This window comes from Oncorhynchus keta, chromosome 14 (genome assembly GCF_023373465.1).
Source record: "Oncorhynchus keta strain PuntledgeMale-10-30-2019 chromosome 14, Oket_V2, whole genome shotgun sequence".
In the NCBI taxonomy this organism is placed as follows: Eukaryota; Metazoa; Chordata; class Actinopteri; order Salmoniformes; family Salmonidae; genus Oncorhynchus; species Oncorhynchus keta.
In genome coordinates this window covers 66,884,723-67,173,080 of record NC_068434.1, presented here as the reverse complement: position 1 = coordinate 67,173,080, position 288,358 = coordinate 66,884,723, and the positions used below count along the sequence as shown (strand labels likewise).

Sequence of the window (288,358 nt, the reverse complement as noted above, 5' to 3'; positions counted from 1 at the left end):
CATTTTGTGTCCTCTTGTCCTTTAAAAAGAACAGGCTCACCAGTAGGAGCGAGTACTCTGGTGGGCCATATGGAGAACTGTTCTGTTTCCCTTGCTCACACCCCTTTTCATGCCAGTCTAAATCTCTCCGGGTCCTCATTGACTCTGGGGCCGATGAGAGCTTTTTGGACGCTACCCTGGCTTCCAAGCTGAACATCCACACTCAGCACCTCTCCATTAGAGTGCTGGATGGGCTCTCTAAAGACTGGGTCACTCATAATACCACTCCCATCAACCTACAGGTGTCAGGAATCACAGTGAGACTATTCAATTTCTGCTCATCAAGTCTCCTCAGATTCCCATGGTTTTGGGATTCTCCTCGCTCCAGCGAACACAATCCCCTCATCAACTGGTCTACAGGTGCCATCATGGGCTGGAGTCCGTTCTGCAACGCCATTGTCTGAAGTCAGCGCAACCTGCCCCGGGACGTCTTCCTGGGTGCTCAGAAGGTGCCCCGGATCTCTTCGCCATCCCCGCAGAGTACCAGGACCTCTGAGAGGTGTTTAGCAAGGCCCAGGCCATGTCGCTTCCGCCGCACCAACCCTATGACTGCGGGATTGCCCGTCTCCCGAACACGACACCACCCCGGGGACCTCTGTACTCTCTGTCGGGACCGGACACCAAGGCTATGGAGACCTACATTGGGGACTCCCTAGCTGCAGGATTTATCCATCCCTCATCCTCTCCCACCTGCGCAGGGTTCTTCTTCGGGGAGATAAAGGACAAGACCCTGTGCCAGTGCATTGACTACCTGGGACTCAATGACATTACTGTTAAGAACCGTTACCCGCTACCACTAATTTCTTCTTCCTTCAAGTCGCTCCAGGGGGCCATTGCATTTTCCAAGCTGGATCTACGGAACGCCTACCACCTGGTGCGGATACGAGAGGGGGACGTGTGGAAAACTGCCTTGAACATGGCCAGTGGCCACTACAAGTATCTGGTCATGTCTTTTGGCCTCACCAATGCCCCTGCTGTCTTCCAGGCTCTGGTAAATGATGTTCTCCATGACATGTTGAACCGGTTCATCTTCGTCTACATTGATGACATCCTTGTCTTCTCCCGTTCCCCCCAAGAACACATGCTCCATGTCCAGCAGGTTCTTCAACGCCTTCTGGAGAATCAGCTGTTTGCGAAGGCGGAGAAGTGAGAGTTCCGTCACTCCACTATCCCATTTCTGGGTTGCATCATCTCTGCTGGGAGTGTCCAGATGGATCCCAGGAAAGTGAGAGCAGTGGTGGATTGGCCTCAGCCTACGTCCAGGGTGCTCCAGGGTGCAGCTGCAACATTTCCTGGGTTTTCCAACTTTTATCGCTGCTTTATCCGGGGTTACAGCTCCCTGGCTTCCCCCTGTCTGCACTCACCTCTACCATGGTTCCGTTCACATGGTCCTCTGCCACTGATCAGGCATTCCGGTACCTCAAACACCGCTTCACCATTTCTCATAGCTTGGTTCATCCTGACCCTTGCCGTCAGTTCGTCGTGGAGGCCGATGCCTTTGATGTCTGAGTGGGGGCTATCCTGTCCAACTTTCTACCATGGACCTTAAGCTGCATCCCTGCACCTTCTTCTCCCACCGCCTCAACACCATGGAGAGGAATTACGATGTGGGAAATCAAGAGCTTCTCACGGTGAAGATGGCGTTGGAGGAATGGAGGCACTGGCTGGAAGGGGCGGAACATTTGTGCATTGTGTGGACCGACCACATAAACCTGGAGTATCTCCGCACCGCCCAGCATCGCAACTCCAGGCAAGCGAGATGGGCCCTGCTGTTTACCCGGTTCAACTTTTCCCTCTTTTACCGGCCGGGGTCCAAGAACGTCAAGCCGGATGCCCTATCTCACCGCTATTGCCCCATGGTTACCACGCCAGAGCCCAAGACCATCCTTCCCACATCATGCCTGGTGACGGCACCAAGCTGGGGTATAGGGAAACAGGTCCAGGAGGGGCAGTGGTCCCAGCCGAACCCTGGAGGGTCTAGGTAAACGGATGTTTGTGCCTGACGCTGTCCGCTCTGCGGTCTTGGAGTGGCTTGCCTGCAGCTTGCCTGTCACCCGAGCTCCCGGCAGACCCTGGCCTTCGTGCAACAATGCGTTTGGTGGCCTATTATGGTTCCGGATGTCACTGCGTTTGTCGCAGCCTGCAGGTCTGTGCTCAGATCAAGACTCCTCTGCAAGCTCTGGCTGGTCTTCTGCAACTACTGCCTGTCCTTCACCATCCCTGGTCCCACATATACCTGGTTTCGTCACGGGTCAACACTGCCATCCTGACAGTGTTCGACCGGTTTTCCAAAACCGCCCACTTCATTCCTCTCCACAAACAACCCTCGGCCAAGGAGACGGCCCAGCTAGTGGTATAGCACGTCTTCAGGACTGCCCGTGGACATGGTCTCCGACCGGGGTCTTCAGTTCTCATCCCGGTTCTGGAAGGCGTTCTGCACCTTCATTGGGTCACTGGCCAGCCTGTCCTCTGGGTTCCACCCCCAGTCCAATGGCCATTTGGAGCGAGCCAACCAGGACCCCGAGACTACTCTGCGCTGCCTGGTCTCCGCCAACTCCACCACCTGGAGCCAGCAACTTGTGTGTGTGGAATACGACCGCAGAACCCTTCCCTGCTCTGCCATGGGCCTATCGCCATTTGATTGTCTCCACCCCCCTCCAGGTGTCACCCATCTTCCCCATTGTCCCCTGTGTATTTATACCTGTGTTCTCTGTTTGTCTGTTGCCTGTTTGTTTTGTTTCGTCAAGCCTACCAGCATTTTTTCCTCTGTTCTTGTCTCTCAATTGTTCCTGTTTTCCTGTTTTTACCTTTTCTTCCTGCCCTGACACTGAGCCTAAATACCGTCCTGTACCTTTACCCCACCTATCTGGATTAGTGACCTGCTTGCCCTTGACCTGTCTTCTGCCTGCCCCTGTTGGATTAATAAATTGTTGTTAATTCGATGTTGTCTGCATCTGGGTCTTACCTGAAACATGATACCTGCTCCATTTCACTGTGGTCTTCATCTCTACGGTATGTTTCCAATGCTGACCTCTATCGATTTTGCCCATTGCTCATCCTGGTAGACACATTTTCAACACATTGACGAAACAGTGAAGTCTGTAATTGGTGGTTGTACGTATACAAATGTTTTTCTCTTTATGTGGAGCCCAGCTTGCTAATAAAAGGACAACCTCCAAATTACATTTCTATGTATACTGAACAAAAATATTAATGCAACATGCAACAATGTCAAAGATTTTACAGAGTTACAGTTCATATAAGGAAATCAGTAAATTGAAATATATTCATTAAGCCCTAATCTATGGATTTCTCATAACTGGGAATACAGATATGCATCTGTTGTACCTTTAAAAAAAGGTAGGGGTTTGGATCGGAAAGCCAGTCAGTATCTGGTGTAGCCACCATGCCTTATGCAGAACAACACATCTACTTCACATAGAGTTGACCAGGCTGTTGATTGAGGCCTGTGGAATGATGTCCCACTCCTCTTCAATGGCTGTGCGAAGCTGCAGGATATTGTCGGGAACTGGACCATGCTGTCATACACGTCAATCCAGAGCACCCGAAGCAGGCTTAATGGGTCTGACATGTCTGATGAGTATGCAGGCCATGGACGAACTGGGACATTTTCAGCTTCCAGGAATTGTGTACAGATTGTGACATGGGGCTGTGCATTATCATGCTGAAACATGAGGTGATGGAGGCGGATGAATGGCACGACAATGGTCCTCAGGATGTCGTTATGGTATAAAATGCTATTGTGTACTTTGTCCAGAGAGAGTGTTTAAAAAAAAATAGATCGATTTAGAGTTAGACAAACAAAATATATACAGGATGCTACCCTAAACAACATAACCTTCACTCCAAATCAAAACTCCACACCTACAACTTGATATCAGTCGGAATTACCTGGAATGCTTCTACACCCATGGATTATTATTCCGAAACTATACAGAAAATGCTCTGGCAAACAAGCAGAGACCCGAAAACACCATCCAACCTGGAGCTGAGTGAGTAATGCTTAGTCTAAAGCTATTTTTTTAATTCCAAGAAGAAAAATACATTACAATGATATATTTGACTTCATAAGGACTGAATGCTAAGGCTACCAAGCTTGCTAGGACAAAGAGATACAACTTCAATTAGCACTGACGTGTGAAGCGAGGGGTGTCGAAGCCTTTGAGCCTAACAAATGGTAGGTTACCTCACTCAAATCCAGAGGCCTTGAAGCCCCCTCCTGCTGTTCAGTCCATCCACTGGCATTTTCTACAAGAAGTCTGTCTCCAGAAATAAAAGCTTCTCCCAAGAGGGTGTGACACCCGTTGCCTGCTGAACTGCTGCTTTGATTCCACCTGGCGATCTGTTCACCATCTGCTCTGGTTGTCTCCCCCAGCCTACCCCCCCAAGCTTTTGCTTGCCTCCAGCACACAGGCACTGTTGGGGCGAGTGATTCTGTACTTAAAATGGCTAGCCCCAAGCTGTTATATATTTCCAGAGGTGGGACCAAGTCATTGTTTTACAAGTCACAAGTAAGTCTAATGTCTTAGCACTGAAGTCCCAAGTCAAGTCCCAAGTCAAGACCGTCAAGTCCTAAACTTTGAGTTTCGAGTCCTAAACAAGTCATAATGTGCTCTTCACCAAATTACATTCACCAAATGTAATACCATTTCATATTTTCAATAGTTAGTATATGACATTTAAGCAAATCATGAATGCTTTTAAAAATATCTATATATTTATTACTTTCCAAATAAACATTATATTTCCATGGAAATACATGGGTAGCCTCGAATCCCGGATGGAACGAACGAACGAACCGTGTACCACGGGGACCCCTCGATGTCCAAAGGGGGTGAAGGGACCAGCCACCACCGGCCTGAGGAGAGACACACGGAACGAGTGGTTAATACGATAATAAGAGGGAAGTTGTAATCTGTAACATACCTCATTCACCCTCCTCAGAACTTTAAATGGCCCCACAAACTGTGGACCCAGCTTCCGGCAGGGCATGCGGAGGGGCAGGTTACGGGTTGAGAGCCAGAACCAGTCCCCCGGTGCGAACACAGGGGTCTCACTACGGTGACGGTCCCGCTGGTTTTCTGACGACCCGCGGCTCGCTGGAGATGGACACGAGCGGTCTCCCATGTTTCCTCCGCACGCCTAAACCAGTCGTCCACCGCAGGAGTATCAGTCTGACCCTGATGCCATGGTGCCAGAACCGGCTGGTGCCCCAATACACACTGAAAGGGGGAGAGGTTAGTGGAGGAGTGGCGAAGTGAGTTCTGTGCCATCTTGGCCCAGGGCATGAAATGCTGCCCACTCCCCCGGCCGGTCCTGGCAATAGGACCGCAGAAACCTGCCCACATCCTGGTTGACTCTCTCTACCTGCCCGTTACTCTCGGGGTGAAAACCTGAGGTAAGGCTGATCGATACCCCCAGATGTTCCATGAACGCCCTCCAGACCCTCGACGTGAACTGGGGACCCTGATCCGGCACTATATCCTCAGGCACGCCGTAATGCCGAAAGACAGGTGTAAACAGGGCCTCCGCAGTCTGTAGGGCCGTAGGGAGACGAGGCAGAGGGAGGAGATGACAGGAATTAGAAAAACGATCCACAACGACCAGGATCGTGGTATTTCCCTGTGAGAGAGGAAGATCTGTTAAGAAATCCACTGACAGATGTGACCAAGGTCGTCATGGAATGGGTAAGGGATGTAATTTACCTCTGGGCAGGTGTCTCTGAGCCTTACACTGGGCACACACAGAGCGGGAGGAAACAAACCCTCATGTCCTTTGCCAAAGTGGGCCACCAGTACTTCCCAGTCAGACAGTGCACCGTCCGACCGATCCCCGGATGACCAGAGGAGGGAGACGTGTGGGCCCAAGTGATCAACTGGTCATGGGCAGCAGACGGAACGTACTTACGCCCAACGGAGGGGAGCAGGCTCCGTACGCAGCGCCTGCTCAATGTCCGCATCCAGATCCCACACGACTACCAGGCAGGAGGCCGGGAGTATGGAAGTCTGATCCATGGGCTGCTCCTCTGTGTCATACAGTCTGGACAGTACATCTGCCTTCTTATCCTGGGAACCTGGTCTGTAGGATAAGGTAAATCCAAAATGAGTTTAAAAAAAACATGGCCCACCTTGCCTGATGAGAATTCAGTCTCCTCGCTGCCCGGATGTACTCCAGGTTGCTGTGATCAGTCCAGATGAGGAAAGGGTGTTTAGCCCCCTCAAGCCAATGTCTCCATGTGTTCAATGCTTTAACCACAGCCAACAGCTCCCGGTCCCTCACATCATAGTTACGCTCAGCTGGATAAATCTCTGGTAGGCTGCACCTCCTTTACCGTGGTGGGAGTCGGCCATCTCCACCCCTGATGTGGAAATGCGATACCCTAGGAAGGAGACTGCATGCTGAAAGAACAGGCATTTCTCAGCCTTGACATACAGGTTATGCTCCAACAGTCGTCCAAGTACCTTGCGCACCAAGGACACATGCTCGGCGCGTGTAGCGGAGTAAATCAGAATCAGAATCTATATACACAACTACACCCTGCCCGTGCAGGTCCCTGAAAATCTTGTCTACAAAGGATTGAAAAACTGATGGAGCATTCTTCAACCAGTACGGCATGACAAGGAACTCATAATGCCCTGTGGTCATACCATCCTTCTTCACAAAAAAATAAACCCGAGGAGGCAGGTGAAGTAGAGGGCGGAATGTACCCCTGATGCAGGGATTCAGAGACATATGTATCCATAGCCACCATCTCTGCTTGCGACAGGGGATACACGTGAAACCTGGGAAGCGCAGCATCTGCCAGGAGATTTATCGCACAACCCCCCCCCCCTCCCGTCGATGGGGGGGATGTGCACAGTGGAGAACTGAACTGGACTTTCCACCCTAGCAGCACCAATGGAAACCCCTACACACCTCCCTGAGCACTCTCACGACCACACCGTGAGAGCCTTCTGTTGCCAGGAAATGCCACAGGAAATGCAGGTGAGTCAATGAGAAAGAGACTGATTATCTCTTCATGATTCCCCTGCATAACCATGGCCAAGGAGATAGTGGCCTCCCTGATTAGCCCGGACCCTAATGATCGACTATCTAGAGCGTATACCAGGAAGGGTCTAACTATAGGAAAAATGGGGACCCCTAACCTAATGGCTCTGTCGATAAAATTCTCAGCTGCGCCTGAATCGAGGAGCGCCTTATGTGGGGGAACCGGGGTACCTGATCCTGCTGACTCTATTCAATCGGTGTGAAATTCTGTCAAGATGTGTATGAAGTCGAAGTCAGGTGCAGGACAGCAGAGTATGATTAAATAAAGCGCACTTTATTGTAGTCCCAAACCGGGAGCACAACAAATGCGCTCAAAAAAACAGAACAATAAAGTAAAGTGCTTAAGGAACACCACTTGACATGAAAACAATTACACACAAAACATGATGGGAAACAGAGGGTTAAATACAATTAGATTGATTGGGGAAATGAAAACCAGGTGTGTATGAAAACAAGACAAGACAAATGGATATATGAAAAATGGAGCGGCGATGGCTAGAAAGCCGGTGACATCGATCGCCGAATGCCGCCTGAACAAGGAGAGGAGCCGACTTCGGCGGAAGTCGTGACACCATGCTAGATTACGGAGAAATAATTTATAGATCGGCAGGTAAGGGTGATCTCGAGCAGCTAGATATTCTTTACCATTCGGCCATCAGATTTGCCACAAATGCTCCCTATAGGACACATCACTGCACTCTATACTCAAACTGGATAGTTTTATCTCAATCTCTGCATTCAAAGACTCAATCGTGGACAGTCTTAATGACAGTTGTGCCATGTTTGTGCTGTTACCATGTGTTTTTGTCATGTTGTGTTGCTACCATGCTTTGTTGTCATGTGTTGCTGCCTTGCTATGTTTTTGTCTTAGGTCTATTTTTATGTAGTGTTGTGTGTTTTGTCCTATATTTATATATATATATTATTTTTTAATCCCAGCACCCATCCCCGCAGGAGGCTTTTTACCTTTTGGTAGGCTGTCATTGTAAATAAGAATGTGTTCTTAACTGACTTACCTAGTTAAATAAAGGTTCAATAAAATAAATATATTATGGCTGTCCATACCATAACCCCACTGCCACCATGGGGCACTCTGTTCACAACATTGACATCAGCAAACCGCTTTCCCACACAACGCAATACACGTGGTCTGTGGTCATGTGGCCTGTTGGATGTATTGCCAAATTCTCTAAAACGACAAACAGCTTATAGTAGAAAAATGTACATTCCTGTAGTCAGCATGCCAATTGCACTCTCCCTCAAAACATGGGATATCTGTGGCATTGTGTTGTGTGACAAAACTGCACATTTTAGAGTGGCCTTTTATTGTCCCCAGCACAAGGTGCATCTGTGTAATGATCATGATGTTTAATCAGCTTCTTAATATGACACACCAGTCACTGATGGATTATCTTGGCAAAGGATAAATGCTCACTAACAGGGATGTAACCAAATGTGTGCACAACATTTGAGAGAAAAAATGTTTTCTGGGATCTTTTATTTCACCTCATGAAACATGGGATCAACACTTTACATGTTGCATTTATATTTTTGTTCAGTGTACTAAAAAGCCATGCTCATAGAAACCAAGGCTACCATAAAGCCTGCTCGCATCTCCTCATCAAGGAATATTAAATGCAGAAAAGATGGAGATTTTGGCTCTGTGGCACACAGATCAGAGATATTTCAGTATATGAGATTCAGGATGCAGGGCAAGGCACCCTGCCCCCGTCAAAACGAGGTCAGTATTGGCTAAACTAATCTATATTCTGAAATATAAACATGATCAAAGACATGCAGATTGCAGCCTTGCCTTCCTGGAATATTGACATAGATCCTCCCCCACTGCTGAATACAGTGCAGGTCCGTCATAACAACATACTGAAACCAAGGACCTGAGGATGCTTGCAGGCATGCAAGCAAACATACTCACACACATGCAGTATGAGTAATGAAGAGCACCTTTGGCAGCAAATAGCACGCCAGCACCAAGATAAACAGCACATCTAGGCACATCGCAGTATGAACACTTTCAGGATACTGCCAGGCCTCATCCTGTCTCAATTCTCACATATATGTGTGAGGCACAGAAGTTGTTTACTGTTGGTAAAAACAACTCTGGAGAGAGTGTTTGAGGATGTGATAAATGCTCTGTTCTGGAGGTGTTGCTAACAGCAGAACAAATAGCTCACTCATGGAGATCTCGCGGAAAAGGCCGCTGATATGGAAAGTGGATGAAGATTAGTCAAAAAAATCAATGGATATTATATATATGACTGTCAATACTTAGATGTATCATATTTGGCAAGTCTAAAATGTTTACATATTGTCCCTGAGGAATCCAATCACAAACAACCATGAAATCATCACATCAAGGATGCACTGTATTTGATGAATCTCCTGAAAGCCCACTTTAAATTCAGCCTTTGCTGGGTGTTGAAAATCTCTGAGCTGACAGCCTTGACACTTCATTCATAACGAGCAACATGGGAACTGAGTGTAACTTTCTACGGACTTTTCCAAAATGACGGAGACACCCAGAATCATCTTTGAGCTGTTCTTCACTTGAACTGAAAATTGGTGCCATCATACACAAGCATTTCATTTAAATTCTCTACTGTGTGTGCCTGCATTCTTCATGCCTCAGACAATGCCTCACCAAGCCTCGACGGTGCTCTTTAAATCTTTAAACCACCTATTGAAAACCCCAGCATAACTCTCTCCAGTGAGGATGCCTCAGACTTCGTTGTGGATTTTAAATTCAGATAAACACATTTACTTGGTCTGTGCACAAACATTTGTAAATGTTTTCACATCGCATGTTAAACACAAAGCACATGAGATAGTGAGTGTAGCGAGAAAGCATTTATTGAAATAGTGTACTATGAACAGCGGCATTGCTCTCAACAAGAAGAGCATATGCTTTTCTATTCCGAAACACCAAAAAATGGTCGGTAAAAACCCTGAGAACATCACTGCTGCATGACTTCAGTATTCATTTGAATATGAATAATCTGAATATGACTAAAAAATCACACATCACATACAATCAAAATAAAGTACAGTACAGTATGTTCAGTCAGTGAGTGAGACTGCTTCCAGTCTCAGTATTCCACACACGGCTGCAAGCCCTCTCTCGATCAATACCTAGAGTTTAGGGTCTGTCATAAGATTCAGTCCACAGCTAATATCCATCAAACACCACTTGATGGCCAAGTATTGAGTTTTGGTGGACAGAGATGGTGGACACATTTCTCTTCATGTCAGCATCTCTATAAGTTCCAAAGACAAGGAAGTCCATCTAAACATTGAAAGGGAATCAAGAAACCAGTTCTGTAAATCTACCAATGTAGCCTATAACACATTACTGTATTACAACCCCATTCTATATTTAAATTTGAAATACTCCTTACCCTGTGTCTTTTCTCTTCTTTGGCCAGCTGGCCCAGGTGGCTTGGCCTGTTTAGATAGGCCAGTCCTTTAATCAGGCTTTAATTTGTAGTGTGTATCAGAGTGGGAGATAGAGCACCCACATCGCTCAGTCCTGACAGGACACCTCTCTGCATGCCAAAGTCATTTGGCACCACCAATCTGAAGGCCATTTTTCTCACTAAGCCTGAGGGATTTGGTTGGGAATATTATACAGTGACATAACAGTGGCTCATTTGAGCAGGGTCAAGGTTTTTGTCTGTCTGTATAACTTTCTTGCTACTCCTGGGTATCAGGACTACAGCTAAACTAACAGTACCTTGCTCTTTACCCATGAAATGATTACATGGGCACTTTCATTATGATTTGATTGAAATTAATCAATATTATGCAACATTTGGAGCTCCGTTTTTCATTCCAACACAGCTTGGAATGAACAATTCACATCAGCTGGCTTTACAGTGTATCTAATTCTCGGATACAGTCAACTATACTTAAACAGAAAAAGTTGTTTGCTTATTATTCACAGATCATGGATCATTTCAGAATTTGCAGCGATTCCCTCTGAAATATGATGACAACCTCAAGGGCTATTGAACCTAAATATTGGGAGAAGTGAGTTTTTCACAGATGAATAACTTTAGGGGGATGTAAGTGTAGTGAGACTGGGGTAAGATGGGTCACTCTTTCAGGTGGTTGACAGGCCATTACTGTTGAGGCTGGACCTCCATCTCTCAGAGTGCAGCTTGTCAGAGAGCCTGCCTATCAGTCATCAACCAGTGTGCCTCAGTCTTCAAAAGCGCTCCCACACTGCAACACTCAAACACTCCATCCCCAATTAACCACACTGGGGTATCATTTGTTCACTTTACACAGGGATTTAATCAGACCGTTTGTTTAGTCACTTGGCTAAACAACCAGTAAAAAACGGACAATTCTATAAATAGGTGATCTACTTAGTCACTCAAAGAGTTAGGCTGGATTCCTGGCACATCCTGCCTGCAGCTTGTTATGAACACTCCGTGTGCATGTGAGGTAGAGAAGAGAAACGAGCAGAGGCTCCAAATTATAAAGAGCTCGTCACTACCATCTACTGGTCATTTGTAATAGAGCAAGTAAATAATATGAGTCCACAGAAATATTGAGTACTGATAGCCTATCAGAAATATTGGGTACTGATAGCCAATAAGAAATATTGGGTACTGATAGCCTAACATTCTAACAGACATAGAAGCTCAGATAAATATTACTACGGGTACCTATCATTTATGATTCATAAATATTTCTAAATTTCTAGAGTCACCTTTGCTATGCTTATGCTGTATTCTTCATTGAAGATATGCATTCAAAAGACTTCCATTTGTCTTTCTTTTTTCTCTATCCCATTTATATTTGGCAAATGTTGCTAGGACATTTGCATTTGTGAGATTCCTATCATATTGCTAGTCAGGATTCATGTATGAAGGTCTAAGGCACTGCATCTCAGTGCTTGAGGTGTCACTACAGACACCCTGGTTCGAATCTAGGCTGTATCACAACTGCCTGTGATTGGGAGTCCCATGAGGAGGTGCGTAAATTGGCTCAGCTTCGTCCAGTTTTGTAAATAACAATTTGTTCTTAACTGACTTGCCTAGTTAAATAAAGGTTCAATTAAATATCATGAATAACTTGTTTAAATTGGGGGTATTGCAATGATAGTCTATAATGTGAAAACATAAATACACTGTATGACCATATAAATCTCCCTTTAGGATCCAAAACCATCAAGGCAGCAATGTGTGAGTGATATTATTAGAGCTACTAAGTGCTGAGCCCTGGCCTTCCTGCATGGGGAGTATTGCAATGATAGTCTATAATTTGAAAACATAAATACACTGTAGGATCATATAAGTCTCCCATTAGGATCGAAAACCGTCAAGGCAGCAATGTGTGAGTGAAATTATTAGAGCTACTAAGTGCTGAGCCCTTTTTTATTCAACCTTTATTTCACTAGGCAAGTCCGTATAATGTGGGAGGTTGCATATGAAACTGAAATGACAACGCACCAGGAAAAGTCACAGAGAGTAATATATTTGATGATACGTAAGCACTGTTAAAATGACAAATGCATATAAAAGAGGGCAGCAAGGCAGTTCTCGTACTGTAAATAGCTACTGTATATTGAAGACCCCAAACTAAAACCTGCTGCTACTCACACACATTAGCACAGGCGCACACAAACACTACATACATAGGGCCTACTGTAAACTTGCTTACAACAAGCTCATACAAATGGCCTTCTGATGGCATCACTTTGGGCCTTATTAGCAGCAGTGGGCGCTGAAACCCAGACAGCTGGTCTATTTCTCTTAATGATTTAAGAAAGCCTTACAGTCACACAGCTGCCTGTAGAAATGTGAGGGAAAGTCTATACAACCTCCACAATGAGAGATAAAGAAAAGGATTTGAGTGTGTAATAAGAACTGACCATGAACCAGCCAGCTTCCACATTGACAAAGGAATCTTGGGCCTATTGACCATAGAATTTGGTAAGGTACTCTAAGTGTTCACGTGGTGTTCATTGGTCATTGTCTTGAATTAAAAAAAAATAAAGTACAAGAATTCCTTCAAAATAGCATTAGCTCACAATGCTCTCATGTAATCTGATTACAAAAAACTGTAACTGTAATCAGTTACGTTACCACCAAAGATATTGTAATCAGATTACAGATACTTTTGAAAAACGAAATTATTACTTATTGGATTACTTTTAAATTCAGAAAGGATGTTTTCAACAAAGTAAAAACATTATGACGCCTTTCTGTTTTCTTAATGGAATTCAATTCAGCATTGAAAACAGATGCAAGTTTGGTTGTTCCACCTGAGCAAGTCTGACCACAAGTCAGATATGATCCTTTTTGTCTTCTTCCAATGCCTCTTAAGGGGAAAGTAAATCCAAAATATTATATTGCTGATTTTAGGTAATCCAAAAGTTACCTCATTAATTACAATTTTGGACAGCTAACGAGTAACTATAACGGATTACATTTAGAAAGTAACCTACCCAACCCTGATGGCACCATTGTGCTTCCATTGAGGAATCCATCAAGACTGGAGATAATGGGCTTTTCATCAGAGAGGGAAATAGAAAAACTTGGCAGATGTCAAGCAAGTCTGTCAGCGTGGATATAATTCATAGACAATCTCTGATTAAACTGATTTAATTTCCCCAGAGCCTCCAGGTACTGTGTCAAGGTCTTCTGGTCCACCATACATTAAAAATACAAGTTTTTTAAATTGTACCTTTATTTAACTAGGTGCGATCATTTAAGAACCGATTTGTATTTACAATTTAAAGGCAATGCTACCAAATACGATTTGGGTGCATGTAAACTTCTGACCCACTGGGAATGTGATGAAAAAAATAAAATCTGAAATAAATTATTCTCTCTATTATTATTCTGACATTTCACATTCTTAAAATAAAGTAGTGATCCTAACTGACCTAAGACAGGGCATTTTTACGAGGATTAAATGTCAGGAATTGTGAAAAACTGAGTTTAAATGTATTTGGCTAAAGTGTATGTCAACTTCCGACTTCAACTGTATGTAGTAAAAACAGCTTCCTGTTCAATGTTAATGGTTGCCAGTAAGCATAAGAAAACTTAAATGTATCTATCATTGTCTTTGTATTCCATCCTGGCATTTCCTAATGTCTACTGTGGCAGACAATGGGCTGGGCTGATGACACACTTCAAGAGAGACAGACAGGTACAGACTGGCAGAATGGAATGTGTCTAGCCTTGAGCCATGCCGGCCTCAAGAACCTCATCTTCCAAACAGAAATATACTTGGGAGAAACACAATGTTCACTTCCTTGATAATTCAACCATTATTTAGGGCTATGCTCCATCTCACTGGGCACACACTGGTTGAATCAACATTGTTTCAATGTCATTTCAATGAAATTACATGGAACCAAGGTGAAATGGCCGTTGAATTGACGTCTCTGCCCAGTTGTTTAGAAAACAGTGCTTACATATAGTGCTTAAAATTCTAACCGACCATGATGTAATCTAATGAACCTTGACAAACACAAACAGTACATAAAACCAATAGACACATAGACAAGAGAAAGATTGATTAAAGTTTCAGCCGCTGGTGGAGGGCCTTGAGGTACAACCAGTGAATAAGTCAGGAACTGTATTGTATGTATGGTGTGGGTGGTAGAAAAAGATACCTGAGCACTGGTAGCCATTTACCAGAGGCATGGGGATCTGAATTTAACATGACCTTATGAGCATTTTGATCAATAGTGTCAACAAGCAATAGTGTCACAACAAGCAAGTTCCAGGAACTTCTTTCAGCAACATAGTCTGGTGTAACGGATGTGAAACGGCTAGCTTAGTTAGCGGTGTGCGCTAAGTAGCGTTTCAATCGGTTACGTCACTTGCTCTGAGACCTTGAAGTAGTAGTTCCCCTTGCTCTGCAAGAGCCGCGGCTTTTGTGGAGCGATGGGTAACGATGCTTCGAGGGTGACTGTTGTCGTTGTGCGCAGAAGGTCCCTGGTTCGCGCCCGGGTATGGGCGAGGGGACGGTTTAAAATTATACTGTTACACTGGCCCTCATCTCAGTTCATCATGACCATGTGAAATCTCAGAGCAGAACGTTTTGTACACTACACTTAACTGTAAATCAAATAGTGTTCATGTTTTGAAATCACTGAATGAGAATACTGAAAGTCATGACAATTGTAAAATAGCCCACTGAATCAAGTTTAATCCCTAAGAACTCACAACAATAGGCTACATGAAACCAATATTCTCTTTCACTTATATCAGAGATGTGTCAGTGAGCCTCCTATACCTAAACATACTGCCTGGAGGCACCGAACCCCCGTCAATCAATGTACTGCACTGGCAAATTACCACATTGTCTGAGTCCACATCCTGTGCACTTTGGCTCTCTGATAATCGTGCCAATGAGACACATACTACCCATGGCTTTACAGAAACTGAATGAAGAGGGGTTTTACCATTGGAGAACACCAGATATGTTTTGTTTTAAAATATAGATATGCAACTAATAATGATATAAAAACACAAACTCACATTTACAATAGCTCAGACACAAATAAATAGAATGGAAAAAACAGACAGTAACCTCTGATATAATGGATTAAAATAATTAGATAAAAGGCTTTATAACAATTGAGAGAGAATTATGAGAGATGTATGCATTCCGTCCAGGAATACAACACATACACGTTGCGTTTATTTCCCCCAGTAAACTGACGTTACATTTTTTTATATGTAGGGGCGCTTGGAGAGGGGGTTATTTGATTCTGTTTTGTGTGATACAAAGGCTGGCAGTCCCATCAACGCATGACGTAGATTTACAGTCAGCGTTCTTTTCACCGGTGCTCGGTCTCGTCCTGGAACGCACTGCTTTTTATTTCAGTATTTCCAGTTAATTAATCACGACCAAACAGGGTCCTTCCTTCTTTATTTTTATTTCTCACATTTGGAACCACACAACCTACAAAACTGACGTTCCTTCGGTGAAGGTATGGTCGTTACATCTAGTCTCTGTTTAACTTTAGGTTTGGCTAGTTGGCCGTTTAACTGTTCTAAAATGGCTTCCGATTGTTAGCCTAGCTAGTTACTTGGCTAGCTTTCCAATGTGGCGTTTCCTGCGTGTGCTAACTGGATAGCAGTCTATAACCTAACTAGCAGTTGAACTACAATTTATCACGACACATTAGCAGAAGATTGAGTCTTGCCATTGGTAAAATGCTACTAATATTAAGCGCTTGCCACACAACCGGTATATAGTTTTTTTTCATTTAACTGTTAATTATGACAGCTACCTGGTTAACTAATAAGCTTTGTAAATATTGATATCGTATCACAAGACCGTTGACAACAATGATGTTGAAAGTGACTGCTTACTAACTAATTAGCCAGCTAACGTAGCTGACTAGTCCACCTCAACCAACAGGCAGAGAGGAAATGATGAGCTTGTTACCGGTAGCATTAATTATCTAGCTTGTTAGCTAACGTTATCATTAGTAAATTGAGACCACTTTTGGTCAAAACAGACATGGATGGCTACGCATGCCATGGATTCGGAATCTCAGCATTACAACGTCCTTGCCATGTTGTTTAGTTGGTTAAATGGGTCAAACATGGCTAACTACTGTAGTAGCCTAACGTTAGCTACTAGGCATTTACAACAAAGGATGTGTAACGTTAGCTGCGAGTGAAACTAGCTAACGTTAGCTAGCTCTGTGCTTTAGCAGGAAGTGTATGCCATGCGTCAAATGTATTCATTTACTTTGTACTCTAAAAAAGGCTTTTCTTTCTAAAGGTCGCTTTTGCCTACCCCCACCCTTTGAATATTAATATTTTCGGGAATTCATCGTTGTCAAGCCGCCAAAGTGGAGAGTGTGATTGCAGAAGGGGGTGCTTCTCGTTTCAGGTAAGATTGTAACTTGTTTCAGTCTAAATGCAATTTAGTCCTCATAGGTCGTTGTTTCACTTCCTTCTGATATCCCTCACAGTGTAGAATAGATTATAGCTTTAATAGTCCTAGCTATGTTCTTTTGTTCACGTTATTCTGCAAGTAAATCATATTTATTCCACAGTGCTTCTTCGGGTGGGGGAGGAGGTAGGGGTGCCTCTCAGTACCATCCCAAGACTGTCGGCAACAGGTACTATTCAAGCCATTTTACTAAAACTAAATGTTACTCCAAACAATCTTACTTAAGATGCCACTAATGCTGTTAATTGCAGCGAGTTCCTGGGGAAAGCCCCAGGATCTAGCGTTCAGAGATGGGTTCCTTCACGAAGCACTAGACGAGATGCCAATGCCTCCAATGAAAAAGAACGACATGATGCAATCTTCAGGAAAGTGAGAGGGTATGTATCCCCTAATAAATTGTGGCTACACAAATTAGATTCAAATAAAAAGGTAATCTTGTATGCTGTTTGACAACTTGAATCTGGTTGCATCCCATTGCTTAAAAAAAAATCCATCAGAAATGACTGGCACATTTGCAAGTCAGCAGATTTCAGTGAATGTGTGTTAGTGGTGCTATTTCCTAAATCCAGATAATGCCTTGTCTTCAGAATGCAGTATTTTTCATGTTTCCTATTCTTTCTATCCTCAGCATACTTAATAAACTGACCCCCGAGAAGTTTGACAAGCTATGCCTTGAGCTCCTGAATGTGGGCGTAGATTCAAAACTCGTCCTAAAAGGAGTGATCTTGCTGGTAATTTAAATTCTATTAGCGCTGTGTGCATTAATGTTTATTGATTGAGTGGAAAACGGCTATATTGTTAAGTGTACGGTCACCCCATTTCAAACAGATTGTTGACAAAGCCCTCGAAGAGCCCAAGTATAGCTCGCTTTATGCTCAGCTATGTCTGCGCTTGGCAGAGGACGCACCGAACTTTGACGGCCCATCGCCAGAGATCCAAACGCCACAAAAACAAAGCACCGTAAGCATCGTCATCCTCATCACAGTTTGATTACTACCATAATAGACAATGTTATCATGGGGGTTTAAACAAAATTGTGATGAATCTCGTTTTGTTGTTTTTCCCCTTCTAATCTTTTCATTTGGCAACAATGTGTGTTGCAGACATTCAGGAGACTTTTGATTTCTAAGCTCCAAGATGAATTTGAGAACCGCGCCAAAAATGTTGAAAGTAAGTGAACGTTTGAAAAATTTGCATATTTTCTGTGCCCTGTGTGGTTGGTTGTGTTAACCTTTGCTCTTTTCTATTCCCTCAGTCTATGACAAACATGACAACCCTCTTACCTCTGAGGAAGAGGAGCAGCACGCCATTGCCAAGTTTAAGATGCTGGGCAATATCAAATTCATCGGGGAACTTGGCAAACTTGATCTTATCCATGAATCTATCCTTCATAAGTGCATCAAAACAGTAAGTTGAATATATTAGAGCTGTTTTTGTGTTGTTAAACCATATGAAATGCATGTTAACTAATCCTTCGTCTTTATTTCAGCTTTTGGAAAAGAAGAAGAGAGTCCAACTTAAGGATATGGGGGAAGATTTGGAGTGCCTCTGTCAGATAATGAGAACAGTGGGGCCTAGACTCGATCATGAAAAGGCTAGGGTAAGCATATACTCGAGTCATTTTTATTTAGTGTCTTAATATTTTCCATTTGGGCGTGGCTAATTTGTTTCTCTTGCAGTCTTTAATGGATCAGTACTTTGGCCGTATGAAATCCTTAATGAACAACAAGGACTTGCCGGCAAGGATTCGTTTCCTGGTGCAGGATTCAGTGGAGTTGCGAGAGAACAATTGGGTGGCTCGCAAAGCTTTTATCGATAATGGACCAAAGACGATTAACCAGATTCGTCAGGAAGCAGTAAAAGTTAGTTAACCATTTTTTATTAAGTGCAGCCAAATCTTATGAAAACGGTTTGCCACGGCTTGTCTTTTAATACATGTATGCTTTGTCTTGCAGGATTTGGGTGTTTTTATTCCACCAATGGCCCAGGGAATGAGGACTGACTTCTTTTTGGAGGGGCCCTTCATGCCTAGGATGAAACTTGACAGGGAAACTCTTGGAGGGTTGGCGGATATGTTTGGACAGATGCCAGGTACATCCATGACTGACTCTTGAGTAGTTTGAGTTTATTGCTGTCCATCTCGAGTCCTGTTGTTTAACGTGTGTCCTGGCTATTAGGGAGTGGGATCGGCACAGGCCCTGGAGTGATTCAGGACCGGTATTCACCCACCATGGGCCGTCACCGCACCAACCCACTCTTCAATGGCCACAGTGGGCACACAGCCCCTGCTACCCAGTCTCAGTTCGAGATGGGAGGCAAGCCCTTAATCAAATCTAACCAGGTGAAAGTTGCACCCTTTACTAAAAGCAGCAGCTTTTTAGTATTCTTTAACTGCTCAAATCTTGATGGATATGACATTGCATCCAAAGTAATTTCAAACATTTTCTAAGGGGCAGAATCAAATTTTCCAGAACCAGAATCACTCGCAACAACAGCAGGCTCAGTCTAAGGACATGGCACCGCGTTTCATCAAGAAAGGATCGCTCAACGCTGATGAGGTACAACACCTGGTAGATACCCACTCTTTTAAACCACCGTTTGCACAGGCAATACGCCAAAACACTTTAGTGCAAGAGATGAGAACGATGCATAATACCCTATATTCCCCTTCTTAGATCAGTCTAAGGCCGTCACAGTCATTCCTTCTCAACACAAACCAAGTCCCAAAGTTGCAGCCACAGATACCAACAATGATTCCGCCAAGTGCTCAACCTCCACACACTCAAACACCACCACTGGGACAGGTAAAGACAAACACGCATACTGCTTTTTTTTATAGCATTAAGCTGGAGATTATGCTTATCTACAGTCTGTGCCCACTCTAAACGGTCTTATCATTTCTCAGCCTCCTCTGCTTGGTCTGAAAACCAACCCTCCTCCAATTCAGGAAAAACCTCCAAAGACCACCAAGAAACCGCCTCCTGCAAAGGAAGAGTTGCTTAAGATGACCGTAAGTAAAGTGGAACAATCTCAGGCACTCGCTCAAGTTGTACTTTTTGCCCCATAGAAGAAATGGTGAAAGCTAACAGTATTCTTCCATATATCTTATCAGGAGACCATAGTGACAGATTACCTGAACAGCAAAAACATTGATGAAGCTGTGAACTGTGTAAGAGAGATGAAGGCTCCCAAACACTTCCTGCCTGAGATGTTGAGCAAGATCGTGATCTGTTCTCTTGACTGCCCAGATGAAGACAAGGAGCATGCCAGCACCTTGATCCACACACTCCGCACAGAGGGCCTTGTTACTGGGGAGAGCTTCATGCGGGTCAGTCTTCCAGTCATGGCAAAGAGCTTTTGTTGTAAGATATCAAAGGTTCTACTGTTCAGTGAATTTACTCACCACATGCCTGTGTATTTATTTTTTATTTTTTTACAGGCTTTTCTCAGTGTTCTGGACCAGTGTCCCATGATCGAAGTGGACGTTCCTCTGGTGAAGTCCTACCTGGCCCAGTTTGCGGCTCGAGCCATCATCGCAGACCTGGTGAGCATGGATGAGCTGGCCCACCCTCTGGAGAATGGCACCCATTTTCCCCTCTTCCTGCTTTGTCTGCAACAGACTGCCAAGCTGAAGGATCGAGAGTGGCTCACTGATCTATTCCAGCAAAGCAAGGTCAACATGCAGAAGATGCTGCCTGGTATGTTAACATCTCCTAAACCCTTATCCTAGAAAGTTTTCACATTTAAACATGATTGTTGTGATTTTGACATTTGCCAAAACTTACATCTGCAGAAATCGACCAAAACAAAGATCGCATGCTAGAGATCTTGGGGGGCAAAGGCCTGAGCTTCTTATTCCCACTCATGAAGCTGGAAAAGGAACTGCTGAAGCAGATCAAAACAGACCCCTCTCCCCAGTCCATCTACAAGTGGATCAAGGACAACATCTCCCCTAAGCTCCACACTGACAAGGGCTTCGTCAACATCCTCATGACCAGGTATGGGAAAAGGGCTAATGCCCACATAGCAGAGTTCTGTGGTTATGCATCTAGAAATGACTTATGTTAAAGACTGTCTGAATTCTGCTCTCCCCCACCCCAGTTTCTTGCAGTACATTGCCCAAGAGATAAATGCCAATGAGGAAGAAGACCAGTTATCAGCCCCCACTAAAGAACAGCTGGACCAGGAGAAGCAGCTGCTGCTGGCCTTCAAGCCAGTGATGCAGAAGTTCCTGCATGATCACCAGGACCTGCAAGTCAGTGCCCTCTATGCACTGCAGGTCCACTGCAATGCTAAAGCTTTCCCTAAAGGTACGTATAGGTCACGGGGTGAAATTATTACTATGCAAACCCATTTGCCTCATGGTTTTTGTTTAAAGTTTTTTTTAAATACAGATTTTTCTTCTCTAGGCATGTTACTGCGCTATTTTGTCCACTTCTACGATATGGAAATCATTGAAGAAGAAGCCTTCCTTGCATGGAAAGAAGACATAACTCAAGAGTTTCCTGGAAAGGGAAAAGCATTATTCCAGGTAATTAGATTTGTACTCCCAAACAATTTGTATTGCAACTCACACCATTGCAGGTGCATACTAAACTGGCTTTTTTTATTAGACCAGAAATGTATTACCCATGTCTGTGGTGTATCTCTGTTTTGGGCTCATGGTATGTTCCCTGTGAAGGTGAACCAGTGGCTGACCTGGCTGGAGACTGCTGAGGAAGAGGAGTCTGAGGAGGAAGCTGACTGAAGATCTAGCCAAAAGCCTTATGGTGCAAAGAATGCTATTGATACTTTTTTTTTTTCCCCTGTCCCAATATGATATGCATACCTAACCACTGCAACACTTCATTCATCTTCCCTGTCCCAATATGATATGCATACCTAACCACTGCAACACTTCATTCATCTTCCCTGTCCCAATATGATATGCATACCTAACCACTGCAACACTTCATTCCGCTATCAAGTTTTTGGCCATGTTAAGCCAATGCATTTATTTATTTTTTTGGCTCTTTTTCTAGCGCTTAAGCGTAATAATGGTTTGCCATCTGTTTTTAAGAGCCCCTTTTTAAGATCAGTGGTATTAGCTGCTTTGAATAGACCTTTGTTATTCTTCAAGAAAATTGCAAGGGCCTTGTTCCTGCTGCTGAATTCTATGCTTTTTTGTTTGTTAACCAATTAACAACACTGTAGAGATGCACTTTGCTCAACGTCATACATGAGTCGTTGCAATATTCACTCATCCGTTGATTGTTACAAAGAATCCTCAACTGTAATCATTGGTTACCATAACATTTAATGGTTTTATTTGCTTGTGTTTCTACCTCCTCCTTATGGGCTTCATGTGCTGGGTTTGAATTACATAATGTCTCCATTTCAAATGTAAACACTTCTGGACTAATGCACAAGTCTCTAATAAAAAAAAAAAAAGGTTTTACTTGCACAATAATATCCTGATTGTAAGAATTCAAATTCAGACCTTTTTTAAAGTGGTTTTGTGGATGTATGTATGGCACATCACCTGGGAGAGATGAAATTATGCGGCCTTGTTAATTTATCAACCCTCGTTGCTGTGTTTCCCCCCTTCGGTATCTGTCAAACATTGTGATACTTGAATTCTGATTTTCTTTACAGGGAACAACCAAACAATGGGTGAGTTGGTTTTGCATGGCTCGGTGCCCACTGGAATGGTCTAAAAATGTGCAAGTTACCCATCTGGGGCATTTGGCCATGCAAAACCAACTCACTTGGTCTGTTCTCATGCAACAATTTTCAAACTACACAGAAGTGCAACATGTTTTATTGGTGAATAATGTTAACATGAGAAATGATTTAGATTTTGTTACACTTTCTCTGTCCCCCCCATGTGAATTTGAAGCCTTTTTGCCATAATGTCTGATCCAGATATTTATTGATCGTTTTTATCATGATTTTAAAAATAATCATCTCAACTTGTGATCTGATGAAATTATGCGGTATACATCTGTACTGTACAACTTTCTATAAAAGTGTTACTGTAATGTTCTGTAAGTGCTAAGAATGTTCTTGTGTACCACTATTGCTTAACTTTCAAATAAAGTTAAACACTGTGTTCACTTAGACTTGTCCTGGGTAATATTTATTGAGTTTCAGGCATGTAAATGTGAGGCCAAGAGCAGCAACATGGCCACTTAATATGGTTTATAACATCCTTCAACTACTGTATTAGTGCATGGTTGCTATGTATAACTCCCCAGTGACCAAGGCAAGCTCTCAAACACATCCTGTGTTTCTTAGTAGGCCTCTGAGGAATGCCCAACAATTACAGAAATTCCTGTTAACTTCCATGGTAACTTTGTTTAGATTTTTAAGGAATTCTTGCCTTAATATAGCACATAGTCACACCATTATTTGTCAATTCCCATACTGAAAGGTTTTATTGCAATGGACTGATCCTTTTGGAAAACACGTCAAAGATCAGTGCCCACACGTGGTATGCATTTTGTAAGAAATTATGGTTAGAGAGAAACTTACTTTCTTATTGAAGTAGGTTGCAAAGGACAGATGTGACGCAGCATTAAGTGGGTGGTTCGAGCCCTGAATGCTGATTGGCCGACAGATTATCAGATCGTATACCACGGGTATGACAAAATATTTATTTTTACTGCTCTAATTACATTGGTAACCAGTTTATGGTATATGGTCAATATACCACAGCTAAGGGCTGTATCCAGGCACTCCGCGTTGCATCAGTGCTTAGCCGTGGTATATTGGCTATATACCACACCCACTCGGCCCTTATTGCTTAAATATAGTACTGTAGCAATTTTGCACGTCAGTAAGTGGTTGCAAGGGGAAGATGAGGCCCATTAGTAGCAGTTGTACAGCATGTCCACAGCTAAATAAGGCAATGGATCAGTGTATTTAGTGGGGTGGGAGTATTCACCAGAATTGTGTTGAGCATTTGCAATGCACTTTAGGCTATTGCCAAGGCCTCGTTCCCTTTACTTCTATAGTCCCATTTCCTTATGAGCTTTTATTCTTAGATTAAGCATCCCATCTGCACTTCGAACAGAACTACACTGGTACACATATTTAGAACCATGTTTAGGCTACCAACAGTGACAACTCTGAGAAAACTTCTACAAACAGGTGTCAAACTCATTCCATGGACGGCCTAGTTTGTTTTTTCCTTTCAATTAAGACCTAGACAACTAGGTGAGGGGAGTTCCTTACTAATCAAGTACAAGAGAGGAGTGAAAACCTGCAAATACTCTGCCCTCCGTGGAACGAGTTTGACACATGCTTTACAACATACGTTATTCAGCCCCGTCAGACATACCCTGATCTGGTGTTGTCAGTTCCAGAGGCTAGCCAGACAGGACCCACAGAGGTACCTCTGGAATGGGGCCATGTATTCAGAGTCTCGATGTGTCAACTCTAGAATTACATTTACAACTGCATCACCTAGGTCTGCTGCCAGATTACTGCTGCCAGATTACTGCCAGACAAGCACTTCTTGTCTCCATATAGAGGACGTTATTATTATTATTTTTTTTAAATGGCACATATATTCTGAACTTGTAATCTGGCATTTTATTCACCTCGACACGACTAACAATGTTTCTGAATGGCAGAGGGCATGTTGATACACAAACAAGGCCAATGCAGCCAAAACAATTACGACACATTACCCCATAATCAGAAGTGTCAAGTTGTTTTCCAATGTCATACAAGCAGCTTCATCATCAGAAATAGAAAAAAAACCTAAATATTTATTTTGTGTTTGTTTATTATCTACATAGAATTTGTTCCAAATCTGGGCCAATTTACTAATTTTCCATGACATCACCTCTTCCAATCATTTTAAGATATAAAATATATGGGTTACAGCTGTCAGAATACTTACAAGTCACATTTTCCATCAATCATCAACAAAACAAAAGGACACGAGGTACAGCATCAATGCAAAAGTCTTAACAGTCTGGTGACAAAAAACGATTAAAGACAACCCACATGATGGGCCACAAAGCTACACTGCATGTGCTCATTTCAATTTCATGGTACAAACCAAGACGGAACAAAAAAGCCTCTACAAAAATCAATGTCAAAATAACTTTTTTTGTTGTTGAAAAAAGTCCGTTCTGAGTTTGAAGCCTCAGTCGCTGTCAGAGCCAGAGCCGTGGTTGGAGGCCTCGTTGGCAGAGCCCCCTGGTTCTGATCCATTGTCGGAGCGGCGTGGGGAGCCTGCCGGGGAGCCCGCCGGAGAGCCCGCTTCAGAGCCAGAGGCTGCGGCCGGTGAGCCTGGCCGGGACTCGTTCTCCGACCCAGAGCGGCTCCTCTTGCTCTCGTTATCAGACTGCTCTGAGTCAGACTGCTGCTGCACTCTCTTCCTCTTCACTGGACGTTCGCTGCCTGAGTCGCTACCAGAGTTTTCGGAGCGTTGGGGGCTTCCAGCGTCGCTGCCAGAGCGGTTCCGGCCCCTGTCGGACTCACTGTCGGAGGCGATGCACTTCTTGTGGCTGCCCTCATTATCAGAGCCTGAACCACTGTCTCTGGGGTTTCTGGGTGGTCAACAGATATGACATATTAGTGGCACAAAACTCTTCGGAGTTGTATTTTCATGTAGCATTTTATGTACGAATGAGTTTATGCCCTTACCGGTCTTCAGCAATTTTCAGTCCATCCTCGTCTGATGAAGAGTCAGAGGATGAGATGATGGCCTTTGACTTGATCTTGCCTTTGAGAGACGGTGGCACAGGCTCGGCCTAGACAAAAACAGAACTGTTACAACTCTGGGCCTAAGGCCGGGCATTTGGGAGAAAAAAAAACCATTAGAAAGACAAAAAGACAGTAACAAACTAGATTTAACTGACCCTTTGGAACTTCTTGCCGCCCGCTCTGGGTTTGCGTTGCTTTTTGGGCCGTGAGCCTCCTTCCTCGTCATCGCTGCCATCGTCACCCCCTTTGTTGGGTCTGAAATACATGGTCACAGTGCCACTCACACCAGGCCATTTTCCTACCGGTCACTACAAATAAAACACTTTCCACAGCGGTCTCACCTCCTCCTCTTCTTGCGGCCCTCCTCCTCACTTCCGCTGCCACCCTTCCTCTTCTTCCTCCTTCTCACTGGCAAGTCCTCATCAGAGCCATCGTTGACAAACTCATCAAAGTCACCCCCTTTCTTGCGCTGGGGAGAACAAAAACAACAATATGGTCATACTGCACCCTAGAGCCTTTGTTTGAGATTCATATCAATCTGATGTGCCATGAGCTAATCATTGATCAACCCAAACCTCTGCGTTGCACTAGCCGTTCGACACATTTACACTCACTCGGCCGCCACCTTTCCTCTTCTCTTTCCTTTCCTCCTTCATTCCATCGGCGAAGGAGAGCAGACCCTTGGTCTTCTCCACATACATGGCTCTCTGCTCCAGCAGCTTCTTCTGATCCTCTTCCTGCTTGGTTCTCTTCTCCTCCTGGTGGGGCAGGAGGAAGACAAGGTCAGTGGGTTAGTCAAACTGTTATAAAGGAATACATTTACAGTGGACCAAAGAAACGTGTTACTCAAGACATCACAGGCTCAAGTAAGGTCTGTTTACTTAAATGTCTTATCCATTATGGTTTACAAGTACAACATAGAAGGGATGAGGGACTTGTGGAGATGTGACATTCCATAGACAGACCTGTTCTTTATGCATCTGTTGGCGCAGGAAGTCCCTCTCCTGATCCTGTTTGGCCCGGATCTCCTTCTCCTCCTCATCCTGCTTCCTGGCCCGAGCCACGTGGTACTGGGCCTGACTCAGCAGGTCAGAGCATTGCCTGCAACGGCCCCCACACAAACACAGCTCACAAACCAGGCTTAGCCTGACATCTGATGGCTGGGCTCAGCTGTCATTCCTCTAATTTCCTCTGAGATATGATCTGAATTTTGGCTAAGAGTGGTTTATTGATTTACTGAAGGCTATGAAGTAAGTACTGGCCTGAATTTGGATTTTAGAGGGGAGATATTTGTTCAAACTGACCTGGCCTCAGTGGAAGCAAGCACTAGGTCGAACCTCATCTTGTCACCAGCCTTGGCAAGGTAGCTGAAATACCTGAAACAAAAAGAGAAGACAGAATTAGGCTGAGAAAAGTGAAGGATAATTTTAGGAGGTGTTAAAGTGAGTTTAGGGTGTACCGGTGGGCCAGCTCCAGCTCTTTGACAGCACTGAGTACAGCCTTTAGATTACTCTTCTCGTCCTTCAGCACCAGAGTGGCCAGCCTCTGCAGCACCAGGGCCACGTTGAACATCAGCACCGTGTCACTGGGGGCCACGTGACGCGCCTGGGGACACAGCCAGCCACTTTTGTTTTCTTCCATTTAACCTTTATTTAACTAGGCAAGTCAGTTTCGAACAAATTCTTATTTACAATGACGGCCTACCCCGGCCAAACCCTAACGATGCTGGGCCAATTGTGCGCCACCATATGAGACTCCCAGTCACGGCCGGTTGTGATACAGCTTGGAATCGAACCAGGGTCAGTAGTGATGCCTCTAGCACTGAGATGGAGTGCGTTAGACCGCTGCGCAACTCGGGAGCCATCAGTGAGTAAAAGGCAGGGTTGCAAAATTCCATGAACTTTCAATAAATTCACTGGTTTCCCAGAAATCCTGGTTGGAGGATATTGAATTTCCTGTTTATTCCCATCTGATTCCGGGAATCCTCCAACCAGGATTTCAGGAAAACCCTGGAATTTATAGAAAGTTCTCAGAATTTTGCAACCCTAGTAACAGAACACTCACACAAGGGTCACCCTGCTCTCACATAAACAAGCTCAGGAAAATGAAGCCCAGCCATAGGGTTAATAAAAGGAATGAGAGACGCTTCGTTTCACACAAATCTCACCTTCAGCAGAGTCTGTTTGCACTCCTGGAGTTTCCCGCATTTGAAGAGTGCCCGAGCCAGGTACAGCACCACCTCAGTGTTCTGATGCTTGTAGAATTTCTTCAGACAGTTCTCGTACTAAACGGCACAATGAGTGGATAAGATATTTTAATAGAACTCAAGTTAAAAAAAATTAAAAGGAATATAAAAAACCCTGCAGTGTGTACTATGAGCCAGTACAGAGCCTTACCATCTGCACAGCGCTGATGTACTGTTTCTGCTCCACGTAGATGTGGGCCAGGTTGAGCCAGACGTCGCTGATATCAGCTGTGGCTTCTCTCACCTGGGCAAACACGTCACGGGCCTCTCGGTAGTAGCCCTTATGGGCCAGGACGGCACCTGGGCAGAAAAGATGGCAAACTCTGAGGTATTTACATGCTAATAGTTAATACTCAGACTTGACTGTGCTTAAGCATCTATGTTAATACAATGAGTGAGTGAAGGCCAACAAACCTATGCCGTTGGCAGCGTAAAGGTTCTTGGAGTCGTTTCGTAGGACCTGTTTGTAAATGGCCAGGGCTCGATCCTGATGTCTCTTTTCCTGGAGGGACACAACCACAGACACAGACAAATGATGAAGGCAATGTTTCTGACAGTGATGATTTATGGCTCCACATCAAAACAACTGATATTCTGCCGTACCTTCTCCCGGTCCCTAGTGGGCTGGTGCAGGGTCTGGAGCCACACGTTGCCTAGGGCCAGCATGGAGTAGGTGTCGTTCTGAGTGGACGGCTGCTTGAGGATACGCTCAAACTTCTTCTGACCTGGACCCCACTCCTGCTTGGCCAAGTGGAGATTCCCGATCAGGGACCAGGCGTCTGGGTGATCCTGATTAATCTGCAGAGCCTCTTTGAACCAGTCGGAAGCTTCATAGAAGTTTCCTTTGTCACGAGCCATTGCGCCAAGACGCAGGTAACCTGCAAGCAACAACAAAGGACCAATTGATACGCACACACCCTAAGGAGACAGCCATTAACCAAAACATACAGTGTGTCTTCAGTGCTTACAGTCAACGTAGTTGGGATGTTCCCTCAGGATGTTCTTGTAGAGTTTCTCCGCCTCGTGGAATTCGCACATGGCCTCGTAGAGCCTGGCTAGGTTGTAAGAGGTGGTGACAGAGATGGCGTTGTAGTAATGCTCGTCATGCTCTCCCTCAGCTTTGGCCCGCTCCAAAGAAGCCAGGAAGTATTTCTAAACATGGACAGACAGAACAAACCCCTGAAAACTATTTATAGCTCTGTTGTGTCTACTAGGGTTGGGCGATGCTTGGAATGACACATCATCCTTTCCAAACATCATTGATATACGGTTGTATAGTAAAAAATATAAAAAAATATTTTAAAAAATCTGGGGGGGGTGCAAGTTGCACAGGAAGGGTCAGTCGATTGGCGGAAAGAACACACTATAAAGGACACATTTCTAGGCCTGAACAGTGTAAAGCCTAGTTATTTATCTAGTTGAGGCTGTAAAATAATATACAAAATTGGTAGAGCGGTTTCTCTTGTTTATTAAAAAATGCTCCGATATCAGTTAAAAACTAATATTATAGCCGTATCAAGTGTAGTCTACTGTCATTTCATTAGGCTACTTTCCAACAGTTTCAGACAAAAACAAAAAACTATGGCTCCTTGGAGGAAAAAAAAAAAAAGTTTGTCTTTGCCTGTTTGGCGGTTCTTTGGTTTCAGGCTGAATGATAAAGGTGAGCCAGCAGACCTGAATAAAAGGTGAGCCAGCAGACCTGAATAAAAGGTGAGCCAGCAGACCTGAATAAAAGGTGAGCCAGCAGACCTGAATAAAAGGTGAGCCAGCAGACCTGAATAAAGGTGAGCCAGCAGACCTGAATAAAGGGTGAGCCAGCAGACCTGAATAAAGGGTGAGCCAGCAGACCTGAATAAAGGTGAGCCAGCAGACCTGAATAAAGGTGAGCCAGCAGACCTGAATAAAGGTGAGCCAGCAGACCTGAATAAAGGTGAGCCAGCAGACCTGAATAAAAGGTGAGCCAGCAGACCTGAATAAAAGGTGAGCCAGCAGACCTGAATAAAGGTGAGCCAGCAGACCTGAATAAAGGTGAGCCAGCAGACCTGAATAAAGGTGAGCCAGCAGACCTGAATAAAGGTGAGCCAGCAGACCTGAATAAAAGGTGAGCCAGCAGACCTGAATAAAAGGTGAGCCAGCAGACCTGAATAAAAGGTGAGCCAGCAGACCTGAATAAAAGGTGAGCCAGCAGACCTGAATAAAAGGTGAGCCAGCAGACCTGAATAAAGGTGAGCCAGCAGACCTGAATAAAGGTGAGCCAGCAGACCTGAATAAAGGTGAGCCAGCAGACCTGAATAAAAGGTGAGCCAGCAGACCTGAATAAAAGGTGAGCCAGCAGACCTGAATAAAGGTGAGCCAGCAGACCTGAATAAAGGTGAGCCAGCAGACCTGAATAAAGGTGAGCCAGCAGACCTGAATAAAGGTGAGCCAGCAGACCTGAATAAAGGTGAGCCAGCAGACCTGAATAAAGGTGAGCCAGCAGACCTGAATAAAAGGTGAGCCAGCAGACCTGAATAAAAAGGTGAGCCAGCAGACCTGAATAAAAAGGTGAGCCAGCAGACCTGAATAAAGGTGAGCCAGACCTGAACCTGAATAAAGGTGAGCCAGCAGACCTGAATAAAGGTGAGCCAGCAGACCTGAATAAAAGGTGAGCCAGCAGACCTGAATAAAGGTGAGCCAGCAGACCTGAATAAAGGTGAGCCAGCAGACCTGAATAAAGGTGAGCCAGCAGACCTGAATAAAGGTGAGCCAGCAGACCTGAATAAAGGTGAGCCAGCAGACCTGAATGAAAAGGTGAGCCAGCAGACCTGAATAAAGGTGAGCCAGCAGACCTGAATAAAGGTGAGCCAGCAGACCTGAATAAAGGTGAGCCAGCAGACCTGAATAAAAGGTGAGCCAGCAGACCTGAATAAAGGTGAGCCAGCAGACCTGAATGAGCCAGCAGACCTGAATAAGGTGAGCCAGCAGACCTGAATAAAGGTGAGCCAGCAGACCTGAATAAAGGTGAGCCAGCAGACCTGAATAAAGGTGAGCCAGCAGACCTGAATAAAGGTGAGCCAGCAGACCTGAATAAAGGTGAGCCAGCAGACCTGAATAAAGGTGAGCCAGCAGACCTGAATAAAAGGTGAGCCAGCAGACCTGAATAAAGGTGAGCCAGCAGACCTGAATAAAAGGTGAGCCAGCAGACCTGAATAAAGGTGAGCCAGCAGACCTGAATAAAGGTGAGCCAGCAGACCTGAATAAAAGGTGAGCCAGCAGACCTGAATAAAAGGTGAGCCAGCAGACCTGAATAAAAGGTGAGCCAGCAGACCTGAATAAAAGGTGAGCCAGCAGACCTGAATAAAAGGTGAGCCAGCAGACCTGAATAAAAGGTGAGCCAGCAGACCTGAATAAAAGGTGAGCCAGCAGACCTGAATAAAGGTGAGCCAGCAGACCTGAATAAAGGTGAGCCAGCAGACCTGAATAAAGGTGAGCCAGCAGACCTGAATAAAGGTGAGCCAGCAGACCTGAATAAAAGGTGAGCCAGCAGACCTGAATAAAGGTGAGCCAGCAGACCTGAATAAAAGGTGAGCCAGCAGACCTGAACCAGGAAAAGGTGAGCCAGCAGACCTGAATAAAGGTGAGCCAGCAGACCTGAATAAAGGTGAGCCAGCAGACCTGAATAAAGGTGAGCCAGCAGACCTGAATAAAGGTGAGCCAGCAGCCTGAATGAAAAGAGCCAGCAGACCTGAATAAAGGTGAGCCAGCAGACCTGAATAAAGGTGAGCCAGCAGACCTGAATAAAAGGTGAGCCAGCAGACCTGAATAGGAGACAAAAGGACCTTACCAGGACATGAATAAAGGTGAGCCAGCAGACCTGAATAAAGGTGAGCCAGCAGACCTGAATAAAGGTGAGCCAGCAGACCTGAATAAAGGTGAGCCAGCAGACCTGAATAAAGGTGAGCCAGCAGACCTGAATAAAGGTGAGCCAGCAGACCTGACCTAAGTCACTTTCAGAAGTCACTTTCAGAACGTGTAAAAAGACATTCAGGGCAAAGGATCGACAGACTACAAACCTCCGTCAACATTTACAAGTCCATCATCCTGCTGAGTTCGCTACTCTGGGACAGAAACGTTGAACATGCTGGTGTTCCTTGCCAGAAACCATTAGGTAGGCCTAAGACATGGTTTAAATTAAAAATGTTAAAAATAGACCTAAAAGGTTCAGGGCCATTCCCCTCAGAAATGTCCGGGAACTTGCAGGTGCCTTGGTGCAAGAGTGTGGTAACATCTCACAGCAAGAACTGGAAAATCTGGTGCAGTCCATGAGGAGGAGGTGCACTACAGTACTTAATGCAGTTGGTGGCCACACCAGATACTGGCTGTTACTTTTGACCCCCCCTTTGTTCAGGAACACATTATTCCATTTCTGTTAGTCACATGTCTGTGGAACTTGTTCAGTTTATGTTTCAGTTGTTGAATCTTGTTATGTTCATACAAATATTTGTATGTTAAGTTTGCTGAAAATAAACAGTTGACAGTGAGAGAACGTTTCTTTTTTGAGTTTACATTGTTCTCTTGCATAATGTTAACAGTCTAACAACCTCGTATGTATTGAACATTTAGGCTACGGCAAATAGGGAATAGGCCATTTGGCATGTTGCCCTGCTGTGTGCTCTGCGCAGCACTGTTGTTCGCTGCCAGACTCCAGAGGTGCAATAAAATTCAAATACGCTAAACTATCGTGTGACATTACGATGTCGTCACTATCAACAATGGCTGTCAAACATCGTCGATAGACGACACAATCGAAAATCACCCAACCCTAGTGTCTACCATCACCACAAAGGCAAGTTACGAAACTACAAATAACCATTCAAGTAGTTAATTAATTAATTGCTACAATATGTAATGACTAATTCTAGTCAGGCAGCTCTGCCATCCTCCTAAACTGTACCTTGGCCTCTCCCAGGTTCCCCAGTCTGAAGTGGAGAGCCCCCAGGTTGTTGAGGATCTCAGGGGGGACGTCAGCCTGGACCTTCTCCTGCAGAATGCGGGTGGCCGTGCCGTAGGCAGAGAGGGCGCCCTGGATGTCGGTCTGCTCCAGGATCTGGGCCAGCTCGATCCAGGCCTCCACGTCATCAGGGTACTGCTCGGTCACCTTCTTCAGATGACCCTGCAGAACACAAAGACATTACATCTTATTGATTTTTGCAATAGTGCTGATTAACATCTACAGAGTTACAAGTTAAGAGAATGCCACAAAGATCAGACAAACACATACTTCATGTGAGGTTCACCTTCACATCGCGGTTTTACTTACTTTGGCAATGTCTCTCTTTTCCTGATCATCTGAAGTAGCATAAAGAGAGCCCAGGATCTTCATGGTTTCATAGTTGTTGGGGTAGGCCTTTAGGACCTTCTCAAAGCACTGGGCTGCATTCTCCTTGTCTCTACGGTACACGTACATCTGCCCCAGGCCAAAGAAAGGCAGCACAAAGGTAGACGAGGCAAACTGGGTGGCCTGGTAGTAGTACTGGAAGGCCTGGTCATAGTCCTCCTGAAACACACAAGCAAGGAGAGATGTAATGCCAATTCAATTAGAAAAGCAAAAGTCTTCCCGAAAAATAAACTGAGGCGTTAGCGCTTACCTGTACATGAAAGGAGCGGGCCAACTGGTAGCAGCTCTCAGCCTGCATAGCTTCCACCTCTGTGTTGTGAAAGGCATGGAGAGCCAGGTGCTGCACTTTACTGTAGTCCTGAAAATAAGTACATAAATGTGAATGATAAACGATGCTCAGGTCAAGACATGCTACTATATACCAGGAATAAGAGGACAACCCTCTCACCTTTTTGAAGAAGAAGTGGTTAGCCAGGTGGTTGAGCACCATGGGGTTGCTGGGGTCGATGGTGTAGGCTCTGGATAAGAGCTGCACTCCATTCTTGATGGAGTCGGGCTCCTTGCTGTTGAGCTCCAGCACAGCCAAGCCCACAAGGGCTCCCACACACTTGGAGTTGAGCTCCAGGGCCCGGCCAAAGGCCAGACGGGCCTTCTCCAGCTTACTGAGCTTGACAAAGCAGTGGCCCATCCCCAGCCTCACTTCGGCTGGAAAGATAAATAGTGACAGTATATTAGGAGACACCAGGGATATTATTTATAATATGACAGGTGCAAGTGAAATGCTTACCAGGACATCCAGGGTTTGTGCGTAGAGCCTTCTTGTAGTAGGCCAGTGCTCCCCTGTAATCCTTCTTATTGAAGGAGATGCAAGCTTTACCTGTTGAAATAAAATGTATAATGGTTAGGCCCCATTTCGAAGTGAACCTTTGTGGTTGTAATGGTAGATCTTTCCCTTTGTGATTTACTTACCAAGTAGAGCAGGGATGTTATTGGTGGACTGATTCAAGACAAAGTGGAACTGAGCGTCAGCCTGGTCCATTTTGTCCCCCTCCAGCAGACAGAAACAGGCTCTTCCCAACAAGTGGTTCTGTTACAAACAAATAGATTACATGTATGTTTTTTTATGATGGGGAAATTAACTTTCACATTATCCAATAATTGTTAAGCAGATTTTCTTACCTGGTCGTACATAATGATCTTGTCTGCCATGGTGTAGAGCAGGGTGGCCTGAGTGATGAGCTCCTTCTTGGCATCTTTGTTCTTCTCTTTACGTGCCTGCTGGACATAGTAGGCTGCCAAGGTGTCCAGACAGGTCATCTGGTCCTTCTCATGGTCTCTGTAGTCCAGGTTCCCATCGATACGGGCCGCCTCCAGCAGCTTGACAAAGTCCTCTGTCTTCGTCTGTTTGTAATACTCCAGCTAAAAGAAAAATGATTTTTTGTTTATTTTGGTGACAAACAATCCCTGAACAAACCCTCAGTCAGTGGGAATGCAACTACATAACTCACCAGGGAGGATAGCCCATTTCCTGGACCAGAGTTGTGTGTGACACCTTGGGAGATATTTGCCGACCCGTACCTGTTTGGTAACACTTTTCCCATGTCTGAGAATATATCAGCGGTTGGTGGACAGTTCTGATAAGGAAATTGTTGTTTACGTCACCGGGCTGTGCCCAGGAAATTATTACATTAAATTGTTAGATGCTACCAACCCCCCTATCCTCTAACAAATGGATTAAATGATTTCCTTCAGCGATGCAGATGACAATTTCCTTAACAGAACTGTCCACGGATATACTCTCCAACATGGGAAAAGTGTCTCCAAACAGGCACAGGTCAGCAAATATCTCACACGTCTCTCCAATGCTATGCCCTAAGTAAAATAACTGTACATGGCGGCAAGCCTGTAGGGCTACAGGGAGGAGTTACAGGTAACAGTACAAATTACAATCTAACTGTATTTGATGCAACACTCACACAGAGTAAAATGTACAACTATCAATTCAACCATTACATTTTTTAAGGCTTAAATTAATTATCATACCAGTCTGTGTATTCATACTTACAGCAAGAGCAATCCATATGTGCAACTGTGTATGCTCCTGTTTCAGGATACTGATGACCTCATCTCCTTCTGGCAACTGGTCGAAATCAAGCTCAATAACCTGCAGAACAAATCATTATAATATATTTGATTCATTGATTCACTAACAAGACACAGGTCTACGTGAACACCAGTTTGTACACATACAACCTGACCTTTAACCTATGGCTAAAAAGCTTGATCAGAGGCCAAGTTATTTTATTAAATGTTTTGACTGGGGACAAGAAGTGGCTGCATTTGATTGGTTCCTGAGACTTGTATCTCACGCTAATTAACTAGCTAACTAGTTCGCTTACTGAATGATCTGAACGACAATATCAACTGTAGACAACTTACAAGTCTAACCTGGGTTATGACCCATAATTTTCATGACTGATAGTAAAACATTTTTTTTTACAAAATCTCAGAAGTTGTTAGCGATCTGGCTGACGTTAGTCAACAAACACAGGGCAATGCTACGTTAATAGCTGACGTTAGTAGGCTAGCTGTAGCAATCCACGGTCAAACAAAGCAGCGTAGCTAGTCCTTACCTCGTCGGTGTCCCTTAAGGGGATTTCAATTGAACCCCGAGACATATTGGCTGATGGAAATCCACGTCCCTACTCCAATATATTCCCAAAATGTGTTCAGCTGTCCCCGTGGTCTCAAAGATCTGGCTCCACTTCCGCTCTAGAACAAATACATAGGTGTTCACAAAACAATGTCCGGGTAGTACAGCGAGCGACTAGTGAAATAATATGACCCACTGGTGTAATACCGGTAGCACATGTTTTATCTCTCTTCTTGGCAGCCTAAACTTCTTTCGACTGAAAGAGAAACATTCTGTATTTTCACAGTAGTATTTGTTGTATTTTCAAAAGTTGTAGGTATACTAGTTGTTTAGAAATCTGTAAATGTTTGTTAATAATAAATTGTGTTGTTTTCACTATTTTACCATGCGCAAAGTAGGGAACTTGAATTAGTTCATTATGCAGTGTGCCTTTCCATCCGAGCTCCATAGTGGTCGTGTTCGAGAGCATCAAAACCGTGATGTATCATGGGTACATTATGACTGACTGATCTACAAATAATAAAAGACAAGAAAGGGAAATAAATATTTGATTGGTGATTGCTTAAGGGAGGGAAAAATAAGACAATAATAAAAGCTGTTATAATTGTGATAATCCTCTGTGATGTGTTTCTGTGACCTGTGCCCAGTTCAGGTCTTCATTGACCCTGTCCTATCCAAAAGATTCTGATCACTACTGTATGAACAAAAACAACCTGGTGATGTCCTATTGGTTTATGCGTGAGATGTTATGCAGATGATCTAGAATAATTTGATATGTTAAACTGACTAATGTTAATTCAAAAAGTCAATTAACTGTGTTATTGTTTGCTGGCTTGAGCCAGCAATCGGTGGAGCTGAGGGGAGGGGGTGGGGGTGTCAGCTGGTTTTGATGTGTGGCAGTGAATGATCAAAACAGGCAAAGGCTACACTCACTGAAGAGCATCTTGAGGGTTTCCCACTGCAAACTGGCAGCAATAGAGCTGTCTAAAATTAGGGTGCGTGAGGGTGCATGTGATGAGATGTAGCTAGTTATTATATGTTTTCGAATGAACATTTTCTGCAGCTTTCAAAGGAATATTCCTCAGCTGGGAGGTAAAGACCTTATTTGTATGTATTCTCACCCTTTTCTAATATATCTAACATGGTTAGGGTAAGTATATATGTCTTGTATAACTTCATAATGCAATCTTGATTAATTAATAACTGTACACATCTAATGCAGACTACTTGACATCTAGTAAGCTTAGACAACCTCTCTCTGTTTTATTTTGTAATGTTTCCACAGTCTTTCTTTGCTTTGTGTGCTGTTGACTGACCTGCAGTTTCAGTTACATGACTGTCACAAATCTAGTCTCTGGTTAGGTTAAAGTTCTGAGGGGTCATTCCTTTCTCTTGCCCAGGGACCCAAAAGGAAAAAACACCTGAGTTCAGGAAACACAAGTTAACAAAAGAACATTCCCATTCTAACTGGATCTTAATACATTACCGTGCATGTAAGTATGGTATTATATGCAGATAATGCACTTCTCCAGCGATGGCTTGTTAAGGACTATTCTAACTCAGACTTTCCCCCCACAATCAAATAGACATATTTGATATTTTACTTACAAAAACAACACTACGATTCTAACAATTTCTTCAAACTCAAACTTCCGACTTTTTCAGACTCATTTGTAAACCAGTATGACAAGTATTTTATATGCAATGTCATATTTTTCTTTATACAGAGAGATGTTATGGCCTCGGAGAACTTAATGAATGGAGGTCAGAGTTTTCATTATGAAAAATCTGAGTTTAATCTTCTGAGCAGCCACGGTGAGAACCATGAAAGCAGCCAGTCTTCAACTAAGACCAGGCCGATGAGAGATGACAGAAGGGGATACATTGCACGAGCACTCTCAAGGGACTCTGGAGTTAGCTCCATAGAGCATTACCTGGTACCGGACAGCAATGAAAGTAAGCATTGATGTTAATATTTACATATTGTCAATGGCACTAAACATTATTATAAGACAGAACATCTTGATAACCAGGCATTTATTTTCTCAGATCAGGAAACAGAATGCTTAAGTTTAGACATTTAAGTTTAAAACTACTTTCACCACTGCATTTTGACTTCTGCATTCGCTAATTTTGAAATTGTACATGACATAGCCAAATGGATGTTTTAGTGTGGAGCAGCTATGGACCAGAGGATTCTACTGAAGAATCCATGGACACAAGTACATTTTCTGAGGAAGAGCTTCTTGATATAACATTTGAGGCATGCAATACCACTGGCACAGGTACAGATCATCTCTTGTAATAACAGCGGTACATTAGTGTTCTCTTTGTGTACTCGCATGCTTCCTAAGTCTTTGTTCTCAAATAGGAGAGGTTCTGGCCTCCACGATCATGCAGTACCTGCAGACTATGACTAGCCAGAGCCCAGAACAGGACAGGCTGAATGCTTTGAATTGTATGCTGGACCCTGAGTGCCGGGACCCCGCTATTAGCAGGGCCAAATTCCAATCCACCATGATGGAGTGGATTGCCCAGTGCCACCAGGATGGGTAAAGAAAAAACCTTCAGACAGCTAACTGCTATAGAATGTTCATCTGCAGCAGCCTTATAATCAACAACATGCCTCAGAAATTCTGCCACTAAAAATGACTGACATTTTTAGTTGATTACATCTGTTTGTGTGATTTATTTTGATATAACATTGGTTAACCTGCTAATCCGCTTTGTATCTATAATTGGAGAAAAATGATTGTTTGTATCTTTCAGCATGCATGAGGACGACAAACATATTTCAGGGGAAAACCCTTGTAAAGTGTCTATAAATGGTAAGGTTTTGCTTTTGTAGGCAGCCTGGGAATCTGTCTCAGATATCAGTGTAATTCACTCATTGTGTTGTTCTTTCACAGATGGATTTCTCAGGTCCTGAAACTGCCTTCTCAGAGAGAGAACAGTGTTATTGGTAAGTTATTCAGCTTTCTCAGTCACTCATGATTTGACTCTTTCTATGCAGTACTTTTTCTGTATTCTACTGTATTCAACTGGTTTCCAGTTGAAGCTCGCATTGGCATCTCCCGCTCAGTCCAGTCCAAGCTATTCTCCGTCCTGGCACCCCAGGGGTGGAACCAGCTTCCCCCTGAAGCTAGTACAGCAGAGTCCCTGCCCATTTTTCAAAATCATCTGAAACCCTACCTCTTCAAACAGTATCTTAAATAATCGTCCTCCTCACCTCCCCTTTTTAAATACACTTACCCCCCCCACACACACCCACACACCCTTCTAGCTCTGACTCTACTGACAGCTACGTTGTTGAGGAAAATGTTACTTTCTATGCCTGTGAGATGTGGTTGTCTCACTTAGCTATCTCAAGATGAATGCACTAACTGCAAGTCACTCTGGATAAGAGCATCTGCTAAATTACTAAAATGTCAAATGTAAATGTATTAATGCTGTAAATCTGACTACTCATTTGGCTCTAGTGACTCCAGGGAGCTGTTGGCCACTGTGTCTGAGCTGGAGCATGCGTACAGTAGAATGAGTAAGCAGAACAACAGCCTGTTGAGGACTGTATCTCAGGGTGAGGACACCAACCTGCAGCTCACAGTGGAGATCACTGAACTAAGTGCCAAGCTGGCCAGGTACTGTCTGTGAGGATGGAGCAATATGTTGTTTTGATATGGTGGAACATTATATGGATTCATTATTGCAAGGCGTGGTAGTTCTGATGATTTACTGTTGTAAAACTGTTTATGTGACATCCCCAGTGCCCAGCGGTCAGCAAGGAGAACCAGGTCCCTTGTGGAGGAGCTTGAGGATGCCAGGAGATCCCTGATGGAGGCACAGGAGAGAGCCAGCCAAGCCCAGGCTAGCAGCTGCAAACTGGTACTGCACTCAGCTCTTAGCAGGAAATTACATATAAGGAAATGGTATACAAATGTCTTAGACCAGAGGGTGGATGATTTTTATTGGAATGCATACATTTCCATATAAAAAAAAAATCTTCCATTTTAGAGCAAAGAATGTGACTGTCTGAAAGCACACGTTAAAGTGCTTGAAGACAAGGTACATTTGATCTTTATTATTATTTCATAATAAATGTACAAAGTGTGTGATGTCACATACTGTATATTATATGTGCGTGACACAATCACTTTTATATCTGCAGAATGAACAACTCACACTCGAGGGGACTTGTTTTGAAGATTGTCTCAACAAATTGAGAAAGGTTAATGCTGAGATGAGGGTAAGAACTGTTGGCCAGAACATCTCTGTCTGTCACTGAGATAAGAGTGCAGTAATGGAGATCCTCTCATTTGTTTTGCAGGAGGAACTTGAAGAGACCCTTGTCATGCTGACTGTAAGAGACAGGGAACTCATTACGGTTAGTATACCATACCTTCACACATAGAGGGTTCATTCTCTGTTTTACAATGACTGCATTGGTAGATTTGTATTTTTTTTATTGTTTCTTTCCAGAAAGACATACTGATGGATAAGCTGAAGAACTCTCATCTGGAGAACCACAGAATCATTGAGGTATCTTCATAATAACATTCATCATTTCAAGTTCCTGTAGTTATGCATGTGCACTAGCAGAAAGTAGCTCTAATTGTTTTTTCCTTGTCGTTGAAGGGGCTACAGTCAGAGTTTATGCATTTATCAGAGCATTCCCAGCAAGCTTTTTTGAGGTAAGTGCTGTCAATCATTTCTATGTCCATATGCTACTCGTCATTATTTTTGTTGCCAACATCTCACCCAACAGCTGTTCAGGTGCCATATTTGTTGGGGCTCATTCGTTACTGAGAATGTGCTGTATGTGAGTGACATAATCACAAAGGGACATGCTAGGGGTCAGTGGAGTCAGTGTGTTTAACCTGGTGCTGTGTTGCTGTAATTCCTAGGTTTGACAGGCACTGTGGTAGTCCAACAGGTTTCCAGGGAAGGAGTGGAGGGGTTCCTAACCACCGCTCTCTGCATGCTGAGATCCAGGACATTCAGCAGGTGACAAAGGCTTTAGTTCTGCAGTTGGTTATCAAAAGCCCTATCGTGTTACTATAGGTTTATTATAATGATGTATTTCTGGAGGAGATGACTGGTCCAATATGTGGGGTTTGATCCTCTCACACTCAGAGGGAAGATATCCAAAACACAATTCACAGGATCAAGTCTGCCGAACCGGCCCTACTTCTCCACGCACAATACCCAGAGAGGGTGAGAACACACACACACACACACACACACACACACACACACACACACACACACACACACACACACACACACACACACACACACACACACACACACACACACACACACACACACACACACACACACACACACACACACACACACACACACACACACACACAGACACAGACACACACACACACACACACACACACACACTTGTGTCTGATGAATGATAAAAGTGTAGAAAGCTGTTTTTAGGGTCTGATGTCTGTTCAATCACTCTGGATTCTGTTGGTGGTTGTGCTGTTGAGACCCTGGAGAGGCCATATCCCCACAGTCAACAGCCTAGCATCAAGCAGCAGCTGGTTAATGTGTATGTGAGTTTTTATCCCCTTCTCTCTTCTGTTGTGATTACTGACATAATAAAAGTACGACAATGGTTGCTATTTATTGAAACGCATTCGGAAAATAAAAAGAAAGTCTGGTGTTGCTACTTGCCAGAGCAATTATAAGGACTACCATTATATCATCAGCAGTAATTACTGGCTTTCTGTCTAATATAAGTGCAGATAAGTGCAGTTTTAGAATCCTTGGTTGCTTCAAGATGTAACAATGTGTGAGTGAGTTGTTTATAAAGTCCAGGCTGTTCTTCCAGACTGAAGGAACTGGAGCAGCAGACGACTCTGTGGGAGGAGAGAGAGGAGAAGGTGGCGGAACAACGGAGGCTACGGGAGCAGCAGGAGCAGAGGCAGAAGCCCCTGGCCAAGAGGGCAGCTGTGGTGCACTGGTGGAGAACCCTTAAGGTGGAGGGGGGTAGGACCAACGTCAAGCCAGAAGACACCCTGACCCAGCCCAGCAAGGCCCTCACTGACACAGATTCCAAGCTCCAACAGGCAAAGCACACCATCACAAAGATTAGGGAGCAGTTATGCCACCTTGAGTCAGCTCTGAGAACTGCCCAGGAGGATGTAGCTGAGCACAAAAATATTCAGGACAGGGTGGGTGTTTTTCACAAAGACAAGGAGACCAACACGGTGAGAGAGGGACCTGGCCAGACTGGGGAGGAGGCATCAAAGGAGTGTAAGGACGTGGCTGTGGCTACAGACCATGTGGAGGACCCAGGTAGATCAGAGAAGGTAGCAGCCCAGCTTGTGACCTCAGAGGGTCTGCTGGTGACCCTCAGGAGGATGGAGGCCATGGTCAGCAGTGCCCTGGAGGCAGCTGAGCTGGTCAGGGAGAGTCAGCGAAGGGTCAGCCAGGTCAAGGAGAGGATGGAAAGTATCACTCAGAAGATGGAGGAAGCTCTGACCAGAGCAGCGCACACAGAAGGTCAGCTCAGTGCCCTGGAGGCCAGGGTCACAGCCAAACCTCAGGTCAGTTTGCATAGTCTATTCTGTGTATTACAAGAATAGTGAGCTCAAATAAGCCCTGACAGTAAAAGTTTAGAGTTATTTTTCTTCTAGTATCTGCATGTTTAATAAGCAGCCCCACATCTATGTTCACATATCTGCTTTTAATGACCTTTTATACTAGGTTGTTTTCCTCCGGTAAAATTCTTACACTTTATTTACAGCCGTTTCATTTACATTTCCTCTCTTCTGTTCCGAAGTTGCCAGGTCCTGTAGGGCAGACAGCCCAGCCTGATGTTGAAGCTATAGGCAGAGACAGATCCAGGAACCACTCTCCTCCAGGTCCTGTAGGGCAGACAGCCCAGCCTGATGTTGAAGCTACAGGCAGAGACAGATCCAGGAACCCCTCTCCTCCAGGTCCTGTAGGGCAGACAGCCCAGCCTGATGTTGAAGCTATAGGCAGAGACAGATCCAGGAAACCCTCTCCTCCAGGTCCTGTAGGGCAGACAGCCCAGCCTGATGTTGAAGCTATAGGCAGAGACAGATCCAGGAACCCCTCTCCTCCAGGTCCTGTAGGGCAGACAGCCCAGCCTGATGTTGAAGCTATAGGCAGAGACAGATCCAGGAAACCCTCTCCTCCAGGTCCTGTAGGGCAGACAGCCCAGCCTGGTGTTGAAGCTACAGGCAGAGACAGATCCAGGAACCCCTCTCCTCCAGGTCCTGTAGGGCAGACAGCCCAGCCTGGTGTTGAAGCTATAGGCAGAGATAGACCCAGGAATCCCTCTCCACCAGAGCCTATGACCGAAAGCTACAGCAAGTCTAGATGGCCCCTTATAAGCGGTATGATGAGACTACGACTACTGAAATACAGGGCAAACACAGCATTTGTATGTCACTAAATGTAGCAGTATTAATGAGCCTATTCTATTGTAAGAGGAGAAACACAGAAAAAAACAAATGAGTTAGCCACTTTCTTTTTGATTAGTAATCCCTTTGGACGCTACTGAAATAGGCCCAGCAGACTGTAACGTACACAAAGCAGTTGGCGCAGATTGTCTGAAGGCCCCTTGGTGAGTGTCACTGATCAGGAAGGTTTTACTGTGGCCATCATGGGCCTTTCCCTTGTTTTCTGTGTCTCGGGAGCCCAAGCCTTATTATCTGGGGAGGAATAGACGAAGCCCCTCAGTAGAAACACCGGGATGTAAACAGTGAACATTTGGTGTGGTTTGCTCTCACAGCTAGAGGGAAGACCAGCTTTTTTTGGTTCATACGAAAGGGAGTCATGCTCATGTGACTTCCGTAACAAGAGTCTATCTAATCAAGGTCACAGCCTTATTGTTTATTTGTTCCCTAGCCTTCTTCACGGTCAAGTTGATGAGTTTGGAAAATCTTGAGAATGCTGTAGATCAGTGGAAGTTGTTTGTTATGGACAGGCCTACTGGTCAGTGTTTGTAGTGTGTTGGTGATCAGATCACTACATTAGTTCTACAGTACAGTGTAGTTTATCACCTGACCCTTGCCCCTGTTCTGCCAGGGTTTTGTGGTGATGAGTAGTCTTCTATTTGCTTAACAAATGAAGCATCTGCCATGAGAACAGCAATATTCCAGAAGCATCCTCTGATGCTCAAATAACATCATGACACTTACCTTACGCATTCTCACCTGGCAGGCATTCTCACACAACCATAGAATATGGCACATACTGCATGTAGGTACTGCAGGCACTGCAGGTGGGATATGTGATATGTGGACTACTAAAAGCCAGCACCAGGCTAATGTAGTATCTCTAGATGTGGGCTGTGTAATCTAGCCCAATTGATGCGACTCCTGGCTGCTTTCACTTTAGAAGGAACTCCCCATAAAAGGAGCTCTGGATGCCAGCATCGACTCTAGCTTGATATTCAAAATCAAATGCATTCCATCTAGTAAGACAGAATGAACCCCCTGCCTTCCCCGCATGGAAATGAATATATTTGGAATATACCTTGCAAATGTAGGCCTGTTAAGGTGTTAGTAAAAGGCCAGTATTCCAACACACTGACTGTAACATCTCCTGAAATAAGCTTGTTGGATACTAGCCTTCGTCACATACAAAACAAAAGACGGAAGCCAGAGGGTTAAATAAGGAACATGATTATGGAATGGAAACCAGGTGTGTACAATGAAGGCAAAACGAAAATGAAACATGGATCGGGGGTGACTAGAAAGCCGGTGACGCCGAACGCTGCCCGAACAAGGAGAGGGACCAACTTCGGCGGAAGTCGTGACAGTCTGTTTACCTTGTTATCTACATTCTACTAAGTCCCTCTACTCCGATTTACCCGTAAAACCTTAAAAACAATTTTATATCCCCTGCACATCGGTTTCATACCAACCAGGACAAGTTTAATATGGGCTTGTGTTTATGAGAACATATTAACTAGAATTCAAGTATGTTTTGTTCATACTGAACTTTTTGTGCCAAAACATTTGTATTTAGTAGTACGGTAAACTGAAGCAATATTGAACATTCAGTACTGTAGGCCTTATCATTATGTACAGTATCACTTGTACAGGTGCGTATGGTTTTTTTTTTCACGTGAGAAATACCTATAGGACTCCAGCAAAGACTTGTGGAGCAGGTGTATGTCACTATCAAGAGAATGGCTCAATTTACATCCACACGTAACAAATCAGCAGTTGCAGGGGCAAATGTGACATTTCTACTAGAGTCAGAAAGCAAAAGGGCTCTTATGACCGTTTATGCTTTTCTGAGGCCGAGAGCTCTTGGTGGCGACGTTGTAAAATAAATACTACACAAGAATGAAGTGCTTCGGAGATGTTTTGCCAACGTGAGGTGTGAACGGATGTATTCCTGTCTGTCCACTGTTGGAGTTGAGTAGCTGAGATGTGGTTTCTTTTCTCAACCTGCCACTGACCCCAGCATGAATGAATTATAGATCCTTGTGATCATTGTATTTCCCTCTGTAAATAGATCTCAAAGCCACGAGGACTTGTTCAGTGATAAGGATGCTTCAAGTAGCATGTAGCATTGGTGTCATTTAGATTTCTGTTTGTTCGCAATGACGGAACGACACTGTCTTTCAGGAGAGGTTCAAAAGGATATGACACAATAGGCCTGCCATGGGCCAAGTGCTTTCAACCAGAGGATCAAGCTTCCCATGAAACTGGTTGCCAGGTTATTGTTGCCCCTAGAAATGGAGGTAGGGGATGAGGTAGAGGACTTCCTGAAATAGTGTCCGGTCCACCAATTAGACAGACAGCTCACTCTGTGCGTCATCCTCAGAGGAATACTGCCCAATTTAGTGCATTTTAATGGCATTCATTTACATGACATACAGTACAGTACCAGTAACATGCAAATTGAGCCCTCCTCACTTTCTCTGGTTCAAACAGGTGCCATTTATTCACAAACTGGAGGAGGCAACAACAGTGGCAGAAAGGTAAGAAAGATATATATATATATTATTTTGTTGGTACTTTTGGTGTTGTATAGGATAAAATAACAAATGAGAAAAAAATATTTTACTGTGGCTTGCAAAAGTATTCACCCCCTTGGCATTTTTCCTATTTTGTTGCCTCACAACCTGGAATTAAAATGGATTTCTAGGGGGTCATCATTTGATTTACACAACATGCCTACCAGTTTGAAGAACTTTAAACATCCTCAACTGGGGGAACACATTAGGTGTATGCTATTAAGCTGTAAAAATAATTTTTCAATTTGTTGACTTTTTTATAGAAGAAAATGTGTTCATAAGAAGGGCCTGAGACAAAGTCAATATTCAGACCATTAACATTTACATTACATTTAAGGGTCAATGTTTTTTGTTAGGATTTCCAGTAAGCCTCCCTTTGTAGTAGTAGGATCTCAATGTTACCTCCTCTCCTTGGTAGAACAACATGATCAATGCCTGTGTATTTGAGGGAGGAGATGTGATGGTTAGCTTCAACAAAGTGAGCTGCTACTGGATAGTCAATGTTCTTACACCTGATTTTGCTGCGGTGTTCAGCTATGCGTTGTTTTAATTGTCTTTTCATATGTCCTACGTTGACTTTTCCACATGAACAGGTGATGAGATAGAATACTCCCTTGGTCTTGCATGAGATGATACCCCTAACAGGGATCTTTCGACCTGTATGTGGGTGTCTTGAAGAAATATGTTTATTATTTTTACAGCTTATTAGCGTACACTTAATACAGTATGTTCCCCCAGTTGATGATGATCCTTATATATTAAGGTTGAACCAAAAGATTGCATGTAACAAAAATTAAATAAGAAATTATTATGTGAAATTGAATGAAACAATAATGTATGTTGATGCACAATATTTCATTATGTTTCTGTATGATAACAATAGCGTAATATATTTAATATGCCATATACTATTGTTTAACAGTTTCACTAATTCATTTGAATTAACTTAATAATTCTGACACACCCCTCACTACTGTCATTGGTTACACTAATTGCACTGTGTGTCTACATAACCTGGTTCAAGTATTCATGACATTACCCCGAGGAAGGCACAGTGATGCCGAAACGTTGTTAAATACCCATTAAATTGCTGGGAGATTATATATAGAGTGTGCGACTTTCTTTATTTTGATAGTTTATCATTTATTCGCCGTTAGTCAGCACCTTCACACAAACTATTAGTCGGGGTGTGCGCTAGCTCATGTTTTTTTTTAAATCAACCTTTATTTACATTTACATTTAAGTCATTTAGCAGACGCTCTTATCCAGAGCGACTTACAAATTGGTGCATTCACCTTATGACATCCAGTGGAACAGCCACTTTACAATAGTGCATCTAAATCTTTTAAGGGGGGGGGTGAGAAGGATTACTTTATCCTATCCTAGGTATTCCTTAAAGAGGTGGGGTTTCAGGTGTCTCCGGAAGGTGGTGATTGACTCCGCTGTCCTGGCGTCGTGAGGGAGTTTGTTCCACCATTGGGGGGGCCAGAGCAGCGAACAGTTTTGACTGGGCTGAGCGGGAACTGTACTTCCTCAGTGGAAGGGAGGCGAGCAGGCCAGAGGTGGATGAACGCAGTGCCCTTGTTTGGGTGTAGGGCCTGATCAGAGCCTGGAGGTACTGAGGTGCCGTTCCCCTCACAGCTCCGTAGGCAAGCACCATGGTCTTGTAGCGGATGCGAGCTTCAACTGGAAGCCAGTGGAGAGAGCGGAGGAGCGGGGTGACGTGAGAGAACTTGGGAAGGTTGAACACCAGACGGGCTGCGGCGTTCTGGATGAGTTGTAGGGGTTTAATGGCACAGGCAGGGAGCCCAGCCAACAGCGAGTTGCAGTAATCCAGACGGGAGATGACAAGTGCCTGGATTAGGACCTGCGCCGCTTCCTGTGTGAGGCAGGGTCGTACTCTGCGGATGTTGTAGAGCATGAACCTACAGGAACGGGCCACCGCCTTGATGTTAGTTGAGAACGACAGGGTGTTGTCCAGGATCACGCCAAGGTTCTTAGCGCTCTGGGAGGAGGACACAATGGAGTTGTCAACCGTGATGGCGAGATCATGGAACGGGCAGTCCTTCCCCGGGAGGAAGAGCAGCTCCGTCTTGCCGAGGTTCAGCTTGAGGTGGTGATCCGTCATCCACACTGATATGTCTGCCAGACATGCAGAGATGCGATTCGCCACCTGGTCATCAGAATGGGGAAAGTTATACAGTATTTAACTAGGCAAGTCAGTTAAGAACAAATTCTTATTTTCAATAACGGCCTAGGAACAGTGGGTTAACTGCCCTTTTCAGGCTAAGGGATTTGATCTTGCAACCTTTCAGTTACTTGTCCAATGCTCTAACCACTAGGCTACCTGCCACCCTTTAATCGAGTTAAATACGAGAGGAATATCTAGAATGTTTTCTACAGCCCTTTCTCCTTTCCTCTCTAATCCTTTCTGGGCTTCAAACACCCAAACATGAGATAAACAATTATCCTCACACTGTAGCAGAGGCCTGTCAGCCCATATTAGAGCAAACTGTACCGCTGCTCCCAGAACAGTGAGATACAGGCTAGCTGTGTCATTATTGGATCATTGAATAATCACACACTAACAGAAGGCCTTTTCTCTTTGTTGAGATCTGATTCCAAATGTAAATAGGTTCCACAATGTGTCTGCTGTTACTGGTTCCACCTTCCACTTACTTTATGTGATATGTAGTGTCCCTTGTTTCTCATACTGTCTCTTATGGTCTTATGGTCTATTAATTATCTGCAAAAAAAAAGCTTAGAACCTCAGATAATCCATAATATTCGAGAAGTTTATCAGAAGAGCTTTTTTAGTCTGTTTGCCTCTGTATGTACAGAACAGAGGATGCACATGTGTGCATGAGTATGAATGTTTGTTTGTCTGTGTGTTTATTTTAGGGGCTCAGTAGGAGCTACCCACCCACTCTTCATTTCTTGAGGTTATGTGACTGCCTGGAAGACTGTTTCCACCCTAAACCATGTCCTAGACTCCGATCTGGTGGGGGATGGAGGAATGATAGTTTGAGTTATACAGTGTTTTGATCAAACTCTATCATTCCCTGGTCAGACCTCTGCCCCCACAAGAATGATCACAGAGAGAAAAAAATAGTGACTTGGCGCTCCCAGGCAGAGTACGAGCTCAGAGTTGGAGCTCAGAGTTGGAGTGTAATTCAGGAGATGTGATCAGTCAGGGCTGAGTGGAGTGGAGCGGCAGCCTCAGAGAAAAGCTGTACACATACACAGCAGCAGCCCAGAGAGGCACACAGAGCCTTCTCCTTAAATGGTCAAAGCTCCCAGGAGTGAAAGAGAGGCTGGTGCTGGGAAAAAAAAGACAGGGAAAAGAAAGGAAAAGAGACAGCTAGGGATAGTTAGGTTTTCTGTGAAAAAAATCTGGGAATTACAGTTTGACTGAGGGAAAGTTCTGTCGGGTGTTTTATGTGGAGTTTATGTGGAGCTAAGCAGTGGAGGTTGTATCTCTTACAGGAGGTTACAGGTACAGCTATTGATCTATTCTCTGCTCTGTGGACAGGTAGAGATGATGTATTGCATGCACATTTTATTTGTTTAGAGATAAGAGTCTGCAGCTGCATGACATGCACTTTATCATTAGTATCTTTGGCTATGTGCATCGAGTTGACAGCCATGTTAAACAGTTGCGCAGTTCATCATCATTTTGGGATTATGTTGGAATATGTATATCTCTTGTGAGGGTTTACAGGCTGTCACTTATTGGGAAGATAGTAATGGTTTGCTAAGGGAGAACAATAATTACAAGACTTGGTTGAAAGTTGCAGATACTAGGATTCTATGCATGGACCAGCAGATGCTAATGATTTATTTGTTTTATTGCGATACTGTATATAGCCATGATCATCTAAATGGCATTGGTGTTTTAAACAAGCTCACTTGCATCCCCCTCTATCGTTCACCATCCATCTCTCATCTTTCTCACATTCCCACCATATCCTGTTATCTGGGATGGTGGCTATGTAACCACCACTTCCTCTGCTGGTTCTGTACTCCCTGTGCTTCACACAACCACATTTTAAACTAATCTGGCAACAGGCAGAGAGCTTACGTAACAGGTGAGAAGGGGGTCGGAAAATGCTCTGCTCAGCTCATTTTATCATGAGAGAGCAGCGAGGCCAGCCCTCTGCCTTGCCGTGAGTTAACTCTGTGGCCCTCAGCTCAGCTCAGCTTGGCCCCCTTGATTCTGTTTGCTTTGAAATTGACTCTCACTGTGGACTCCCAGAAACTATCTCAGTCCAGGACATTGCTTCTAGATTCCAGTGTTGCACTGTAAAAAAGAAAAAAAACGGCACCCACAAATCTAGTTGTTTCAACTAATTGTAACTGGGTCCACAACATTTTTTGTTTCCTCAACTTGTTTACTCAAGTGTTACCTGAACAAATAAAACGGGTTGATCCAAACTTAGTTTCAACTTGAGAAAACTATGGCAACAATTCTAACAACTTAAAATGATGTGTGCTAAACTTTCTCATGTGTTCATTCAACAACAAAAATATTATTTGGGCATCTTACCTAAAAAAAGGCTGTGGAATTAGTTACACACACAGTGCTGTTAACATACAAGGTTTTCAACTATTTGACACACATTGACATACATGATTACATTGTGCATGTATACAGTCCTTATTATTCAACATGTCCTCACCTGGGATTTGAACTCACAACCTCTTGGTTCAAGGCCTTCTGGTCTTCCTGCTACGCCACCCAAATAATAATTTATAGTTGAATGAACATATGAGACAATTTAAGCAAACATTGTTTAAAGTTGACTGAAATTTTGCCTACTTTTTCAAATGTTAGAGCTAAGTTTGGGTCAACACATTTTTTTAAGTTCAGGTAAAACTGAACGAAAAGTTGAGTAAACAAAACAAAAAGCTGTGGAACCAATTAATAATAATAATATTAATTTGAAAGAAATAAAAAATGCTTTACAGTGTCTCAAAACCCTTGCAATGTTGCAGTCACAGTACAGCAGTCTTTCTGGACTGCCTTTGTATGTCACTGTGTGACTGTTCTTTAGTTTGTGTTTATCAGTATCTGAAAGTGTTCTCTCTATGTCATCTCCTTCATCATGTACAGATATAGAAGTGTGTAGGAGTAAATACGCAGGCTTGATAAGGAGGAGACCTTCGGTACTGAACCTGACCTCACTATACCCTCACACTAATGAAAATAGCATTCTCTGATGTTTGATAATGCACTAGAGATTTATAACAGCTGGTTATAAACGTTCATGACAAATCAATTATATGTTTATTGTAGTATGTTAGACAGGAGATCCGGGTGCATTTTGTGTTGTCTATGAGTGGTTCAACACAGCTCCAGTTGTAGGAAGTTGGCCTATCTGGACATTGTGTTTTGTGAAGGCCATAACAGGATAGTGATTTAAGGCCAGCATCCCAGAGTCGCCTCTTCACTGTTGACGTTGAGACTGGGGTTTTGCGGGTACTATTTAATGAACCTGCCAGTTGAGGACTTGAGAGGTATCTATTTCTCAAACTAGACACTCTAATGTACTTGTCCTCTTGCTCAGTTGTGCACCGGGGCCTCGTCATTGTAAATAAGAAGTTGTTCTTAACTGACTTGCCTAGTTAAATGAAGGTAAAAATACATGTAAAAAATCTTCCTGAGGCTTTGTCTAAATATCCCTCTTGTTCCTAGGAGACCACTAAACAGTCTACTTCCTCCCTTGTGAGGGATAGGTCTATTAGCCTCACGTTCCCAGCATCCTCTAGCCACGTTAGCCATATTTGTCATGACATTTACCAGCATACACTGTTACTGTACTGTGTCTGGACTCAGGAAGCCATTCCTCATTGAAATGTGCACTCTGGATTACTTATGAGCAAAGATAAGAGGGTGAATGTGTTCTGTTCTACAGCTTATTGTTTTTCCCTTCTGTTTAGTGTATACTGAACACATGACACGGAATTCCTCATTGCCGGCATGTCAGAAAAATCCATTGATGCATTCTCTCTTTTTTTATTACGTCAAAATCGGCTAGATCTGATACAGCTAACAGCCCCATAAAATATTATTAAACATAGGTAGGGGCTAGGAGATGTTGAGTGTGGATGACACATCATAGTTCATGAATGGATTAATGGAAGATGTTGTTTTCGCTCTGTCAGAGCTGTGACGATTCAGAGGCACCCTGCACTGATGACAACAAAACAAGCCAAGCCCAATGTCCTGACCAAAAGCACAACAGTACCAGCAGCAATGGTCCTGCACCTGCATTTTTAGGTAATAGATCCACTGTCGTCTTCAAATCAAAATCCAATGTATTCGTCACATACACAGTTTACAGCAGGTAAAATAGGTACAGTGAAATGCTCATGTGCACCTCACATATCTTCCACTTCCTTTTGGCAGGTTATACAGTGCCACCATTCATCTGCCTGTCATTTCTGCTCCTATCTCCTGTCCATCTGCTTGTTTAATGCGTTTTGTTTTCAAATGTCTGCTACTGCCTATACTGCCATGTTGTTAGTGTGAATGGGACCTCCCTGTCTGACCGTGTTGGTTCCTCCCTCTCATAGGTTCCATCCCAGTGTCAGAGACACAAACACCCCCAGTGTCCCCATCACAAGTCTTCCTCCAGTACGAGTGTGCCCCTTCACTTACCGTCCCAACGGATACACCCCCCCCAGTCTGCCTGTGTCAGTCACGCTGCCGCTCGCACTGAGGAGAATGTAGCAGGGTTAGTGTTTATATTCTCTCTCTTTTACAGGAAGAGGATATTGCATGTGTTTAGATTAACATCCCCCACACTGAAGAGCTAGGCTAAGGTGAGACTGTGCAGGGATGCCACACCAGCTCCCGATAAGTTACAGGGGCACTCAGTATATTCCTAGGAGGAAGCGGGAACTGTCAGAGGATTGCATAAAGTGTGTTAGGAAAGGCCCACCTCTCCGGGTTTAGAATGAGGAGGTAGTGGTATTTCACATAGCAGGAAGCTGTGGAAGTTATTACACATATTCAAGCTGATATACTGGTTATAATTGTGTTTGATATGATTTTGGAGAGATTTAACTGTTGATTATAGATGAAGAACAGTGTGTTGATGTGTTTGATCAGTCTCAGATCGGAGGATCCTAGTTGCCGTGACTACTGTCAGCCAGAGGCCTGCGACTGTGGGAGTGGCCAAGCATTGCCACCTGGAGACTGTGGGAGGAGTCAGCCATCAAACCAGAAGACAGTGCTGGTAGTAAAGCCTCTGAACCAGAAGATAGTGGGAGGAGCAATGCATTACAACCAACAGATATTGGGTGTGATCTAGAGCATTGTGGGAGTTTCCATTCTCGAGATCTACCGACTGTTTTAATAACAGGCTCAGATAAGGTAAGTTAGGACTGAACACTTTTTAATGATTACTTTAATGAGGATAGTCTCTTTTATTATTAAATACTCGAGTGATTCCCAAATCATTGTAGTTCAAAAATAAACACACACACAATATTCTAAATGGGCAGAGACAGAAACATAAGCAAGTTATTTTACCCATTTAAGGTGTCCACATCAAATCAAATCAAATCAAATTTTATTTGTCACATACACATGGTTAGCAGATGTTAATGCGAGTGTAGCAAAATGCTTGTGCTTCTAGTTCTGACAATGCAGTGATAACCAACAAGTAATCTAACTAACAATTCCAAAACTACTGTCTTATACACAGTGTAAGGGGATAAAGAATATGTACATAAGGATATATGAATGAGTGATGGTACAGAGCAGCATACAGTAGATGGTATCGAGTACAATATATACATATGAGATGAGTATGTAGACAAAGTAAACAAGGTGGCATAGTTAAAGTGGCTAGTGATACATGTATTACATAAGGATGCAGTCGATGATGTAGAGTACAGTATATACGTATGCATATGAGATGAATAATGTAGGGTAAGTAACATTATATAAGGTAGCATTGTTTAAAGTGGCTAGTGATATATTTACATCATTTCCCATCAATCCCATGTTTAAAGTGGCTGGAGTTGGGTCAGTGTCAATGACAGTGTGTTGGCAGCAGCCACTCAATGTTAGTGGTGGCTGTTTAACAGTCTGATGGCCTTGAGATAGAAGCTGTTTTTCAGTCTCTCGGTCCCAGCTTTGATGCACCTGTACTGACCTCGCCTTCTGGATGATAGCAGGGTGAACAGGCAGTGGTTCGGGTGGTTGATGTCCTTGATGATCTTTATGGCCTTCCTGTAACATCGGGTGGTGTAGGTGTCCTGGAGGGCAGGTAGTTTGCCCCCGGTGATGCGTTGTGCAGACCTCACTACCCTCTGGAGAGCCTTACGGTTGAGGGCGGAGCAGTTGCCGTACCAGGCGGTGATACAGCCCGCCAGGATGCTCTCGATTGTGCATCTGTAGAAGTTTGTGAGTGCTTTTGGTGACAAGCCAAATTTCTTCAGCCTCCTGAGGTTGAAGAGGCGCTGCTGCGCCTTCTTCACGACGCTGTCAGTGTGAGTGCACCAATTCAGTTTGTCTGTGATGTGTATGCCGAGGAACTTAAAACTTGCTACCCTCTCCACTACTGTTCCATCGATGTGGATAGGGGGGTGTTCCCTCTGCTGTTTCCTGAAGTCCACAATCATCTCCTTAGTTTTGTTGATGTTGAGTGTGAGGTTATTTTCCTGACACCACACTCCGAGGGCCCTCACCTCCTCCCTGTAGGCCGTCTCGTCGTTGTTGGTAATCAAGCCTACCACTGTTGTGTCGTCCGCAAACTTGATGATTGAGTTGGAGGCGTGCGTGGCCACGCAGTCGTGGGTGAACAGGGAGTACAGGAGAGGGCTCAGACCGCACCCTTGTGGGGCCCCCGTGTTGAGGATCAGCGGGGAGGAGATGTTGTTGCCTACCCTCACCACCTGGGGGCGGCCCGTCAGGAAGTCCAGTACCCAGTTGCACAGGGCGGGGTCGAGACCCAGGGTCTCGAGCTTGATGACGAGCTTGGAGGGTACTATGGTGTTGAATGCCGAGCTGTAGTCGATGAACAGCATTCTCACATAGGTATTCCTCTTGTCCAGGTGGGTTAGGGCAGTGTGCAGTGTGGTTGAGATTGCGTCGTCTGTGGACCTTTTTGGGCGGTAAGCAAATTGGAGTGGGTCTAGGGTGTCAGGTAGGGTGGAGGTGATATGGTCCTTGACTAGTCTCTCAAAGCACTTCATGATGACGGAAGTGAGTGCTACGGGGCGGTAGTCGTTTAGCTCAGTTACCATAGCTTTTTTGGGAACAGGAACAATGGTGGCCCTCTTGAAGAATGTGGGAACAGCAGACTGGTATAGGGATTGATTGAATATGTCCGTAAACACACCGGCCAGCTGGTCTGCGCATGCTCTGAGGGCGCGGCTGGGGATGCCGTCTGGGCCTGCAGCCTTGCGAGGGTTAACACGTTTAAATGTCTTACTCACCTCGGCTGCAGTGAAGGAGAGACCGCATGTTTTCGTTGCAGGCCGTGTCAGTGGCACTGTATTGTCCTCAAAGCGGGCAAAAAGTTATTTAGTCTGCCTTGGAGCAAGACATCCTGGTCCGTGACTGGGCTGGGTTTCTTCTTGTAGTCCGTGATTGACTGTAGACCCTGCCACATGCCTCTTGTGTCTGAGCCATTGAATTGAGATTCCACTTTGTCTCTGTACTGACGCTTAGCTTGTTTAATAGCCTTGCGGAGGGAATAGCTGCATTGTTTATATTCGGACATGTTACCAGACACCTTGCCCTGATTAAAAGCAGTGGTTCGCGCTTTCAGTTTCACGCGAATGCTGCCATCAATCCACGGTTTCTGGTTAGGGAATGTTTTTATCGTTGCTATGGGAACGACATCTTCGACGCACGTTCTAATGAACTCGCACACCGAATCAGCGTATTCGGCAATATTCCTATCTATAATATAATAATATATGCCATTTAGCAGACGCTTTTATCCAAAGCGACTTACAGTCATGTGTGCATACATTCTACGTATGGGTGGTCCCGGGAATCGAACCCACTACCCTGGCGTTACAAGCGCCATGCTCTACCAACTGAGCTACAGAAGGACCACTATCTGACGCAATACGAAACATGTCCCAGTCCACGTGATGGAAGCAGTCTTGGAGTGTGGAGTCAGCTTGGTCGGACCAGCGTTGGACAGACCTCAGCGTGGGAGCCTCTTGTTTTAGTTTCTGCCTGTAGGCAGGGATCAGCAAAATGGAGTCGTGGTCAGCTTTTCCGAAAGGGGCAGGGCCTTATATGCGTCGCGGAAGTTAGAGTAACAATGATCCAAGGTTTTACCACCCCTGGTTGCGCAATCGATATGCTGATACAATTTAGGGAGTCTTGTTTTCAGATTAGCTTTGTTAAAATCCCCAGCTACAATGAATGCAGCCTCCGGATAAATGGTTTCCAGTTTGCAACGAGTTAAATAAAGTTCGTTCAGAGCCATCGATGTGTCTGCTTGGGGGGGGGTATATACGGCTGTGATTATAATCGAAGAGAATTCTCTTGGAAGATAATGCGGTCTACATTTGATTGTGAGGAATTCTAAATCAGGTGAACAGAAGGATTTGAGTTCCTGTATGTTTCCTTCATCACACCATGTCTCGTTAGTCATGAGGCATACGCCCCCGCCACTCTTCTTACCAGAAAGATGTTTGTTTCTGTCGCCGCGATGCGTGGAGAAACCTGTTGGCTGCACCGCATCGGATAGCGTCTTCCCAGTAAGCCATGTTTCCGTGAAGCAGAGAACGTTGCAGTCTCTGATGTCCCTCTGGAATGCTACCCTTGCTCGGATTTCGTCAACCTTGTTGTCAAGAGACTGGACATTGGCAAGAAGAATGCTGGGGAGTGGTGCGCGATGTGCCCTTTTTCGGAGTCTGACCAGAATACCGCCTCGTTTCCCTCTTTTCGGAGTCGTTTCCTTGGGTCGCTGCATGCGATCCATTCCGTTGTCCTGTTTGTAAGGCAGAACACAGGATCCGCGTCGCGGAAAACATATTCTTGGTCGTACTGATGGTGAGTTGACGCTGATCTTATATTCAGTAGTTCTTCTCGACTGTATGTAATGAAACCTAAGATGACCTGGGGTACTAATGTAAGAAATAACACGTAAAAAAACAAAAAACTGCATAGTTTCCTAGGAACGTGAAGCGAGGCGGCCATCTCTGTCGGCGCCGGAAGTCATCCTTCCAAAGCCATGGTTTCCTACACAAAAACCCCCTCCCATACCGAGAAGCGGAGTGAGTGGTGCTTGAGTGCTGGCTGTGGGGGGCACGGGTTGGCTGATGGATAGAGAGGCAGGGCAGGATGAGGGAGGACGGCCTGGGCTGGGCGGGGTTGGAATGGAGGCAGGGAGTCCTGGAGAGACCATTAGGCTCAGAGAGGGAGACTCCGGTAAGAATGTGACCTCCGTCAACCCCGACAGAGCTCTGACTGATGGCATGTCTGATTTAGATGATTCTGGCTCTGCTGAATGACATTTTCCGAGTGTATTATTTCCATGGGCATGTTGAAATGGACAGGATAAGCATAACTGCAATTGTGATTGCGATATAACTGCGACTGTGATTGCAATTGTGTGGTTAGATATGCTCGTTTTAGTGTAAATATGGTAGTTCAAACTAACCTTGCTCTAACCTTGATTTAATTGCGACACTGCTAACCTTTCATCCTCCATTGTGCTACCTCGCTGCCCTCCCAGTTTGATTTGCCTGTCATAGATGTTCAGATTCGTTGCAAGGCAACGGTATCTTGTTTTTCTTTGTTCATTCTCAGAATTACACAAGTATAACTTTAATAGCTGGAAGAATGCGTTCCTCTGGGATTCCCGTTCTCCCAGATTAATTTGGCTCATCCGCCCCCGCCTCTGGGGAGACAAAGGTCACATTTGTTTATGAACAGTGCTGGAAGCTGCAGGACTTGCTAGTCAGGTTTAACACTAGAGAGAAGCAGCTGACATGTCTGTGTGATGGTTTGTCTGAGACGTTATTACAGTAATATGCCGCTAGAGATTTGTGCTGGATCTGGAATATTGCAATGATAATTCATTGCATCATAACCAAGTTATTTGAGAGAAGGGCAAATCCATTGTAACAGAGTGACGCTGAGACTCTTTCACTTTACAATGTTTGCAAAGTTTAAAGGCCCAATCCAGCCATTCCTATCTTAATATCCAATCATTTCTGGATAGCAATTAAGTATCTTATTAACCACGTTTTCATGCAACCATTTCATGCGGATTAATTAACGCGTGAAAAAAGTCACGACCGGGCTGATGGAAACATAAAATGCCGGTACAATTGTATAAATGCCAACAAACAATTTGTTTGTTCGTCATGGTGGGATCTTTTTGTGTCGGTTAAATTAATAATCTGAGAAATAGCGCTGGAAACGCCTTCATGGGCAAATATTTATATACTAACTATCATATCTTATGTTGTGTGGTCCTCCAACTACAACTCAGGAAAGCATGCAGTTTATTAACCTTTCTAGCGGAACCCCTCGACAATATTCCACTGAAAAGGCAGCGCCCGAAATTCAAAAATATTTTTTAGAAATATGTAACTTTCACACATTAACAAGTCCAATACAGCAAATAAAAGATAAACTTCTTGTTAATCTACCCATCATGTCCGATTTAAAAAAGGCTTTACAGCGAAAGCACAACATATGATTATGTTAGGTCAGAGCCAAGTCAAAAAAGACAGGAGTCACAAAAAGCAGAAATATAGATAAAATGAATCACTAACCTTTGATGATCTTCATCAGATGACACTCATAGGACATCATGTTACACAATACATGTATGTTTTGTTCGATAATGTGCATATGTATATCCAAAAATCTTAGTTTACATTGGCGCGTTACGTGCAGTAATGTTTTGATTCCAAAACATCCGGTGATTTTGCAGATAGCCACATCAAATCCCAGAAATACATATAAATAAACATTGATAAAAGATACAAGTGTTATTCACAGAATTAAAGATAGACTTCTCTTTAATGCAACCGCTGTGGCAGATTTTAAAAAAACTTTACGGAAAAAGCATAATCTGAGTACGGCGCTCAGAGCCCAATCCAGCCAAATAAATATCCGCCATGTTGGAGTCAACAGAAGTTCGAAATAACATTATAAATATTCACTTACCTTAGATGATCTTCATCAGAATGCACTCCCAGGAATCCCAGTTCGACAATCAACAACAATAATTACTGATTTGTTCCATAAAGTCCATCATTTATGACCAAATAGCCACTTGTTGTTAGAGTGTTCAGCCCAGTAATCCATCTTCATGAGGCGCGAGCACTACGTCCAGACAAACTTGAAAAGTTCCGTTACAAGTCGTAGAAACATGTCAAACGATGTATGGAATCAATCTTTAGGATGTTCTTAACATAAAACTTCAATAATGTTCCAACCGGAGAATTCCATTGTCTGTAGAAAAGCACTGTAACGAAAGCTAACTCTGTCAGGACCGCGCGTCACGAGCCAGAGACACCCTGCCAGACACCTGACTTATTCAGCTCCCATTCCCCCCTCCTTTATAGCAGAAGCCTGAAACACGTTTCTAAAGACGGTTGACATCTAGTGGAAGCCTTAGGAAGTGCAACTTGACCCCATAGACACTGCGTATTCGCCAGTTCACCAGCCCTATACAACTTCTGTGACTTTTTTCAATCAAAATGGTAAAAAAAAAAAAATAAATAAAAGCTTCTCAGCAAGAGCAATTTCTCAAGCCAAAATTTTGCTCGGACTGTCTGGAAGTGGTCTGAGTGGGGATGGGAAATCTGAATACTAGCTGTTATTGGCAGAGAGGTTTGGAACTCTCTTTCTTATTGGTCTATTATTAACAAATTTACAGCCTAGTGATGTCACCAGGCAGACCAAAACTCCATCCCACCAAAACAGGCTGAAAGTACAGTTCAAACAGCTCTTACACTGAAAGAGCATTATTATAATTTCTACAATTTCACAGTATTAGTCCAACCTCATAGTGTGGAGATATATATCAAAACACAGACAATCTTGTTTTTGACTGCACTGAGCCTTTACCAAACCGCACCCCTATACACAGAAGTCTACATTTAACAACTGCCACTGAAAATGTTACTAAAACACATTTATTAGAGGTGGAGATGCAAAGTTTGTTAACAAAATGACAGTAAAATATCTCTGCAGAAAGAATTGGGTGTTAGCTCTGATATGGCATCTTGAGTTTGAAAAAAATCTACACGGAACAAAAATAGAAATGCAAAATGCAACAATTTTAAAGATTTTACTAATCCAATGTTTCCCAACCCTGCTCCTCGAGTACCCCCAACAATACACATGTTTATTGTAACCCTGGACAAGCACACCTGATTCAACTTGTCAACTAATCATCAAGCCCTCAATGAGTTGAACAAGGTGTGGTTGTCAAGGGCTACAACGAAACTGTGTGCTGTTGAGGGTACTGAAGGACCAGGGTTGGGAAACACTGCTCTAATCTATGGATTTCACATGGCTGGGAATACAGATATGCATCTGTCGTCATAGATAACTTAAAAAATGGTAGGGGGTGTAGATCAGAAAACCAGTCGGTATCTGTTGTGACCACCATTTGCCTCATGCAGCGCGACACATCTCCTTCGCATAGAGTTAATCCGGCTATTTATTGTGGCCTGTGGAATGTTGGTCCCACTCCTTTTCAATGGTTATGTGAGGTTGCTAGATATTGGCGGGAACGCTGTCATACACGTCGATCCAGAGCATGCCAAAGCTGCTCAATGAGTGACATGTCTGGTGAGTATGTAGGCCATGGAAGAACTGGGACATTTTCAGCTTCCAGGAATTGTGTACAGATCCTTGCGACATGAAGCCATGCATTATCATGCTGAAACATGAGGTGATGGAGGCGGATGAATGGCACGACAATGGGCCTCAGGATCTCGTCACGTTATCTCTGTGCATTAAAATTGCAGTCTGTAAAATGCAATTGTGTTTGTTGTCCTGGGCTGGCATGGTTGCATGTGGTCTGAGGTTATGAGGCCGGTTGGACGTACTGACAAATTCTCTAACATTACGTTAGGGGCGGCTTATGGTAGAGAAATTAACATAAGATTATTTAGCAACAGCTCTGGTGGACATTCCTGCAGTCAGCATGCCAATTGTATGCTCCCTCAAACCTTGAGACATCTGTGGCATTGCGTTGTGTGACAAAACTGAACATTTATTGTCCTCAGCACAAGGTGCACCTGTGTAATTATCATGCTGTTTAATCAGCTTTTTGATATGCCACAACTGTCAGGTGGATGGATTATCTTGGCAAAGGAGAAATGCTCACTAACAGGGATGTAAACACATTTGTGCACACAATTTGAGAGAAATACGATTTTGGTTCATATGGATAATTTCTGGGATCTTTTATTTCAGCTCATGAAACATGGGACCTACACTTTACCTGTTCCGTTTATATGTTTGCTCAGTGTATTTTGGTTAGTACGTGAAGTGGATCAACACCCGATAGTATAATGATGGTAACAGAAATCACATCATGGGTCCTTGATCTGGACTATACAGAAATACAATTGTGAATGTCATTTATATTCATGGTGATACAACCTGAATAGGTACACAAAGGTAGAGAAATGTAATATCCTCCTTTGCATGTTTGGGTATTATTCTACACAGACCGGACCAAATCTGAACCAATCATAGACGTCTATGTTTCACAAGTTTGGACATCGTACAGCACAGTAGATAACAGTAGAGCACAGTACAGTACAGTAAAGTGCAGTAGAGTCCAATCAATTATAGTGTACTCTACTTTACTGTGCTCTACTGTCCTGTACTCTGTTGTACTGCAACTGTGGTTTGTGACTCCTATGATTTTCCATTTTGGCCAATTCAATTGCAGTCATTATGTTGCAGATTTTTCAATCACTCTGTTACCAATAGAAACATTATAACTAATTGGTAGGTCTACCATTACTTGTTATTTCTGTGAAATGTCATTATCCTCCCTCCTCATGAGGGAGAGAAATTAGAAAACGTCTTAAAGATGTGTGGGTTTTTGATAACAAAATTACAAGACACGAGGCAATATTACTTAAACTTACAGAAGGCAAATCATTTCTGCAAAACTAAATAGAAGTGTTGATATTAGTTGGCAGGGGTCTTTTCTTCAACATGATTGTTTTTAATGTATTTCTGATACCTTTTTAAGACTTCTTCTGGAAGATGTTTACTAAGACCCCTTTTCCATCTGTTATCCACAAATCAAAGTGTTGACATATGCCACATTTTTTAAAATGGAAAATGATTGAAAAATCTATGCCTTCTAATAATACAGACTTGTGATATGTAACCTATAAGTGTCACATGTTGGTGCTCATTGCTCCTTTTACACGGAGAGGACCAGAACAGTGCAACTGCAATACTATTTACAGACTTTGAATGTATGTATGCCACCACCAGTTGGCACACCCGTTCATAAGCAAATGTATCTATACACTTATCCTATTTGAGGAAGCATCATGCTTCTTTGTGGTTTCCCTGATAGTTAGAAGCTATCAGAGGCTGCGTATTCTCACCTGTACCTGTGTGACTTCCTGCTTGCATGCATATCATTCTTGTTCCAGGAAGGAGGGGGCCACGAGTTGTACTGCTTTCCCTGGGTTCAGACTGAACAGCAGTTAGAGGAATCCCCTACCCAACCCACTCCAGCTGAGAGCCCCTTTTTCTTCCCCCTGACACAAACCCGAGCCCCACAGCCCCCCGTAATGCCCGTCCTCCCGGAAGAAGAGGAGGATTCCCCTGAGGAGCTCGACAGTTCCTCCAGCTCACCCAGCACAGTGAGTACCTATCCATTACATTAAACCTTCACTCTAAAGCTGTGGTATGTTGCACTCAGAGCTATACATGACACTATCTCATTAATACAGAACCTAGAACCTCAGTATTGACAAGCTATACTGATTTGCAATGAATGTGTGAGCAACAATAGCATATCAGCAATATGAGCATTAGTCTTAGCTCATATCTATGCTCATAGTGTTGCTCACATATTCATTGCTAATACATGTTAGTGTGTTTTGGATGTGTGTATCTTTAGTAACAATTAATCCTTTCACTGTCTTTCACCAGACTTTATTTCATTCATGATTTGAGTTTGGGATTCCTGTGCTTTATGGGTGCGTTTCATCCACTTCTATTTTTGGCTCAGGAACAAAGCTTCACTCAGCAGTGAAAATATGTAATTAATCCCAGAAAAAACATGAGCAGGATGTTCTTTCCTCTTCTGTCCAGATTACAACCTTTTTTCCCCAGAGCCTCTTATTACCTGTTTTTTGTGTTGATGAGATCATTTGCACTGCGCTGGTGGTCAAGACAGGTTAGCACAGTGTGTCCAGCACAGTGTGTTTATTGAGTTGAGTAGACTTGTACAGAGCAGTGGACAGATTGGATGTTTTATGAGTCTCTGAATGTGGCTTTGCCTAGTCCAGTATGTCTCCCAGAAAACATGCTCTTGAAACTCTGTTTTTGAGACAAAAAGTAGAGGCTTCCTGAAAGCTGTCTGTGTACAATCAGGACCTATATACAGATTTGTGTTGAGCGGATGACTGCCTCACCAGAACCACTGAGTTACACCTCCTAGAAGTATACTGTCACTCGTTTCACTCAGTCATAAACACGGCCTAGATAAGACTTCACTGAGGAATGCAATGAGCCTCTGTAATCTAACCTGGGGGTATGGCAGCCGTATGAAATGATCCTCCTTTATTAAACAAATGCCCTGGCCTTTCAGTTTTAGACTGTTACAGGGATAACATTTATTCACATTCTCTTCCAGTACAAAGGTCACAGTGAAGCTCTCGGTGAAGGTTAATTTAATGCCTCCCTGTTTATTTGCATAATTTTCTCTGAGGATAGAACCGGGACTCTAGGATATAAATAAAACATGTACAGGGTATATAAGCCTAACCTTTAATGTTGGAAATATACTTCATATGGTTGACTTGGTTCAAGTGAGAGTTCATTCTGTGCTTCCACTCTCCTGGGATGCTGAGGTCCAGTGAGTTCAGGATGTGTTTAGTCCAGGGGGACGTTGTCTAGAGTTTCTGATGTTCAGGGGTTCAGGCTGTTGACATTGTGCTTCTGAGCTAAAAATGCTGCTGCTGCTGGAAACCATGGACCACCTGCTAGTCAACAGAGCTAAGTGCCTCACTGAAATACCCACCGATCACAGAGGACCACAAGTGTATTTATTTTTCCCCTTAAAAGTGCTTTGAAATGGGTATGCCTTGAAGTCTTTTTCCTCCTGCGGATTCCACCACGTTCCCCATACAGTCCCAGCCATGGTCAACATCAGGGAGTGTCTAGAGAGACATTAAGGTGTATATTTGGCTCTGTCTTCACATTAATATCGACATTAAAAGCTTATGAAAACACCAAGTCTTCAGTTTGGGGAACCAAGTCACCAAACATCTCTGTGACGGTGTGTACACAATATTTTATAGATGTGTACATAAGCAGGAAGGTTAAAGGGTAGAGAATGAGAAAGTGCCTTTGCGGTGACACAAGCCAATTGGTGACATGTTTACTCAAATGTCTCTGTAATCCTTGTGTTGCATGCTTTTATGTTTTGAATGATTTAAATGAAAATGTCCCCCAGTTTACGTCATTGCAATCACAATATCCATATCTATGAATTTGCCTTTTATTTGAGAGACAATATCAGATTTTTCTATGGCAGGATCCCATGTCTGCGATCCAGGTCCCTCAAAAGTCCACTCAAAACCTTTTTCATGCAGTCTAGTTCTGGTCTTGCTGCATAACCTTTTGTTTCTCACATATTTTTCTATCTAGTATACACCAGTTGAAAGTAGAGCAGTTACCGTGGCGATGCCTGCTCCCACCATTGTCTTCCCAAAGCAAGCGACCGTGACCGTGGTGCAAGCAGACGGTCGCCCTCTGGAACAGACCAGGTACATGTGTTATTTCATCCTGAGAACAGGACTGCTCATGTCAAAAAGGATTGAGAGCAAACCACCTCTGGAAAAATTTGCCACTTTAACCAAGTCAGGATCGAGATATTTCTAGAAAAGAAAATCCGTCCTTCTTCAAGTGTTTAGAGTAGCTAAATGTAAATAAAGACTGTGTCGTAAGAACACGGCGTCTGTTCATTTTAAACGTTTCTCTTTCCCAGACCACACAGTCCCAGATCTCGCTTGTCCCGAAACTCCCTGGGAGGACCCATCACTACCGTCGGTGGGTACAATCAAATACTTAAAGGCTAAATATAGCCTCGTGTTAACAAAACAACAAGTCCATTGTTCAAAATGTGAGTTCCATTGGGATTTTTTTCTTCATAACATTGTATGGCTAATTTAATTCCATCTATTGAAATGTCTAAGTTTGGTCATCAGTTTCTGACTGGTGCCCTTTGTCCTTAGAAAAGCATAGCCCAAGCTCTCAGCGCCGGGATGCTTCTGCTTTGATTACTATTGATGTTGGCTTGTTGCTCTGTGCTGAGCTCAGAGAGAATACTATTGGTTGTTGCCATTTGTCTCTTATTGTCTCCGTTTGTGTTTTAATTACGTGTGTGTGTGTGTGTGTGTGTGTGTGTGTGTGTGTGTGTGTGTGTGTGTGTGTGTGTGTGTGTGTGTGTGTGTGTGTGTGTGTGTGTGTGTGTGTGTGTGTGTGTGTGTGTGTGTGTGTGTGTGTGTGTGTGCGCGTGCGTATGTACATGTGTATCCTTCTCAGACAGTACAGGCAATGTGATAGACCTGGTGAAAGACCATCTGCCTGAGCTGCAGCTCTCAGAGGAGGACCGTCAGAAGAACCTGGTGCTGCTGCAGGAGGCCAAGAAAGTCAGCGACCGCTTCCTGAGCCGCAGGGGTCGAAAGTCCACCTGCAGCCTCTCTGAATCCCCCACAGGTGAGAGACACTCACTGGTTTACAGATTGGTGTACAAGTGAAACAGGGAAATATACAAGTACTTTACGATAAGTCTTACTGTATAGTATACAGTATGTAAGACAGAGGCAGAAAGATGATACAAGAAATGTCACGTAAGCTCTTCAGTTTAAGACCACTATTTGCACAGTAGAGATTTAGTCAGCTGTTGAAGTGTAGATTTGGTTTAACAATATTTTGACTCTCAACATTGGTTATGAAATACAAGTGAAACAGGGTCCCTCAGGTCTGCTAGCTGAGTTGCGTAAGTGAGTCATTGTAATTGCTGCATTTTTCTATCTTGACTTCCGGAGTTATCTGAACATCACGTACGTGCCCTCATGCCTTCGTCTTGCAGCATTCTGAATGCACGCCAGATAAGTCCAGTCTTGCCTCACGTAACAGACTACAGTGACAGATATCAAATTAAGTCCCAATAACTATATTTTTATTGTTGCGTTGTTATCTGGAAAGCGATGCTGATGCAGTATACTGGACTTTCATTGCCCAAACATAAAACACGTGTGTGTTTTATCCACAGGTCTTTCTCCTAACCACACACCATCCTCCTCACCTGTACCGTCCAGAAGCAGCTCTCTTATCACAGCCCCTCAAATAGGTACGTCCATCTTTCTGTCTGTTAGAGAATACTCACTCTCTTCAATGGAGCGCATGAAAAGCCTTGCTTAAAAATATTAAAAAATGCATTTAATTAAACAGCTTTTGTTCTAAACCTTTTTCTTTCAGCTGTAGCCACAGAGGTGAACTATGCCCCCTCATCGCCTGTCAGCCTGGTAAGACCAGTATGGATTTTTCTGATGTACTCAGTAGTGGTGTTTTAACACTATGTTGATGTGTGTTGATTTGTGCTCCTCTCTGGCAGCGATTGGAGGTTCTGTCTACGAGGGAGCAGGCTGACACCAGTACACCAGAGCATGAGGTAGCACAGCACTCTCACCACCACTCTCATTCTCAAGTGGCACCCTGCAACAGTTAGTCAAACATGAAAATGAAATACGTAGTTAGTAAAACCCTCATGAGTTTACACTCCAGAATAGCTATGCTCATAGCTATGTTGGATACAATAATTCATTTACGGTAGAACATTGTAAATGTTGACATTCTTGCGCCCCCTTTCCAAGAAAATCTTATTTGTTTCTCCTGAATTGACAGTGTTTAAGGAATTATGATATTGCTGTTTTTAGAGCACCAGGAGGTTGGTGGACTGGAAGCCCAATGAGAAGCGTAAGGTGTCCTCAGGCAACCTGGCTCCCCGCTACTCTGGCCCCCCACCCCCCAGGGAGCCCAATGGGGGCCAGAAGGAGAACTGTGACCCCCGGGTAACAGCTAAGAATTGCCCAGAACCAGTACTAGTCAATAAGCCAGAGGAGGGTCTGGTTCGAGCCCCCAACCAGGCCCCTGCCACTGGGGTGGCCAAGCCTGTCCCTCGGCCCCCCACTCAACAGGCCCCCTGCACGGCAGAGATCAAGACAATCGGGGCCTTTCCTCCCCTCATGAGAGCTGTGTCCTGGGACACTGTTGGAACTCTCAACGCCAGGAATGGGGCACCAAGTCTCCCCCCTACAAACGAGGAAACCTTCTCCTTTCAAGATAAGACTCGGGATGCCATGCTCAAGTCCTCTGGGTACAAGGACTTCCCTGTACAGCCTGTCAACGTGCAGAAGCTGTCCAAAATAAGAGAGGTACGATGGGAGCCTTTTAACGACCGGGGCTCATCCCTTGAGTTTCACCTGACAGCATTAATATGACATTTATTGCATGTTTTGGGGATTTAAAAGCCTTTTAGTAAATGCTAAAATCACGAGAGAGAATGTTTTGTTCTTGTAATGTTTTGGTCTTGTAAACATCTTTGTGCGACACAGTTATTACAACATGAAAGCTCTTAAAAATCTAAATGTGCACTGTTCTTCTGTATACAGGAGCACAAGCTGATGCGGAACCAAAGCATTGTGGGGTCAAAGTTGGCAGACTTGAGTGAAACAGCTGAACAGGAAAGAGGTACTGTGTTACCCCGTGTCTGACCTGGAGAGGAGACAGTGCTGTGTAACAGACCATTGGTTGTGGACAGTAGACTTTTATCTAGTGAGGGGGAAAGGAGTCAAGGCTCCCAGCTACGTCACAGTCCTTACTGACCCCGAGAGATTTTCCTTAGAACTGAGGGCATGTTCTGTTCTAAGTTTGCACAGAGCTGCAATTTATTGGCAACCTGAAATGTTATTTTTAGTTTGCACCAGCAGATGGTGTGAGTGTTAACTAAAACATGAGAGAACCCAGTAAGCTAGCCCAAACTTTGAAAAGACATCAGTGAAGTAGTTTGTGATCCAAGAAAATTGCAGTACAATGTTGTACAGAAGTAGGTCGATTATCAAAATAATAATCTGATCATTTAAATAAATTAGGTTTTCCCATAGGGACCAGATTGCCACGTTGTAACTATCTAATGGTTGTGTGTGTGTGTGTGTGTGTGGGGGGGGGGCCTGGTCCCTCTCTTCTGCCCCCTGCAGGGTCTCCTACTGATGAGGAGGCTAAAGAGAAGTCAGACGCCATGCCCAACATCTCAGACATCATGCTGAGGAAACTCAAACTGCACAGAGGGCTACCAGGCTGGTGGGTATCACAGTATTTAGACTGACAGGGAATGACCTTTGACCATATATTTAGGTTTTTTCTACCTACATACTGAACCTATATTTCCTCTCTGATTATTTTGCAGTGCACCGCCACTCACGGAAAAAGAAGTTGAGGTTAGTATCTACTCTGGAGAGTGTATTATACAACAGTAACAGTTTCATAGTGCATGTTCTCCCTCTGTCTGTGGCCTCATGAATGTAATGTACAGGAAGCCCCTAGTCCCTACCCATGATTGAGACTAATGAGAGCCTTAATGATTTCCTGTCTCTAAGAAGAAAATGCAAACATGGCTGTGTTGTTTGAGTGCAGAGCACTTGGCCTAGGCTATAGCCCCGCCTGCCCAGACACCGGTTCCTCCCAGGGGGATACATGTTGTGCACTAGGACAGTCGAAGTCCCCGATTTCCTCTCAATGCTTGTCTCGGTACTCTGCGACGATGTTTGGGATTCTGCAGCAAAGACCGTTTGATCATGACAGCATGGCACCAGGAGTTCATCTGTCAGCATCGCTGCACGTTATAGGCTCATCTCAGGCCTGGTAGCAAGCAGCACTGTCAACACACTGGCTAGTTGGTGCTCTATATGGCAGCTGGGTAGCCAGCTGATGTAGTTGTGCTTTACATTACCGCATACTGTACATTGCTAGCATAACAGTTATGTTACAGTTTTGTGGAGGTCTAATGAGTTGGTGTGTCACAGTCCTTAATAATGGTATCTAATGTGTCCCTGGTGACGGTTTTAATGAACATTAAACACAGTCATATCCTCCCCACAGAACGCGTTTGTTCAACTGTCGCTGGCGTTCCGGAACGACAACTACACTCTGGAGACACGGCTCAAACAGGCGGAGCGGGAGCGGACCCTGACCGAGGAGAACACGGAGAAGGAACTGGAAGAATTCAAAGGCTCTCTGAAGGTCAGCCTTTAGTCGGCCATGATGACACAGGAAAATAAATGAGTTGTGATTCACTTTCACTTATAAAAGACCTGTGTTTTGTTGCTGTTGCCTCCTCAGTGCACGGCACCACAGTGGAGTAACATGGAGCAGCGGGAGTCTTACCAGTGCCTCATAGAGACAGTAGCTGTACTGCACCGTCTGGCCACCAGGCTCTCCAGCAGAGCTGAGATGGTTGGAGCAGTCAGACAGGTACTGGAACGCAGGCATAGGATAGGATAGGATAGGATAGGCCATCCACGGGGTACACTAATGATTCGAGGAAACCCATGAATGAGAGAAGAAAACATTGAGTGAAAACTTTTCCATGATCCTGTCATGAGAAAAACACTTTGGGATGTTCAGGGCCATGGGTATGTTTGTTTTTGGACAGATAAGTTATGTTTATGAACGATTTAGTCTGATGTTATGCTTTCCCTCAGGTTATCGTTCACGCCAAAGCCAACTCCAATAAATGACTAGGGAAGGACTCAGGGGTATGTCCGTTGTTAGACGTCACACAAGTCCCTTGTGATTTATAGACTAACAACATATTGCTGCAGACCCCAAACCTGATCCCAGACCTGACATGATGATGGCTTACTACAGTGTTGGTCTCTCTCTCTCTCTCTCTCTCTCTCTCTCTCTCTCTCTCTCTCTCTCTCTCTCTCTCTCTCGTGACTGTATGGTTAACTCTCCTGCCCATAGAGAGTAATGACTCTGTCGTTGCTGCTATCTAGAACATAAAACGGTTATTTGTCTGTCCCCATAGGAGAACCCTTTTCGGTTCCAGGTAGAACCCTTTTGGGTTCCAAGTAAAACGCTTTCCACAGACGGTTCTACATGGAACCCAAAAAGGGTTATCCTATGGGGACAGCCAAAGAACCCTTTTGGAACCCTTTGTGTGACAGGAGAAACGTATGAACAAGGCCACAGAGGTGATGATGCAGTACGTGGAGAATCTGAAGAGGACCTATGAGAAGGACCACGCTGAGCTGATGGAGTTCAAGAAGCTGGCCAACCAGAACTCCAGTCGCTGCTATGGAGGATCCATAGACACTGGAGGTACATCTGCACAAACCCTTTATCTCCAGATAGGCAAGTTGTTGCAAAATGTTCATTGACTTAAACTGCATTCTCCTGTGTCCTTTGGTTAGATGATGGAGTCCCACGGCCATCCAGATCAATGTCGCTGACCCTGGGAAAGGTTGGTGTTGTAGTGTTTTTACCCCTTTTTCTCCCCAATTTTGTGGTGTCCAATTGTTGTAGTAGCTACTATCTTGTCTCATCGCTACAACTCCTGTACGGGCTCGGGAGAGATGAAGGTTGAAAGTCATGTGATACACCCAACCTAGCCGCATTGCTTCTTAACACAGCGCGCATCCAACCCGGAGGAGGAAACACCGTGCACCTGGCAACCTTGGTTAGCGCGCATTGCGACCGGCCCGCCACAGGAGTCAATGGTGCGTAATGAGACAAGGACATCCCTACCGACCAAGCCCTCCCTAACCCGGACGACGCTAGGCCAATTGTGCGTCGCCCCATGGACCTCCCGGTCACGGCCGGTTACGACAGAGCCTGGGCGTGAACTCAGAGTCTCTGATGGCACAGCTGGTGCTGCAGTACAGCACCCTTAACCACTGTGCCACCCGGGGGGCCCCAGTGCTGTAGTGTTGAACAGAGTGTTTCCACTGGGTTTGTTGTTGAGAGTATGCACTGGATTTGACTGGTTATATCAGGTTGACACTTCTCAATATATTTTTAAGGATAATCCCCCCAACTGAACACTCCCTGTATTTTCTTCTTCCCTCTATCTCTCACCCTCTCTCTCCCTCCTTTCCAATTGTTCCTTATCAGGCTTTGCCCAGACGGAGGGTCAGTGTTGCGGTAGTCCCCAAATTTAACCTCCTGAACATCCCTGGTCAGACCCCGGTCATGGCAGGACCCGGCCCCAGCGTTGCCATGGGACCCAGCCCCCAACCCACCATGGGCCAAGCACTTCCTGTCCTGGTATGTTTTCTACCCAATCACAACCTCCTCAGCCTGTCAACCTGACCACGTGATTAAGTGGTAATATCCTGTCTATTTAAGTTTATTAGTCTGCTTCGTCTACATGCATGTTGTTCATTCTTGTTAATTACAGTGTGAAGCCAACAGTGTGAAAAGCAACTTTCCCACTGAGCCAACACATCCAGCTATAGATGAGAGGTATGTTCCTCCATCCTCTGTCATAAGGTTGACCTAATGCATACCCACAAATATACTGTACATACTGTACTCAGCACAATGTATATCCTTGCCTGTATTGCCTGGTTCCCAAGGTCAGTTCACAGCGCTGTGAAACAATGGGCGATGCGGGGCCTTAATATATGTACAACCTTATCAGAAGACATCTTGTGCTGTATCAGAATATTTTCATGTACTTGACCTTCAGGAAGTGTTCCCGGGGGAGTAACTTGATTAATCATTGCCATCCGGATACCAGGGGCCATACACAGCAGATAACTGCACTACCCTTATGCAACTCCCAGATTGTCTATGCACCCAAAATAACTGTGCAACATTCCATAAAAACCCAACTGCAACTGGCTGATGGGCTATTCTGAGATGTAATCTAAACATTTGGGCTGGGGAGCTTGACAAAAGCCAGGAGAGAGGGAGAGGGAGAGGGAGAGGTGCTCTCTTAGTTCGCCCCATGCCAAAATCTCAGGATCTCTCAAAGCAAGAGAGACAATAACAATGTATCAAGTGTCTGCTCAGTAAAAGCCAGGGACGTTTTAAGAGTCCCCATGTACACATTTTGCCTTCGTACTTTTGTATTTTACGCAAGCTTACCTGGCAGTGATGGTGCCATCCCCGCACGCTGCCTTTCAACTGCGTTCCAGCCTGTCCATTAACACAAGGCCACAGTGTTATGATGGAAAGCCTAATGACCATGATGCACTCCTCACTCTCATCATGATGTCTGTTGGTAAAATGTTCTATGTGTTTTTTCCGCTATGAAACAATGCAGTGGAAAGAGTGTAGCAGAGCAGGAAGCTGAGCCATCTGCCCCAGCCAAGCCCTCCGTCAACCTAGAGGAGATCAGATCAGAGATCAGATCAGAGATCAAGGCAAAGATCGAGGAGGAGGCCTACAATAAAGGGTGAGGCCCTTTTCTATGTACCCACTCACACTGACCACCCACACACATACCTACAGTCACACACCCTGTGCACGCTGACAGGGGAGTGGCTCAACACTGGCTGTACTCTACTGACATAATAGCCCCAGTACATAATAGAATATGAATACTCAACGAAATATACTGTACATTCAGTACAGTCAGCATTGCAATAAAGTAAAGTAGTTTATACACTACCATTCAACATTTTGGGGTCACTTAGAAAGGACAAGTACATCGTTTTTGAAAGAAAAGCTATTTTCTTTGTCCATTGAAATTACATCAAATTGATCAGAAATACAGTGTAGATATTGTTAATGTTGTAAGTGACTATTGTAGCTGGGAATGGCAGATTTTTTAATGGAATATCTACATAGGTGTACAGAGTCCCATTATCAGCAACCATCATTCCTGTGTTCCAATGGAACATTGTGTTAGCTTATCCAAGTTTATAATTTTAAAAGGCTAATTGATCATTAGAAAACCCTTTTGCAATAATGTTAGCACAGCTGAAAACTGTTGTGCTAATTAAAGAAGCAATAAAACTGTCCTTCTTTAGGCTTGTTGAGTATCTGGAGCATCAGCATTTGTGGGTTCAATTACAGACTCAAAATGACCAGAAACAAATAACTTCCTTCTGAAACTCGTCAGTCTATTCTTGTTCTGAGAAATGAAAGCTATTCCATGCGAGAAATTGCCAAGAAACTGAAAATCTCGTACAACGCTGTGTACTACTCCCTTCACAGAACAGCACAAACTGGCTCTAACCAGAATGAAAGAGGAGTGGGAGGCCCCGGTGCACAACTGAGCCAGAGGACAAGTACATTAGAGTGTCTAGTTTGAGAAACAGAGGACTCACAAGTCCTCAACTGGAAGCTTCATTAAAGAGTACCTGCAAAACACCAGTCTCAAAGTCAACAGTGAAGAGGCGACTCTGGGATGCTGGCCTTCTAAGCAGAGTTACAACAAAAAAAGCCATATCTCAGACTGGCCAATAAAAATAAAATATTAAGATGGGCAAAAGAACACAAACAATGGACAGATGAACTCTGCCTAGAAGGCCAGCATCCCGGAGTCACCTCTTCACTGTTGACGTTTAGACTGGTGTTTTTTGCGGGTACTATTTAATGAAGCAAAACAAAAATGTTTATTTTCTTTCAAAAACAAGGACATTTCTAAGTGACCCCAAACTTTTGAATGGTAGTAATGTGCCACTGCTGATACTTCCTCTACTATATCAGCTCATGTGCCTTTTTTAAAGAGAAAACAACTGTAATGTTCCAAATACAGCTACCAAGAGGGACTGAAGAGAAGCAAAGAAATCAAAGAGATGGAGGAAGAGGAGGAGGAGAAGGTAGAGGAAAAGACAGAAAAGAAGGATGAAGGAAAAGAAGTCATCAGAAAAGAAAAGTTCAGCAGGTGATTTTCACTTCATGTAGATCAACTGTAAATGAATGATGATGTAGTTATACTAGACACTGTATGGTGACTGGCTGTATACCTTGAATTGTTCTGAATCCCCTCTCAATTTGGCCTTTACAGTAAGGTTGAAGAGGTCCTAGTTGTCCTTGACCGGCTTTGCCCAAAGATTTTCCGCCGTAACCGACTTCTCTGGATTGTTTTGACGTTGTTCCTGGTCACGTTTCTGGTCATCAATGTTTTCACATACTTTAGTGATCGCTATAACAACCATGGGGACATGTCGGCAGAAAAAGCCATGGTCCAGGACAAGAAGAAGATCTTTGAACTGAATGTAGGAGTACAGCCAAAGAATCCCACTCCAGAATAACAAAGAGCCTGTCTCATACTTCTCTCAGTCCACAGACAATTCTTTCCATGATACATCACCATACAAGAGCTGAACTTGAATATGGGGTTTTGAAGGGTTTGGCGATGTATCTTTGGGAGCATTTGTTGATTTTTTTTTTGTTGGTTTCAGAGGACAAGCCTTTTAATGATCATAAACTTTATCAAGGCATATTTATGTCGTGTTAGGAAAGCTGCCCAAGTGTTTGTGATGTTGATATATGATTGTTGCTTTGGGGGCCAAGTATAATAGTGTGATGAAATATTTTCTTATGTACAGTGAGATCCAGGACTTTGGATTTGAAATGATACAATGACTATGAGGTTAAAATGCAGACTGTCAGCTTTAATATGTGGGCATTTTCATTCATACCAGGTGAACTGTTTAGAAATTACAACACTTTTTGTACACAGTCCCCCCATTTCAGGGAGCCAGAAGGTTTTGGACAAATTCACTTATATGCATATTATAGAAGTCCAAAGTGTAGTATTTGGAGTATGACTCTACTAATCTGTTGGATACAGTTTCACAGTTTGTTTCGGTTGTGTTTCAGATTATTTTGTGCTCAATAGAAATTAATGGTAAATAATGTATTGTGTCATTTTGATGTTATAAATAAGAATATAATATTATAATATTAATATAATAACTCTTCTACTTTAATGTGGATGTTACCATGATTGTGGATAATTCTGAATGACACAATGAACAGAATGAACAGGGAGGATTAGCATTTTGGGGGGTATGATATTTACATTGTATCATTTCAAATCCAAAGTGCTGGAGTACAGAGCCTCCCAGAAATATATATATTTTTCATTGTCCAAATACTTTTGGACCTCACTGTATGTATTCACAATGTATTGTTGTTATTCCTTGTCCTACTCTGAATGTCATCCTGGAGGACTGAATGTGGCCCCATGGGCGAAAATGAAAGATTCCTGATGAGTTCCCTAAGACAAATGTCACAGTAGACATTAAACTAATGTACATTCATCTACCACTCTGTTATTTTATGTTCGTTCTCTCAGGTCTAGTAAGAGGACATCCGCTGAAGAGATTTACAGAGATATTTAAAGACATAGATATGTTTTTTTTTTTAAATTGAAATCTTTAGTAAAATATCTATATTTGTGGTATTTAAGCAGATACGTTTTGGAAAATCTATAATATAAACACATTCCAAAGTAGTTCCTCAAGTGCAATATTTAGCAGCTGATGGTTCCTGTTTGTTGGTGTTGTTACTGTGTTGGTTTGCGTCCTCCGAGCCTTGAAAGATTTCTTTAATGTACGAGAGCACTTTTAGACAGCATGAGAAATCTTCCCGCATGCGTGCCAGGGTTTTCTGTTGTGTCATTTTCGCCTTGAAATAAAGGTGCCTTAAAACTCGCAGCATTCATTTCCATAGTGAATAATATATGTCAGACAGACAGGTGCAGTTTCCATGAAGCAAACAGGTGTGTTGGCAGAGTTCTCATGCTAACCTCCCAAATCAGTCGTTTCCTTGGAGGAATGAGTGACACAGTAATTGTATTTTTCAGCACAGCGCTTGTTCTCTTCCTCCCTGCACTTATGAAAATGAAAGATCTTTTGAACCTTTCATATCTCTCAGGAAACCACTTATGTAATCTACTTGGCTCCATTAAGCTGTAGCTGCAGTGTGTCAAGGCTGCTTGAGTGATTCTCTCTATTTTAATATTAAATTAATGTCACAAAATAAAATATAAATGTTCTCTTTAGATGTCAATTTTTTGGGGATGTTTAAATGTCATTGACTCTTCTCATACAGCAAACAACTACTTTTGCTTATTTTTCAGTTCTTCCTGCGTCATTTCCTACTGTACTAGGTTGAGGTGAGGTGTTTGCTGGAAGTGGGATTTCGCTGTGGGTCAGAGTCACATCAGAGGATGCCAGGGATCATGAGCTTGTTAATGACTGAGCAATGGGCAGAGGGAGGAAATCATTGTCTGAGGTGCCAAAGCCAATAAAAATAAACAATTTTCCCAACATCTATCTGTGCCAAACACTCATCCTGTACTCTCTTGAAAGAATACAACTTAAGGACTAGCTTGTTTGATTTTTGCTTATTCTGTATTCATACATTTTTTGGGGCAGTCTCCCAATTTGACGTGCCTATCTATGAAAACAAATTTCCCGCATGTTCAATGTTTTGATGTTAGTAGTTTACATGATCATCTCAGAAATGTTTTCCTGAAATTGGTGAAGGAGTTCTGAAGATCAGTTTGGATGGAATCCTCCTTATGTCTTTTCAAGCATAATGCGTTATTACAGACTATTATGAGTAAGAGATGTTCATCGTATTCTCAGTTGATTAACTACTTCAGCAGTTTATGCCACACTTCCGAAGCTTCTGCCCCATGTTATGTTAACGTCTTGCTACATTTATCTTATCTTGTTCCGTGGCCTTGTCACCACCTTGTCTGACTGGTCATTTATGCAACAGCCTTGTTTACTTCATGAACCCACCCTTCTGATCTGAAGAGAATCACCTCTCACTAACCTCTTCATTTTGGCTCACAGACACACAGTGGAACACTTGTCACCCCTGTAGCTCCCAGTCCGGTGTCTCTGACTATTGGTAACCATGATGCAGGTTTGGATACTCTCACTACTGCTGCCTCTCACACTGTCATTCTCTGGGCTACATGTTGATCCTAGCAACATTCATGGTAAGAATATTTTTTTTGTTTGGATTATTTTGATTATACTGCATGTGCCTCAAAGCTCAGAAATGTGCCTCAAAGCTCAAAGATGTTGCCTTCTTTCACTAATCAAAATCAGTTCTCAAATATGCACTTTTGGGCTTTTGGAGAATTATTTTGAACATCATTTTGAAGTGATTGTATTATCTTCGTTAATGATTACTGATGAACATTGATATAAAAATACATTAAATAATACAAGGCATGGAAATGCATTAAGAGATCATTTTTCACTAAATGATCTAAACGAAAAAGGACTTTAAAATATTTCGGACTTATTATTGGATTTTCAAATTGATAAACTTGACTAATTAGAAACAAGAACAGTGAAATATTGCTAGTGTTTTAAAACCAGCAAATATGCACAGAAACTTATCTTCAATTCCCTTATCACCAGCTTTCCCAGAGAGACACATAGCCGGGGTGTTTCTGGTCAGCTACACAAATGACCTCAACCAGTTTGCCTATGCCTTTAATGCCTCTGAGGCCAGGGAGGTGTGCTGGTCTCTGGGTGTAACCATGGCATCCAATTCCCAGGTTGAGGAGGCTCAGAGACTGGGCTTGGAAACATGCAGGTAAAATGGCTTTTGGATTTGATTCTTCTTTGTATGCTAGTGATCCTTTTCATAATAGATAACCTCTGAGAATGAACGAATCCAATTTAAATTGGCTGTGTCTCTAGGTTTGGGTGGATTGATGAACATTTTGCAGTGATCCCTCGTATTGAGGCCAGTAAAACCTGTGGTCAAAACCAGACCGGTGTCATCAAATGGAGAGCCTCTGTCACCAAACTTTTTGATGTGTTCTGCTTCAATGCTTCAGGTACAGTAAAGGATTTTTTAAAATCTTAATTTCCATGCAGTCAATGGATCAAAGATAGAGTAGAGAAATGTTATGGTATGTTGATTCATGGATACATAATCTAATTGCTCTGTGCCTTTTTGTTGACCCTAAACTCTGAGGTAATTGGAATTTTTCCAGAAAGTCAAATCATGTACTTTCATTTCCTTTCTGAAACTAACAATTGTATGAACGTGAGAGGAAAAGGGAACATTTGAGCGTGAAAAACATCCTACATTAACTTCCTGAACTGTCCCTGGGGTGGTTTGACCAAGTTTTAGGAATTGAGTGAAATGAAAATATTTGGCAAACAGCCACTGTGATGTCAATTCTGGATATCAATTTATTCATTTAATTGAATGTGAATAAAATGTGCTAACCAAATCCTTCTCCTTCAGGAGCGGCCTCACCCCCCTCTACCTCCCTCTCTCCAGCCATCATCCATCTTGTCCCTTCCACACAGTCCGCACGGCCCACCCCTCATTCTCGCTCCTCCCTTCTCTCTCTCAGTAGTTTTTCTGATAACCCAGAGGAGGTAGAGGTAGAACTACCCCAGTCCATGAGCAGTGCAAAGTCTTCAATTGGAGGTTTGGGACATTAACTACCAACATTGCTGTTGTCCATCAAACCACTCCTATGTTCTGTCATCATCACCATTGGGAGTGAAAGTGACAAGGTTCATTTTGTATGAGTAATCTCTTCCCTCTCCTGTGCTCTGTTGTTTTAGCGGTGCCAAAAGCATTACTTATCACCTCGGCTGTTGTTCTTCTTCTGACTGCAATGGCCGTTCTCTTGTACTTTAGAACGTAAGTGGTTTTACAACTTTTTTTGTAAAAGGGGGAAAAAATAGATATGTAAGATCCCTTGAATTGAATGCCAATATTTAGATCAAGGTAATTCATTAAGCACAATTACTATAACATATACCCGTTGACATGGTCATGCATACGTTTGATTTATATCAGAGTGACTTTAGGGATGTAAGTTGATGCTGTGTTAACTGTGTTTAAAAAAAGTCACATTTTATTTTTCCTCTTTAAAAAGGATCAATGGCCTCAAGACTATTCTCCTCTGCTGGGATGGGGAGCAGCAGAACGAGTACATCGAGACAGAGGAGTGTGCAGCACACACCTGTATGAAGGACACAAAGGAAGCCCAGACTAAGGGAGAAGCTAAGGCTGAGCCTGAGGAGGATGTGTGCAAAGAGACCGCCAGTGACATCAGTGTGAACATCAGTGATGAGACCAACACTGATTCAGCATCAGAGACAAAACCTTGATGCTCTAGATTATGTAAAACCAAAGATAAGGTCAGGCTGCTTTTTTAAAGTTATGTTCCTGTTTATGGAAGTTTTGTTTAGTAGTTTTGTACAAAGTGTGCATTGATGTTATTGAAATGCATTTATTTATAGCATGGGATGCCTTTACAATTTTGCTTTAAAAAGTGACTTTGTGTCGTTCATATTCAAAATATTCAAAATAGATTGTTCTAGAGATCATCCTATATTTTAACCACTAGATGGCGATGTCATCAAGGCAGTTATCGCTGCAGCTTGGATGAGTTGAGGAGCTGAATTGAAAATGGGTTCATATTTTCTGCTACACAGATTCATTTGATGACTTCAGATGAAGTTAGTCAGTATGCCATGGCCATTGCATGTGTAAATCATGTGTTTTAACTAATGCCAATCTTGAACTGATGCAATAAATTCAAACTTTTTGTTTCCCTGCCCTGCAGTTACTTCTTAGCCTTTTTGGAAATGTGTCAGGCTACTGCCATGATAAGTCGTAGTGTTCGTGTTCTAATAAACAATGTATTCCATCATCTCACAGTTTTAAATTGCTGCATGACAAAAAAAGGGAATAATCCATGTTTAAATATCTTTATTGATAACAAAAGTAACATAATTAAGAACAGGCTATTTCACAGCATTCTGTCAGCCATTAACGAGCAAGAGGTGAGAGAGCAGTATAACATCTTTGTCCATCTTTGGACACTTGTATCTCAGTGCAACTAGAGAAGATATGCCTTCAAATTTGTCTCTCTTGTCCAAACTCTCAACATTCAATTGGCTCATAGTTGCTTTCCAAAGTTATACATACAGTACATTCAAATTAAATATTGCATACTCTGACCAATAGAAACGCCCGTTTTCATTCAAATTGAAATAAAACATTCACACAAATATTTCAAGCAAATATCGTACAGTGCATACAAGTACGATGTTTTGTGCCTACAGTGTCCACAACTGACTTCAGTGTCCTCCTTGCAACCTACTGCATGACATCCTGTAAAAAACGAGCTCACATGGAAAGGGACAGTGGAAATGTACCATTCATCACAGCTAAAGCAGTGTTCCAGCTCCAGAGATAAACACTGTCAGGTTCCGCCAACAGCTGGGACCGCCCATCACTAAGGCATGATACAGTGAGTGTCGGACATCAAAATAGAAGTGTTTTTTCTCTCCCAAATACTTTGTACCATTACTGAACTGTGAGTAAGTGCTCTGCAGAGGGAGCCAGCCTTAGTGCAGATGATGTTGCTGCACTGTAGAAGGAAACCCTTGTACTGTGAACATACATAATTTAGACACTAAGATGTAGTTGGCTCCTACTGCTACCTCTACAAACTATTTTTATACTGTTAAAGACATGCTTCCGGAACTTTGGCGACTAATAAGTATTTATTAAGCCTCCTGCTTTGGATGTGTCAATGTGTAGTTCATACATGCATGATCTATTAGCATAATTACTGTCTTACCTCAATTATCCATGAAATGCCTAGTTTGAAAGCAACTGCTTTTCTGGAAACTGTGCTTGGCCTACATATTCCTCCATGTGGGCCAGCCACTTAGGCATATATCTGCACATAGTACACAATTTTCAGGGACCACTTTGCCACTTGAGCACTACTAGCACACATGCAGCCAGAGAAACAAGAGACACACATTCAAACCATTGGGTTTTTTCTCCCGTGAATGCAAGAGATATCGTTGTGAGGGTTGAGAGCTTACATGCACAGATTGAGCTAAATCCCATGTTATTGTGGTCACTCGGGTTGTGTGCTAATGGCCGCTTCAGTTTTCACTGCATCCACTAGGAAGCTGAGCTCATTGCACAGGGTCTCGTGGCGGTAGGCCATGCGGATCTGAGCCACATTGGTCCGCCGAATGTCGTTCCCCTCAGGTCCATCCTTCAAGTAATTGGCCCCAATAAAGTGCTTCTTCTCCTGCACAAAATGAGTCATACAGTATTACCAGAGATTGTATATCATGTAAGCTCCTTAGGTATAATCACTCCATTAGATGGGGGACAGGGGAAGGTTATTTTAATGTTATTTTGCATTCATGCTATGATACACTCTTATAAAAAATCTGTTATCTAGAACGTAAAAGTTAATTGGCTGTCCCCATAGGAGAACCCTTTGAAGTACCCTTTTTGGTTCCTGGTAGAGAACTTTTGGGTTTCATGTAGAATCCTTTCCACAGAGGGTTTCTACCTAGAACCAAAAAGGGTTCTACCTGGAACAAAGAGGGTTCTCCTGTTGGGACAGCAAAGAACCCTTTTGGAAACCTTTTTTTCTAAGAGGGTAGATATCAATGCCCAGGGCTCTACCTGGTGAGACAGGCCACTCTGCAGCACACTGTTCCTGGCAATCTCACAGACATCACAGGTGCTGAGCTTCCACAGCTGGGCCGCAATGGCATACTCCTCCATCAGTGCCTCCTACAGACAGGACACACTGTCATCAAGTACTGTCCGACAGAACAGCTATGGAACACTCAGCTGGAGCTGATTTGAGCTACTATTTCTCCAACAGTTTACCTTGGTATAGTGGAACTGCATAGGATCATCTGTTGATAGAGACACGCACAGCCCCTTGTGTAGGAACTCCCTGAGAGGGTTTTTGGAATATTCCAGGAACAAGCTGTTATTGCTCAGAGGAGACATGGCAATGGGCACCTGGGCCAGGTAGTACAGGTACTGTAGGACGGGGCTCTGTGACAGAGAGAGACAGACACTCAGTACATACACACAGACTCACACATACCTCGCTATCACCTGCTCAGCAGACACGGTGGATGCTAAAATGTTGGAAGTTGATAACTAGCTCCTGTCCCTGGCTCGGTTATATTCAGTGGCTGTATTTGCATGGAGCAGGCCTGGTAGACAGGGCCTTTGTCTGTGTGCTGGTTAGGCCCACAGATAGACAGGAAAATGAAGCAAACAGTGAGGCCTAAAGGGCTGAACACTGTTACTGCATTACAATGACTAGCATTTATACAGCATGCTTTCATGTGAGAATATTAGATAGCTTTGCATTTCTTTAGGGTCATCTCATGACATCCACTATTCATGTGAGTAGCACCTACTGTATCACATGGGAGATCAGCATGAGAGTGCTCCACTCAAACATGCTGGGGAGTTGAGCAATCACAGTATATTTAAGTGCGTGTAGGCTAGAGTGTGTTGAGGACAGATGATGCAGGAATCAGTATGGTAGTAGAGGACCTTCTTGAGGTTGAGGCCATGGGAGATGTTGTCAGCGGTGAGGAAAGCAGAGACCAGGTGGGTAATGGATCCAGCCTCCCCACAGTGTGGACGGAACTGGAAGGTGCTTAAGCCTCGCTCTCTGGAAGAGACCCAGGGGAATATTCAGTGGTTGTATTCACACACACACACACACACACACACACACACACACACACACACACACACACACACACACACACACACACACACACACACACACACACACACACACACACACACACACACACACACACACACACACACACACACACACACACACACACACGTGTATTATGTGGGCCTACAGTAGCATCTTCAGTGACTTTGGAGGAGCTCCTTGACCATATGTGTATCAAGTGTCAGAGTGCAGAAGTTAGGACAGAGTCAGGCGCAGGACACAGAACTGAGTAAAAACATACTTTCCTTGAAAATAAAACAATAATTTCCACTCTGGGAAAAACCACACCAGCTCACAGATATCTTGACCACTTAAAGAACAAACCAGCACAAAACCATGTGGGAGCCAGAGGGTTAAATAGGTAATAACGCAATGGAAACCAGGTGTGTACAATCAAGACAAAACAAATGGAAAAGGAAACGTAGATCGGAGGAGGCAAGAAAGCCGGTGACGTCGATCGCCGCCCAAACAAGGAGAGGCACCACCTTCAGCGGAAGTCGTGACAATGTGCCAGTAATTCAAGTCTGTCAGAGACTGTAATTCTATTCCTTTGTATTATCATAGGGAATGTATTTATAGATGCGTTGGTGCATTACACTGTGCAGTAATGTAGCATGCCTGCAATCAGACACCTGTTCTGCTCCCCTTGGTTGCCCTCAGGACATTCTGAAGTGCCTTACTGGAAATTCAATGAATAATAGCAACTGAACAATGTAACACCTACATATTCCCCTCAGCAGCATCAGTAGAAGGACAGTTTGAACTCTTGATTTCTCTTTAAAGAGATATAATGGTTTGGGTCCGAAACCAGAGGCCTGAGAGGGGCAGACAGCAACAGGTACTTACTTCCTCAGATTGTTGAGCACCATGATGTTGGCGTACATGTGGAAGAGGTAGTAGCTGTAGGGAGGGTTTTCATCTGCTGTCCACTGCTCAGGCTTGGGGCTCTTGTAGGAGAACATGTGGTCACTGTGCTTGGACTCATCATCCACACTGTCAAAGCCTGTCACCTGTACAGGAAGAATATGGGGTTGAATGGTGAATGGTTGACACTATCAGGATAGTTTTTGCAGGAAAATCTAAATGAATTATACTCACATATTTGAGAAATACATGTAGCTCTTTATGCTTCTGTGGATTGACTGTAGCCTCAAACAGAGGAAGGAATATGTTCTCCAACATCTTGGCAAAGTTCGTGATCAACTTCTTTGACTTGAAAATATCACTGAAAGAAGTGAAACATTTTTAAGCATGACAAACATCTCTTCCATAGTAGCCATGTTACATTCTTCCGCCAGTTGAAAGTGAAATGTAACTCTTTGCCTTCAGCCGTCACTCAGGCAGCAGCACTTACTAGATCCTGGGGACTTGGATGATCCACTGCATGTTGGTAGAGTGCACTTTGTGCTGGATGAACCACTTGGAGAGGCTGTCCCATTCGTCTGCAGAGCGTCCGTAGATGGACAAGCGAGGCTCAGCATGCTGGTACTTACTCTCCTCTAGGTCATGGGACACTTCCTGTCAAGGGCAAGACGGGGTAGAAAGATCAAATAAATGAGAAGTTCTCTCATCTCCAAACACCATTATTCTGGGTCTCTGTCACCTCCCAGCCATCAGAGTAACACATGTGCAAATGTGTTGCTGCACATGTTGTTGTTGCATAATAATGATAGCTTATGCAACATAACATGTGTAATCAATTTGAGAGAATCAGAATGTTTTCTGTATGAATTAACTATACCTTGATAATGCGTGCAAAGTACTCTCCATCTATGAGGTTGTCTGTTTTCAGGTAGATTTCTCGGAGTTCACTGGCCCCCACTGGGTTGTACTTGGAGTTGAACTTATCGAATCTGTGAAAGGTTTGTCTGCCCTGTGGGGTGAGACACACAGCGATCTAATATTAGCTTATGGATGGTGCTAACAGATCTCCAAAATGAGCACGTGTCTCTAGCTATAGTGTCACGACTTCCCTTCCGCCGAAGTCGGTCCCTCTCCTTGTTCGGGAGGCATTCGGCGGTCGATGTCACCGGCTTTCTAGCCACCGCCGATCCACTTTTCATTTTCCATTTGTTCTGTCTTTGTTTTATCACACCTGGCTTCACCAGCAAAAACCAAGCCATGAGGTCGAAGGAATTGTCCATAGAGCTGAGAGACAGGATTGTGTCGAAGCACAGATCTATAGAGGGGTACCAAAACATTTCTACAGCATTGAAGGTCCCAAAGAACACAGTGGCCTCTATCATTCTTTAATGGAAGAAGTTTGGAACCACTAAGAGTCTTCCTAGAGCTGGCCGCCCAGCCAAACTGAGCAACAGGGGGGGACATAAGAACCCGATAAGAACCCGATGGTCACTCTGACAGAGGTCTAGAGTTCCTCTATGGAGATGGGAGAAACTTCCAGAAGGACAACCATCTCTGCAGCACTCCACCAATCAGACATTTATGGTAGAGTGGCCAGATGAAAACCACTCCTCAGTAAAAAGCACGACAGCCCACTTAGAGTTTGCCAAAAGGCACTTTAGACTCTCAGACCATGAGAAACAAAAATGCCAAGCATCACGTCTGGAAGAAACCAGGCACTGCTCATCACCTGGCCAATACCTTCCCCATGGTGATGCATGGTGGTGGCAGCATCAAGCTGTGGGGATGGTTTTCAGCGGCAGGGACTAGGAGACTAGTCAGGGGGAAAGGTGAACGGAGCAAAGTAATGAGGGATCCATGATGAAAACCTGCTTCAGAGCGCTCAGGAACTCCGACTGACACGAAAGTTTACCTTCCAACAGGAAAGTGACCCTAAGCACATAGCCAAGACAACGCAGGAGTGGCTCCGGGACAAGTCTCTGAATGTCCTTGAGTGGCCCAACCAGAGCCGAGACTTGAACCCGATCGAACATCACTGGAGAGACTTGTCCCTAAGCAACACCTGCGTTGTCTTGGCTGTGTGCTTAGGGTCGCTGAATGGTAGAAACTCCCCAAATACAGGTGTGCCAAGCTTGTAGTGTCTTATCCAGAAAGACTCAAGGCTGTAATCGCTGCCAAAGGTGCTTCGAGTACTAAGTAAAGGGTCTGAATACTGTGATATTTCACATTTACATAAGTCAATGTTTTTGCTTTGTCATTATGGGGTAGATTGTAGATTGGTGAGGGGGGAAAAACTATTTAATATATTTTAGAATAAAGCTGTAATGTAACAAAATGTGAAAAAGGTCAAGGGGTCTGAATACTTTCTGAAGGCACTGTATGTGAATACTTCATGATAAAAATGACAAATAATTAAAATGTGCAGTTTCACATGTAAGAAACCTTCACATGTGGAGTTGCAAGTTCACATGTGGGGTTGAAATAATGTTATTCTGTTAACATGTTGCAGTAGCAATGTTTCCACCCCTAGAATTAGGGTGACTGCATCTAAAAATCCTAAATGCGTTACAAATTATGCGGGACATTCGCAGAACAGTGGACAACATTATTTCTCTTTTCGGGCATGTTAATGGATTACGTTCAAATGGCGACATACACTGACTTTACAAAACATTAAAAACACCTTCCTAATATTGAGTTGCAACCCCCTTTTGCCCTCAGAACAGCCTCAATTAATCAGGGCATGAACTCTACAAGGTGTCGTAAGTGTTCCACAGGGATGCTGGCCCGTGTTGACTCCAATGCTTCCCACAGTTGGCTGGATGTCCTTTGGGTGGTTGACCAGTCTTGATACACACGGGAAACTGGAAACCCCAGCAGCAATGCAGTTCTTGACACAAACCAGTGAGCCTGGCACCTACGACCATACCCCGTTCAAAGTCACTTAAATCTTTTGTCTTGCTCTTTCACTTCCTGAATGGCACACATACACAATCAATGTCTCAATTGTCTCAATGATTAAAAACTCTTCTTTAACCTGTCTCCTCCCATTCATCTACACTGATTGAAGTGGATTTAACAAGTGACATCAATAAGGGATAATGGCTTTCACCTGGATTCATCTGGTCAGTCTGTCATGGAAAGGTGTTTTTAATGTTTTGTACACTCCGTGTGGTTGTGCTGTATGAAAGTCACTGCCTGTTATTAAAGGGGCAATCCTTAGCGACTACATCCATTTTTGGATTTATGAATTAATCATATTTACCAATTGATTCTTGAAGAATATAAAATATGTTGCCTCAGTGCTGAGTGCTGAAGTGCGTAGCGTTAAAAATGGTCTGTCCTCGGTTGCAACACTCTGGAGTTGGTCTGTCCTTGGTTGCAACTACCGAGTTCCAAACTGCCTCTGGAAAAAACGTCAGCACAATAACTGTTCGTTGGGAGCTTCATAAAATCACCATGTGCAATGTCAAGCGTCGGCTGGAGTGGTGTAAAGCTCGCTGTCATTGGACTCTGGAGCAGTTGAAACGAGTTCTCTGGAGTGATGAATCACGCTTCACTATCTGGCAGTCCGACAGACAAATCTGGGTTTGGCGGATGCCAGGAGAACGCTCCCTGCCCCAATGCATAGTGCCAACTGTAAAGTTTGGTGGAGGAGGAATAATGGTCTGGGGCTGTTTTTCATGGTTCGGACTAGGCCACTTAGTTCCAGTGAAGGGAAAGCTTAATGGTACAGCATACAATGACATTGTAGAAAATTCAGTGTTCCAACATCTAGTGGAAAGCCTTCCCAGAAGAGTGGAGGCTGTTATAGCTGCAAAGGGAGGACCAACTCCATATTAATGCACATGATTTTGGAATGAGATGTTCGACGAGCAAGTGTTCACATATATTTGGCCATGTAGTGTATCATGGATGTACAGTCCTTGCATCCGTAGCGTAGGGTAAGGATTTGAGAGTGGTTGCATTTCTCCAGCCCCAAACCTTGGCTTTTTACTGAAACTGTGGTGCGGAGACCCCTTTGTTCATGTTTCAATTAAGGATTGCCGCTTTAAACACCTAATAGAGTACTAGAGTTATATATTTTCACGCGAGGGACAAATACATGGAAAATTAACATGTGAAACTTCACACGTGTCTGAAAAACACTTTTTTTCAAAATGTTCATTTGTTTTTCTTTGTAAGGGTATGCATGATGGCAGGAGAAATAGATAGAGAGAGGGAGGGTCTTACAGCGTGTACATCCAGGGAGTCCACAGTGAGGTCATAGGGGTCCATGTTGAGGTGTTCAAACACCTCTCTGAGGGTCAGCTTCCGCTCACCCTTCTCCAGCACCACACGGTCTGCCTCCGTCTTGTAGGTGGTCTGGATGAAGTTTAGAAGGTGCTTCTGGGACATGCAGGCGGCTGCATGGATGTGTGTGTCCACCTGGGAAAAGAGACATCACAGTCGGAAAGTGGACAAATCAGATTGAGTCTAAATGGTGGACTTTCACTTTTTACAAGACAAATTTAGCTTTCACCTTCAAGTGTTGGAAACTTGCCTTTCTGACATTGTAGAAGTCTCTGTGTGGAACACCCTTCAGTTCCTTTAGCTCAGCCATCTCATTGAGCATTTCATGCAGGTAGAACTTTGAGCCCAGGAAGTTCAGGCGTCTGTGACAATAGGTCTTCCTGTAAAGCACATTAGTTATACAGAGACACAAATAAAGCTCCATTATACAGTGGTGAGTTCAGGAAGTGGTGGTCACTCACGTGGGTCCATCAATGATCATGGCCAGCACATGGCTGAGGTCTATGGCAAAGGTCTCCAGGTCAGGGTAGGGCAGGCTGCGGGGCCTATTCTGACTTAGAGCCTCTGCGTTCTCATACACATACACTATGCCATCTTTCGTCTGCAGCTCATAGCTCAGGTTGTCTGGGATATTCTCAATGCTGTACGGGTCCTCCCCCTCCCTGGGGCAAGGGCAGACATCTGTGGGGAGACCAGTATGACTGACATAGACTAATACAATGGACTCCACTTGTACAGGACGTTAAGAACACATTATGTACATATAGTTAATTTATGGGCACTGTTTGAGTATACACTGAGTGTACAAAACATTATGAAAACCATGACCTAGACTGACCAGGGAAATTCAGGGTGAAAGCTATGTTCAGTTATTGATGTCACTTGTTAAATTCGCTTGAGACAATTGAGACATGGACTGTGTATGTGTGCCATTCAGAGGGTGAATGGGCAAGACAAAAGATTTAACTGTCTTTGAACGGGGTATGGCCGTAGGTGCCAGGTGCACCAGTTTGTGTCAAGAACTGCAACGCTGCTTGGTTTTTCACGCTCAACAGTTTCCCGTGTGTATCAAGAATGGTCCTCCACCTAAAGGACATCCAGACAAATTGTCACAACTGTGGGAAGCACTGGAGTCAACATTGGCCAGCATCCCTGTGGAACGCTTTCAACACCTTATAGAGTCCATGCCCCAACGAATTGAGGCTGTTCTGAGAGCAAAAGGGGGGTGCAACTCAATAGTAGGAAGGTGTTCTGAATGTTTTGTACACTCAGTGTATACCTGGTAGAACCTCGTCCTCTTCCTTCCACGTCTGGTTCTCAGCGCTGCGGAGGAACTGAGCGACGGTCCGGGGAAAGCGATGGTAGGCCAGTCTGGAGTACTTCTCCCTAATGAACAGGGCTTTCATCAGGGTTTTTGCTGCCTGTTCATAGTCCTCTACTGTGATCTGGGGAGAGGAGAGAGCTGTCATTACTAGTCTTCCCACATGGCTTTTCATTTCATCCTGTGGATTCTCTGCCACACAAATGTATTCCTAACCACCTGGGGATTTAAAGTCGTACCAAAGTACCACTTTTATTACTTCAATTGTTTATCAAACTTCTATTTTGACTGGGAGTGATTCTGAGTACACTTCTGCGAACAGGCCTTTCTAATTGATCTGGCCGGGGTATCCTGGAATGACATTGACCTCATCCCATCAGTGGAGGATGCCTGGTTATTCATCCTCCATTCAAAAAAAATTGAACTAGGAATAGATAAAGCCTTTGGTTCACTCCAGACCTGTCTGCCCTTGACCAGCACAAAAACATCCTGTGGCGTTCTGCATTAGCATCGAATAGCCCCTGTGATATGCAACTTTTTAGGGAAGTTAGGAACCAATATACACCGGCAGTTAGGAAAGCTAAGGATAGCTTTTTGGTCCTTCTGTAGCTCAGTTGGTAGAGCATGGCACTTGTAACGCCATGGTAGTGTGTTCGATTCCCGGGACCACCCATACGTAGAATGTATGCACACATGACTGTAAGTCGCTTTGGATAAAAGCGTCTGCTAAATGGCATATATTATTATTATATTATTTTTCAAACAGAAATTTGCATCCTGTAGCACAAACTCTAAAAAGTTCTGGGACACTGTAAAGTCCATGGAGAATAAGAGCACCTCTTCCCAGCTGCCCACTGCACTGAGGCTAGGAAACACTGTCACTACCGATAAATCCACAATAATTGAGAATTTCAAGAAACATTTTTCTACGGCTGGCCATGCTTTCCACCTGGCTACCCCTACCCCGGTCAACAGCCCTGTGCTCCCCACAGCAACTCGCCCAAACCTCCGTCAATTCTCCTTCACCCAAATCCAGGCAGCTGATGTTCTGACAGAGCTGCAACATCTGGACCCCTACAAATCAGCCGGGCTAGACAATCTGGACCCTCTCTTTCTAAAATTATCTGCCGAAATTATTGCAAACCCTATTACTAACCTGTTCAACCTCTCTTTCGTATCGTCTGAGATTCCCATAGATTTGAAAGCTGCCGCGGTCATCCCCCTCTTCAAAGGGGGTGACACTCTAGACTCAAACTGCTACAGACCTATATCTATTCTACCCTGCCTTTCTAAAGTCTTTGAAAGCCAAGTTAACAAACAGATTACCGACCATTTCGAATCTCACCGTACCTTCTCCGCTATGTAATCTGGTTTTAGAGCTGGTCATGGGTGCACCTCAGCCACGCTCAAGGTCCTAAACGACATCATAACGCCATCGATAAGAGACATTACTGTGCAGCCGTATTCATCGACCTGGCTAAGGCTTTCGACTCTGTCAATCACAACATTTTTATTGGCAGACTTAACAGCCTTGGTTTCTCTTCTCCGATAGAGTTCAGTGTGTCAAATCGGAGGGCCTGTTGTCCGGACCTCTGGCAGTCTCTATGGGGGTGCCACAGGGTTCAATTCTCGGGCCGACTTTCTTCTCTGTATACATCAATGATGTTGCTGTCGCTGCTGGTGATTATTTGATCCACCTCTACGACCCACCCCCAGACACCATTCTGTATACCTCTGGCCCTTAGTTGGACACTGTGTTATCTAACCTCCAGATGAGCTTCAATGCCATACAACTCTCCTTCCATGGCCTCCAACTGCTCTTAAATGCAAGTAAAACTAAATGCATGCTCTTCAACCGATCACTGCCTGCACCTGCCCGCCCGTCCAGCATCACGGTTCTGACTTAGAATATGTGGACAACTACAAATACCTAGGTGTCTGGTTAGACTATAAACTCTCCTTCCAGACTGACATTAAACATCTCCAATCCAAAATTAAATCTAGAATCGGCTTCCAATTTCACAAAAAAGCATCCTTCACTCATGCTCCCAAACATACCCTCGTGTAACTGACCATCCTACCGATCCTCGACTTCGGCGATGTCATTTACAAAATAGCCTCCAATACAAATTGGATGCAGTCTATCACAGTGCCATCTGTTTTGTCACCAAAGCCCCATATACTACCCAACACTGCGACCTGTATGATCTCGTTGGCTGGCCCTGGCTTCATACTCGGCACCAAACCCACTGGCTCCAGGTCATCTACAAGTCTCTGCTAGGTAAAGCCCCACCTTATCTCAGCTCACTGGTCATCATAGCAGCACCCACCCATAGCACGCGCTCCAGCAGACATATCTCACTGGTCACCCCCAAAGCCAATTCTTCCTTTGGCCACCTCACCTTCCAGTTCAAAAATCTCTGAAGCTGGAGACTCTTACCTCCCTCACTAGCTTTAAGCACCAGCTGTCAGAGCAGCTCACAGATCACTGCACCTGTACATAGCTCATCTGTAAATAGCCCATCCAATCTACCTCATCCCCATACTGTATTTATTTATTTATCTTGCTCCTTTGCACCCCAGTATCTCAACTTGCATATTCATCTTCTGCACATCCTACCATTCCAGTGTTTAATTGCTATATTGTAATTACTTTTCCACCATGGCTTATTTATTGCCTTACCTCTCTTATCCTACCTCATTTGCACATGCTGTATAAAGATTTTTCTACTGTATTATTGATTGTATGTTTGTTTATTCCATGTGTAACTGTGTTGTTATATGTGTCGAACTGCTTTGCTTTATCTTGGCCAGGTCGCAGTTGCAAATGAGAACTTGTTTTCAACTAGTCTACCTGGTGAAATAAAAAATTAAATAAAGAGTCCAAGTTCTCTTTTACAGATGTACCAAAAACATCAATATACACTATACACATCAATATTCACATCAATACACAAAAAGCTAAACACAATCAATACTGTCCCATTTCATTGCAACTCTTCCAGTATGCAGTGAAATACTGTATGAGTTGTGTCTGAACTGTATGCCACCTGCTTGGAACACTTACACCAGCGCAGTAGTCTCCACTGATGGTGACCCTCTGGTACTCGGGGCAGTTCTCTGGAAGTGAGGAGCAGGTGGAGGAGGGTGAGAGGAATGGGGTCACCACAGAACGGGCCCACTCTGCAGTCACAGGGATCTGCAGGCCCTGCAAGGACGCAGACTGCGAACGGATCATCTTGAAACTCTTCTTCCTGGAAAACAAACATTCTTAGAAATACTTAACACTCCAGTACTGAATTGATCAGCTAGTTTAGATTCAATGAGGTCCTGTGTTGTTGAGAGCCAGACTCACCTCTTGGCACTCTCTTCTGAATGCTGCTCTGCCAGCTCTTTGAGCAGCTCCCTCTCCTTGGCCTGGTGCAGGCCGATGGGACAGTCCTCAGGGACGGTGAACATGGACAGGGCATCCTTAGTGTCCTCCTCCTTCAGCGCTGACGCGTACACCTTCTCAGCCAGCAGACGTGTCTCCTCATCTACCTCGCTCAGCGTGATCTTAGGGAATTGTCTCGGCATGTCTGTAAAAACACCAGGTGTAGCAGCTTAGTATAAACACTGAGTTTTGGAGGGGTTAGATTGGAGTTTTGGAGGGGTTAGATGGATTTTTGTTATTGTAGGAGGTGGAGCTGCCACCTAATGTCTCCCCGGAAATAGCGGCCATTTCCGGCGTTTCTATCCACTCAGAACTCAAATCTGCATTGTCATCACGACCCCTCACTGTCATGACATCCCTCTGCTATAAGCATTGCTTTGCATATTCACCTAGTATTAAAGGAGAACTATTAGCACAATGTGTTAGCTAATATTAGATCTATTAGCATATATTCATTTATTTGCTTAGCAGAGTTACCTCGAGGCAAGGCAAAACAACCGCCATGACAGATTGACAAATTATGGCGTACTGCAATCTCCTTTTGAAATGACTCTGGTAAGCGGATCCTTGAGCACTTGTGACCGACATAAATACTGACAACTGATCACGTTACATCCAACATGCTAACTGTACTTGCCTCCGAGACAATATGCTATTTTCAATTATGACCTTTAGGGTCAATGCCAGGCCCCATACTATCCTCTCTGAGGACAACATAGAGACAGGGTAGAGAATGACATCAGGTTAGTGTTTATCTTATTCATAGACTGTCTGCTGAGTGAATTGTACTGTCAGAGGTCATCTTATTACCCCTGGGATTTAATGAAGTTTTAATTCCCAGCTGTTCCATCATTCTTTTCATTTTTCTGAAGACCAGAGTATCTGCAGTGGTACACTCAGGCTGCCACGATGTTGTTTATACTGTTTCATGAACATGTTTGTTGGTCATGTATCAAGATGAGGCTAGGGACACAAATCTTGAGCTGGCAGATGACATTGAAAAAAATCTGCTGTCATAAGTGGCTCAACGTGATTTTCAAAATTGAAAACTCGACTTATATAGTATGACTGCCATTTTGATTTGTCTCCAGACACATACCAGCTCTATTCCTTTCAGATTTATGGTCCTAATCATAATAACCTGTGTAACCGTGACAGTAGCTGTTGTACTGTAGACTTTATAGCCCAGTGTCTGATTGTCGGTCACTGGTCCAATTACCACACTGTTGTCCCATTCAGGGACGTGTCTGCACCGACAGATCAAGTGATCAAACCGCGAGGGGTTTTTGATACCCCAAATGACATAAAATCCTATCCACCCAGGCAGCACTGTGGCCATACAGACTTGGTGCCCCTGAGAGAAAAGCTCTGGTGTTATCAGTGACAAAGTAATGTCAAAGCTCCATTCTGCCAAGCCTTTCCAAGAGGGCTGCCATTCCTGCCAAAATTCTGTGCCACAAACACCCCACTGCTCACCCTAAGCCAGTTCCAAGAACAGCTTTGTGGATCAAACTAGCGCCTGTCCACTGCCCACTGCACTGCAGACAGACAGAGAGAGAGAGAGAGCAGCACATTACAGCAAAGACTACAGGTGAACTCTGAAAGCTGAGAGCTTCTGTGAAGCAGCAGCATTGATTAATAGATGGGTTCTCATAAATAATTTAGCACCGCTTCTTCCTCTCAATGAATTGGAATGCTGCCTCACTCTCACACACACGCACACACGCACACACGCACACACACACACACACACACACACACACACACACACACACACACACACACACACACACACACACACACACACACACACACACACACACACACACACACACACACACACACACACACACACACACACACACACACACACACACACACACACACACACACACACACACACACACACACACACACACACACACACACACACACACACACACTGTCTCTCTGTCTCTCTGCTTATACTGCTGCCTCAGCATCAGTTATACTTCATTTTCTCAGTCAGAGACACCCACAAGCCATCAGTATTCCTCCCAGAGTAATAGCCATCTCATTTCTATCACACATTATGAACTTTAACACACTCTCTCAAACAGCAACACAATAGTTTCCAAGGCTCTAGCTGCTAGAACAGTGTGTAGTGTACCTTAACTCGTTATCATCTGCGTGCCTTACCTTCCGGTCTGTTCATAGCCATCTCTCTGTGCTGTACAGTCACCACTGGGAGTCCTGATGATGGAGATCTCAGCTAGGATCACAGTGACTCTGTACAGGCTCTCTGCGGTAGAGACTGGCTAACAGGCTGGTCGCTTGACTCTGACGGGCTGGCTGCGATGTGGGTCGGTCCCACTCTGAGCCTGCCGTGGTTCACGACTGCGGTTCTGTTTTCTTTGAGTGTCCTTCTCTATCTATTTTAAGAAGCCAATGGCATCTTGTCGACAGAGCCACTAATCCTTGGGATATGTCACAACTGGCTGTCAACAAAGAGAGAGCCCAGAGGCGAGCCACCGGCGCTCCCCTCAGCTGGCTGGGCTCACACACACTCACACACTCCTCTCCACCTTTGGGACAGTGATAAATCACAAGCGGGTAGCCGCAGCCTTCCTCCTTAAGGAGCCAGATAGCAAGCTATGCAGCCGTTGCAAGTATTGTAAACATTAACCAGGCAGCCCTGATTGAGAGGACTGCCGCTGCGCAGTCATGCATCACTGCTTTGCCTCAGAGCCTCGACAGACCCACGCACACATGATCTCAGCTCTGACTGACCTTGGTTTAGGTGCATAGTGTTAGAATGAATAATTCTGCTGTTGTTCTCTGGCATCATGTCAGTCAGCTGATGGGTAATCATCCTCAGTAAAGGATCAGACTGCCTCACACTCTAACATCGCCCAATTAGGATAGGTGATGACAAAACCGTGACCCACAAACCCATGTTTACCCATGAACACACTGTCCTTTATGTTCGTGCTCAAAGCTGCCAATTTGAAACCATATAGGACCCTGTACCCTGATCTGTGTGATTTCCGTCTAGGCTGATCCTATCTGACACTGGCTTCGGCAGAGACACTCACATAGCTTGTAGTGTATGCTGTAAATACATGACATAGGACTCCATTCCCTACCTGGTATTGGTGTTGTTCAGCGTTCCCAGTAGAGGTCCAGAAAGAGAGATGTAGGGCAGATTAAACTCAGTGTTGTCGATAAGGTCCTGTTGTTTCCCCCAATGGACAACTGCTGCAGCTCTGATTACCCCCACATGACTACAATTCACATCCCAGCTGCCTGTCCAACCCCCTCGGCTCACACACACACACACACACACACACACACACACACACACACACACACACACACACACACACACACACACACACACACACACACACACACACACACACACACACACACACACACACACACACACACACACACACACACACACACACACACACACACACACACACTCCAACATGCAGGTTACAATGTTAACAATCCGTGTTTATTTTTACCTGGCCTGTTGAAGTTGAAGGTCTAATGCTTCACAGCAGAATGATTTATCTTTGGACAGCAACAATGTCATTCAGCTTGCTCTATATTTCATTCAGAGCTTCATTACATGGAGAAATAATGTTGTTCTGCATTGGAGCTGACTTCCTATTATTGATCTGCACATCTGGTTTTGGGAGCATTAGATCATGTGACTGAGGGGATTTCTGCTGCAGCTCCATAGAGAGCATTAGAGGAGATGAATGTAGGCACAGACACAGTCTGATCTCAATGGTTCCCCTCTGCACTGATGTACTTATGATAGTGGGATGTGGGGACTGAGAGACAGAGAGAATGAGAGAGAACTGAGCCATGATCATGTTGAGCTGTTGTTCCAAGCCTCTGTACGTTCCAGGAAGCCCCTTTGAGTTTGCAAGTGGCATTTTGATACCATGATGTCAGCACATTGGAGCAAAAAGGAATTTGAGCATCTCCTGAATGGGTTGTTTCCTAATGGTCTGGTCATTGTATCCCTGCTATCTTCCTGTCTGTGTTGGATCATTTACCGTAGTGCTCCCTGTCTCTGGGCAGCCATTAGTCGTTCTCTTGCCTCAAACACAGCTGTCACACACTGTTTTTATCATGTCCTCTCTGGGCTCTCTCAGACACCCGCCTGTTGTCACTGGTGGGGGTCCAGTCCTGAATTACTGTACCTTCTGTCAAAGACACCTCTATAAGAGAAGGTCAACTACATCTCTGTCAGTCTGTGTATGAGAAAGACACGCATCACCCTGGCTAAAGATATTTTAAGAGAGTACAGTACAGTAGATCAACCTTTATGAGCACTGGTTGGAGTGGTGTTGTTTTATTTATAGGGCTGATGTCTACATGTCTGAGGGTCTACATGTATGAGTGAGAGAGCATGTGAGAGATTGAGTGAATGAATAAGCCTGAGAGAGGGAGAGAAAAGGAGAGAGGGGGAGGAGGGTGAGAGCAAGCTTACCGTTTCCCAAGCAGGGGCTTGACTGCTGCTTTAGCAGAGGGGTGTCTCCTCTCCTCATCTTCCTCACAGTGTTTGGGGCTGGGAGAGAAAAACAAAACAGTGCAGTCATGCACGAGCGCAACGCAGCTTTACCCAGAGTGTTCCTCAGACACAATAGGATGGGCCCTTAATGCATTTACATTAGTCTCATAGTGTTAACAGATTGATGCTCATAAACATACAAGTCATTTATCACTTTGATATGATCTTAGACAGAGAAACTGGAGAAGACAGCAAGTTGCTGAATCAGTAAGAATATGTAAGAAACACAATGCACATTCAATATATACCAACATATGTCAATGATCCATCATTTGAGTCTTTGTGAGATACAATAACATCTTTAGACCATAGCTGTTCACTCACCTCCTCTGTCTCCGTGCCTCCGTACCTTCTGCAGTCAGGCAGACTATTTGAACTCTGGGAGTTCCCTGAGAGAAAACCCTCAGTCATTATCTGCTCCTGTGGTGGTAAGGAGATAACTCACTCATCACCCTCCAGTGCACAAGACACCATCCTTAACTCTTTCACTGCTGCTGCATAGAAAATGACATAAAGTAAAGTGTTCATTCTTACTACTTACCCAGAATGCAAATGAGTATCAGTTGGTCATAACTCACATAGGTTACACTACCATTGTTGTCCTCTCACCGTCCCTCTCTGCATATTCTACTGCTGCCCCTCATTTTGGCAACTCCCTCTTCGGTCTGAGATAAAAAATGAAAAAGAGGTGCTGACGTTTTGCAAAGAGCATATTGTTAAACATCAGTACTTTGTGAAGAGTCCTCTGTCAACTGTAGACACAGAGGGCCCTCATGTGGAGGATTTGTTATTGCAGGATATTGATTACATTAATTTGGATGATTCAATTATGCATTGATATCTCGGGATATTTAGTAGTTGACATACAGTATCTCCAATGACATTGTGAAAGAATGGCCCTCTTGTGACTTTGTGATAACCGTCTAAGAGGAAGACAAGAATCACACCTCTTACAAATCCATGGGATCTTATCAAGCATCTAGGAGGGCCTGGGAGAGTTATTATTTTGACTGATTTGGAGACCTGCACTAGTCAGTTTGTAGACGCTATCACACCATTGGATGATCCCTTGTGTCCCTATGGCAAGGCACATCTATCCATTTAATTGTCTTCTCAGATTTTTAACAGAACAATGACAGGACCCGTGTTGAGTTTTCCTATGTGAGCAGTCGTTCAACTGACTGTAGAGCAGCGTATGGCAAGTGTCAGATACTGTACCCACCACCAGGGGGCAGAGTTGCCAAGAAAGAAGAGCGTAGTACCCTACCGTCATATACATATGTCTATTGATAGAGCGGAACCTAAGGCCTGATACTGTTGAAATAAATCCAAAGTGTGAGCTAATATGAACATGTGTGGGAAAGCGTATTGTCATGTATATTCTATATTCTACAGTACAGTATGAGACGTGTGATATTCCTTTCTAATGTGCATTACAGTTATATGATGAATTACAGCCCTAAGGCATTAGTACCGTGCCGTCTTACTGTGTGATGGGTAACTTCTTGGCTTTTTGGACAACTGTCTGGGCTTGATGGTTTTACACACGCTGAACTTCTACCTGACTAGCCACTTAGTTTCTACTTTTAAAAAAAATAATCCTGGAAATTTGACATAGCTTGCAGATTTTGGGGTTGGGGTAATATTTAGGAAGTTTGTTGTCTCACTTGGCCAAAAGTCTTGTGTTTGTTCTGTCTGCATAGTTCCAGGAAAAGCCTTGAACTTTTGGCTAGCAGGGCCTTCTTGGTGACCCATGGTGGAATGGGTCACCAAGAAGTTAGAGGCCTGCTGCACTGTCTGTCCTATGACATCTGTAGTCAGATCACCCTGTTCAAAAGCAACAAGATTATCACCTCTTCAACTCTAATTATTACTGTCAGAGGCTTTGAAGATGGAGAGGTCCATTGCATGTTTTAGCCTCTTGGCATATTTCCACTGTTTTTCGGTTCTCACATTTAAGAATTACATTCCTTACATGAAGGAAAGTAATGAACTTGAGATGCATGGCCCCCAGGCTTATAGGATTGCCACGCCTCTAACTGTCCAGGTGTCCCCTGGAGGAAGGGGGATTGATGATGAGGTGTCCAAACACTGGTTAGGGAGACATTTACCTGAGTATACTCATCATTTAGCTCATATGTCACCTTATAGACTGCTACTGTCCTCAGTGTTGCCTGTCTGGATTTCAACACTGCTGTGGTCCAACTGTAACAGGCCCAGGATGTTTCACTACTCTTTAGGGATTTCATAAACCATTTATGGAGAATGAATAGGTGACATATGTATTTTCCATTAGTACCATTTAAAAATTGTGCTTTTGTGTAGGTGGCGAAAGCAATCACCTTGTCAAGCTGGTGCCATTTTAAGTCACTAGATGGCATTAGAACCAAAACAATGTAATTAAACATGTCTCTGGCAAGCTGTCTTGTAGTGCATGCCTTCTTATACAATCAGATTATAATTGCATTGCAATTCCATTGGCACCTATCCCTGACTTTTACAATGACCCAAGACAATCCATAACCTCTTTCTGGCCCCGTGGAGTTACTAATGACCATGTTTTGAAAAAGACAGGAAGGAAGTACAATGGCCTCTTCTTGAACCATACATTCATCCAAATTGTATCTGGCATACCAATCAAATAGAGTTCTGGTGTACACTTCACTTGTGCGGCAACATATTCGATAGATTTGGTCAGCAAGCAAACCAACCTAGGTAGGGATTACCACAGACAGATGTTGGAAACCCTTAAATGTTATTTAAAGTTTCATTTAGAATTTGCCTGTGGAAGAGTACAGTTTAATGAAATCAAATTGAATGTTGTTATTGGCATTAATAACTGTTCCTGACCTAATGGGCATATTTAAATAACAGACATAATCTTTTACAGGCTTTGATATTTCAAACATCCATGGAGTGACTGCAACCTTCCTGTGGCTGATTAATAGCAATGACTGTCTGTCTGTCTGCACAGCTCATGAACGCGCTTCGCGATGGCTGTTTTTTCGATGCTCTCTGCGTGCCTCGCAGGAATGTTACACAGACCCCCCTCCATCCCCCTCATAGCGCTGCATCCTGAAGTCCAGACCGTCTACCATTGTGTGCAGATGGAGCTGTGTCTCTCATCCTCCCGTAATGGCTGAAGGGCCACGCTGCAGTGTGGAGCGAGCCAGCAAATATGCACTGTACTATGCAGGAATGCGCCTGGCACTCCTGTCTGCCCTCCAGGGGGGCCACAGGGAGAGTGGAAGGGGAATTGATTTAATGAGACCCTAAAATCACTTAACCCAGACCAGGTGCTACATGTCTCACTGGAACTGGGCAGACAATAGAATGCCACTTTCAATTTACAACAGTAATTTCCTGTGGAAAAGAGAAAGTCTGGACAGAGTCAACTTGTATATGCAAAATGTTTATTGTATGACAATGTTAATTGCTTTGACACAAATAAAATAGACCACATTTACAAATATATTATACCATAGCTATAAAAACCATTTATCCTATTAGCACAGTTCGAAACATATAACATCCATGATGCAAACAATAGTGGAAACAACAAATAGTTACAATGCCCTTATATTTTCTTCCTGTACAAAAATAGTTCTATCTCCATAAGTAGTTGAATCTAACCTATATAATATTTAAATAATGATATCTGAAATATCTTATATACAAACTGGCAAACAAAAATATACATACATAGATTGCACATGTGTTTTATACAAAACATATTCAAGTATAGTTCCATCCATTGTGGACTGGCACAGATATTTCATACAATCTCTAATGCATTTCCCTCATACAGTGACCAAAAACTTCAGCTTCATAGCTCTTTATTATATGTCCATCTCCTTATGTCTTATCTCCCTGTTTGGCATGGACCAGATGTCTTTGGATGTATTTTAGGTCCACGTAGATGTCTGACTGAGAAGGCTGGGACTGAAAAGTGCAGATGAGTATAGAGGGTTTGGTGAAATTGGCTCCTGTAAATCCACAGGGTAAAAGTCAAAGTTCAGGATCTGCAGAACAGGTTTATAGTGTCCCAGTATTTACGCAGTGGACTCTTCTCTGAGTCTGTACCGCTGTATTGACCTTGCTCCTCTCCCACAGCTGGGCAGAGATAGCACCATCCTCAGCGTCTCTCCTTCTCTCTCTTCACGGTGCCATCCAGTGCCTGTAGACCAGCTGTCATTTTGGCGCTCTGCATCGCCAATGCCTCTGCTAAGTCCAGCTTCCAGAGGCGCTGCAGCTATCGCTCAGTACTCACGTCTGGAAAAAATGCACTGGAGAACATTTGGAAAAAGTCTGAGGCATTTGGAGAATTTTAGAACAGGGCAGAGACACTAAGCCTCGGCTGCTGCTCTCCTCCCCTGTTCCTTCCCCGTACAAGTCCAGCTCATGTCCGTCTGAGCAGCTCCTCCAGCTTGTGAACGTGTGAGTCTGCGTTGCCCCACACAGGCCTCAGCCTGCCCCCCTCCAGCCTCAGTGTGGCCCTGCGCTCAGGGAGGGAACGACGTCTCCGGCCGTAGCCGTGTGGGCTGATCTTGTCGATGGGTGCACTACCAATCTTTAGCTTGTTGTTGAGCTGGTGGATGCGGTGGGCCAGGTCATGCACAGTGCAGGTGCCCAGAGAGCAGCCTGGTCTCCAGGCCTGGTTCACTGAATTTTTGGACCTCTTGGTTCGGACACTGATGTCAGTGCTGGAAGAGAGAGGAGGGAGAGGACCATTAATTAATGCCTTGCATTCCTGAGCGGACACAACTTGGCTCAGAGATCCCCTCCGCAGCTTGCTTACTTTAATGACCGTTGTTTGACAATGGTGATTAGTCTCTTAATTCGATTTGAAATCTTGATTTCACAAGGATAACGAAATAGCACCATGCACATTGAGTTATTTAAAGGTTTGTATGGTATAGGCTTTTACCTGGAATGAGGAATCAGGGTGTCCCTGACGTCTTCTGGGCTGACAAACTGTACAGACTCTGCTATCCTCTCTGCAGAAAAACTGTTTAGATCTCGTCTCGATCTGCTCTGCATCCATATGCTCAACCTGGGAAAGAAGAAATCCAACTCATTAAAAACTGTTCAAAGAAGTCCACAAAGTACACAACAGTAAGTGTTGATATCATGGTCACTATGCATTGTAGCAGACTTATCTTGACAAATAGCTCATCAATTAGCTCACCTCTTTTTGAGCTCTGGGCTAATTTCAAGTTGGAATCCAGCCACACTCTGGGCAATAGTGGCCAGCAGACAGCCGTAGAGGAAAGACTGCAGGATCAGTTTCATTTTGACTGGTACCTGTGGGGAAAGTGGGAAAAAAACGTGTTAGTTATTTACTTATTAACGATAACTTACTTAGTAAGCTCCTATCATTACATGTGACCCCCACAAACCTCTTGCTGTTGCTTACAGAAGAGTCCAAAAGCCAAGTTATTTGCACTTATCATTCATTTATTTTAAATGTCACACTAAGGTCACATTTTGTTCTCTCAAGTAAACTTTACAACCAAGTTGCAGGCCCTGGCCAGTGAAAAGCAGGACACAGTCTATAGATGACAGAGTTTCCTCAACTAGAATAAGCTTTAACCTCCCCTGAGCAAAGTCAATCCCATTCAGTCAATTATATCCATAACCCAAAAATAACAGGTAAACCTAAGGTTGGATAGAGAGAGATAAGCCTTATTTGGTATTTTTGCCTGACGTCCACCACCCCCCACAGTCATGCACAAGAAGACCGGCACTCCTTATATAATAAGATTGATAACCTGTCCTTGTCTAACGCACTTGAGATCCTGATAAAGCCATCTGTAGCAAACAGAGCAACAGTCAATATCTGGTTCAATTGAAAGTACATACCTGAAATCCTTCAATAATTCACTTGGGTGATAAAGAAGTTATAGTAGAGTCAATGTGGAGAGAGTATTCCAAAGGCTTCTTGAAGTTGCTGTTGGTGCTGAAAGGCAGCTGTGACACTGTGCTAATAGTCTCTACACACCAGACGATGAGCCTTTATAGTGGAGGTGGGAGGGGCTCACTGACTGACACACACAGACTCATCCCAGTCCCACTATTCCACCCCACACAGACCAGGACTGCTGGAAGCCTGCTTTATCAGTGGGATAATTCAACAACATAGCAAACCCAGGAGAATAATAAAGTTTGAATAAGCCAGAAGTAATTCAATAAATATTTGGGTCATATGAGTGTGATTTACTGTAATACTTGTTAAGGAATGTTGTTGTTTCCTGCTTTTCATTGACAGAATCTTTCATTGTGATTTGAAATTCACATATTTACAACTTTCTTTTTATCAAATGCATTTATAAAGATTACATTTAAAAAAAAGTATGTCTTCTCAAACACATGAGGAAATAATGATTCTCACTCCCAACAGAGAAAATGGTGAGTGCTCATTCCTTTGGTATTTGGGGAGGAGGCAGAGAACATTCTAAACCAAATTATTATGTCCACTGACATAATTAAACATTTTAGACATAACTGAGCTTTGAGGTCAAGGGGTTAGTAACTTTGGTCCACCTGCATTCCGGCACATTTTTGTCATATATAATTTCTTCAATGTTGACACAATGCCCTCTCAAGGGGAAAAAAATGATCTGATTACAAGTTCAGTCATCTTGAGGAAAAGTTGATTAGTGGGCTTGACACGAGATAACACAAGAACACTTAGTAGTTATTCATTAATAGTAAGTGTGTCAAATTATAACCACAACATTCTCCGTGTCTGCATTTGTTTAGACATTAGGGCAAATATTTGGCTGTACTAATGTAAATGTTTAGAGGAATTTAGCAATTATCTCAAATAAATCAAGAGGGTTATTTATCATAAGATTTTATCTGTTGGCTTTACATAATCTCTAACTAACATGGTATTTCAAAAACAATTAGGATGACTTCTTCGTGCTCAACACATCACAACTGAGATCCATTAAATCAAGGGGATAATAGGTTAAGTCACAAGAGACAGCAAGTCTGATCCCTGTGTTACTGATATCTGCTCCTCACAATCACTGATTATATGACTTCATCTCAAACCAAAGTACAATGATTGCACTGAACCCCTTTAGCTCTTTGACCATAATAAAAGTACATTTACTTTTCATATGTGCTTAGCTAAATTAAACCATTCCGAATGAATGGTGAGACATATTGCAAAGTACGGACAGTGAAATAAAGTGAGATATGCAGCGGGGTCAAAACAATTTCAGCGAGGGTCATAAGGCAGATGTTGATTACAGGCCCCTGGGGACAGATATCTGCACAAGATGCCATCAGGATTAGCACAGAGTGTAAAGATTTTAGTTTTTTCATTCCAGTCAACCACACAGCTGACCCAAAGCTGGTGTCTGGTGAGGGTATGTCTGGGGATGGGAACAGGGAACAGTGCATTGAAATGAGCTTGTGTAGTCCCCAAGACTTGGTCTTAAATCTCAAGAACACTGAAAAACATGTAAGCCTAGATGTGATCAGATAATCACAATTTGTGGCTTTCAATGTGTAATGTCTTTAATAGAAAATACGTAAGTATTTTGGGAACAACATGTGAAATGCTTTCTCAGTGCTCAGAATGTATCTCAAACAACTGATAAAGAACCTTGTACGTGCTGAATAGAACATATCTGTGTGTATCGCATTTTACTATGTCACGTGCAGTAATTCAGACAGAAAGTCACCTAAATCTCCCTTCAGCCTTGAATAGAAATCCTACTACACACAATTCTATACAAAATTCTTACAGCTTCCTTGCTTACCTGGTGTCCCTTGTGTTACTGTAAATACAGAAATGTGAAACACGTGTTGTAAACCAGCAAACATTTTGTAACCATTTGTAATGATAATTGCCTCTGCCAGACAAGTAATCCCCAAGTACCCAAGTCATTTAATCTCCTAATATGGAGAGAAGAATATTGCGCAACCATGACAGCATCATTGTTCAGTGGCTCTTTATATGGAGCAATCATTTGTTATCTTCTTGTAAGACAGGTGTCAGGTACATGAACGCAATTTGTTCAGTCACAGCTGTGGTATGTTAATGTAACATGTAAGGTGGGAAGGAATGTAAACTAGGAAGCTATGTCTTGGAAGGTTTATAGAGGAATAAATGAACACATACCTAGATATTGATATGTTATGGAAATGTTCCTCAATGTTGTCATGGTGATTTGATAGACCTGGAAGCTTTGTGGGGTTTGCACCTGTATAGTCATTCATTCTTTCATTCTGCTCCCTTGAACCCCATTGACCTGGAACAATTTCATTTTTTTTTATTCAACAACTCAAATACCAAATTCTGTAGAGTAGATGACGAAAGTCCTGATGTATTATTTCAACTGCAGACGGAGCGGCAGACATACTGTATTATTGTAAAATACTTTCTATTCAGAAATATTATGCTATTGTGCAAAATATAACTAAGCTACATGTCTGGTGTTGAAGTGAAGACCCTATCATGACAGATATGATAACACCTTACAGGAGAGAAGCATCTGATAGCATAAGCATAATGGTTGGCGGAACGGAATCATCTAAATGAACTTAACAATAGGCTACTTGTTAATGAAGATATTCTCTCTCAAATTGCCCTAGTACGCTAGGGACCATGATGTTGTGGAACATGTTCAGTCCAAGTCGTTGAGATGTTGGCAAAAACAGCACAAGAGAAGGATTCCACAGAATTCCAGAAGTGAGTGGAGTTGTGCGCTCTTATTTCACATTTTGCCTGACCTTATCCCCAAGTCTTGTGTGTGAGTGACCCTAATGCCCCCCGGTGTGTGTGTTTGTGTGTGTGCGCCATAGACATTTAAAGGTAATGCGCGTGTTTTTGTCTGAGAGAGAGAGAGAGAGAGAGAGAGAGAGAGAGAGAGAGAGAGAGAGAGAGAGAGAAAGAAGGGAGGGAGGGGATGTTTAAGTTTGACGCAGTGTGATTATGGAAAATAGTAATCATGCTATTGACACAGATTTTCCCTAAGTGCTTCTAGCAAACTAAATATCCTATACAATTAATGCAATACATGTTTAAGAAATACTGGATGCCACAACCTACAATACTTTTAATTTATCTTAATGTATTATAACCCACATTCTTGGAAAGAAAATTAGGCTACTATTTTTTCTCATCTAGCCTAGTCTCATCTACTCTCGAATGGACTTGAAAATATTTGGGTAACTTATTTTTTTTCCATGTAGTTTTTTTAATTTTTTTACCCCTTTTCTCCCCAATTGGTAGGTAACTTTTTTTTAATGAGCATGCTAACGGGATTCGAGTGGTCATCAGATGGTTTTCCGTGCTGGCCAACAAGCGGTGTGGCAGGGTGTGACCCTGTTTGCTGCCACACAGTTTCTATTTGTAAACCAAGCGCCCACGCCCATGGATGTCGCTACTTCTATACGCAGGCGCAATATCACTCCTGTCAAACATGGCTGTGCTTTTGAAGAAAGAAAAATGCTGAATTGTGTTGGTAGATTTCGGAATAAGAAGCAAACATGGCGAGATTGGCTGATTATTTGATTGTCGTGAGATTAGATCAGGACAAAACTGGTAAGTTTTGGAATGTAACACTTGGAACACGAATGCTACATTGAACTTCAAATGCTTGGGTTTATCCAGGCCGTCAGTGTTGATAATGCTTGCTGGTTAGCTTAGACTAGCTAGGTGGTTAGCTATTGATATCTGAGATTTGAAGCAGTCTAGCGTGTCATTGTTGAACTATTGGTATATTTAGAATGCACATACGACGGGGTTTAAATATATGCTACGGGGGGTTGGGAGGGGGGGGACTGAGTGTTGTAGATATTTAAACCACAAACTGGAGTTTCATTGAGACGAACTGTAACATCCTGTTGATCCAGCCCTTTGGAATTGTAGTTCGTGACGCGCGTGGCTTGCACCGGGAGCAGCTTTGGTATCATGATTTTGGAGAATGCATTCAGCTGTAAGGTTTGCATGAGTCTCATATCATTTACAATCTCACATCATTTGCAACTTGTCGGATATCATATTTTGTTTGACACCGGCAGAATGAGAATAGAAATCCAAACTTCCTGTCTTATACGACATTGTTTTTATCCAACGTTCCTACAAGATGGGCTGGGCATAGGGGAAGTCAATTACTTGTTATTTCTCGATTTTTGGTGGGGCCCAGAACTGAGGTTCCCAAACCAGACCCACACTCTGGTCTGCTAAACCATTGTTATACTGTACTTTTGTAAAAAAATTACTTTGCCTACAGTTGGAACATTCCTTTTGAATTGGCTTGGTTGAAAGAGGAACCTACTGAAGAAGAGCAAACAAGAAAGAGGATGTTTATACTGAGCCCAAAGTATGGCTTGCATTCGAAGAATGATGAAGGAACGTAGACTACCCGTAAGGGAGTAAAGACACATCCCAAGTGCAGTGGCATCTTTCCAGGCCCATGTGTGAGAGGGAGACAACCAACCAATCCAGCTGAATCAACTCACTCACTAGAGGCAGCCACATGAATAGGTAAATAGTGGCCCCAATGTCACTCAACTGACAAACAACTTCTGTGCCGTAGGAACAAAATGTTCATCCATCTAGGCATCGCTTGAGCCTAGATGGATTCTGCCTGTTCATAAAAACCCCAGTTCTGACTGAGATGGATAATGATGAATAGACTGAGAGAGTGGTGGATCCCCCTGATAAGAGGATGCTTGTTACAGCCAGAGGTGATTGAATACGCCTCTAGTAGGGATGGGGATTTCCAGATAAAAAAAGTATCTCTGTCCATCCTCTGTTTATTTTCCCATCCTCTTCTCATGTGTTACTGAGGTGTGGGATTATGTACATCCAGGGATGTCTGGACCTGGGGGGAATCAGGAGTTGTACTGCATAGATGTCCCTTTGTGTGAACTGCAGTTGCATTCTCTACTCTACTCTAACTGGAAATGCTTTTTAGAGTTAATACAGACTCTCACAAAAAGAAAACAAACAACAAGAACAGGTCTTCCTGAGAATGCATTTCACTTAATTGCTTGTTGCCATTCTTTTGTAAAGCTGGACTGCAGACAGTGAGCTGAGTAGACAGACAACAGCTGCTTTTTCTCCACCTTGATTGTTAAGTCCAGCCAGGGATCCACACAGAAGTCATGATCACTTCCCAGCTTTATTGTGGCTCCTGCTCCACACTTGACCCAATTCTGTTCCAAATGACTGACTCGTAAAAAATCATGTTGATGCTTGTTGTCATTTGTTGAAGGATAAGTCTGCTGTACAGAGAGCGGCCCAGCCAGTCCATGGCATAAGCTAGCTTAGGCTATTTCTACTCCAGTGATATTTTACTAATGGGAGCCTCCCTCCGTGTAGGAAGATTGGGAATAAGTACATTGGTCAGGTAAGACATTAAACCAACAGGACGAGCCACATATTGTCCAAGGCATAATTTAATGGATTTTCAGCCTAGTAAAGCACACAAACTCTTCAGATCTGTAGCTTACATTCCTTAGAGACTTTAATAAAGGCACGTATCTAGCCAACATCAACCCACTACATTCAGTTTGTCATACCACTAAATTTGACTTCAGCATGGGTGAGAGGTAGGCCCTACCTGGAAAGGAACCTTTTATGATGATGATGGCAGCTTTTGATGGAAATTATTTTTTGTCTTTTGTGTCTGCATCACTGTGGTCACATAGATAACAATGAATAGAAGTTGGGTTGGACGATATTACGATAATATCGACAGTGATTGACAGCCATTGTTGATGGTGACGACATCGTGATGTGACAGACAACGGTTTAGCCTATTTGAATTTGACTGGCACCCCACAGTATAGAACAGTGTCTGGTAGAGCACAGCAGGGCAGCACAAGTGACATTGAGTAATTTGCCTATTCCTATTTATATTTCAATATGTTACACAACGCAAGAGAGTAATGCAGGCCAGACAGAGCAGAGAATTCTTGTCAGAATATATGGTTTCTCTTCTCCCCTACCCCCTGGTCGGATGCTTGGTTTTTAGGCTATAGCCTATACTTAATAATAGCAAACACTTCTTAACTGTCTTGCGTTTGATCTGTTTTAAAGAAATGTAGCCTATTTCCTTCGATTGGCTATATGACTGAAGGCTACGCTTCATCATTTTATGCATTGTTTGCGCAATCGGCTTTACTAGTTGAGTGACAACCAATGTCATTTGCTAGGTTATTTTTTTAAATGAAAGACACTGTTCAAAAGGTTGTTTTACTAGAATAAAAGTAGGCTATTGGTAGGCTACATGCATTTTTTTTTGTACACTTTTTTTCCTTCCCACTTCGTGAGATCAATTGGTAATTACACTCTTGTCCCAACTCCCTTACCGACTCGGGAGAGGCGACGGTCGAGAGCCATGGATCCTCTGAAACACGACCCTGCCAAGCTGCAGTGCTTCTTTACACACTGCTTGCTTAACCCAGAAGCCAGGCGCACCAATGTGTTGGAGGAAACACCGTACAGCTGGTGACCGTGTCAGCATGCATGCGCCCGGCCCACCACAGGAGTCTCTAGAGCGCGATGGGCCAAAGACATCCCGAGAAGATCACTCCGTGTCTGTCAACTCCCAAACGGTCTAAAACATTAGGTTATGAGACTGGGGAGAGGTGAAATCCAAAGTTGTGCTATATAGGGTTGCACATTTTGGGGAATATTCAGAGGTGGACATTTTCTGTGGGAATTAATGGAAATGTATGCAAATTTAATATTAATACCATTCAAATGTAGATGTTTTTTTTTGCATTGGATATATTCATCATATGGAGACAAACATAAACCATTTACTTTATCATAAGTAGACATAATTGCAAATTATTAAATCCCACCAATAGTTTTTTATTTCTATTTAATTACGAATTGAACTTCAATTAAATGAGTTGACTTATGGGATAATTTCACTGAACAACAAAAGGGAATATTGAATGATCCCCAATGATCCATCGCATCTCCCCAACACATTTTCAACATGCATCTGTAAAATGATAGTCTACAAACTAAAGCTTAATTTGTCTTACTCTCAGGCTTCCATATCTTCTCCCTGGACCTTCTCAATGTCCACCTCTTGAACATCAGACTCTGAGGCCTCATTCTTCACTGTCACTTTCCAACCTGGTTGAGGATGGCTCGATGTCAGGCTCAAAAAGCCTGAAATCTGGCTAGATGGCCACCAATTTTTCAACCCTTGTATTGGTCAGCCTGTTGCGTGCTTTAGTGTGTGTGTTCCCAAACAAGGACCAGTTGCGCTCTGAGGCTGCGGATGTTGGTGGGATTTGGAGGATGATGGAGGCAACAGGGGAAAGAGCCTCAGATCCACAAAGTCCCTTCCATCAGGTGGCTGATGAGATATGTTGGCACGACTGCCATATTGCATCTCCATCCCAAAGCCCTTGCTTGGAAGTGTACTTTGCCAGACTGCCAAGAACCTTGCCCTCGTCCAGGCCAAGGTGGCGAGACATGGTAATGATGACACCATAGGCCTTGTTGATCTCTGCACCAGACAGAATGCTTTTGCCAGCATGCTTGGGGTCAAACAGGTACGCTGTGGCGAGTATGGGCTTCAGGCAGAAGTCTTTGCTTTTTGATGTATTTCAGAACTGGAGTTTCCTCTGGTTAGAGCAACAGTGAAGTGGGCAAGGCAGTACAGATGTATTCTCTTACACCTGCAAGCAGTGTCTGAACATCAGACAGGATGATATTGTCTCCCTTAATCCGTGCAATGGCTACTGCTATGGGTTTCAGGCTGCTTACCACTCTCTCCCAAAATACATAATCCAGGAGTATCCTCTTGATTGGGCTGTCTATATCGGCAGACTGTGGTATGGTCATTTCTTGGCGAGACTCCTTCCCCTCCAGGAGACTGTCAAACATGATGACAACACCACCCCAATGGGTGTTGCTGGGCAACTTCAATGTGGCACTCTTATTCTTCTCACTTTGCTTGGTGAGGTAGATTACTGCTATAACTTGATGATCCTTCACATACCTAACAATTTCCTTGTCTCTCTTGTAGAGTGTATCCATTGTTTTCAGTGCCAAGACTTCCTTGAGGAGCATAGTCATTGCATGAGCAGCACTGCCAATGGGTGTGATGTGAGGGTACGACTCCTTCACTTTAGACCAAGCAGCCTTCATTTTGGCAGCATTGTCTGTCACCAGTGCAAATACCTTCTGTGGTCCAAGGTCATTGATGACTACCTTCAGCTCATCTGCAATGTAGAGATTGGTGTGTCTGTTGTCCCTTGTTTGTGCTCTTGTAGAATACTGGTTCAAGGGTGGAGATGATGTAGTTAATTATTCCTTGCCCACAAACATTCGACCACCCTTCAGAGATGATTGCAATACAGTCTGCTTTCTCTATGATTTTCTTGACCTTCACTTGAACTTTGTTGAACTCTGCATCCAGCAAATGAGTTGATAAGCATGTCTGGTTGGAGGGGTGTATGCTGGGCGACTAACATTCAGAAATGTCTTCCAATACATATTGCCTGTAAGCATCAGAGTTGAACCAGTTGCATACACAGCTCGAGCAAAACATTCATCAGCATTTCTCTGACTACGTTCCTCCATTGAGTCAAAAAAACTTCTGATTCCTGGAGGACCATGAGCTGTTGCTATCGGTAAAGTGTCTGATTCACCATTTTCACCTCGAATAGAAGTAGAGGGACTTTAGAGGTTGCTTGTTGTGAGCGCTGGGGGAACTTTATGCACTTGGCCAGAGGATTCTGCATCTTTGTTGCATTCTTCACATATGATTTGTGACAGTATTTGCAAATGTACATAGCTTTTCTTTCTACATTAGCTACAGTGAAATGTCTCCACACATCAGATAGTGCCTGTGGCATTTTCCTGCAAAGATTAGAAAAAATGAGTAAAATAACAAAACAAATTCCATGTACAGATATATTGTTAAGCAGTTAGATTAAACAACTCCTTTGTAAGATAAATGTTTTAAAATGAAACGTGTATGGAAACAGGTGAATTAACACAGGCTCAAGCAAGCTAAAACCCACATGGTAGCAAAAACTAACTAGCAGAAATTAAATTAGAAATTATTTAAACACTTTGCTGTAGACTACAATTTACTAGTTTTCAAAAAATCATGCATGTCATGTACAATATATTCACCCCACCCAGTATTGTAATCAAAACATACCATTTACATTACATTTAAGTCATTTAGCAGACGCTCTTATCCAGAGCGACTTACAAATTGGTGCATTCACCTTATGACATCCAGTGGAACAGCCACTTTACAATAGTGCATCTAAATCTTTTAAGGGGGGTGAGAAGGATTACTTTATCCTATCCTAGGTATTCCTTAAAGAGGTGGGGTTTCAGGTGTCTCCGGAAGGTGGTGATTGACTCCGCTGTCCTGGCGTCGTGAGGGAGTTTGTTCCACCATTGGGGGCCAGAGCAGCGAACAGTTTTGACTGGGCTGAGCGGGAACTGTACTTCCTCAGTGGTAGGGAGGCGAGCAGGCCAGAGGTGGATGAACGCAGTGCCCTTGTTTGGGTGTAGGGCCTGATCAGAGCCTGGAGGTACTGAGGTGCCGTTCCCCTCACAGCTCCGTAGGCAAGCACCATGGTCTTGTAGCGGATGCGAGCTTCAACTGGAAGCCAGTGGAGAGAGCGGAGGAGCGGGGTGACGTGAGAGAACTTGGGAAGGTTGAACACCAGACAGGCTGCGGCGTTCTGGATGAGTTGTAGGGGTTTAATGGCACAGGCAGGGAGCCCAGCCAACAGCGAGTTGCAGTAATCCAGACGGGAGATGACAAGTGCCTGGATTAGGACCTGCGCCGCTTCCTGTGTGAGGCAGGGTCGTACTCTGCGGATGTTGTAGAGCATGAACCTACAGGAACGGGCCACCGCCTTGATGTTAGTTGAGAACGACAGGGTGTTGTCCAGGATCACGCCAAGGTTCTTAGCGCTCTGGGAGGAGGACACAATGGAGTTGTCAACCGTGATGGCGAGATCATGGAACGGGCAGTCCTTCCCCGGGAGGAAGAGCAGCTCCGTCTTGCCGAGGTTCAGCTTGAGGTGGTGATCCGTCATCCATACTGATATGTCTGCCAGACATGCAGAGATGCGATTCACCACCTGGTCATCAGAAGGAGGAAAGGAGAAGATTAATTGTGTGTCGTCTGCATAGCAATGATAGGAGAGACCATGTGAGGTTATGACAGAGCCAAGTGACTTGGTGTATAGCGAGAATAGGAGAGGGCCTAGAACAGAGCCCTGGGGGACACCAGTGGTGAGAGCGCGTGGTGAGGAGACAGATTCTCGCCACGCCACCTGGTAGGAGCGACCTGTCAGGTAGGACGCAATCCAAGCGTGGGCCGCGCCGGAGATGCCCAACTCGGAGAGGGTGGAGAGGAGGATCTGATGGTTCACAGTATCGAAGGCAGCCGATAGGTCTAGAAGGATGAGAGGAGAGAGAGTTAGCTTTAGCGGTGCGGAGCGCCTCCGTGATACAGAGAAGAGCAGTCTCAGTTGAATGACTAGTCTTGAAACCTGACTGATTTGGATCAAGAAGGTCATTCTGAGAGAGATAGCGGGAGAGCTGGCCAAGGACGGCACGTTCAAGAGTTTTGGAGAGAAAAGAAAGAAGGGATACTGGTCTGTAGTTGTTGACATCGGAGGGATCGAGTGTAGGTTTTTTCAGAAGGGGTGCAACTCTCGCTCTCTTGAAGACGGAAGGGACGTAGCCAGCGGTCAGGGATGAGTTGATGAGCGAGGTGAGGTAAGGGAGAAGGTCTCCGGAAATGGTCTGGAGAAGAGAGGAGGGGATAGGGTCGAGCGGGCAGGTTGTTGGGCAGCCGGCCGTCACAAGACGCAAGATTTCATCTGGAGAGAGAGGGGAGAAAGAGGTCAGAGCACAGGGTAGGGCAGTGTGAGCAGAACCAGCGGTGTCGTTTGACTTAGCAAACGAGGATCGGATGTCGTCGACCTTCTTTTCAAAATGGTTGACGAAGTCATCTGCAGAGAGGGAGGAGGGGGGGAGGAGGATTCAGGAGGGAGGAGAAGGTGGCAAAGAGCTTCCTAGGGTTAGAGGCAGATGCTTGGAATTTAGAGTGGTAGAAAGTGGCTTTAGCAGCAGAGACAGAGGAGGAAAATGTAGAGAGGAGGGAGTGAAAGGATGCCAGGTCCGCAGGGAGGCGAGTTTTCCTCCATTTCCGCTCGGCTGCCCGGAGCCCTGTTCTGTGAGCTCGCAATGAGTCGTCGAGCCACGGAGCGGGAGGGGAGGACCGAGCCGGCCTGGAGGATAGGGGACATAGAGAGTCAAAGGATGCAGAAAGGGAGGAGAGGAGGGTTGAGGAGGCAGAATCAGGAGATAGGTTTGAGCAGAGGGAAGAGATGATAGGATGGAAGAGGAGAGCGTAGCGGGGGAGAGAGAGCGAAGGTTGGGACGGCGCGATACCATCCGAGTAGGGGCAGTGTGGGAAGTGTTGGATGAGAGCGAGAGGGAAAAGGATACAAGGTAGTGGTCGGAGACTTGGAGGGGAGTTGCAATGAGGTTAGTGGAAGAACAGCATCTAGTAAAGATGAGGTCGAGCGTATTGCCTGCCTTGTGAGTAGGGGGGGAAGGTGAGAGGGTGAGGTCAAAAGAGGAGAGGAGTGGAAAGGAGGCAGAGAGGAATGAGTCAAAGGTAGACGTGGGGAGGTTAAAGTCGCCCAGAACTGTGAGAGGTGAGCCGTCCTCAGGAAAGGAGCTTATCAAGGCATCAAGCTCATTGATGAACTCTCCGAGGGGACCTGGAGGGCGATAAATGATAAGGATGTTAAGCTTGAAAGGGCTGGTAACTGTGACAGCATGAAATTCAAAGGAGGCGATAGACAGATGGGTAAGGGGAGAAAGAGAGAATGACCACTTGGGAGAGATGAGGATCCCGGTGCCACCACCCCGCTGACCAGAAGCTCTCGGGGTGTGCGAGAACACGTGGGCAGACGAAGACCGAGCAGTAGGAGTAGCAGTGTTATCTGTGGTGATCCATGTGTTCGTCAGTGCCAAGAAGTCGAGGGACTGGAGGGAGGCATAGGCTGAGATGAACTCTGCCTTGTTGGCCGCAGATCGGCAGTTCCAGAGGCTACCGGAGACCTGGAACTCCACGTGGGTCGTGCGCGCTGGGACCACCAGATTAGGGTGGCCGCGGTCACGCGGTGTGGAGCGTTTGTATGGTCTGTGCAGAGAGGAGAGAACAGGGATAGACAGACACATAGTTGACAGGCTACAGAAGAGGCTACGCTAATGCAAGGAGATTGAATGACAAGTGGACTACACGTCTCGAATGTTCAGAAAGTTAAGCTTACGTAGCAAGAATCTTATTGACAAAAATGATTAAAATGATACAGTACTGCTGAAGTAGGCTAGCTGGCAGTTGTTGACTTTGTAGGCTAGCTGGCAGTGGCTGCGTTGTTGACACTACACTAATCAAGTCGTTCCGTTGAGTGTAATAGTTTCTACAGTGCTGCTATTCGGGGGCTAGCTGGCTAGCTAGCAGTGTTGATTACGTTACGTTGCGTTAAAAGAACGACAATAGCTGGCTAGCTAACCTAGAAAATCTCTCTAGACTACACAATTATCTTTGATACACAGATGGCTATGTAGCTAGCTATGTAGCTAGCTACGATCAAACAAATCAAACCGTTGTGCTGTAATGAAATGAAATGAAAATGTGATACTACCTGTGGAGCGAAGCGGAATGCGACCGGGTTGTTGAGTGCGGAAGTTCTATTCAGTAGACGTTGGCTAGCTGTTGGCTAGCTAGCAGTGTCTCCTACGTTAAGGACGACAAATAGCTGGCTAGCTAACCTCGGTAGATTAAGATAATCACTCTAAGACTACACGCTCTAAACTACACAATTATCTTGGATACGAAGACAGCAAAGACAACTATGTAGCTAGCTAACACTACACTAATCAAGTCGTTCAGTTGAGTGTAATAGTTTCTACAGTGCTGCTATTCGGTAGAAGGTGGACGTTTGCTAGCTGGCTAGCTGCTGGGCAGATAGCAGTGTAGACTACGTTAGGACGACAAAATACGAAGTTGCAATAGAAGTGCTGACTGTTTCACTTTGTTGTCCTCTTTCTTTTCCTTTTTCTTCTGTCCTTTTGTCCTTATTTTGTCTTCCTTTCTTCTGTTTCTTCTGTTAACTAGATATTTTTTGTTATTCTTTGTAAGCTAGCTAGCTTCTTCCAGGAGAGTCCCTAGCAACTGCTTAGCAACAAGTAAACAATTCTGCTAGCAATTCAGCTAGCTAAGATAACTGTACAATTTTATGAAAAAATAGTTACTTTTCAAAAGCCTGTCTTTTTTGGTTTGTTCCTTGTTTTGTCTTCTATTGAGTCTTGCAGTTTTATCTTGATTTTTTCGATGTACTTCACTCTAAAAAAACATTTAAATCTCAATATATTCAGGAGCTCATTTTTCAGCAGCTGCTCAATTTAGAACTCCGGAACACAAACCAGAAAGCATGTTTTTCCTGGCTCTGACAGTGTAGTTTTGTGGGCTCAATAATATCTCATTAGTGTGGAGGATCTTGAGAATCAGCTGCACGTGATGGAAGAATGCACTGTGCATGCAGAGGGTGACAATTCCATTGAATTGGGGATAGTTTAACCAAAATATGCCACAAGACCTAGAATTGTGTATCCCACAAAAAAAGGTTCACCGTTATAAGGCAACTAAACTTCCCATGGAAAATTTCTGGAAATTTACCGTAAAGTTTCCGACCCTTTGCAACCCTAGTGCCATATATTCATTGGCTATGACCAATGTTCCCCCCTTGCAGCACAGCTCCCCGGGACTGCCAGCGCAGAGTGCAGAAGAGAAGTCAACCCAAGGAGAGAAGCACGAGATTGATCTTCACTCAACATTGTAGAGTTTTCCCTGTTAACACTGTCAATGTTTCCTTTTACTGTGGCAATTGTGATCGAATCAATGCAATATTAACCACTTTCAATGCAACATGCCATAAACAAAAATAACTATGCAAGAAATGTTGTTGTAGGCAGAAGTAATCTGAGTAGATTATATTGTACACGACTCAGCCCGGACCAGTGCGGCATAACCAATCAGAGCTGCAGTAGGTCTATATGCAAATAGGCTATTGCCATATCTGTGCCATTTACTTTGAACTGGACTGTTTACATTTTATTTTATATATAACTAGGCAAATCAGTTCAGAACAAATTCTTATTTACAATGGCACCCAACACCAGCCAAACATGGACGATGCTGGGCCAATTGTGCCCTGCCCTATGGGTCTCCCAATCACGGCCTGTTGTGACGCCGCAATTACTGAGGTGCAGTGCCTTAGACCGATGCACCACTCGGGAGCCCACAGCTGTGGTCGTGAGTAGTTGAGCTTGTTTTGAGATCACATCAAGAGCTGCATGTAGCCACGTGTGAACATTTTCTTCATATCCTTTGCTAGTTAGTGAGTTATTAACCCAGTTATAGATAATGTAATCAGCGATAGGTGAGGGAATGCTTCCTACAAGAGCACAACCGTGTACATTTCTAGACATCTTTGAAAAGCAAGTCGGGTAAAAGCTTTTTTTTTCGTCTCAAAGGGGCAGTGTTGTATTTTGAGACTGGCTTGAATAAGATAAGTAGCTAATTTGTCTGATACTCTAATAATGAATCTGCGAGAATGACCAATAAATTAGTTTGTGACGGTGATTTCAGATTAAAAAGCGAATGTTTCTCCCCCAAACTGATAGTGTGTGGGTAGATGCCCAGTGTCTCTTATGGCTCAGCTAAAGTGCCTACAGACACCATAGACATATACAGTGCATTCGGAAATGAATTAGACCCCTTGACCTTTTCCAGATTTTGTTATGGTACAGCCTTATGTATTAAATCGCGCCCCCCCCCCCCTCATAAATCTACACAATACCCAATAGTGACAAAGCAAAAACAAGTTTTAGAAATGTTTGCATATATGTATAGATGTGTGTTATGTATGTACATTTAAGATTACTGTATATAAGTATTCAGACCCTTTGCTCAGTACTTTTGTTGAAGCACCTATGGCAGTGTTTCAACCTTGAGTCTTCTTGGGTATGACGCTGCAAGCTCGGCCCACCTGTATTCTTTGTAGATCCTCTCAAGCTCTGTCAGGTTTGATGGGGTGCGTTGCTCCACAGCTACTTTCAGGTCTTTCCAGAGATGTTTGATCGGTTCAAGTCTGGTCTGTGGCTGGGCCACTCAAGGACATTGAGACTTGTTCTGAATCATTCCTGCATTGTCTTTTCTGTGTGCTTAGGGTTGTTGTCCTGTTCGAAGGTGAACCTTAGCGTCAGTCTGAGGTCCTGAGCCATCTGGAGCAGGTTTTCATCAAGGATCTTTCTGTACTTTTGCTCCGTTCATCTTATCCTGACTAGTCTCCCAGTCCCTGCCACTGAAAAACATCCCTATCGCATGATTCTGCCACCGCCATGCTTCACTGTAGGGATGGTGCCAGGTTCCCTCCAGAATTGACGCTTGGCATACAGGCCAAAGAGTTCAATCTTTGTTTCATCAGACCAGGGAATCTTGATTCTCATGGTCTGAGAGTCTTTAGGTGCCTTTTGGCAAACTTCAAGCGGGCTGTTGTGCCTTTTACCGAAGTGACCTCAGAGTGACCTTTTGAGTTCTTGGTCACCTCCCTGACCAAGGTGCTTTTCCCCCAATTGCTCAGTTTGGCTGGGTGCCCAGCTCCACGAAGAGCCTTTGTGCTTCCAAACCACTTCCATGTAGGAAAGGTACCCATCCCCAGATCTGTACCTCGACAAAATCCGGTCTCGGAGCTCTACGGACAATTCCTTCGACCGCAGGGCTTGGTTTTTGCTCTGACATTCACTGTCAACTCTATGTGCCTTTCCAAATTATATCCAATCACTTTGATTTACCAATGGTGGATTCCGATCAAGTTGTAGAGACATTTTAAGCATGAGCAATGGAAACAGGATGCACCGGAGCTCAATTTTGAGTCTCATAGCAAAAGGTCTGAATACTTACTCAAAAGTTTGGACACACCTCATTCCAGGGTTTTTATGTGCACTATTTGTTTTACATTGTAGAATAATAGTGAAGACATCAACTGTGAAATAACACACATGGAATTATTAAGCAACCAAATAAATAACGCTCAAATAATATTTTATATTTAAGATTCTTTAAAGTAGCCAACCTTTGCCTTGACAGCTTTGCACACTCTGGGCATTGTTTCAAACGGCTTCACCTGGAATGCTTTTCCAATAGTCTTGAATGAGTTCCCACATATGCTGAGCACTTTGACTGCTTTTCCTTTCACTCTGCAGCCCAACTCATCCCAAACAATCTCATTTGGGTTGAGCATCTGATGCAGCACTCCATCACTCTCCTCCTTGGTTATAGCCCTTACACAGCCTGGTGTTGTGTCGTCGTCCTGTTGACAAACAAATGATAGTCCCACTAAGCGCAAACCAGATGGGATGGCATATTGCTGCAGAATACTGTGGTAGCCATGCTGGTTAAATGTGCCTTGAATTCTAAATAAATCACAGCCTGTGTCACCAGCAAAGCACCATCACACCACCTCCATGCTTCATGGTGGGAACCACACAGGCGGAGATAATTCGTTCACCTACTCCGCATCTCACAAAGACACAGCGGTTGGATCCAAAATAACATTTAGATTCATCAGACAAAAGGACAGATTTCCACCGGTCTAATGTCCATTGCTCGTGTTCCTTGGCCAAAGCAAGTCTCTTATTGTTGTGGTTTCTTTGAAGCAATTTGACCACGAAGGCCTGATTTAACGCAGTCTCTTCTGAACAGTTGGTGTTTGAGATCTCTGTTACTTGAACTCTGAAGCATTTATTTGGGCTGCAATTTCTGAGGCTGGTAATTATAATATACTTATCCTCTGCAGCAGAGGTAACTCTGGGTCTTCCTTTCCTGTGGCGGTCCTCATGAGAGCCAGTTTCATCTTAGCACTTGATGATTTTTGCGACTGCAGTTGAAGAAATGTACAAAATTATTGGAAATTTTCACATTTACCTTCATGTCTTAATGGAATGATGAACTGTTTTTCTCTTTGCTTATTTAAGCTGTTCTTGCCATAACATAGACTTGGTCTTTTACCAAATAGGGCTATCATCTGTATACCACTCTGACCCTGTCACAACACAACTGATTGGCTCAAACGCATGAAGAAAAGTTCATTCGTGGAATTTCTTTCAACAAGGCACACCTGTTAATTGAAATGCATTCCAGTGATTACCTCATGAAGCTGTTTTGAGAATGCCAAGAGTGTGGAAAGTTGTCAAGGCAAAGGTTGGCTACTTTAAAGAATCTCAAATATAGCATTTTTTCCCTTTATTTTTGGTTGCTTCATGATTCCATATGTGTTATTTCATAGTTTTGAATTATAATTGAATACATTTTATAGTAAGGCTGTAATGTAACAAAATGTGGAAAAAGTCAAGGGGTCTGAATACTTTCTGAATGCATTTGTACATCCTTTAGACAGACAGCTAGCTCAAAAGCCAGGCTCTTGAGTTCCATCAGCAACAGATTTGAATTTACAATAAAATTAATGTCAAACCGAATAGCACCGACTCGTTTCAAACTATAATCGTTCCTGTATCAGAGCCCACGTATCTAGATGCGTATCAAATAATCTTGAAAGGGAAAGATGCGCATCCCAAGTACATAAACATGATAGGACGAAGTTTTACATCATCTTAACCTAAACTGTACCTCCAGAGGTTGTACTAGGGCTTTGTTTCCCTGGGGACTAATGTCTGATTTGATCCATGAACTTTGGATTTATTTTGCTGCATTGAGCTGGAATGTTAAAAAATATATATATGTGCCTGGATGAAGACTTGAATAAGTAGTGTGTCTTTCTCCTTACTGAAGGATACTCTTTCTGGGTATTTGGCGTTGGAGCTATAGTAAATATTCTCTGGCTTACTGTGTGCCATAAATCGTAATTTGCAAAGTGAAATGGAGGAGTTTGCCCTGCTGCCTGCCTCATACTGTATGTGACAGAAATGATAACCTCTCCGATTAGCGCTACATAATGTGTTTGATGCATTTACTGGCCATTCCTGGCTTTATGACAGACCTTGCTCCCTTTTATTAAGGTTATGGACACAGGAAATGGCTTGCATAATGTGACTCAAACCTGCAAGAAAAAATACCCTCTCATTCATTGCGAGCGAGAACAAACTGCTTCCATATGCCTGATGGTTCTATCATTTTAGCTGTGCACTTTTTAGGGATGCAAGAATGCTTGAGGTCAATGTGGGGTGGAATGTCTTCATCAGCATATACTGTAGCATGACTCGAATGGTTTCTCCACACTTGGCTTTGGCTGTTGTACTGTTCAGCTCGAGATTGCTGCCTCTTGATGAGTAATGTTTTGTTGATTTTGTTGCTTAAGTGTAGCTCTGAATAATTGCAGGTTTAAAAAAATTGGCAAATTGCCATATACAAAGATTTATCACAAAGCTGATTTGTATTTTCTTGACTGGGCTTTACAATGTGATTTATCTGACACTTGCGTCACTTGTGCTTGCCTATTTGCACAAGCAAAATACAGCTAACAGCCATTTGTCGAAAGACGCTACTGCAGCCAGCATTCTTGGCTTTAGTTGACTAAGGTTTTTATTGTCAACAGTACATTTTGTACTGTACTGTGTGAGTGCTGAATGACATGTCAATAGGTCATTTAGAAGAGGGGTTATCCATTTCCAGGGCTCCAGACTAACATTTTCCCTGGGAGAAATGTTGATATATTAAGAAGTGGAATAAACTACTGAGATGGTATTCAATAAATGCATTGTTAGATTTAACATGTCCAAGCAGGAATGCATGATTCAAAATCTTTTCATATGTGACCTAATCCAGTGATTGTCATGAATTGTGTATTGACAATTAGGCTATTTTTGTTATTTTACTATCAAAATCGGACTCCAGGCTTTTCAGATGTTTTTGTTCATTAATTTGCCTTTATCTTTGTGTACTAATATATGCATAATTCGATTGGTGCTAATTAACCACCAGAGGAAGTGTGAACTCAAAACACATTAGCTAGATCGCTAACTCTAAATATAACATGTACTGCTAGTAGACATGTATTAATCTAACAATTAAATGTTAAAAAGGCCAGCATCCTGGAGTCGCCTCTTCACTGTTGAGACTGGTGTTTTGCGGGTACTATTTGAAGCTGCCACTTAAGGACTTTTCTCTGTTTCTCAAACTAGACACTAATGTATTTGTCCTCTTGCTTAGTGGTGCACCGGGGCCTCCCACTCCTTTTTCTATTATGGTTAGATCCAGTGTGCGTTGTCCTGTGAAGGGAGTAGTACACAGCGTTGTACCAGATGTTCAGTTTCTTGGCAATTTCTTGCATGAATAGCCTTCATTTCTCAGAACAAGACTAGACTGACGAGTTTCAGAAGAAAGTTATTTGTTTCTGGCCATTTTGAGCCTGTAATCAAACCCACAAATGCTGATGCTCCACATACTCAATTAGTCTAAAGGCGGACAGTTTTATTGCTTTTAATCGGCACAACAGTTTTCAGCTGTGCTAACATAATTGCAAAAGGGTTTTCTAATGATCAGTTAGCCTTTTTAAAATTATATACTTGGATTAGCTAACACAACATGCCTTTGGAACACAGGAGTGATGGTTGCTGATAATGGGCCTCTGTACGCCTATGTAAATATTCCATAAAAAATCAGCCGTTTCCAGCTACAATAGTCATTTACAACATTAACAATGTCTACACTGTATTTCGGATCAATTTGATGTTATTTTAATGGACAAAAAATGTGGACATTTCTAAGTGACCCCAAACCTCTGAACGGTAGTGTAGGTACATGCTGTAACAACGCCATGTAAAATGTTGCACTACACATGCAACACAGCATTCATAACCTAGCCCACAATGTCTGCTGTGTGGATCGAGCAGTCAACAAGTCGAGTAGTTTGAAAGAGTAAGAACAGTTCAGCGAGAACTCAAAATTCGAAATCCATGATAATGGAATTCATTGACTGTCGTGGGTGATGTTGGGTTTCGTCGACTGGTCGAGCACCGGTACACACTACCAAGTGCGCTATTTTTCAGATGTTGCCCTACCGGAGTTGCACAGTAATGGTGTCACTGCTATTAGCTTCAAGACATACATACTAGAGGTCGATTTTATGATTTTTCAACGCTGATACCGATTTTATTGGAGGACCAAAAAAAGCAGAATTGTTTAAAAAAATGTTTTTAAAAATATATATATTATTTATTTGAAATAATGACATTTACAACAATACTGAATGAACACTTATTTGAACTTTTAATATAATACATCAATCTATTTAGTCTCAAATAATAAAACATGTTTAAATAATGCAAAAACAAAGTGTTGGAGAAGAAAGTAAAAGTTCAATATGTGCATGTAAAAAAGCTAACGTTTAAGTTCCTTGCTGAGAACATATGAAAGCTGGTGGTTCCTTTTAACATGAGTCTTCAATATTCCCAGGCAAGAAGTTTTTCGGTTGTAGTTATTATAGGACTGTTTCTCTCTATACCATTTGCATTTCATATACCTTTGACTATTGGATGTTCTAATAGGTACTGTAGTATTGCCAGCTTAATCTCGGGAGTTGATAAGCTTGAAGTCATAAACAGTGAAATGCTTGAAGCACAGCAAAGAGCTGCTGGCTACTTTGAAGAATCTAAAATATATTTTGATTTGTTTAATACTTTTTTGGTTACTACAATGTAGAAAATAGTCAAATGAAAGAAACCTTGGAATGAGTAGGTGTCCAAACTTTTGACTGGTACTGTCTGTGTGTGTGTGTGTGTGTGTGTGTGCATACAAAAGTATGTGGACACACCTTCAAATTAGTGGATTCGGCCATGTCAGCCACACCTGTTGCTGACCGGTGTGTATACATTTATTTTTATTTTTATGAAGCACACAACCATGCATGCTGATTTAATTAGGACCGATTTCAAGTTTTCATAACAATCGGAAATCGGTATTTTTGGATGCCAATTTGGCTTTTTTTTTTTTTACACCTTTATTTAACTAGGCAAATCAGTTAAGAACACATTCTTATTTTCAATGACGGCCTAGGAACAGTGGGTTAACTGCCTTGTTAACCCACCGTGGAGGCTGTTACAACAGAAAAGGCGGGGACCAACTCCCTATTAATGCCCATGATTTTGGAATGAGATGTATGACGAGCAGGTGTCCATAATTTGTCATGTAGTGTGTATTTTCAATAACCAAATATATTGTATTTTCAGCTGTTTTGAAGCTGGTGTACAAATCCGAAAGAAATACGCAAAAATGAAAGGGAACGGCAAACAGGTCTGTTCTATCGCTTCTTAGACATGCTTTCAATGAGTGACAGATCTATAACTAATATTTCTAATTTAATTTTTGAACTTAAGTCTAAGAAATCAAAGATGTGTCAAATTATATCAAGCTCAGGGCTCCAGCTATGCATTTGGTTTGCTAACTTGCGGCTAGAAGTAAAGATCAAGCTTCTTGGTTACAGCAGAGACATTCACTCTTCTGGATCGAGATCCCAGTTGACTAAATTGTTTTGTACGTAAAAATAACACTTTTTTTATTAATAATAATAATACATTTTATTATTATTTTTGTAGAATACCGCCCAACCCTAGTGTGTAAGTGATTGTGCATCACCTGGTAGATATGGCTGTTCAACAGTGATGGCCTAGTAAAATAAGCTGTTTTTTAGGCTCTCAATCTTTCACTGCTGCAGTTAGCCATAGTAACGGAGAAAAGCAGTATGTTTACCTCTGCCATGTACAATTGCATTATTCTGATTGAGAGTCGATACCAAATTCCTTATTTTAACTTATTTATATATTTTGTATTTACCCTGTGCGGATATCTGACAAAAATGTAATAACATTAACGTATTCGAATAGTAGAATAATTAAAATGCTCCTCCCTACCATCATGGTAACTTAATGAAAGTATAAGACAATAATTTGTGGAGATTTCAATGACAAAAGCATTACACTACAGCAAAAAGGTTCATGTGACAGGATCCTTCATTTACAGTCAAACCTCTGCGATTTCAGAAAAGTATTATCGTTACCAATGCCACAGTGTCGTAATAAAAAGTGTGGACAGTTTTTTTTTAAGGAACAATGTTTTTTTAACATAGCCTATTGCAGTGTGTAGGCCCACAAGTCCTTGGCCAAGTGGATAATCCTGGTCTGAGTCACTAGTCATAAAAGCAAAGTGTTTGATGTGACATGCCAACTCTTTTCCTATGTTCTTTGAAAACAGCTGGTAAACATTTCCTCTACACCTTTGGATGTCCCTGGTAAAACAGTCAATAACACCCTCCAATAACACCTGTCAACACCTGAGATGCATGTTTTGTATTAACACAACTTTTGACCACCAGGTAACATGGAATGCCAGTCTCTCAAACCATTTGTAAAAAATAACCTGTATGTTTGGAAAGCTGCCGCAGTCATCCCCCTCTTCAAAGGGGGAGACACCCTGGACCCAAACTGCTATAGACCTATATCCATCCTGCCCTGCCTATCTAAGGTCTTCGAAAGCCAAGTCAACAAACAGGTCACTGACCATCTCGAATCCCACCGTACCTTCTCCGCTGTGCAATCTGGTTTCCGAGCCGGTCACGGGTGCACCTCAGCCACACTCAAGGTACTAAACGATATCATAACCGCCATCGATAAAAGACAGTACTGTGCAGCCATCTTCATCGACCTCGCCAAGGCTTTCGACTCTGTCAATCACCATATTCTTATCGGCAGACTCAACAGCCTCGGTTTTTCGGATGACTGCCTTGCCTGGTTCACCAATTACTTTGCAGACAGAGTTCAGTGTGTCAAATCGGAGGGCATGCTGTCCGGTCCTCTGGCAGTCTCTATGGGGGTGCCACAGGGTTCAATTCTCGGGCCGACTCTTTTCTCTGTATATATCAATGATGTTGCTCTTGCTGCGGGCGATTCCCTGATCCACCTCTACGCAGACGACACCATTCTATATACTTTCGGCCCGTCATTGGACACTGTGCTATCAAACCTCCAAACGAGCTTCAATGCCATACAGCACTCCTTCCGTGGCCTCCAACTGCTCTTAAACGCGAGTAAAACCAAATGCATGCTTTTCAACCGATCGCTGCCTGCACCCGCATGCCCGACTAGCATCACCACCCTGGATGGTTCCGACCTTGAATATGTGGACATCTATAAGTACCTAGGTGTCTGGCTAGACTGCAAACTCTCCTTCCAGATTCACATCAAACATCTCCAATCAAAAATCAAATCAAGAGTCGGCTTTCTATTCCGCAACAAAGCCTCCTTCACTCACGCTGCCAAGCTTACCCTAGTAAAACTGACTATCCTACCGATCCTCGACTTCGGCGATGTCATCTACAAAATGGCTTCCAACACTCTACTCAGCAAACTGGATGCAGTCTATCACAGTGCCATCCGTTTTGTCACTAAAGCACCTTACACCACCCACCACTGCGACCTGTATGCTCTAGTCGGCTTGCCCTCGCTACATATTCGTCGCCAGACCCACTGGCTCCAGGTCATCTACAAGTCCATGCTAGGTAAAGCTCCGCCTTATCTCAGTTCACTGGTCACGATGGCAACACCCATCCGTAGCACGCGCTCCAGCAGGTGTATCTCACTGATCATCCCTAAAGCCAACACCTCATTTGGCCGCCTTTCGTTCCAGTACTCTGCTGCCTGTGACTGGAACGAATTGCAAAAATCGCTGAAGTTGGAGACTTTTATCTCCCTCACCAACTTCAAACATCAGCTATCTGAGCAGCTAACCGATCGCTGCAGCTGTACATAGTCTATAGGTAAATAGCTCACCCATTTTCACCTACCTCATTCCCATACTGTTTTTATACTGTTTTTATTTATTTACTTTTCTGCTCTTTTGCACACCAATATCTCTACCTGTACATGACCATCTGATCATTTATCACTCCAGTGTTAATCTGCAAAATTGTATTATTCGCCTACCTCCTCATGCCTTTTGCACACATTGTATATAGACTGCCCATTTTTTCTACTGTGTTATTGACTTGCTAATTGTTTACTCCATGTGTAACTCTGTGTTGTCTGTTCACACTGCTATGCTTTATCTTGGCCAGGTCGCAGTTGCAAATGAGAACTTGTTCTCAACTAGCCTACCTGGTTAAATAAAGGTGAAATAAAAAAATAAAAATAAATAAAATGTACGTCTGCAGAGTGGAGCTTGATCTGATAACATACTACTACTGTACGTAGCATAATGTTGATTTAATGTAGGCTACTAGGCTATAATGTCACCCCTGAGTAACTAGAGGACACATCAAAAAGCTAGTTCTTATCTCCCATCCTGCAAACAACTTTCACCTTAAATAAAAAAGTAAAGGGTGAGGCGGCTCTCTCGGGACAATTTGTTTAAGCCGATGCTTGTTGCCTACACAAACTGTTTAACTGAGGTGTGTGTGGGGGGGGGGGGGGTAGTGGTCAGTATAATAAATCCTTTGTCTGGGGTGGGGTATTCCCCTCCATTTGTCCATACTTTCCCCCCTGTGATTTTGATCAGGGCCAATTTCATTCTCCACAACTGGGTCTGAGATAACAGTGCATGCATTCCAACACCCTCAATCACACAGGCTGGGCGGGCATTCATCCGTCTACCTGAGAGGCAGGTAACTTGCAGAAGGAAGGATACCTTAAGCAAATTGTAAACACTCAGAATAGACTTACAATACAATGCTCCCTTGTCATATAATTGCTACATTTACTATCAACATTAAAATATATATTTAAAAAAATCAGGATTGTATTTCTGATTATTTTTTGCGATGTGAATATTGAGACAACCTGGATCAATTTGGGTACTGAGGCAAAACTTGTTGAGAAGCACTGATGTAGACCATAGGCTAGGCCCATGATGTTGTGCAACATGGAAGGATAAATGTGATCCTACCACACCAGCTTTGGAGACCTGCCAAGGGGTGGGGGTGCTGAGTATGAGAGAGTGGATGTATGAATATTTGTTTGTCTTTTATTATACTGGCCAGTGTCATAATCCATATTTCATCAATTAGGGCCCTCCCCGACAACAACAAAAATCTTGGTCGACCAAAAGTCTTTCAAAAAGTTATTTCAATTGGTCTAAAATTTATATAAAAGTTTTAATAAAATGAACGATATGCATTGAGCTTGTCTGACACTTAAAGCTTACAGTTTAATGAAAAAAAGACAAATGCCTCAAGAGTGCGTCAGAGATCGAGATAACCAGAAGACATTAAAACAATGTAACCTGACCCAACTATTAGTCTCCCGCTCCTGCAGATTCTGCCATTACTCTCCTGAAGTTGCCGGTAATAAGCTACACGAGGAGTCGTCAACCATTCTCATGTGGAATGCCAATGTATTTGACCATTTCTACTGATCTGCGTGCCAGTTAGTTTTCATAAGCATATTTTCATGAAACAGTTTAATTGAATTTATAGTAACGTCTTCATATCTCAACTATTGTCATGCGGTTAATCAAAATGCTATCCAAATCTAAAAGAAAATCTAAACCTAAAAAAAGTAACTTTGATTGCCATGGCCAACTACGTAAAATAAAACAGCCTACCTAAAGCCAACAAATAAAAACATTGCAGCCTGCAGGTAGAAAATATCCTGCTAAAAATAAATATCCTTATGAATCACATTGGCTACATATGGCCTGTCTGCAACAAACTTGAAACATTGTTTCAACTATTAGCTTGAGCTAGCAAACTTGCAACATTGGATAAAATATTCTGGGCTCTCAGTTTCCAGCGCCAGTGAGCTCTGGACAGACACGGCTGTAGGCTATTTGCGAAAGAGATAAGAAGCAGTGCTCGACTTGGGCAGGAGCTCACCTGAGCGGAGTACCGGCACCTCAAATGTTCTACTGCTTGAGCTCCTGTTCCTCTTACAGAATATTATCTCAAAAGTATTGTGGAGCTCCTGCACATAAATATCAACAGTATCAGCATACAAAATGAGTACCGGAACCTCTCTGTCCAAGTCAAGCACTGATAAGAAGTAGTAATCGGGTACACTTATTTTATGACCTTTCCACTGGATCAGAGCATGACATTTTTCCCTTTCACATTGAGTGGTTATCGAAAGGGATAGAGCTGGAAAGATTTTTTAAAATACATTGAGGAACTATTGTTATTCTCAATGGATGTAAAAACAGACTGTTTGCTTGCTGTTTGAGGTGAAGAAAACATTACTTTGAAAAGCTCCACGGGTCATTTAGTGGTGGTGCGTTAAGCCAATCAGATCCCCAAATGGGTACATTTATATGCCTACATTTGTGTGCAGCCTATAGGCCTAAATCTGTGTGCATCCTTACTCAACATTGACGGGAGCACTCCAAACAATTACTAAATTGACAAAACTAAATGGAATGAAATAAACCAAAACTTCTCTCACAAGTGTAGCATTGATTGCGCACTCTGCTATCAACGTGTCCAAATCAACAATGATAACGGGAAGACTGGAATAACATTGACTGCATGAAGAGAAAGTAACAAACATTGTAAATGAGAAATTAACTAGTGATGCACCAACATTACACTTTTGGCCCATACTGATATTTTCCTTGTTTGAAGCCTTTTAATGTGTTTGAGCTAATTCGTTGTGTTGTGACAGGGTCGGGGTGGTATACAGATTTTTTGCTAAAAGACCCAAGTCCATATTATGGCAAGAACAGCTTAAATAAGCAAAGAGAAACAACAGTTCGTTACATTAACACATTCTAAGAATTTTGTAAGTTTCTTCAAGTGCAGTCGCAAAATCATCAAGCGCCACAGGAAAGGAAGACCCAGAGTTACCAGCCTCCAGAAATTGCAGCCCAAATAAATGCTTCAGAGATCAAGTAACAGACACATCTCAACATCAACTGTTCAGAGGAGACTGTGAATCAGGCCTTCATGGTCGAATTGCTGTAAAAAAACACTACTAAAGGACACCAATAAGATGTAGACACTTGCTTGGAAGCCAAGAAACACAAGCATGGACATTAGACCGGTGGAAATCTGTCTTTTTGGTCTGATGAATCCAAATTGTAGATGTTTGTTTCTAACCGCTGTATCTTTGTGAGATGCAGAGTAGGGAAACGGATGACCTCCGCATGTGTGGTTCCCACTGTGAAGCATGGAGGAGGTGTGTTTGTGTGGGGGGGCTTTGCTGGTAATACTATCTGACTTATTTAGAATTCAAGGCACACTTAACCAGCATGGCTAGCACGGAATTCTGCAGCAATACACCATCCCATCTGGTTTTCGCTTAGTCCCACTATCATCTGTTTTTCAACAGGACAATGACCCACACACCTCCAGGCTGTGTAAGGGTTATTTGACCAAGAAGGATAGTGATGGAGTGCTGCATCAAATGTCCTGGCCTCCACAATCACTCGACCTCAACCCAATTGAGATGGTTTGGGACTGCAGAGTGAAGGAAGGAAAAGCAGCCAACAAGTGCTCAGCATAAGTCCCTCAAGACTGTTGGAAAAGCATTCCAGGTGAAGATGGTTGAGTGAATGCCAAGAGTGTGTGACGCTGTCATCAAGGCAAAGGGTGGCTACTTTGAAGAATCTAAAATATATTTTGATTTAAAGATAAACTTTTTGTAACTCCAACCACCGTGTCTGATTTCAAAAAGGCTTTCAATGGAAAAACAGCCTTTCAAAATAATAGTACTGCCTGGTTGGATTTTCCTCAGGTTTTCGCCTGCCATATCAGTTCTGTTATACTCACAGACATTATTTTAACAGTTTTGCAAACTTTAGTGTTTTCTATCCAAATCTTCTGATTATATGCATATCCTGTCTTCTGGGACTGAGTAGCAGGCAGTTTAATTTGGGCATGCTTTTCATCCAAATTTCCTAATGCTGCCCCCTACCCCAGTGAAGTTAAACCTTTTACAACTGGGACATGTTAGAGCGATTTTGGGTATATTGCATCATTAACTTATATTGTGGTTATAAGTAGTGATGTAGCACTGCCCCAAGCCCCCCGGTATTAAATCATACCGTCGGTATTTTGAAATAAACCGTTTATACCGGGGTATCGCCTCGTTTCAGGAAACTAGGCTTATGTTGTGTGTCACTACTTCAGGAGCGTCTTTTGAACAGTATACCGTTTTTACTTTACCTTTAACGGTATTTGAATGTTAGATTTGTTAAATGTGCTACATCCATTTTTAAAGTTTACTGAGCTACTTGAGTCATCTCTCTCCGCTCTCTCGATGCCGCTTTCCACACAGACCTAGCCCCGCGCTGTTTGTTGTTCCTGGACCTACGAGACACTTGTGTTCAGTCTGCATGGTCAATGCAGTACATGCAACAATGTTGATGACAACCATGCTATTTTCACTTTGCTTCTTAATATAATTCCACTAGCGTTCTGTAATTACACTATTAGTTTGTTTCTTACATTTGCAAACATCTTTATCATTTAGCAGGTTGGGCCTGAATCTTGTTAGGCACTAACTAGCTAATACATGTACTGAGTCAGAGCAAACATAATTAGCTATACAGCCTGATAATACCTGTGATTGTGTAGACCTAAATCGGCATGTTGTTTGTGCAACAGTATCTTCTAAATCAAAGAGGAGTATGCAAAGCATGAATATGTTAGCTACGTGATGTAGCTAAGAGAACATTCAATGTAGCCAAAGATTATAGGGTCCCCTAGGAAACACAACACTTTGTTTCCTACCCTGTCACAATAACTCCTCCCTGGCATGTTCATTCATTGTAATGTCAAACAACACTGTATTCAAAGTGCCCAGTATTATATTCTAACTATAGAATTAGAGTAATCATTATATATTCCATGATTCCAACAGTTCACCCAAGTGTTTTGCACTAAATTGCAAGTCAAATGGCAATTTTTAACATTTGGTTAAAAATAGAGCCAAGATTGTTTGCCCATATTGTGCAGCCCTGTGTGGAAATGATCTCAAATGAGTGTAGGAAATGCAAAAATTGATATGCTGACAATTATTTTAGGTTGAAGTTGACTTGAACAGTATAAAACAATATGAATGGAGAAAGACGCATGCATCCGGTCTAAGTGATTTCAATGGGTTGCCACCCATAAAGCAAATTATATTTTATTATTATTGTATTATTCAAAAACATAAAATAACATCCAATAATGTTTTTTTTTTAAAGTTCTTTGGCCATATCGCACAGCCTTAACTCACTCAAGTAATCGAATACTTACTTCTGTTCAGATATCTGATTAACCTTGTAGCCCATTCCTACATGATGGTAGCCAGAAGCTGTTAATTTGGAGGCGATTAGGCCTAACTTATTTGAGCTATGACACAGTTCTGCATGTAGGACGGTGAACTTACTGTTTGTGGTAAGATGGGAACCTTTGCTGTTGCATTTGTGTGTGCAGGAAAAGGACTAAAATAGATTAGACTATCACGTTCTCAATAGGGCTGTGATGGTCATGGAATTTTTGAAGGTTATTGGTCAACTAAATGACCGGTCACCGTTACAACAATTCTCTTTTAAGGCACTCTGCTTCTGACTGTATGTGCTGCCATAGAAATAGAATTAATAGAACGGGCGTCCTCATTCAAGTCAATGATGGCATGAGTTTCTGTGGTTGCCATGGCGCCATCAGGTAGCCTAGGCAGAGAGGTTCTGTACATTTTGTAAATTATTCTTATTTTATGTATTTTTTGTTGTTTTAAGAATGAATATAGCTAATTAATATGATCAGAATCCACCACAGTTTGAAGACTGAAGCTGGTGACTCATTCGTTTGGCTAGCTAGCTAATGTTAGCTGTCAATTGTTTTGATTTGAATGCCAAGCAAGACGGCATAGCCGAGGTGTGGAGTGATGAGGATAGTAGGGAGGACTAAGTTACGTGGCTACTTTTGAATTATTATTGACATGTGGTATGCTTTCGGGTGCCACGTGACTCCTGTAGCTTCATCCAAGTGGGTGCTTCATTTTGGTAGTTGTGAAGGAGTCGCTAGCTAGCTACACCTAATCTGGAGTCCATGAACTGCAGTGGCTGAGGTCAAACTTCATCCTAGTCCTGTTATGGCGAAGCCACACAGACTGCAGGGACGCAAGACGCTTTGATGACACAGACCAGCTTTGCTTACTCTCCACCTTTATGACCACCTTCCTCCGATGACCCCTCAAGCCATTAACTTTCCTGACCCTCTCATGACCACCTTCCTCCGATGACCCCTCATGCCATTAACTTTCCTGACCCTCTCATGACCACCCTTCTCATGAATGATGTTCTTCTAAATTAGTATATATTTTTTTGCTTTAAAGTGCTTCCATTTTTACATCAATGAATAGCGCTATAAAAGTTGAATAAATTCTTATTATTAATGGGTGGACTGGCTGCCATTGCGAGTGTACCCGCAGGTGCAAATCAGGAAGATAAAGAGTACCCATCAATATGTGCTGTGATTTGTTGATTCAACTGACATTACAAAAAATAAATTCCATTGCTAGAGCCACGTCATTTGAATAAACATTCTACATTACAATAAATGATTGTATGCAGTTAAATTGTCAGGGTTCCAAGTCTGTTCTATTCATACGTGCTTATACGGTAATTGTGCCAGCCCTAATTCTTGTTACAGTTCTGGAAGCTTGTGCAAGGCCTTAGCGTTATGAATATCTTAACCTAATATTATTTCAATCATATTTTAAAGGTATTTGTGATGTGCTCTGTCAGAGTAAGTCCGTAGCTTTCATTCAGTTTCTGCTTTTGGCCAATAGAGGTGAGGTACTCCGGTTGTGGTGGTTGTAGAATTGACAATGTCAGATGTGGAAATGTCTCTTATGTTATTGAACACCAGGGATTTGTTACCTCTATTGATTGGCTGATGCACTTTGGGCAGCTTCCCTTTTGGTTTTGTGCTTTGTGATGAGGCATCCTGACCACAATGGAAGAGTTCCTTCCTTTCTTCGTCAGAGTGGAGAGTGCAGGAGGGGTGTTAGCCAAAGCTTGTCCAGGGAAACTCCACTGAATACACTGCTTCAGAGCAGCTATCCAGATGGGGATTCTGTTTCCCACAAATATTAACATTCCATTCAAGTACTTATGAAAGTCAAGTAATCAGTTAGGAAAAGCATTTGCATATTGTATGATGGAAGAGTAGGTTGCTGATTGTCAGTGTGGTACTGTAGGAAGGATTGCAAAAGAAGCCATGGCAAGTCCCACTTCCTAATCAGTAATTGCCTAGTCTCTTGATCAGATATCTGTCAATGTTCAGATCATAGCTATAGACTAGTTGTAATGGAGGCCAGAGGATTGAACTCAATGAAACCTTTTCATTCATATGCCTTGCTCTTTTAGGGAAATTAAACCAAAACAAAACCACCTATTTAGGAAAATGTTATGGCCACCATTCGTCATCCATAAAGGACAAGTTAACAAATGGTGTGCTAGGTACGTCACTGGTTGTATGGTTAACCTTACCACGGCTCTTAATTCATTTGACCCATATTATTTTGATGGTTGATATGCATTTTGGTCCATCTTTTCCTGTGATGCTCCTGATGCCTTTCCTTCCAAATATTTTCCTAGTTCTGCAGCTGCTTTCAGACACTGGAATGCTTCCTGGAATTGGATCTCTGACATCATTCACTTGATCATCTTTGATACCCTTTCCTATGCAAACCATGGCATAGTCCTTTGCAAATCTTCTCTTTGGAACATCCAGTCCAGTGTGTTTAGTTTTAGGATGGGGGTGGTGGAAAGCTTTTGGACAGGTTGTTGGAGTGATTAGGGGCTTTACGTAATAACTCTTGCTGAAAAAATAGCATTCAGCACTAACTGGGTTTCATTACGTGAAGCAGTGGTGGGGGATTTTAATAAAACCCTTCTTGTGGAACAGAGGAAAACAGAGTTGGCAGCATCTGCCAACCTGTCTCCGACCAATCGGCACACCTGTCCACACACTGGGCCAGATGTAGGTTAGGAAATTGACGTGGAGATGACGACAGCTGGCGGCTAGCCGCCGGCCTAGGGCCTGCCCAGGCCTCCTAGAGCTGATTTATTGAGTAGTTCTGCTAGAAGACCAAGGCCAGGAAGATGGATTAACCTTTTTCCAGTAGAAGAACCACCTGTGCTAATCAAGAATATATCAAGAGAGACCAACGACCATCCTATGGTTGTTTTGGAAACTGAATCAGTCAATGATTTATAATGTCTAGAGCATTATGTCTTTGGCCTCTTTTTTAAAAATATATTGAAAAAAAAAAATTTAAATTTTTTTTGTCTCTTAGGTTTTTCATTTTGAGCTTGTTTTCATTTAAGCTTGTCTTCATTTAAGCTGTTGTGTTGCAAGTGTATGTAAATATTTGCTCATCTTACTCTCAGCACACTTTTTGTCTCTTGTACCAAATTTGCTCAACACTCACATCTTTCGTGTATTTTACCACAGGCCAAAATTGTAAAAATGGCATGAGTTAGCTGTGGAATGCACGCAGCAGTAACCTCCAGCTCTGATAGTCTGTGTTGCACTAACAGAATGTGTAGAAAACTCTCAGCAGACCCAGTGATATAACCACTATCTTATTCTGGTCATTACAATACTGTGAAAATACCCTGGCCAACTCATTAACACCGCAAGTCTATGAAAAACAGGTTTTTAGGACACACAGGAGACCTATGTGGAGGATTCGGGGAAACATTGTTTAATGGTTTGGTTTACAATTTGGTTTTGGGGGTTTGACTTTTGTTTTGTTTTAAGTTTTACAAGATTTTCGAATGTAATACACTACCGGTCAAAATCTTTAGAACACCTACTCATTGAAGGGGTTTTCTTTATTCTTACCATTTTCTAATAATAGTGAACACATCAAAATGACTAACACATTTGGAATCTAAATATTTTATATTTGAAATTCTTCAAATGGCCAGCCTTTGCCTTAATGACAGATTTGCACACGCTTGGCATTCTCTCAACCAACTTCATGAGGTAGTCACCTGGAATGCCTTTCAATTAACAGATGTGCCTTGTAAAAAGTTAATTTGTGGAATTTCTTTCTTCTTAATGTGCCAATCAGTTGTGTTGTGAAAATGTAGGGGTGGTATGCAGAAGATGGCCCTATTCCATATTATGGCAAGAACAACTCCAAATAAGCGAAACGAGACGATACTCCAAGACATGGTCAGTCAATGCGGAACATTTCAAGAACTTTGAAAGTTTCTTCAAGTGCAGTCGCAAAAACCATCAAGCTCTATGGTGAAACTGACTCATGAGGACCGCCACAGGAATGGAAGACTGAGTTACCTCTGCTTCAGAGGATAAGTTCATTAGTTACTAGCCTCAGAAATTGCAGCCCAAAATAAATTCTTCACAGAGTTCAAGTAACCGACACATCTCGACATCAACTTCAGAGGAGACTGTGAATCAGGCCTTTGTGGTCGAATTGCTGCAAAGAAACCACTACTAAAGGACATCAATAAGAGACTTGCTCGGGCCAAGAAACACGAGCAATGGACATTAGACCGGTGGAAATCTGTCCTTTTTGGTAGTCCAAATGTTAGATTTTTGGTTCCAACCGCCGTGTCTTTGAGATGCAGAGTAGGTGAACGGATGATCTCCGCATGTGTGGTTCCCACCGTGAAGCATGTAGGAAGAGGTGTGGGCGTGCTTTGCTTGTGACACTGTCTGATTTCATTTAGAATTCAAGGCACACTTAACCAGCATGGCTACCACAGAATTATGCAGCCATTTTTGTCAATGTAATCATTTAAAAAAAGAGAACCCCTGAGAAATTGATATTTTTGTAAGACACACTAGGCATAGGCCTAAATCAGTATTATTAATTGCTACTGTTAACTCAGGCCCCTGTTCAGTCAACACTTTCAGTGCCAAAATAATGTTTGACTAAGCCTGTATGTCATTTTTTTGCAACCCTTGTTAAACATGGACTAAATCCCATGTAGACTAGTGATTGGGCCCATGGTGTTACTAAAAAGACCAAGTCTGCTTAGTCTTCTCCAGAAAGGGATCAATATTATTCAGCACTTCTATAAACCGAATGTTATTCACTTGTTTATTTTTTGTCATGACCCCCAAGCAGGTTAACAGTGTGGAAAATCTACCAGTTGTTTGGAATTCCTCTGTTTGTTATTACAAGAGGATCCTGAAATTAGCATGTTTCTGTTCTAGGCTGACCTGGCTTGTATTAACCACAGCTGTCCGGCTGCTTTATTGTTATCTAGGGGGTAATATCTGATGGTCTGGACTACGTTTAATTGTTTACAGAGTGCAGCCTCACCAAATGTCAGGGATTCTGTAATTTGTCATCATGAGTGGAAAGTAGAGCTTGGACCGCTGAAAGATTCTAAGCATGTGATCTCAATCAGGGAATGGGCACATACTGCAAACACTTGATGCGATGTCATGGTCAGGACAGGGCACGGGCTCCTCGGGGCCCTACTCAGCCCTCCACACAGGCCCAGAACCCTCATGAAGATTAACGGCTCCCCTCTGTCTCCAAATCCCTGACAGAGGTCAAGGTGTTAAGGGGCATCTGACTGCTGGCTTGAGCCGCTGAGGGCAGCAGGGCAGCAGCCAAATGATACTGGTGATTAGGTGTAGCAGTCCCTCCTATTGGATTCCTACTCTCTCCCCTCTACATGACCTGCCTGACTCGTGGACCACTGCTCCACCATGATAAAACAGAGGATGGTACTTAACGTGTGTGTTTTAGACAGTAGTTCAGGCCTGGTCTTCATGGTACTTTACGTACTGTGAGAGGAAATGCTAGGCTGTCATTTATTTTTGTTGTAATACAAGGTCTAGTGCCTGTTTTTACTGCTGGTTACAATTTCAATTACCAACATGGCTGTTAGCATGTTCTGTAAGCCAGTGGTTTCCTGAAATCTCTGCTGTTCCAGTTTAGATCAGGGGAGAGCACTCGGCATTGCCACTCTCCACTTGGCTGACATGTTTACAGGAAGCAGAATCAACGTCAATATGGGGATAAAAAGTGTTTTGTGGAAAGAGATCGGTCTATTTTTAAGGCAGCAGTGCCATGATGTACAGTAGACTCGTCAGCAAATTATCTTTACTGTCACTCTTACACGTCAACCATGCCTTGCAAAAGTATTCATCCCCCTTGTCATTTTTCCTATTTTGTATTTTGTTGCATTACAATCTGTAATTTAAATAGATTTTTATTTGGATTTAATTTAATGGACATGCACAAAATAGTCCAAATTGGTGAAGTGAAATGAAAAAAAAAAAAAAAAGTTGTTTTCAAAGAATTATACAAAATAAAACCCGGAAAAGTGGTGCGTGCCTATGTATTCATCCCTTTGCTATGAGGCCGCTAAATAAGATCTGGTGCAAAGAATTGCCTTCAGAAGTCTTTATTATTATTATTATTATTATTATTATTATTAGATTGCACACAGGTGGACTTCATTTAGGTGTCACATGATCAGTGTGTGTGTATATACACTGCTCAAAAAAATAAAGGGAACACTTAAACAACACAATGTAACTCCAAGTCAATCACACTTCTGTGAAATCAAAATGTCCACTTAGGAAGTAACACTGATTGACGATACATTTCACATGCTGTTGTGCAAATGGAGTAGACAACAGGTGGAAATTATAGGCAATTAGCAAGACACCCCCAATAAAGGAGTGGTTCTGCAGGTGGTGACCACAGACCACTTCTCAGTTCCTATGCTTCCTGGCTGACGTTTTGGTCACTTTTGAATGCTGGCGTTGCTTTCACTCTAGTGGTAGCATGAGACGGAGTCTACAACTCACACAAGTGGCTCAGGTAGTGCAGCTCATGCAGGATGGCACATCAATGCGAGCTGTGGCAAGAAGGTTTGCTGTGTCTGTCAGCGAAGTGTCCAGAGCATGGAGGCGCTACCAGGAGGCAGGCCAGTACATCAGGAGACGTGGAGGAGGCCGTAGGAGGGCAACAACCCAGCAGCAGGACCGCTACCTCCGCCTTTGTGCAAGGAGGAGCAGGAGGAGCACTGCCAGAGCCCTGCAAAATGACCTCCAGCAGGCCACAAATGTGCATGTGTCTGCTCAAATGATCAGAAACAGACTCCATGAGGGTGGTATGAGGGCCCGACGTCCACAGGTGGGGGTTGTGCTTACAGCCCAACACCGTGCAGGACGTTTGGCATTTGCCAGAGAACACCAAGATTGGCAAATTCGCCACTGGCGCCCTGTGCTCTTCACAGATGAAAGCAGGTTCACACTGAGCACGTGACAGAGTCTGGAGATGCCGTGGAGAACGTTCTGCTGCCTGCAACATCCTCCAGCATGACCGGTTTGGCGGTGGGTCAGTCATGGTGTGGGATGGGATTTCTTTGGGGGGCCGCACAGCCCTCCATGTGCTCGCCAGAGGTAGCCTGACTGCCATTAGGTACCGAGATGAGATCCTCAGATCCCTCGTGAGACCATATGCTGGTACGGTTGGCCCTGGGTTCCTCCTAATGCAAGACAATGCTAGACCTCATGTGGCTGGAGTGTGTCAGCAGTTCCTGCAAGAGGAAGGCATTGATGCTATGGACTGGCCCGCCCATTCCCCAGACCTGACTCCAATTGAGCACATCTGGGACATCATGTCTCACTCCATCCACCAACGCCACATTGCACCACAGACTGTCCAGGAGTTGGCGGATGCTTTAGTCCAGGTTTGGGAGGAGATCCCTCAGGAGACCATCCGCCACCTCATCAGGAGCATGCCCAGGCGTTGTAGAGAGGTCATACAGGCACGGAGGCCACACACACTACTGAGCCTCATTTTGACTTGTTTTAAGGACATTACATCAAAGTTGGATCAGCCTGTAGTGTGGTTTACCAATTGAATTTTGAGTGTGACTCCAAATCCAGACCTCCATGGGTTAATGTTTGATTTCCATTGATCATTTGTGTGATTTTGTTGTCAGCACATTCAACTATGTAAAGAAAAGTATTTAATAAGAATATTTCATTCATTCAGATCTAGGATGTGTTATTTTAGTGTTCCCTTTTTTTTTTTTGAGCAATATATATATATATATATTATTTTGAGCAATATATATATATATTATTTTGAGCAATATATAATATATATATAACCTTTGACTATTGGATGTTCTTATAGGCACTTTAGTATTGCCAGTGTAACAGTATAGCTTCCGTCCCTCTCCTTGCTCCTACCTGGGCTCGAACCATCAACACAACGACAATTAGCGTGCTAACTAGCTAGCCATTTCACTTCGGTTACACCAGCCTCATCTCGGGTGTTGATAGGCTTGAAGTCATAAACGGCGCAATGCTTGACGCACAACGAAGAGCTGCTGGCAAAACACACGAAAGTGCTGTTTGAATGAATGTTTATGCGCCTGCTTCTGCCTACCACCGCTCAGTCATACTTGTATGCTCAGTCAGATTATATGCAACGCAGGACACGCTAGATAATATCTAGTAATATCATCAACCATGTGTAGTTAACTAGTGATTATGATTGTTTTTTTACAAGATAAGTTTAATGCTAGCTAGCAACTTACCTTGGCTTACTGCATTCGCTTAACAGGCAGCCTCCTTGTGGAGTGCAACGAGAAAGAGGCAGGTCGTTATTGCGTTGGACTAGTTAAGGTTGCAAGAGCTGACGAGGTGAAAATCTGTCGTTCTGCCCCTGAACAAGGCAGTTAACCCACTGTTCCTAGGCCGTCATTAAAAATAAGAATGTGTTCTTAACTGACTTGCCAAGTTAAATAAAGGAGTAAAAAAATATATATTTAAAAAAAATATATATATATATAAAAAAATTGGCAAATCGGCACCCAAAAATACAGATTTCCGATTGTTATGAAAACTTAATCACCCTAGTTATTCGGCCATTCCGATTAATCGGTCGACCTCTAGTCTAACGCATTAGATAGATCTAGGAGGATAAGAACAGAGGAGAGAGAGCCAGCTTTGGCAGTAAGGAGAGCCTCTGACATGAGAATAGCATTCTCGGTTGAGTGACCCGTCTTGAAGATTGACTGGTTAGGGTCATGAAGATAAGAAAGTTGGTCAGAAACCGCACTGTCAAGTGTCTTGGAAAGAAAAAGGAGGGTTACAGGTCTATAGTTTGACGTCAGATGAGTCGAGTGTTGGTTTTTTGAGGAGGGGAGCAACTCGGGCCATTTTGAAGTCCGAGCGGATGCAGCCAGTGGTCGGGGATGAGTTGATGAGGGAAGTGAGGTATCCTGAGATGGTCTGGAAAAGGATGGAGGGGATGGGATCGAGCGGGCAAGTTGTCGGGCGGCCAGACCTCACAAGTCGCAGTATGTCATCTGGAGAGAGGGGAGAAAGAGGTCAAGGAGTAGGGTAGTTCTGTGTGAGTGAGACCAGTGGACTCAATAGGCTGAGTGGTTAAAAAGGTTGATGACATCTGCTACTCATTGAAAGTGGTGGAGGATTAAGGAAGGAGGGAGGAGAAGGTGGGGAAAGAGTTTCCTAGTGTTAGAGGCAGAAGCTTGACATTTAGTGGTAGAAAGTGGCTTTAGCATTAGGTGCAGAGGTAGAGACGAGTAGGTGAATGCACGATAGGTCCTCCAAGTTTAGTTTATCTGTTTTTGCTCAGCTGCCAGGATTCCTGTTCTGTAAGCTCGCAATGAGTCACTCAGCCACGGAGCAGGAGGGGATGGCGGAGCCGGCCGGGATAGAAAGCAGACAGTGCAAGTCATAGGATGCTGAAAGGGAAGAGAGTAGTGTCGAAGAGGTAGAATCAGGAGACAAGGAAGAAGGGTTCAGCAGAAGGGAAGTGTAAAGTGGTGTACTGAACATCATTGAGATGTTGAACTATCCTGAACAAAAATATAAACACAACATGTAAAATGAGCTGAAATAAAAGATCTCAGAAATTCTCCATACACACACAAAGCTTATTGCTCTCAAATGTTGTGCACAAATGTATATTACGGTGACTTTGGAAAGTATTCAGAGCCCTTGACTTTTTCCACATATTGTTAGATTAAGACCTGTATTCTAAAATGTTCCTGATCAATCTACACACCACCCAATAATTACAAAGCCAAAACTGGAATGGTTTTTGGTACCCTTTCCCAGATCTGTGCTTGGACACAATCCTGTCTCAGAGCTGGAAGGACAATTCCTTCCATCTAATGGCTTGGTTTTTGCTCTGACATGCACAGTCAACTGTGTGACCTTATAGACAGGTGTGTGTGTGTGCTTTTCCAATAATGTCAAATCAATTGAATTTACCCAGGTAGACTCCAATCCAGTTGAAACATCTCAAGGATGATCAATGGAAACAGGATGCACCTGAGTTCAATTTTGAGTCTCATAGCAAAGGGTCTGAATCTTAAGTAAATAAGGTATTTCTGTTTTTTGTTTTTAATAAATTTGCAAAAGTATGTAAATAAAACAAATTCTCTGCAATCTAATCAATTTTAGAATAAGGCTGTAATGTAACAAAATGTGGAAAAAGTCTAGGGATCTGAATACTTTTGTAATCCCTGTTAGTGAATCCCTGTTAGTGAGCATATCTCCTTTGCCAAGATAATCCATCCACCTGACAGGTGTGGCATATCAAGAACTGATTAAACAGTATGATCATTACACCGGTGCATCTTGTGCTGGGGACAATAAAAGGCCATTCTAAAATGTGCAGTTTTATCACACAACACAATGCCACAGATGTCACAAGTTGAGGGAGCATGCAATTGGCATGCTGACTGCATTAATGACCACCAGAGCTGTTGCCAGAGAATGTGATGATAATGTTGCTACCATAAACTGCATCCAACGTTGTTTTAAGAGAATTTGGCAGTACGTCCAACCGGCCCCATAACTGCAGAGCATGTGTAACCACGCCAATCCTGGACCGCCACATCCGGCTTCTTCACCTGCATGATCGTCTGAGACCAGCCACCCGGACAGCTGATGAAACTGAGGAGTATTTCTCTCTCTAATGCAGTTTTGTTGGAAAAAAATAATTCTGATTGGCTGGGCCTGGCTCCCAAGTGGGTTGGCCTATGCCATGGCTACACCCCTGCCCAGTCATGTGAAATCAATAGATAAAGGGCTTAATTTCTTTATTTCAATTGACTGATTTCCTTATGAACTGTAAGTCAATACATTTTTTAGCATATTACATTTATATTTGTGTTCAGTATATATTGCCCCATATAGTCTGCATTAATAGACTGAATACTTAGGCCGAATGGACCTATTTCATCTCTCTTACCAATCAAAATCCAGAGCAATAGGCTTCACGCAGCAATCATCCTTTTGTCATTCTTGATAGGTTTCTTCTCAACAGAGATGGAAGGAAAACTGTGTGCTAAATGTATGTTTGACGGAGCTTAAACTAAATGTAAATGAAGTCACTGTGTCAAACGGCACGTTGGAAAGGAAAGCATTTGTAGATGGTCTTGGCATCTTTTACATTTCTTAGATTATTTTTCCATTTCTTAGCTTTCCATATTGTTCTTTCAAATCCTCTTCAATCGCCACCTTAAATAGGTTGCAGTTTGTTGTGACTGGCACATTACATTTTGTTGACAAGTAATTACATCACATTTTTCAAAATTCCCCCAAACAATTGTATGTCTGCCATTATGTGACGGTGACCCTGTGTTCTTTTTCATGATAAATTGGCTCTTAAAATAGACCAGACAACCCTTTGAATCTATGCAGTCCATGCTGTGGCATTGTCGGCTCAACCATGCATTGAATACCCAACTGAGAATAAAGAGATGACAGAGTTCAGCAGATCAGCCATGTACTGCATCTCTCTCTGCCACCACAATCTATTGATCTGACCTCTTGTTTGCAGATATTTCCCTGGGCTGTCTTATAGGTGACCTACCTGACAGATGCTGGGGTTGAGGAGGGTTCTCTCTCCCTTTTTCCTTCTTTCGTTCCTCATCCTCCTCTCCTTGAATCATGCTGTCAGAGTGGATCACTCCCAAATGGATGGCCTTCCCACTTCTGTAATTTGCTGTGTTAGCTGTCCGGGTTCAGTTTCTCGCACTTAATCTTTGGCCACTTCTGTAATTTGCTGTGTTAGCTGTCCGGGTTCAGTTTCTCGCACTTAATCTTTGGCCACTTTCTCGGTGAAACATCTTGATTTAATCCAACCCTGTAATTTATCTATTGGCCGTGACCGATTCCAGATCTGTTGATGCATTTCACCTTCATTCTTTTAACCTTTATGCGTGTTTGTTTTTAATGTCGATGGCAGTGTCACATTTGAATTCAATTTCACTGTCAGTCAACTCATTTACACTCCCTGCACATTTGGTTCTGGATGCTTTCAAGTTTATTTTTGTTCAATGGCAACTTGGCTACATTAGGGCTTTGGCTCCATGCCTACTGATTTGGAAATAGGCCTATTTATTTATTGCGGCGTCTGCTAGTGCAGATGCAAATAATAGGCTAAGTTTGTAAACATATCTGTTTTGTCTTCCCCTTCGTGTGGGTTGGCAATTGGCTTGTAGGATTGCTTCACCATTTACATTTTGAAGTTATACTGTGTGGGATTTTCGCAATGAAGCCCTTTATCTACTCACCCAGAGTCCGATACCAACTCGTGGATACCATTTTTGTGTCTATGTGCATGCAAGCAGATACCCATAGACTTCCAGTCATTGCGCTAACACTAGTTAGCATTGGCTCGCAAAACTACCTCTAACTTCCTTCATACTGGACACAGAGACATATTAAAATGGTATCCATGAGTTCATCTGACTCTGAGGACGTAGATAAAGGGCATTATTGCCAAAATCCAGAAGTATCTCTTTAACATGGCAATCTTGGGTTATTTGTTAGCACTCAGGAGCAACACAATCCCTCATACATTACCACTGGAGAAGCACAGGATGAATGTTCTGCCGTTATGACCCTGTAGTGCTACTCCTTAGTGCTTTCCTCTTGTGGTTGAAGTGTTCCTACAGAATGAAGAGAAAGATGGAAAATGTAAGGAGAATCATCACAGTGGACCTGAAAGAATGCACCAAACCGATTTGTGCCAATTAGGAAGTCTGGAAATGTGATCTTACATCAAAATGATTTGTGCGTCCTTGAATGCCCCCTTCACCTCTACTGTTTGGAAAAATAGTTTTATTAGGGCCATTCACAACCAGTATGTCCTTTTAACAATGTGAAAAGCTGACCTTTTTATTATGTAAAGCGTCCATTCCACAGAACATTATCTTGACCCATGCATCATTCACCGTACACAGTGCATCTGTCTGGTAACTAGAGGAGCTTATCTCTTCCCTCTTCCTGTTGGTGGTATAGGCCCTAGAGCTCTGTTATGAATTCCATAATATTGTAGATATTATTCAGGCTACTTCTTAGGTGGAGGACACTTTGACATCAGATCAGATCCGTGGCATGCCAGGTTTCCCTGCCATTGATTGCTGTTGTTTCATTTCCAGGTGCAGGAGAAGGATGTGGGAAGATAATCCAGCGCTTCCCCAAAAAGGACTGGGAGGGCACAGTGTTTCCCCAGGGGGTGGAGATGGTGAGTACATAACATTTAACTGAAACTGACTTATTCATGCACCCTGTGTGATAGCTGTGGTAGTGAGTTGCTTGCTTCCCCACATTAACCTCCCTACCTCAGTCTGCATGTTTTATGGGTGTGGGTTTAATACTGCAAGCAAAGATGGCTCTGGTTTCTCGTCGCAGAACTTGAGTTGACCTAATGGACACATGGGGCACTGCCTGACAGAACAAAAATTGAGAGATTTGCATAATTTCCTGTTGTGACTGTGAGCACCATTTTAGTGGTTATTTTGTCTGCAAATGGAAAATGTGCTTGTTAAGCTACGGTGCTCCAACCAATCATGCTGTTGGAGCGCTCTGTTCACTCAGGGAGCCCTCTCTAGTAGCTCTTCTGGAACTTTCTGGAGGTTGTCATTTGTACAGGTTGTGCAGTGTTCCCCTGGTTAATCTTCTCACAGTGCCAACTTCCTGACTTGCCGGAACAGTCTTGACCAATTTTAATTTTTAAAAATCCAGGGAAGTGCACTGTGAAATTTTCTGTTGCCATATCATACTGACAAGAACCCCAGGAGTGGAGCAGCAGTTGAGGCATCTTCCTATGTTCCCAGGACGCATGTTCTTCTGGAGGGTGCAGAGCAAATATTGGCATTTCCTATATCAACAAATGCATAATGATTGTTTATTCAAGAGTTTGTTTCAACCCTTTCAACCCTTTCCGCCAACCCACTAATTGGGACATTCTTACCCACCTCCCAGAATCCTCAGCTATGTCCAGCCTGTTATCGCTCTCTCTGCTGGGTGTCCCAATCTTCCTTTTTTTGGTTGCATTAGGGAGTTGCATCCCTCTCTCTCCCTTTGGTCACTCTCATTATCTTTCTCCAGCCCCCTCTCCTCCGAGGGCGACTTAGGGGGGTCCTTGACTTGAGACATGGGGCCTGTTACCATCATGCACAAATCATTGCACTCATTGTGACCAAATATTTGCTTATCTGGGTCTGGAGAGATCTGGAAATCAATATCCAGGGCAGCAGTAGCAGTAAACTCACTGGCCCAGGCTGCCTCCCACAGTTCAACAGTGTTCTTTCTCCTGACAGCGCATGGCCAATGGGGCCTGCCCGCGTGTTTGTTTATTTGTTTGTTTACTTGGACATACTAAATGATTTAAATTAGGATGCTTTTGGCCCACAGTCAACAGCGAGGAGAGCGAGGCGCCTCTTGAATGCCGCTGTTCCGCGAAGACCCTAATTACACGATAATTTTGACGGATTCCAGGAACTAGTTAAGCATTTAGTTAGAACAAGCAAAATCGGCACAATTTCTTAAAGATGCGATCGCTGCATCATTTTGAACATTTGTTTATGTTCACATATGCACTTCTCCCCTCATGGAGGCTAAACTACTCTGCCTTTTTAATGCCAAGTGGATACACATGGACATTTCTTCTTCCTCTGTTATACAGTATGTTCTAGTTCTGTCAATTTCATTTTTTCTCTCTCTTCAACACCCAACTATGGATTTTGTTACATTTATCACTCAATGCTTTCACATAACCCACAAACTGGCCACATGTTTTTATGTTAATGTCCACATTTTTGGCATAGCCCTCAGTTTGGGACGAGTAGTGCTGAGTGATTTTCTTTTTTTAAATTTTAAATGTAATAAATACATTTAAAAAAAGAGAGAAATCAGATGAAGCCTGAACTGTGCGATGTAGTAGGGAGTTGTAGTTTCCAAAAGGCCAATTTTCTACATAGTTTAGTGCAGAAATTGTAGTAATTAACTACAATGACCATAATCCATTGAACTCCTGCTTAAACTTGTCCGGTCTGTGGGGCGAAAAACACGGGTGACTGGGGGAAGACCAGATCGAGCGGTATAGAAAGCAGTTTCACGAACCTGAAAATAGAACTTCAGCAGTTGGTATTCAGCAGTGAAAAGTATCATGACATTGACAGAATATATTTTCAAGACTCAAATCTTTTCAAATAGCCTATTCCACTCTGGTGGAGCTGTGGCATGAGAGAGGCCTTGGCTATCTTGGATGTCTGTGTGTGCTGAATCGTGGAGATAGAACGAGTGACACATGCAATGAGTCTAGCTGACTGTAGGTTTTGTGATGGGTTGTAAATCATAATGGGCTGCGGAGAGACTGCTTTCCTCAAAACTGAATAATTATAAACTGAGTTGTATTTTTAGCTCATCCTCTTCTCTGTTATTAGCCTGGGCTCTATATGTGTTGTAGGTAGGTTGCACATTGCTAGAATAATATGCAAATGAGTTTAGGCCAGTTTAAGCTTTTCTTTGGACTCGTCATCTTGATATTGTTTGCTAAATTTCACAACGGCAAGAAGGGATTTTTAATCTTCTGGCCTCATGCATGCATACGTTTTTAGTCTTTAATGCTTTGCTTAACTGTAAGGTTTGTTAAAATTTCTCATTGGATTTTTATATCCTGCTATTGTTTCTTCTATCTCTCTCATTATTACATTAGGCCTCCCATGTTTTGGGGTTATTTAAAAATAACTTTAAACCTTCTGAGAGCCAAGAACTCCATCAAATTCATTCATCGTTTGATCATAGTGCAGCAGGAGAAATCCAGCATGCATTAAACTGAAAGTGTCTTAATAGGCCAAGTCCATATCAAATGTTGAGAAAATGTAGGCTGAATGATCAAACTACTATTTCCAGGTTAAAATGTTATGGGATGCATTTTCTCCATTGTTTTTGATGGTAGGCCAGTCTGGTAGGCCTGCATTATGATGAAATAGCCACAGTAGCCTACTTGGCAACTTTTAAAATGTACTTAAAGCTTGTACAGCCTCAGTGTTCACAGTGAACTCGTGCTGGAAGTTGCACAAAAGTTTGAGATCAGCAGACCAGAAATTTGCTCAGTGCTGAATTTTTTTTGAAGGAACATTGGTGTCTGCTATAAAAAATAGACTTTGGCTATTGGCCTAGATCAGTGATTCCCAAACGTGTTATAGTCCCGTACCCCTTCAAACATTCAACCTCCATCTGAGTACCCCCTCTAGCACCAGGGTCAGCATTTTTTTGCCATTGTAAGACTGCCACACACACTATACGATACATTTATTAAACGTAAGAATGAGTGTGAGTGTTTGTCAAACCCGGCTCGTGGGAAGTGACAAACTCCTATAGGACTAGGACACAAAAAATATGATAAAAATCGATTTTGCTATTTTATTTAACCATCTTACATTTAAAACCTTAGTAGTTCATTGACAATTGTGAATACCTCACCACAGGTTAATGAGAACCGTGTGCTTGGAAGGATGCACATACTGTAACTCTGCAATGTTGTATTGGACAGAGAGTCCATCTTAAATCATTTTCCACACACAGTCTGTGCCTGTATTTCATTTTCATGCAAGTGAGGGCTGAGAATACTCTCACATAGGTACGTGTTTGCAAAGGGCATCAGTGTCTTAACAGTGCGATTTGCCAAGGCAGGATACTCTGAGAGCAGCCCAATCCTGAAATCTGGCAGTAGCTTCTGATTTAAAATTCAATTTTCACAGAATCGCTTGTTGCAATTTCGATGAGGCTCTCTTGTTCAGATATCAGAAAGTAGACTGAAGGAAGGGCATTAAAGGGATAACGAATCCAGTTGGTTGTGTCGTCCGTTTCGGAAAAGTGTAATTACGCACCCAACTCACTCGGGTGCTTCGCTATATCACATTTGACATTGTCCGTAAGCTTGATCATTTGCACACAAAAATCATACAATGATGGAAAGACCTGTGAGTTGTCCTTGTTAAGGCAGACAGAGAAGAGCTCCAACTTCTTAATCTTAGCCTCAATTTGTTCCCGCACATTGAGTAAAGTTGCGGAGAGTCCCTGTAATACTAGATTCAGATCAGTGAAAAAAAAGTGTCAATACTTCGCCCCTTGAAAACCAGCGCACTTTTGTATGTTGTAAAAGCGTTACATGGTCGCTGCCCATATCATTGCATAGTGCAGAAAATACACAAGAGTTCAGGGGCCTTTAACAAAGTTAACCATTTTCACTGTAGTGTCCAAAACATCTTTCAAACTGTCAGGCATTGCATTGGCAACAAGAGCCTCTCGGTGGATGCTGCCGTGTACCCAAGTGGTGTCGTGAGCAACTGCATGCATGTGCGTTACCACTCTACTATGTCTCCCTGTCATGGCTTTTGCGCCATCAGTACAGATACCAACACATCTTGTCCACCAAAGTCCATTACCAAGCTTTCCAGTACTTTAAAAATATCCTCTCCTGTTGATCTGGTTTCCAGTGCTTTGCGGAAGAGGACGTCTTCCTTAATTGACCCCCATAAACGTTACGGACATATACCAGAAGCTATGCCAGGCCCACCACGTCTGACTCATCCAGCTGTAACGCATGCCGTAATTATTTCAAAACATCTCCTGCCATGTCACTGATGTGTTGTGAAAGTGTTTTTGATGATGACATTGTCTGTGTAGTTTTTTTGGTGTTTTCCCCCAGCATAGTCTCTGCCTTATCTGCGTCAGCAGGAAGAGTTAAGTCCTCCGCAATTGTATGGGGCTTGCCTGTCCTAGCCACTCGGTAGCTCACCATATAAGACGCTTCTAGCCCCTTCTTATTAATGGTATCTGTTACTTTTATACATGTCCTACTACTCGAAACTTGTCTTAGTTTTCGCTCAATCTCCTGTGGCTTATTTTTGAAGTTGGTATGTTTTGTTTCTAAATGTCTATACTAGAGTGAAGGTTTCATCCAGTTGTGTGAGAGTACTTTTGCACATATAACAAACTGTCGCTGAGGAAAGGCTCTACTCCCAATATAAGTGAACCCCAAATCAATGTAGTTCTCATCATATTTGCGCCTCATCAATGGTCCAACATCCCTGTCTGTTCATGCTTTCCCGGGTAAGGGGGGGCAGTAGCTCTTCGGCTGCATCAGATTCACAACTTTCAGTGTCCATGCTAGCTGGGCTATCAACACATGTAGAATTACTAGCATTGGATGTGCTCCTGGAAGCAGAACAACTTGTGTTGTGGACAGGTGCAGGTGTAGTACTGCTGGTAGTATCAGTGCTACCAGTAGAGCTGGTATGTGTCTGGATGCAGGCCTTAATATATTTAACCATTTAATCAATTTTAGAGATAACAGAATGAGCAGCAGCTACGTTTGGCTACATACGGACCGTTAAGTGGATTTCCCGCAAGAGTAGCTTTTAATGTGATTGGATATTAATTATTTGACTAGGCTACTTTTATTTGACATTGTTGTCAACACGAGATGGTTTCATTTTATTTTTGGCAGTGAAACAAGGCTATTCATTCAGGCAGGGGGGAAAAAACCCTCACCCAAATGTATAGCCCCATTGGAACATCTAAATGGGCTGGTTGAAAATGACACTTTTTAAAAATAAATTTGTATTTAAAAATAAATAAATGTGAATCACATTTTTATTTGGCGTACCCCCGACAGCATTGTGCATACCCCAGTTTGGGAATACCTGGCCTAGATCATCTGACATTCAAGAGGGAGAAAAAAATATTTTCTGACTGGGATCGTTTTTGCTGCTTTGGTGAGACTAGCTCTGTCTACGTTGTTCTCTTGCTTTGTGTATAATATAACTTTTTTTTATGCTATAGGAATATAGGCAATTTACTCAATGTCTACCATGCGCTGTCCTGCTGTGTGCTGCCTGTTCCAGTTCTGATCAAAGTACTTGTTTGATACAGTGATTTTTACTTATCCATTTGGACAACTGAAATCTATTTTCTGGTTGTCTCAATTGTTTTACTTTCCCCGGACAAGGCCTTAATGTCAAGCCCTGCTCACCTCAGTGCTGAGAGACTCCACACTTTGATTTGCCCTGGTGAATGAGGTTTCCTGCTAGCTATATGTATACCGAGTCCCAATTTGGTTTGAGCAGAAAAACAGGATGATGGAATTAGCCTTTTGTCAAAGGATTTTTTTTTTTTTTTGAAAATTCTTATTTAACAAATGGAAACTTCGTTTGATTTAGGCTAGGCCTTGTCATGCAAACCTCATGTAGCATTGGCATTCTAGTCAGAATAAGTAGACCTCACTCTGTATGCCTACAAGTCATTCTTGTTTTTCTCTTGACATTAAAGTAGACTTTACAATCCTGTCCATTTTTTTATGCAGTCAGGTGATTTCTTGGTAAGCCCAGGCACATTCCTCCTGGCTTAGGTGAAAGTACAATAGGGAGATTTGGTAGCATTACTAAGATGCTCTCTAGTCTCTCAGTGCTAAGCTGAAACCAAGACGTCTTGTCTAGAGAAGCGCTTTGCATTTCAGAGTAATCATGCATCACAACTAGAGGTCGCCCGAATATGATTTTTCAACGCCGACCAGAAAAGCCGATACCGATTAATCGGCCAATTCTTTTATTTATTTATTTATTATTATTTAAAAAACTTAAAAAACAATTTAATTTATATTTGTATTAATGACAATTACAACAATACTGAATTAACACTTATTTTAATTTAATATAAAACAACAATAAAATCAATTTAGCCTCAAATAAATAATGAAACATGTTCAATTTGTTTTAAATAATGCAAAAACTAAGTGTTGGAAAATAAGGTAATATGTGCCATGTAAAAAAGCTAACAACATTTAAGTTCCTTGCTCAGAACATGAGAACGTATTAAAGTTGCTGGTTCCTTTTAACATGAGACTTCAATATTCCAAGGTAAGAGGTTTTAGGTTGTAGTTAATATAGTATTTATAGGACTATTTCTCTCTATACCATTTGTATTTCATGTACTTTTGACTATTGGATGTTCTTATAGGCACTATAGTATTGCCAGTGTAACAGTATAGCTTCCGTCCCCCTTCCTTGCCCCTACCTGGGCTCGAACCAGGAACACATAGACAACAGCCACACTCGAAGCATCGTTACCCATCGCTCCACAAAAGCCGCGGCCCTTGCAGCGCAAGGGAAATAATACTCCAAATCTAAAAGCGAGTGACGTTTGAAACCGTATTAGCGCACACCCAGCTAACTAGCGAGCCATTTCACATTGGTTACACCAGCCATAAGGCTGATTGGCTTGAAGTCATAAACAGTGCTGTGCTTGCGAAGAGCTGCTGGCAAAACGCACGAAAGTGCTGTTTGAATGAATGATTACGGGCCTGATTCTACTCAGTCAGACTGCTCTATCAAATCAGACTTAATTATAACATAATAAAACACAGTAATACGAGCCTTTGGTCATTAATATGATCAAATCCGGAAACTATCATTTCGAAAACAAAATGTTTATTTCAGTGAAATACGGAACCTTTCGGTATTTTATCTAACGGGTGACATCCAGAAGTCTAAATATTCTTGTTTACATTGCACAACCTTCAATGTATGTCATAATTACGTAAAATTCTGGCAAATTGTTTCGCAATGAGCCAGGCAGCCCAAACTGTTGCATATACCCTAACTCTGCGTGCAATGAACGCAAGAGAAATGACACAATTTCACCTGGTTAATATTGCCTGCTAAACTGGATCAGTAGTTATAACTAGTGATTATGATTGATTGTTTTCTATAAGATAAGTTTAATGCTAGCTAGCAATTTACCTTGGCTTCTACTACATTCGCGTAACAGGCAGGCTACTCATGGAGTGCAATGGTTAGAGCGTTGGACTAGTTAACTGTGCGGTTGCAAGATTGGAACCCCTGAGCTGACAAGGTGAAAATCTGTCGTTCCGCCCCTGAACAAGGCAGTTAACCCACAGTTCCTAGGCAGTCATTGAAAATAAGAATGTGTTCTTAACTGACTTTCCTAGTTAAATAAAAGGAATATATTTTTTAATAATTTGAAATCAGCGCCCAAAAATACAGATTTCCGATTGCTATGAGAACTTGAAATCGACCGTAATTAATCGGCCATTCCGATTAATCGGTCGACTTCTAAACACAACGGCCACCTGACTTTGATAGCAGTCAGTCAGTCTCATCCAGGCCTTTCAAGAGGTCCAGTGAAATAGACCAGACCGGAGCCTAACGAACCAGACCGGCAGGTGGAGGAGCCCGTAACCAGCCTACCTGTTGCATAATCTATGTCAATGTTGTGGAAGCCAGGATGGATTGAGAGTGGAGCCTATTTTTCTTCAGTGGGAATGGGAAATATTTGTAAACCTCAGTGATTTCCATTAATGGTTCGATGTTCCTTTTCAAGGAAAAACAGACCAGTATGGATGCAGCAATATACTGCCTACATCTTTTTGTTGGCAGATGTATTCTGAAAGGTTATGAACAGTCAGTCTTGTTTTTCATGAAATTGGATGAACCAGGTATGACAAATGACTGCTTCTACATAGATTTTTTTTTTAATCATAATATGAATGGTCCCCTCCCCCATGTCAAACACTTGGATTCAGGAGGTGGGATTAATACTCCAATGGTAACATGATATTCTCTTACCAAATTTAAATAAGGTCCCACAGTTGACAGTGTATATCAGGTCAAAAACCAAGTCATGAGGTCGACGGAATTGTCCGTAGAGCTCAGACAGGATTGTGTCGCGGCACTGATCTGGGGAAGGGTACTAAAACATTTCTGCAGCATTGAAGTTCCGCAAGAACCCAGTGGCCTCCATCATTCCTAAATGAAGAAGTTTGGAACCACCAAGACTCTCCCTAGAGCTGGCTGGCCGCCCGGCCAAACTGAGCAATCGGGGGAGAAGGGCCTTGGTCAAGGAAGTGACCAAGAACCCGATGGTCACTCTGCCATAGCTCCAGAGTTCCTCTGTGGAGATGAGAGAACCTTCCAGAAGGACAACCATCTCTGCAGTACTCCACCAATCAGGCCTTTATGGTAGAGTGACCAGACAGAAGCCACTCCTCAGTAAAGGCACATGGCAGCCTGCTTGGAGTTTGCCAAAAGGCACCTAAAGGACTCTATCAGAAACCAGATTCTCTGGTCTGATGAAACCAAGATTTAACTATTTGGCCTGAACGCCAAGCGTCACGTCTGGAAGAAACCAGGCACCTGGCCAATAACATCCCTATGGTGATGCATGATGGTGGCAGCATCATGCTGTGGAGATGTTTGTCAGCGGCATGGACTCGGAGAGTAGTCGGGATTGAAGGGAAAGATGAACGGAGCAAGGTACAGAGATTCTTGATGATGAAAACCTGCTCCAGAGTTCTCAGGACTTCAGACTGGGGCGAAGGTTCACCTTCCAACAGGAGAACAACCGTAAACACACAGCCAAGACAACGCAGGAGTCGCTTTGGGACAAGTCTCTTGAACCCAATCAAACATTTCTGGAGAGACCCGAGTAAGGCTGTAACGTGACAGAATGTGGAAAAAGTAATGTGGTCTGAATGCTTTCCGAAGGCCCTGTAAGTGCTACTTTCATGATGAATAGCAATGATCAGTTTTTTTGAATGACTTTAGGGGAGTTTAATATAATCACATTTTATATTAGAAATGTAAGTTTGTAAATGTTGACATTTTTATTTGAAACACCCATGGGCTTAAAGGGTACATTTGGTGCACATTAATCCGAGTCTGGACTTTTCACATTTTATCAATTATTTGTATGACTTATTAAAATATGTTGTAAGTACAAGGCAGTAAACTTAACAAGATTAACAATTTATTTGATATCCACTTTTCTTAGAATAATTTAGGCAGTTTATATTATGTTAAATTTATAGACTTAGATTTTGGTGGTCTTAATAGGTACACTTACCCTGTGTCAAGAAACATTGATGCAGTGTAGCAGTAAAATCATCAAGCTAATCTGGTGATACATAAAGCATCTCAAACATTGAAATTGCATTAATAATGTAAAACATTTAATAGATCTCCTGTTCAGCATGTCTCTTGTGATGTGGTTCACAGCAGCACTGACGGATGTGTTGACATGACAACTGAGTCAGAGTTCTGAACGCCCCCCTGCCCTTTTGTTCCATGCTGGCTGAAGACCTAGCTAGCCAGTAACTAGCTAACACCAGACACAGATGAAAGGGGAGATATATATAATTATCTTTGCCATAAATGAATAGTGTAAACTTAATTATATTTGCTGACACCCTACAGTCAAATGTTGACATCAGTAGAGTAGCTATTTAAGCCACGCCTTTCCGCAAACACACCTTCGCAGTTTGCCAGCACTCGACTTCATTTTAGGCCTAACTCCCGTGACAGTATATCCTCAACACTTGCTTTTCTGGCATTATTACTTAATTGTAGTTCGCCAAGATATGCTGCTACTGTGAGAATGTGACATGCAGGTACGAATGCTTGCATGAAAAACCCATATCATCAAGGAATGCTCATGAAATATGCCATGTGCATATATTAGCACTGCCTTTTCACAAGTCTGAGTCTGTAATACCAACATGTTTCAAGCAGACCACCATAGTCCTTGTGCCCAAGAACACAACGGTAACCTGCCTAAATGACTACCGACCCGTAGCACTTGTGTCTGTAGCCATAAAATGCTTTGAAATGCTGGACAAGGCTCACATCAACACCATTATCCCAGAAACCCTAAACCCACCCCAACAGATCCACAGATGATGCAATCTCGATTGCACTCCACACTGCCCTTTCACACCTAGACAAGGGGAACACCTATGTGGGAATGCTATTCATTGACTACAGCTCAGCATTCAACACCGTAGTTCCCTCAAAGCTCATCACTAAGCTAAGGACCCTGGGACTAAACACCTCCCTCTGCAACTGGATCCTGGACTTCCTGGCGGGCCGCCCCCAGGTGGTAAGGGTAGACCCTGATCACCGACAACGATGAGGCAGCCTCTCGGGAGGAAGTCAGAGACCTGACCATGTAGTGCAAGGACAACAACCTCTCCCTCAATGTGATCAAGCCAAAGGATATGATTGCGGAGGAAAATGAGGACCAAGCATGCCCACATTCTCATAGACAAGGCTGTAGTGGAGCAGGTTGAGAGCTTTAAGTTCCTTGGTGTCCACATCACCAACAAACTAACATGGTCCAAGCACACCAAGACAGTCTTGAAGAGGGCACGACAAAACCTATTCCCCCTTCAGGAGACTGAAAAGATTTGGCATGGGTCCTCAGATCTTCAAAAGCTTTAACAGCTGCACCATCGAGAGCATCCTGACGGTTTGCATCAGGCAACTGCTCGGCCTCTGAACGCAAGGCACTACAGATGGTAGTGCGTACGGCCCAGTACATCACTAGGGCCCAGTACATCACTGGGGCCAAGCTTCCTGCCATCCAGGACCTCTAACAGCTGGTGTCAGAGGAAGGCCCTAAAAATGGTCAGACTCCAGCTACCCTAGTCATAGACTGTTCTCTCTGCTACCGCACGTCAAGCTGTACCGGAAGTGCCAAGTCTAGGTCCTGTGCCTTCTAAACAGCTTCTACCCCCAAACCATAAGACTCCTGAACATCTAATCAAATGACTACCCAGACTATTTGCAACCCCCCTTTTACGCTCTGCTACTCTGTTTATTTTTTTTGCATGGTCACTTTAATAACTCTACCTTCATTTACATATTACCTCGACACCGGTATCCCGCGCATTGACTCTGTACCGGTACCCCCTGTATATAGCCCCGCTATTGTTGTTTACTGCTGCTCTTTAATGATTTGTTATTGTTCTCTTACATTTTTTTTAGGTGTTTTCTTAAAACTGCATTGTTAGTTAAATGCTTGTAAGTAAGCATATTTCACTGTAAGGTCTACTGCACTGTAAGGTCAACCTGTTGTATTTGGTGCATTCAAATACATTTGTATTTTTCACATCTCAATTTTAAATAAGGTATGCTGTCTTATCTGAAAAGGTACTAAAAATATCAGAACAATTTATTTATCTTTATTTATCTAATTTGGCCACTAGTTGGAACTTAGACAATTATGTGTAACTTAACCTTTCTTGTCCCCAAGCCATACGTTTTTATTAAACATCTGATTGGCTTAGAATAACAAAATGTATGTATATAACAACCAGATAAATTAGTTGAAACATTAAACAGCAGAAAAGATGGAATTGGGCTTAATAGGTACGCATTTCAAAGAGCTGTCAGTCAAGGTGAGCTCATGAATCTAAGCTTCCCGCCCACAGCCTGTCTTTTCAAACTTCCTTGTAGTTAGCCATGTGAGAGAGAGTACTTTTTCTCAAATATTTACATTTTCTATCCCCCCCAAAATATTATGGGTGATATTTTAGTCACTCAAATGGCTATTTTGCATGGGAATCAGAATGACTTCGGGTGCTTTTAATCGGGTGCTTTTAATGAATGACAGAAATCTACATGAATGCAATGTAGATGTCAGAGCTGCAGCGGAAGTCTGAAGGTCTCTGGCCAGTGTCAATGGTTTTAGGTGAACATTCCAGAGACCTTGTTTATGCATGGGTATTTATGGGATTTTACAAAGGAGACACAAGCTCTTAGTGAAGAACAAATATACTTATTTTGAGGATGTTGTGCTGTGGGGTATTGTGGTCTCTTCCTGTGAGTCACTGGGTCTGCTCTGGTGGTGGCAGTCATGGCTGAGCTGCTCTGTGAGTTATAGCACTAATGTATCACACTGCAGAGCCATCTTCACGCTCCGTCTCCTAGGGATCAATGAGCTATGAGCGCATCCTCACAGCGTCATCCTCCAAACATCCATCCCCAGTAGGGTGGTAGTTAAATATAGAAGCAGTACCAGTAGTTCAGCCAAACATCACTCATGTCTTCAGATGTCCTTGGACACCCATGTGTGCTTGGGTTCCAATATATGGTCTGTGTGTGTTTGTTTATCGTATTACACCCCCCCCAATACTTCCATGTTGATTTGTGGTGATGTGGTATTCAGGAGGCATTGTGCATGTGGAAGACCCCCAAGAGCAGCTTCAGTCAATGTATCTGAGACTGGAGAGAAGATACACTGGCCCATATGTGACACATTAGATTGCATTACAGTAAGCTACCAAAAGCTGAGTAAATATGAACATTTATAACAGCCACATTTGGACTAATACACTCCATGGTTTCTAAATTGTGCGCTTCCTCTAAAATGATATGTCTAAGACAATTAGAGAATTGGATGAAACCAATAGCATTCATATGTTGTTGATGTATTTATTTTTTGCAAATGGAGAAAGTGCAGACAAGTGAGGCAGCACGCAGCCTATAAGGGGGCCAGTTCTGGTGTCCCCACTGCGGTGTGACACACTTTGGTCAAAGGCCAAATGAATGGGATTCTAGCTTTGAACTTTTTAATGAAGATACACCATAGTGTTTTAACATACCCCACCAAGCAATTTGGCTCCAGTTTTAGCTGGTATGTAAATTGTTATTATTTGCAGATTTCCTCCACGCCATAAAAAAGAAAATGAGTCATTTACTAACGCTTGGAATACATCTGTAGAATGAAAAAAAGAAAAAACGGATGGGGCTTAGCACGAAATGCATTTTGTGGTCAAAACAGGCCCCCAGCAAACTAAATAACTACAGATGAAGAATGCACCAAGAAAAAGCGTTTACAACTCAAGCTCTGAAAATGTGTTTCTAATCTTTTCAGGCAAGTGACGATTAGGCTCATATATATATATATATATATATATCGCCAAGCTCCTCTCATCTGCCAGGCTGTCCTGCTCTGCATAGGCCTAGAGCCTGTGGTGTTAGGGACTTCTTGAGTGAAATTGTCGATGTGTGTCAAAACGATGTTATTGTCCCAAACACAGAGATTTGTTCACTGCAGGCCACTTGTTGCAATATTCCTCTCCACACACAAGCTTACCTCTACTGTTGCATTGACTAGTGAAGGGGGAGAAAATGGATACAGATAATGTTGAAGTCGGAGGTTTACATGCACCTTAGCCAAATACAATTTAACTCAGTTTTTCACAATTCCTGACATTTAATCTTAGTTATAATTCCCTGTCTTAGGTCAGATAGGATCACAACTTTTTTGTTTAAGAATGTTAAATGTCTGAATAACAGTGTAGAATGATTTATTTAAGCTATTATTTCTTTCATCACATTCCCAGTGGGTCAGAAGTTTACGTACACTTAATTCGTATTTGGTAGCATTGCCTTTTAAATTGTTTAACTTGGGTCCAATGTTTTTTTTTTTTTGCCTTCCACAAGCTTCTCACAATAAGTTGGCTGAATTTTGGCCCATTCCTCCTGACGGAGCTGGTGTAACGGAGTCAGGTTACTAGGCCTGCTTGCTCGCACACACTTTCAGTTCTGCCCACGTATTTTTCTATAGGATTGAGGTCAGGGCTTTGTGATGGCCACTCCAATACCTTGACTTTGTTGTCCTTAAGCCATTTTGCCACAACTTTGAAAGTATGCATGCGGTCATTGTCCATTTGGAAGACCCATTTGCGACCAAGCTTTAACTTCTTGATGTTGCTTCAAAATATCCACATAATTTTCCTACCTCATGATGCCATCTATTTTGTGTAGTGCACCAGTCCATCCTGCAGCAAAGCACTCCCACAACATGATACTGCCACCCCTGTGCTTCACGGTTGGGATGGTGTACTTCGGCTTGCAAGCCTCCCCCTTTCTCCTCCAAACATAACGATGGTCATTATAGCCAAACAGTTCCATTTCTGTTTCATCAGACGAAGAGGACATTTCTCCAAAAAGTACGATATTTGTCCCAATGTGCAGTTGCAAACCATAGTCTGGATTTTTTATGGGGGTTTTGGAGCAGTGGCTTCTTCCTTGCTGAGCGGCCTTTTAGGTTATGTCAATATAGGACTCGTTTTACTGTGGATATACATACTTTTGTACCTGTTTCTACCAGTATCTTCACAAGGTCCTTTGCTGTTGTTCTGGGATTGATTTGCACTTTTCAGACCAAAGTACTTTCATCTCTAGGAGACAGAATGCGTCTTTTTCCTGAGCGGTATGATGGCTGCGTGGTCCCATGGTGTTTATACTTGCATACTTTTGTTTGTACAGATGAACGTGGTACCTTCAACGTTTGGAAATTGCTCCCAAGGACGAACCAGACTTGTGGAGCTCTACAATTTATTTTCTGAGGTCTTGGCTGATTTCTTTTGATTTTCCCATGATGTCAAGCAAAGAGGTGCTGAGTTTGAAGGTAGGCCTTGAAATACATCCACATGTACACCTCCAATTGACTCAAATGATGTCATGGCTTTAGAAGCTTCTGAAAGGCTAATTGACATCATTTTCTGGAATTTTCCAAGCTGTTTAATGTCAGTCAACTTAGTATATGTAAACTTTTGACTCACTGGAATTGTGATACAGTGAAATCTTTTGTTGGAAAAAGTACTTGCGTCATGCACAAAGTAGATGTCCTAACCGACTTTAGCCAAAACTATAGTTTGTTAACAAGAAATTTGTGGAGAGGTTGAAAAACAAGTTTTAATGACTCCAACCTAAGTGTATGTCTCCAACCTAAGTGTATGTAAACTTCCGACTTCAACTGTACATATCGCAATATTATTTTGGCCCGATATATCGATATTTGACTTTTTTTGCTACTGTAGGTAGCGTTAGCTAGCTCTAGTATTTTCCAATCTATAACTTGTTCTCAATCTTTTTAAATGGTGAGCCAACATGTTTTCAGCACTTATTTCCCTGATTTTGATCAAAACTCATTTTCTCATGCTCTCTCGTCTGCAGCAAACATACACGTGAGTGTACAAAACATTGGGAACACCTTCATAATATTGACTTTCACCCCTGTTTTCTCTCAGAACAGCCTTAATTCGTCGGCATGGACTCTACAAGGTGCTAAAAGTGTTCCACAGGGATGCTGGCCCATGTTGACTCCAATGCTTTCCACAGTTGTGTCAAGTTGGCTGGATGTCCTTTGAGTGGTGGACTATTCTATATACACACGGGAAACTGTTGAGTGTGGAAAAACCAAGCAGCATTGCAGTTCTTAACACACTCATACTGGTGCGCCTGGTATTACTTCCATGCCCTGTTCAGTGGCACTTAAATCTCTTTTTGCCCATTCACCCTCTGAATGGCACACATACACAATCCATGTCTCAATTGTGGAAAGAGCAGGCGTTCCTAGTGTTTGTACACTCAGTCTATAGTGAGCAACATGTTTGGAACATGAAATTGCCAAAACAAAATCTCAGTATTGATTCACAATACATATAAAATTGTGCGAATCGCAATATATATCGTATCGGCACCTAGGTATCATGATAATATTGTATAGTGAGGTCTCTGGAAATTCCCAGCTGTAGCATTGACCTCTTGATGTACAGTAGGATGGATAGAGGCACAGAAAGAGGAGATGGTAAGGGGGAGGTGCACAGACGGTAAACATTAAGTGGAGTCATCAGGATTGGAATGTCATAGATTCAGAAGTCTGGTCCTTGTTGTGACTAGGGAATTAAGATGCAACAGACATACAAGGACAACATGTATCCGATAAACAGGAGTGACGTGTGGCCAGCTCAAGTTCAGGATGGATACACCTCAACTCCGTAACCAGAGACCAACCACAGCACCACTGACATTGATTACTGCATTCAGAATGTCAAGACTGATTCGATTTCACTTGCTTGCAATTCATCCATTGAGAACCTATGACAGTGGTTCCCAAACTTTTTATAGTCCCGCACCCCTTCAAACATTCAACCTCCAGCTGCATACCCCTTCTATTACCAGGGTCAGCGCACTCTCAAATATTGTTTTTTGCCATCATTATAAGACTGCCACACACTCACACTATACCATACATTTATTAAACATAAGAATGAGGCAGTTTGTCACAACCCGGCTTGTGGGAAGTGACAAAGAGCTCTTATAGGACCAGGGCACAAATAATATAATAAATAATTTAGCTCTTTATTTAACCATCTTACATATAAAACCTTATTTGTTCATTGAAACAGGTAAATGAGAATGGTGTGCTTGAAAGGATGCACATACTGTAACTCTGCAATGTTGTATTGGAGAGAGTCAGTATTAAATCATTTCCCACACAGTCTGTGCCTGTATTTAGTTTTCATGCGAGTGAAGGCTGAGAATCCACTCACATAGGTACGTGGTTGCAAAGGGCATCAGTGTCTTAACAGTGCGATTTGCCAAGGCAGGATACTCTGAGCGCAGCTCCAACAGGCTCAATTTCGTCCCTCACATTGACTATAGTTAATTAAGGAGAGTCACTGTAATCCTAGATTCAGATCATTCAGGTGAGGAAAAAACATCACCCAGATGTCTCAATAAAAAAAGTGTCAATACTTAACCAGCACACTTCTGTATGTTGTAAAATATTTACATGGTCGCTGCCCATATCATTGCATAGTGCAGAAAATACACGAGAGTTCAGGGGCCTTGCTTTAACAAAGTTAACCATTTTCACTGTAGTGTCATGTCTTTCAAGTTGTCAGGCATTCCCTTGGCAGCAAGAGCCTCTCGGTGGATGCTGCCGTGTACCCAAGTGGTGTCGTGACCAACTGCTTGCATGTGCGTTACCACTCCACTATGTCTCCCTGTCATGGCTTTTGCACCATCAGTACTGATGCCAACATGAGCAGCAGTTACGTTTGGCTACATACGGACCGTTAGTGGAATTCCCACGAGAGTAACAGTTAATGTGATTGGATGTTAATTATTTCACTAGGCTACCTGTATTTGACATTGTGGTGGTGTTTTGCTGAACACTAGGTGGTTTAATTGTATTTTTTGGCAGTGAAATTGAGCTACTCAGTCAAGTTTTTTTTTTTATATGAATCACATTTTTATTTTGGCGTACCTCCGACAGCAATTACCAGCCCTAATGAGGATTCATCAATTCACTGTATGACATACCCTAGATTCAAGTTAATTTCCTAGATTGTCTGAAATAGAATTCTCCCTACCCCTGTGAATGAGGGTGTTTTGATATGGATAGAGTGTAGGTCTATCATTCACTTAACACACTTTTACTTTCAGGCAATGAATACTTAAGCTGAGACCCCCACCTAGACGTTCTACGGTTTTCTTTTGAAACTAGGACAATATATAGCCTACATATGTGGCTCGTTTCAGGAAACTAGACATATATCCCGCAAGTCACGACAGGAGATATTTTTTAAAACATTTTTATCAAAATAGTTTTTTTTGGGATGAAATACCTTCTGGAACATGTGAACTTTCATGTGCCTTAATAACAAACATGTATGCCATCTGTAAATATGAATAAAATTGTTAAATTTACAGGCCTTGTTGGTTAAGCCACAGAAAAAGTCAACAACCTTCCCACTAGTTATGATTGGCTGAGATAATGATTTGGCTGAACATGCAGACAGAGGAGTTCGGATTGGTTTGCCATATAAGTCTTATGTCTATTTGAGTTGGTCAGTCTGTGTTGGTAATCCTGTTGAACGCTGCTTTTTTAAAAATGTGTAGTGGAGCTTTATAACTAAGTGTTGCTCTCCACTTTCTGGAGGATAAAGTGTTGTAATCATTGGAATTAGAGTATGATAGCTAAAGAGATGGAGAACACCTGTCTCCGGATTACATCTTCAAACTAAGGGCTGTGGCATGCCATCCATGATAGGGATACGCGTCCAGGTAAGATAACTAGCTAACGCTAGACTACATTTTCAGATATTACACATTTCTAATTTTGACAGTGGTTTAATTTCAAGCTAAAGTGTACTGTTAGCTGGCTCTCTAACGTTAGCTGGCTGGCACCCTAGCTGACGTTATTCATATCCCACAGCTGTTTGCTTCGCTAGTTAGAGCCTAATGTTAGCTAGCTAACATTGAACCTGGGTGGTTAGCTCCTAGCATATTCATGCAGGGTAGTAACGACATGATTTGGCATAGTTTATTGTTGTTTAACTAGCTAACGTTAGCTGGCTGGCTCGTTAGCTAACGTGACGTGTGTGTGTGATCTTACATGTTTACCTAGCTAGATTAATTGTTTACCTAGCTAGCTAGCTACATGTCTTAACTTCTTAAGGTATAGGGGCCAGCATTTTCACTTTTGGATAAATAGCGTGCCCAATTTTAACTTCCTGCTACTCATGCCAAGAATATACGGTATGCATATTATTAGTAGATTTGGATAGAAAACACTCTGAAGTTTCTAAAACTGTTTGAATCATGTCTGTGAGTATATCAGAACTTAGGTCTGTCTGTTCAGTGAGTTCTCATTGGCAAACAATATTTCTTAGGAACTTGATTTCAGTTCCTACTGATTCCACTGGATGTCACCAGTCTTTGGAATTTGGTTGAGGTTATTCATTTGTGCAATGAAGAAGTACTGCCATCTGCGTAACACTGAGAGTTGCGCAAGACTTGAAAAGTAGCTTGGTTTCTTGTCTTCCTGTATTGAACACAGATAGACCCGTCTTCAATTTGATCAATTATTAACGTTTAAAAAATACCTAAAGTTGTATTACAGAAGTATTTTGAAATATTTTGGCAAAGTTTATAGGTAACTTTTGACATTGAGCATTTTGGAAGCTGTTTTTTTCTGGATCAAATGTGCCAAATAAATAGACATTTTGCTATATATGGACAGAATTAATCGAACAAAAAGACCAATTGTGATGTTTGGGACATATTGGAGTGCCAACAAAAAAAGCTTGTCAAAGGTAAGGCATGCTTTATCTTTTATTTCTGCGCTTTGTGTAGCACCTGCAGGGTTGAAATATGCTACCCTCTTTGTCATCAGATAATAGCTTCTTATGCTTTCACCGAAAAGCCTTTTAAAAATCTGACGTGTAGCTTTAATTGAGTATCTTACATGTGTGATTTAATGAAAGTTTGATTTTTATATAATTTTATTTGAATTTGCCACGCTGCATTTTCCCTGGCTTTTGGCCATACCATAAGAAGTTAAGCTAAAGTGTACAACATGCGTTGAATATGGCCGGTGTCAGTAAACGTCCGCAAAAAAGCGTAATGAAATTGTCAGCAGGGCTGGTTAGGCTGTCTTCATGTTATCCATAGGTTAACAAATTATTGGCCAGAGTGTTACGTGTGCGCTCTGAACGCTCCGAGGGTGAAACAAAATGGGTGGGGCTAATGCTTAAGTAAGAGGGTGTGAACGATGCTGAATGGGTGTAGACAAAGTAGGGCTCTTCACTACCAAAACAATCAAAAGCCATTTCTCAAAAGTAATTTTACAAGTTTATAATTTATCAACTTTCAAAGCAGAATAACTTTCCTGTTGTCCCTCAACAATGCAGTGTATGATTTTTACCATGTTGTAGCTCTGAGTCTTCACTTTTATCCAATGTAAACAACACCATTTTAAATTTTGCTACATAAGACCTGATCCAGGTGGTGAGTCACATATACAGTACAAGTCAAGTTATATTAAAATATATTTGGATTTAACACTTTTGGTTACTACATGATTCCATATGTGTGATTTCATAGTTTTGTTGTCTTCACTACTATTTTACAATGTAGAAAACAGTTGAATGAGTAGTTGTCTAAACTTTTGACTGGTACTGTATACACCTGCTCTTTCCATGACAGACTGACCCGGGGAAATTCAAGATACCATCCGAGTAGGGGCAGTGTGGGAAGTGTTGGATGAGAGCGAGAGGGAAAAGGATACAAGGTAGTGGTCGGAGACTTGGAGGGGAGTTGCAATGAGGTTAGTGGAAGAACAGCATCTAGTAAAGATGAGGGCCTGCCTTGTGAGTAGGGGGGAAGGTGAGAGGGTGAGGTCAAAAGTCCTTCTAGCCAGTTGGTAGAGCATGGCGCTTGGGGAAGGTGAGAGAATGTATGCACACATGACTGTAAGTCTTTGGATAAAAGTCTGCTAAATGGCATATATTATTATTATTATTATTATTAAGAGGAGTGGAAAGAAGGAGGCAGAGAGGAATGAGTCAAAGGTAGACGTGGGGAGGTTAAAGTCGCCCAGAACTGTGAGAGGTGAGCCGTCCTCAGGAAAGGAGCTTATCAAGGCATCAAGCTCATTGATGAACTCTCCGAGGGGACCTGGAGGGCGATAAATGATAAGGATGTTAAGCTTGAAAGGTGCTGGTAACTGTGACAGCATGAAATTCAAAGGAGGCGATAGACAGATGGGTAAGGGGAGAAAGAGAATGACCACTTGGGAGAGATGAGGATCCCGGTGCCACCACCCCGCTGACCAGAAGCTCTCGGGGTGTGCGAGAACACGTGGGCGGACGAAGAGAGAGCAGTAGGAGTAGCAGTGTTATCTGTGGTGATCCATGTGTTCGTCAGTGCCAAGAAGTCGAGGGACTGGAGGGAGGCATAGGCTGAGATGAACTCTGCCTTGTTGGCCGCAGATCGGCAGTTCCAGAGGCTACCGGAGACCTGGAACTCCACGTGGGTCGTGCGCGCTGGGACCACCAGATTAGGGTGGCCGCGGTCACGCGGTGTGGAGCGTTTGTATGGTCTGTGCAGAGAGGAGAGAACAGGGATAGACAGACACATAGTTGACAGGCTACAGAAGAGGCTACGCTAATGCAAGGAGATTGGAATGACAAGTGGACTACACGTCTCGAATGTTCAGAAAGTTAAGCTTACGTAGCAAGAATCTTATTGACTAAAATGATTCAAATGATACAGTACTGCTGAAGTATGCTAGCTGGCAGTGGCTGCGTTGTTGACTTTGTAGGCTAGCTGGCAGTGGCTGCGTTGTTGACACCACACTAATCAAGTCGTTCCGTTGAGTGTAATAGTTTCTACAGTGCTGCTATTTGGGGGCTAGCTTGCTAGCTAGCAGTGTTGATTACGTTACGTTGCGTTAAAAGAACGACAATAGCTGGCTAGCTAACCTAGAAAATCGCTCTAGACTACACAATTATCTTTGATACACAGACGGCTATGTAGCTAGCTACGATCAAACAAATCAAACCGTTGTGCTGTAATGAAATGAAATGAAAATGTGATACTACCTGTGGAGCGAAGCGGAATGCGACCGGGTTGTTGAGTGCGGAAGTTCTATTCAGTAGACGTTGACTAGCTGTTGGCTAGCTAGCAGTGTCTCCTACGTTAAGGACGACAAATAGCTGGCTAGCTAACCTCGGTAAATTAAGATAATCACTCCAAGACTAACAAGTAAACAATTCTGCTAGCAATTCAGCTAGCTAAGATAACTGTACAATTTTATGAAAAATAGTTACTTTTCAAAAGCCTGTCTTTTTTGGTTTGTTCCTTGTTTTGTCTTCTATTGAGTCTTGCAGTTTTCTCTTGATTTTTTTCGATGTACTTCACTCTAAAAAAAACATTTAAATCTCAATATATACAGGAGCTCATTTTTCAGCAGCTGCTCAATTATTATTATTATTATTATTATTATTATTATTATTATTATTATCCTTTAATGATGTCACTTGTTAAATCCACTTCAATCAGTGTCGATGAAGGGGAGGAAATGGGTTAAAGAATGATTTTTAGGCCTTGGGACAATTGAGACATGGATTGTGTGTGCCTTTTTGAGGGTCAATAGTCAAGACAAAAGATAGAAGTGCCTTTGAACAGGTTATGGTAGTAGGTGCCAGTGCATTTTGAACAGGTTATGGTAGTAGGTGCCAGTGCCTTTGAACAGGTTATGGTAGTAGGTGCCAGTGCCTTTGAACAGGTTATGGTAGTAGGTGCCAGTGCATTTTGAACAGGTTATGGTAGTAGGTGCCAGTGCCTTTGAACAGGTTATGGTAGTAGGTGCCAGTGCCTTTGAACAGGTTATGGTAGTAGGTGCCAGTGCATTTTGAACAGGTTATGGTAGTAGGTGCCAGTGCCTTTGAACAGGTTATGGTAGGTAGTAGGTGCCAGTGCATTTTGAACAGGTTATGGTAGTAGGTGCCAGTGCATTTTGAACAGGTTATGGTAGTAGGTGCCAGTGCATTTGAACAGGTTATGGTAGTAGGTGCCAGTGCATTTTGAACAGGTTATGGTAGTAGGTGCCAGTGCATTTTGAACAGGTTATGGTAGTAGGTGCCAGTGCATTCTGAACAGGTTATGGTAGTAGGTGCCAGTGCATTTTGAACAGGTTATGGTAGTAGGTGCCAGTGCATTTTGAACAGGTTATGGTAGTAGGTGCCAGTGCATTTCGAACAGGTTATGGTGGTAGGTGCCAGTGCATTTTGAACAGGTTATGGTGGTAGGTGCCAGTGCATTTTGAACAGGTTATGGTAGTAGGTGCCAGTGCATTTTGAACAGGTTATGGTAATAGGTGCCAGTGCATTTTGAACAGGTTATGGTAATAGGTGCCAGGTGCAGTGTATATTCTGCTCTGGCTGCTCCAACATCAGTCTGGTTAAGGAATTGCTCTCTGATGATGCCAAAGGAAAGGCCTAATCACAAATCGTTTGACTTTTACTCCATCCGGCCCTCTATATTTCTGCCTTGGGATCAGGGGTAATGGAATCAATATGCTGAAATAATTTCAGTGTGTGATGGTTATCATGAGTGTTTTATGTTTGTATTGGAATCGGACACTTCCAGCGCCTTTATCTCTCCTATATTTGAATTTACTACCATCAAGTCCACAACGAGGAAAAGAAACATGTGCCACACAAATGCCAGAGAAATGATCGGAATGACCAATGTTTATTACAAAGTTGTTGAGTATGCTAATTTCATTACATGGACCCTTTGTATAATTCTTTGTTGAAGTGAATTGCAGGCCCATATCCATTCACATCAGTCTTATAGTATTTTAAATTTGATAAGTTTGTTATTTCAGGTATTTATGTGGCATTGATTGATTCTTAATCAACCCCCAACATATACCCAACTACACTTCTATTTGTTTCTCTCTTTCTCACTTATGTCAACACTACAGACTTAGTGCACGGACCCCGTTAACGGGATCAAAATCGACAACATCCAGTGAAGCTGGAGCAGGCCAAATTCAAATGACAAAATTGTAATATTAAACATTCATGAACATACAAGTGTCCTACATCATTTAAGAGCTTAACTTCTTGTTAATCCAACCGCGTTGTCAGATTTCAAAAAGGCTTTATGGCGAAAGTATACCATGTGACTATCTGAGGACAGTGCCCCACACCAAAATACTTTTCCAAACCAGAACAGGCATCACAAAACTAACAAATAGCGATAAAATAATTCACTTACCTTTTAAAGATCTTCCTCTGTTTGCAATCCCAAGGGTCCCAGCTACACAACAAATGGTTGTTTTGTTCGATAAAGTCATTCTTTATATCCCAAAAATGTCTGTTTTAGTTGGCGCGCTTGATTCAGTAATTCACTCGTTCAACATGCATACAAACAAATCCATAAGTTACCAGAAGAGTTCATCCAAACAAGTCAAATGATGTTTAATTAATCCTCAGGTGCTCTATCTAAATAAACAATACAATTTAAGACGGAGAATAGTATGTTCGATAGGGAAGATAAATAACGAAGAGCGCACACCTCATTTACGTGCGCAACAAGACTACATTTCTAATGAGAGACACCTTGGAAAAACTACTCAAAACTACTCAATCGTTTTTCAAAAACAAGCCTGAAACCCTTTCTAAAGACTGTTGAAATCTGGTGGATGCCATCGGAACTGCAATCTGGGAGGAATTCCTTTGAATATCCCATAGACAAACATTGAAATGGACTGTGACTTCAAACATTTTCCGGGTGGATTCCTTGTGTTTTCGCCTGCCAAATCAGTTATGTTATACTCACAGACATTATTTTGACCTCTCTTGGGTAGGTGGCAGTATTTTCACCTCTGGATGAAAAGCGTTCCCAAATTAAACTGCCTGCTACTCAGGCCCATAACCTAGGATATGCATATAATTAGTAGATTTGGATAGAAAAGATCAAAGTTAAAAAATGTCTGTGAGTATAACAGAACTGATATGGCAGTCGAAAACCTGAGAAAAACAACCAGGAAGTACTATTATTTTGAAAGGCTGTTTTTCCATTGAAAGCCTATCCACCATACACCATACTTAGGACCCAGTTCACGATCTCTATGGCTTCCTGTACATGTGTCCAGTCTTTAGGCATTGTTTCAGGCTTTTACTCTGAAAAATGAGGGAGACACACCACGTTCAATGAGTGGACAGTGGAAATTTCCAGACATGAGCCAAGCACGTGATCGGGAGCGCGCCTTTCTTGTTTCTCTTTTTCTATTGACGAAGCTTTTGTCCGGTTGAAGTATTATTGATTATTTATGACAAAAACAACCTGAGGATTGATTTTAAACATTGTTTGACATGTTTCTACGAACTTTTATTGTACTTTAAACATTTTAGTCTGGACCTAGTGCCTTGTGCATATGGATTACTGGACTAAACGCACTAACAAAAAGGTTTTTGGTCATAAAGAGGGGCAGTATCAAACAAAACAAACATTTATTATCTAAACATGAAGGCCTGGGAGTGCCACCAGATGATCATCAAAGATAAGTGATTCATTTTTAATTCATTTTTAATTATATTTCTAACTTTTATGACACCTCTCCTTGTTTGGAAAATTGCTGTATGGGTTTCTGTGGCTAGGAGCTAACTTAACATAATCGCAAAGTGTGCTTTCGCCTTAAAGCCTTTTTGAAATCTGACACAGCGGTTGCATTAAGGAGAAGTATCTTTTTAAATCGTATGTTTAACACTTGTATCTTTTATCAATGTTTATGATGAGTATTTCTGTAATTTGATGTGGCTCTCTGCACTTTCACCGGATGTTTGTTTGAGACAATGCATTTCTGAACATAACGCACCAAGGTTTTTGGACATAAAGATGAACTTTATCAAACAAAACACACATGTATTGTGTAACATGAAGTCCTGTGAGTGCCACCAGATGAAGATCATCAAAGGTTAGTGATTCATTTAATCTCTATTTCTGACTTTTCCGAGCCCTCTCCTTGGCTGGAAAATGGCTGTATGGTTTTCTGTGACTAGATGCTGGCCTAACATAATCGTTTGTGCTTTCGCCGTAAAGCCTTTTTGAAATCTGACACGGTGGTTGGATTTACAAGAAGTTTATCTTTAAAATGGTGTATAATACTTCTGTTTGAGGAATTTTAATTATGGGATTTCTGTTTTTGAATTTGGCGCACTGCAATTTCACTGGCTGTTGTCGAGGTGGGACGCCCACTTGTACCAGAGAGGTTAACAGTTTTAGAAACTTCCGAGTGTTTTCTATCCAATGCTACCAATTATATGCATATCCTAGCTTCTAGGCCTGAGTAACCGGCAGTTTACTTTGGGAACGTCTTTCATCCGAACTTCAGAACACTGCCCCCTAGCCCAAAGAGGTTATTAACTTGTGTGTTGCTGAGCTCTAGGCAAAACACTTGGAGAGAGGTCACTCACATTCCAGAGAGCATTCAACACTGAACGTCAGGGTCACTGAATTACTAGACTCAATTCGTCTTGTCTCCTACATGGAAATATGTGACAGTCTGATAACAAACATAATTTAGTACCTGTAAATATTTAGTAAATATAATTTGGAGCATTTCAGACTGAAATTGTACTGCCTCTGTCCATCTTAACAAGACTGATAGAACTTATGGTAGATAAATGCTTTGGAAGGGGTGTGTGTCATATTGTTTCCAAAAGGTCTATTACTCTGTAAAGAAGAAGCTTTCATACAGTCCAATGTGCACTTCAACCAGTCTCATTGAGGTTGAAAGGGCTACATTGTAGCATACCAGTTAATTTAAAAGGTGTCAATAGAACCATGTTCTTCTCTCAAGGACACTTGTGACGTTGGTTTGGTGAAGTCTATCGGTGTAAAGCTGGAAATTCTCCACAATACCATTTGACCTTTCTAAGCCCAATAAATGAAGCAGACGGCACTTCGTCATAGGATCTGCTAAAGGCCCTGGCTTCCCAACACATCCCACACTTGGACACCTCACAACCATCACGCATTCTCCCTCTGTGACTGTCTTCATTTTATGTTGGTTGAGTTTTAAGACCCTCCTCCTCACCTCATGCGACGTGAAGGATGAGGCAGGTACATGCAGAGCTTTTGTTTCCAATGACGTAACTGAACACTGCTGAAAATGTCACTGCTAAACTGCGGTTGTTGTGCTGGGGCTGTGGGCGAGATGCTGACCAAGTAAACAATGGAGGTCCTGTCCGACTGACTCCCATGCTCCAGTCAGACTAAGCTGCTTCTCTTTGGTGTCTCTGGCATAACCCCCCCAGGCCTCTCCTCTGTGTCCCTGGCATACCCTGCCGGGCCTCTCCTCTGTGCCTCTGGTATACCCCGCCAGGCCTCTCCTCTGTGTCTCTGGCATACCTCGCCAGGCCTCTCCTCTGTGTCTCTGGCATACCCCGCCAGGCCTCTCCTCTGTGTCTCTGGCATACCCCGCCAGGCCTCTCCTCTGTGTCTCTGGAATACCTCGCCAGGCCTCTCTGTGCCTCTGGAATACCTCGCCAGGCTTCTCCTCTGTGCCTCTGGCATACCCCGCCAGGCCTCTCCTCTGTGTCTCTGGCATACCCCGCTAGGCCTCTCCTCTGCTTTACTATCCTGCCGTTTACTCAGATATGTAAGCTGGAGGTGTTGTTAGATTTATAGATCCACTTAGTGGATGTTTAGAGCTCCTCTCATTCCTCAGGATTCCAGCTAGTCTCTCATTGGACTCTCACCTAAAACACTACCCCATTACCTAAATCTTCACATTAACAATTTCTCTTTTATGATGCTCTCTATCTCAATCAGAATGGAGAGAATCAACAGTACTTTCTCTGGATGCTATAATGAGCAGTCAATTCCAGGATTTATTGGGGATTTTTAAATTATATTTGCGGGCAAAAATGCTAGATTGTGCTTTGGCAATTCTGACATTTTGCATGGCAATATGCAATGATTTTGACCAATTTGTCACGGAAATGCACTGGCGAGGGAAAAGTTTGATGTGTGGCTTGTTAAAAAATTAAAAACATGTTATTTTATGTGTTGTTTTACAGGGCTAGCTATAGTAGTATGGGGCCCCTAGTGCAAATAAGAGTTATGTGCCCTGTCAGCTCGGGTATTTGAAACAGCGACCTTTCGGTTTCTGGCCCCACGCTCTAGCCGTTAGGCTACCTGCCGCCCTTTAGGTACCATATGATGGAACCACATTATGCGGAAAAAGTGTGGTGATTGGTTGAAATTGAAAGCCCTCCTTTGAACTTTGATAATATTGTGATAATTTGACTGTTTTATGAGGAAATAGTGTGGTGATTGCATAATATGCAAGGAATCATTTAATTTTGCGACAGAAAAATAGCCATGGAATCCTGGAGGGACTGAGTAAGACTTGGTGAGCTTTTAGTTAATGGTGAGGTATTTTCATAAAGGCTGCATAGCAGCTGCCTCTTGATTTATAGAAGTTGGATGCTTGTCCAAAAATGGAGTGTGGACAACATGGTCATGTTTGTCTCCCAGTTGTTCAGTGTTTTTCTAAAATGATTGAGGATGTAGTGTGCCTGATATTTGGTCAGGTGGTGGGGTATGAACTCATTTTGGGATTGGTTTTTAGCTCTGTCCTCAATACACATCTGTAATGCAAGTCCATTGTGAAATATGGAAAAGTACTTTTAGCCCAAATCATTGCAGTGCATTTGTTTCCTCCCAATTTAGGGATATGACATGATGTACAAAAGTCTTATTTGTTTGATATATTAAGTTAAATTAGCCTTGCAAATTGGGAGTCTGTCATTTCAGGAATGTAAGATAAGAGTAATGTTCCTTCAAACACCAAAAATATTGATAACACATTTTTCAAATGTTCTTGCATATTTTCACTTCTGGACCAAAAGAGATCAGGCTGGGATTTCCATTTGGACGCCTTACCTCAAATTGCTGTGATTAGGATGTCAGGGGTGGACGCTCTTTGGAGGTTAGATGCCACCCTTCACTTAAGAGATGGCCATTTCCATCAAAGTACCCATAGGCACAAAAGTGAAGTTCATAGGAGCATATTAAATTGGGTATCAAATGAAAGCTAAGTCTATATTTTGGGGCAAATAAAGGTACTTTTTAAATTTGTTTTACCATTTTCTTTTTAAAGAATTTTATATGAGTAAAGGCTTTGATTTCTATATAAACAGATGGAAAATGGGTCTTAAACATTTACCAGAAAGCCTTAAGGTATCAGAAATGTAGACAAAACACAGTGTTGATGAAAAGACCACTGCCAACTACTGAAATGTCAACATTTATAAACTAAGCAAAAAAAATGGAAATGTCCTCTCACTGTCAACTGCATTTATTTTTCAGCAACTTAACGTGTAAATATTTGTATGAACATAAGATTCAACAACTGAGACAAACTGAACAAGTTCCACAGACATCTGACTAACAGAAATTGAAAAATGTGTCCCTGAACAAAGGGGAGGGGTCAAAATGAAAAGTAACAGTCTCCTCCTCATGGTCTGCACCAGATTTGCCAGTTCTTCTGTGAGATGTTACCCCACTCTTCCACCAAGGCACCTGCAAGTTCCCGGACATTTCTGCGGGGAATGGCCCTAGCCCTCACCCTCTGATACAACAGATCCCAGACGTGCTCAATGGGATTGAGATCCGGGCTCTTCGCTGGCCATGGCAGATCACTAACATTCCTGTCTTGCAGGAAAGCACGCACAGAACGAGCAGTATGGCTGGTGGCATTGTCATGCTAGAGGGTCATGTCAGGATGAGCCTGCAAGAAGGGTACCACATGAGGGAGGAGGATGTCTTCACTCGGAACGCACAGCGTTGAGATTGCCTGCAACGACAAGCTCAGTCCGATGATGCTGTGACACACCGCCCCAGACCATGACGGATCCTCCACCTCCAAATTGATCCCGCTCCAGAGTACAGGCCTCGGTGTAACGCTCATTCTTCGACGATAAACGCAAATCCGACCATCACCCCTGGTGAGACAAAACCATGACTCATCGGTGAAGAGCACTTTTTGCTAGTCCTATCTGGTCCAGCGACGGTGGGTTTGTGCCCATAGGCGATGTTGTTGCCGGTGAGGTCCAGCCTCTCTCAGCCTATTGTGGACAGTCTGAGCACAGATGGAGGGATTGTGCGTTCCTGGTGTAACTCGGGAAGTTGTTGTTGCCATCTTGTACCTGTCTCGCAGGTGTGATTTTGGGATGTACCAATCCTGTGCAGGTGTTACACCTGGTCTGCCACTGCGAGGACGATCAGCTGTCCGTCCTGTCTCCCTGTAGCGCTGTTTTGGGCGTCTCACAGTCCGGACATTACAATTTATTGCCCTGGCCACATCTGCAGTCCTCATGCCTCCTTGCAGCATGCCTAAGGCACGTTCATGCAGATGAGCAAGGACCCTGGGCATCTTTCTTTTGGCGCTTTTTGAGAGTCCGTAGAAAGGCCACTTTAGTGTCCTAAGTTTTCATAACTGTGAACTTAAAATGCCTACCGTCTGTAAGCTGTTAGTGTCTTAACGACTGTTCCACAGGTGCATGTTCATTAATTGTTTATGGTTCATTTAACAAGCATGGGAAACGGTGTTTAAACCCTTTTGTGCTGCCATCCTGCTAGAAGTTAACAGATTATTTTATTACAATGGTTAAATTGGATTTTCCTTTTCTGGTACTTAGACTACACAAACAGGAAGTAGAGAATTTGTTCTGCATGCATAGAAGCAGCTACAAATAACGCTACGGTGCAGGTCTTTCAATGTAGTTATTTCTTGTCACGCTTCAGCCTTGGAAAATATTTGTTTAAGTTCGATTCAAGCATTTAGCTAATGATGATAATCTTGATATTAATAGAGTTGCTTACATATCAATGTTGGTTGGTTGCATTTACTCACAAATTGCAATGCCTTTCATGTATGTCGTTAGCTGTATTACTTTGCTCGTGCGTCATGCAAACGAATTGTAAAATATACAATACTGTAGTTTTGTGACTGTTTCTAGTGTAATATGCTTTGTTATTCTACATAAATGGTTGTACATTATTAGAGGGGGCAGGGCAGCCTAGTGGTTAGAGCGTTGGACTAGTAACCGAAAGGTTGCAAGTTCGAATCCCTGAGCTGACAAGGTACAAATCTGTCGTTCTGCCCCTGAAAAAGCAGTTAACCCACTGTTCCTAGGCCGTCATTGAAAATAAGAATTTGTTCTTAACTGACTTGCCTAGTAAAATAGAGGTCAAATTAAAAAATTAAAAACATTATTAGAGTTATGAAAGGAGCCAATTAGCTATATGGTTTGGCATCATGTCAGATGCATGGTACCTTGGCACGTGCTTTGTATTTATGGGAGTTTTGGGAGTTGGGAGTTTTATTGAAAACTTAGTTGTTAGCTATCTGTCTAGTTTTGCATGGGAACGCAACTCAAAGGCAGAATACCTTAACAAATGAAGATCTGAAGTTATTTGGATTTTTACGAATCATCTTTGAAAGACAGGGTCCTGAAAAAGGGACAATTATTTTTTTTCTGGGTATATTTAGTTTTGGAGATATTGTTTACCTTTAAGATATTTTCAAATTTCTCTCCCTCATGAGTAGGGAGTTTAATGAAAGTTCACAGAATTAAGTAATGGTAGACCTACCAATTAGTTATAGTGATTTTACTAATCAATTTTGTTTACGAATTAAGTGATTTAAAACTGGTAATGCCAAATTGATAATGGGATTACAAAAAAATCTAACTGAATTACTGCAACTGAATTGGCTACAATGGGAAATCATAATAGTCACACACCACAGCTGAGTCACCTGCCAATGTCCTCCCTTCCATTGGCATATTGTTATGTTAAACTGTTTTCTTCGTCTTTCTGTTGTGTGGTGGTCAAACCAAGAGTGTTTCAACAGTCTGGACAACCTCTTTCTCACTCACCATTTAATGTCACCTCTCTCAGCTCTTACTGACATCTACCCATGCCCCCTCTTAACATTTACGGTGTCATTTCATTCATAGAAATGTAATTAATAGAATAGACCTATCCCTTCAGACCACTGCAATTTAGCTGGTACACCATTAGATATTTTAAGTGAATTGTCATTTTAACTTCTAATTACTGCCACTGATAGCTGCCGGTCCATCCACCATCGAATGTCAACTTAAATATTCATGTCTATTCTATTATCTATATTTCTATGGTTTCCATAGGTTTCCTATGAAGGATTGACAGTATAATTTAAAACGACAGATTCCTATTCAAGTCAACATTCTCTGTGTGGACCTCCCAACCATCTTTGTGGTACCAGTTGAAATTTCAATTTTATTCCCATTTGAGTAAATGTATCATCCAAAACATGACACCCAGAGCGGCCTGTATTCAAGAGCATGGGTCTCAACCGATGGCGGGCACAACTCAAAAACCTAGAAGGTCTAAGCCAGTGGTTCCAAAACTTTTGAGGTTACTGTACTACCAACTGGTTTTTGCTCCATCCAGAGTACCCCTGAAGTACCCCCTCATGTGCGTTTTACCAGTAACCCTATGGTCTCATGAGTCTTCTCAAGGTACCCTCTGTGGATAGACAAAGTACCCTCCAGAGGCCCTAGTACCCCCGGTTGGGAACTACTGGTCAAAGCTACATGTCAATATGAAGAAGAAAAAAAATCGGAGTTTATGCATTTTTAGATTTACTATTTTATTAAGATCCCCATTAGCTGTTACCAAGGCAGCGTCTACTCTTCCTGGGGTCCAAAAAAGATAATTGTCATTTAAGGTTTCAAAAATGAGTTTCTTTTAAGAAAACAAATTTCTTCCATGAAATTTGAAAATAGTATGTCAACCCTGTTTGTAAGCTTTTAAATGATATAAATCTCAACCGTTTATCTTGTCCAGGGATTAAGGTATGGATGTCTCATGGTGGGCTATGCAAAATAGGTCAGCTTTGAGCAAATTCATCTCTTGAATGTTTTGGCATTCGGGTCCAAAAAGTAACTTTCTGAGCACTTCTACAATGGGCAGATATGTATGGTAGGTTTTGTTCAACTCAAACTGGGTGCTAATCAGAAAGTGATTGACTTTATTGGGTAAATCCATTTGAATTCATTCACAATGATTTATTAAGTAGTGTAATATACTACTGAGATGGTATTTGAAAAATTGGTACTTCAAACATGTCCAAGCAGGAATGCATGATTCCAAATATTTTCATATGCAACCTAATCCACTGATTGTCATGAATTTGGAGTTGACAATTGGGCAATTTGTTATTTTACTATCAAAATAGGGCTCCAGACTTTTCTGATGATTTAGTTCAATAGAGATGAATGTACTAATATTAAATAAAGGTATATCGCTTGTCAGATGTACCCACATCTATAGCTTTTTTCCAACTTTTAAAATAGTGAGCCAACATGTTTTCAGCGCCTTTATTTCCATGACTGATCCAAACTGATTTTCTCATGCGCTCTCTTGTCTCTCTGCAGCAGACATCTAGTGAGCAATATGTTTTGAACATTACATCGCAATCAAATCACAGTATAGAATCGCAATACACATAGAACAGTAAGAATAGCAATACATATTGTATCGGCACCTAAGTATCATGATCGTATCGTCAGCTCCGTGGCAATTCCCAGCCCCAATGTTTTGACTGAGGTGACCAGGTAGAATGTGTAACTCGCACCAATGTCGCCAATTCCATTTTTTTTACTCACACAGCCAAGTCAAAAGGGTCGCATTCTGAAGCCCTGCATATTGGACATTTTGTGAAACTGAAGCACCGAGTGCCAGTCAGGTGTCCCCTACTGGGTTAAGGGGAATCTGATTCCTGTCAAAGTAGCAGCACTGTACATCCTGAGGTCTACATCTTGGTACAATTTTGCATTTCTTGTACTGTTCCATTGATCATGAGGCCTTACCCGGAAAGCCCTTGTCAGTATGTTTAACCATATCCTAGTAGCCTGATGGATGTCATTTGATCCCAAGGACATTTTCCTCATGGTTGGCTTCTATGTCAGCCCCACGCTTCTCACATCTTTTCTGCCTCAACGTGCAAGGAATGTAACACACCCACTGGCAGCTCTGTAAGAGCGCTACGTGTTTGTGTGTAGAGGCCACTGTACTTTCTTGTGCCACACACAGAGGACAGCTGTATTTTTTTTAAGATGAAAAAAAAAAAAAAACGAACTGAAACGGCCTTGAATGAACATGGCTGAAAGTACAGCAACTTCTTTGTCGTGGAAGTAAAACATAGTTTGATCTTAGACATTTGTCTCTGATGATCTGTTTGGTCTCTTGTTCAAGTCTTGGCTGAAGATGTACTTTTCAGTGGAGAATCTGCACAGGACCAAGTGGATATGCTTTACTAAAATAGCGAGAGACTCCTTAAATATTAAGCAAAAAGTAAAGATCCCCCCTATTTTATTTTGTCTGGTGTCACTTCCCAGTTTTTTCCCCCCATTAAAATGCTCTAATGACATATTGTGCTAGCAATGGATTGATTTAATTTATTTTATTGTTTCAACTATTGGCATTGCCTAATCCATAGGGGCAATGTTTAGTTTGCCTGATGAATGTTTGTAGGGTCTCTCTGTGCATATTTGCCTACTTTCCTCCTTCCTCACCTGGCTGTGTGGGGAATTAATGAATTATGATGCAGGTTCTGTTTCCAGCTGACACTCATTGCCACTTGTTTGCCTCAATACTATAAAGAGATTGATAGAGCTGTTGCCCCCTGCAATGATTACCAGGCCTCGTGCTGCTCGATCATCTGCCCCCTGAGTTTAAATCAGTGGAATTCATAGTGTACACGAGCAGAATGTCATCTGGTCATGACTGTAACAAAAACAAATTGATATTCTTTGAAGTCACCAACAGCAAAACACCATTTTAATTTTCCTCTGCTTGTTTTGTTTTTACAAAACGGTGTACCTATATAAAACAAATTCCTCCTTGGGGCCTGACTTCCTCTAATGAAGGAATTTGACCAGACTTGACCAGTAAGCGGTTGTTTAATTTCTCTTGTCTCCCCCCAAATCCCTGTTGTAATGTGGAATGTGGCACGTACTTCCGGGAAGGATGCTGGAGTTATTCAGACTGTGTATACTGTTGGTGCAGAGTGGGCAGTAGAAGGGACCGTGACTAAGGTTAGCATAGCTATGTGCTAGTGCAGTGGTTCCCAAACGTTTTATAGTCCCGCACCCCTTCAAACATTCAACCTCCAGCTGTGTACCCCTTCTATTATCAGGGTCAGCGCACTCTCAAATATTGCTTTTTGCCATCATTATAAGACCGCCACACACTCACACTATACCATACATTTATTAAACATAAGAATGAGTGTGAGTTTGTCACAACCCGGCTCGTGGGCAGTGACAAAGAGCTCTTATAGGACCAGGGCACAAATAATAATCAATCATTTAGCTCTTTATTTAACCATCTTAAATAATTTCCCACACAGTCTGTGCCTGTATTTAGTTTTAATGCTAGTAAAGGCCGAGAATCCACCCTCACATAGGTACGTGGTTGCAAAGGGCATCAGTGTCTTAACAGCGTGATTTGCCAAGGCAGGATACTCTGAGAGCAGCCCAATCCAGAAGTCTGGCAGTGGCTTCTGATTTCTAAATACAATTTTCATAGAACCTCTTGTTGCAATTTCGATGAGGCTCTCTTGTTCAGATATATCGGTATCGGTAAGTGGACTGGAGGAAGGGAATGGAAGGGATAACGGATCCAGTTTGTCATCCGTTTTGGATAAGTACCTGCGTGATTGCGCACCCAACTCACTCCGGTGCTTCGCTATATCATATTTGACATAGTCCGTAGCTTGAGTTCATTTGCACACAAACAATCATAATGATGGAAAGACCTGTGTGTTGTCCTTGTTAATGCAGACAGAAGAGCTCCAACTTCTAAATCATAGCCTCAATTTTGTTGCGGAGAGTCCCTGTAATCCTAGATTCAGATCATTCAGGCGAGAAAAAACATCACCCAGATAAGCCAGTCGTGTGAGAAACTCGTCATCGTGCAAGCGGTCAGACAAGTGAAAAATATGGCCAGTGAAGAAGCCTTTAAGCTCGTCTCTCAATTTAAAAAATCACGTCAATACTTTTCCCCTTCATAACCAGCGCGCTTCTGTATATTGTTAGTGTTACATTGTCGCTGCCCATATCATTGCATAGTGCAGAAAATACACGAGAGTTCAGGGGTCTTGCTTTTACAAAGTTAATTATTTTCACTATAGTGTCCAAAATGTCTTTCAAGCTGTCAGGCATTCCATTGGCAGCAAGAGCCTCTCGGTGGATGCTGCAGTGTACCCAAATGGCATCGGTAGTAACTGCTTGCACGCGCATTAGCACTCCACTATGTCTCCCTGTCATGGCTTTTGCGCCATCAGTACAGAGACCAACATGTGCAGCAGTTACGTTTGGCTACATACGGACCGTTAGTGGAATTCCCACGAGAGAGTAACAGTTAATGTGATTGGATGTTAATTATTTGACGAGGTTACCTGTATTTGACATTGTGTTGTTATTTCGCTGAACACTAGATGGTTTAATTTTATTTTAGGCAGTGAAATGAGGCTATTCAGGCGAGGGGGGAAAAAACTCACCCAAATGTATAGCCCCATTGTAAAATAAAAATGGGCTGTTTGAAAATGTGAAGATTTAAAAAATGTTAATCTTGTATCCCAGTTTGGAAATACCTGCGCAAGTGGCTTGATCTTGACTGGGGGGTATTGGGGGAACAGGCATCTCTGGGTGTTATTGTTTCAGGGTGTCGGGGTCTGAAACAGCATGCTTAGACTATCTGGTTCAGACTAGGAAGCTTGCCACATGTTGCAGTATTGCTGTCTTCTCCTGGCCAGTCCAGAGACCCAGGGATAGGTGCTGGGCTGGCTGGTTACTTCACCAGACTGAGTGACCAATGCTGACATGTCGCACAGCACGTCTTTCCTGTGATGTTTGTCAAACTAAATACAACAGTGCATTCCACATACAGGATGTCGTCCAAGTCGGGGATAATAGAATCATGTGTTTGTCAGGAAGATCTTCATGAGTAATCAATGCTTTGGCTGCCAGCGAAACAGAAAATCCCCAGGAAACATCACTGGCAGTGGGCTGGAGTGCATGCCAGCATTGTCCATGATGAAAACCACAGTGAGCTCATCAGGAAATGTGAATACTCAGGATACATGGAGCTAATATGTTGTAGTCTGAAGACTTCCTTATTCTGGGAGCACATAGTTATGTTACACAGTTTAGCAGAAACAAACCCCTCTGTTGGAGTAATTAGAAGCACTCTTGTGCTCGCACACACCAAAAAACACTATCCTTTTTTTTTTTTCATGAAACGGAAATATGCTCAAGGGATTCATTCCAGCTCCACTGAATCACAACAAGCCATTTGAGCAGTGAGACCGTCCACGGTCCTCCTCTCCGTCCGTCCTGGGCTTGGAGCTGGAACTGGAAAATACGTGGATAGGAGCCAGGAGGGGAGTCAGCCGCAGCTTTTGGCACAGGAGCACAGCGCAGAAGCCACATAGCCTCCTGTGGCCTTCCACTTCCTCACTGCCCTGCTCCATGGTGGCTCTCCCCTGCCAGCCACCACCTCTGTTTACGTGGAGCAGTGGGAATGTGCTGACTGCAAGACCAAAATGTCTGCGGACATACCTGAGATTCCTCGCAGTGCTAAGAGATGTCCTAATTTGTCTGGAATATCCGTTCTCTTGACATGACCCACCTGTAAATCACGGTGTCTTCTCCTACACCTTCTGTCTGCCTTAACTCTGTATGAGAGGTCCACGGGTGAAACCACGACACCCAGACATTTTACTCAAACCATTCCCCTTGTCACAAGAGCTTCTTCGCAGATACCATAGTTGGGTAAAGTTCACCAGTGGCACTGCAGAAGAGACCTATGTCTCTTTCCATCCCAGTTTCAGAGCTCCCTGTTGTCATAGCAGAAGCAGCTCTTGTGCCTAACCAACTAAGAGTGCTATATGATAGACAGCTAAATTCAGCAAAAAAAGAATGGTCCCTTTTTCAGAACCATGTCTTTTCAAAGATAATTAGTAAAAATCCAAATACCTTCACAGATCTTCATTGTAAAGGGTGTAAACACTGTTTCCCAGGCTTGTTCAATGACACATAAACAATTAATGAACATGCACCTGTGGAACAGTAGTTAAAACAACATCAGCTTACAGACGGTAAGCAATTTAAGGTCACAGTTATGAAAATGTAGGACACTAAAAAGGCCTTTCTACGGACTCTGATAAACACCAAAATAAAGATGCCAGGGTTCGTGCTCATCTGCGTGAACGACCACGTGTAACAACACCTGCATAGGATCAGTACATCACACCTGCGAGACAGGTACAGGATGGCAACAATAACTTCCCGAGTTACACTAGGAATGCACAATCCCTCCATCAGTGCTCAGACTGTTCGCAATAGGCTGAGAGAGGCTGGACTGAGGGCTTGTAAGGCCTGTTGTAAGGCAGGTCATCACCAGACATCACCGGCAACAACGTCGCCTATGGACACAAACCCACCGTCGTTGGACCAGACAAGACTGGCAAAAAGTGCTCTCTACTGACGAATTGTGGATTTGTCTCACCGGGGGTGATGGTCGAATTCGCGTTTGTTGTCGAAGGATTGAGCGTTACACCAAGGCGTGTACTCTGGAGCGGGATTGATTTGGAGGTGGAGGGTCTGTCATGGTCTGGGGTGGTGTGTCACTCATCATTGCCTACAGTGACAACAAGCTCAGTCCAATCTCAATGCTGTGCGTTACAGGGAACACGGTGGTACCCTTCCTACAGGTCCTACAGGCTCATCCTGACGTGACCCTCCAGCATGACAATGCCACCAGCCATACTGCTCATTCTGTGCGTGATTTCTTGCAAGACAGGAATGTCAGTGTTCTGCCATGGCCAGCGAAGAGCCCGGATCTCAATCTCATTGAGCACGTCTGGGACCTGTTGGATCGGAGGGTGAGGGCTAGGGCCATTCCCCGCGGAAATGTCCGGGAACTTGCAGGTGCCTTGGTGGAAGAGTGGGGTAACATCTCACAGCAAGAACTGGTAAATCTGGTGCAGTCCATGAGGAGGAGAAGCACTGCAGTACTTCATGCAGCTGGTGGCCAAACCAGATATTGACGGTTACTTTTGATTTTGACCCCCCCCCCTTTGTTCAGGGACACATTATTCCATTTCTGTTAACTTGTTCAGTTTGACACAGTTGTTGAATCTTGTTATGTTCATACAAATATTTACACATGTTAAGTTTGCTGAAAATAAATGCAGTTGACAGTGAGAGGATGTTTCTTTTTTTGCTGAGTTTATAAATGCTGTATTGTTGACTTATCTCAACTGCTGTGTTTAATAGCAGCATGTCACAACAGTCATGTATTGCCATTTAAATGAAGTATGAAACGGCACCAGTCCTTGACCCTGTCTGAGGCCATGTCTTTCTCCAATGCCAGGTCATTGACCTCCCACAGCCCTCATCCTGTGTGGCGGGTAGAGTGCAGTACTGTAGACCCAGAGCCCTGGGGAGGCAGTCAGCTGGAAAACTAAAGGCCAGTGTCCCTGTGTAATGCACTGCCATTGTGTTAGTGTGAAAAATGCCACTGGAAAAAACACCATCAGGGATATAGCACACACTCACTTTTGTCTTCCTGGCCTGGGGTGGTACCACAACAGTAGAACGTGCTACTGGTCCTCGTGAGGGGTGTATAACTCTGAGCTAATCATATAAAGTTTGGGGGGGGGGGGATCACTGTTTTTTCAGGTGAAAAACAAAAGCGGAGGTATAAAAAGAAGAAAGGCCACGGTTGGAGGGTGACTTAGTGACAGCGATGGGGAGAAGGGAGTGGGCCTGGGCCCGGCAGGAAGCACCTGTCCCAGGGCCATTATCACAGGGCTCCCAGGCAGGGGCTCCACAGGCTGACGCATAAGCACATTGTGTTTCTCTACGGCCCAAGACAAAGCTGTTTACCCTCTGCTGTCTCCTCATCAAACACACTGTGCTCTTCAAATGGGCCGACCTGTTGTTGTTTTTGTGTTTGCTTTGCTTCACACAACTGCGTAGCATGAACTGTAAACAGCACTGCACAAACTAAGAACTATATAACGATGAGTGAATTATTCAAGCACAGTAAAGCTCTTGAAAGTTAACTATACGTGTTACATAACTGTGCTTGTCATGAATGTGTAACTCATTGTGTTAGTCAATGTGTTACAAAACAATGAATGGGGCGCATCTCACAGGCTGTGCATTAAGCACAGGTCCGAGAGCAGGGTACAGCACTCCGCCTGTAGGCCAGTGCCATCCATGGGGTGTGTGTGTGTGTGTGGGAGAGTGTGTGAGGATGCAGCACAACAATGGAGACAGCGTAATGTCAGGTTTGGATTAAGATGGAAAAGCCAGGCTCTGCTTATATCCCGCCATTAGCGGTCTCGGGAAAATCCATGGAGTTTTCTTGGACTGTCGAGGTGGATTTCAGCACTGAAGAGCATCCGTCCCTGCTTTTAAGACCGAGTCTTCTCTGAACTTACACTCCATCCGCTTGTCACATGTTGGAATGGCATGTAGTTCTAGCCTTTTCCCCAGGAAACACGTGTTTGAAAGATCTTCCTAAGGCAACCTTAGTTAACCTCATAGTCTACCAATACCGGATCCGGGTTCGTGACTATGGCTCAAGCTCATTAGCATAACGCACAATGCGAAAAAATATTCCTAAAAATATTTAACCTCCACACATTAACAAGTAAAATAGCTCAAATGAAAGATAAACAAGTTGTTTATCTACCCAGCAAGTCAGATTTATAAAATGTTTTACGGCGAAAACATAGCACATATTTATGTCAAACCACCACTGCAGACATAGCTCATTAGCATAGCCAAGTAGGAAAAAATATGCAATCAACAAACGCAGGATTAAAAAAAAATCATTTCACTAACCTTTTGACATCTTCATCAGATGACAGTAATATAACATGTTACACAGTACATTCATTTTTTTTTTTCAATAATCTGCAATATATATCCATAAATCTCTGTTTACAATGACGCATCGTTCAAAAAATGCTACTAAAATGTCAGGAGAAATGAAATAGCTCTGGCAGATAACGTCAGCTAACAACGAATACACATCATAAACTTTGACTAAATATGCATGTTTTACATATATATAGGAAGATACACTTCTTCTAAATGCAATCGCTGTGTTACATTTATTTTTAACGTTACAGGATGCGTTCACTAGGCTATACTATGAGACAGCGCTCTACCTTGGAGTCGACAGAAACCCAAAATTAACACATAAATATTCCCTTACCTTTGCTGTTCTTCCATCAAAAGACCTGGAAGGGATTATACTTACCAAAACAGCGTTTAGTTTTCAAGTCTGCGTCTTTCGGTTCTCAAAATAGCCACATTTCGGTCGAAATGTAGGCAAAATTCAAGTGGATGCGCACCAAAACGTCGAAATTATATATTATATGTCGAGTTAACTTGTCAATCTAACTTCATAATCAAGCTTTAACATGTTATAAAGGTGTACAGCAATTTTGAGAACGAACAGAAACACAGGCACCGTTCAATCGATCTTGGAAAAAAGAGAGGACTTGACCATTGCGCACATAAAAGTGACCGTTTTTTTTGAGTGACTGGCAGCTTTCGGCATGCTCAAACTCTCGCGAGCGGGCGATTCTCACAATGAGAAGCACCATTGAAAGCTGAGATCGCGCTGAACACGTAGGGACTCTTCCCAGAGCTGTGACTGTTTGGGGAGGGTGTTTGCGATGACGTCAAAGGTGGGCCAACTTTTCAGATGACAAGAGATAGTTTGGCAGAATGCATGTTCTGAGAGTTCTGCTTTACATAGAGACAAAATTTAAACGGTTTTAGAAGCTTTAGTGTTTTCTATTCGATAATATTTTTTATATGCATATATTAGCAATTTTGGGGAAAAATATTTTCAGTTTACTATGGGCACGCACTTTCTCCAAAAGGGGCAGTATAGAGCAAGAGTTCTAAGAGGTTAAAGAGGTTTATTAATCTAGTTTTCCTAAAACGAAACAACAAAAAAAAGTCCATATCTGGTTACAAACATTCACCTCTTATGGTTTGGGACACCCTTAAGTATAGTGAATAGCATGAGTGCTCAAGGCGAGGTTTGAGCGGTTGCAGTGATTGGAGCAGAATTAAGCTGAAATTAAACTGACAGTAGATTGGTTTAAGAGAAGGAATGCCTAATCCTTTTTCTTTTTGCATTTTTAATGCATCTCGGATTGAAATAAGTTACATGTGGCGAACCAGCCATATGTTTTTAATTTATTGTGTTTTAAAATAAATCCAAAGTATTCACCCCCAAGTGAAGAAATCTTCCCAGGAGACTTTGGATGTGAGGAACTCGGCAGAGCTGTCGGTATTTTCATGTTGTGCTAGCACAACAAATTACACCCCCTCACTTCTAGAAATGATCGCCATATGAGATATGGACCCTGAAATTCTTCACGTTGTACACGTTGTAGTTTTAGACATTGACCTCCTAGCCTATTACTCTCTTCCCCATCTTCCTGGCCTAGCTATCTGTTGAATTATTGCGGTCCTTTATGACCAGCTAAAAATATCCATCTCTAAAATGAACCATATGTTCCGGGTTGCATAACAGATCACAGGGAACCACAGAGCTGTGGGGACCGAGGGAAATAAGGATGGATGTTCAATGCCAGTTGTGGGCAGTCGCTTGCAGTGTGATGGAGCTCTCCAGTCAGACCAGTTGGCCTACAGTACATCACAGGGCTACCTGAGCTCCACTTTGCACTCTGGTACCTGTGGGTTGAAGCTGGCTAGCTTTGTTTCGTTCTGTTTGTGTCGCGCTGACCCTGAAGATGTTCTCAGGAAGTGTGTGTGTGCCTCCTGTTTGCTGGTCTTCATCCTGGCCTCCTATGAATATAGCCGCCATCTCATCTCGGCTCAGCTCAAGACTTCCTACCATGTGGCTGCTCTGTGTGGCCCCGGCTGCTGGGGAAACTCAAATAGCCCTGGCACATGTTTGGAGTTCAGCTCTGTCCACTGTCCTGTCCATCTTCCAGAGTTGATAAAGAAGCAGATCTTTTGGCCGGCCAGGTTGCAGCCCGGTAATGACCCGCTCACCTCCGGCCAACCCCCTTTCACCACTTTCCTGCAAGTCATTGTCTTGTCTTCCTGAGAAACAGGCCCTCGAAGTGAAGTGGGAAGAGATAGAGGAGGATAAGATGGAACTCAAAGATAGATGGAGAGGGAGGGAGCAAGGGAGGGAGCAAGGGAGGGAGCAAGGGAGGGAGCGAGAGAGAGGAGCGTACACAACACATCTGTTGTCGTGTTTTTGTCCTGACCACAACGTTTTGGCAATCACTTTGCTTTGACTCTGTCAGCACTTCACTGGCATCGGTTGGATGCACTTTGTTTTGGAAACATGTTTTATGCTCATGCAGCATGCGGTATTACTGTTGTCCTTCATTACATTTACCTTGTTGCCTTACAAATACCTACCTAGTCAGCCACTCTTGTTGGATAATAGAACTTCATGTATTTGGTCAACAAAGTGTCCTCAAAGGCTTTAATTCAGACAGTTGGATCTCGATATGCATTGCTCTTGTGTAGTATTCTCATCAGAACCGGCCAGGTAAACTTGGTTTAAATCTCTCGACAGAGAATGTTGTGTTGGAGAGATTCCACCCTGGGAATGCTCTTCATTCCTGTCGGTGGAGTTGGGAAAGTGTTTTCCCATCAACTTGTCCTTTTTTTCCAGTTCCAGACTTCCTTCTCTTTCACCCAGTTCAGTCTTGCGTCACATTTGTTAATGCTCAGAAGGGAGGAGACATCTACATTTTATTACCATACAGAGAAACTCAAGAATACTTTGATATTTGTTTGTTTGGCTATGTCAACTTAGGAAATCAAACTTTGAAACCAGTATTTATTTCTTGGAATTTGAGGCGTGGAGATGTACCATTTCATACTATGTCATAAGCCTGTATTAACTCCATTCCCCATTTTTCAACTGTAGCAACACAAGTGAAGGTTGCATCAGATTTCTTTCTAGGGTTGTCTCCTTGTAAAGACTGCCCAGTGTGTGTGTCCCTGACTGACGGTCTGGAGTTTCAGCCCCAGTGCCCACAGCATAGCTGTTTGTTTGTCCCCTGTGTAGTTATTACAGCGGCATACAGTACATTTTCACAGTATTAGAATACAGCCCTGACCACAAACTAGGCTTCAGTTCGGTGGGACTGTTCCCCATGCTTTTCTGTGCCGATTCTTACCAGGTCAAGTTGCAGATCTGGTGTCGCTATCTGAAAGGGTGGAGGATGGACTAGGGGGGAGCCATGCCACACAGAGCCACATGATGCAGAGAGCTCAATCGGTGGCAGGGCAGCAATGTGCTAAAGGACAAAGATCCCAGAGTCGGTTAGCCAATGAGTTCCATTGTCACTTGACTGTGGTCTAATTTGAGACCAGGGACTGTCCTCGCCATGACTCAGCTTGTGTGTGTGCGTGCGTGTCCGTACACCATGTGTGAGTGTGTGTGTGTATATGTATGTATGTATGTATGTATGTGTGTGTGTGTGTGTGTGTGTGTGTGTATATATATACATATACATATATATGTGTATGTGTATATATATATATATATATATGCTACGTGGGTGTGCGCGTGTAGTCGTGTACGTTTACACTATGCGTATGTGGTTTTGTTTTTGCACTGTATGTTTCTAGACTAGCGACGCACCTGTTGCACTGCAGTGAACATATTTTGCTTGATCTCTCCAAACAGTCTGCTGGTACTGTGTGTGTCAGTCACAGCTGGCGGCAGGCAGGGGCTCCCTGGAGCTGCTACCTGGAGTGGTGCCTAGAATCACTGCTCTGCTCTCTGTGTGTCTGTGTGTGTGGCAGATAGGCCGTCACACCGCAAGAGAGACTACACGCGTTCAGGGCATGCTTGGATGCACTTCTTCTTACTATAGAATGATTGACAGTAGAGTAAGTTTTCAGCTCCTTTTCCTTTGTCAGTTAGACAGCTACTGGACTTGTTTTTTTTCTTCTCTTTTATGCAAGTAATCCTCCTCTCTGCCCTCTGGTTAATATAATAATATACAGTGCCATTAAGCAGGTGCTTTTATCCAAAGTGACTTATTCATGCCTGCAGACATTTTACATATTGGTGGTCCTGGGAATCGAACCCACTACTCTCAGTCCTCATCTACTCTGCTTTTTATTCCATTTTCCCCCTCTCCACCCATATTACTGGTGCTGATATTAGTGTATCAGATGTTGCGACTAAAGGCCCTGCCAGTCAACTCTTATTCAGTCTGTTTTTCCATATTCAGACTCCCTAGTAAGTCTAGCTACTTGAGTCTAAGCTAATATTTACAGAGAGAAAATCCTTCAAACATGATTGCCTTCCAGTCAGTCACTGGCATGTGAAAACAGATAGGTTATCTCCATTGGTGTTAGGTAGTAGACTGTCTGGCTGTTATTCAGCCCACTAAAGGCACTGGGCACGTGGAGAAACCCAGTCCAGAGCCTCTCCTCGGACCTCCGGGGTAGTGTGAGCATAACAGCTTAGCAGAAGATGGCCATTGGTATCATTTAAGCAAAACAATACCCCTTTCTTCCTCCTACACACTCACACCTCTGCTTCCATCCCCCACTTTATTGTATCTCCACTTATCTCCCAAGGTATGCGGTCCGAATGCTGTTTATCTCCTTTCCGACAGTGATTAATGACATATACTTAGAATATTTTTGGATGTGTTCACAGTTATCTGCAATTGTCCTTAGGTCCTGTCTGGGCCCTGGCCCAGAATGTATGACACTCCCCCACAATGCAGCTTTTCCAGATTTCCTGCTGTCTATTGTGTCTGTTGGAGGATGGTGGTATCCTGGTTCAAGCCCCCGGGCTAGTCGAGCACAGCTCCCTCTCTCTTTTCCTATATTGCGCTCTCTTCCTCTCTCTCATCCTATCTTACGCCACCCACCCACCCACCTTATCTTTTCATTTTATTTTCTCTCTCTCCCTCTATCTCTCCTCTCACCCCCCCTTCTCCTCTCCCTCTCAGTCCAATGTTCTCCCAGTGAAACGCCTGAGGAGCAGTCTAAATACTGTCCCACAGCCAGGCCAGCTCGGCCTCCAGCACAAACACACAAGATTTACTCACTCTGGCTGCCTGCCTGCCTCTCACATGCTGCTCTCGACACTCCATCATCCTCATCATTTTTCTGTTTTTCTTCTATGCCTGCATGGTTTCTATCCTCGCACATCTCTCTCTTTTCTATCCTCGCACATCTCTCTCTTTTCTATCCTCGCACATCTCTCTCTTTTCTATCCTCGCACATCTCTCTCTTTTCTATCCTCGCACATCTCTCTCTTTTCTATCCTCGCACATCTCTCTCTTTTCTATCCATCTGCACTCCTCTTCTTCAATCATCCCGTATTTCTCTCTCCCTCTCCCCCTTCTCCGTCCCTTGCATCACCTCTCCCTTCTCTTGCTCACCAGTACTCCATTTTCCCATTAGATTGCGTTTATTTTGTGTTGTTTCTAACGTTTACAAATCAAGTTGAGATGGTTCAGTAGTGGAGTAAAGATGAAAACAACAGGATCCCTAACTGATACGTTTTGTCCATTTCCCTCTGTGAAGAACGTGAACCAGAGCCATTTCTCTCTCTGTGAAGAACGTGAACCAGAGCCATTTCTCTCTCTGTGAAGAACGTGAACCAGAGCCATTTATCTCTCTGTGAAGAACGTGAACCAGAGCCATTTCCCTCTCTGTGAAGAACGTGAGCCATTTCCCTCTGTGAAGAACGTGAACCAGAGCCATTTCCCTCTGTGAAGAACGTGAACCAGAGCCATTTCTCTCTCTGTGAAGAACGTGAACCAGAGCCATTTCTCTCTCTGTGAAGAACGTGAACCAGAGCCATTTCCCTCTCTGTGAAGAACGTGAGCCATTTCCCTCTCTGTGAAGAACGTGAGCCAGAGCCATTTCTCTCTCTGTGAAGAACGTGAACCAGAGCCATTTCTCTCTCTGTGAAGAACGTGAACCAGAGCCATTTCCCTCTCCGTGAAGAACGTGAGCCATTTCTCTCTCTGTGAATAACGTGAGCCATTTCCTTCTCTGTGAAGAACGTGAGCCATTTCCTTCTCTGTGAAGAACGTGAGCCATTTCCCTCTCTGTGAAGAACGTGAGCCATTTCCCTCTCTGTGAAGAACGTGAGCCATTTCCCTCTCTGTGAAGAACGTGAGCCATTTCCCTCTCTGTGAAGAACGTGAGCCATTTCCCTCTCTGTGAAGAACGTGAGCCATTTCCCTCTCTGTGAAGAACGTGAGCCATTTCCCTCTCTGTGAAGAACGTGAGCCATTTCCCTCTCTGTGAAGAACGTGAGCCATTTCCCTCTCTGTGAAGAACGTGAGCCATTTCCCTCTCTGTGAAGAACGTGAGCCATTTCCCTCTCTGTGAAGAACGTGAGCCATTTCCCTCTCTGTGAAGAACGTGAGCCATTTCCCTCTCTGTGAAGAACGTGAGCCATTTCCCTCTCTGTGAAGAACGTGAGCCATTTCCCTCTCTGTGAAGAACGTGAGCCATTTCCCTCTCTGTGAAGAACGTGAGCCATTTCCCTCTCTGTGAAGAACGTGAGCCATTTCCCTCTCTGTGAAGAACGTGAGCCATTTCCCTCTCTGTGAAGAACGTGAGCCATTTCCCTCTCTGTGAAGAACGTGAACCAGTGCCATTTCCCTCTCTGTGAGGAATGTGAACCAGAGCCATTTCTCTCTGTGAGGAACGTGAACCAGTGCCATTTCCCTCTCTGTGAGGAATGTGAACCAGAGCCATTTCCCTCTCTGTGGTGAGAGTATTCAGCAGTAGTACTAATGCACTGAAACAGGACATCCTGTGCATCGACAATGTCGTCAATGTCCCCCAAACTAACGTAATACTTCCCCATTCATAGTGAAAGATTACCAGCAGAGGATCTCCTGGGGACACGGGAGGCTAGATTTGGGGCTCCCCTCTCAACACAACAACACTGGCTTCCAGTAACAAATCTGGAAAAGCCACAGGGTGTCTTGTACTCTGCCTGCCCTGTACTCTGCCTGCCCCCATTTCATCTGCACACTGAGGGAAGACTGTTCTAGTACAGGTGCTCATGTATAATGGTGTGTTATACTTTGTGTTTTTTCCAGTTCTGCCAGCCAGGAGGATGGAGGCTGTCCCGAGAGAGGAAAGCTCCCACCTTCTTCACGGTGGTGTTGACGGACATCGACTCAGACAGACACTACTGCTCCTGCCTCACCTTCTACGAGGCAGAGGTCAACCTGCAGGTGAGATGGCCTGTTGTACTCCTCAACCTCAACCCAACTCCCCTTCATGCATATCTTATCCACTTACAAGGGCATTATGCTAAATGTTATATAAAATCTAATGTACAGTGGGGCAAAACAAGTATTTAGTCAGCCACCAATTGTGCAAGTTCTCCCACTTAAAAAGATGAGAGGCCTGTAATTTTCATCATAGGTACACTTCAACTATGACAGACAAAATGAGAAAAATTATCCAGAAAATAACATTGTAGGATTTTTTTAAATGAATTTATTTGCAAATTATGGTGGAAAATAAGTATTTGGTCACCTACAAACAATCAAAGTTTCTGGCTCTCACAGACCTGTAACTTATTCTTTAAGAGACTCTTCTGTCCTCCACTCGTTACCTGTATTAATGGCACCTGTTTGAACTTGTTACCAGTATAAAAGACACCTGTCCACGACCTCAAACAGTCACACTCCAAACTCCACAATGGCCAAGACCAAAGAGCTGTCAAAGTACACCAGAAACAAACTTGTAGACCTGCACCAGGCTGGGAAGACTGAATCTGCAATAGGTAAGCAGCTTGCTTTGAAGAAATCAACTGTGGGAGCAATTATTAGGAAATGGAAGACATACAAGACCACTGATAATCTCCCTCGATCTGGGGCTCCACGCAAGATCTCACACTGTGGGGTCAAAATGATCACAAGAATGGTGAGCAAAAATCCCAGAACCACACGGGGGGACCTAGTGAATGACCTGCAGAGAGCTGGGACCAAAGTAACAAAGCCTACCATCAGTAACACACTACGCTGCCAGGGACTCAAATCCTGCAGTGCCAGACGTGTCCCCCTGCTTAAGCCAGTACATGTCCAGGCCCATCTGAAGTTTGCTAGAGAGCATTTGGATGATCCAGAAGAAGATTGGGAGACTGTCATATGGTCAGATGAAACCAAAATAGAACTTTTTGGTAAAAACTCAACTTGTCGTGTTTGGAGGACAAAGAATGCTGAGTTGCATCCAAAGAACACCATACCTACTGTGAAGCATGGGGGTGAAAACATCATGCTTTGGGGCTGTTTTTCTGCAAAGGGACCAGGACGACTGATCCGTGTAAAGGAAAGAATGAATGGGGCCATGTATCGTGAGATTTTGAGTGAAAACCTCCCATCAGCAAGGGCATTGAAGATGAAACGTGGCTAGGTCTTTCAGCATGACAATGATCCCAAACACACCGCCCGGGCAACGAAGGAGTGGCTTCGTAAGAAGCATTTCAAGGTCCTGGAATGGCCTAGCCAGTCTCCAGATCTCAACCCCATAGAAAATCTTTGGAGGGAGTTGAAAGTCTGTGTTGCCCAGCAACAGCCCCAAAACATCCCTGCTCTAGAGGAGATCTGCATGGAGGAATGGGCCAAAATACCAGCAACAGTGTGTGAAAACCTTGTGAAGACTTACAGAAAATGTTTGACCTCTGTCATTGCCAACAAAGGGTATACAACAAAGTATTGAGATACTTTTGTTATTGACTAAATACTTATATTCCACCATAATTTGCAAATAAATTCATTCAAAATCCTACAATGTGATTTTCTTTTCTCATTTTGTCTGTCATAGTTGAAGTGCACCTATGATGAAAATTACAGGCCTCATCTTTTTAAGTGGGAGAACTTGCACAATTGGTGGCTGACTAAATACTTTTTTGCCCCACTGTGTATCTGTTACAGCTTACCCATAATTGCCTTATTCAAAGACATTTGGTGGATTTTCATGCCTTTAAACACTTACACACTTGCTGAATAGGACTACGTCCTGCAGGTCCTGGGTTTAGGATCTGGGTCATAAGGGCAAAATAAGTGAACCACGGTATAGTAGATAGTGCCTACTGCCTCGGCTGGCAGGTTGATGCATCTCTCAATAAGCAGCACGGGGTTATGTCCGTTCATTTCTTTATCATTTCAAGCTTCTCTCTCTCTCTCTGGTTCAATACTTGATTCCGAGCATCCAGCGGGGGCTGTTTGTTAATTCTTGGGAATTTTGGGGGGGGTTTTGATTTTCTTTTTGTTTTTCAATGTTGTAATTGTTTTGTTTTCTTGCATGGCGCATTTTTGTACTATTAGGAATTTGTGTCACGGCATGATGTGTTCCAGAACCCACTAAAGTGGGACAATAACAGCACTCTGGATGAATTGAGATGAAGTGAACAACACTTCACATAATGAAGGGTTTTGGTGTGATGGGAGAAAAGACGTATCCAATGAGCTGACATCTCATCCCCTCTAGCACTGCCTCTTGGATGCACCCATCCTCATTTGAATTCAATTATATCTTTGATGTTTTTTCTTCCACGCAATTTCACAAACCCCTGAAATAAACTAATGCAAGAACCTCAATCCTCCTAAGGTTTGCCCTGATACATTACACAGGATGTCTAATTGTGGCACAATGGCCTGACATCACCCTCCAGACTGTCTCTGAGTAGGATGTGTCCCCTGCCTCATATTAAACACATGATAACCATGGCCATTAGTCATATTCATTCAAGTCAGTGACCTTTAGTTCATTGAAATCTGACATTCCTTGACAGGCCCCATTCAATCAGGTGGAATTCTTCTGACCATTAGTCATGTTAATTCAAGGAGGCTTATGAAAACGTTAATTGAAATCTGATCATATCCTCTTACATAAATTCCGGTGGAATTCTAACCTTTATTAACTGCGTGGTCATGATGACATGTCACATTCTGATGTGATGATTCTGTTTACATGAATGCTCAGACTCAACATCCTAGCATGTTGATGAGTTTAACATTAGTTTACCATTACACAGTGTACTGTATGAATCAGACCAATTTTCACAAACATCCCTTGTGCCTGGATGTGGAACCACTGATTTTCCATGTGGAGTTCAAACAAAGCCTTGGCATGAGACAAGGTATAAACCACGACATCCTTCATTAAATAAGCGTGATAATGGCTGGGTTAGCTGCGACTGGGTCTCTCTAGCCTGGCCTGGTCTATGCCTGGGCTGGAAGGTTACATAACCGGCCCTGCAGTAGTGTGAATAATTCCCCTGTCAGGCGCTGTTTGGTGATGTCCTGCAGCTGTCCACTCTGTCTTTCTGGCCGACTGGACCCTCTTCTCGTGATCAGACTTTAATCCTCCCTTATTTGTTTTCTGTCCTCCTCACACGCCGGCCGGTCTACTGAGGGAGAAGAGGTGAAGGCCACCCGTAACGATCAGTGCAGTGTCATCGCAGACATTAATACAGGATCGTTAGAGGTCTTGATTACAGGGCTAAATGTGGCCAGTCACCTCACTGCCTCTTCATCATGGCCCCACCTCTCTGTTTTGGTTTGATTTCTTTCCAGGAACTGTTCCCAGACCCCTTTGTGCACTTGGTAATGGCTCAGATAAGGATAGGAGTTTGGATCACACACACTGGACAGATGTGAGGCTGGTTTTTCACTGTGTAGGTGACTGTTGCGGTGTCTTATGGTTTAGGGACCAGCTTGATACAGTATACCATCCACTGCAAAAGTTTGTACCAGAGCCAGGACCTGGACCTATGCTCTCAATATTCACATTTACGCTATTAACAAGATTAGCAAAATGCTGAAGTAGTTTGAGATAGTGTTATACCACAGTACCAAAACATCATGTTACTTATTATGCCAACATTTTAGAATAACATACTACCGTTTCATGATATTACAAAAATGATCAAATGTTTATGAAGTCAGTTTTGTTTAGACATTAAGTTGAATTTAAGCAACACTAGTCTCTTGTATGCGTAGGTCCAAGAATGTCCACTTCACGTTCATGCGCACATCACCCGTGGCAGCTGTAATCAGCCAGCCACATCCCCATCCAGCCATCACTCACCTGCTTCTCTCCTCTCCGTCCGCTCTTTCTGCTCATCTACTCCTGGGCATGCAGACCCTGATCAGTCTACATTTGATACATTGGAGCAGTGCGAGCAAAGTTGATACATTGTATAGAAGTTCATCCCTGGTATAACCAAGTGCACAGGCCAGTCTGATGGTCTTTGAAAGTTCACGGTCACGCAGCAGGAACAGAGAGTAAAAACAGCTTCGCAACAGTCGTGTTTACAGATTTACGGCAAAGAAAAGGGCTATTAACGGACCTTTTTTCCTTCCCGCGCCATTTTGCACTCATTTCATATTTCACAAACCACATTGCTGGAATGATAACAATGTTGTTCAGTCATATTACCTAGCTAGCTAAAAACCTGGTAACGTGACAGTAGGTTAAGGCACATTTGATTGGCCCAGGAAGAAAAGGGTCTGCTTCTCATGGGATGTGCTTCAAAAGTAGGATTCATAATCTCTTTCTGGTGCTCCTTACATTCTGTTTTGGTGCCTAACGTTTTTAAAGTTGGGAGCAGTGTGTACGTATTTGTGGGAGCGAGAGAGAGTGGTGTGTGTTTTGAGGTAGACCGACAGAGAGAGCAGTGTGTACGTATTTGTGGGAGCGAGAGAGAGTGGTGTGTTTTGAGGTAGACCGACAGAGAGAGCAGTGTGTTTGTGGGAGCGAGAGAGAGTGGTGTGTGTTTTGAGGCAGACAGAGAGAGAGAGCAGTGTGTACGTGTTTGTGGGAGTGAGTGAGAGAGTGGTGTGTGTTTTGAGGTAGACCGACAGAGAGAGAGCAGTGTGTTTGTGGGAGCGAGAGAGAGTGGTGTGTGTTTTGAGGTAGACCGACAGAGAGAGAGCAGTGTGTTTGTGGGAGCGAGAGAGAGTGGTGTGTGTGTTTTGAGGCAGACAGAGAGAGAGAGCAGTGTGTACGTGTTTGTGGGAGAGAGAGTGGTGTGTGTTTGAGGGAGACCGAGAGACTGTGCGAGGGTTTCATGCAGTGTTTTCTCCTTACTGCCACAATGACACGCAGATCATTATGCATGTGTGTTCCTTCCCCCCATTCCTCCAGCCAAATCACAAGTAGACCTTTGCAAATATGAGCAAATTAGCCAATCAATATCTGTTTTATTGAGAAGTGTGAATATCAGTGACAGCTTTTTTTGTGTAGCACTTTGCACATAAAATTTACAAAACTGAAAAAGTGTCGGGGGGGCGAACAGGACGCTAGTCCAATCAGAATTCTCTCTGGTATTGTGATAATTGGCCTGGTATCTTATCATAAATAAAATGTTGGTATCATGACAGCACTAGTTTGAGGTGCATCATGTGTTTTGTCAAATACACGTCTAACTTGGATAGTATTGGGCCCACTCTGCAAAGCATATTATTGAGAAGGGCACACATGGTTTTTGTAGACCCTGTAAGCCAGCATACAGCAGTTTTTTGTTTGTTTATTTTGGCGTTATCATGAGCCTTACCCTATAAAGTTTAAACCAGTGTGGCTTTTCACTATGTGATCGGATTCGAGAGGCAGAAATGTATTTTCGCCGATAATTGAACCAAATCTTCAGAATGCTGTAGAAATGTGTTTCCCATCTGATGGGATATTTAGATCCCGTGTTCCCTGCTCAGAGCATGCCAGAGCTCTTGTGGCATGTTTTCATTGTCTGAAGGAATATATGTGATTCTGATAAAGGGTTTAGCCAGGAACGAGCCCTGTGAGGTTGCTTTGCTGCTATCTCTGTAAACTGATAGGACTGACGGCTCCTGGTATGGGACAATTGGAACCAGATTGAGACCACTGAGACTTGACCTCTGTGTCCCAGTGGAGCACTTTGGGAAGGAGTGGGAGGCATCTTTGTTCAACTCATTCACCTTAATGACTTAACCCATATGCTGTTATTTTACGTGGTCACTCAATTGCTATTTATGGTACATTACGCCATGTACTTCGAACCCAAGTGTCTGCATCGTATTTTGGTTAGGTTTTGAATGATTAATATCCTACAGGTAGGCCTACAGTAGGTCTATCTCCAGTGTGGTTACTGGATCAGAGGTGTCAGAGGTCAAGTAGCTTTTGCTTTAATTGTCTTAGTTTTTTTTCTTAATTCAGGCTTCAGGGGGTTTATTATAGCTATTTCTATACTGATTACATCTTGTGACTCCGTTTTGTAGGAAATGTAATTTTTGAACTATAACCCCAGCCAATTTGAATTTAACATGTTTCAAACCACCAGCTCTGGGTTTGTAGCCATAGTTTAGAATAACATCTCCAAACCACAAAATATTATTCCTCGACAAATAAAGGAACCAAATTAATGACATTAGTCTTTAAAATAAATACGCTATTTTGTGAAGAAACAACTGAACAAATGAGAAAGCAGTATGGGTAAATTGGAAGTAGCCTATTCATACTGTGTTTATTAGTGTTTTCACAACTATTTTAGTAAACCGAGTAATGTGACTTGATACATAGTTAACTTGATTTCATATACATCTCACTGCTGATTTACAGTCAGTATGTGACTCTGGAAGGCAAATGACACTCCTCTCTTAAGCTGCTGGGTTTTGTTCAAACGGTCTCCACGACAATAAATGTTTTATTTTTTGTGGTTTAGTAATCTTTTATGAACCCCATGGTGATTTGAAGAAAGTCCTCTTTGCTCTTTCAACTCCTCAACTGCAATGAGTATCTGTTTTAATGGGTACTACTGATTGGAGAGGATCTTTTTAAAATAAGTCTATATATCCCATTGCGAAAACACCGGATTTAGAGTTTTTTTGTAGACATACAGACACAGTTCTGAGGGGACTTTTCCATACTGTGTTCTTTTGACTGATTTGAATAGTACTCGCACTGTGTGAACTGTACTCTGTGCTTTCGTCAATCAGAATTCTCGAGGAGGGGGTGGCACATGCACGTTTCCAAAAATAGGCTACAGTATGTGATGTACTGTAGAATGTACACGCTGTGGTTTGACCTGGAAGTAGATAACACTAGAGCCACCCTCAGCGGGTAAGCAGTTGTTTTTCTTTCCGTCCCCACTCAGGCATTTTTTACGCCTGCTATGTTAGCTTACCACTGCAGATGGTCTTAATACACCCCCATATCACTGTTGAACTCTCCCATTTAAATAACTTCTTCTGTTTTGCTGTTTCAGGGAACAAAGACCACCGAAGCAGATGAGGATGAGGAAGAGGATGGCTTGATCCAGCCCGCTCAAGTCTTTGCACCCAAAAGTCTCATTCTGGTCTCCAGGCTGGATTATCCTGAAATATTCCGGGTAACATGATAACACTGATTAATTCCTGACTAACATAGGTTCCTTTCAAAATGTCAGATGACCATGCATAGTGGTCATTTCAGTTTTTGCGGGTTTATTGGCTATCTAAGGTTACCTGGCCAGGAACTTTCTTGGTCCTATTGATGAGGTTCATGACTTCACTTTACTTATCTCTGCCTAATTAGCATTGGCATGATAAACGGTAGCGCGTCAATTAGTGCATTGACTATCAATTGTCTCATGATGGTGATAGAATGCATCATGTTGTATCCTGTGTGCGGAGAATGAACATATTGGCTTTATAGAGTGAATTCTGCAAGTACTCTCAAGGCCAGGATATCCAGCCAATCCCTCACTTAAGAACAGAGTGGGGCTTAGCGGATCTCTCCTGTCCCTAGGCACTCCACTGGACCACTACAGTATTCAACTTTGGCATTCAAATGTCTCCGACACACATATTGATTTAGCATTTATTTTTAGCTTTGCAAATGGCATTTGCCATTAAACCACACATCTCAGCTGTACATTCGGAATATTACATAAAATACTATAAATCTGATGGTATTCGATGACAAATTCGCACAGTGTCTTTAATTGTCCATTTTAGGCGCCAAACTGTGATTGGGTGTATGTGTCTTGTGATACATCTGTATGTGAGTGTGTTGATTGACCTGGTTGTGTGTCTGTCTCCTCCTGACCTCCCCAGGGCTGCTTGGGCCTGATCTACACGGTGTACGTCGACAGCCTGCCGTTCCCCCTGGAGGGGCTGGTTTCCAACCTCTTCACGTGCATGGTTCCTGTGGCTGGTGGCTCCCAGGTAAACAGGCCTTACTAAAGCAAACAATTCCTCAAATATTCCATCTTAGAGGGCTTGTCTAACCCCCTCTCAACCCCCCTGGCCTGCTCTCCACAGAGGCATGAATCCACCCCAGAATGGGGGTCAGTCTGGGTTAATGTTGCTGCTAGACCCACACAAGGTGCTGGTTACTCACTGATGGCCTAATGCTTATTATAGTAGTAGAGTGGGAGTGAGTGAGTGAGGGAAGGAAGTCATGTTTTGGCCCATGTGAGAGTCCAGAAAAATGATTTGCGTTTGCTTTCCATTCAATCATGCATTCCTCGTCTAGATGGTGCCATAGATTGCTATACCACCGCGTGCAGAAATGTCCTCATAATACTATTTTATTTTTCTAGCTGCTCTTCTGAAGACATTACTTAGTGAAGCTAGGGTACAAAAAAACAGAGTAGGGGGCCTGTTTTTATATTTTCACTTCTTACTAGGTTATTGAAACCCACATCTGAAGCTGTCCTACAGTATAACCAAAACCCTACGCTGGTCTGTTCCCTTAAAGTCTAGACAATGGTGATCAATGTGGCTTTAAAAAACTAGACAATATTTAAACTATTTGTAAAGAGGAAGGAATGTGGCCCATGATTAAGTTCACATCCTGAACCTTAGGGTAATTTTGTTTTTTTAATGCAATTTACCAACACATGTCAGTGTTCCTCCTCAAATTATTGCCGCTCCCCGCAGAGCCAAGGGCTTTCGGCTGTAGTGACACAACATGAGTTAGAAACCTCAGGAGTGGAACAGACTCATCCTTCAACAGACTGTCAAACATGAAGGAATGTCATGAATCTGGGAACAGAGAGTTGTTCTCTAGCTGGTTTAAACTCAGTTGAAAGGCTATGATCCCAATTAATACCTTTATTGACCATGGTTCAAACCTCTAGGATCTTTGTCAGGTCAAAAGCCAAACTCCGTTGAACCACTGTCTGTACCCCTATCATGTTCAACATTGGTTTAGCTGAATTAGACGTACCGATTGCGTTCATGCGAACACACTGTTTCCACTGTGCGCTTACTTCTCTACCCTCAGCCACACTGGATACAGCGACGGACGCTGCTGTCCCTATTGGATTGCAGAGGTGTTGTGCCGTGCCAGTGAAATTTAGGTTAATATGCCATTGAGGTTTCTCCCATTGCTGCCAGACTGACTCAAAAGGGTAATTCAGTCATGCAGCTGCGATGTCCATCGGGTTCAACAACACGTGTTTTATTCATTTTCTGGGAGATTGTCAAAAAAACTCTCACACAGTGGATCCCTTAACTGCCATTGTACTGTCATTTCATCCTTGCCTATATGACCTTTGGCCTTGTACTGAGGTACAAGTCTTGTTCAGTTTCCTAATGATATTTACAGTACCATGAAAACATGTTTTGTCTGTTAGCAAAAAATGTCCCTCTACTGAAACAGTCTTGTCTAGTTCTATGATAGATCCATCCAATGTTTTTTCATATAACCTGACTTTTCACTTTTGTGTGTTTTGTGATTTTCTCACAGAAACTGTTTTCCCTGGGAGTGGGCGACCGACAGCTAATCCAAACCCCTCTGAATGACAACCTGCCTGTTACATGCAAGAGTGTGGCCCTGCTCTTCCAGCAGCTTGGTATGTCACTGGGCTTCTGCTTCCTCATTACTGCTGTCATGACGTGACCCTCTTTGGGTATAGAGAGTGCATATCCTCTCTCTCTCTCCCTCTTACACCCAGGTTCTGTTATTTCAGGTCGTACATTCCTGGAAGAGACTCTCTCCCTCATGCAGTATAGAAAGAGGGTTTCACAGTAGAATAAATGAACTTCTATCTCACAGAACTTGAGAACTGAACAATATCCATGTTTTGGAGAATGTGTAAACGGTCGGTGGAGAATCCAGCTACGACCCGGTCCGTTTTGTTTCATGTTTGTGACCTCATGAGAGACAATACAGCCACATTACCATAACTCTGTTTATACAAGAGTCTCCGTTATGAGTTTTGCATCTAATTATTGTATAAAATGAATGTGTAAAGATGAAACTATTTGTGAAATTATGTAATGTGATTTTAAACTGTTTAATGAAAGACAATCCAATTCCCTTTAAAGTTAACTAAGTCATTGGCCCGCCCTATGAGCACAGACATTGATCTGGCGTCATGGGACAACCTTTTCTGCTGTTCCGAATATAACCCCCACCTGGAGAAGCCCGCTTCAGACCATGTGTACCTCGATTTCCGAGAGGGCAAAGGTTTAAGTGGAGACCATGCGTACCTCGATTACCAAGAGCGCAAAGGTTTGAGTAGAGACCATGCATTCCTTGGTTATTGAATTCCTAACCAAACCATGTGGAGCATTGGCTACACTGGTGTAAGTAGTTCAACTCTGAGACTATTAATACCGACAGAATAAGAGCAAATCTTCAGTACTAATTACTAGGCTGCAGCTAGAATTTATGTCGACTGAATGCGGAGACCGACAACCGCCCGAAACATCTATCCTATAAGAACATTTCTGAATGTTACTCTGAAGGTTCCATTCTAACCAAAGACTTTGTGGAAGAGCGAGACGGGCGGATTAACTTTCCAACAGAAAGATGGACGATTCCAACGACCCACTGAGCGTAAATATATATTAATTGTAATTATGACTTCCTGGTTAATTACATTTACATGATTAGTTTAATCACGTAATAATAATTACAGAGAATTGATTTGATAAAACGCCGCAGCCCGTCTGGTGTTCAACCTTCCCAAGTTCTCTCACGTCACCCCGCTCCTCCGCTCTCTCCACTGGCTTCCAGTTGAAGCTCGCATCCGCTACAAGACCATGGTGCTCGCCTACGGAGCTGTGAGGGGAACGGCACCTCAGTACCTCCAGGCTCTGATCAGGCCCTACACCCAAACAAGGGCACTGCGTTCATCCACCTCTGGCCTGCTCGCCTCCCTACCACTGAGGAAGTACAGTTCCCGCTCAGCCCAGTCAAAACTGTTCGCTGCTCTGGCCCCCCAATGGTGGAACAAACTCCCTCACGACGCCAGGACAGCGGAGTCAATCACCACCTTCCGGAGACACCTGAAACCCCACCTCTTCAAGGAATACCTAGGATAGGGTAAGTAATCCTTCTCACCCCCCCCCCAACAAGATTTAGATGCAAGTGGCTGTTCCACTGGGTGTCATAGGTGTTTGCACCAATTTGTAAGTCGCTCTGGATAAGAGCGTCTGCTAAATGACTTAAATGTAAATGTAAATGTAAATAAAATAAGTTTTCACTTTAATGATGCCAAAGACACGACACGACACTACAATCAGTCAATCCCAAACTTCATGAACTCGACTCCACTTCATGGCACCATCATGTTCCCTCCGTTATTTACAGTCTGGCGTGTATCGAGTCTACTTGGTTGCAGTACAGTAGCTCTAGGCTGCTCTGCCTGTTGGTCACGTACAGTCACAGTATACACAACTCGCATTGTAATTTAGTTTATGTTTCCTGTTAACATGATATCGCGGGCGACTCAAATAACCTGACAGCTGAATACGAACTGTAGTGCCAGATATTAGGAATATCCCTCTTAATCCTGTTGTTTGCATAGTTTTTTCCCCCGTTTATTTTAGTGAGTAGCTTCGTTGTATGACAGGTTATCCGGTCTTGATCCTTGACGGTATTAAGCTTTTTTAGGTTCAACTCCAACATTAAGAGGTTTAGAGTTACAACACGAATGAATAAAGCATCTGTCCAAATCACAATTTTAAACTCTCAAATTGAATAGCCACTAAGCAGTTGGATTAATGCTGTACAAATGAACATGTACAGTGCCTTCAGAAAGTATTCACACCCCTTGACTTTTTACTCATTTTGTTGTTCAAATTTAGATTGTTTTGGTTCACTGGCCTACACACTATACCCCATAATATCAAAGTGGATTTTTTATTTATTTTTAATGTTTACAAATTATTAAAAAATGAAAAGCTGAAATGTCTTGAGTCAGTAAGTATTCAACCCATAATAAGTTGCATGGACTCTGTGCGAGAATAGTGTTTAACATGAGTTTTGAATGACTACCTCTGTAGCCAGTCATAAGTTTACATACACTTAGGCTGGAGTCATTAAAACTTGTTTTTCAACCACTCCAAACATTTCTTGTTAACAAACTATCGTTTTGGCAAGTCTGTTATGTCATGCACAGTCATTTTTCCAACAATTGTTTAGACAGATTATTTCACTTATAATTCACTGTATCACAATTCCAGTGTGTCAGAAGTTTACATACAATAAGTTGACTATGCCTTTAAACGGCTTGGAAAATTCCAGAAAAGGATGTCATGGCTTTAGAAGCTTCTGATATGCTGATTGACACCATTTGAGTCAATTGGAGGTGTACCTGTGGATGTATTTCAAGGCCTACCTTCAAACTCAGTACCTCTTTGCTTGACATCATGGGAAAATCAAAGGAAATCAGCCAAGACCTCAGAAAGAAAAGTGTAGAGCTCCACAAATCTGGGAGCAATTTCCGAATGCCTGAAGGTATAACGTTCATCTGTACAAACAATAGTACGCAAGTATAAGCATCATGGAAATCGCAGCCGCCATACCGCTCAGGAAGGAGACTCATTCTGTCTCCTCGAGATGAACGTACTTTGCTGCGAAAAAGTGCAAATCAGTCCCAGATCAACACCAAATGACCTTGTTAACATGCTGGAGGAAACTGGTACAAAAGTGTTTATATCCACAGTGAAATGAGTCCTATATCGACATAACCTGAAAGGCTGCTCAGCGAGAAAGAAGCCACTGCTCCAAAACCGCCATAAAAAAGCCAGACTATGGTTTGCAACTGCACATGGGGACAAAGATCGTAATTTTTGGAGTAATGTCCTCGGCTCTGATAACAAAAATATTACTATTTGGCCATAATCACCATCGTTATGTTTGGAGGAAAAAGGGCATGCTTGCAAGCCGAAGAACACCATCCCAACCGTGAAGCACGGGGGTGGCAGCATCATGCTATGGGGGGGGGACTGGTGCACTTCACCAAATAGATGGCATCATCAGGAAGGACAATTGTGGATATATTGAAGCAACATCTCAAAACCTCAGCCAGGAAGTTGAAGCTTGGTTGCAAATGGGTCTTCCAAATGGACAATGACCCCAAGCATACTTCCAAAGTTGTGGCAAAATGGCTTAAGGACAACAAAGTCAAGGTATTGGAGTGGCCATCACAAAGCCCTGACCTCAATCCCATAGCAAATGTGTGGGCCGAACTGAAAAAGCGGGTGCGAGCAAGGAGGTCTACAAACCTGACTCAGTTACTCCAGCTCTGCCAGGTGGAATGGGCCAAAATGCACCCAACTTATTGTGGGAAGCTTGTGGAAGGCTACCCAAAACATTTGACCGAAGTTAAACAATTTAAAGGCAATGCTACAAAATACTAATTCAGTGTATGTAAACTTCTGACCCACTGGGAATGTGATGAAAGAAATAAAAGGTGAAATAAATCATTCTCTCTGCTATTATTCTGACATTTCACGTTCTTAAAATAAAGTGGTGATCCTAACTGACCTAAAACAAGGTATTTTTACGAGGATTAAATGTCAGGAGTTGTGAAACTGAGTCTAAATGTTTTTGGCGAAGGTGTATGTGAACTTCCGACTTGACCTGTACAATCATCTGTTAGGTCCCTCAGTCAAGCAGTGAACTTCAAACACAGATTCAACCACAAAGACCAGAGAGGTTTTCTAATGCCTTGCAAACAAGGGCACCTATTGGTACATGGGTAAAAAAAAAAAAAATTAAAAGCAGACATTGAATATCCCTTTGAGCATAGTGAAGTTATTAATTACACTTTGGATGGGGTGTCAATGCACCCAGTCACTACAAAGATACAAACAACCTTCCTAACTAACCTTCCAATTTGTAAGTCGCTCTGGATAAGAGCGTCTGCTAAATGACTTAAATGTAAATGTAAACCTTCCTAACTCTGTTGCTGGAGAGGAAGGAAACTGTTCAGGAAATTCACCATGAGGCCAATGGTGACTTTAAACAGTTAGTTAATTGGCTGAGGATGTATCAAAATTGTAGTTACTCCACAATACTAACCTAATTGACAGAGTGAAAAGAAGGCCGCCTGTATACAGTAAAAAGTATATCAGAACATGCATCCTGTTTCCAACAAGGCACTAAAGTAATACGGCAAAAATTGTGGCAAAGCAATTCTCTTTTTGTCCTGAACACAAAGTGTTATGTTTGGGACAAACCCAATACAACACATTACTGAGTAAAACTCGCAATATTTTCAAACATCGTGGTGGCTGCATCATGTTATGGGTATGCTTGTAATTGTTAAGGGCTGGGGAGTTTTTCACAGTAAAAAATAAGTGTAATGGAGCTAAACACAGGCAAAATCCTAGAGGAAAACCTGGTTGTGTGCTTTCCACCAGACTTTGGGAGATTTAATTAAGCAGGACAATAACCTAAAAGACAAAGCCAAATATGCACTGGATTTGCTTACCAAGATGCCGTGAATGTTCTTGAGTGGCCGAGTTATGTGGAAAAAGTCTAGGGGTGTGAATACTTTCTCAAGGCACTGTATGTTTCCTCCTTTACTAGGATTTGCTTTGTCTGTTTTGCATTCTAGTTCACCGCTTTGCGGTGGTTTGGTGGCTTCACCTGGGCATTACCGTATATTGTCCCAAATTCCTGTTCACTGCATTCGTTCATACACTGGACTCAAGTATGTGGTTTTATCATGTCCTTAATACACACAAATCACTGCAGCAGTCAAGTCTACATTCCAGGGGCCGATGTTGGGGGCAAGTTAGTAAATAAGTGAACTCCAAACACATTTTTCTGATGCTTTCTTTTATTTGTAATGGAAAATAGGCCCTCATTTAGTGTGATTAGAAGAATGTGTTACAAAACTAAATGGATTATGTTTCTTGTAAGCATTAGTCCATGAACCCCTTGAGGAATTCAATAATAGTTTGCATGCTCCTTTGTGTTTATTTGGACAGCGAGCAGTGGACGTGCACATGGGGGATGGGGGGTGTACTTTACTGATACACAAATTATCAGGGTCATGTTCAAGTCATGTGTTTGTAGCCAATCTGGATACACACAAAGATGGAGGAAGACAAATGGCCTGTACCTTGACATTATCCTCAGCCATGGTTTGTGTCAGTCCTCACCGACTTTGTTTTTGTTACCAAATACTGCACATGTTATCCAGGAACAGTCCACAAAGCTAATAAAATGGACCAGATTCATGTCTCTCTTAATTTTACATTCCAACGTTTAGAATTTACCCGGAGCTTGATAGAGGATAAGGGCTAAACTCCTCAGGTCTAGACAGCTGTTTTTGGAGTAACAGGAGGAGATGGGGCTTGTTACTGTGCAGCTCAGTCCAACCATCAGGGGGAATGTGTCTGTGTGTTGTGATGTGTACAGTAGTGTGTCCATTCCCCTTTACGCTGGATCTGAACAAGGCCCCTGTCCCTGACCGATGAAGATGATGGGCAGACAGAGAGGCCTGGGCACCTCACACCACTGCTGTTTGCTTACAATACCCTTGTGCAGGACTGCATGCAACTCTTAAGAGATGCTCTCTGTCATGTCCTTGGGCTACAGGTGATGTGACCGATGTCCTGTAAAAACTGATCAGTACTGCATGATATCACATGAAGGATAAGCATTCCAACAGCACCTGAAGCGATCAGATCATGCGACTCGTGTAAGAGAAGCACCTTGCATCGCCCATCCATCACTACTGTTATACAATGCGGGCTGAGAGTATGTTCTGAGTGCAGAATCAGTGTTTCCCCTATATTAGCAGGGGCGGGCCGCTGCTGCAAATTTGTTGCCGCCACATAAAAAAAAAAAAATCTCTGCCGAGACACACTTAAGATCAGAGTGACTGTTACATTCATGTTTTAAGTATCTCTATATTTCTGTTAATATGGCGCTATCACTCTAATTAGTACGCCTGTGTGGTAGTCTCACTGCTGATGGACCTGGTATGAGTGCAGTGGCAACTATGTATTGTGGAAATACGGTTTAGTAAACGTTGTTAAACTTGAACCTAGTCGTTGCGTCATTTTAAGTTGTGACAAGTTACAAGTTTATTTGTACCAAGTAGCATTGGATGCATTTAGTCTTGAGATTTTTCAATTAAGTAAATGCAGATGTAAACCCCATGCTTCAGCCTATTTATTTAAAGGGGCAGTGCAGTTAAAAACGTGATCATATGATCAATGTGATCATCTCTAGTGCCATCATTCGTTCTTCCTTTGCTGACCCCAAAAAATGATAGGGGAAGCACTGCGCGTGTTTGAGTATCGTGACGATGCAACCGCTGCACAGCCCAAGGTCGATCATATGTCAGAACATATTCTCTCATTATTTATAATCTCTCATACTTCCATGGTTGTTTTCTATGAATCAGCAACAGATTTGCTCTACATGTTGGCTGGGCTGTGTCGTCTTCCACCTCTGGTTGGAGTGTCTATTTAAAGCCATGTGTTTCGTGTAACATGCTAAAGCTATGTGATTCATCATGACAGTCAGTCAAATCTGTAAGAACAAATGATTAAACACAGATTTGAGTTCTAACATGAAATACAGTACAACTTGCAGTAGACTACACCTCCCCCCTTTCCTCCTGTGTGTGATTTGTCTCTCCCCCAGCCTGTCAGGTACTGTTATTCAGTCCACCTTATGACCAAACAAGACCTGGGGAAAAGGCCCAGACCTAGTGGGTGGTGTGGTGCATATACGTGTATCATGTCTACGCACCACTGTGTCCAGAGGTCATCCTAGAGGAATGTCTGTCCAACATGTCACACTGCTCAGGAAGTGTGGCCCCCAAGGGGATAGAATGGACAGGCCCTGGACAGGCTGCTGGGCTGTTTATTGTTGCTGCCTTTGTCTTGGCCCGGTCGGTCTCTAGTTATTTATGGTCAGAAATGTGTCGCTGTTTCCCGTAGATATGTAAACACCTCAAGGACACTACACGAGCCAGGCTGCTTACCTCAGGATGCCATTTATGAAACCTAATTGGCTGCCAAACGAAAAAATGCCAGATTCGTCACCTCAGACCTATGCACTTCCACACAGGAAGTCATGTTGAGATGACACAGAATGAGCCAAGTGACCAGCCTGTGTCTCTTGCGAGATCCTGGTATTCCGTCAACAACAGAACACACGATGTCGATGTTCTGAGGCCCTGATAAACAGGAATATCTGAGCTGGAGGCAGACACAGAATCAGGGACCTCAGTTTGTAGCGGACTGCTGATATGTTTGCCAGTAATCTGTTGTCTTCATCTCTGTAGTGTGTGATTGATGAGTCTAACACTATGTTGATAGGAAACAATAACAGGAACCGTAAACTTGAGAATTTGTCTGGACTGTCATATTGGTATTTCACAGATTATATCGTCTCATAGCGTGTCATTTCCTCAAGCTATTTTTCAGATTGTATTTTCCTAATCATTAATGATATACACTGACTGTACAAAACATTAGGGACACCCTTTTGCCCCTCAGAACAGCCTCTATTCTTTAGGGCATGGACTCCACAACGTGTCGAAAGTGCTCCAAAGGGATGCTGACCCATGTTAACTTCAATGCTTCCCGCAGTTGTCAGTTTGGTTGGATGTCCTTTGGGTGGTTGACCATTCTTGATACACACGGGAAACTGTTGAGCTTGAGAAACCCAGCAGCATTGCAGTTCTTAACACACTCAAACCGGTGCACCTGGCACCTACTACAAAACCCCTTTAAAGACACTTAAATATTATTTTTTCACCCTCTGAATGGCACACATACTCAATCTGTTTCAAGGCTGAACAATCCTTCTTTAACTTGTCTCCGCCCCTTCATCTACACAGATTGAAGTAGATTTAACAAGTGACACCAATAAGGGATCATAGCTTTCACCTGTTCAGTCTGTCATGGAAAGTGCAGGTGTTCCTAATGTTTTGTCCACTCAGTATATAATATTCACTGCACCGTAGCTGAAATTGCATTGTTTACCCACTTGTTATCACTGTTGGCAAGAAGAACAATGTTTTCTCAGCCATTTGTTTGTTATAAGTCAGAATGTAATGGGGAATAATATACTGAGTAAAGAGGGAGATGTTTTCAAAATATTGTGATACATGTACAGTACTTTGGTTTTCATACAGTATGTCTCTGCAAAACAGATCTTTCCTCCAATCATTTCAACAAACAGCTAGTCACATAGGACATGTGGTGTTATCAATCATTCTATCACCACATGTTCTACCAAAGATATATAATTTACTCTGAGTATTGTTTGCTCAGCTTAGAAATAAAATCCACCCCCAACAGTATGTTTTTTCTTTAATCAATTGTCCAACCGAATACCTAATTTAATTACACATTCTTTCTACTTTCTTTTTCCAGGAATCCAGAATGTTCTGAGTCTTTTCTGTGCGGTTCTGACCGAACACAAGGTTTTGTTCCATTCTACGAGCTACCAGAGACTAGGGGAGGCGTCGCGTGCCCTGGAGGCGCTCATGTTCCCCCTCAAATACAGGTACGTGATTGGCCCGTCGGTCTCCTCGGTCCCCCATCAGTCCCCATTACACCTCGGCTATTGACATGACTTGCCTTGCACCAAATGTGACTTGAATGATAATGTTTTTTTATTTTTTATTGTTTCTTATTATCGTGATTTGTTTGTTCCTCGGTAAAATTGTTACACTTAGGCTGGCTTTGATAAGGAGTCCATTGAAAGTTCAAACATATTAAGATGTTCATGTTGATTGCGTTGCAAACTGACTTTCTGACATTTTGTGACTAAACAGAACAACATTACAAAATGGTCTTGGTTATCTGTTCTCATATGTCTTTAAGGTGAATACACTTTACAACCGCCAGGTCGCAGTTGTAAATTAGAACTTGTTCTCAACTAGCCTACCTGGTTAAATAAAGGTGAAATAAAAATAAATAAATAAACTTCCTGTAAATCACTCTGGATAAGAGTGTCTGCTAAATTACTCAAATGTAAATGTACTTGAAAGATTATTCTCTGGTTTACTGAACACCCAAAATGGTCACTTTGAGCACCACAGTTTGATGTAGAATTTGACCTGGTAAGTGTTGTGTTTCCTCACTGTCGTCTCCCGTTTGAAACTCAGTTACCCATACATCCCCATCCTGCCGTCACGGCTGCTAGAGGTGCTGAGCTCACCCACCCCCTTCATCATCGGGGTCCACTCCATGTTCCAGAGTGAGATCCAAGAACTGGTGAGTGATCTTTAGCACCTTCTCCAGACATGAACTGCCTCTGACCCTGATTCAACATGTACAGTACACCAGGGATAACAACATACCTTTATTTAAACCGATTCATTGAACGCTTGCCCAATGTAACCAGTTGTCAGTGAATAATGGAGCCGTATGATATATTTGAGTCACTGTACATTTTAAGGAAATGTTATGTTGAGCTGACATTCCTTGGGCCGATTGATGCGGCCTCCTGAGTCCCTTAGATTCAGGGAATTGTGACTCCTCCACTGTGTTGGCCAAGAGTCTGTTTTGGCAGGTTTCGGCCTTAGTTTCTCTTATATGCTCTGCCATAGTAATGTAGAACGTGCTCTACAGCTAAAATAGGAATCTAACTAACTCGAAAGGGTTGTTTAGTGATGTGTGTTGTCTGTCTTACAGTTGGACGTTATCATAGCTGATCTGGATGGAGGAACCATAAAGATTCCAGAGTGCATCCACCTGTCCCAGCTCCCTGAACCACTGTTACACACTACACAGACTGCCCTGTCTCTGGTACATACCTGTTACACACCACACAGACTGCCCGGTCTCTGGTACATACCTGTTACACACTACACAGACTGCCCTGTCTCTGGTACATACCTGTTACACACCGCACAGACTGCCCTGTCTCTGGTACATACATACCTGTTACACACTACACAGACTGCCCTGTCTCTGGTACATACCTGTTACACACTACACAGACTGCCCTGTCTCTGGTACATACCTGTTACACACTACACAGACAGCGCTGCCTCTGGTATGTATGTACATGTTACACACTACACAGACTGCCCTGTCTCTGGTACGTACGTACGTACCCAGCATACAGTGGGGCAAAAAAGTATTTAGTCAGCCACCAATTGTGCAAGTTCTCCCACTTAAAAAGATGAGTCCTGTAATTTTCATCATAGGTGCACTTCAACTATGACAGACTAAATGAGGGGGAAAAAATCCAGAAAATCACATTGTAGGATATTTAATGAATTTATTTGCAAATTATGGTGGGAAATAAGTATTTGGTCACCTACAAAACAAGCAAGATTTCTGGCTCTCACAGACCTGTAACTTATTCTTTAAGAGACTCTTCTGTCCTCCACTCGTTACCTGTATTAATGGCACCTGTTTGAACTTATCAGTATAAAAGACACCTGTCCACAACCTCAAACAGTCACAATCCAAACTCCACTATGACCAAGACCAAAGAGCTGTCAAAGGACACCAGAAACAAAATTGTAGACCTGCACCAGACTGGGAAAACTGACTCTGCAATAGGTAAGCAGCTTGGTTTGAAGAAATCAACTGTGGGAGCAATTATTAGGAAATGGAAGACCTACAAGACCACTGATAATCTCCCTCGATCTGGGGCTCCACGCAAGATCTCACCCCGTGGGGTCTAAATGATCACAAGAACGGTGAGCAAAAATCCCAGAACCACACGGTGGGACCTAGTGAATGACCTGCAGAGAGCTGGGACCAAAGTAACAAAGCCTACCATCATTAACACACTGCGCCACCAGGGACTCAAATCCTGCAGTGCCAGACGTGTCCCCTTGCTTAAGCCAGTACATGTCCAGGCCCGTCTGAAGTTTGCTAGAGAGCATTTGGATGATCCAGAAGAAGATTGGGAGAATGTCATATGGTCAGATGAAACCAAAATATAACTTTTTGGTAAAAACTCAACTCGTCGTGTTTGGAGGACAAAGAATGCTGAGTTGCATCCAAAGAACACCATACCTACTGTGAAGCATGGGGGTGGAAACATCATGCTTTGGGGCTGTTTTTCTGCAAAGGGACCAGGACGACTGATCCGTGTAAAGGAAAGAATGAATGGGGCCATGTATCGTGAGATTTTGAGTGAAAACCTCCTTCCATCAGCAAGGGCATTGAAGATGAAACGTGGCTGGGTCTTTCAGCATTACAATGATCCCAAACACACCGCCCGGGCAACGAAGGAGTGGCTTCGTAAGACTCATTTCAAGGCCCTGGAGTGGCCTAGCCAGTCTCCAGATCTCAACCCCATAGAAAATCTTTGGAGGGAGTTGAAAGTCTGTGTTGCCCAGCAACAGCCCCAAAACATCACTGCTCTAGAGGAGATCTGCATGGAGGAATGGGCCAAAATACCAGCAACAGTGTGTGAAAACCTTGTGAAGACTTACAGAAAACGTTTGACCTCTGTCATTGCCAACAAAGGGTATACAACAAAGTATTGAGATACTTTTGTTATTGACTAAATATATTATTTTCCACCATAATTTGCAAATAAATTCATTCAAAATCCTACAATGTGATTTTCTGGATTTTTTTTTTTTTCTAATTTTGTCTGTCATAGTTGAAGTGTACCTATGATGAAAATTACAGGCCTCATCTTTTTAAGTGGGAGAACTTGCACAATTGGTGGCTGACTAAATACTTTTTTGCCCCACTGTGCACCAATACTCATCCTTGGAAATCACATATCCCCATTAGACATTTCACATTAGATCATAATGAGAATGTGTTTTTTTGCAAACAGTTGTATAATGTTCTGTCCTTATGTAACTAGTATAGTCATTGTAATGATTTTGTTCATGTAATCTGAACCATAAAAGTGTACTTAGTCTTGACTTTGTTTATTCCTAAGAGGCATTTTATTATTTTCAGGTTTTGCATCCTGATCTGGAGATAGCTGACACTGCCTTCCCACCCCCTCGTACAGCCCCCTCCAACCTCAAACTGTTGGTAAGGCACCATCATTCCAGTAAACAGTGTCTTCACCCTTTACTCCTGGCCATGTCTCATTGTAATAGATGGAGCCTTTTCCCAGAACATCATGTGTTTGTGATATGAGGAGGACGCCACTGCTCTGAGATATCTCCTGTAGCACGCTCGTCTCTTGTCCGACCTATGAATAGCACAAAAATGTGTTCTTCAGTGGGGGTTTCCATTTCTTCAGATGGTAGAATAATCACGTTAAGATGTGAACTGAATTAACAAGGGGTTATTCATGGCATGTTTGTGAGGTGACTCTCCCCTCTCTCCCTTGTGTTTTCAGGATAAGGAGGTGCGAGCCGTGTTCCTCAGGCTGTTTGCACAACTCTTCCAGGGCTACAGGTCCTGCCTGCAGCTCATCCGCATCCATTCCGAACCTGTTATCCACTTTCACAAGGTGAGATCAACTCAATCTGGGTGGGTCTAAAGTCCTATTGCCAACTGAAGCCATGTGCTCCATCACACCCTCAATGTGTCTTCTAATGACGCACGTTTGTCAACCATGCTGTTGTCATTGCAGAAAAGATCACATTTCAGTGATCACTGCAATATAGGTGGTTACCTTATTCAATTTGTTTGTCTCCATTAACATTTGATAGGCTGACGTGTATCCCTTGTTCCGCTTAGCCTGTAAAATAATGTTTGTAGAGAATCTAAGAACAAGAGGATTCTCTCCTATCCTGTCTTATCCTGTTTGATAAAGCTGTTTGGAGGTGTTTTTGTTTTAGCGTGTGTGTTCTTAGGATGCGCTTTAGTGACTGACCGTATGACTCTTCACCATGCTATCTGCTTGTTTGTGTTAAGTGCTGTCAGCCTTGGCCAATGGCCTCGTGATGAGCCATATGAAATATATCAAATAAAAATAGAAAAGTAGCTGGGTTTGTATTTGTTTGTGTCTGCGGTGTCTCCGTGGTAACCTCTCAGCACATCCCTCACAAAGTACCCCACATGGCTCGGATTATGGGCCAGGAATTCATCACGAATCTACAGAAACTCAATGCTTTTTTATGGAGAGACGTAGACTGGGGCGTCTAGAAAAACTGCCCCCGTTTTCTATCTCTTTCACCCACTAGCATGAATCACAGGCCTGATTCAGCATATCTTCAGTCATTTGTTTCACTTTTGTGACTGGGTTCATAGTGAATAAAATAAAAAGTCAAATGAAGAGAAGCAACTCAGAAAAGGAAGGTTTGGCTGTTACAGTCCTAAAAGTACATCTTTATGTACCTAACATTATTTAACCTTTGACCCTGTCCCCCTACAGACTGCCTTCCTGGGCCAGAGAGGCCTGATTGAAAACGACTTCCTGACCAAGGTTCTGGATGGCATGGCCTTCGCTGGCTTCGTGTCTGAAAGGGGTCCGCCTTACAGAGCCTGTGATCTCTTTGATGAGGTACTGTCGGGCATGGCTACTGTAACCAGACTGAATGTTTTGCAGCTCCAGTATGATTTGACAACATTTTTTTTCTAATTTCACTGTTGTATGCAAGTGGGCTTGTCGAGAGATTGTATCATTTGGAAACAGCTTGACTGACTTATCGTTGGTTCTGTAGCTGGTGGCCTTTGACATGGAGCGCTTTAAGGAAGAGGCGGCCAGCCCTGCCAAGCTGCAGAAGCACATGAGGGAACTCTCTGACCAACTGTACAAAAACGTGAGTTAACTCAGCCTTTGGGCCTGTATGCTATAGTGTTCACATTAGGCACTTTCCGTACTCTTCGGTGTTCTAACATGTCCTATGACCGTCACAGATGTTGTTCTTGTCTGTATGTTTTATTATTGAATGGTCCATTACAGGAGAATCCCAACCCCCACATGGCGTTCCAGAAAGTGCCTCGGCCCACAGAGGGCTCCCACCTGCGGGTGCATGTGGTGCCCTTCCCCCTGCTGGACGATGAGAAGGTGGAGCGGCTGCTGGCAGAGGGCCTGGCCAAGCATCCCAGCGCCGCTGCCATCACTACCACTACCCGTGCAGAAAGGAAGTGTGTGGTGCCTGCCGGCCCTCCCGTGGGTACGTGAGACACAAACATCAGCTCTACGTCATGCCTGCTCCTGTGTGAGACACATGGCTTGGCAGGAGTCTGTCTATAATGTGTTAATAGCTGTAAGTACTTAGTTTCTGAGTATTGAATGGCGTCTGTACTAGCGTAGCTAGTATTTCTACCACTCTTGTATTCCTAACCTGCTCACACCTCATCTGTGCAGTGTCCATCATGGGGAAGATGGGCTCAGTGTTCAACAGCGCCCGCAGGCTAGAGGTGGTGAGGAGCTGCATCTCCTTCATCTTCGACAACAAGACCCAGGAGACGGAGAAGGTGACGCACGGCATCCTCCCTAATCCCTGTCTCTCAGCACAGTGTAATCAGCCGCGTCTGTAATGGCCCAGACACCTGGACTGACATCCATCCCCCCGATTACAGCAGGCAGCCAACCGTGTGTGTCTGTCTGGAGTTAGCGCTCTCAACTCTATCAGGCTAATTATACCTCCCAGCTGGGAGAGGACCACACTGGAGACAGATAATCAAACACTTAGACTAGCTTCATAATCTCCTCGTTATCAGCAGAAATAACCCCATTGTTTTAACACTGAGGTTAATGGCATGTTTTGCTTTCTGCTTTTTCCCGTAAAGCATTTACACGTAAAGGATGCTCTTTGATTTCCCCGCACCGTGACACCCCCTATAGAAGAGCCCATAGGAACGTTGATGCGGGTGTCCCGTGTGTACTGCATGAAATGGAGCCAGTTCCTTTATGCCTGCACCTCTGGTTGTAATAAGCAGGTTATATAAGGCAGACGTGCATCCCTGTGTTAATAGAGGAACACGCAGTACGCCAACTATAGACCCCCCACCTCCCCTGAGCCTATAAACCCTTTACCTCAATATACATTATACAGCCAATGTGAAACCCATTACCCAGATGCGTTACCATCACATTTTTTCTCATACTTTGACATTAGTATGAAATGTGTCGTATGAATATTTCCCAGAGGTCAACAATTCACTGTCTGGACTGGTAATATTGTAGCTGCTATTGTACCTGTTCTTGGCTGTAGCTGGTTCTAGAATTCTGGGATATTAAGAAATCATTTCAGAAGATTATTTGTTCATGTATGTCGTGGTGTGTCTGATGGTATTTGTTTTAAAAACAGGCTCTGTGTCTGCTGTGCTGTGTTCCCAGACCCTGCCGGCTGCGCTGCGTGCTCTGAAAGGCAAGGCGGCTCGCCAGTGTCTGACTGAGGAGCTCAGTCTGCATGTCCAGCAGAACCGGGCCATACTGGACCACCAACAGTTTGACTACGTCATCCGCATGATGAACTGTGCCCTCCAGGTGGGTCAAAGCTCAGCCAATCTGTCCCTGTCATACCTAAGTAATGTGACTCTTTCAGAACAATCCACTGGCTGTGTTATTTTTATTTTATTTGAACCTTTATTTAACTAGGCGAGTCAGTTAAGAACAAATTATTATTTACAATGACGGCCTACCCCAGCCAAACCCGGACGACACTGGGCCAGTTGTGCACCGCCCTATGGGATTCCCAATCACAGCCGGATGTGATGCAGCCTGCATTCAAACCAGGTACTGCAGTGACACGTCTTGCACTGAGATGCAGTGTCTTAGACACTCGGGAGCTATTAAAGTTCAGTGTGCGTGTGGTATGTCCCTCCACGAGGTAGTTAACATCCCTCCAAAAAGTCTCTCTGAATGTCAACATACTCCTTCTACAAAGGATGGAACACTGTTTTCTAATAGCTAATGCACAGTAAGTGTCCAGATGTCAGTGGCAGACTTTTGTCTTGGGTGTCCCCTAACATTCTCAGAGGCAATAACAGGTAAACCACAACATATTTGAGGAGCAGGAAGCTGGAGTTTGTTTCCAGGCTCTACCCTTTAAACAATCCCGCTCTGGGTGCGGTGATGTGTTTTCATGGGCTTTAACTGGTTCTAATTTAGCGTGTCTGAAGTTGTCTATAATGGAAGCAGTACGAGACAGCGAGAGCATGTGCCGGATGACCAAGTGCTAAGCAGACAGCTCTGGCAAGGTAATGTGATGTAGAGCTCTACTTGTTCCACCACTCAGATAGCTTCCTAGGGTACACAGGTCTCTGGCAACAACACGTGCTGCTACTGCCCCATACATGCTGTTACTTCCCTTCTCCTTTACCTTAGTCATGCTGCTGCAGGTGGAAGAATGGCCAAATCATACATTTTCCCAGTGATTTATGCTCAAGTTAGTCTTCATTTGCAATAGTTTGACAGATTGTCAAAAGTGAGTGCTCACTGCGCACCACATATCTAGTAAAGGTTGGTGTTTGATGTACCTGGGTGCTATTGGGTTTTTGCGCTATCACTTTGGTTATTAGACAAAGCGATTAGTGGTTTATTCTGCTCTCCCTGTGCTGCACACGCCCCATAAAGTTTCACTCTGCCATCAATCAGGTGGGAGAGGATGGCTCGGAGCCAGAGCTCAGAGCTGAGGCCTCAGTGGTAGTTCCTCATGTTTTACAGCCTCACATGGCCGTTGCCACGGGGATTTAATGATTCGGAGCAGTGTTCACAGAGAGCAACTTTTAATGGAGTGGCTCTGGATTCCACGCATTCTTCTGGCCAAATGATCGAGGACGGCGAGCCAATTAATCCCACCATCTGCCTTTCGCCTGGGTGTGTAGAGGTCACTGGCCTCCCAACTTGTAAAATAGATTAAGAGCCAGCCAGCCGACTAGTGGCTGTGTAATTTATACATGACAGAGGTATATATGCTCTCCCTTCCTGTGCTCCTGTCAGCACACGGGTTCTAGGAGCTGTGCCATGCCACCTGGTTTCAGTTGCCCCCTGCATGCATAGCTAACCGCATGTCTTCAGTATCTGAGTCCAGGTCCCACTCTGTCCAAGCCAAGGAGGTGATGTGATGAAGCTGCTGGTCCTACAGTAGTCTGTCTCTCCCTGTGGTACAGAGCTGTTGAAAGACACCACAATGACACTGGGACTCTCGGTAATAACTGCAGATTAGTCTTCTTTGTTGCAAGATCTGTCTGGCGAATACCGGACCGTTCTGGAATATACAGAACAATGTAGAAATGCTTGTCTATTAGGTTGCTTAATGTGGCTGTGTTATCTGATAGCTGGCCTGTGAGCGTGTCTGACATGTATTGTGTTTCTCCCCAAAATGGGATCCTGATGTGGAGTTTTTTTTAAATTGTTCAAGGAACAGATTAACAGTATTTCTGCAGATAAATAATCCCCCAAACTGGACATGAGCATTTTCAGTGACATTGCATTGGGAATACTGAATCCCTAGGCAGATGCTATAAAACGAAGCATGTGAGATGCATTCAATACCAACCTTCAGAGTTGATTAGTCAGGATAACAACCACGTGTGAGTGTGTGCACCCTGGACCAGAGGATTGTTATTTAGAGCCAAGTGCAGCGGAGTGACTTCGTGTGGATTTATACAGACTGTCTCTCTAGTACAGTGTTTGGTCCAGGGGGCACTTGGCAGGGTTTCCCATAACAGCATGGAATATGTCAGGAGAGTGAGAGGGTGACGGACTGGAGAGAGGGGAGCAGAGGGGTTCTGTCTGGCTGTGGCACGAAGACTCAGATCAGCATCAGTCCGGGGCCCTTGTCTCTCCTCAACAACCACTATTCAAACCCAAACATCAGATGGAGACTTGCAGATAGAGACCACCATTAGAGATGGACATCTCCACACCAAAACATCCCCAGTGCATCTGAGAGGAACTGCCTGTCCAGCATAGTACTGCACTACTGGTGACCTACTGTTGTGACTTCACCCTTTAAGGTAGATGGATAGAGTCCAGTGTGTATATTATCTCCAAACCTTCAGGGTTCTCATTTCACCAGACATTCCTGTCTTATTTTGATTTAATCTCTGCTTTGCCTCGCAAAACAAAATAAGCAACAATTTTACTCATGGAGCTGGTATTTAAAATGGAGCGAGGGTTTCCTTGCCAAAAGGTTAGCTAAAACATAGCAAGCATTTCTCTATAATTTCATTTAGCTTTACGGTGTAATACTGTATTGTTATTTCTCCCCTATATTTTCACTAAGGCAACAACAAGCCAGAGGTCCATCCATTCTGCAGTTATTTTGTCCTGATTCTGTGTCCTGGTCCGTAGCCCAGGTCCATGGATTTGTCTCAGATGGGCTGTAATAGGAACAGAAATAGCAGATTGCCTCGGCAGTAATTACTCTCGTATTTCACTTTCAACCCTCTCCTCTCAACACCCTTCCCTGTCAAAAAGCCCTTGGAGATATATCACAGATTGCACTGATGCCAGTGATTGTGTGTGTGATCCCTCAACACCCCACAAAGCTAGTGTGACCTCTACAGTGTGCTATGCACCACAGTCTCTGTACAGTGACAGAATGATGCCTCATTAGAACGAGATGGGAGGCATGTGTGTTTCTATCTAAAACCATCTCACATTCCTGATGATATCATCATTCTGAGGCCAATCAAGAGTTTATGGGCCACATGTAACATGTCAGTTTGGGGCTAATCGTAGGGGTGCGTACTAGGAAAGGTGATACCTAGTCAGTTGCACAACTGAATGGATTCAACCGAAGAATGTCTTCTGCATTTAACCCAACCTCTCTCTGAATCAGAGAGATGCGGGGGGCTGCCTTAATTGACGTCCACGTCATCGGCACCCAGGGAGCTGCTGTTGTTGGGGGTTAACTGCCTTGTTAGAGGACAGAACGGCAGATTTTTCCACCTGATTTGAACCAACAACTTTTCGGTTACTGGCCGAACACTCTTAGGCTAGGCTACCTGCTGCCCCCTGTGTTGCCCTGGTTCTGTTGACTGTTAGAAGGTTAGCATTAGAAGTTCAAACTGTTTTGAAGGGGCACTTGTCCACAGGGAGCGGTGTTTGTTCTGCTGAGTTCCTCTGTACTACAGTATGAGTCAAAGCAGTGTGTGTATACAGTACGATATGTTTCTGCTTACTGACAGACAACCAGGTGAGAGAGGGGATAGTCCTTTCTAATGGAAGTAGGTGTGGGATCTCATCACTCAAGAGTAGTTCTTTAAAACTTCTTAGGGCTGCAATCCTGTTAACGGGATGATATGACAACAGCCAGTGAAAGTGCAGGGTGGCAAATTCAAAACAACAGAAATATCATAATTTAAAATTCCTCAAACATACATGTATCTTATACAATTTAAAAGGTCATCTTGTTGTTAATGCCACCACAGTGTCTGATTTCAAATAGGCTTTACAGCGAAAGCACCACAAATGACTGTTAGGTGACCACGAACTCACAGAACAACCCAGCCATCTTTCCAGCCAAAGAGGGGAGTCACAAAAAGCACAAATAGAGATACAATTAATCACTAACCTTTGATCTTCATCAGATGACACTCATAGGACTTCATTTTACACAATACATGTATGTTTTGTTTGATAAAGTTCATATTTATATAAATAAAATCTGAGTTTACATTGGCGCGTACATTCACTAGTTCCATAAACATCGAGTGATTTTGCATAGCCACATTAATTCAACAGAAATACAAGTTATACACGTGGAATTATAGATATACCTCTCCTTAATGCAACCGCTGTGTCAGATTTCAAAAAAACTAACCACGCAATAATCTGAGACGGAGCTCAGAAAATAAAATTATCTGCCATGTTGGAGTCAACAGAAATCTGAAATCACATTATAAATATTCCCTTACCTTTGATGATCTTCATCAGAATGCACTCCCAGGAATCCTAGTTCCACAATAAATGCTTGATTTGTTCGATAATGTCCATTATTTATGTCCAAGTAGCTACTTTTGTTAGCGCGTTTAGTACACAAATCCAACCGCTCTTGCAGGGCCATCCGAACGTCTGACGAAAACTTTTAAAAGTTATATTACAGGTCGGAGAAACTTGTCCAACTAAGTATAAAATCAATCTTTAGGGTGTCATCATAAATCTTCAATGTAATTCCAACCGGATAATTCCTTTGTGTGTAGAGAAGCCATGGAACACTATCATGTGAATTGCGCGTGACCAGCCCTTGGCTCTCTGCCAGACACCTGGCTCATTCAGCTCCCATTCAGCCCCACAACACAGTAGAAGCCTCATTCAAGTTTCTAAAGACTGTTGACATCTAGTGGAAGCCCTAGGAAGTGCAACTTCATCCATATACTCACAGACATAATTCAAACAGTTTTAGAAACTTCAGTGTGTTTTCGATCCAATACTAATAATAATATGTATATATTAGCAACTGGGACTGAGGAGCATTTACATTACATTACATTTAAGTCATTTAGCAGACGCTCTTATCCAGAGCGACTTACAAATTGGTGCATTCACATTATGACATCCAGTGGAACAGCCACTTTACAATAGTGCGTCTAAATCTTTTAAGGGGGGTGAGAAGGATTACTTTATCCTATTCTAGGTATTCTTTAAAGAGGTGGGGTTTCAGGTGTCTCCGGAAGGTGGTGATTGACTCCGCTGTCCTGGCGTCGTGAGGGAGTTTGTTCCACCATTGGGGGGCCAGAGCAGCGAACAGTTTTGACTGGGCTGAGCGGGAACTGTACTTCCTCAGTGGTAGGGAGGCGAGCAGGCCAGAGGTGGATGAACGCAGTGCCCTTGTTTGGGTGTAGGGCCTGATCAGAGCCTGGAGGTAATGAGGTGCCGTTCCCCTCACAGCTCCGTAGGCAAGCACCATGGTCTTGTAGCGGATGCGAGCTTCAACTGGAAGCCAGTGGAGAGAGCGGAGGAGCGGGGTGACGTGAGAGAACTTGGGAAGGTTGAACACCAGACAGGCTGCGGTGTTCTGGATGAGTTGTAGGGGTTTAATGGCACAGGCAGGGAGCCCAGCCAACAGCGAGTTGCAGTAATCCAGACAGGAGATGACAAGTGCTTGGATTAGGACCTGCGCCACTTCCTGTGTGAGGCAGGGTCGTACTCTGCGGATGTTGTAGAGCATGAACCTACAGGAACGGGCCACCGCCTTGATGTTAGTTGAGAACGACAGGGTGTTGTCCAGGATCACGCCAAGGTTCTTAGCGCTCTGGGAGGAGGACACAATGGAGTTGTCAACCGTGATGGCGAGATCATGGAACGGGCAGTCCTTCCCCGGGAGGAAGAGCAGCTCCGTCTTGCCGAGGTTCAGCTTGAGGTGGTGATCCGTCATCCACACTGATATGTCTGCCAGACATGCAGAGATGCGATTCGCCACCTGGTCATCAGAAGGGGGAAAGGAGAAGATTAATTGTGTGTCGTCTGCATAGCAATGATAGGAGAGACCATGTGAGGTTATGACAGAGCCAAGTGACTTGGTGTATAGGAGCAGGCTGTTGACTCTGGGCACCTCTGGGCACCTTTCATCCAAGCTACTCAATACTGTCCCTGCAGCCATAAGAAGTTAAATCAGGCTGTACTGTAACTCAGTGGATGTCTGTGTACAGCCACTGAGCCCCAGCTTGGCCGTCCTCAACTCCACACTTGCCTGAAGCAGTGCATTCAAGGCACAACATAAGTCACCTCAAGTACTTGTCAGTCCATGGAGGACCAAGTGAGCCTTCAAGACTGGACTTTATTGTAATTTCTGTGTTTTCTTCAGAATTCTGAAGAAAAAAATATTTCTGAGAAAATGTCATTCCCTGGTGCAGAACATGCCCATGTTTGTCTCTACAGGAGAGACAGTGAACCTGTGTCTGCTGAGACTGACTGTTAGTGACGCATTTTCCCTGCTCTCATTAAATGCTTCAAGGTTTGTTTACATACCTTACTCCATTTTCTTTTCAATTTATTGCAAGTATTTGAAGTATTCAAAGTAAATATTTACCTTACTGTCATTCTGAGTCAATTGTTATTTTAATGAGATAAGATGCTCTGCCAGTGCGTTTGAGGCCTGCAGGTCTGTCTGTGTGGTGTGAGTGATGTGATTGGCTGATTGAGCCAGAGGTATCAGATGAAGACCATGCAGTGTTACTACTACTTGTTCCTGTCATGCCTCAACCCACATTTTACACAACTTCTTTGAAAACCAATGAGCTCTGACCAAACACATTAGTTGTCCATTCCTCAAGTGCTTTGACCTCAACAGTTACAGTAAGATGCTGACTAAACTGTCCAAAGTGGATGCCAGTGCTATCGGTGCTGGACGCATCTTATCTGTGTATGTGCTAAACATTCTGCAGCTGTTTTAAGTCATATCTCCTACTTGACAGACACATGACTCAAATACATGACTGACCTTAATTGGAGTATTTGCACTAATAGGGAGCCTATTTGTTTTTGTGTGCGTGCAGCCGCTGTGCAGAGCACCTATTCTCCCTCTCTCCCCCTCCAAGCTGTTGCAGGTTTGAAAGTGGACATTGCACAAGGCATGGCCAGGCGAGCAGAGCCCTGCTGTGGAAAAAGGGGTAAAAATGCATCCTGGCATCTCAACCATTTCCTATCAGAGACAATTATGGGCCCCATGACAGTACTCACAAAACACTGTCAGAATGTCATTCACACATGTGCTCCTTCACCTGCTGGGGGTTGTTGGGCGTAGGAGAAAAGTTGTAGGGCCATTCATTCTAGATTAGTATATGTTCAGATGTACTCTGGGCTGACCAATGCTGTGATGCTATTGGCCAGATGGGCCATAACCAATGTTCTGTCAAAGCTTGAGGGCGCACAGCTCACAACGGCCTTCCGGGCAGGAGAAATATAAGCCCGCACAGAGAAGCACGCAATTTAACTTCATTCAACTTTCTACAGTATCCTATTTAGTTAACACTATCAATGTTAACTAAATCTACTGCGGCAATTGTGATCGAATCAATGCAATATTAGTCACTTTCAATGTAATATACTGAAACGAAACAAACAATACAAGATTTAGTATGCTAAATGAACTGTGTAAGAGATTTTCTTGTAGGCAGAGTGCATTGGAGTAGGATTCTATTGCATTGACAGGCATGACTCGGGCCCATATTCTACACAGACTGGTGAACCATAACCAGTCAGAGCTGCAGTAGGTCTATATGCAAAACAAACCTCCAAATGAGCTTGGATGCCGTACAACACTCCTTCCGTGGCCTCCAACTGCTCTTAAATGCTAGTAAAACAAAATGCATGCTCTTCACCGATCTCTGCCCGCACCCGTCTGGCCGACTAGCATCACTACTCTGGATGGTTTTGACATAGAATATGTGGAAAACTATAAATGCCTAGGTGTCTGGCTAGACTGTAAACTCTCCTTCCAGACTCGCATTAAGCATCTCCAATCCAAAATTAAATCTAGAATCGGGTTCCTATTTTGCAACAAAGACTCCTTCACTCATGCTGCCAAACATACCCTTGTAAATCTGAGTATCCTATCGATCCTTGACTTCAGCGATGTCATTTACAAAATAGCCTCCAACACTCTTCTCAGCAAATTGGATGCAGTCTATCACAGTGCCATCCGTTTTGTCACCAAAGCCCCATGTATTACCCACCACTGCGACCTGTATGCTCTCGTTGGCTGGTCCTCGCTACATATTCGTTGCCAAACCCACTGGTTCCAGGTCATCTATAAGTCTTTGCTAGGTAAAGCTCTGCCTTCTCAGCTCACTGGTCACCATAGCAACAATCACCTGTAACATGCGCTCCAGCAGGTATATATCACTACTGGTCATCCTCAAAGCCAAATCCTCCTTTTGCTGCCTTTCCTTCCAGTTCTCTGCTGCCAATGACTGGAACGAATTGCAAAAATCACTGAAGTTGTAGACTTCTATCTCCCTAACTAACTTTAAGTGTCAGCTGTCAGAGCAGCTCACCGATCGCTGCAGCTGTACACAGCCCATCTATAAATAGCCCATCCAACAAACTACCTACATCATCCCCATATTTGTCTTTGTTTTTCTACTCTTTTGCTCACGAGTATTTCTTCTTGCACATCCTCACCTGCACGTACAGTTGAAGTCGGAAGTTTCATACACCCTAGCCAAGTACATCTAAACTTAGTTTTTCACAATTCCTGACATTTAATCCTAGTAAAAATTCCCTGTCAGTTAGGTCTGTTAGGGTCACCACTTTTATTTTAAGAATGTGAAATGTCAGAATAATAGCAGAGAGAAGGATTTATTTCTGCTTGTATTTATTTCATCACATTCCCAGTGGGTCAGAAGTTTACATACACTGAATTAATATTTGGTAGCATTGCCTTTAAATTGTTTTTACTTGGGTCAAACATTTTGGGTAGCCTTCCACAAGCTTCCCACAATAAGTTGGGTGCATTTTGGCCCATTCCTCCTGACAGAGCTGGTGTAACTGAGTCAGGTTTGTAGGCCTCCTTGCTCTCACATGCTTTTTCAGTTGTGCCCACAAATGTTCTATAGGTTTGAGGTCAGGGCTTTGTGATGTACTCCAATGCCTTGACTTCGTTGTCCCCTTGTGCTTGGTGTCATAGTCTATATGGAAGACCCATTTGCGACCAAGCTTTAACTTCCTGACTGATGTCTTGAGATGTTGATTTAATATATCCACATCATTTCTCTCCTCAAGATGCCATCTATTTTGTGAAGTGCACCAGTCCCTCCTGCAGCAAAGCACCCCCACAACATGCTGCTGCCACCCCCTGTGCTTCACGGTTGGGATGGTGTTCTTCTGCTTGCAAGCTCCCCGTTTTCCTCCAAACATAAGGATGGTCATTATGGGGAAACTATTCTATTTTTGTTTCATCAGACCAGAGGACATTTCTCCAAAAAGTACGCTCTTTGTCCCCATGTGCAGTTGCAAACCGTCAAAAAAAAAAATTTATGACGATTTTGGAGCAGTGGCTTCTTCCTTGTTGAGCGGCCTTTCAGGTTATGTCAATATAGGACTTGTTTACTGTGGAAATGGATACTTTTGTACCTGTTTCCTCCAGCATCTTCACAATGTTCTTTGCTATTGTTCTGGGATTGATTTGCACTTTTCGCACAAAAATAAATGAATCTCTAGGAGAACACCTTGTCTTTCCTGTGCGGTATGACGGCTTACCTGGTCCCATGGTGTTGTACATGACTGTGGTACCTTCAGGCGTTTGGAAATAGCTCCCAAGGATGAACCAGACTTGTGGAGGTCTACAACAAAAAAAGGTCTTGGCTGATTTCTTTTAAATTGTCAATGTCAAGCAAAGAGGCACAGTCAACTTAATTTATGTAAACTTCTGAACCACTGAAATTGTGATACAGTGAATTATAAGTGGAAAAAAAATTGTATGTAAACTTCCGACTTCAACTGTATATCACTCCAGTGTAAATGACTAAATTGTAATTACTTCGCCACTATGGCCTATTTATTGCCTTACCTCCTTACTTCATTTAAACACACCGTATACAGATTTTTCTATTGTGTTATTGACTGTACATTTGTTTATCCTATGTGTAACTGTTGTTTTTGTCGCATTGCTTTGCCTTATCTTGGCCAAGTTGCAGTTGTAAATGAGAACTTGTTCTCAACTGGTCTACCTGGTTAAATAAAAAATTCAATTTTCATATTGAACATTCACTTTGACCTGGACTGTGTTTAGATTACAGTATGAGCGGTCACTAGATGCGCTTGTTTTGAGATCAAAGTGAGAGCTGCATGTAGCCATGTGTGCATATTTCTTCATTTTCTTTGCTCGTTAGGGAGTTATTATCCAAGTTATAGCTCGGTTGTAGTCAACGATGGGGGAGTGATTGCTTCCAACAAGAGAACAAAAGGTGTGCATTTCTAGCCATCTTTGAAAAGTGAGTCAGGTGAAGAGATATTATATCTTAAAGGAGCAGTGTTGTATTTTGTGACAGTCTTGAATAAACTTAAGTAGCCAATAGGCAGAACCTAGCATAATTTGTCTGATTCTCTGTAATAATTCATTTTATTTTGTAAAGTGGTTTCTTACATCAATCACAACATGTTGTGTGGCGCAGCAGTCTAAGGCACTGCATCTCAGTGCTTGAGGCGTCACTACAGACAACCTTGTTCGAATTCACAACCGGCCGTGATTGGGAGTCCCCTAGGGCGACGCACAAATGACCCAGCATCGTCCGGGTTTGGCCTGTGTAGGCCGTCATTGTAAATAATCATTTGTTCTTAACTGACTTGCCTAGTTAAATATTACATTTTTTTATTTATTTTTAAATGTAAGTCACCCTGTCGGAAGGACAAGTGAATAAACAGGTTAATGCCAAGCTTAATGGAATGTAGGCATTGAACACCACACATTGGCTGCTACTGTAGGCTGAATGATAGAACAGCTATTTCCAAGTTAAAATGTTATTGGATGTGTTTTTCTCCATTGTTTTTGATAGTAGACCACTCTGGTAGGCCTACATTATGATCAAGTAGCCACAGTAGCCTACTTGGCCACTGTTAAAACTCTAACTTAAAGCGTGTACAGCCTCAGTGTTGCATAGAATTTTCACAACTTCCAAGTTTGTGCTCAGCAGACCTGAAATTTGCTCAGTGCACAATGGAGGGAACCTTGGCTTACTACTACCCCATTCAGACTAGGGTGTGAGAGTCAGGGAACCTGCTTGTGCTCTCCCCATTTGGTTTGGATCAAAAGCAACAGCTACTCTTCCTGGTGTCCACATGAAACATGACATAGTACAAAACATTATTAGTCAAGGACTAAACTACATTTACATTTACATTTAAGTCATTTAGCAGACGCTCTTATCCAGAGCGACTTACAAATTGGTGCATACACCTTATGACAACCAGTGGAACAGCCACTTGCATCTAAATCTTGTTGGGGGAGAAGGGGGGTGAGAAGGATTACTTACCCTTACTTACCCTATCCTAGGTATTCCTTGAAGAGGTGGGGTTTCAGGTGTCTCCGGAAGGTGGTGATTGACTCCGCTGTCCTGGCGTCGTGAGGGAGTTTGTTCCACCATTGGGGGCCAGAGCAGCGAACAGTTTTGACTGGGCTGAGCGGGAACTGTACTTCCTCAGTGGTAGGGAGGCGAGCAGGCCAGAGGTGGATGAACGCAGTGCCCTTGTTTGGGTGTAGGGCCTGATCAGAGCCTGGAGGTACTGAGGTGCCGTTCCCCTCACAGCTCCGTAGGCGAGCACCATGGTCTTGTAGCGGATGCGAGCTTCAACTGGAAGCCAGTGGAGAGAGCGGAGGAGCGGGGTGACGTGAGAGAACTTGGGAAGGTTGAACACCAGACGGGCTGCGGCGTTCTGGATGAGTTGTAGGGGTTTAATGGCACAGGCAGGGAGCCCAGCCAACAGCGAGTTGCAGTAATCAAGACGGGAGATGACAAGTGCCTGGATTAGGACCTGCGCCGCTTCCTGTGTGAGGCAGGGTCGTACTCTGCGGATGTTGTAGAGCATGAACCTACAGGAACGGGACACCGCCTTGATGTTAGTTGAGAACGTCAGGGTGTTGTCCAGGATCACGCCAAGGTTCTTAGCGCTCTGGGAGGAGGACACAATGGAGTTGTCAACCGTGATGGCGAGATCATGGAACGGGCAGTCCTTCCCCGGGAGGAAGAGGAGCTCCGTCTTGCTGAGGTTCAGCTTGAGGTGGTGATCCGTCATCCACACTGATATGTCTGCCAGACATGCAGAGATGCGATTCGCCACCTGGTCATCAGAAGGGGAAAGGAGAAGATTAATTGTGTGTCGTCTGCATAGCAATGATAGGAGAGACCATGTGAGGTTATGACAGAGCCAAGTGACTTGGTGTATAGCGAGAATAAGAGAGGGCCTAGAACAGAGCCCTGGGGGACACCAGTGGTGAGAGCGCGTGGTGAGGAGACAGAATCTCGCCACGCCACCTGGTAGGAGCGACCTGTCAGGTAGGACGCAATCCAAGCGTGGGCCGCGCCGGAGATGCCCAACTCGGAGAGGGTGGAGAGGAGGATCTGATGGTTCACAGTATCGAAGGCAGCCGATAGGTCTAGAAGGATGAGAGCAGAGGAGAGAGAGTTAGCTTTAGCAGTGCGGAGCGCCTCCGTGATACAGAGAAGAGCAGTCTCAGTTGAATGACTAGTCTTGAAACCTGACTGATTTGGATCAAGAAGGTCATTCTGAGAGAGATAGCGGTAGAGCTGGCCAAGGACGGCACGCTCAAGAGTTTTGGAGAGAAAAGAGAGAAGGGATACTGGTCTGTAGTTGTTGACATCGGAGGGATCGAGTGTAGGTTTTTTCAGAAGGGGTGCAACTCTCGCTCTCTTGAAGACGGGAGGGACGTAGCCAGTGGTCAGGGATGAGTTGATGAGCGAGGTGAGGTAAGGGAGAAGGTCTCCGGAAATGGTCTGGAGAAGAGAGGAGGGGATAGGGTCAAGCGGGCAGGTTGTTGGGCGGCCGGCCGTCACAAGACGCGAGATTTCATCTGGAGAGAGAGGGGAGAAAGAGGTCAGAGCATAGGGTAGGGCAGTGTGAGCAGAACCAGCGGTGTCGTTTGACTTAGCAAACGAGGATCGGATGTCATCGACCTTCTTTTCAAAATGGTTGACGAAGTCATCTGCAGAGAGGGAGGAGGGAGGGGGGAGGATTCAGGAGGGAGGAGAAGGTGGCAAAGAGCTTCCTAGGGTTAGAGGCAGATGCTTGGAATTTAGAATGGTAGAAAGTGGCTTTAGCAGCAGAGACAGAGGAGGAAAATGTAGAGAGGAGGGAGTGAAAGGATGCCAGGTCCGCAGGGAGGCGAGTTTTCCTCCATTTCCGCTCGGCTGCCCGGAGCCCTGTTCTGTGAGCTCGCAATGAGTCGTCGAGCCACGGAGCGGGAGGGGAGGACCGAGCCGGCCTGGAGGATAGGGGACATAGAGAGTCAAAGGATGCAGTAAGGGAGGAGAGGAGGGTTGAGGAGGCAGAATCAGGAGATAGGTTGGAGAAAGTTTGAGCAGAGGGAAGAGATGATAGGATGGAAGAGGAGAGAGTAGCGGGGGAGAGAGAGCGAAGGTTGGGACGGCGCGATACCATCCGAGTAGGGGCAGTGTGGGAAGTGTTGGATGAGAGCGAGAGGGAAAAGGATACAAGGTAGTGGTCGGAGACTTGGAGGAGTTGCAATGAGGTTAGTGGAAGAACAGCATCTAGTAAAGATGAGGTCAAGCGTATTGCCTGCCTTGTGAGTAGGGGGGAAGGTGAGAGGGTGAGGTCAAAAGAGGAGAGGAGTGGAAAGAAGGAGGCAGAGAGGAATGAGTCAAAGGTAGACGTGGGGAGGTTAAAGTCGCCCAGAACTGTGAGAGGTGAGCCGTCCTCAGGAAAGGAGCTTATCAAGGCATCAAGCTCATTGATGAACTCTCCAAGGGAACCTGGAGGGCGATAAATGATAAGGATGTTAAGCTTGAAAGGGCTGGTAACTGTGACAGCATGGAATTCAAAGGAGGCAATAGACAGATGGGTAAGGGGAGAAAGAGAGAAAGACCACTTGGGAGAGATGAGGATCCCGGTGCCACCACCCCGCTGACCAGAAGCTCTCGGGGTGTGCGAGAACACGTGGGCGGATGAGGAGAGAGCAGTAGGAGTAGCAGTGTTATCTGTGGTGATCCATGTTTCCGTCAGTGCCAAGAAGTCAAGGGACTGGAGGGAGGCATAGGCTGAGATGAACTCTGCCTTGTTGGCCGCAGATCGGCAGTTCCAGAGGCTACCGGAGACCTGGAACTCCACGTGGGTCGTACGCGCTGGGACCACCAGATTAGGGTGGTCGCGGCCACGCGGTGTGGAGCGTTTGTATGGTCTGTGCAGAGAGGAGAGAACAGGGATAGACAGACACATAGTTGACATACTACATACATTTAAAATGCCACACATAGCCTACATGCATTATTTATACTAAAGTATGTGGACAGCCTTTCAAATTAGTGGCTTTGGCTATTTCAGCTACACCTGTTGCTGACAGGTGTGCAAAATTGAGCACACAGCCAGGCAATCTCCATAGTAAACATTGGTAGTAGAATGGCTTAGATTTTCAACATGGCATGTTCACAAGATGCCACCTTTCCAACAAGTCAGTTTGTCAAATTTCTGCCCTGTTAGATTTGCCCCTGTCAACTGTAAGTGCTGTTATTGTGAAGTGGAAATGTCTAGGAGCAACAACTGCTCAGCCATGAAGTGGTAGGCCACACAAGCTCACAGAACCAGACCACCGACTGCTGAAGTGTGTAGCGTGTAAAAATCGTCTGTCCGGTTCCAACACTCACTAACGAGTTACAAACTGCCTCTGAAAGCAATGTCAGCTTCATGAAATGGGTTTCCATGGCCTAGCAGCCACACACAAGCCTAAGGTCACCATGCGTAATGCCATTGGATGCGTTCTATGGAGTGATGAATCACGCTTCACAATCTGTCAGTTTGACGGACAAATCTAGGTTTGGCGGATGCCAGGAGAACGCTACCTGCCCCAATGCATAGTGCCAACTGTAAAGTAGTCATGGCTCTATTTAATACGTCCGAACAGTGTGCCAACTGCTTGAACAGACAGTTCAGTACCTTCAACACCTCAATACCTCGCACAAAGACCAAAAGTGATGCAGTCAATCTCTCCTCAGCTTTGAGCCAGGTGAGATTGACACACGTTACTGACACTTTCTCTCCATGTACATCTAAGTGCCATACTTGCTGCTTTGTTCTGGACCAACTGCAATTTACAGTGCCTTGCAAAAGTATTCATCCCCCTTGGCGTTTTTCCTATTTTTTTGCATTACAATCGGTAATTTAAATGGATTTTTATTTGGATTTCATGTAATGGACATACACAAAATAGTCCAAATTTGAAAAAATTCTAAAAAAAAAAAATTCTAAAAGTGGTGCGTGCATATGTATTCAACCCCTTTGCTATGAAGCCCCAAAATAAGATCTGGTGCAACCAATTACCTTCAGAAGTCACATAATGAGTTAGATTGCACACAGGTGGACTTTATTTAAGTGTCACATGATCTGTCACATGCTCTCAGTATATATATACACTTGTTCTGAAATGCCCCAGAGTCTGCAACACGACCAAGCAAGGGGCACCACCAAGAAAGTGACACCATGAAGACCAAGAAGATCTCCAAACAGGTCAGGGACAGAGTTGTGGAGAAGTACAGATCAGGGTTGGGTTATAAAAAAAATATCAAACTTTGAACATCCCACAGAGCACCATTTTAAATCCATTATTTAAAAAATGAAAGAATATGGCACCATAACAAACCTGCCAAGAGAGGGCCGCCCACCAAAACTCACGGACCAGTCAAGGAGGGCATTAAACAAAGAGACCAAAGATAACGCTGAAGGAGCTCTACAGTGGAAATTGGAGTATATGTCCATAGGACTACTTTAAGCCGTACACTCCACAGAGCTGGGCTTTACGGAAGAGTGGCCATAAAGAGCCATTACTTAAAGAAAAAAATAAGCAAACACGTTTGGTGTTCGCCAAAAGGCATGTGGGAGACTCTCCAAACATATAGAAGAAACTCTGGTCAGATGACTCAAATGTAGCTTTTTGGACATCAAGAAAAGGGCTATGTCTGACACAAACCCAAAAACTCTCTTCACCCCGAGAATACCATCCTCCCAGTAAAGCATGGTGGTGGCAGCATCATAATGGGGGGGGGTGTTTTTCATCGGCAGGGACTGGGAACTGGTCATAATTGAAGGAATGATAGATGGTGATAAATACAGGGAAATTCTTGAGGGATGCCTGTTTCATCTTCCAGAGATTTGAGACTGGGACAGAGGTTCACCTTCCAGCAGGACAATGACCCTAAGAATACTGCTAAAGCAACACTTGAGTGGTTTAAGGGGAAACATTTAAATGTCTTGGAATGGCCTAGTCAAAGCCCAACCTCAATCCAATTGAGAATCTGTGGTATGACTTAAAGATTGCAGTACACCAGCGGAACCCATCCAACTTGAAGCAGCTGGAGAAGTTTTGCCTTGAAGAATGGGCAAAAATCCCAATGGCGAGATGTGCCAAGCTCATAGACATACCCCAAGAGACTTGCAGCTGTAATTTCTGAAAAAGGTGGCTCTACAAAGTATTGACCCTATGAATAGTTGTGCACGCTCAAGTTTTCATTTTTTTGGTCTTATTTCTTGTTTGTTTCACAATCAAAAATATTTTGCATCTTCAAAGTGGAGGGCATGTTGTGTAAATCAAATGATACAAACCACAAAAAAATCTATTTTAATTCCAGGTTGTTAGGCAATAAAATAGGAAAAATGCCAGGGGGTGAATACTTTTGCAAGCCACTCCCTCTGCAGTACATGACCACGGAGCTGGGCTGTAGTCCAGGTGCGACAACTAGAGCCTGTAAGACCCGTCTGGCCGACTGAGATGCCAAGAAGGCAGAGCATTGCCCTATCATGGACAGAGCCCTTCCCATTTGCATAACCATTGAGCCTATATGTTTTGACAATGATAGCTTGCTATCCAGGGTTACACCCAGCAGTTTAGTCTCCTCAATCAAGGTTTAGCAGATTATTTGGTTTTAGAGATATTTTGCCCTCATGGCTTTGCTTTGCTAAAGAGAGCAGTGTCCACAACATCACATGATATTGCATGAATGGGAATCTTTCTTCACCCTCCTCTCTACTAGGATGTACTGCTGTGTGTTTGACAGTCTCACACAGGGTCTCCAGCCTATCTCCCTCCAGGACCTGAACAGTAACTTGGTTAACGTTTAATTTAGAGTCCCTCACTTCTCCTGCTCTCCTTTTAATATCTTCTGTGAGAAGAGGAGTGGGTTCTTGCTGTGAAAAGCTCTCACTCTGCTCTGCTTGGTTGTAGATCGGTCATGTCTCTGGACTGGTTGGACAGGCTAACATAACGACTGCACTGGGAAGTTCTCACGAGCATCGTTATCAGGTACAGATAAAGCCATTCCCCTTGGATGTCAGCCAGCAGGACCAGGTTAACATAGCCAGGGAACACCGTACAGGCCAGGAAGTGAAGTGATTTTTATTCCATGCTTCTGACATTCAATTTGATTAGTGTACCAAAGTTTGTAGTATATGTGTCTGTGTGCACGGCTGTGCTCAGTATTGTGCTTGTTTGTCAATGAGTCAGTTTATGAGTGAGTATGGCTCGTGCTCTATGGTTTCTGACCCAGTGAGTATGAATAATACCACAGCACAGCAGCCTCCTCCAGCTCCCCTTCTATGCTTTTAAATGCCTGTCTCAGTCGGATGGTTCCTGGAAAGCGCTGAGGGAGAGGTGTCTGGAGTCTGCAGGAAGCTGCTCTCTGCTCACTTCCTGTCATGGGGCCATGTTAAACGTGCCGGTCCAGGGTCTTTGTTTGCTGAGTATAGGCCTACGTGTTTATCAGGGGCAAAACATCATGAGTCATCTGTGAACCACAGCCTTGAGAGAGAATGAAAGAGACAGAGAAAAGAGGAGGGGAGATGGTTTCCTCCTTCCTAAGCGGAGCTGCAGGGGAGCACGTTGCTCTCCTCACCCTTCTGTACACAGATGCGCTTAAGCACATACATTTTATACACGCGCGCCCCACCCCTGCACACTTGCATGTGCTCGTATGCGCTGGGCTCTGCGGCGACTGCAGTGTCCCGAATCATAAACAGCAGCATTCCTCTGTCTCAATGTAAACAGTCATATGTGCTGCTGGTGAACCAGGGATAACTCCAAGCACATGCAGTAGAGCCTACATAGATCAGCAGCATCAGGGTCTCCCTCACGCCTTGCCGCCTTTCAGTTATTCAGCCTCACTGTAGTTGGCGTCTATACTCTCTGTATGGCTTGCTGTGACCTATTGGCCTAGGAAGTTCTGAACTACAGTAAATCATGGCGCCAACATGGATAGCTGCTTCTAAGACCTCATGTCTTCCCTAAACTTGGCACTTGAAGAACATCACTTTCCCTCTTCTGTCAGATTACAGCGCGGCCCTGTTTGTAGATGATACTGAGGTTGCCTAAAGTAAACGGGATTGTGCCAGAATGACATATGAATATGTACACTGGGTCTGTTTTTTTTACAGATAGCAGAGCACGGCTTGGTCTTATGACACTTCTTCATGCTCTGAATCAATGTTTCTGCCTTTTGATGTTGACAAGCTCGACTCAAGGCGTTACAGTACAGTGTTTTGGAAAGATAAATTAGAACGATGCTTTATGAAATGTTAGCCCAGACTTGGCTCGTCTGACCTTGTGGTCTTTTTGTCTGAATAACGACGTCTCTGTTAAATGGTTCCATTTTTCTGCCCTTGTGCTTCTGCTCCTGGGGTTATTTGGAGAGTTTTCGCTGGGTTCTTTGAACCTCTGTGACCTGCAGCATTGTCAGGGATGCCGGTAAACAAAGCTTTGGTGGCTCTCCAAACTGGAGCGTTCAACCGCAACCCAAAATAACTGAGAACCAACTGCAAGGGGAAAACAAAGTATATCGCTCCGTTCATGGGGGGCCAGGCTTTCATGTTTAGCTGAAGACCGTGTGTTTTGCATTTGTCTCCTCTCTGTACATTCCTCAGTTTTTTGGGAAGGTATGAGGGAATGGGGGATTTATTCAAAAGGCCCCATCTCCACTTTTGGCAAGTCCAGCATTCCTGTCACAATCCTTTTACCCCCCTCTCCTGCCAAAATGAGAGGCTCTGATCGTGTGTGTGAGGTGGTGTGCGTCTTTGTGAAAATGCAAAGTTTGTCGAATGCGTGCTTGGTTATGAAGTGTGTGTGTTTGTATGTGTATGAAAGATGGGTTGTGAATGCAGATGTGTTTTGTGTGTGTGTGTGATTTACGACGTATCCTGCCCTTGGGGTCCCTGTGAGGGTTATGAGACACAGCACCAGATCAGGATCAGCTCTGCTGTTTTGACATGGACTTAAATCAAGTTTCCGGCGACCATTCTCATTTTCCCAGTTGAACAAATAAATCACCACAAAGCTCATGGAGATAAGTACCAATTTCCTGTGTGTGGAGCTCTTTTGGGTCCAAATTGGGTCCTTTTCAGATTTTCTCCTTTCCCATCCAGTCTCTCTGTTTTCAATATGAGCCATTTTATTTTGGCCCTTAAGTCCCCAGTTCTACTGGATGTATTGTACTATCTGCCGGAATGCCGTGCTTATCTCTAATGCTCTATTGAATACAACTTATTTCATTTCAAATAGACCCCAGTACAGATGCATTCTGTGAGTGGTATAAAAATGGGAGAAAAAATTGTCAGCTGCGCTCTGGCTGTTAAAAAAAATTAAATGTCTGTTTTTTTTGGGGGGAATCATCATGGTGCCTGACTAATGGATGTTGCATTTTAAAGCCAAGACAATTTGTGATTTTATGCAACAAAATCTCATGGTTTTATTCAATGCGTTTGTAGATGTTGATCCCGGAAACTCTGGGATGTAATCTGGAGCAGGAATGCACAACATGAAATGACCAACAAATTCAATTACTTCAGTTATTATTAGTTGTTTGCAAAAATGACATCAGGTTTTGCTCGTACGTAATGTGTTTTATGAGAGGTGCGCTGCCCAGACCTTATTGATCCATAGTGATATAACAGGTGTACTTGGAGGCCCGACCTGCTTCTGTAACATTATCATGCTGTGTCCTGACCTCCCCTCTCCCCTGTTGTGTGACCCACAGGACTGCTCCAGCTCTGAAGAGTACACGGTCGCCTCCGCCCTGCTGCCCCTGACGACGGCCTTTTACCGGGTGAGTGACTGACTGGGAGATTCCATTCCACAGAGCTCTTCTCCTCTCTCACACAGACAGAGCGGATAGAGAGTCAGCCAGCAGGTCCTTTTGATTATATTGCTCAATCAAGGGCAGGACGGCCTGGCATTCACTGCAAGCTGGCCGTCCTAATGGAGGGTGTTTATAACGGGGGGCAATAATAGGGGGTGTGATATCCCAGCTGTCCTGGCGCTGGTCCTGTTCTGAAGGTTGCCTCTGGTGCATGCAGCATGCTCTGACCTCATGTCAGGAGCTGTGTTCCAGGCAGGACAAGAGACTTCCCAGGCCTCTGACCATGCAGCTCTGGGACAGGGGAGGGGACAGAGGAGTGTCCCGCTGGTCTCAGACGAGCCACATTAGGATAAAGGGGGTGAGAACTGTACTTCACACCAAATCCCAGAGGGCCGCTGTGGTTTGTGGTTTCCAACCTCCCGTGATCAAACTTGGTTGCTGCGGCGCGCACCACAAATATGTCCCCACCGCTCTGCTGTTGCCACGGCGACAGACACAACTGTGGGATGTTGCCCTACATTGGGTACAGACCGTAAGAGACAGAATTTCGACCTCGCCCACTCTCTGCCATTGTATGACACTGTTTTTACAAGACAGGCTGATGTAACGCTCTGTGATAAGCCTGCTCTCTCTGTTTCCCAGCCAGGTTAACCATTCTATTAGACCACAGTGGCATTGGAAATGTACACACATAGTCAATTATCTAACTAAAACCAAGCGAATTGTCTCTGTTTGTTGATACAGGTGTACAGTGTGACCTGCTATGTAATGGGGGTGAGAGCAGAGTTGTCTCTGTACACAACCTGAGTAAAGTGGTCACAGAGCCCACTACACCACATTGTCCATAGTTTGGTTTGTTGCTGTAACGGAGTAACAGTGTCTCTCTGTGACTGTCAAGTTGTCAACACAACACAGTGACCCTATGCTCCAGCTTTCTGCCTCTTCATTAAGGCATCTGAAAGCCATTGCCCAAAGGCATTGGATTTTCTGTCATTTCTTTTCCTATTTCCCCATTTTACGTAACCATACAATCTGATTAAAGGATTACGTTAAAGGACTTTTATCACCAGATTTTCACAAAGCGACACGAATCCTGAGAGGCATCGCATTCTCAACGGAGCAGTTTCTGGCATGGGAGGAATGAGAAGGAATGATATCGTGAGCTCCAGAACGCAACAGATTTCTCCCAGATTTCCAAAGGAATGGCATTAACTGTAGAGTCCAGCGTGTGGTCACGCAAATGGCGAAAGGCAAGAGCACAGGAATCCACCACGGTCCATATTGTGTAATCTCTTGTGTGATGAAAAAACGCCATGAAAAAGCTGGAAAAACAACATATCCCAAAAAAACAGAGCACCTTGTGATGGTTCACAATGTTCCACAGAGATTCTCGGGATAATCTCAGCATCGCACGATAGTCAATTACATGCTTTTGCAAAATGTCTGTGGGCCTGCTTTACTCTACCCCCCCCATCCTGCAACATTTCCCCAAAGTCTTTGACTTTACCACACTGACTGTTATGGGGCTGTTCAAAGCATGCTTGGCAGCAGATGAAGGAGCCAGTGGAGTGTTGGGTATACGCCACGCTGTAGTAAAGGACCATGACCGTCTACTGTAGGACACTGCTGAGAGAACCATTTGTAGAATCGTTGGTTGAGAGAAAGGGAACAGAAGGAGTGTATGCTCTCTGTATCCAGGTGACAATTGTGACAAAAAGGTGACAAAAAAGCTAAATGAAATGTCCAATACTCTTTCAGTGGTACATGTGTTGTGTTACAAAGCCAAAAAGAGAATTTCAACCAGAACCGTTTGTTTCTTTGCCATGGAATGGTTTTGACTCGGGTCTTATGGTCAAGATTATTTGCGTACCTTTTCATGGAAGATTAGCTCTGATTTCATTCATCATGTTGCACATGTTGCACATCTGCGTCCAAGTACTCCTAACCTCCTAACTTCAGTACTAAACTGCTAAGCCCTCCAACCTTACTACAACAGTACCCTGCCCTCAAGTTAAGACAACCTGCTGTCGGTGGATCCCATTTAGATTTCCTAGAAGGTGAAGCTGATCTGATAGGTGTGTACCTGTGGGTCATGCCGGGGTAGGGAGAACCTGTAATACAATGGGACTTCAAACTGGGCCAGAGGTATCCCCGGAAAGACATTTGGACAGCGGAATTCACACACACACACAACCTGTCTGTAATCTCCATGGAAAGATGTAGTTAATCAGTGCTCAAGGGGCTTTGAGTGATTAGGCTACCTTTTTTTTTACACCTTTTACGTAACCACAGTAGTCCAGGCTTGCCTTGTGAATTTGCTGCATAGTTTCATTATAAACAAGTTCTTATTTTGAGTTTCTCATGTAGGTGACTTTACAAGAGCAGGCCTATTGCTTTCCTTAAAAGGTGTAATTCCATCTGTGTAAATAGTGAATTGTACATATTATACCGGCTTGCAGTGGCAAGGCGGGATCAACACAATACATGCTGTACGGTAGCACGTGCCATTGACGACAACCGCCTTGCTGGTTACTGTATGGTTGTTTTTTTTTACTCCAGCCAGTCCTCATGCCCAGCCCACAGGAGTATAAATCACCTTATCGGGTAGTTGTACATTAATATATATGCCATTTAGCAGACGCTTTTATCCAAAGCGACTTACAGTCATGTGTGCATACATTCTACGTATGGGTGGTCCCGGGAATCGAACCCACTACCCTGGCGTCACAAGCGCCATGCTCTACCAACTGAGCTACAGAAGGACCATTCCCTCAGCCCCTCTCAACGAGGTCAGTTGGCTTAAGGCCCTTTCCTAATAAAACCGCTGCTTCACCTGTAACTGTAATCCATCACTCCTCATTGACATCTTCCACAGAGCCTCTCAATCCGTCAACCTCTGCTGCCCGCAGTAACTACAATGAGAAGTGGGGATCGGGTCTGGAAGAGCTTTGGTCAGGGTTTCACATCCGGGTTTTTTTCACCACAGTATGTAATGTCTTCAATCACTACAATGCCCCCATCGGAAGGCTGCCCCCAGAAACGCACTCTAAATTAAAATGACCCTTTTACAGTATAATATTTATAGTAAATCCCCTAAGTCTTATGGTAGAGTGACAATTCATGAAAGCCTTATGAGGTTTTTCTCAACTTAATCTGATGAATATGGACTGTCCTGTCACGGTGGTCTTCTTTCTTTTAGCTTTAGCCTGGCTAGTCTGTAGCCTGGCTAGTCTGTTCCCTCCCCAGTGGACTGTCTTCAGCCCACAGTGCTGCTGCCCAACCTCTCCTCACTACAGAATGTGGGAAGCTTCCCAGCAATGTGCCCGCTCCCACAGAGTGTTTGTGCGAGAGACATTGTGTGTGTTTTGGTTTGTGTTTTGGGCAAATGTTCAAACTGAAGAGCCGCCTTTCATTGACCTATATTCTATGTTCTGCCCCTTCCTTCCCTCGGTCTGTCTGGCAGGCAGCACAGTGAGGTCTGCGAAACGAACCACTCTTGGAACAACATAGGTTACTTACTTTAGAGGGCTATATGTCTGGTGATGTCATCACAATGCAGCCAACCGGTTGAACTGTGTTTGACATGAGCTTTTGGGTTAAACTGGGTTGGCGTGCTCTCTTGGGCTCAGTAAGTAGTTTACCTAAACTGCATGCAACCTTTGTACAGGCCATATCTCAGTTAGCAGTCACGGGTTGTTGAATTGCTCTGTATAAATGTTTCTGAATCCCTAGGAAATATACTTACTCCTGATAAACCGCATCTTACTACAAGCGTCAGGACTGTTTGATTCGGTGTTATTGTGCCCTTTTTAATAAACTCACCTGTTTATCTTGTTTTTATTCTTGCAATCGAATGTAGACCAAGAGTAGAGATCTGCCTACCTCTTGGCTCTTTGAGCTTTCATTTCAATTGGATGCACCGCGGCAGCAGCCCAAACATGATTCTGGACTCAACACAGAAAACCATTGGACTCTTTAAATCATTTCTGCCCCAGTTTATGCGTGGAGAGATTGGAAGGTTTTGGCTGTCAAGCTGTTTTACGTTTGGTCCTGGGGAGAGCAGATGATTTACGTCGTGACCTTTGTGTCCCTGTGAGACGTCTAGAGCTGGACTCGTCTCTGTTTACTCTGCATTGTAGACCATTTATGTTAACAGTACATCCCGCATGAATACTTACAGCATGATGGACTTGTTTGTTCCACGCTTTTCCACATGTCTCCTCTGTTTGTTTGACTCGGACATCTGTGTAAATACATTGTTTGGATGGCGACGTCTTCAGTGCTACAGAATGCAAATAACTCCAATGACACAATAGGGATTAATGGGGAATAAATCTATAAAGCTTGATTGGTCCAAGTCGGGTTATTTTCTTTACCCACTGTCTCTGTCACAAAGGACTTCTAAAGGCATGTCTATTTTTATACCCCTGGACGCCAAGTGATTTCCTCCAAAACAGCCATTTACAGCCACGATTTTGTTGCCCAAGGCTGGTCACGGATCAAACACGCCACTTTTCCTCCAGTGTCCAGATAAGTACAGGTCAACCATCAGAGCTATGAGACATCATATCTCCCTTTTTAGAGCTGATGAACACACCCTGAGCTGTCTCTCTGTATAAGTCTCTCTCCCTCTCACTGTCTATCTAGCTATATGGGCAATACTGTATTATTAAAGAGTTACCACCTTTTCCTTCAAGTCGTGTAATAAACCCGAACATCATCATCCAGGGATCCCCTAGCCAGACCTTGACATCTTATTTGGTCTCTGTGCTCTCTCTGGGCTCTCTCTGGGCTCTGTCTATCTCTCTCTCTGTCTGTCTCTGTCTGTCTCTCTGCTTGTTTTCCTGCATTCCTCTCCTGCATTTGGCAAGTGGAGTGTTCATATGGGTCTCTTTTGAGGGTCGTCTACCTCCATCCCTCCATCTGTCTTCTCTTGTCCCTCTGCACTGTGTAGTAGGTTCTGACTGCAGCCTAGACCCTGATTCCCCTCTGCTATCAGAGCAGGGAGAGCCAACCGGCCGTGGTCAACCTGACCTCCAGACAACTGAGCAGGCTGTGTGTTTAACAGGAGAGGACACACACACCTCAACTCAATGTGCTGCAAGACCCCCACACCATATGACATGAGAGCATGATGACTAATATTGTAAATATTGTTCTCTGGTGCAGGTCCCCAGAATAACAGCTGCATTAAAGCGTCTACTGTTCTTGTTTTTCATATTGGTCACTGTTCCATGAATGGCCACGGTTCATTCATTTCCATCCTTTAACACTGTACATTTAGTCTAGACTCGTTAATCCAATCAGGTAATCTGTAAGTCTATTAGCGCCACAGTTTGTGGCCGTGTCAGATTTGTCTCTGTCGACAGAGGGTTGTTAGACCAGCTCCCTGCTCTCCCTGCTCCCTGTAAATGGCTGAGTACTAGCATAAGACACGGCCTTCCTGTGAAAATGTAATGTGTATAAAACGTTCCCGGGGGAAATGAAACTATCCGTATGAGCTTTGACATTGGCGTCATCCTCCTTACTTCCTTAACGATATAAAGCTGCGCTCTGACTGCTTACATTTGGAGGTGAATTATGTCTTCATGACAGTGGTTTGGAGAGGAGGATTAGTAGTGGATTTATCATTTACATCAGAGGGATACTACTCAAGGTGTAGGGCTGTCCTGAGCAGGGAGGGAGCTGAGCAGGCGGTCTACTGCTGCCCTCCAACGGCCTTCAAACCTCTCTGGAGAGGAGAGATGAGATACACAGGCCAACGTATACTGGAATCACTTCTCACTTCTCAGTCTCACCTTTGAACTTCGGCACACGACTCTCTCACTCCCCCAGGGCTCTGTGCTCGAACCCCTGCCCTCGGCTAAGCCTCGGCAAGGTGCCGGGACTGTAGCCATTTTAGTTCTGCAGCCTCTGGTAACTACGGTAGCCCCACTGCCGCTGGTCATTCAGGGAGAAACCAAGGCAATAATGAACAGCGCCGTGTTGTATTGTGTCAGGCTCCGAAGGAAGACATCAGAAGCTAATCTAATAAGAAGCTTGAGCGTTTCTCAAGGAAGACACATGGCCTTCAGACTCTGCCAGGGGGGAGGAGGGGAACATAGAGGTGGGTGTGAGGATGTTAATGTATTACGTGTCGGCACTCTGTGTTCTTGGGTCCTGGACTAATAGGTGCCTTAGCTGTTGCCCAACATTCATGTGTTTATATCGGGACATAGGAACCGTCTTCATGGCTTTAGCAGAGCTGCATGTTCTCTCTAGGTGCTGGGGGCAAACAGGTGCTTCACTTCACTATTCATACTGTGGAAAAACAGCAGAGCCCTGTTTTTAGTACTCATCCAGAGAGAGAGCAGGAGAGTGACGTTCTTCGTGTGGTGTTGTATGTGTTAAAAACTTACAGCCCACGAGAAATGATTGATTGTACTTGAAACCTTTGGCAGCTTTGGATTATTTTCCTATTTCCACCCAGGTTTTAATGGTTGTCTTTACAAGCTATGCTCACCACAGCCCAGTTAGTTTCACGAGTTGTGAGACGTTGAGCCCAAACTACTCTCTTGTACGTTCAGTCAAAAGCAGACAGTCAGCAGGTCTGAACGTTTGGCTGGTCAGCGCTTCAGTGTAAGCTGTTGAAAGTGTCTACTCCTCAGCCTCTTACTGTCAAAATATTCCCTCGTTTCTGCAGAAATTGCCGGCTGGCGTGAGCCAGTTTGCCTACACCTGTGTCCAGGACCATCCTATTTGGACCAATCAGCAGTTCTGGGAGGCCACATTCTACAGTGAGGTCCAGAACCAGATCCGAGCCCTGTACCTCACTGCCCCTGAAGACAAACTAGGAATCACTGCCAGGTTAAAGGTAAATGAATGAGAGGTTTCAAAGCCAAATAATGGTTGTTTTTCTATCACCTTTTTTAGCCCCGTTTGCAGAGTGGCACTTAACAAGCACATATCTTTCTCTCCCCTCAGGAGCAAGGTCCCCTGCCCCCGGCGGCCCCCAGCGCCTTGGAGCGCACGGCCATGGACCTGGCAGCGGAGCAGCTGCGCGCCTGGCCCTGCCTCAGCAAGGAGAAGCAGCAGGAGCTGGTGAAGAACGAGGAGAGCACGGTGTTCAGCCAGGCCATCCACTACGCCAGCCTCCTGGTCTACCTGCTGGTCCCCCTGGACACCAGCAAGAACAAGCTGCTCAGAGCCAACCCCGTCGCTGACTGGGAGAGTGGCAGCAACAGCATCGTCACCAACAGGTGAGCAGAGCAGCTAGTTGCACCTCACTGCACCCCACTGATATTCATCTGACACCTAACTATTCCCCACAGCTATATCAACAGTTATTTTGGCACAGCACACAAGCGCATGGCCCTCGTGAAATGCGCTTGATCGGAAAAATAACTAAAATGTAAGGCTGTTATCTTGGATGATAGCGCTCTTGCTTGGGGAGTATTTTGTACTTTGTAATAAGGTGACGATAAGTGTGTGGGCGGACATGACGTTACCGTGTTAATGATCGCCTCTAAAACGGATCAGTGTACAGCACCTCCCCAGCCATATCCTGCCCACTCCCACGTCCATCCCGTTGACTGTCCTATCACCTGCTAAAGTTTCAGCCTCAGCTCTGCTAGGGTGGTTAACACTCAGCCTGTCTGTGGGGGTGACCTCCACTCAGCCAACAGAAACAAAGATTGGGATTTCCAGTGCTCTGTGCTAAGAGTAACGTGATGTGTACCAATTTTAGAAAGTCTGCACGTGTGCCTTTTCTCAGAAATGGAGAAGAGTTTGCCAAAGCCATAGCTCCAGTTTCTCTCACTTTCACTTTCTGTATGCACTGCTGCTACACGGTAGCCCCCTAGCTAGACCCCACTGACGCGTATTACTGGAGACTTTAGGCCCTTTGAATTGTTTACATGGAGAATGTTGAAGCCTTTTGTTCTTGTTTTGCCGCTGGTTTCATGAGTGGGGGGGGGGGGGCACTGTTTATTTGGTCGTTATTTTCTCTATTTTGGTTCTTGCCCCAGACCTGTTTCTGGATCTCATCTGTGTGTTTTGTAAACCCCGCTGGACGTTACATCACCGTCCCATGTGAAAAGTGGCCAAGAGACCGCGAGAGCGGTCCTGGCATCACAGCTGACCTCTCGCCAGACTGCCATGCTCACAGGCCTCAGACGCACTATATCGTCATGTGGATCTCTGGGAAAACTTCAAGCATCCCTTTCTGCAGCCTGTTCTATTCTCATGCCATTAATGAAGACTAAAGTCCGGCTAAATGTGTGTTTGCAGTATTGCAGGCAGTATGGCGGAGAGCTTTGACACAGAGAGTGGCTTTGAGGACTCTGAGAACAGCGACGTGGCCAACTCTGTGGTACGGTTCATCGCCCGCTTCATTGACAAGGTGTGCACCGAGAGTGGCGTCAGCCAGGACCACATCAAGAGTTTGCATAGCATGATCCCAGGTACCGTACGACCCCCAGTCAACCTCAATACTACCAAACACAACGTCAATTATACCCAAACACACCTCTATCCCGGAGCGCTGTTGCTAGCACCGTGACCTCTGACTTCAGTAGCAAACTCCCGCTGTCCTAATTCTGTCAGCTTTATCACTTAACCCTGTATTTGTGCGTCTGACTTTCTCACTCATAATTATTTACGATTGATTCAGGATTATCCGTAATCATGGTAGACTCCACATTAATGTGTTTAGAAACATTTATATTCTTATTTACAATAAAAGTAACTCAAAAATTACACCATTTACAATTTATATTGGGCACAAGATCGTCTGAAACACAACCAAAACAAACAGCAAATGCATCCAACTTTGTAGAGTCACAAGCTTGATTTAACAGTTCACCTGATAAGGATGAAAATACCCTCAAATTAAAGCTGACAGTCTGCACTTTAACTTCATAGTCATTGTATCATCCCAATACTTTTGTAGCTCACTGTAGGTGGTGGCCTTCAAATCTGTAAATATTGACTTCCTGGGGTTGTAATTAGGGGTGTACAAGCATGTGTTTATGTTTACCTGGGTTGGGTAACTTGTGTATGTGTTTTTGTGTGTGCATGACATTGTGCTAACTGGACATGACCTCTGACCCCAGGCATCGTGGCCATGCAGATGGAAACTCTGGAGGCGGTCCACAGGGAGAGCAGGAGACTGCCACCCATTCAGAAGGTAGGTGTGCTGCCTTGCACTGGGCCACCCATTCAGAAGGTAGGTGTTGACCTGCACTGGGCCACCCATTCAGAAGGTAGGTGTTGACCTGCACTGGGCCACCCATTCAGAAGGTAGGTGTTGACCTGCACTGGGCCACCCATTCAGAAGGTAGGTGTTGACCTGCACTGGGCCACCCATTCAGAAGGTAGGTGTTGACCTGCACTGGGCCACCCATTCAGAAGGTAGGTGTTGACCTGCACTGGGCCACCCATTCAGAAGGTAGGTGCTGCCCTGCACTGGGCCACCCATTCAGAAGGTAGGTGTTGACCTGCACTGGGCCACCCATTCAGAAGGTAGGTGCTGCCCTGCACTGGGCCACCCATTCAGAAGGTAGGTGCTGCCCTGCACTGGGCCACCCATTCAGAAGGTAGGTGCTGCCCTGCACTGGGCCACCCATTCAGAAGGTAGGTGTTGACCTGCACTGGGCCACCCATTCAGAAGGTAGGTGCTGACCTGCACTGGGCCACCCATTCAGAAGGTAGGTGCTGACCTGCACTGGGCCACCCATTCAGAAGGTAGGTGCCGCCCTGCAGTGGGCCACTGAGTTCTTTGTCTGTCTGAATATAAATTTAGTTTATCAATCATGAATATTAGTACCATTTGAAACTCTGAACTGTCATCCAAAATTTTATCAATCTCATTAATGGAGTAATTTTGTTGTGCCTTTGAAGTAAACCTGTGTCCTTTAATAATGAAGTGGTGTCAGAACCCCTATTCTCCTGGAAGTGGTGTCAGAACCCCTATTCTCCTGGAAGTGGTGTCAGAACCCCTATTCTCCTGGAAGTGGTGTCAGAACCCCTATTCTCCTGGAAGTGGTGTCAGAACCCCTATTCTCCTGGAAGTGGTGTCAGAACCCCTATTCTCCTGGAAGTGGTGTCGGAACCCCTATTCTCCTGGAAGTGGTGTCGGAACCCCTATTCTCCTGGAAGTGGTGTCGGAACCCCTATTCTCCTGGAAGTGGTGTCGGAACCCCTATTCTCCTGGAAGTGGTGTCGGAACCCCTATTCTCCTGGAAGTGGTGTCGGAACCCCTATTCTCCTGGAAGTGGTGTCGGAACCCCTATTCTCCTGGAAGTGGTGTCGGAACCCCTATTCTCCTGGAAGTGGTGTCGGAACCCCTATTCTCCTGGAAGTGGTGTCGGAACCTCTATTCTCCTGGAAGTGGTGTCGGAACCTCTATTCTCCTGGAAGTGGTGTCGGAACCTCTATTCTCCTGGAAAGTGGTGTTCTGTAGCTGATGTGCCTATGATTCCAGTAATGTTGCGGTAATCACTCATCAGCCATCAGACTGGGGTTCTTACAGTGATGCTGTTGTGCGCCTTATCACACTGCCAGCTCTTGATTAGGTCTCTCCCCCTGGTCGGCTCATTCCCAGGACACTGCGGGCCCAGTCAGGTCCAGTGTAATTGATTTGTATGTTTGTCTGGCAGGGCCTTGTCTGACATTCATAGCTGAGACCACGTTGCACACAGCTCTGCTGCCAGCAGCACATTCAATCCTGTGAACTCTGTAAACAAGCGCAGGAATGACCCTGGTGGGCCATCAGCACAGAGATTTATGACTGGAATTGGAGCTGTCCTTGCCTCTATGTGGAACCTGCTACTGCTTTGGCCCAAGGCTCAGGGGGAGGAGGAGGTAGCGCTGTTGGGTCTGTCGGGATTAAACAATCAGTTAAGGGAGCTGGACGTACTGGTGTACCTTGGGCACTCCAAGCTACAAGCAGTGAAAGGGTCACTGTGATAAGTTGCTATCGCTGGCGCTTGTATCTCTGGCGGAGCTGGGTGGGTTGTCTAGTCTGTGTGTAGGGGTGATTACTTAAGAGTTCCAGCTGGCAGCCATATTGGGGTGCTGGGGGAGCCGTTGGGGCCTTTAACACACTGGCCCTGAGCCATCCAACATCAGCAGGACCATCCTCCTCTTATCTTTTGGCCAGACTAGCCCAGAACTCAACTGCACAGCCACTGGACTGGCTTGACCTTGACCCCCCCCACACACACTCTGTGTGTAAAGGCTGTGCTCTGAGGGACCAGTGACACCATTCTGTTCCCCATGGAAGATATGAACACTGCACAGAACCATGACCTTCTGACATTTACTGTCTAGGCCCCCTCACACGAGAGTGCTCAACTTGGCTGCAGTTTGATGAGCTAGAGAGGCAGAGCATTTTTAGACCAGCTTCAGACCTGGCTCTGCTGGGGAGCTGAAGAGAAACTGACTTCCAACACAGTGGAATGGAGTTTGGATTTACAGGTTGCTACGAAGCACCTCAAAGCAGATGTTCAGCAGTTGTCAGTGCTCATTGACGAGGGGTTTGCTTTGGATCCTCCAGCATTTCTTGAAGCATGTAAATCAATATATTGTGGTAGTGTTGGGTAAGAGTTGTGTTAAATATATGTTGCGTAGACTACACTCAATGCATATATCAAAATGAACTAAGTTAATTATTGTAGTTGGAAATAATTGTAAAGACTTGCATGTACCTAAGGACCAAATGATTGACTTGGAGTATTACTGATGATCAGTCTCCACGGAGCACATGCTTTGTTTTTCTTGGTAAAGCATCAGTGACTGTAGGTAGCTGTGTATAACACCTATATGATGCTGAGTGTGTGTGCAACACACTGTGTGTTGATGTGTTGCTTTTATGACATGATAATGATGTGTGTGTGTGTGATAGATTTCTGTTTTCGATATGCTCGGCTGTTGTTTAGGTCTGACGTGTGTTGATATCTATCCTTATCTAATGCACTGATGTGTTGATATCTATCCTTATCTAATGCACTGATGTGTTGATATCTATCCTTATCTAATGCACTGATGTGTTGATATCTATCCTTATCTAATGCACTGATGTGTTGATATCTATCCTTATCTAATGCACTGATGTGTTGATATCTATCCTTATCTAATGCACTGATGTGTTGATATCTATCCTTATCTAATGCACTGATGTGTTGATATCTATCCTTATCTAATGCACTGATGTGTTGATATCTATCCTTATCTAATGCACTGATGTGTTGATATCTATTCTTATCTAATGCACTGATGTGTTGATATCTATCCTTATCTAATGCACTGATGTGTTGATATCTATCCTTATCTAATGCACTGATGTGTTGATATCTATCCTTATCTAATGCACTGATGTGTTGATATCTATCCTTATCTAATGCACTGATGTGTTGATATCTATCCTTATCTAATGCACTGATGTGTTGATATCTATCCTTATCTAATGCACTGATGTGTTGATATCTATCCTTATCTAATGCACTGATGTGTTGATATCTATCCTTATCTAATGCACTGATGTGTTGATATCTATCCTTATCTAATGCACTGATGTGTTGATATCTATCCTTATCTAATGAAGGCAATAAATAGGCCATGGTGGCGAAGTAATTACAATATAGCAATAAAACACTGGAATGGTAGATGTGCATAAGATGAATGTGGAAATAGAAATACTGGGGTGCAAAGGAGCAAGATAAATAAATACAGTATGGGGATGAGGTAGTTGGATGGGCTACACATGGGCTACGTACAGGTGCAATTATCTGTGAGTTGCTCTGACAGCTGGTGCTTAAAGCTAGTGAGGGAGATATGGGTCTCCTGCTTCAGTGATTTTTGCAGTTCGTTCCAGTCATTGGCTCAGAGAACTGGAAGGAATGGCGTCCAAAGTAGGAATTGGCTTTGGGGGTGACCAGTGAGATATACCTGCTGGAGCATGTACTACGGGTGGGTGCTGCTATGGTGACCAGTGAGCTGAGATAAGGCAGTGCTTTACCTAGCAGAGACTTGTAGATGACCTGGAGCCTGTGGGTTTGGTGACGAGTATGAACCAACCAACGAGAGCGTACAGGTCGCAGTGGTGGATAATATATGGGGCTTTGGTGACAAACCGGATGGCACTGTGATAGACTGCATCCAATTTGTTGAGTAGAGTGTTGGAGGCTATTTTATAGATGTCATCACCGAAGTCGAGAATCGGTAGGATGGTCAGTTTTACGAGGGTATGTTTGGCAGAATGAGTGAAGGATGCTTTGTTGCGACATAGGTAGCCGATTCTAGATTTAATTTTGGATTGGAGATGCTTAATGTGAGTCTGGAACGAGAGTCTGCAGTCTAGCCAGACACCTAGGTATTTAGGTATTTATACACCTAGGTATTCATATATTTATATTTTAAGTCAGAACCGAGTAGTGATGCTGGATGGGCGGGGAGGTGCGGGCAGTGATCGGTTAAAGAGCATGCGTTTAGTTTTACTTGCATTTAAGAACAGTTGGAGGCCACGGAAGGAGAGTTGTATGGCATTAAAGCTCGTCTGGAGGTTAAGTGTCCAACGAAGGGCCAGAAGTATACAGAATGTTGTCTTCTGCGTAGAGGTGGATCAGAGAATCACCAGCAGCGATATCATTGATGTATACAGAGAAGAGTCGGCCCGAGAATTGAACCCTGTGGCACCCCCATAGACTGCAAGAGGTCTGGACAACAGGCCCTCCGTTTTGGCACACTGAACTCTGTCAGAGAAGTAGTGGTGAACCAGGCGAAGCAATCATTTGAGAAACCATTGGTGTTGCTTCTGCCAATAAGAATGTGGTGATTGACAGTCGAAAGCCTTGGCCAGGTCGATGAATATTGCTGCACAGTTATGTCTCTTATCGATGTCAGTTATGATATCGTTTAGGACCTTGAGCGTGGCTGAGATGCACCCATGACCAGCTCTGAAACCAGATTGCATAGCGGAGAAGGTACGGTGAGATTCGAAATGGTCGGTCATCTGTTTGTTGACTTGGCTTTCGAAGACCTTAGAAAGGCAGGCTAGGATAGATATAGCTCTGTAGCAATTTGGGTCTAGAGTGTCTCCCCTTTGAAGAGGGGGATGACCGCGGCAGCTTTCCAATCTTTGGAGAATCTCAAACGATACAAAAGAGAGGTTGAACAGGCTAGTAATAGGGGTTGCAACAATTTCGGCAGATCATTTTAAAAAAAGAGGGTCGAAATTGTCTAGCCCGGCTGATTTGTAGGGGGTCCAGGTTTTGCAGTTCTTTAAGAACATTCGCTCTCTGGATTTGGGTGAAAGAGAAATGGGGGAGGCTTGGGCGAGTTGCTGTGGGGAGTGCAGGGCTGTTGACCGGGGTAGGGGTAGCCAGGTGGAAAGCATGGCCAGCCGTAGAAAAATGCTTATTGAAATTCTCAATTATCGTGGATTTATCGGTGGTGACAGTGTTTCCTATCTTCAGTGCAGTGGGCAGCTGGATGGACTTCAGTGTCCCAGAACTTTTTGAATTTGTGCTACAGGATGCAAATTTCTGCTTGATAAGCTATTATGGGGAAATAGTATTAGGGGAGTTTCTCCAATTCTTCTCTGCAGATCCCCTCAAGCTCTGTCAGGTTGGATGGGGAGTGTTGCTGCATAGCTATTTTCAGGTCTCTCCAAAGATGTTAGATTGGGTTCAAGTCCAGGCTCTGGCTTGGCCACTCAAGGACATTCAGAGACTTGTCCCGAAGCCCATGTGTTGTCTTGGCTGTGTGCTTAGGGTCATTGTCCTGTTGGAAGGTGAACCTTCGCCCCAGTCTGAGGTGCTGAGCCATCTGGAGCAGGTTTTCATCAAGGATCTCTGTTCTATGCTCCGTTCATCTTTTCTTCAATCTTAACGAGGCTCCCAGTTGCTGCTGCTGAAAACATCCCCACAGCATGGTGCTGCCACCCAGGTTCCCCCAGACGTGACGCTTGGCATTCAGGCCAAAGAGTTCAATCTTGGTTTCATCAGACCAGAGAATCTTGTTTCTCATGGTCTTGAGTGTCTTTAGTTGCTTTTCGGGAAAACTTCAAGCAGGCTGTCATGTGCATTTTACTGAGGAGCGGCTTCCGTCTTGCCACTGATTCCACCTGATTGGTGGAATGCTGCAGAGATGGGAGAATATTCAAGAAGGACAACCATCTCCACAGAGGAGCTTTAGAGCTCTATCAGAATGACCATCATGTTCTTGGTCATCTCCCTGACCAAGGCCCTTCTCCCCCTTTTGCAGTTTGGCTGGGCGGCCAGCTCTAGGAAGAGTCTCGGTGGTTCCAAACTTCTTCCATTTAAGAATTATGGAGACCACTGGGTTCTTGGGAACCTTCAATGCTGCAGAAATGTTTTGGGACCCTTCCCCAGATCTGTACCTTGACACAATCCTGTCTGAGCTCTATGGACAATTCCTTGGACCTCATGGCTTGGTTTTTGCTCAAACATGCACTGTCAACTGTGGGACCTTTATATAGACCGGTGTGTGCCTTTCCAAATCATGTCCAATCAATTGAATTTACCACAGGTGGACTCCAAGTTGTAGAAACATCAAGGATGATCAATGGGAAACGGGATGCACCTGAGCTCAATTTTGAGTTTCATAGAAAAAGGTCTGAATACTTATGTATTATAACAAACTCTGAGTACCATAACACGCGGCGGTAAAATGGATCAGGAGGACGTGAAAAAAGCAACACGAAACGGGCAAATGTTTACTGGTTGCTCAGGAGGGAAAGGGGAAGTCAGATCTGTGGAAGACGTTTGACTTCGTTGAGCATTGTGTGCCAAACAGTTGCTGTTAAATTATATTGTAATTTTTCCTGACTATTTGGAACAGTGTAAACAACATTAAATAAATGTACCAGAGACTATATATATATGTTTTCAATCCCAATATGCTGGTTAACTGTGCTATTATGCACATAGGGAAAGGCGACCAATTCTATGCTGCACTGAAGATTGTTTCAGAACCGCGGACAGCGACCGTATACAATGAGGGAGAAAGCAAATTTGTGTTAAAATATTTGATTTATTAGTGTTGCACTATTATTTTTTTTACATACTATAACCATACACAATTTCAGTATCACGTCTTAGAGTGATAGACGGTGCCATCCCCGTGGTCTCTGCAATGAATTAGTCCACTGAGACAGGCGTGAATCCGACAGGTGTCTTGTGCATCATGAAGAAAAGAAAAGAAATGCAGTGTTCTGTTGGAGTGTGTTTAACATGTGCATCCTCTGCCCCACCCAGCCTAAGATCCTGCGCCCAGCTCTGCTCCCTGGTGAAGAGTTTGTGTCGGAGGGTCTTAGAGTGGTCCTGGACTCTGATGGCAGAGAGGAGGCAACGGGGGGGATGCTCGGGGGACCGCACATCCTGCCAGCAGAGGGAGCCCTCTTCCTCACCACCTATCGCATCATCTTCAAGGGCTCCCCACACGACCCACTAGGTAAATCATCCAGCTAGCATCTAATTATATCTGTCCCTCTTGAGATTACCCATAAGAAGCTGATAGTGCAGTTTGGGTTTCCCAATGTTGTGCACTATAAAGGGTATCATTTGACATTAAGCCTGTTTTGAATGTGTTGTGTGGATGAGATACATTAGCATATAAGTGTATGTTGAGGTGTCCTGTGTGTCTGAGCAGTGGGGGAGCAGGCAGTGATCAGGAGCTTCCCAGTGTCCACCTTGACCAAAGAGAAGAAGATCAGCGTCCAGAACCAACTGCAGCAAAACATGCAGGAGGGACTGCAGCTCCGCTCAGCATCCTTCCAGGTAATCCACATACACAGCTACTCCTGTTGATGTGGATGATGATGAAGATGCATTATTAAAGAGGTGATTATGATGCTTTGGGCTTTTCCATTATTGACTTCATAGTGGAGGGATCTGTCTATGTTCGTGGATCTGTGAATCTGTCTCCGTTTGTTCGTACGTTAGTCACACGCGATATCTCAAACAGCACTGGGCCGATTTTGACATAACTTTGGTGAATGAAGCGTCTAGCCATAGAGATCCGGCATTTACAAAATTACACTGATTGGCCCAAGGCGGGAACTGTAGGAATTAGCTGAAGTGTGTTGGTCACACATGGCGCTGCAGCATTCATGGGCGACTAAATGTTTACTGTTCCCTTGCCTCTCATTAAGTACAGTACAGTCCCATTTCTTAGATGCTAAATCGATGTTAACATAGTTTGTCCACGTATGTGAGTGTTCTCTCCTTTTGCCCCAAACCATGTGGAAGATTGCCTGAACATGTACAACAGATTCACAGAGAACCCAGAATTACTGATCAGTTGTGACATTTGGAGAGATTAAAGGAATGCATATGCTACAGACTCTGCCCTATATCCAGCCTGATATCAATACATTTCTTGGAAGTTATATGAATAACCTATGTTGAGTTTGATTTGAAGGGAAAAAAGGCAACCGTGCACATGTTTTTGGTCTTTCACAATTCATGTAGTGCTGTAAAGTTTTTATGGTTCATTCCTATCTTTTTAGTAACACGGACAATAAAACAGGCCTTTATGTGGGGAGGGGGTCACTTGGCCTGGCTGGGCATGTGTGTGTGTGCGCACGTGTGTGTGTGTTAGCGAGCAAGAGTGTGTGAGTGTGTGTTACTAAGCCTGGCCAGAGGGTTGTGTCTAAGTCTGGGGTGCATTATCAGGCCTTTATTGAGAGCTGCAGGCTGCTGGGGATCCACAGGAAAGCAGGCAGGAACTGGTGGGATGTTGGGGGAGGGATGGATGGGGAGAGGAGGGACTACTGGGTCTCAGGGCGGTCAATGAGAATCGGACCTCACTCTGGAAAGACAGTCTGTGTGAAATATGTGAACATTCCGTACATTCTGTTTCCGATTTGCAATTAGTAGTATTTGCTTCCCTGCGAGGAAAAAAACAACAACATGTGAATAGAAATATGTCATATTTTTGGGGCTTCACAGATGTTCATATCTGCCGAGACATTTTGATTTATGAATGCATTATTATTTTCCAGCCATTCCATGGAAAGCCATATGTTTAATCTGGAGGCAATGAGCTCACAGGTTCCCTGATGCGTCCTGTGTCCCCTCCAGTTGATCAAGGTGGCGTTTGACGAGGAGGTGAGCTCAGAGATGGTGGAGGTCTTCAGGAAACATATCCAGAGGATCCGCTACCCTCAGTCCATCTTCAGCACATTTGCCTTCGCCGCAGGCCAGACCGCTCCCCAACTCATCCTTCCCAAACAGAAGGAGAGGAACACAGGTTTCAGGTCAGTCCCACCTCTGTCTGAGTGGCACACAGTGACGCAGGCCAGACCGCTCCCCAACTCATCCTTCCCAAACAGAAGGAGATGAACACAGGTTTCAGGTCAGTCCCACCTCTGTCTGAGTGGCACACAGTGACGCAGGCCAGACCGCTCCCCAACTCATCCTTCCCAAACAGAAGGAGAGGAACACAGGTTTCAGGTCAGTCCCACCTCTGTCTGAGTGGCACACAGTGACGCAGGCCAGACCGCTCCCCAACTCATCCTTCCCAAACAGAAGGAGAGGAACACAGGTTTCAGGTCAGTCCCACCTCTGTCTGAGTGGCGCATAGTGAGGCAGGCCAGACCGCTCCCCAACTCATCCTTCCCAAACAGAAGGAGAGGAACACAGGTTTCAGGTCAGTCCCACCTCTGTCTGGGTGGCACACAGTGACGCAGGCCAGACCGCTCCCCAACTCATCCTTCCCAAACAGAAGGAGAGGAACACAGGTTTCAGGTCAGTCCCACCTCTGTCTGAGTGACGCACAGTGACATACTCCAGTCAACTCGTCAATGTTCTGTTAACCTGTAGTGACGCCCAGCCCGTGAACGGGACCGTTATCATCATCTGACTCTAATTAGCATAACGCAACGGACATAAATATTCCTACTCATGAAAATCACAAGTGAAATATATTGGAACACAACTTAGCCTTTTGCTAATCACCCTGTCATTTCAGATTTTCAAAAGATGCTTTACAGCCAAATCTAGACAAGCATTTGTGTAAGTTTATCATAGCCTAGCATAACATTATGCCTTGCTAGCAGCAGGCAAACTTGTCACGGAAATCAGAAAAGCAATCAAATTAAATCGTTTACCTTTGATGAACTTCGGATGTTTTCACTCACGAGACTCCCAGGTAGACAGCCAAAGTTCATTTTTTTCCCAGAATATTATTTTTGTAGGCGAAATAGCTCCGTTTGTTCTTCACATTTGGCTGAGAAATCGCCCGGAAATTGTAGTCACCACAACGCTGAAAACATATTCCAAATTAGCTCCATAATATTGACAGAAACATGGCAAACGTTGTTTAGAATCCATCCTCAAAGTGTTTTTCTAATATCTATTCGATAATATATCAGTCGGGACAATTCGTTTTTCACTCTGACCGATTGGAGTAATGGCTACCTCTGTATTTTACGCGGGAATCTCTCTCGGAGCCACCATGTGACCACTTACGCAATGTGGCTGCCTACGGCTATTCTTCAACAGAAATGCGTCAAACTGCGTCACAATGCCATTTAAAACGGGAACTTTTTTTTTTTTTTTTTTTTTTTTTTTTTTTTTTTTTATGAAAATACTGACACCAAGAGGTTAAAGTTGTTTTGGATGGCAAATCCCATTATGTGTTTGAAAGGTTCCTGTAATACCTCCCACAACAGACTGTGAGTAATCTTCCTTATCTGACGCTAGAATCAGACATGATAAATTATGTTATGGTCTCCTCTTTTTCCTCCTCCTCACAGGACGCTGTCCAAGACCATTGTGAAAGGAGCCAAGAGAGCTGGGATGATCACCATGGGCCGTCAGAGTCAGACCACGCTGAAAAAGAACGACCGAGGGAGTCGGATGACCTGGCACGAGGATGATGACATCTCAGGTAGGAGCAGACTGATGTTAAACTCCTATAAGGAAGAAGAGGGGGAGTTTTGACAAGCTGGTGTTTCCTGAACAGTCACCTGACCTTGTCTCTCTGTGTGTGTGGGGGGCTCTGTGTGTCTTTTCCAGTGTCGGATGAGGGTGAGCCACCCCCCAGTAGCACGTTGAGGGCATCAGAGAAATCCACCATGGAGCAGCTGGTGGAGCGGGCGTGTTTCCGTGACTACCAGCGGCTGGGCCTGGGCACCGTCACAGCCAGCTCCTCCCGCTCTAAGACAGGAGAGCAGTTCAGAGTCACTGCAGTCAACAGACTCTACTCCCTCTGCCGCAGGTACACACAACGCACATACATTTCGTCATGTCAGATAAGACGTTGGCGCTCTGAGCAATGTAGAAGAGGTGTATTCGATGTTAGTTTATTGGTTGTATCAGATCAAACTGCCATCATAGGTGTCCCAGTAGTGGTCTCCATGCTGAATGGGCTGATGGTGTCTGTAACCCACAGTTACCCAGGGCTCCTGGTGGTTCCCCAGTCAGTGCAGGACAGCAGCCTGCAGAAGGTGGCCCGTTGTTACAGACACAACCGCCTGCCAGTGGTGTGTTGGAAACACCCCCGCACCAAAGCTGTGCTGCTACGATCCGGAGGCTTCCACGGCAAAAGTGTGGTGGGACTCTTTAAGTCCCAGAACCAATCTTCAACAGGTACGGTACACACACATACAGTACCAGTCAAAAGTTTGAACACATACTCATTTCAGGGGTTTTCTTTATTTTACTATTTTCTACATTGTAGAATTATAGTGAAGACATCAAGACTGTTAAATGACATATATGGAATCATGTAGTAACCAAAACATTCTCCAAATATATTTGAGATTCTTCAAAGTAGCCACCCTTTGCATTGATGACCGCTTTGCACACTCTTGGCATTGTCTAAACCAGCTTCATGACGTAGTCACCTGGAATACATTTCCATTAACAGGTGAGCCTTGTTAAAAATTAATTTGTGGAATTCCTTTCCTTAATGTGTTTGAGCCAATCAGATGTGTTGTGACAAGTTAGGGGTGGTATACAGAAGATAGCCCTAAGTCCATATTATGACAAGAACAGCTCAAATAAGCAAAGAGAAATGACAGTCCATCATTACTTTAAGACATGAAGGTCAGTCAATGCGGAACATTTCAACAACTTTTAAGGACACCCATAACAAGAAACATGAGCATTGGACATTAGACTGGTGGAAAGTCCAAATTTGAGATTTTTTATTCCAACCGCCAAGTCTTTGTGAGACGCAGAGTAGGTGAACAGATGTGTGGTTCCCACCGTGAAGCATGGAAGAGGAGATGTGATGGTGTGGGGGTGCTTTGCTAGTGACACTGTTGGTGATTTATTTAGAATTCAGCATGGCTACCACAGCATTCTACAGCGATACGCCATCCCATCTGGTTTGCGCGTAGTGGGGCTGTGTTTTTTTTTTTCAGCAGGACAATAACCCAACAGACCTCCATTCTGTGTAAGGGCTATTTGACCAAGAATGAGAGTGATGCATCAGATTACATGGCCTCCACAATCACCTGACCTCAGCCCAATTAAGATGGCTTGGGATGAGTTGGCCTGCAGAGTGAAGGAAAAGCAGCCAACAAGTGCTCAGCATATGTGGGAACTCCTTCAAGACTGTTGGAAAAGCATTCCTCATGAAGCTGGTTATATAAAATGGCACCTGAGCAGAAGGCAGACGTTTTACTTTCCCCCAACCGATTGTTTTTTTGTTTATCTGCATTGTTTAACTTATCTTTTTACTCTTTTTGTACATAATGTTGCCGCTTAGTCTCTTATGACTGAAAATAAGAGGCCAGAGAGCGGGCTGCCTGCTGAGAAGTTGAAGGTGATCGAATAAACCCCCACTTCCTTCAATTCTGCTAGCTAATGTGCAATCTTTGGACAATAAAATCGAAGAGTTACGCTTAAGATTAAACTACCAACGGGACATTAAAAACTGTAACATCTTATGTTTTACGGAGTCGTTGCTGAACGATGACAACATCAACATACTGCTGGCTGGTTATACGATGTACGGGCAGGATAGAACAGCGGCGTCTGGTAAGACGAGGAGCGGCGGTCTATGTATGTTTGTAAACAACAGCTGGTGCACGATATCTAAGGAAGTCTCGAACTATTGCTCACCTGAGTTAGTTTCTCATGATAAGCTGTAGACCACACTACCTACCGAGAGTTTTCATCTGTATTCTTTGTAGCTGTTTACATACCACCACAGTCAGAGGCTGGCACTAAGATAGCATTTAATGAGCTGTATTCCGCCATAAGCAAACAAGAAAACGCTCACCCAGAGGCGGCGCTCCTGGTAGACTTTAATGCAGGGAAACTTAAATCAGTTTTACCAAATTTCTATCAGCATGTTAAATGTGCAACCAGAGAGAAAATAACTCTGGACCACCTGTACTCCATACACAGAGACGCATACAAAGCTCTCACTCACCCTCCATTTGGCAAATCTGACCATAATTCCATCCTCCTGATTCCTGCTTACAAGCAAGAATTAAAGCAGGAAGCACCAGTGACGAGATCAATAAAATAGGTCAGGTGAAGCAGCTGCTAAGCTACAGGACTGTTTAGCTAGGACAGACTGGAATATGTTCCAGGATTCCTCCAATGGCATTGAGGAGTACACCACATCGGTCATTGGCTTCATCAATAAGTGAATCGATGACGTCGTCCCCACAGTGACCGTACGTACACACCCCAACCAGAAGCCATGGATTACAGACAGCATCCGCACTGAGCTAAAGGCTAGAGCTGCCGCTTTCAAGGGACGGGACTCTAACCCTGAAGCTTATAAGAAATCCCGCTATGCCCTCCGACGAACAATCAAACAGGCAAAGCGTCAATACAGGACTATGATTGAGTCGTACGACACCGGCTCTGGCGCTCGTCGGATGTGGCAGGGCCTGCAAACCATTACAGAATACAAAGGGAAGCAGAGCTGAGAGCTGACCAGTGACACGAGTCTACCAGACGAGCGAAACTACTAATATGCTCGCTTCGAGGCAAATAACACTGAAACATGCATGAGAGTAGCAGCTGTTCCGGACGATTGTGTGATCAGACTCTCAGCAGCCAATGTGTGTATGTCCTTTTAGACAAGTCAACATTCACAAGGCTGCAGGACCAGACGGATTACCAGGATGTGTACTGCGATCATGCGCTGACCAACTAACAAGTGTCTTCACTGACATTGTCAACCTCTCCCAGTCCAAGTCTGTAAAGCCAACAAGTTTTAAGCAGACCACCATAGTGCCTGTGCCCCAAGAACACGACCGCAAGGCATTTGAGGGTAGTGCGAACGGCCCAGTACATTGCTGGGGCTAAGGTTCTTGCCATCCAGGACCTCTATACCAGGCGATGTCACAGGAAGGTCCTAAAAATTGTCAGATTCCAGCCACCCTAGTCATAGAATGTTCACTCCTCTACCGCACGGCAAGCGGTACCGGAGCGCCAAGTCTCGGTCCAAGAGGCTTCTAAACAGCGTCTACCCCCAAGCCATAAGACTCTTGAACAGCTAGTCAAATGGCTACCCAGACTATTTGCATTGCCTCTCCTCTCCACACCTCTGCCACTCTGTCATCTATGCACAGTCACTGTCACTTTAATTAACTCTACCTACATGTACACACTACCTCAACTAAACATTGACTCTGTACCGGCACCCCCCTGTATATATAGATTTTTTTACTGCTGCTCTTTAATTACTTGTTCCTTTTATTTCTTATTCTATCCGTATTTTTTTAAATTGCACTGTTGGTTAGGGGCTCGTATGTAAGCATTTCATTGTGAGATCTAAACCTGTTGTATTCGGTGCATGTGACTAGTAAAATATTTGTTTAACACTTTATTGTCACTGCTGATTCCGTATGTGTTATTTCATAGTTTGCTGTCTTCACTATTATTCTACAACGTAGAAAAATCTAAAACCCTTGAATGAGTAGGTGTTTCCAAACTTTTGACTGGTACTGTATATTACTTACACCATACGGAATTGAAAGGAATTGCATTAGACAGTCATGTTGTAAAATTTAGGCCATTGATGTTGAATACTGTATGTCTAATGACTGGTGTCTTCTCTCTCTAGCCCCTGCCAACTCTTCTGAGTTGTCCAGTAGTCTGGAGCAGGAGAAGTATCTTCAGGCCATCCTCAACTCCATCCCTGTCTACTTCAAACTGAACGGCAGTAACAGTCTGTCCAACCGCTCTCTCATCGGCCTCTCACCAGGTACCCCTGCTCTGGGCTCTGCTCTGGGCTCTGCTCTGGGTTCTGCTCTGGGTTCTGCTCTGCTCTGGGTTCTGCTCTGCTCTGGGTTCTGCTCTGCTCTGGGTTCTGCTCTGCTCTGGGTTCTGCTCTGCTCTGGGTTCTGCTCTGCTCTGGGTTCTGCTCTGCTCTGGGTTCTGCTCTGCTCTGGGTTCTGCTCTGCTCTGGGTTCTGCTCTGCTCTGGGTTCTGCTCTGCTCTGGGCTCTGGGTTCTGCTCTGCTCTGGGTTCTGCTCTGCTCTGGGTTCTGCTCTGCTCTGGGCTCTGCTCTGCTCTGGGCTCTGCTCTGCTCTGGGTTCTGCTCTGCTCTGGGTTCTGCTCTGCTCTGGGCTCTGCTCTGCTCTGGGCTCTGCTCTGGGCTCTGCTCTGCTCTGGGCTCTGCTCTGGGCTCTGCTCTGGGCTCTGCTCTAGACTGGTGGTGTTCTTCCCACTCTGTCACTATTGTTTTTGTGTGTTTGTCCTCGTTCCGTCAGTGTTATTCTGCTGATTATCTTAGTAAGGTTTCCTCTGGGCCACTGCCTGCTATTTATGTTGTGTCCGTTGTGTTTGGAAGGAACTGCGGCACAATGTTGTGGTTATGTAAGAGGAACAGGACACCCAGGGGTCACCCTCCATCCATCTTCCCAGACTTCACCCCACCGCCAAGTGCCAGTCCAGAGAGCTGTGTGACCAGCACATACCCTACGCAAAGTCAGCGGGATTCTGTTTCCCATGTAACCACAATAGATATTTAGTCTCTGGGAACTGGATCAAAACGCACCTTGAATCAATGTCAATTGCATCCATCTTCCAGCTTTAAGATCTACGTCTGCAGGGATCAAATTGTCTTAAATGGAGAAATAGGATTCGCAAGGTTTGATAGCTTCAGACTTTCTGATTATGTTCAGATCCGCTGATTGGAACTTAATCAATGGGATACGATTGTCGGGTGTGAGCCCAAGGCTTAGGCCTAATTTGAAACACAGCAATCAGTGTTTTTCCCCCTAAATGTAGGTAATGCAACTCTCTGTTCGCTCATCTAATTTAACTCTTAAGTAATCCCTCATTTAAAAATGTGTCCTAATCTCCCAGGTCTGTGTCCATTTTGTGACTTATCTGAGACGCACTGTGGGGTAGTTATGTTCTCAGATCCTGTGTCTGACAAATATAGATGGTTAGTCATCCAGGCATGGTTTTCATTCGCTGTCCTCTCTGGGTCTGTGTTACTGTGTTTGTCTTGGTTACAGCTGAATGGTGGTGTTATCCCCATTTCATGTTTGTGTGTCCTCTTCAGGCAGTGAAAGGAGGACGTCTAGAATACCAAAGATGGCCCCCGTCCATTTGGATATGCCCTTCTCCAACAGCTTTGCCAGAGGAGGTGAGTGCTGTACCCACGTGTCACTTCTTCAAAGTCCAATATATCACACTGCAAATGCAGTCCTGGAAACATACTGGGCCTCTTTTGGTCTATGACTCAGCTTTGTTACCTAATTGTGCCATGCCAGATAAATGTGACCTAGTAGTCTGGTATGTCCAGTGAAGATGTGTCCTAGATTTTCTGGAAATTATAAGATGTCTGTTATTGGCATGCAGCTGTCTGCGTAATGGTTTATCTTCTCTGGAAGTTGAAGTGCACAAGTGTATTGTTAGGTTAGTTGCCACTGTTCCTGTAACATTCAAACACAAGATTGCTACACCCAAAGATGACTTTCACGGTAATTGCCAGCAACATTAAGTGGATTCTGATTTGTCTTCTAAATAATCTTCAAATATTTCAAATAACATGGGGCTTCTGAGGGATTTTGATCATCGTCTTTGTTTCAACACAACACCATGGTCTACTATGTCATGCACGTCAACCCTTATTCTGTTCATCTCAAGACTGAATTGCAAATGAATATTTACTTTGCTATTCATATCTTTCTACCATCCAACCCTGTTAGTCTCTTAAGTTTGGAGCCTACCTCCCCATGTCCTGGCCCCTTGTTGTAACCACCCAGGTGACCTTATGACTGCGTGCCACGCTATGTTGCCCCTACGGTTGGGGGATTGAGTGTGTGCTGGTATGTTATGTCCATCTGATGTTGTGATCTTTCTGTGCCCTTTTCCTCATCACCCCGTACCCATTGCCTGCCAGTGCTTGGGTACAGGGATAAGCTATTCACTCACTCAAACCAAAAACCTGCCACTAAGGGGATCATCCAAAATCAAGGTATAGTGAAAATGTCCACTCTATTCAGATCTCTCCCCCCTCTTACTCCACCCCTCTTTATTAACATCTTCGTTTTATTTCCTGGTCATTGATCCTACAGTGATTCGTCCTTTAAAAGTTGCAGCGTACTGCAGCACAGGTTCTGTGGTGCCGCAGAATTTGATGGCACGTTATTTAAGTGCCAACCACTGGTACCATTAATGCTAGTTTGACCATCAGATGCTTTGAGAAGCATTTGATAGCCTTCAATAGTGGCTGTACTAGAGGAATTAAAACCTGGGTTTCCGTTAGGATGGAACAGAAAATATGGCGCTGTACAACGTGATGGTCGTGAGTAGGCTACAGTACTTTGCTATTTAGCTAAAGAATCCCCGTGTCGTGCGGATACGCGGAAGACTGGGATTCAATTTCCACGACGGGGAGGAAGGAGTAGGCTATCTTTAAATAAGAATTTGTTCTTAACTGACTTTCCTAGTTAAATAAAGGTTACACTAAGAACATAACATTTTTAATTGTAGTCTAACCAATTCCCAAACAGAGATTCCGTGAAAATAAAAATCTCATTGATTTATCATGCTTGTCTCAGAGCAGCGCAAAACGATGCTAAAATAGTTGGAGGCTATTGCTTGAAATCCTATTGCTTATAACTTCAATATGCTCTTTAAATAAATAAGCCCTACATCACTTTTAACATCACATTACTCAACACTAGTGAGACTCATGTCTCCTATGGTAGGCCTACAGTATATTGAAAAATATGATGTGACTCTCCTCCAATAATTACATGTAGAGGATTGGAGGATTTTAAATTCAAACCAAACGCCGCTTCATGGGTCTCCCGGTGGCGGCCGGCACGGTATCTGTAGCAACACATTTTGCATTGTGATGCAGTGACTTAGGCAGCTGCGCCACTGAGGAGGCCCCATCCACAAAGTATCAAAATACAGAGAGGTGTTGGTAAAGGTATATTGTCCTGCTAATAGCCCATAGTGGGCTATTATAATACTGTACATGGTGTCCAGGTCAGGATAACCAAAACAGTTTTTAATAAATAAATATCAGAAAGAATGTTGGTACTTATTTATTTTGATCCAAAGCCATGAATGAGTGAGTCACTGAACTATATTTAGGTGCCCCTTTATGACTGTGCCATCAACTTGATAATATATCATGTTATTTCGCTGAGCCAGTTGTGTGGCGCCCTATGGGACTCCCAATCACGGTCGGATGTGATACATAATACTTTTTGTGGTGTTATGTTTTGCCTTTTCTGGTGGATTGAAATGAAATTGCAACCAATCACTGCCAGTTTTGATACAGCCAACCTAACTTAGAAATACATTTGACAATGAAATCCTCCCCCTACCCTCCTAATACTGCACAATTATCAGTTTCTATTTCGGTTTGTCACCCTTTCATTGTCAGTTAGACACAGTAGGACCCAAAAGCATAATCAGTGCTCTCCTAACTCCCCCTTGCCCTGGTCTGAAGCAGGGTACCGTACTAAACCACAAATTACCTCTTAAGTACCGCAACATAATCACAACTTGTAGTGGAGCAACCACTGTATGTAACCCACGCTCATGCCTCCTGTACCAGTTAAAAACGTATCCTGTGTCTGGTGTGCTCATCTCTCTTTTGAGTAATAGAGAGTATCTCTGTGGAGATTCATAGTATCACCCATCACTTCCTCTTTTGATACACTTGGGCAAGGCTGTGGTTCTTCTGTGCTGGAAAATAATCTGACTGGTCCACTTCAGGGTAAATGTGGTCCACTTGTCACTGAATGTGATGTCTCAGCAGTTGTGGATGTGGTCAGTCAGCAGTCTTGGCCCAATGGGAGGTACTATGGGCTCAGCTCAGTCATGACAGGCAGCTCGGGAATGAGGCCGCTGTGGCTTAACCTCTGCATTGTGTTCAATGTGTAGCCTTTTTAAGGCCAGATTGGATTTAGAATGTTAGGTACCTGCCTATTGGTTGATAGTTTGATTGGTTTAGAGCTCACTCTAAATTGTTGTAATTCATATCCTGCAGTTTAATTGGACAATGTACTCTATGCCAAAGCTGCTTAAACACCTAATGTGGTGTCCTTTTCCTTATCTACTTACAGCCTGGCTCAGACAGGGCCCCTGAGGGCAGTAACAACAGCATAAGCAAAGTGGAGGAAGTATGGTTTATCACAAAAAGTTATATGATATACAGATCTGTATTGTAGTTATCTTGGTGGTTGTAGTTTGTCAAAGAGAAATGAGCATCCTTCAGTTTCTTCCCCTTGGATTAGTGAATGAATACATCTGTGCCCGTAGATTTAGAGTCCAACTTCTATTCTTCAATTTATCAATGTGCTATAGTCTTTATGTCATTATGTGCCATTCTGTCATTCCGTTATCGGTTTCCCCGGTATGGTGGTCTCGGCTGTTTGTGCTTAACCAACCCCTCTCTGTGGTCATACATTGTCATGTCAAACATAACGACAGAGGAGCGCATGACAGAGGAGCGCATGAGTATTGAACCAGGCTAGTTAGCGCCTGTGTGTTCCAGCCCTCTACAGGCCTGCGGTGCCAACTCTAACTGTACCGCTCTCGTTCTCTCTCTCTCTCGTTCTCTCTCTCTCTCGTTCTCTCTCTCTCTCGTTCTCTCTCTCTCTCGTTCTCTCTCTCTCTCGTTCTCTCTCTCTCTCTCTCTCGTTCTCTCTCTCTCTCTCTCCTTCTCTCTCTCTCTCTCGTTCTCTCTCTCTCTCGTTCTCTCTCTCTCTCTCGTTCTCTCTCTCTCTCGTTCTCTCTCTTCTCTCTCTCTCTCTCTCGTTCTCTCGTTCTCTCGTTCTCTCTCTCTCTCTCTCTCGTTCTCTCTCTCTCTCGTTCTCTCTCTCGTTCTCTCGTTGCAGGTGTCTGGGCCAGCCTGCGTTCCAGCAGCCGCTTCAGCCAGCACCCTTCTGCAGCTGATGTTGGTGCCAGGCTGGCAGGAAAGGATTTGGCGCCCCCTGCAGGCAGCGAGAGCCTGCATGCCCAGCTCCTCAAACAGCAGGCTGCCCTCTACATTTTTGGAGAGAAGTCCCACCTCAGGGTAAGACGAGAACTGGGTCCAAACTTTTAGGGGATGATGAGTCCATAGAGAGTGTGTGTGTGTGTGTGTTCAATGTAAAGCTTTGTTGTTATTGGGACCTTAAGTTAACATTCTCAGTAGGGGTCTGGATAGACTTATGGAGTATTTGTCTATGGGAGGGCTGGTACATATTCTTACAGGATCCTGTGGATGAGGAATCAGGTCACTCCAGTCTAGAATGTGTAACCACTGTTTTGTTCCAGCAGACTACATTTCCAAACTGATAAGGGGACTCTTGATTGCAATTAATCAAAATGATGATTTATTATTAATACAGTCCCACATCTCTGATAATATTACTTTTGGACTGTTGGAACGTTTTGCTCGTTTCAGTGACTTGTTTGAGTGGAGCAATGTGTCTGTGTTGAATGTGAAATTGATATTCTTTTCCTTGGCTAGAAGAGGTTATAAATAAATGTGAGCGTGGTGGAGTCGCCAGCTGTACGGGTGGCTGTGATTGGCCAGTGGCCACATTGACAGAGACAGTCTTCTCTTAAATGAAACTTCTACTTCATTTCATAACAGAAGCCCTATTTTTACCTCATACAGTACGTCCCAAGTATTTAATATGTTCCCTATCTTTGTCTTCTGCTTTAAACATTTGTTTATTTTTGTCAGTCAGTTTCAGGTGTCTTTTAATCGGTCTTTCAGAGTGTTATTTTAATGTCTGCGTCTACTTGTGATAGTTGACTCTTGGGGACTGTTAATTTTCAATTACATTTCTCTTCTTTTGTCAGGGCTTCAAACTGGACTCTACTCTGAACTGTGAACTGGTGCCTGTGGACTTTGCTGACACGCGCCAGATCAAAGGTGCCTTTAAGAAGCTGCTGAGGGCCTGTGCTCCGAGCGCTACGTCTTCAGACACAGAGGACTCCTTCCTCAAAGCCCTGGAGGACTCTGAGTGGATCCTCCAAGTGAGCTCCCATCACATACACAAATACACCAACACACACTCACCAATACACATACATACACACCCTCCTGTGGTTTCCACAACAACTCACTCACCCTCAGTGAGAGATCTGTGAGAACGAGCCAGCGGCGTGATCTCTATGATCTTCCTGTGTGACTCTGACCTTATCCTATATTCCCTCATCTTTTAAGCTTATTTCCCAAGGGAAATGATAACGATACAAACAGACATGGAGAACTACCAAATTGTTATCATAGTGACCCTCGCAGCCTATGGCCCTGCATTAAATGTGTCATAAACCACAGAACAATATTTTCTAGGAGAAGCCCTGCTCCACACAGTCTTCACAGGAACAGCTTAACGGCATGAACTGACTGTGTGTGTTCCCTGCAGCTTCACAAGCTTCTGCAGTTGGCCCTGATTTTGGTGGAGCTGCTGGACAGTGGCTCGTCCGTCCTGCTGAGTCTGGAGGATGGCTGGGACATCACCACACAGGTGAGCCTCACGCACGCACGCACGCACACACCGTTTCCCCCCCAGCAGGAGTAGTGGAAGAGGGGGACTGGGGATGTCGGATGGTGGGTTGGAGAGAGAGGGGCACTGGGGAGGTAGAAGGGTGGGTAGGAGAGAGAGGGGGACTGGGGGTGTAGGAGAGAGCGGGACTGGGGATGTAGGAGAGAGCGGGACTGGGGATGTAGGAGAGGGGGACTGGGGATGTGAGAGGGGGACTGGGGATGTAGGAGAGGGGGACTGGGGATGTGAGAGGGGGACTGGGGATGTGAGAGGGGGACTGGGGATGTGAGAGGGGGACTGGGGATGTGAGAGGGGGACTGGGGATGTAGGAGTGAGAGGGGGACTGGGGATGTAGGAGTGAGAGGGGGACTGGGGATGTAGGAGTGAGAGGGGGACTGGGGATGTAGGAGTGAGAGGGGGACTGGGGATGTAGGAGTGAGAGGGGGACTGGGGATGTAGGAGTGAGAGGGGGACTGGGGATGTAGGAGTGAGAGGGGGACTGGGGATGGGGGAGTGAGAGGGGGACTGGGGATGGAGGAGTGAGAGGGGGACTGGGGATGGAGGAGTGAGAGGGGGACTGGGGATGTATGAGGGGGACTGGGGATGTAGGAGGGTAGGAGAGAGAGAGGGGGAAGAAAAGGAAAAGAGACACCTTGGCTGAAACGTCTACACCAGGGGGTGTCAAACCTACGGGCTGAGGAGGATGTCTTCCCTGTAACGCATAGCGTTGAGATTGCCTGCAATGACAACAAACTCAGTCCGATGATGCTGTGACACAACGCCCCAGACCATGACAGACCCTCCACCTCCAGATCGATCCCGCTCCAGAGTACAGACCTCGATGTAACGCTCATTCCTTTGACGATAAACACAAATCCGACCATCACCTCTGGTGAGACAAAACTGCGACTCGTCAGAGAAGAGCACTTTTTGCCAGTCCTGTCCGGTCCAGCGGTGGGTTTGTGCCCATAGGCGACGTTGTTGCCGATGAGGTCTGGTGAGGACCTGCCTTATAACAGGCCTACAAGCCCTCAGTCCAGCCTCTCTCAGCCGAGCTCTGATGGAGGGATTGTGTGTTCCTGGTGTAACTCGGGCAGTTGTTGCCATCCTGCTCCTGTCCAGCAGGTGTGATGTACGGATGTACCGATCCTGTGCAGGTGTTGTTACACGTGGTCTGCCACTGCGAGGACGATCAGCTGTCCTTCCTGTCTCCCTGTCGCGCTGTCTTAGGTGTCTCACAGTCCGGACATTGCAATTTATTGCCCTGGCCACATCTGCAGTCCTCATGCCTCCTTGCAGCATGCCTAAGGCCCGTTCACGCAGATGAGCAGGGACCCTGGGCATCTTTCTTTTGGTGTTTTTCCAGAGTCAGTAGAAAGGCCTGTTTAGTGTCCTAAGTTTTCATAACTGTGACCATAATTGCCTACCGTCTGTAAGCTGTTAGTGTCTGAACGACTGTTCCACAGGTGCATGTTCATTAATTGTTTTTGGTTCATGGGAAACAGTGTTTAAACCCTTTACAAATGAAGATCTGTGAAGTTATTTGGATTTGTACTCATTATCTTTGAAAGACAGGGTCCTGAAAAAGGGATGTTTCTTTTTTTGCTAAGTTTATATCATTTTTTGGGGGGGGGACAACCTCGATATACTTGAAATGGCTAAAACGAAATCGAAACTGTGTAGCAGTGATAATTAGCTAATGATCAACTAAATGAAAGCTAGACAGTCAGGAAGCATAGAACATTTTTTAAATGATGGATAGAGGCCAATTTTGAAGAAAGATAATACATTTTCCCTCCGGACCTCGTTCAAGACTGAATCTGGCCCCCATGGCAAAATGAGTTTGACAACCCTGGTCTACAATTACAGATAAGGAAATAGGTCATCATATTTTCAGGTCAAATACAAAACTTTGCCTTTAGTTTCAACGACTTATTTCCAAAGTTGTTCTGGCACTACACTACCAGACCACCTGATTAGTACACCATGCTGAAATGTGGTGAAACGATGCTGAGGCTGTAGGGCCCTATGTCATTATATACGGATTTCAATCGTGAAAGTGCTTGTTTTTATCTTCATCAATTTTTTTCCTGTCTGCTCAGCGTTTTGTCACATTTTTGCACTGTGAGCTCACATTTTCCATGCTGTCTTGCTAAGTAAGTGTGTGTTATTTGGGATGGCATTGTGTGTGTGTGTGTGCGCGTGGCCTCCAAATGTGTTTACTGGGCCCGTAAAGCCCAGGGCTAACGTGTAAAAGCACAGGCGCAGCCTCGCTTCCCGTGCCTGGCCGTGTCAGGCCCAGAGCATCTTGCTCATCATGGTGTGGCCTGATCAGCCTTGCTCCAGGAAATGGGCTCCATATGCCTTGGCTCTTCAGTCTCCTGACCAACTCATAGACACCCAGCAGAGGAGAAGCAGATCCCTGTGTTTCTCGCCCTCCCCTCTTTCCTTTCTAATAGCCCCCTATTCAGTGATGGTGCTATGGTCATTCAGGAGCTCAGGTCTGTACTGGGGAGGACCGCAGGGCTGTGATGAAGATACCTTTTCAGAAAGCCCACTGTTTTTTTGGAGGGTACAATGGTGCACTAGAGAGGGAGTGCAATCTATTTCCCTCATTCATTCCACATGCGTCAAGGCTCATCGGTTAGCTGGAACAGCAAGGGATCCAGGCCAAGTGCTGGCAGCATGTGTACAGTCAGACGACACGCTCTTACAGAAATCAGCCCTAACCATCCCACTGCATATAGAGGGAGAGGATTCAAACCACAGACAGGAAAGTTAGTGTAACAGAACAGGGAGAACAGAGGTTACTGGTTTGGAAAACAGGGTCAATAGAGCCCTTTGCTGGTCACCTACCCCTCTGCCACAGAACTCTGAAGTCCATGTCATGCCATCGACAGTTGGCAGCTTAGTCAGTCTTCAGTTTTAAAGGACTTCAAGAGTTTTTTATTAAATTTTTTCCCACCCTCTAACTCCCCCTGTATCTCTTTCTCTCTCTCTCTCTGTGTCTCTCTTGCCAATGTTCTCTCTCTTTCTCCCTCTCCCTTTCTCTCTCCCTCCAGGTGGTGTCCCTGGTCCAGCTGCTGAGTGACCCGTTCTACCGGACCCTGGAGGGCTTCCAGGTGCTGCTGGAGAAGGAGTGGCTGTCCTTCGGCCACAAGTTCAGCCAGCGCTCCAACCTGACCCCCAGCAGCCAAGGCAGTGGTTTCACGCCCATCTTTCTGCAGTTCCTGGATTGCGTGCACCAGGCAAGCCTTGCACACCCACCTCTGAGGCCCCACACCCCTTTCATTAACCCCCCATCCACACACCTCTTCACCCCCTCTCCTCCCTCTCACTCTACCTCCTCTATGAGCTCATCACATTCCTTCATCGAAGAGGAGAGAGACTCAGCTGTCATTATCTATGGACTCAGATGAGTTTTTATACTCTGCATCCCCCCAATCGGATAAGTAATTTAGACAGAGTTGTACGCTGGGGAGTTTCAGCTGCAGTGCTGTTGCCCAGATGGTCTGTGAACCCCACGGTCAGCGCTGTGCTTTCCGTGCTAGTGTGTTTCACCATCCCCTATGCATTTCCTCAGTGTTTAGAGCACTGAGTGGGAAAATTGCAGTTGTGGGGATTAAAAGTCTCTCTCCTCGGAAGGCAGGTGGGGGGGGTGGTTGTGAGGATGATGTGGAGGGTGCAGCTGTAGTGGATTGAGTTTTACATGCTCAAATGCTAACTATAGAGAACGTTGTGTTTTCTGTCTCCCCACGGGTCCGGCAGGCCAACTCCCATACACTTACATCAACACATAGTTTCTGAGTTTGTCTTTTGAAACTGGAGGGGCGTCTGCCAAGGAGGCCTGACAGAGGTTCTCTGGGGCCGAAGTGCGATAAACAGGGGGAGAGGGAATTTGATGAGTTTCTGAAAATAGAAGTTCCTCATCTCAGAAACAGCTGTTGTTTTCGCCAGTACGCCCAGATGGCCCAAAACATGCAAAAGAGCGGCAAGGTCCTCTTGCTTGGCCGCTGCTGCACATTGCTGGACGGGGACGCTGCCTTCTAGCTCGGCCCTGCTTTTGTCTGAGAATGATGTCAGTCACTGGCCTTTGCTCCCTGGTCTCCATTTTTATTCTGTCAGTAATCGGGAGCGTATGTATTCATAATGGACACATCTGTAGTCATAACACAGGGACATGATCCAGCCATCACAATGTGTCACCTTCCTCTCTCTCTCGCCATCTCCTCTCATTGCAGATCCAGGACCAGGGCCCTTTGGAGTTTGAGTTTAATCAGCACTATCTGAAGTTCCTGGCATACCACTACATCTCCAACCGCTTCAAGAACTTCCTCCTGGACTCGGACTACGAACGCCTGGAGCATGGTCGGTATAGTACAAATACAGTGTAAAGGGATGATTTAACAGTAAGGCCATTAAGATCTGTACGTGTATTTAAAGTCTTTGGCAGATTTGCCGGCTTCAACAGGCAGAGTGTTGAAACTACTGTTCTGTCTGTGAAATGATGGTGTGTAATGATAGTGTAATGGGTCAGGTATTTCAGGATACTGACATGTTGCAGTGACGCACTTCTAAATTACCTAGATCCTATCTCTTATCTTAGATCAGGGATTTGTCAGCTAATCGTGGTAGTGTGTCTCGGCCTGTTGAACAACCTCATCTTTGTCTCACTCTTCAAAAAGGCACATTGTTCGAGGACAAGCCGGGAGACAAGCAGGCCAGGAGGGGGGTCTGTATCTGGGAGTGTATCAGCAGAATGCACCGGAGGAGTCCACTGTTCTTCAACTACCTGTACAGTCCCAAAGAGGCTGAGGTGACTGCTTGTCTGTGGCGTCTTTGTTTGTGTGTCTTGTGTGTGTTGCAACTCCCCAAGCACTTTGCTGCCATCTCTGATACATAGCGTTGGTACTTCATTCTGTTTGTGTATGTCAGCCAGATCCCCAATGGCCTTTTCTCTAGTTCACCCACTGACTCACACTTACGCACACCCAAGTTCTCCTGTTCTGGACGTCCTCGGGAGAACGTCCTCGGGAGAACGTCCTCGGGAGAACGTCCTCGGGAGAACGTCCTCGGTAGAGATACAGGGATCTTCACACTTTCCAGAGCAGCCAGTCCAGCTCCTAAAACTTCAGTTGTCTCCCAGATGACATCCACAATGCTGGATGGCCAGTCTGCCACTATCTTGCACCAGATGATGCCTTATTGTGGTGACCTTCCTGTGTTCCTCTCCTAGTCCTGCTGAATGTTCTGTAGCAGACTGTTGATGTTGGTGAAGACCGTGAGTCACAGGCCCAGGAGAGCCCAGCTGAACTCTGTTAGCAGTTTCTTATCAGTGTTATTCGGGATCATTTAATATCTGTGGTCGTAAAGGAAGCGTCTCGCTTAGCCTCTTCCAACTCCCTGACAGGGACTTTCTGATGTTGCTGTTTAACTCTGTCTTGGCATATGTCTGGTCTTCAACTTCAAAGTCCATCCCAATGGGTTAGTTGTGTTCATGAGAACCGCAAATCCTCTTCCCGCTGGCCAGCGATCGAGGCGGCTGTACCCATTATTCCAGGGGCGTATAAATCAGCAGGAGGTGGAGGAAAACAGCCTGCGTGTTTGTGCACCCCGGGCCCGACGTGATTAAGTGCTCAGGGAAGTGTTAGGTCCGGTGGGCCACATTCTTTCCCACTGGCTATATACAGTGGTGTACTCACTGAGAGATTGGACAGATTCACATCATTGGGGAGAGAACTCTACTCTACAGACTTGATTTCAAACAAGCCAAAATAGATGTTTGTTTATTATCAGTGTCAACATATCAGATTATCATAAGTTATTTCTTTGTTTCATATGTTATTTAGCCGGTGCTCAAGCCCTCTATCAGCATCCCTGCTTTGAGGATGTGGGACTTCTTCACAGGGGAGACTCTGTGCACAGGCCCGTCCTATGACTGGAGGATGCTGGCTGTCAGGTCGGAGAGCATGGAGGAGACGGACACCATCGCCACCAGCAAGAGGAGGATCGTGTGGCCCTGCTACAGCAGTGTGGGGCGCGCCCAGCCTGACGCCATCACCAAGCTCCTGGCTGTGAGTTCTAAAAGTCTGAGTTGGGATGATGTTATCCATGCCTGACTATGTGCCTGACACTGAGAGCCCTGTTGTTGCAGGACATAGAGCGGCTGGAGGGGGAGATGAGCCAAGCACCAGAGAGGTGGCAGGCCACTCTGGAGAGGGTTCGAGTCAGTATCCAGGAGGACCTCAAACAGGAGGGAAATGTAAGACAAACACAACGCATTTTCCCATGTTTTCTCCTCTGCCCCCGACTCCTGTTTCCCATAAACCTTACTTAGCCTGAACTCTGCTCATTTACTGGACGGTTCAGCTAGACAGCACTGTTTGACTCGTCAATCTGTGACACAGAACATCGGGAGGATGTTTTGACTGAGGTGTCATGGCTTATCTTATTCCATCCGTCCTGTCTGTTTTACAGCTCCGCAAGCAATCTGCGGCCACCTCGGGGCTGATCCCCACGTCCAGTCTGCAGGCGTTCCAGAGACGTTCCATGCTGCACCTGCCTGACAGTGGCTTGGGGGAGGACACCAGCCCCACTGCCACTAACGGGGTCAACCGCCGGGCCGCCACACTCTACAACCAGTTCACCCCCAAGAACGAGGAAAACAGGTGGATCTCCACTCCCAGCACTGAGACGGCAAACAGGGACCAGGACTTCCAATTAGTCCTGTTTCCTCACCCAACTCTTCTGTAAAGCGTTGGCACACAGACAGAATCTCTCTACCAAGCAGATGTTTTAAATTCATCTTAATGGTTGTTTTTTTTCAGATCGTTTGAGGGGATTCTTTACAAACGAGGAGCACTGCTGAAAGGATGGAAACCTCGCTGGTTTGTTTTGGACATTACAAAACACCAAGTGAGTATTACAACATGTTGTATGTTGCTTCCAGTCTGTTCCAGGTAGTCTCCATTCCTATGCCAGTGGTGTTATATATGTGTGTGTGTGTGTGTGTGTGTGTGATGTCCCAGCTGAGGTACTACGACACGGGGGAGGACACTAACTGCCGGGGACACATTGACCTGGCGGAGGTGGAGTCAGCTCTGATCGCCACCCCCACCATAGGAGCTCCTAAACACATCAGTGAGAAGGCCTTCTTTGACGTGAGTATCTCTCTGGTTCTCCATTCCTCTGTCTGCTTGTGATCTTGTGATCTTTTCTTGTGTTCTGTGGTAGAATGCACTCCAGCCATGGCAGTAGCAGGCTCTGTATGTCACATCCCACCTCTCCTGTCACTGTTGAACCATTGGTTGGGTGTTGTCATTGCAGCTGAAGACCACCAAGCGAGTGTACAACTTCTGCGCCTCGGATGCCCTGAGCGCCCATCAGTGGATGGACAAGATCCAGAGCTGCATCTCCGACGCTTAACCTCTGAACTCTCCAACCAGGGTGTGGTCAGGTCACAGCATTAGCACTAGGTGCAGCAAGGTGGCTAAGCGCAGAGACTGTGGGCACATATATACAGTGCATATTCAGCTCTGTCACCATGGTAGTGGTTTTACCATGAGGACCACAGTGATCTAAGTGCCTGTTAGTGGAGGCTATGATATCCATCCATCCATCCTGCTGCCTTGCAGGACTTCAGGCAATTGTCTGTCTGACAGCTTTGGCATAAGTTGATTAATGTGCCCCTGTCTCTGCCATCAGCTCTCTCTGTACTGTTCCTTGTTACTGCTACAGGGATCAATACTTATAGTGAAAAGTACATGGGAAAAACGGATGCCTGAGCACTACTAAGGATAGTTTATGCCATTTCAGTTGTAAATAGATTAAAGCAATAGCAGTGGCCATTTTAAACGGTGGGTTCAATATATACAGTAAGCTAAGATATATAAAACATACAAGATAATTTATTTCAGATATTTTACAATGAGGAAAAGGTATTGCTGCTTGATGAAAGGTCTAAACCACCGAGAACTCAGAGGTTTTGAAAATGCACAATATGACAAGGCCATTTGTTTGCACTTAGTTCTATAATATGCACTCCATATAGAATGATAGATTTTCTTACTGAAGCGAACAGCCAGGCAAAAGGCATTACTTTATGATGATGTACATAAGGACCTTTTCCTTATTATACAAATTGGAAGAGAAAAAACACTAAAGTTCCAAACATGTTCCTGACATTTTATATTTAAGCAAGTGATGTCCTCTATTTTTAAACATACACTATGAATGTTTTGACTCGTGGATAAGTTTGTTTGTTTTCTTGTAATGTAAATTATTATTTTTATTCAAAGATTAACTGATGTTAAAGTGTGGTGGCTTAATGTTTTATGTAAATACTCATGTGATATTTCCTATTTTTTATATATAACATGTGTATGCTTTTCTAATCTTAACTGTAATAAGACCAACTTTACAATTCTGCATGTTGGTATGTATTGTCTTGAATGTACAAGTATAGCCTGTCTTTTGATGAGACTGACTATGAGCCATTGTGTGTTCGATGAAGGGGAGTTGACTATATTTCTCAGAATATCCAGAAAGACTGTGTTAAGGGCTTTTAAATGAATCTGTCAGTGTGGTTTGTTTCATCTGTTGTCTGCATCTTCCAGTTTCAGATAAAAAGAGCATCAGTCATTTCAGAAGCTATTTGAGAAGATGTACGTTACTGTATCTTTTGTACCATGTTTTGTTGATACTAATGTTTTTTTTGGAAATAAATCAAGAGTACTTGAACTCGCCAGATGATTAGTGTGATTATTTTACAGTACATATGACAGCTGCATATATTTGAGATTAAGAGAATTTACTAATGATGAATTATGTGGCTACTGACGAGTGCTTTTTTTCAATCTTACAATAATAGCCCTTTAGATGCCACCTACATCTAAAAGGGATGAGGGCATACTCTGGCGCCATAAGTCTCCTATTGTAGGTTGCAAAATACCTCATTTATTTGCAGATAATAGGTTACAAGATATAGGGAACAAACCTGAACCTAATCTAAGCCACTTGAAATAGGTTTGGCTTGTTATGAACCTCTCCTCTTGTTAAAAATAGTCTCTCTTTTCTCATGAAAGGTAAGCAGACACCACTGCAGCAGAATAGTTCATATGGCCCGAGCCAAAAACTGGGCTTGGCAAGGATGTTTCACTTCCAACAATGAGTAAGGAACTGGGCAAGAAAACCGACACAGAGCCACTGGCGCCTGCTTGGCGGGACTCGAAGGCACTCCTGGTCCTGGAGAGACCTGTCCCACAGCAGGAAGGCGGGAAAGCCCTAAACTGAAGTTCTCTAGAAGACATTGTGGATGTGTTCCTTATCCTGAGCACTCTCTCCCAGCTGGCTTGTACTGCGAGCAGGTGCAGTGCTGGCTAACATCTGGACAGACGCTTCTCTGGCAGGTCTCTCCATATTTAGCTGCCCCCTGGAGGAGTGGATTTACGCCTCCGCCCATGACGAGAGGGATGAGGCGGAAGTGGGGATCCGGCTGGATTTTCAGGAATGGAGCCGTTGGGACTCCTCAGTCCCTTAAGGAGAGTTGGTGGTTTAAGACTCAACAGGACGACGATTAATCCAAACTCACTGGTTCACCGCTGTGATATGACTTTCACAAATAGATTGTCTGTGATAGTACATAATCTATTACATGAGGATGAGCAGGACATGAGGACTTGTTAATGTTACACAATTCTCCAAGTGCAACAGTGTACAGTGGATTTGGTAAGTATTCAGACCCCTTTCCACATTTTTGTTACCATTCTAAAATGGATTACATTGTTTTCCCTCATTGATCTCCACACAATACCAAAGCGAAAACTGGTTATTAGACATTCTTGCAAATGTATTCAGACCCTAGGCTATGAGACTTGAAATGTAATGAAGCTGCCAGTTGAGGCCTCGGTTTCTCAAACTAGACACTAATGTACTTGTCCTCTTGCTCAGTTGTGCACCTGGAACTCCCACACTTTCTATTCTGGTTAGGGCCAGTTTGTGCTGTGAAGGGAGTAGTACAAGATCTTCAGTTTCTTGCATACAATAGACTGACGAGTTTCAGAAAAGTTTTGTTTCTGGCCATTTTGAGCCCACATGCTGATGCTCAACTAGTCTAAAGAAGGCCTGTTTTATTGCTTCTTTAATCAGAACAGTTTTTAGCTGTGCTAACAATTGCAAAAGGGTTTTCTAATGATCAGTTAGCTTATCCAAGTTTCATTATAAAGGCTAACACAACATGCCATTGGAACACAGGAGTGATGGTTGCTGATAATGGGCCTCTGTACACCTATCTAGATATTCCAGAATCAATCAGCCGTTTCCAGCTACAAATTACATTTACAACATTAACAATGTCTACACTGTATTTATGATCAATTTGATGTTATTTTAATGAACAATAAATGTTATTTTCTTTCAAGAACAAGGACATTTCTAAGTCACCCCAAACTTTTGAATGGTAGTGTACATGTACGGATGGTGCCAGGTTTCCTCCAGACGTGACGTTTGGTATTCAGGCCAAAGAGTTCAATCTTGGTTTCATCAGACCAGAGAATCTTGTTTCTCATGTCCTTCTGGAAGGTTCTGAAGCTCTGTCAGGGTGACCATCGGGTTCCAAGCCCTACTCCCACGATTGCTCAGTTTGGCCGGGTGGCCAGCTTTAGGAAGAGTCTTGATGGTTCCAAACTTCTTCCATTTAAGAATGATGGAGGCCACTGTCATCTTGGGGACCTTCAATGCTGCAGACATTTTTTGGTACCCTTCCCCAGATCTGTGCCTCGCCATAATCCTGTCTCGGCGGTCGTAAAACAATTCCTTCGAACTCTTGGTTTTGGTTTTTGCTCTGACATGAGCTGTCAACTCTGGGACCTTATATAGACAGGTGTGTGCCTTTCCTAAACATGTCCAATCAATTGAATTTACCACAGGTGGACTCCAATCAAATTGTAGAAACATCTCAAGGATGATCAACGGAAACATGATGCACCTGAGCTCAATTTCCAGTCTCATAGAAATAACGTATTTCTCTTTTTTATTTTTAATAAATTAGCTAAAAAATCTAAACCTGTTTTTGCTTTGCCATTATGGGGTATTGGGTGTAGATTGAGGAGAAAAATACATTTTATAATAAGGCTGTAACGTAACAAAATGTGGAAGAAGTCAACGGATCTGAATATTTTCCGAAGGCACTGTAACTGCAAAAGGTGCAAGAAAAAAAAGATTTATATTTTTGCTGCAACTGTTGAGCCAAACGGTGTTTTATTGTCAAGTTATATAATAATGTAAGATATCATTATAGTTTTGTGCATTCTGAATGTTTTCCACATTAGCTCATAGTAATTAGTCCTGGTGGTTTAGGAGAATAATCCCTCGAATCAAAATGGAAATCAAAACCTACTGGAATTTAAAGATTCTGATGAATTTTGATCATATCTAGTGTCATAGTTACAGTTCTTGATCCTGTCACAATAAACGTATGATAATATAAGTTCTAATTGTAGGACTATGGACCTAAAAATAACTCCCTATTGTCTGGTAGGCGATAAATTCGAAACAAATGTTTTTTATTGGCTTCCCAAATCCCCAAGTCACCATGGCTGTTTTTTTGTTTGTTTACAGGGCACATCAGCAATGTGGGCTATGCCCTGGAATAAGTTAATCTACACTAAATCTACCCTTGTGGTCCTTCTGTAGCTCAGTTGGTAGAGCATGGCGCTTGTAATGCCAGGGTAGTGGGTTCGATCCCCGGGACCACCCATACGTAGAATGTATGCACACATGACTGTAAGTCGCTTTGGATAAAAGCGTCTGATAAATGGCATATATTATTATTATTATTATATTAAGAAACATATAGTTTACTTAACTAAAGTTATTTTGAAAAAGTAGTTCACTACATCCAAACTAAGTTATTATCCCTAAATCTGAAATCGCAAGGTCAGATGTTAATAGAATATATAATGTTTCAAGTGAGAATTAGGCAGGTCCGATTTATTTGATTTGATTTCTGCAACAAAAAGTGTGTAATTCCAGTAGTCAGCTACACTACTACATGGAAGAAATGTATGAACTACTGAAAACACTACCAAGATTTTAATTTAGTTCAAGTACAACTAGCTACAGCAAAATGTAAGGAAATTACTAGTTAAACTACAACTACAGCTCATTTCTAACCAAAACTGTCTATTTCAGTGTGACTCGGGATTGTACATGGGTGATTCACAGTTCTGAGAACCCCATAGTTTCAGGGGGCACACTCACTAAATACTCCTCCCACCATTGATCTCAACTCTGGGCAATCCATTTCCACTCTTCAGAAAGGATGAGAATATACCGTATAACAAAGCCACGACTTGTCAGTTTAGTCCAGGGAAATCATGTTTGTGAATCATTAGGACAGTCATGGAATGATCTTATCTGGACCTCACCCCTCGACCCCTATTTGGAGCACGATTTTAACGTTCATTTATAGCCATGACAGACAGATTCTCCTTGGCTTTGGGGGGTAAGACAAGAGTATGCTGTGTTTGCTTTTCCTCGGCCCACTTGATGCCATTTGTCTGAGGCCATCCATGTACTTATGTCAATCTGCCCACATTGTTAGTGGCCCTAAACCTCTACCCTACGGAGCCCAGGGTCCAACATGTGCACTACTCAGAGCTGTGAGGTCACTCTGGGAAGACATTTCAACTAGAAACCAGGCATCTGCAAGAGATTTATTAATTACCAGACCATCCGAAAGAATGTTCCCATTTCAAATCTATTGAGATGAGAATCTGTTGGACAGGCGTCAGATAAGATGGATGTGGGTATTAAGGTTCACATGGGACACATGGGGCCGGGGTTAGACGGGTCAGAGATATTGTTGCCTTATTTTTGGAATGTAGAGGCTTGTGCAATTAAGTCACAGAGATGAAGTCCTCCATTCCCTGACGGTGAGTACTGAGAACGGCCTGAATCCCTGCTGAATCATCAATTATTTGTTTATTTGGATGTTCATTAGCTTTTAGCAAAAGCAGCAGCTACTCTTCCTGGTGTCCACAAAAACACAACACATGACAAGTAACTAAACACTGATAGACAGTCACACAAATTTAAAATACAACGATATACAAACAAAAAAGGAATGTGTGTGTTAGTGTGTAGGTGTGTTTCTGTGTGTCCCCTCACAGTCACCGCCGTTCCATAAAATGTTGTTTAATTTTTTTTTAAAGGTCATTTTGCTGTTTGCTTTTGAGTAATAGGAGATGGAAGGGAGTTCCATGCGATCATGGCTCTGTATAATACTGTGCGTTGCCGTGAATTCGTTTTGGAAAGGGGGACTGTGAAGAGACCCCTGGTGGCATGTCTTGTGAGGTATGTATTGGTGTCTGAGCTGCCTGTTATTTGATTGTGCAGACCATCTGGAATTTTCATCACAGTAATATGTCTTATAAAAACTAGAAAAGAAGCATCTCTCTTCAACCATTAACTAGGAAATACTGGCGTGCATGCTGTTGATGTTAGTTTTGTATGTTCAGTTAAGGGCAAGATGTACTGCTCTGTTTTGAGCCAGCTGCAGCTTTGCTAGATACACGATACACATACATCGCCAAATGTATGTGGACACCTGCTCGTCGAACATCACATTACAAAATCATGTGCATTAATAGGGAGTTGATCTCCTTTTTGCTGCTATAACAGCCTACACTCTTCTGGGAAGACTTTCACTAGATGTTGGAACATTGCTATGGGGACTTGCTTCTATTCAGCCACAAGAGCATTAGTTAGGTCGGGCACTGATGTTGGCCGATTAGGCCTGGCTCACAGCTGTTGTTCCAATTCATCCGAAAGGTGTTCGATGGGGTTGAGGTCAGGGCTCTGTGCAGGCCAGTCAAGTACTCCCACACCAATCTCGACAAACCATTTCTGTATGGACCTCGCTTTGTGCACGCGGGCATTGTCATGCTGAAACAGGAAAGGCCTTCCCCAAACTGTTGCCACAAAGAATCATCTAGAATGTCATTGTATGCTGTAGTGTTAATATCTCCCTATCTCCCTCCCGAACCATGAAAAACAACCCCAGACCATTATTCCTCATCCACGAAACTTTACAGCTGGCACTATGCATTGGGGCAGGTAGCGTTCTTCCGCCATCCCCAAACCCAGATTTGTCCGTCGGACTGCCAGATAGTGAAGCGTTATTCATCACTCCAGAGAACTTGTTTCCACTGCTCCAGAGTCCAATTGTGGCAATCTTTACACCACTCCAGCCGACGGTTGACATTTCGCATGGTGATCTTAGGCTGTGTGCGGCTGTTCGGCCACGGAAACCCATTTATGAAGCTCCCGACGAACAGTTCACGGCTGAGACGTTGTTGTCCCTAGATGTTTCCACTTCACAAAAACAGCACTTACAGTTGACCGGGGCAGCGCTAGCGGTACAGAAATTTGACGAGCTGACTTGTTGGAAAGGTGGCATCCTTTGACGGTGCCACGTTGAAAGTCACTGAGCACTTCCGTAGGGCCAGTCTACTGCCAATGTTTGTCTATGGAGATTGCATGGCTGTGTGCTTGATTATATACACCTGTCAGCAACAGGTGTAGCTGAAGTAGCCAAATCCAGTAACTTTTAACTGGATAAATGTTAGCAGCAAATCTATTTGCATTCGAAGGCAATTAAACATTGGGTCGAAAAACAGTGTCGTAAAACTGTATTTTAAGGAAGAACATGTTTGCGTGTTTGTGTGTAGTGGTGTTTGTCCATTTACTTCTGGATCCCATCAGTCATTGTGTTTTGGAAAAGAAAAAAAAAGTTTACGGAAAAAGTTAAACTCAGCAGGAACCCAGCAATCTGATTCAAACTCCATCATTGTGAAAGACAAAGCCTTGAGGTATACTATTTGAATGATGGCCAATCATACAAGCAAACCATGCCATAAATGGAGCTGGTGTAACTTGTTGCATTATCTTTTGATGTGCCACATTCCAGGTTGATGTGACAACCAAGAACTGGAGTTTAAGTTTCTGAGTGAGAGCACAGGCCTGTATTTGTATGTGTTGTCTGTTGCCCAAGCTAGTGCAGGACCCTATCTCTATTGATGGCCTTGACTGGCGTGTGGTAGTATTAGTTGTCAGATTGGTGCATTGGATGCCTGTCATTGTCGTCAATCCTGACCCTCTGGCCTTGGGATGAACTGTCTGTTCCCATAGAATATGGCAAAAGCTACCGCATTTTGGCCCATGATATCAAGGCCCCCATTGGGAACATGGGTGCTGGCTGCGGCTGATGCCCACAGATAATAGTTTCAGATAGTTTAACAGTCCTTCTCTGTTACCGCTGACTCCAGACAGGAAGGAGGAGACGTTCCAGTGGAGAGGGGGGCAGAAAGGTGTGTATGAGGGCGCCTCCCCTGTCAGATGCCAGGAACCACAGTGCTGTTATTTTCCCATCTTCCCATTTTTGATAAAGAGGCCTGGGCCCTGCATGTCATGTGTGCTGCTTAAATGATGCATCATTGTAGCTGTCCTTGGTTTATGATGACTAGCGACTTTGTCAACATGCTTTTTAACTGATGCCTGGGATAGTTTGGGGGACTTACCATATATCATTTATGCTTGAAGCCCAAGCAATAATTCAAGCCTCAAAAGCTGAAATAGCAACATTGGCGTCCCTTAGATTTCAGAGGGTCATGAGAGAGTCTGGGAAAAGGTCATGAGATGGTTGCAAATAATACCTAGCATTTTTCTATTTGACCAATTTGGACATAAAAGCAAGAGGTTTGTTTTCCTATAATAATTAATGGGCAAGATGCATTTTAGAGGACTCATATTTCAGACATGGCCGACATGGATGACATGGGCAACAGAGCGGCAGTTGGATAGACTTATATAATTTAAGTGCAATAGCAATCAACAGTCACAAAATGTTAACCTCAGTCTGTATCCATTTGAGTCTGTCTGATCTCATCCTTCAACCCATCCTAAGTATTCACACAGTAATGGCCTGGTCCATGCTCTTGCAACATATAGTTTTGCTGGGACAGTAAAATATCAAACTCATTACCAATGAGTGTTTAAACCCAAATACAGATTGTAGTGACCGGTTAGGGATCCTACAGACTGACTAACTGAGGGACAGACCTAGATATGAATGGGGAAACAGCCAGTAAGGACCAGCCAGGCTACATCTAGAGGTCCTCCTCACAGCACAGCTGTCCAGGCCCCCACGCCTGACTGTCTCCTAGTAACCCTCTTCAGAAGTGTGTGGGAAGGACACACTGAGCCCTGGAAGATCCCACTGAGATTCTCATGCATTTTCGACTTTCATGCATTTTCGACTTTCATGCATCTTCGACTTTCATGCATCTTCGACTTTCATGCATCTTCGACTTTCATGCATTTTCCCCTGCAGGAGTCACCAGCAATGCCCCAGTGGGTCCGGCAGAATCCGGCTCATGGCGGTCCGGGTGGAGACACACTAAACCTCTGCCAGGGCGAAGACAATCGCTGGCCTGGAAGACTCAGACCTGGCAGGGCCACAGATGGAGTGTGCTCCTCTCCACTCATTCATTACTAAGTATTGGTTTCCAAGATGCAATAAAAGGACCTTTTTAAGAACCAGCCAGAAATCATGATGAGACAAAAATGCATCAGGATATTCATCTGGGACGATGTGTGTTTCAACATCAGCTAGATTTATTATGCAGCCCAAAGGACCAAGCAAAACCATGAATCAAACTAGAGGTAAACTCCCTAATAAATTGGGTACTATGTTATCTAAGTAATTTTGACACATACTAGGTTAACTGTCAAGAAACAGACATTTTAAAGCATTCAGAACAGGTCATAAGTCATCACTGTTGAACTACCTACCTTCAGTGAGCACAAACCATGTTCTGACCATTGTCTTACTTAGATTCCATGTTGTACTGAGCCTGGTGCTTGCTTATCCGTGCCAAACATGACACCTAGTGGTCACAAAGCCTCACAGATCATTTGTATTCAGAGTTGCAGCAAGAAATGCTTTTCACCAACTTTCAGACAAAAGTTAATCATATTCAATGTTTTCTCAGCAGTTTCACCAATTATCAAAGAAACAAACATCAAGCAATACTCTCTCTGAGCCAATAACAGTTAGATGCAGCTACCTGGAGTTAGCGTTGAACCTGGATGTGGACATGAAGATAGGGTTAGGGTTAGGTTTACAGTTGAGCTTGTGGTTGAGGCTAAGGTTAGGGTTGAACTGGGATGTGGACATGAAGCTAGTGTAACAGTATAATTTTAAACCGTCCCCTCGCCCATACCCGGGCGCGAACCAGGGACCTTCTGCACACAACGACAACAGTCACCCTCGAAGCATCGTTACCCATCGCTCCACAAAAGCCACGGCCCTTGCAGAGCAAGGGGAATTACTACTTCAAGGTCTCAGAGCAAGTGACGTAACCGATTGAAACGCTATTTAGCGCACACCGCTAACTAAGCTAGCCGTTTCACATCCGTTACACTCACCCCCCTTTTGACCTTCCTCCTTTTTCCGCAGCAACCAGTAATCCGGGTCACGGCACCAATGTAACAGTATCATTTTAAACCGTCCCCTCGCCCATACCCGGGCGCGAACCAGGGACCTTCTGCACACAACGACAACAGTCACCCTCAAAGCATCGTTACCCATCGCTCCACAAAAGCCGCGGCCCTTGCAGAGCAAGGGGAATTACTACTTCAAGGTCTCAGAGCAAGTGACGTAACCGATTGAAACGCTATTTAGCGCACACCGCTAACTAAGCTAGCCGTTTCACATCCGTTACACTAGGATTAGAGTTAGGGTTGTGATTGAGGCTAGGGCTTCCAACAGATTCCAAGTTATCTAAATTCTAC

The 288,358-nt window shown here is 43.8% G+C and overlaps 7 protein-coding genes across 14 annotated transcripts; 4 read left to right on the top strand and 3 right to left on the bottom strand.

Moving 5' to 3' along the window:
• The first annotated feature begins 6,957 nt into the window (after positions 1–6,957).
• Positions 6,958–23,157, top strand: LOC118394162 (eukaryotic translation initiation factor 4 gamma 2-like). The gene is made up of 21 exons (XM_052460770.1): positions 6,958–7,044; positions 16,916–16,995; positions 17,162–17,227; positions 17,310–17,435; positions 17,687–17,789; positions 17,887–18,018; positions 18,162–18,228; positions 18,314–18,465; positions 18,548–18,658; positions 18,738–18,920; positions 19,014–19,149; positions 19,236–19,399; positions 19,530–19,616; positions 19,734–19,862; positions 19,964–20,068; positions 20,171–20,386; positions 20,498–20,756; positions 20,852–21,056; positions 21,160–21,368; positions 21,468–21,589; positions 21,740–23,157. Exons 1-21 carry the CDS (start codon positions 6,958–6,960, stop codon positions 21,803–21,805), a joined length of 2,805 nt encoding a protein of 934 aa, XP_052316730.1. The 3' UTR covers positions 21,806–23,157.
• Positions 23,158–23,679: 522 nt separating this feature from the next.
• LOC118393833 (RNA polymerase-associated protein CTR9 homolog) lies at positions 23,680–36,210 on the bottom strand. The gene is made up of 22 exons (XM_035786948.2): positions 36,014–36,210; positions 35,446–35,544; positions 34,560–34,799; positions 34,350–34,467; positions 34,168–34,257; positions 33,829–34,085; positions 33,631–33,738; positions 33,303–33,539; positions 32,937–33,155; positions 28,972–29,155; positions 28,607–28,881; positions 28,418–28,505; positions 28,155–28,303; positions 27,926–28,042; positions 27,218–27,363; positions 27,063–27,134; positions 26,724–26,859; positions 26,373–26,516; positions 26,100–26,227; positions 25,914–26,013; positions 25,699–25,805; positions 23,680–25,601 (listed from the first exon to the last, which is right to left on the bottom strand). The coding sequence occupies exons 1-22, from the start codon at positions 36,056–36,058 to the stop codon at positions 25,196–25,198; spliced, it is 3,465 nt and encodes a 1,154-aa protein (XP_035642841.1). The 5' UTR covers positions 36,059–36,210; the 3' UTR covers positions 23,680–25,195.
• Positions 36,211–45,992: 9,782 nt separating this feature from the next.
• On the top strand, positions 45,993–76,568 carry mrvi1 (murine retrovirus integration site 1 homolog). 3 transcript variants are annotated; one of them, XM_052462201.1, is made up of 24 exons: positions 45,993–46,018; positions 52,220–52,334; positions 52,631–52,791; positions 53,169–53,432; positions 62,687–62,899; positions 64,914–65,032; positions 65,254–65,315; positions 65,811–65,984; positions 66,544–66,621; positions 66,750–66,796; positions 66,886–66,942; positions 67,208–67,705; positions 67,943–68,021; positions 68,528–68,630; positions 68,737–68,767; positions 69,429–69,569; positions 69,669–69,800; positions 70,499–70,652; positions 70,745–70,794; positions 71,445–71,597; positions 71,731–71,795; positions 72,601–72,732; positions 74,041–74,169; positions 74,293–76,568. In XM_052462201.1, the coding sequence occupies exons 5-24, from the start codon at positions 62,828–62,830 to the stop codon at positions 74,537–74,539; spliced, it is 2,523 nt and encodes an 840-aa protein (XP_052318161.1). In that variant the 5' UTR covers positions 45,993–46,018; positions 52,220–52,334; positions 52,631–52,791; positions 53,169–53,432; positions 62,687–62,827; the 3' UTR covers positions 74,540–76,568. The 3 variants fall into 3 exon arrangements, with proteins under 3 accessions (XP_052318161.1, XP_035642839.2, XP_052318162.1); XM_035786946.2 differs by lacking the exon at positions 45,993–46,018 and adding an exon at positions 49,248–49,550; XM_052462202.1 differs by lacking the exons at positions 45,993–46,018; positions 52,220–52,334 and adding an exon at positions 49,248–49,550.
• A 290-nt stretch (positions 76,569–76,858) lies between these two features.
• LOC118393831 (lymphatic vessel endothelial hyaluronic acid receptor 1-like) lies at positions 76,859–79,843 on the top strand. Its single transcript, XM_035786947.2, has 6 exons — positions 76,859–77,247; positions 77,678–77,855; positions 77,963–78,102; positions 78,519–78,707; positions 78,848–78,926; positions 79,165–79,843. Exons 1-6 carry the CDS (start codon positions 77,163–77,165, stop codon positions 79,397–79,399), a joined length of 906 nt encoding a protein of 301 aa, XP_035642840.1. The 5' UTR covers positions 76,859–77,162; the 3' UTR covers positions 79,400–79,843.
• Positions 79,844–79,986: 143 nt separating this feature from the next.
• LOC118393829 (AMP deaminase 3) lies at positions 79,987–97,771 on the bottom strand. 4 transcript variants are annotated; one of them, XM_052462203.1, is made up of 16 exons: positions 97,639–97,771; positions 97,234–97,311; positions 92,664–92,886; positions 92,376–92,562; positions 89,267–89,432; positions 88,449–88,668; positions 88,238–88,367; positions 87,928–88,122; positions 84,572–84,703; positions 84,185–84,348; positions 83,929–84,055; positions 83,677–83,840; positions 82,632–82,752; positions 81,945–82,118; positions 81,735–81,845; positions 79,987–81,348 (listed from the first exon to the last, which is right to left on the bottom strand). In XM_052462203.1, exons 2-16 carry the CDS (start codon positions 97,289–97,291, stop codon positions 81,169–81,171), a joined length of 2,352 nt encoding a protein of 783 aa, XP_052318163.1. In that variant the 5' UTR covers positions 97,292–97,311; positions 97,639–97,771; the 3' UTR covers positions 79,987–81,168. The 4 variants fall into 4 exon arrangements, with proteins under 4 accessions (XP_052318163.1, XP_052318165.1, XP_052318164.1 ...); XM_052462205.1 differs by lacking the exons at positions 97,234–97,311; positions 97,639–97,771 and adding an exon at positions 95,867–96,011; XM_052462204.1 differs by lacking the exons at positions 97,234–97,311; positions 97,639–97,771 and adding an exon at positions 94,920–95,532.
• A 2,939-nt stretch (positions 97,772–100,710) lies between these two features.
• Positions 100,711–103,295, bottom strand: LOC118393828 (pro-adrenomedullin-like). The gene is made up of 4 exons (XM_035786941.2): positions 103,177–103,295; positions 102,503–102,618; positions 102,242–102,367; positions 100,711–102,017 (listed from the first exon to the last, which is right to left on the bottom strand). The coding sequence occupies exons 2-4, from the start codon at positions 102,604–102,606 to the stop codon at positions 101,714–101,716; spliced, it is 534 nt and encodes a 177-aa protein (XP_035642834.1). The 5' UTR covers positions 102,607–102,618; positions 103,177–103,295; the 3' UTR covers positions 100,711–101,713.
• A 3,414-nt stretch (positions 103,296–106,709) lies between these two features.
• On the top strand, positions 106,710–279,249 carry LOC118394161 (myotubularin-related protein 13). Of its 3 annotated transcripts, XM_052462200.1 has the most exons (43): positions 106,813–106,876; positions 145,794–145,879; positions 160,776–160,917; positions 193,837–193,974; positions 200,991–201,113; positions 201,820–201,930; positions 203,459–203,564; positions 212,353–212,485; positions 213,090–213,198; positions 213,619–213,732; positions 215,866–215,943; positions 216,257–216,370; positions 217,238–217,366; positions 217,527–217,625; positions 217,769–217,982; positions 218,177–218,286; positions 219,152–219,301; positions 239,470–239,538; positions 246,254–246,424; positions 246,535–246,809; positions 247,840–248,012; positions 248,664–248,737; positions 255,828–256,023; positions 256,222–256,349; positions 257,655–257,830; positions 259,331–259,464; positions 259,593–259,794; positions 259,969–260,165; positions 263,611–263,751; positions 265,060–265,143; positions 265,903–265,977; positions 268,862–269,040; positions 269,817–269,993; positions 270,386–270,487; positions 273,568–273,753; positions 274,747–274,873; positions 275,191–275,321; positions 276,355–276,579; positions 276,660–276,767; positions 276,983–277,173; positions 277,333–277,420; positions 277,534–277,665; positions 277,832–279,249. In XM_052462200.1, the coding sequence occupies exons 3-43, from the start codon at positions 160,885–160,887 to the stop codon at positions 277,928–277,930; spliced, it is 5,601 nt and encodes a 1,866-aa protein (XP_052318160.1). In that variant the 5' UTR covers positions 106,813–106,876; positions 145,794–145,879; positions 160,776–160,884; the 3' UTR covers positions 277,931–279,249. The 3 variants fall into 3 exon arrangements, with proteins under 3 accessions (XP_052318157.1, XP_052318158.1, XP_052318160.1); XM_052462197.1 differs by lacking the exon at positions 160,776–160,917 and having other exon boundaries at positions 106,710–106,876; XM_052462198.1 differs by lacking the exons at positions 160,776–160,917; positions 265,903–265,977 and having other exon boundaries at positions 106,710–106,876.
• The last annotated feature ends 9,109 nt before the right edge of the window (positions 279,250–288,358 follow it).

Coding starts and splice junctions, on each gene's coding strand:
- LOC118394162 (XM_052460770.1), top strand. CDS start 6,958: ATGGAAACCCCTACACACCTCCCTGAGCACTCTCACGACCACACCGTG. Junction 7,045..16,915: donor AAATGCCACAGGAAATGCAG/GTGAGTCAATGA, acceptor ACCCTTTGAATA/TTAATATTTTCGGGAATTCA. Junction 19,150..19,235: donor TATGTTTGGACAGATGCCAG/GTACATCCATGA, acceptor CCTGGCTATTAG/GGAGTGGGATCGGCACAGGC.
- LOC118393833 (XM_035786948.2), bottom strand. CDS start 36,058: ATGTCTCGGGGTTCAATTGAAATCCCCTTAAGGGACACCGACGAG. Junction 33,739..33,828: donor ACCACTTCTTCTTCAAAAAG/GTGAGAGGGTTG, acceptor ACTTATTTTCAG/GACTACAGTAAAGTGCAGCA. Junction 25,806..25,913: donor GCGGCAAGAAGTTCCAAAGG/GTCAGTTAAATC, acceptor GTTTTTGTCTAG/GCCGAGCCTGTGCCACCGTC.
- mrvi1 (XM_052462201.1), top strand. CDS start 62,828: ATGCCCGTCCTCCCGGAAGAAGAGGAGGATTCCCCTGAGGAGCTCGAC. Junction 68,022..68,527: donor AACAGCTGAACAGGAAAGAG/GTACTGTGTTAC, acceptor TGCCCCCTGCAG/GGTCTCCTACTGATGAGGAG. Junction 69,570..69,668: donor AATTCAAAGGCTCTCTGAAG/GTCAGCCTTTAG, acceptor TTGCCTCCTCAG/TGCACGGCACCACAGTGGAG.
- LOC118393831 (XM_035786947.2), top strand. CDS start 77,163: ATGATGCAGGTTTGGATACTCTCACTACTGCTGCCTCTCACACTGTCA. Junction 77,248..77,677: donor TGATCCTAGCAACATTCATG/GTAAGAATATTT, acceptor CCTTATCACCAG/CTTTCCCAGAGAGACACATA. Junction 77,856..77,962: donor CTGGGCTTGGAAACATGCAG/GTAAAATGGCTT, acceptor CTGTGTCTCTAG/GTTTGGGTGGATTGATGAAC.
- LOC118393829 (XM_052462203.1), bottom strand. CDS start 97,291: ATGAGGAGAGGAGACACCCCTCTGCTAAAGCAGCAGTCAAGCCCCTGC. Junction 92,563..92,663: donor TCAGAAGAGAGTGCCAAGAG/GTGAGTCTGGCT, acceptor TTTGTTTTCCAG/GAAGAAGAGTTTCAAGATGA. Junction 83,841..83,928: donor TACATGTATTTCTCAAATAT/GTGAGTATAATT, acceptor CTTCCTGTACAG/GTGACAGGCTTTGACAGTGT.
- LOC118393828 (XM_035786941.2), bottom strand. CDS start 102,606: ATGAAACTGATCCTGCAGTCTTTCCTCTACGGCTGTCTGCTGGCCACT. Junction 102,368..102,502: donor AGCCCAGAGCTCAAAAAGAG/GTGAGCTAATTG, acceptor CTTCTTTCCCAG/GTTGAGCATATGGATGCAGA. Junction 102,018..102,241: donor ACCCTGATTCCTCATTCCAG/GTAAAAGCCTAT, acceptor TCTCTCTTCCAG/CACTGACATCAGTGTCCGAA.
- LOC118394161 (XM_052462197.1), top strand. CDS start 106,822: ATGGCGAGATTGGCTGATTATTTGATTGTCGTGAGATTAGATCAGGAC. Junction 213,199..213,618: donor AGAGTGAGATCCAAGAACTG/GTGAGTGATCTT, acceptor TCTGTCTTACAG/TTGGACGTTATCATAGCTGA. Junction 259,795..259,968: donor CTCTACTCCCTCTGCCGCAG/GTACACACAACG, acceptor TGTAACCCACAG/TTACCCAGGGCTCCTGGTGG.